A 288,358-nucleotide genomic window follows, 5' to 3' on the forward strand; every position below is an offset into this window, starting at 1 on the left:
AAATAATATTCATAAAGAGCCCCAAACAGAACCTCTTCTATGAAGGATGAGTAGGAAATTCATATCTGCTGTTGACATTTAAATTCTTAGTCATAAATTGTATTTTTTAATACATCATGCATTATCACAATGAATAAGCCATAAAATCAATTCCCCAAATTTTGAAGTGCAACTAGATAGACAAAGTTAGAAGTCAGTACTTTCAGGGCAGTTTCATTTCATTACTTTCAGGCAAAGTCAAGGGCATAGTTTTTTTTTTTTTAACCAAATGGAAGTAGTTTTGATTTTGTGTATTCAGGATCAAACCTGACATAGTGCTCCTTTGAATGTGACCACTATTCAAATCATAACTTTTGAGGCTTTTTGATATTGTGAAATAACAACTCAATGAAGGATCAAAGGATGAAAAATTCAAGGTTGATTCATGCATTTTAAATTAAAGATGTCTTATGGCATCAAATACAATGTGAATCAGCTAGTGCTAGAGAGAAGGTAACTCAAGAGAACACAGAGGGAATGTAATAATAATAATAATAATAATAACGATGATGATGGGAAGTAGATCAATAGAGTAGAGCAAGTGGATGGGAGGGAGGAGGGAAGGGAAAAGGAAGGTACAGGGGAAAGAGATTGACAAATCATCTTATGTGCATGTACAAATATGGCACAATGCATCCCACTTTTATATAATTATAATGCATCAATAAAAATTAGAAAAGAAATAAAAAGAAAGAAACTAAAATCAACAAATTAGTTTCTGTAATTTGGCTTCAGTTCTGGCAGAGAAATTTGCAATGATAAAAAGAAGGAATTGAAACACAGATGACTGGACCAATTCGCCCCCAAACAACCAAGTGACCTAGCACTGTCTCCAAACTTTCCAAAGAAACCTTTGAAAATCTCTCCACAGAAGCCTTTCTGAATTTAAAGACTTGAATAGGTCCCTTCACTTAGTGTTTTGATGGGGGATAAATGTCAGAGTTTATGAAGTAAAATAATTCAGTATCATATAATATGCTTGCACATATTGAATGTATGTTGTAGTTAACAATTTTTGGGTAATGATCCTTTTATAAAAGTGTTTGATATGGCATAGGTATCTAGTTTATTAGGAAGAACATTTAGAAATGGTTCTAAAGAAGTTAAGCACCAAACCCTGAGTCAGAAATGTGATTTTCTATTTTTTAATTTTTTGAAAATAAGACCCCATTTGCCTAATTTCTATTTACAGCTCTTTTCTTTAAATGCAATCTTCTAGATCTTGCTCTTTCTTGGTTTTCCTAGGCGCCACAGGTTAGAATGTCTCCCTCTTTCCTACTTCAGAGCCTTTTCTTCTCTTTGGGTATCCAGCTCTTCTGTGTTCTGGGTGAAAAGAGGGTTGAAGAAGTGGCAAAATGAAAATGCCATCTTTTGTGGTTAGCCAGTGTGATGAGCTTTCGGTCTCCTTGAAGTACTTTTGTGCAGCTTTCCTGAGAAGCATTTTCACGTCCCCACTGAACTGATAACGATGAAACTTCAATCCCTGTTGCCTTCAATCTTTTTCTTATTATGCCAGCTCAATGAATTTCTTCAACCCCAGTTCTGGCACCAGCTCTGGCCAAGGTGGAGCAAAAAAAGGAAACTTCTTTTGGTGTGGGCTGCAGTGAACTTTGCTTTTAATTCCTTGTTGATGTGCAATCTTAAGTCCTATTCAGAGAAAAATTATGTTCATGTTTGTGGAAAAAAGGAAGACACAGAAAAGTGACAGATGTAAGATGAGAGAAAAGGCAGCCTTTAATCATTTTGTTGTCAAAGCAGCTTTGGATCGCCCTTTAAAGAAAGCATTTTCTCAGCTGCTTCTAGCAAACCAGAGACTCATTCTCTTGCCCTTTGCAGATTCCTTACCCAGAGGGTTAAACTCTGCACTGAATGTAAAGCTTCCGAACTCTAGATCCTTGCTACAAAGCAATTCGGTTTGTATATTCGCATTTCAGAAGAACTGGATTCCTTTGTTCTAAGTGGATAAAGACTCTAATGACTCAGTTTATACAGGATCCTGATAGAAGGGAAGTAAACTTATGGCAAGACCCAGTGCCTGCAAAATTCATTTTCTTTTATGATTGGACCGATTATACTTCGAAGGGAGGCTAAGTGCTAAAGCATATACTGTTTACAAAGTAAAAGCCCTTTCTCCCTAATCCCTGTGTGACTGTAATTAAGCAGGAGAGTTAATTTTATGTAAATCATGCATTACTGTAATTGGGCGCAAGTGCACATTTCATGTACATCTTATTTAAAAGTGAAATATAATGTTATTATGTGGATGCTGGTGCAGCAAAGTCTCAGCCCTCTAGGGGGAAGTCAGCAACATCACTGACTGTTTACAAGGCTCACTCTGGTCTGCGAGCTTAATTACAAATCAGCCAGCCTGCTCTGCTGGCACTGTCCTGTGAAGAATGGAGCCATGTGCCTGCCTTCCCAAAGGCTGAGAGGTGTAACACTGGGGCTTCCCTTCCTGTTTCTTTCTCAACCTCCACTTATAGAGCAGTCATTTTTCTCTTTCTGCTCATCTTTTCAAACCTAAACAATACTTTCCAATGGTTTGCTCTGCTTGACAGTTCTGACCCATATATCCCCAGGCAGACTGCAAATGGATTTGTCTTCTGTAAGCAGGGACTAGTCTGCTTCCTTTTTTAGCTTGTCTTTTCTAATGCTACTCAGGACTGCTTTATGATCCCAGGATTTTGTTTTCCAAGTGCAGCCAGATCAGATACCATCCCAGCAGCCTGCATTTGTGATTGTCATAGCTCTTGCACAGCCCTGAGAGGGAGGGCTGGCCTCTGGGTGGAGGGCAAGGGCTGTTCCTTTCTTCTTTATCTGTAGAGCAGATCTAGTGCTTTGGGATAAGTCTGCCCTGCAGAATATAAAGAATCTAATCTACATATCTGGAGGTCAAGATTTGTGAGGAAGAAAATATGCACATGACAGAACTTTCATTTCAAACATATTCTCTGCCTCACCCAGAGGCCTGAAAAATCGTTTTTTGGAGTTGTGCCTTGGCCTCATTCTGCCCAGCTTGCCAAGTCAGCTCCTCTGCCTGCAAACCCTGAGTGCACAGCAGGTCAGCCTCCCTAGATTTCAGGGCAGGAGGCCTTCTGAGGCCTCTGCTCCCTGCTTTCTGGCTGCCATTTCACATTCTGAAATCTTGTTCCAATGTTTTAGATGCCTTTCTTCTAGAAAAATATTTGAATAAACTGACTCTCAAAATCTGCTTCCCATAATTGTCCTGCTCTGCTCCTTCCTATCCAATTGTTTGCTATCTCTCTCCTGCCCACCTTACTAGGGCTTTTGATTTCTCACTAGTTCTTTCTTGCTCCCTGTTTTCTCTTCCTGTCCTTCACGTTGCCATTTCCCACTCTGAGAGATTTTGCATGACATGTCATTGGTCTGGAGGTTATGGATGTGAACAGATGAAGTGACTTCGAGTGAAGAATTTTTTTCTCCCCACAAGTTAGTAAGGAGGTTATTGTGTTTCCTAATGGTTGGAGAGGTTTTCTCTTTATTTTTTTGTTTTTATTAAAATTCTCCTTAAAGTGACCCACAAAACATGTAGTTGAATAGACTTCACTGGACCAGTTCATCCAGTAAAATTCAATGCACTTTTCTAATAGCTAGCTTTAGCTCAGGTAATCAGTGGCAGCTATTTGTATACTCCCCTATTTAAGTAATAAAATATTTTCTGTTCTTTTTATTTAGTTATGTAACGTGTTTAAGTTTGGACATATATTCATTGAAATTGTATACACAAATACCATGATGTTTCTTTTGGCCTTGATATGTTTTTGATTTATCTATATTTTCTAATTTAACTTAGTCAAGGAAGAATCACTTATTAATATATTTGTTAGTAATTTGACATATGGTTGTGAAAAATTGGGACATTACTCTGTGCTTTGTTTTCATAAAAACCTGGAATACAAAAAGGCTCCTCTAGGTTCATGGAGGAGAATTAGGTTGGATTGTGGCAGAAAAGGACTGTAACCAAGGATGGATGTTTCATGGGGTGAAGAAAATACAGGTGGTTAGTACTTTAAGAATGGGAGGAATCCCAGCAAGAGGAGACATCTACGGACAAGAAGGACATGAAATATCTCAAAATGCTTCCCCAAGAGTGGGTTTGATTGTATAGGTCCTGAGAGTTGCTGCCTGGATGGCTGTCATTAGGCCTCCTGTGGAGGGATCTTAGGCCTCTGAAGTATCTTACAGACTGCAGTGTATGTGACAGTGGGATTGATCCCAAGGAACAGAGGCCAGACCTTGTTCCTGCCTCTCTCTCAATTTTCCCCATCATGCCTGATTTGGGACTGCTAATTAACTCTGACTTAGGTTCTTTTCCTATATGGAATTTGGCCTGGAAAAACAAAGGGAAACACTGTTTCCTTCAATTCTTATTTAGTTCAAAACAAATAGTGAAAAAGAATTAAATAGCTAAAAGAATACAAGAAAATCAAGTTCACTTATTCAGTATTGCAGCAGATAGACATCAACCAAGGACTCGTTCCCAGCATAGATAGGCCAGGAAGGGAGATTTCTGTCCATAGTGAGGTTGGAAGGAGGCCTGACATACCTCACTTACCTTTCTGAAGCTGATTTCAAAAGGATATGTTCATTTGCATAATTATGCATTGATTATTACTTTATATAATCCTTCAACCTTCCTCTACCTATCCTGTACATAAGCTTCCTCTGGATGCTTAGATTAAGTTATCAATTAATTCATTATTAATATCCAGATGGTTAATTATGTAGGTGAAGTATCTACTGTGATTGAGGAAGAGTACTTGGTGCAGGTGCTGTGTGACTTTGGCAAGAAGAGATCACATCTGAAGACAAATATTAGCAGAGTTGAATATGAGTTTGAGATAGTCTCTGTCGTATTTCAGCTGTCTGCACTGGCTTCTCAAGAATCCATTCAGGGAAAGAGATTGGTCTTGCAAAGTCCCTGCAATATTGACTCACTCATCCTGCATCTTGAAACACACTGGAGGATTAATATGCATTTTATCAGGAGAGACCTATTTTAAAATAATAAAAGAAAAGATCCTCTTTCTTGTTCAGATATAGTGCTAGTGGGAGCTTTTGGGAAAAAATAAAATAAAACCTAGATAAATTGGATTGTGTTTTTAACTCTATATTGCCATATTTTCTCAGAACCAAAACAAGCTTTCTTATCTTCAGGGACACAAGAGGTTCTCCTGGGAATCCACATGCTTGTTCAGTGCCATCTAACTTTGACCCTGTGATTCCCATAATGCATCACTTGGCTGAAGAAGCATGATTTCTTCTTCTTTATCTATTTACTTTTACAAAAAAAAAATTATCATATCCCTCGAAAAATAATTCCCATGCATTGAAAGTGAACTCTGTGTATGCCACTGTTTTGAGCCCAAACACTGATTGTCATGTTTATTTTTCATATTAGTCTTGTGGGACTGGGGAAGATCTTTCTCCATTGTACATATGAGGTGTAAAAAAATTAAGCAAACTGCCTAAGATTAAATAGCAAAGTGGAGCTTAGGGCCCACATCTGCCTTGTTTCAGAGACCAAGTTTTAAATATTATACCCCCATTGGAGACACCCAATCCCCATTAACAACAATGGCACTCTGAATCACCTCATTTAGTTCTTAATTCCTCAAGCAGAATGAAAAACTTTCCAGTGATGTTTGTTGCTTGATGAATCACTGCGTATTTTGATGAATCAGTGAGGTATTTTCGACCTCACTGCGAAATCACAATACCTAGAACTGTATCTGGCATGGTGTAGGCTTGCAATGAATGTTTGTTAAGTAAATGAAAAAAAAAAAAAGGCAAGTCATTAATTTTCTGAATTCTCATTGTTTCCTGGCTAAGGGCAAGGCAGGCTTGCATGGACAATTAAGGAAAAACTTGGAGAGTCCCATGTCAGAAATATGGGACTGTCAAGGGAATCACAGAGGGAACACGACACCGATAAGCGTTATGTGCTCTGGGTGTGTTGAAGGTGTGTTGAGAACATGGACAAGATCGTAGAACCAGACAGCCAAGTGTGTATGGAGAATGATGGAATGTCACACAGTGAAAAGGCAAAACTAACCAGCCTGGAGGGCCCCTTTCAGGGCTCCCAAGAATCTGAGCTGACCAGTATCATAGTCTTTGTTGCCTTCTTTATATTTTTAAATTTACCCCTGCTTCCCGCTTCAGATGGTGAGATCTTGGATGCAAGATACCAGATGATATGATAGTGAGTTCCTTTCGGGCTGAGACTCTGTCTTTTGTCATCTCATGGTCCAGCAGAGTGCTTGCAATTGGTGACCCACAGTAAATATACAGTAAATTCATAATGAATAAAGGAGTGAATGAATGAATGAATGAATAATGTGGCTTATTAGTTGAAAGTGTTTTGAATTTAGATTTAGGATAAGTAACAAAAACAATGTGGTCTTGGGCAGCAATGATAAAAGTGTAGTGCCTTTTTTTTTTCCTGAATAGATAGACTACTGAAATTAAAGAGATGAAGTGATCTTATGGATGAGGAAAATGAAGCCTGAGATGTGAAATGATTTGCTTGTGGATCCACAGCAAATTTGTGGTCAAAGTGACTTGAATTTAGAAACCATGGCTCTTAGTCAAAGGTTCTCTTCAGGTTCTACTATAAACTTTGCTGGTCAGACCACTTGACTTTATAGTAGTCAGTGAACTTTGAACTTGAAAGAAGTCAAGGTAAAGTCAAGGGAGAATGATGAAGGTGTGGGAATCACATCACATGAAGAGCAGATGAAGAAATTAAGATGTTTCACTTAGAGAAGAAAATACCTGAAAAGGACTATGGGTTGAGAGGGAAAACACTATCTCTTTCCTTATTTTAAATATATAAGTCATTATTCCTTTCTTCTAGGGAGGGAAAAATAGGAAAGACCACTGGGAGAGACCACAAAAAAAGTGAATTTCAACTCAAGGTAAGAAAGAATTGTTTGGAAAATTAGAATTGTCCAAGAATGAAATTTCAAATGGTGAGAAATATGCAAGTAGAAGCTGAATGATTATCTGTTAGTACTTCATGGTGGGTTCCTTTACATGAGAAAGAATGTTTCTTTTGTATCTCCCTAGGATCTTGTATTCAAGATACCTTGCACATGGTATATGCTCACTTAAGACTTTTTATGCAGCTTTTAAAGGGAATTCCATGAAGAGGGTTGGCATGGAGGTGGGCAGGAGTGTACTAAGGAGTTTTCTAACACTAGGCTTTATCATCTTTGATAAAAATTCACGTACAGTCAGGAGGCTGAGGCAGGAGGATCACAAGTTCATGGCCAGCCTCAGCAATCTAGCAAGACCCTGTCCCAAAATAGAAAGGGCTTTGGATGTAGCCCAGTGGTAAAGCACCCCTGGGTACAATCTCCAATGAGAGAAAAAAAATCATAGTAATGCATCAATATTTAACCAAGCAAGTCATTTTATAAACTTACAAGCAAAAGTCACTGCAATTGTTATTTCTCCTTACCTCTATATATCTCAGTTGTTACCAAATTTTTTTCCTCCTTTAGGAGGAGAAAGAGCTTGTTTGCCATAACTACTACCTTTTAAAGGATCTTAGGGTTAGTTCTATCTATGCACATGTCAATCAAATGAAACATCCATGCAGCAGTTTAAAAGGAATTGTCTTATCCAAGCATCATAGGACTGGCCTATATAAAAAATTTGAGTGATGTTTATGCCAATACAGTCACACCCTTCAAACTATGACTGACCTGGAAAACCAGATTTTTTAAAGTCTTAAATCCCATTTATATTGTCACCTTTATGTTTTAACAAATACCTTATACATTTATTTTTCACTGAATAATTTTGTATTCAGAATATATTGGTTTGTTATTTGTGTACTTTTTTTGGACATAGGAGCATCATTTCTTTTAGTAGACAGAGAGGTCACTTGAAGGATACAAAGAAAGCTTTATTTAAATTTACTGTATGAGCCATGGATAGCTATCTAGTGATAAATATAATAAGGCAACTATTTGATTAGTTATTTTAATCTTATTCCTTGAGAATATTCATAATTTATTTTTTCCCTAAAATGGCCATACTTATTCATATGCTTAAATCAAACAAAAAATCAACACCAGAATTTCACTAACATCCTTCGGATGCTATGGGATTAATTGTCTGTTTTCATGCAATTTTGTCATTGTCTTAATTCCATTCTAAATAATGGTGCCTCATTAGTCATAAAGCTATTTATGGGGTATTTGGTTGTAAGCCTAACTTCTTTTTAAAAATCTCATACTACAAATATAGTGAGGTGTTTCTGAGAAGTCACAATTTTGGCAATTTACCGAGTTATTAAATTTTCCCCCTCACTGTTAATTCCATTCACCTAAATGGAATAGACTTTTCCACTGTGGGTATACCTAATAATTAACTCACTCAGGACCCTTTGGATATACACACTTAACTGGGAGATTCTTAGCTGTTTCCCAAATAAAACCAATATCTTCTTTCCCTCTCCTTTATGAGTTATAAAATACTTTCCCTCCCCTTCTTCTTTGATTTAATTTATATGCCCTAGATTTTCTGCTCTGGGGATGAAAAGGGAAGACCAGGGAAGAATGTAGATGAAATAGAAATGATTCAAAGATCAGAAATATTTTATCCTCACTCGATATAAAGTAAATTATTTTTCTCTTTTCCAATAACCATCATTTCCCTTGATCTTGGAATCACTCAAAACTTAGCCACCGAGTCCTGTTTAAACTAATGTGCTGTCGCCAGATGTGGAAAGAGATAAAATACTGGTACCTGTACAGATTGTACTAGCTGGATTATATTCAGAGTTAGGAAATACCGCAGATTTAAGAATGCCAATTTTTTCTCATCACTGAGTATTTATTATATATAACAAATACATGGGAAAGAAAAAACTATATTGTGTGATATAAATAGTTTATTTACATTACAGAAAAAACATCAAGACAATGTATACTATTTCAAATATATCCATACATAATCAAATATAGCTGTAGTACATGTTTTCATTGGTGTAGATTACCACAAATGCAAGGCAACATGTGTAGATCTCTTGTCTTATCCTTTTGTCTATAATACTGTATTGTGAAGTCCAAGTTCTCGGTAGTCCAGCCACTGTGAAACATGCTCCCCTTAGATTAACCTCGTGGACGCTCTGGTTGTGTTGTCTGAACTGTAGTGCCCTGTGTTTTGCTTCTGTCTGTGAATTCTGTTGCTTCTGGGGCATTTCCTAGAAGGTTGGAAAGTTTACAGATCTTAGTCCAATGAGATTACCTAAAGTTTGGTCCTACAATTACAGAGTGAAGCTGTGGATTAAGCAAATTATTTAAATGTCTCTGATGAAAGAATTAAGTACTAGTAGAAGCTGGGATTATTTTAGAAATTTTATGTTTTGCTTCTCCTTGAGGTCGTCTTTAGGTGTCTGCTGAGAACGGAAGAACAGAACTGGAAGTTGAAGAGGAATACATTTACCTTGTCCTCAAATGCTTACTCATTAAAGCACAAGGAACAGACTCAGCACAATGCAATCAAGCAAATCGTGAGCTCATCGCATCTCGCTTTAAAGGTCTTCAACAATTTCATATTCTAAATGTCCTAAGGATGAATGTTATATTGACATTTCAATCCTACGAGTTAAAAATTCTATCACACCAGAGAATGAGCCAACTGTTAATACCTGATATATAAGGGGAAGGAATATTGTTTTGGTTTAGCCTAATAACCATTTTTTTTTTGTGCATGAATACTATCAGCTGGAGACATAAATGGATACCAATTATGTAGCTTCTATAAAAAGCTAATATTCAGTCAAATTATCTGAAAATCTCTGATCTAGTATTTTTTCTCTTGTAATAGAAGATTGTTTTGATCATGCAAATAGGAACAATATAAAATTCCCATAAAACCCCCATGATAACAAGCTATGGGGTCTCAGAGAATATATAAAAACACACACACATATATATGCAGACACTTACATAGTAGATACGTGGTGTGTGTGTGTGTGTGTGTGTGTGTGTGTGTAGATTGGGGGGGACACATACCCATCATAAATGAACATGGAGCAGGAAATTGCATTCCTAGCAAGTGGGAGCTAGAGATAAAAAGACTAAAAGTCTAACTTCTCAACAGGACAACTCTTTTCATTTTGGAACTTGTCTCTAGTGTCCATATTTGTTGTGACACACATTGTTTGGGAGGAGTGAAGGTATTTGACTGAAATAAAGATGCAGAGATAAGGAAAAAAGAAAGGTCATGGTAAAAAGATGGAGGGGGGAGGAGAGGTGAGAAAGAAAATTGCAAAGAATGAGTGGATATCTGGTTGGTGTGATTTTGTAAATGTTTTAGCACCTGAATATTTTGAAATAAGTTTGGACAAACAAGGGTTGCAGGATCACCAGGTTAGAGAGGTTTCAAATGGGAGGGGGAATGGTTTCTAAGCAGAATAAAAGAAATGGATCCACCCCAGGAACTGGTGTAGCTCACTGATGAGTGTGGCTCCTGGAGGCTTTGAAATGTTTGGTGGTCTGAGGACAGACTTATAAAGTACACTATGGTAATGTGAATCTAGTTCAAATGCTATTGTTCCTCCTAAAAAGTAAATGTAGATTTGTGTTTAGTTTTAACATGGAAAATGAAAAAGGCCATACGCTTGAAAACATGGTTTATTCTGATTTGGAGTTCAGAATCAGGCACGGGGCAGTATAAGCAGTGGTACAGGTCTGAGACCAGATAGCCAGACAACTCTTTTGTTCTTATCACTCAACTCTATGAACTTGACACTTTGCTAACTTCTCAGACCTCAGAATCTCTACCTAAAAAATGAGGATAATTGTTTATTCTTTGTAATGTTATTAAATGTGCACATGTGTACAGTCTATACACACACTCACACAACACACGTGCACATACACACAATTCTTGGTGAAGCAAGAACCCTGTGTATCCCTTTGTTTTTATTATTTATGGGATGAAACTGTAATTAATAGCAGAGTTGAAAACATCTGCTGAATCTAAAAAATATATGAAGTAGCAATCAAATTGTTATGATATCATATCCACTAAAGATGAATTTTGTTTTTCATGTGCTGATATTGCTTGGATATTAGAAAGCTCAAGACCCTTAGAGTAGTATGCAGTTTTCTGTGTTTCAGATTCTTGTCTATCTTTTCTTTTTAATACTCAGTATTTTTGGTTGCTTGAGTTATCTTTATGTTCTCCAGAATCTATTTTAATATAATCCATTGACTCACTTGCCATCTAAACAGGAGAGTGCAGTTAACAAACTCAGCTTGGCTTAGAGCAGCACAAAGCTGCAGTCGATGATCGTCCCTTAAGCCTCTAGGTCAGGTGAGGATTTATGAATCATATTTTGTTTTTTTCAAGAGCAAATGCCACACTTATCCTCAAAGAAGACAGTGAAATACAGAGAGTGAGATGTATTATGGCCTTTATTTCCTAAAGATATGATATTTTTTCATTTTCTTGTTCTTTGAAAATAATTTTTTGGGAAACATTCAGATTTACTGGAGAGCTGTACAAATGAGTGAAATGCCTCATGGATTTGGCAAAAACCTTAAAGAACTTCCTTGGAACTTTATAAAGGTGAGTGAAATCTGGTTAGAAAGAAGTATCTTCAATAACGTTTTTGGTTACACAGGACATGAATGATAGGCATTTGGTTTAGAATCTAACTCTTGGTTACCATGGGTCACACACTAATTAAATCAAGCAAGTCCCTGGCCTCACTCAGTTACTCCAAGCCCAATGACAGATATTACATACTTTGCTTTCCTGTTGAGACTGGATGGAACCTCCACTCTTTCTCGACCCTATTCCTTCAGAAATAATTACCTTTTGATTGGACAGGGTGTTTGATATAAAAGTTTGTTGTGATATTTGTTGCATTGTATTAAAGATTGCATGTATTAAAAGTCTTCATTTACTACAATATAATCTTTCTCATTACAATGATTTTTGAATTTGTGATTAAAAGCTATTTTGTCACCTTAAGATACAAAGTATTTGATGTTTATACCAAGTATGTTAAAATTGTTATATCTGAGACTTACATTTAGAAATATAAGTGCTATAAATGAGAGCTCCAATGTAACACCTTTATGGGCCTTGTAAAAAATATACCCTCATTTAATTTGGCATACTGATCTGGGTAGGTAAAGATACATTAGTCATTTACATGGGCTATTAGTTAAGAGAGAAAGATATATTTAAAGAAAGGTTAGCATTGTATGTTAGAAGGGATAAAAAAGACCTTTGCTTAGAAAATACATAATCTTCATCATAATGCAAAGATTAAAAAAATAGTTTGTACTAGTCCAACGTGAAAATCCATGTCTTTCTATTTGACTATTCAAAAAGTCTTATGATGAGGAATCAGGACTTATGGAGAATGGATAGCTATGGAGTTCATTAAGGGACCATATAACCAGACAGATCTGATTCGAAAGAGGAAGAACAATGCATCCCTTTATTTGAGTCACCAAGTAAAGTTACTGACCTTGTAATGCAGAGGACCACCACACAGATGACAGCTATCTGGATTGTTCCAATTACAGCTGCAATTAAGACGTATTGAAATCGTACAGGACCAGGAACAACATAGAGAACACTGTAGTCCTTTTTTTCACAGTGTTGTCCAGTATAACCAGCATCACACCTGGAAGAAATTACAGTATCCTGTTACCTGTAGCTTCTGGATTCATTTTTATAGTTGACTAATAGACATTGTTCTTCACCATGAAATTTTTTTGTTCTCAATTATTTTCTTTCAACTTATCTGTAATTTGGAAGATGTGCGGTCCCTTTCTATATTTAAAACTGAATTTAGAAGATAGTATTGCTAGACAAATTGTTTTTATGATAATACAGACAGAAGAGGATACCCATTCAGGGAGAATTGTTCTGTTTTTATTTATCAGGTGAGCTTTAAATTTTATTTAATTTGCTCTTTAATCAACCTAAGCCAATATGTATACTTGAGAGAAAGTTTTTTTTCTTATAACAGGGGTACACAAACAAACAAACAAACGAAGAAACCAAAACCAACCAAACAAAAACAACCAAAAACTCCCAAAGTAAAGCATTCTCTATTATCAGGAAATAATTTTTTGAAAAACCTTAAAACCAGAGGTATAGCAAGAGTTATTTCTTTAATTTGCTAACCATAAAATCATGTGCTGATGTTGATATTGAGGAGTTAGAATTTGTTAGAAAAATGTAATTATAGCTGGATGCAGTGTTGTGTGCCTATAGTCTCAGCTACTTGGGAGGCTGAGGCAGGAGGATCACTTGAGCCCACAAGTTCAAAAGCAACCTGGTTAACAGAGTGGGATCCCATCTCAAACTAAAAATGTAAATAAACAAATGAAAAGAAAAAAATAGAGATAAAAATGTAATTCTGATAGTGGCCTTATAGTTCTGCAAAACAAGCTCATGTATGATTCCTCTGGGAATGTATGTTGCCTCTCACTTACTCAACCACCAACCAGAAGCTCAGGTAGAGATTTGCATATTAAAGTTAGCATTTGACAATGAAATGAGGAAACATTTCAGAAAAAAAATACTAAAGGGGATTGACTTGTCACTGACTTTTTTTGGAACTATTTTAGTATCAGACCTTGAATTTCTCCTATCTACATCCTGGAGTCTTGCTTTGTGCATCAGGAAGGGCTTAACAATGGAGACTACAGAGGAGAGTGGGAGCAGCAGATAATCTCTCCACTATGTGCACTCTGCCTGGTGTCACTAGGAGGCAGGTGCTAATGCCTACAGTGTAGGAAAACCAGAAAGGAGGATAGTTCTGGGGTGGGGGGAAAGAGAAGAGAAGAGGAAGGGAGGGGAGGGAGAAGGGGAGGGGGCAGAAAGAGAGAGGGAGGGAAGAACCAGAAAGAATGTTTTTATGTATTTATGTATTAAAAATAACCATTTTGTCATATGTCACTTGTATATTGATTTCAATAAAATACATTTTCCCCCATTTTGGCTTGTCCAGCTCTGAAATAATTATACTATGTCCCAGATAAAATACTCAGCAGATATTTATAAAGCAAATTCAGACAAGCGATTTCTTGTTTTCTTCCATTTTATTGTGCTTCCCTTTATTGTGTTTATAGATACTGTGCTTTGCACAAATTGAAGGCTTGGGGCAACCCTTTGTGGAGCAAGTTTTCTTTGTGTCTCTACTATAGAGGTGTGGCTACTCATCTCACTCTGCAAAGCTGCGTGGATAGCAGATCCATAGAAAACAGTGATTGAGTGCCTGGCAACACCAAGAATGATATTTATTAGGAGGTGAAGGACTTTTGAAATGATCACCTTCCCAAAGTAGCATTTACTCGTTTGAAATATTTAATGAACAGCGTCAAGCACTGTTCTATGTTCAAGGAAAAGAGTGTACATAATAATGAATAGCCTGTATCTTTAAGTATATTGTAATGTGCAAAGTACAATTTTAAATTCCACTAGAAGAATGTATATTGCAATGTGTTACATGGTACTTAAGTGTGTAAGGCATACACATTTTATGGTTTCTGAGGGCACAGCTTCCCTCTACACACACACACACACACACACACACACATGCACCTGGACATACGTGTGTGTATGTATGTATAAGAAAGGCAGAGAGATGTTCTGATGCTGATCATTCATTCAAGCCGAATGCCACCAGGCCTCCACAAACATTTAAAACTTAGTTTTACCTATACATTTTAAAAGTCTAGGAGTGAAAACATTACCTGCAAGACGGCTCCTGCATGTTGATAGAATGCTCACACTTCCCATGCATACAGAAGCCATTGTAATGTTCTGGACAAGGTATGTGGTGTTCTCTGGCACTTTCTTCTAATTTGTTAGCATTCTCTGTGAATACAGATAAAAGCAAGCATCCCCTGTAAACACTTTCTTTGCCTAGTAAGATCAACCAGTACATTAAGAAGCAAAGCTACAGTAGGCAAAGCTATTTAAAAGGGCAAGAACTAAAAGGCCATGCTTCTGAAGAAAGAGGGAGAAAGAATTGAAAGACAGACGTCTTTACAATTGTGTTTAGAGATGAAACTGCAAAATTGCCCAGTGCTTTTCATGCTTTTATGCAATTTCCTACATCTTTAACAGCCAGTGATGTTTCTATGAGTTGTCAGACAGCTTTAATTTTCCTTGCTTAGACTGTACATTGATCATAAAATAATCCAAGAAGAAATATTCTATATTTTGAATTTCAAAGCCCAGCATAATGTTCCTAAGAGTAAATTGCTACAATACCTTGATACTTTCTCAGTGTGAGAGCTTAAAAGTTAAAATATGGCCATGTTGAATTGTTAAACAGACATTTTTCCAAATCAAATGCAAATTTCATCAAATGTATTCTTTGAAGCTTTTATAATCTACTGGGAACATGAATTTGACTAACATCTATAAATTTTTTATTGCTAAAATAAAATTATTGAAAGAGGAAATGTTATTTTAGCATCATTTATGAAGATTCAAACAGTACATACTTACTGTATGCTCTAAGTATATTTTAGTGTATACTATTTGACCAGTGTCAACAATGCTATGTGAAATTTAAACTTATAATAAAAGAAAACTTGTGTTCTTAAATAAACCATTTTCCTTCTTAATGTTTTGTTTATATGTGGTTTGATATTTAATTTTTAAATTTTTGTCTAAATATGCGCACTTCATACTTGTAATGGCATCACCAAGTAGTCCTCTGATCCTTTATTCTTTCATTTATAATAGAAAGTTCTATCTTTTAAATTTCTTCTATAATCTAAGTTCTGATATTCTTGAAATTTTCTGCCCAAACACATGAGAACTATGACTTTCCTGACCTCATTCTACAGATTTTCTTCAACCCAAAGAAAATTTTCAGTCTAGAGGAATTCTTCAACACCATAGTAACTGGTCAGCAGTAATAGAATATGGCAAGCTAATTATTATTTTTATGAAATGGATTATTTCCTATTATTTCCACATAGGGGTGTTTTTTTATTATACCGAATACTTAAATTTTCACAGGCAGTCATGGATGATGAACATATTCATCAGAATAAAAATATGCCTCTGGCATTAGTACATCAGACAAATATATTATTTATGTTTAGGTAAAGCTATAAAATATCTATACATATTAAGACTGGATGCCATCTGCAAATAATTCAAATTTGAAATAAATTGTTAAATATGTTTAATGCTTTCTTGTGTAGGGTTGTTTATGTGTACTGTCATGATAAGCAATATTTCAAGTTCCGTACCCATACTTATATGGAATTTACTATATGCATGGTAGAGAGCTTGTAGATAGCATTTCAGCCATTTGTTTTTAATCCATATTTCTTTACCTATGAGGTTAGCAATATTTTGTTTACATTATAATATTTCTACATTGGTAATTAGCATTAATTACTTTAAGTGAATGAACTGCTTTCATGGAGAAGTCTATAAATTTATAGAAAATTTGTTCTTGGTTTCTCCCCATTCTTTTAGCTTATTTTGGAATTTTGTGCATGGTGTTTTGGTAGCAAATCATACCTGTGGTAAGCAAACACAAGAACACTGCTGGATAAAATTTCCAACATAGGAACATCTGACAATAATGCAAGCAGGGCAACCATGGTATTAAATGCATCTTGCAATGACTTGTGGTCATTCATGAATCCATGGAGAAGACATGGACTCATTCTATGCCAGGCCAGGGGGCAAAAAGCTAGAGTAGTCTAACCATCCACCTGCTGTTGAAGAAAACTGTAGCAGTGGGGGTTGTTAATCCACTGCTGATGTAATGAGCCAGCACTGATTTTCACTCTTATTTCTGGATCTTCTTCCAATAACAAACTAGTCAACACTTCTAGTTAGGGTTCGTTAGTTACCCTTCAGTGCCTCTGCACACCTGCATGCAGGGGAATTTCCTCTGACTTCCCTGTATTTCAGTTATACATTGTCTTTCCAGTCATAGTATAGATTTTTTTCAAACACATCTTATTAGGGCTATTTTTCTTTCTGTCAGCTGCAAAAGAAGATCAAGATTTTTTTTTTTAACTCAAAATCCATTTTTTAGACTATTTTATTTTTAAGACAGTACCTCACCCCTTACTGACAGTTTGTTTCTGTATTTGAACCATGTCCACAATTATGAACTGAAATCTAAGGGTAAAACAGGAGCTTGTTTGAATGAGGTATTGCCTTCATGTGGTAAGAGCTGTATATATTTACAAAGTTTATTACCCAACCAGAAAGATCACATGGGAGGGGAATAGTTTCCATCATAAAATCTGCTAATTAGTTTACACCATTCCTTATGAGCTTGGAGTGCTCTGTTTTGCTGCTCATAGGATACTGTCAAATAAGAAAGTAGAGAGATTGAAAATAAATGAGTAGAAGAAATGATCCCTGGGCAAGAAAATGAGGAGTCATCAATATATGTCAACAAATTTATAGTCAATCCAACCAAGTAAACCAGTTGATTGAAAACCTGAATATATAATCATTTCTAGTAATGCAATAGACATACTTTAGAAATGAGATTTAAGTATATTAAGGAGAAGCACAGAAATCTAATATGCCCAACAAATACGGGTATGGACCATGGTTAGTATTTGCCATCCTGAAGTTTATGGATAAGCAGGTATTCAAGCACGAATAAAGCATTTACATATTTAAGATTATATAAAAAATGATACTTTGGAAGCCTGCATGTTTCCTACAGTGGCTGATGATTTAGACATCAATTTCTCTGTCCTCTATTTAAAGAGGTTTAATGTAAGGGTTGAGCTCTCTCTTCTAAGAGAGATAGTGATGATGTTAGGAACTCTTCATGTCTCTGTTTAGAATCCTCAACCAGTTTCCTGTTTAAATGTTTACAAGTGGTTTGTTCTGAAAGAGATCTTGACCCTTTTGTGAGGTAGTTTCTACTATGACTTGAGTTATTTGCAGCAGAGCTAATAGGGCTGTATGACCATTGCTAGTCAACTCCCGTCAAGTGCTGTTAAGTGGGCTGTTCTATAGCACAGCTACACATACTGTTTCTTCCTTGGTGCTTGCAGGGAAAGAGACAGGGAAATCCAAAGAGAGAGAGAGAGGGGGGCAAATGACAAAGCCTTACCTAAATGCAAGTCAGATATGCTAAGTGGGTACAAAAGGAGAAAAGACAGACTGCTTAGCACCTCAGACTTAAGTTAATATAGCTCCGAATGGGGTGGTGCATGTGTGCATGTGGGTTTACCATTACTCCTTTCTTTACCCCCAAAGCTGGAAATATGATATTTAATCCATCAACTCAACATATTACTGATAAAAGCAGAGACATGACTGTGTGAAATTTCCCCAAAATTTTATTTCTAAAGAAAAAATATTTCCTTTTGGGTAATGGTTAGAGCTTGGCCAAACAAGTTTTGAAAGTCAAGTTATGTCATCTATTCTAGTGCTCTCCAGGGATGTATATCCTGAAAAGCCATCATGAACCAGCAAACCTAGAGTTCCAGTTTCAAAGACAGATGAGCTGTGCATTTTATCACTGTCCTGTGCTAGTAAGTGTTTTTCTCAGTCAGCCCATTTCTCTTGTTTCGGTGCCCTACCCTCTAATCTTAGAATAATTTCACTTCTATGAAGCATACAACATGAATATCTTCTTCATTGGACAGTTCTGTGTTTGAGTTGATGGGTTCTGAGTTTCTGTGTATTTTCTTTGGGAGGGAACACAGGTGGTTTTCTTCATTCAGTCCTCTTAGTTCTGGTGTTCTGTAATCTCAAACTTATGAGAAGATCAAACTTCATAAAGGCCAGAAGACCAGCCCCTACTCACTGCATGTTATACAGGGGAGGCCTATTGTGGGCTGGACACATAATATTTTTCTGGTGACTCTCCCACAGTGCTTTCTTCAGGCTTTTCTTTTTAATGTACACAAATCCCCTAGGTTACTGATTCCCTAGGGATTGATTCTATGCAAGGATTTCAGATTAAGTTGGAAAGATCCTCAAAACGGAGGTAACATCAAGGATTCAGTGGCTATTTTAAGGAGTAGATTTCTACAGCACATTTTTAAGCAACTGGAGCTGTTTATTGGACAAATGCATTGTACAGTGAAGAAGTGTGTTTCTGCCAGCATTAAAAAAGACATTTTAGTACCATTTCTCAGAGATATTGTATGCTGTTACTATATAATAGGCATGAGTTTTTCCCCAGATTTCTAAATTCTTTGAACTCCAAAAGTAATATTTATTTTTGTTGGTAATATTTATTTATAATGCATTACTAATAGGTGTTTGCTAATATTTATTGTAAAAATATTTTTATATCCTAGGAGAAAGAAGTATAGAATGGGAATATTAGATATGTTAAATGAAATAAATAATTTTGCCTTAATTATGGGGACACTTTACTTTTTAAAAGGATGTAAAACATCCAAAATTTTGACTATGTCTATAATCCCAACATTATAATGTTAAGTGATCATAATATGTATTGTTTTCTTTTGATGAACAAAATGTTTGTGGATCTAAACTCACTCATTAACATCATCCTTATAATTACATCACATTTTATCTTGACAAACATATGTGTATGAATAGTACCGACTGATTTATTATCTTTTCAACTATCTTTTCCTGTAGATAAACAAAATGTACCATACTTTTCTAGGAAACCAAAACTTTCAATGTTGAATATTGATATAATACCATTTTTTCATATTTCATGACTGTATAGGGAAACTCCAGTACTGAACTATTGATATTCTTGCCTCTATTGTGGTCAGTTGGTTTACCTTTTTCCTACTTAACTGCCCTATCTCCTAAGCAATTCAAAAATAATTTTATCTGACCACCTAGGAAAAGGAAAATATCTAACTCCATTATATTTACATTCTGCCTGGGACAGAAATAAATTATGAATTTGAAGTAAAGTCATGCTTATCCCTCTCATTGATTAGAGTTGGTCTCTGAGAAGATATTCAATTCTTATGATTTCCTCTCCTTATCTTATCAGGTATAAACATACGAGGTGGCAGTAAAACCTCATATCTAGCTTGAATTGCAACGGAAGTTTTTTAAAGATCAGAAAACTGTTCCTATTGAATAGGTTATGAATGTAATGCAATCTGAGTTCTTGCAAACTAACGAATTCCATAATAACCTCACCTGCTGTCATAGTTTCTTCAAGGCATAGATGAGTAGATGAGAGGAGTTTCTCCTTTTTAAGCCTCTAGGACAGAGACTCAAATAGAATGTGAGCTAAAAGTGACAGCCTAGCACAGGGGACAGAGGCATTTAAGGACACAATCAACTCTCAAGTTTTGTGAGCAGCAGAGATCCAATCATAACATTCATAGTTATTTAATCTCTGTTAAAGATTTAGAAAAATAACTCTCCCAAACAGAGGCCAAGTCCTTCAAATGCTACAATTTCAACATTTCTTGTGCAAGTTGAATGTTACCCTTTTTTAGAAGAATAATTGAAACTACTTGGATCTGAAAATTTGTTAATCAGTGGTATGGGTTGGGAGCAGTATAGATGCAAATGCAGAAAAAAATTCTTCTTATTCCCAAATGATAAGGCACTAATATAAAATGTGGAAAGTGTTAATCCATATTGCCATTTGTAAACATTCTTACTGGATATAAAATTAAAATAAAATGAAACAAAACTAATTTTCATGTCATTACATCCTGAAGCAAGGCATTGATGATAGCATCAGGAATTTAAATTCAGGAATTGCCTGAATTTAAATTGTAAAAAGTACCAAAATCTGAAATATATGTAGGAATTTGGGGACATGGGTAATGGAAATGCCACAATGCCAGATGACTATCTGCATCATCATTTATTATTTCAGTTTTTACTGGTAATACATGTACATTGATAAACACTGAGAAATCTGTGAAATCTTGAGAGAGGAATTTGTGTGTCATATTTTAACCTACAACATCCAAGTATAATTATTATAATGCAAGGATTTGGCATAACAAGGCTTGAGCAGATTTAGTTAGAAATTCTGGACCTCCAAAAAAATTTTTAAAAATTATTATTTTTGCTTCTATTAAGAGTAAAGTACGATAACTCTTAGGCATTTGCTCTATTATTTTGATTCAGAAAACCTCTGCCTGCCTTCGGATGGCAGTCCTCTCCGAATGAAGAATATAGGCCACTGGGAGAAGCTGTGTTCTGCCTCCAATGGTCCTCTTCAAACTTCACCAGTCAAGAACCTATTAGCTCTCAGCAGTGGGTAACTCTTATGGGTTTAGAGGATTTAGCTTGAAGATCTTTTAAAAATACAATATTTTATGGAACTTTAGATGGTTTTGACAACATTTTGTAAATATCAGGCCTTGGGAAGAGGTAGGGATCTATGGTTCATTAGCCTCCTGAGAGTCCAGAGCTGGAGTTGCCTTAAGCTTATCAGGGGCAATTTGCTACAGCTTTCCCCACTGAGCTTTCGCTGCAGCATCTCTTCTTGCTTCCAAGCTGTTCTCAGAAGACAAAGCTTGCTATAAACCTTAGAGAAAGGAAACAATTATGGGGAGCCATGTTATTGCCAGAATATTTCCCTTCTTTTGTCTTGAACTAAGTCTACACATTTCTGGCCAAATTTATTTGCTTAGTGGCTAACCTGGGTGTCCTTTCTTATGAGTGTCTTTGTTTGTTGTTCTGAAAACAACACTAAGTGACAGCAAAAAAGAAGCAAGGCACTCAGGTTCCATCCATTTTAGCTGTCTGGACTGTGGGAGTCCAACTGTTTTCTTCTTAGGCTATGTATGCAGAAAAAAATGGGAAACTAATCAAGATAAGCCTTATCAGGTGACACATTTGTTTTTCCTCTGTGACCTGAAGTTATGAACCCTCACAGAGTGAAGAGAATTGAAACTGGAACATTTACTGGATCATAGTGAAAGCAAAAAATTTAATAACAGAAAGGATCACACACACACACACACACACACACACACACACCACACAATGGGTGTGGGGGAGAAAACTCAGTAATTTATTATATGAATACTTCTTGAGTCAATAATATGTGCCTATCCTGTGTTACATGCTTCATATACTATATCTTTTGTTTCACAATGATTTTTCCTGTTGTCTTCTAAACACAGCAAAGAAAACAGGTTAAGTCAAGATGATTTTATATATGTGTGTATATATATGTATATATTAGGTATAATATATGACAATTTATATTACATATAACATATAATATAATATAATATATAATTACTTCAGAATCCACAACAGGATTATCATTGTGTTAATACATAATAACATGATTAAAAAATATGTTCCTTGTAGTAGACCTCCTGAAGGTAGATTTGTAAAATTTCTATTTGGAATACTTTAAGAAACTAAAGCTCAAACAGCTTAAATTACTTGTCTTAGGAATTTACATAATTGATAAATAGAACTGAGGTGAAAATTGGGGCTCTTTCCAGTATAACAAGCAGAGCATGCATACAGTTAAGAACTTCCTAAAACGTAAGACAACATCTAGCCTCCATGTTTTAATTATTATTTTCCTTTTATGACTTTATCCCACCTAGATCCTATTGCTATTATAAAAATTGATTATTTTCTTCTTTCTTCCTTTGATCCCAGGAGAGGCATCTTGTCTAAGGCCAAGTCTTTGTGAATCCCTTCTATCAAGGCTAGGACTCTTTCCATCAATTTTCCTCTTTCTCTCATGTATCTTCAGTTCTCTCTCAATTATCCCCACTCTTGTCAGCATTTAACTATGTTAAAATGTCTTCCTTCTTAAAATTACAATTTCAAAACCTCTCTCAATCCACATCCCTTGGCAGACCTCTTGTCTCCTTTTCCCCTTTTATATCTAAGCTTCTTAAAATGTTGTCTCAGCTCCTTTTCTTCACTCTGGCACTATCTTACATTCATTCTTTTACCTGTGTCTCTCTGACACCCTTCAAAGAAACTGCTACGGTCAAGGTGAACAGAAGCATCTCTGTTGCTAAGCCCAGTAGTGTCTTCTCAGACTTCAACTGTCTCATTCCCTCAGTAATATTCAATATAGTTGACCACTTCCTCCTTTTAGAAACCCTCTCTTCTCTGGGTTTCCAGACAGCACCTACCTCTTTTTCAGTTTTGCTTGTTCCTTCATAGTCTGTTTTTGTGGGCTCCTGCTTTCCAACTGATTCCATAAATGTTGATTATTGCCTAAGATTCTTCTCTTTTTTACACTTTGAACTTTCTCCCTGAGAGACAGCTCATTCCCATCCAAGACTTCTGTCATCATTTAAATTTCTCTGACTTCAAAATATTATTAGTCAGCCCAGACAACCTTTCCATAAGTGATCACACCTTTGTAGAGTTTCATATATATTTACCAGGGCACTCACTGTGTCTCTCAGTGACCTTATACTCTTCAGGCTCTCCTCCCACTGTCTCCCCCAGCTCCTTTGCCCAGAATATTCTTCCATTCATTAACTCAAACCAGAAATTGGGGGTTTCACTTTCAATTTTAGCTGAGTAAATCACCAAGTCCTGTGATTTCTACTTCTTAAATATCTCCCCAATTTTCCTTCTCTACATTTCTACTCCTCTTCACTTAAATCCAATCATCACTACTCAGGTAATCAACAATCTTGCCTCCGATCTTACCAGCCTCCCCCCAAAACGATTCTCCACTCTACATCCTGAGTGATCTTCCTAGAAGAAAAATATGAATGCATCATTGGCTTTCTTCACCACCCTCCTACAAAGAAACAATTCTCAAATTATTCCTCATTATTCTTCAATGAATCAGATTTTAATGTTACTTAGAAGACCATTCAGAATCTCAGCTTCTCCTTCCTTTGTCATTGTCTCGAATCCTCCTACACTTATGATAGGAAACTTCTTTCTCCCTCTGGGACTTTACATATGCTGTGCAATTCTCGATACCCCCTACCTGCTACTCGATTGGTCCAAATCTTACTCATTCTTCTGGTCTCCTTATTGACATTTTTCCTTTAAGAAGCTTCTATGAAGTTCTCCCCTGCCTCTTCAGTCTGGGCTCACTGACCCTTCTACTTAAAGCTATTTCCTTCTACTAACACTTACACTAAATATCCATCATTGTTTACTTCTCTGTGTGACACAATAGTTCAGAAACTCCTTTGTAAAGGCAGGTAATGAACCTGAGTTTTTAAAAAATACTGTTGTAATCTGTACAGCATAACACAGAAAAAAAAAGATAAATATGTACTTTTTTAACTGAAGCACTGTTTCTTAGGTTTCTCCACTGACATGGTTTCCCAGAATAGAGAAGCTGCCAGAAAAATATCCAGGAATCATTATCAGCAGAAAAATTATCTTACCCTCATGTCATGGCAGCAGCATTTTATATGTGAGGGTAGCATGTCAGAAAATGACTAGAGGGACAGTGAGATCTATCTCATGAAAGAATGTCTGCTGGAGAGTTTGGCTTCAGACTCCACAGAAATGGATCCATAAAAAGGGGCTTGGTTTCTTCTTTCCACAGGCTCTGGTGGGGCTGATAGAGAAATGAGCATATTATTTAGATTTAAAAATATTCCCTCTTGTAAGCATGGGTGGGTGATTCTGAGATGAAAGACTTATAACCATTTATATTTAAAGATTGAGAGATATGGGAAGTTTGGTTCTGCTAGGTGGAAAAATTGACATCTACATGTATGCATGTTGTATTGTAAAACTCACACTGAAACTAGTATCACCAAATGTGAATTCATAGATTCTAATCTGGCCAGTTATACTGTATCTCTGGTATTATCCAGAAGTAAGAAATATGAAACCTTTTCAGAACAATGAACCAGGAAACTTCTATCTAAAAATGAAATAAAACAAACTAAAAAACAGGCAAATCAGGGCTGGGGATGTGGCTCAAGCGGTAGCATGCTCGCCTGGCATGCGTGCTGCCTGGGTTCAATCCTCAGCACCACATCCAAATAAAGATGTTGTGTCTGCCGAAAACTAAAAACAAAAACAAAAACAAAACAAACAAACAAACAAAAACCAGGCAAATTCAATTTAAAATAGAAACTAGAATTATAATTTATAAAAATTTTCATTTAGTTGTCTGCTTCTGAATCTAAACATGTATTCATCCTTTATACATAAGCATCAAAACTATGAGTGCAGATACACTTGATGATAATACAATGAATAAGGCTGGCAATCAGGTTGGTTTTATGTAAAAGCACTCTACAAGAACTGGAGAACTTTAATCATTTCTTAAACTAAGGCACTAAGGTATAGCTTCTTACTCTGTAATAGGCTTTCATGAGCAGAGTGTTAAAAGGACACTAGCAGTGGTGTATAAATCTGTATAGAAACTTTAAAAACTGAACTTCTGGAAAAAATAAAGGGAAATAAACAAAAAGCTTCATAAATTTAGTGGTGAAAGAACCTCTAGTAGCTAGAAATGTTTTGTATTATTTCAATGGAATATTTAAGTTTAATGTTGAACTCTTAATCAACTGCCTATTCTAGAAACTGTAGACAGCCACAGTTAGGATGCTATGCCATGGTAGACACCTGAGCAGCACCTTGTATTTGGATGTTACAGGATCATAGAAGACACTTGTTGCTATGACAGCCCTCACCAAAGTATATATATATGTGTGTGGTTTGTTTTGTATGTACACAATTCTACTATGATCTTATAGGAATAACAAAATTTATTGAGATAAAGCATAATGATCATTTCAGCTTATTAAAATTTCTCTTTTGAGGACAATGTTGCTTGTTCTAGTGCAGACTCACCTCCACTGACATGAAACAAACTTCCAAGCTTTGGTTCTGATCAACAGAATCAGAATCATCAGCTGAGGGTCCTGAAGCTGTCTTTTATAAAAAGCATGCTAGGTAATCCTGACACTCAGACAATGTGTATCACTAAAACTCCTGGCCTCACCTAGCCCTTTCTCTTCCTCTCATTGTCTTAATCATAGCATGTTAAGTTTTCCTGATTCTGGATCCCCCTTACTTCCCTTGGTGACTGTCCTGTGCATAGCACACCTTTTTGGTCCCAAGTCCATCTCTGCTCTTGAGCTCCTGTGCTCAGTAGAGATCTAAGTTGTGGTTTGAGTACACTGGCAATAGTTTGTCCTCTTTTGCTCTCCCCAATCATCCCACATCACAGCAGTCCTCAGGAGCCTTCAGCATGCCAACCTTTCATTAACTTTGGTAGTCAGTTTAAAGATTCCTTTTGGAATGTCTGTGCCTCTTTTGAGAACCCAACACTCAAAGAATAGGCTGTATGCCTTGCAGTCAACATCTGCTTCTAACTTTTGTCAAATCTCATATATGTTGAAGCCATCTTTTTCAAATCTCCAGGCATCTTTAATGACTCTGTTAGATAACTAACAGAATAACAGCAAGAATTCCCTGTGTGAAAGCAAATGAAGCATTCTCTTATATATAGGAATAAATACATGGCTGAGAAAAGGTGCAGATTACACCAACATAATTGCTTCCATTTCTGACTGGGAGTGAAGGCATATTGGCACACTGTTTATATTTATATAGGTTCAGCTAATTTGTGAAAAAGGTAAAAGTCCTAAGAGAATCAACAGGGGCTTCAAAGAATGCAAACAAAGGGAAATACATGGGAGCAAAATTGCCATTTGTGACCACGTGACACCCGGGAGAGATAATGTTACAAAAAATAGCAATTTTTTTTTTTTAAAGAGAGAGTGAGAGAGGAGAGAGAGAGATAGAGAGAGAGAATTTTTAATATTTATTTTTTAGTTCTCGGCGGACACAACATCTTTGTTGTTATGTGGTGCTGAGGATCGAACCCGGGCTGCACGCATGCCAGGCGAGCGCGCTACCGCTTGAGCCACATCCCAGCCCAAAATAGCAATTATTGACAGCAGAAGAACAGAGGCAGCAGGGGGTAGGGTGCATAGGAGATTCATTTGGGAGCCACAACTACCTTTCTGTAGTGGCTTTGAAAACCTTAATGGTTTTCCTCAAAGAGCCAGATGTACTTCAACGATGTAATGTGCCCACAAAGGCACAACCAATCCCCAGTTTAGGTGACAAGGTAAGGTGCAGTATGGTGGAGAACTCTACCCAATAAAATGTATATATTCTGCATGAAAGGGCTTGGTGAATATTTTCAAGCCACAATTGATACATACCTCTGCCTTTTTCAGTGAAATGCAAAAATACAAAGGCAAAAGTGTGTTGCTAATTGTAAATGACGAGAAGGGAATCTATAAATGAAGGAAAGACCAAGTGTGAGGCAATGCTGATGAATTTGCATATTTCTTCTCTACAATTTCATGGCCCAGAAAGGGAAAAATTTAGAGAATTTATGGTGTAGATTAGGAATGATTTACACATTTGGAGTTCTGCCATATGATGATGTCTGTTCAAATTAATGTGATCCTCACTGAAAGGGCTACAAAGTACACAATCTCTTCTAATAGTCAAGGATAAGGAAAATAATTTTAAAAATGCAGCTGATTATGTTCTGAATATTTCTGAAGGTGGGTTTGACATGCTAATGGAATTAACATTCTAGACACAATTGTTTTAAAAAAACAGTCATGGAATTAAGTCTAAGACAGAATTCTGAAGTTTTTGTAAATTAAATAATTTCTTTACACAGAATAGCCCTAGAACAGTTTAATGATAGTGAAAAGTTATTTAATGTTGATGGTATCTCTCAATTGTATCTTGGCACATGTCACTGAATCAAATATCTTTGTGTTGAAGCAGAATAAGACTGGTGAAGGTGGTATTACTCTCCAAAATAAAACTTTTAATGATGTGAAAGTCTATCATGGATTTCCACATAATTCTTCCATTTAACACAGAGACATAATAATATTAATGAAGAAGTCTTTTAATTCCCAGTATTACTTTTTTGTATGTCATTAAAATCTTCTATGGTAAAATAATAACTAAATATTTTATTAATTGTACTGGGTTGAATTGTGTCCCTTCAAATGTAGAAGGTCATGCGATGATGAAGGCAGAAATTAGAGCTCAGCTGCTACAAACCAAGGGACATAAGAGCCATTGGAACCCAGAGGAAGGCAAAGAACGATTCTCTCTTTGAGCCTTTGGAGGAAGTAAATCTCAGACTTTTAGCCTCTAGAACTGTGAGGTAATAAATTTTTGATAAGTCACCAGATAATCACACATTATTTCTAGTAATTTGTTATGGCAGCCCTACAAAACTAGTACACTTACCATTTTCCAACCAAAGTCTTAAGTTGATGAAGTGTACTTTATAATAGTCCATAGGGAATCAATGAAAGTGAGGTGATAGATTGGTGGAAGCTGGCATATGACCTGAAAAGTCTTCATTTATGTCTATTTTCCCAGCATAATTATTAATAGTGTCCTATTTTACTTTCAAAGAATTTCTAATTTGAATGGTAAACTATGATTACCTGGGTTTAAACTATGTTAAAGCACTCATGGTTCATTGCACTTACAATATAAAAATTATGTTTTAAAGGTACTGATATGTCAAACAATGCTAATAACTACAGTAAAGTTGGATTTCTGAGAGGAGGAGAAAATGCTTTGGAATGGGCTATGTTTTCTTTTGATTTATTAATTCACTCTATAAGAAAGGCAGTCATCTTACATTGTTCATTTTCCATAGAACAAATAATGCTCCATTCTACCTTTATTGGAAAGAAGAAAATGATCAAAAAAGCAAACTAACATCAATGATCTTTTTGACAAAATAATTCTAGGTCACATTTGTATTGTGATCTCCTATATTAACTGTCTTGCATTTTCAGAATGTCTGAAAAACTGATGTTCATATGAAATTCTAACTCACTAAGAAAAAAATGGGAAAATTTATTTGACAATTTTTGTTTAAGAAGCATGGAAATTTAGAGTACTCCTCTAAGAAAATTAGAAGATTAAAAGTAGTTATGTGCAAATCTTGTTTGTTTTTTCTTTAACTTTCTTAATTTCTAGTCAGTGATATCCTTGAGCACAGAAAACTATTTCTAGAAATAGTTAGGGATGTTGTGTGAGGCTAAACGGTTTCTTTCCTCTTGGACACAATTTACTGCTTGAAATTAGTTATTAACTAAATGGTACTTTGTGGCCTCATAGTGCTCATTTACCTTTTAACAGGTCTAACACACTCCTAGTATATAATTTATACTCTCCAAGTAGATGGTTAGCCACTCAAGAAATCAATAGGGGTTATAAAACATGTAAAAATTTGAATTTGGAGAAAGTCAAACACCTATTTTGCCCACAGAAGCAGAATAGCTCACATTTTCAATTGAGGCTTCCAGAGAATCATTTATCTTGAAATAGAAAAAGCACAAAATGAATACATCCAGAGATGGGAGTGGAGTGTGACATAGGTCCTTCAAGACTCTTCACATTTGCTTTGATTGATAGTGTGAATATCAATTCACAACTTTTGGCTTTTGCAATGTGACCATGTAGCCCTTTAGATCTTGGAAAGTTAAAAAAAAAACACGTTTCCTGTCATGAAGTTTCTAAATTGACTAGAGTTTCATTTGGTCTGCACCTAATTAATTCATTAATTAAATCACTCACTTAAAAAAATACTCATTTCCTCCCATAAATCAAATACTACAGGTACAGGGTATGAGCAGTGAGTTAGATAAAGCTTCTTTCTTGAAGGGCAGTGAGAGAGAGAGAGTGAGATAGGCTATACACAAAAATAAACAGAATCCTAATATCTAAATTAGAAATATAACATGGAAAAATAGGGTGTTCAGATATAGACTACTGGGCAGGATACCTAGTAGTAAGAGAGGAGGAGAGGTGTAGGGAGGAAGGAAGGATGAGCTGGTCAGGGGAAGAGCTTGTGGCTGAATGAACAGCACACAGAGGAAGACTCTACTCTGGGAAAGAATATTCTAGAAAATTGAGTTGTGGATACAGCATAGAAACCCAGGTAGAGTGGAGAGAGAGGAAGATGCAAGGGAAGATGCAAGGGTCTCCTTTCTGTGCAGAACCCTGAATGCCAGGCTAAGAAGTTTTGCTTTAATTTCAAGAGCAATGGAAAACCATTTGAATAGCTTTGAGCATATCTGACTGTTGTGGAAAACTGATGAAGGACAGGGTGCAGAGGAAGCAGGCAAAGCAAACAAGAGACCCGCATAATAGTGTAAGTGAATAAGTCTTGAATCTGAATAGTAGCAAAGGAGGGAGAAAAAAAATACTTCTTTTCCACATATATGCTAGAAGTGGATTGAGTATGTTCCATGTATTGCAAAATCGGAGGAACAACTCAAAGATAACCTGGTTGTGAACCTAAATCTCCAGGTAATACCATTGTGAACAATGGGGAATATGAGAAGAAATATATAAGGTCCAATATATAAACATGTCAAAAATTTCTTAGTATGATCTTTTTTATGGGGGGGATGTTGAAAATTCTGTTTATATTTGAGTATGTCTACAATAGAATTGATGTCAATTGGAAAAAAATTCATTGTTTAGTAATTTGGTAGAACAATTATTGGGTGATAAAATGTCCTCCAAATAATATTAAGAAAATTCATGATTATTAAGTGGAAACTTACAGCCATTTAATGTCCAAAGTAGGAGAAAGGACATTTATGATAGTCTACAAGGCACCTAGAGATGTAAATTTAAAGGCAAGATAAGAAATATCATGAAATGAAAGGAAATTTAGACTATGAAGAAACATCACTGAGGAATGCTTTTAAGCAAAGCATTTTCTCCTTTTTGAAAAACTTATCACAAGAAAATATGAGTTCTTTAAAGATAAAAAGTTAGCTGTATTGCTCTCTCCAATTTCCATTATATAACACAGGTCCTCTATTGGTCAAAAGATTATTAAATAATGTTATTATTTTTTGATTGCTTTATATTTTTCAAAGTGTTTTCAGTTCTCACTTTAAGACTGTAACACTTCTAGGAGGCTGTGTGTGTTTATGTGTGTGTGAATGCACACACACAAGCACATAAATACATACACAAATATATACAGTAAAACACATATGCTTATATTTATGTATATACACTATACCAACATTTTTTCTTTGATAAATTTGGAGGTTAAAGCCAGAAATATACAATCAGTCCCGACTATCACACAGAGAGTTAAAGGCAAATAATTGGCTCAGAAACCATTTCTGTTTCATTTTATAAAATCTATTTTAAAATAGATTTAGATTTATAGAAAAGTTACATATAGTACAGAAAATTCTCATATACCCACACCCATTTTTTTTTTTTGTGTTCTCATTTTTAATATGGTGTTTTCTTCAAAATGTTTCAATGGTAAGAAATTGCCTTAGAGTTGTACACGTAGAGTTAGGGGAAAAATGAAAGAGGCAGTCATCTGGATAATTTCAGGCCAGAAAACAATTTTGTTTGAAAGTATAGATAATTGAGACAGAAATGTTTTTTTTTTTTGCCTGGAGAGATCCTTGTGATTGCCTTCCTCCTCCACTCGAGTCTGCAGGTATAGTCATAAACATAGGTGTTTCACTTACTAATAGAAACGCTATCATTCAATGTGAAGAATGTGTTTTTTTTTTTTGAGAGGGCTAAATTGCTTAGTTCTCTATTTTTTTTTCTTGAAAATAAAGCACACTGGATATTTTTCATTATAAAAACAATTCACATTGAGTGGTAAATAGTAAACATACAAATAGTAAAAGGACAAGAGAAAAATATACAAACTTTACAACCTAAAGAAAACCGTTATTGACAACTTACTTATTTACATCTAGTATTTTATTATGTGTATTTTGGGGGAGCTCTGTGGACTTAGTTTGGACAATGCAGAGGCATTCTTTTTTATTTTTATTTTTCAGTTTCATCTCAGGCCACATCTATAAGAAGCTCTCACGTAGCAGTGACGTTTAGTTGCTCACTGTGGTTTATTCTAAGGAGGTCAGTTAGTCTATCTGGAGAGAAACTAATCAGTCTGAAGGCCACATCTTACGTTAGTTGGCTAGTGGTTGATGGTGCAGACACAAGAATTTAAGATGATATCACTAGGAGAAAAAAAAGTATGAACTTTCAAAAACTAATTCATATCAAGAACTTTAAAAGCAGATATATTGCAAAGATATTAATTATATCATTATCCCAAAAAGCAAAAAAAAAAAAAATTTGAAACTGCCTAGAGTTTTAGCAATCACATTGTAGTTAAATAAACTATAGTGTAACAAAATAGTCAGAAAAAAATTATGAAGAATTTTGGTGACAGAAAATGAATAGGATGCTGACATATACAATATGTGGGAAATGTAAAAAACTGGCAAGAAATTCTCCAAAATATAATAGTGATTACCTATAACAATATGTTTTTTTACAATAAAAATATTTACTGGTTGAAAAACAAAGATCACCAAGGAATTTTCATTTTTTTTTGTTTTTTGTTTGCATAACAAATAATGGTGAAGTCTTTAAGATTTTATTCTCACTTATCTATTTAGATTTAACATAGTCAGACTTTTCATTATTTATGAACAACCATTGTTACTAAGAATGTGAAGCTTTCTTCCCTTCCTTAACTTCTTAAACTCAGATATTCACCAGTTTTTTTTCATGTTCATACGGTTTTATAGAACAGTTTTTCTAGCTGCCAAAAAAGTCTGAGTGTATTTAAAAGGCTGCCAATCTTTTATGTCATAGTTGGGAGAACCTGAAATGGGCTAATTGCTTCTGAGAGTAAGAACTTCTTTCATATTTTTATTGGTCTTGGGTCACTGGAGGCAACCGTTACTGTGTCCTGTGTCCTGACCATGGCCAGGGGTGACCAGACTGCCCTTTCAGAGCACTGTCAGGTTTAGTAACATCCAGTGTAGGGATCTTTGTCTGAAGTTTGGAACAATGAATCTTCCACTCCCATTAAAGAAGATGAGTCTACTGTACACAAGATGAAGTATGCCTAGCAGAGGAGAAGCTCTGCAGAGCTGTCTTTTGGCTACACAAAGTTGGACCCATACAAGCCTTTTACTATCTTTTCACCTTCACAAGAATATTTTGAAGAAATCTGGAGCAAATTATGAACCTGAATAATTTTAGGCACAATTGTTTTTCTCTTATTCTCTGAATATTTGTTAGTATTTTCTAAGAGATACTGCACATAAGCATGTTTGCTGTTACTCTCACATTACATACTTGAAACAGTATCTCACACTACGTACTTGAAACAGTATGAGTCAAATGGTGTGGTAATGACAGTGCATTTTTACACCACTGGAAGTAATTTCATTTCTACTACAAATGAAAAGCTACTGTGTCAAACTGTCTGAGTTCAAAAGTAGTGTTCCTGCTTACTAATTGTGGGACCTAAAGCAAATCATATATCTCTCTGTAAATGTCTCCTCATCTCTAAAATGGGGATAGGAGGCCCATGTTGCATATAGGACTCATGCCCAGGTTCCAAAGTGAAGGTAGAAAGCACAGCCTCAATTTGAAATAAATGAAATAGCAGAACCTACTTGTATACATTTTTCAGGTAATAAATGTCAGGCTTAGCACTTTGAGTACAAATCCCTTTCTTCCTAGCTCTAACCACAGGCAAGTTATTAACTATTATGCATGTTTATAAAATTTATAACATTGACTGGCAATGTTGAGTATGGTAAGTGCTCATCTAATTATAACTATTTTAAACTAACATGTATAATGAATAAATGAGATGTGAAATGTAAAGTATTTGGCACAGTGCCTGGCATACAGTTAGTGTTCGATAAATAAAATGAATAAGAACATCTAAACTGACAAATGAAACAGAAACAAAACTTGATAAACAAAAAAAGTATTAGAGTACTTTGAATAATCTATATATGGAAAAAAAAATAAAAGATGGGAGATAAAGCATGGGCCAGAGGGGAATTGGTTGTATCTGGGACTACAAAGACAAAAGGGTAGAAGGCATGGATTAAGCAGGGCAGCACATGCCATGAAAGCCCACACTTCTGCTACAGAGTAGATCCCCGTGAACTAATGTATGTAGATCTTAGTTCTCCTGCTCATGGGCAGCCTGCCTCTCCAGCAGGACCAGCAGGACCAGCAGTTTAACTGCCAGAACTTTCTTAGCCACCCTTTGAATATGTGTCATTGCCAGCATTATATGGAAGGGAATCAGTTTTAGTCAATAATGGATTCTTGTAAAAAGCCCTTTGAAGGAACCTGCCACAGTGGCTAGGTCAGTAAAGATCTTGACAATCTACAAAGAGACAGTAGCCATGGTGGCTTTTATCTCTAATAAAACCATATCCTTCCCATAAAGTCTTATAAAAAAATGGAAATCTGTCAAAACAAGTATATATCAGGTTTAGGTTATTTCTCAAACTACAGGCAGTATTAAGAATATAATTTGAATCACTTGTTTGTAACAACAAATCATGACTTGAAATGTATTCTCTTTTTGACACAGTGTTGCTGACTCAATATGGTCTATTCTTATGGAAACAAGTTTGTTATAAGAGAATATCCAAATTTCTCTTTTTTAAAAATAACTTTTATGTTTTTATGTTTGATGGGATGATGAGATTCTGTAATGTGCTGGAAAAAAACCATGCATGATATTTATTCATTTGTAGCAGTATATCATAATTATCCAGCTTTCCTTTATCATTAATAATAGAAGATTGTGAATAAAAACATACTAATATCCACCAGATGTTCAGGAAAACATAAATATCCCCACATGTCAGCACATTTTAGCATAAAGTCAACAAAATTTTCTCTACTTCTTTTTTCCTTTTTTAGTTTTCTGAACATGTTCTTTGATACGATATTTTTAATCCTCATTAGGGATTTGCTTTGGTTCCTTTAATATCCGCCACAAGAGACTGTATATTTTCAGATGTACCCAATGTGTATCTTGCTACCTTTTTCTTACTGCTCTATATATCAAGAGGCAGGCTGGTGTAATGAAAAGAGATCAGTCAACTTTGTGGTTAAAGAGATCACATATACTATCAGCTTAAATAGCTGGATGATCTTGGACAAATTGCCTAAACTTTCTGAGCCTAAAATTTTTAATCTTTCCAATGGCAGTAATTTTTTTTTATTGAAAGTTCATTTCAAAGAGAAGCACTAATAAAGTGTCAAACATTCAGTTGTGTTCAATAAAATGTAGTAACTGTACTATTCATTTGAAGACCATTTTGATTTGTTGATTTCCTTTAAATATAGGTTTTACCATTCTCTTCTTTAATACCTTACATTAAAATTTCTCTTTTTTTCTAAAATTCAAGTATTTCCCTCTGGTTATCATTCTAGCTCAGCTCCAGTTCCCTTATAAATATGCTGGATGAGGGCCAGGGCTGAATTTGTTATGCTTTTTAGTACCTAAAATGAAATCGTGGTGCAGGTACTGATAGATTGCAATCTGCTCTTGCTGGTAGGGAAACACAACTCCCACATGGATTCTACCAAGTGGCCAGTAAAAATCGCATAAAATAATTTTTCAAAAAAATTTTTTTCCCTGTGTCTCCTCCAGGAACTGGGAGTACCATAACAATGTAGAGAACATATAATTTATAGGATGGTATCCTGGTGTCCCGGAAGGAAAATTCACTGAATACAGAGGAGTTATTTATTCCTACTTGGTAGTTTACATATCATGGTTTACTGGAGGACTTTTCCCAAAGTGACCATCTTGCCAAGACAATATCTTTATATCAAGAAACAAATGTCAAGTAGAAAGGAGGTAAAAATTAAAAGTCTTTTCTTTTTTGTCCCAATCCTTTGAATTTTACATTAAAAAAAAAAACAACCAAAAAACAAATAAACAAACAAAAACACTAAACCATCCTAGCACAGAGGTTGAATGTGGAGACTTCATGATACCTTTGATTTCTGTTCATTTTCTAGAAGGGAACAAATACTGGACAGGGAGTTGTCAATGTTTGATCTGCCCATCCCTTTTCTCCTAGTTGGTTCATTTCCATTACCATTCAAGCACTGTGGGACTTGATTTCATTTTGGTTTGGATTTTGGCCAGGTGGTCTTTGCCCTAGAGTGCTACAACTGTATTAAGAGGCAGTAAAGATGTGCTCTTCCATGTCTCACTGCTACTGTATTAGTTTACTTTACTTTGATATAGAAATTGGCTAATGCAATACAAAGTCTTCCTTCTCTGGAATTCAGAGAGCAGCTTATTTATATGTAGATGTAGCTATATGACATTTTCAAATGCCATACATTTGCATATGAAGGTCTCTTTCTTCCCCTTTCAGTAAACAGTCTCTGCTATTACTTCCAAAGCAATGTTTGGAATTTTATTTTCTGTACAAGTTCTTCCTTAAAATGTTTTTAAATGCCCTGCAGAAATAAAAAATTAAACCACATACTGGAATCCATCAGTTTATGTTAGGAATGAAAATTAATATAAAATTTATGATATATATCATAAATAAACCTGCCTTCTCATAAATGCCTTTTTAAATGATTATATAATAATCATAATAAATTATATTGTGGTATAATAATATCAATTAATAGAATTATATATGAGCTCCAGATTAGGACTTTCAACATATTTTAATGAACCTGTGTTGATTTTGTTGAAATAATCACAGAATTGAAAGCTTGGGACTTGATGGGTTAATTTGATATGGAATTTTCTTTAAAAATTCATACAGTTCAGTGTTTAGATAGATGACTGCCAGTCTTAATCATTTATTCAGCAAATAATTATTGAGTGTCTAGTATGTATCAGGCATTTTTCCAGGCCCTGCATTTAGATTGGGGAATGGGATGAATTCCCTTCCTTCATGGAGTTTATAAAGAAAACAAAATAAAAGGGGAAAAGTATAAATTCACAGATACAATTCTCTTTACATTAAAAAATGTAAAGAAAAGGATACCCAGTGGTGGCAGAGAGAAAGTCGGGTGTGCCTGTGGACAGCAAGGCATTGGGAGTCCAGTGGTGTGAAGGGTATAGCCAGGGGAAGATGAGAGGCAAGCACATCCTTATGAGGTAGTTAGCATCCAAGGCAAGATGTAATCTTCAGACACTATGGTCCAGACAAGTAAGCTTCAGACCAGGAAGACCATTTTTCCATAAAATTCTCAGAGTGCAATGACCATTTATTTGACATTAGAAAAGAGATACATGAAGCCAGGGGAAGGAAGAACATAAAAGAGAGAGAAGCTTCTGAGTGTTTTCACAATTTGCATTGCTTCCTGGGCCTGTTACCCATCCACTGTTTCTCAGGTATCTACTGTTAGCCATCTTTTATTTTTCTTCAATCTGAATTCCCCGGCACCTTTTAGGCTCAATCTCTACTTGAGGGTTAACATAGAATCATTTTCATTTCCACTTCTCTCCAGATCAGTAGTCCTGTAGGCTCATTTCTATATTGATGTCTTCAAATAAAATGCATCAAACCCTGGTTCATTATTTTGCCCAGATCTGCTCTTCCTCATGCTATTATCCTATTTCAGGGAACAGAAGTACCAACCATCCAGGCAACCAAACAAGGAAGCTCGATATTTGTCTGGACTCTCCACTTCTCTTGGCATTCTTATCTAGTTAGCAAATAAAGGAAACTTTTGTCTTCTAAATCCTCCTAAAATACGTTTCTTCTTCTTTTTCTCATCACCTTCACTTTTCATCTTTACCACCACCTTCTCCTCATTCGTCTTGTCTCCTGTCCCTTATTCTCCCCAGCCATTTCTTCACTTTGCTGCCAGGGTTTCCTTTCCCTCCTCCCCCTTCTTTATTTATATAAGACTTGACATTATGTAAAATACCTCCATGGTTCACCCACTGAACAGTGGACAGATTTCAACTTCCATTTCAAATGTGGAAGGAGCCTGGACTGAGTTTATAGACTACTCTTTCCACTTAGTTCCATGAATTCCCCTTCCTTATCCCATGCATCAGTCTCAAGAAACTGACCAGCCTTCTCATCAATGCCTCTTTGCCTTTCAAATGCTCTTCTCTATGTTGATAATGCTCTTTTCTTTTCTCTGCCAGGTAACCCAATGTAAAGGCCACCTACTTTGTAACACTGCTGGGTTCTCATGTTGCTGGTCATGGTCACGGTTGCCTCATTGCTTGAATCCCTGCTTTATTGCAGTGATGTCTCTGATCTCTACTTTCCTTATTTCTGAAAAGGTTCACGGGAGCTACTCTCCAAATAGACTTTGAAGAGATTTCGTATAATATAATACATAACTCAAAGTAAATACAAAACAGATATGATTTTTCTGTCATTCTATTTCTTTAATTCTTTTTTTTTCTATTTGGCATAAAATGTTAAGTGAATAATCATTATTTAGTATAGGAATGTTTATTTAGTGTAATCTGAGTTTCTGAACTTAAAGTTAGAGGGTTAAGTGTGGTTTGTCCCAAATTTCTTATTTCTGTAAAGACAAATATTACCAGCATGAGTGATAAACTGATCAATCATCAAGAAATTTACCAATAAGAATTCTGAACCTAAATGGCTAACTAAATCATAATTTCTCTGAGGCACTGTATCTTCCACATGTGCAAGATTTGGGAGTCTCAGGTTGTTTTTTTATGTCTGCCACCTTGAAGTCCTGGGTATCAGTAGCCTCAGAACCAGGTCTGTTCACAGTTTAAAACCCATGCCACTTGAAAAGTGCCTGAAAATAACTGATACTTTTCTATGCTGAGAACTTATCATTGTGGTGAGCACAGGCAAAAGCAATGTGGACCACAGAAAAAATAGTAGCTTTGCTAATCCTTCTCAGGATTCTAACACATTTATGATCATTCTGAAGAAAGTCATTGTTTAGCAAGGCCTGAGCACTTCTGCCTGTGGTTTCTTGTGCCACAGAAAAAGGAAGACTTTCATCTGAAACAGACTGGAGATCATCTATCTGAGATAATGACAGGTAAGGAAACAAAGGCTCATGGAGGTTGGGGGGAAAAGTTTTAGTGCCTAGGAAGGACTAGTGTACAACCACTACCAGAATTAAGGGTGTGTTCAGTCTCAGGCCTAAAATTTTTCCAGCCACATAGAAATGACCAATGATACCCATTTCATAGATGTTAATAGAAATAAGTAATAGAAAAAAAAAGCAAGAAGGATAGAATTATACTAGTTTTAAAACTGTAGTAGGTGTCAAATTAAAATGTTAAATTTATTTGATAACCTGACTGACCAGTTAATTTTAGCGATTATGATTTTCATACCAAAATGATAGATAAGACATACCACCATGAGTATCATATGCTGCGTCATATTTTTCTACCAAAATTTCTCTTTCATTTTCAGTTTTTTACTATTTCTAGGCATTTGAGTATTGACAGTTTCATCAGAACTACTTTTCTTTGATACTTTGATAAAAGTGATCTCTACACTTTTAAAGCTTTGTTTCATTTGTAAGATTTTTTTTTAACCTCTTGGAACCATTTCCAAAAGCATAAATAGTATGGATTTTACAATAAAAGTTATTAGAAACCAGAATTCATTTACCAGAAATTAGATTGAAGAGGAACCTGCAGTAGACATAGGAACCCCTAATGTCATATTTAATCTTAAGCAAAAGGGGACATTAAGCATAGTAACTTCCTGCTGGGAACTCTGGCCTACAATAGGATCCACTGTTCATATATTTGACAGTTTCAAAAACATCTTATACTCTAGTGCTTTAAAAACACAATGCAAAGGGCAGATGACCAGTAATAGACATCGGGAGATTAGGATAATATGACAAATTGGATGAACGAACAGGCAGGTGATGAATAATTTTAACATGACCCTAAAAATAGTGATGGGATGTTTGCACATTGACACTTGTCTAAAGGCAGATGGATATGCATGACCTGAGTTTTTAGACAGGTGTCAGGAATATTGATGGGTGGCACGAGGATGATCATTTTCTTGGCAGTGTTGCAGTAGACAGTTTGCATGATTAATGATGCATCTTAGTCTTTTTTCTTCACCCTTTCTCTCCTAGGGCAGAAAAGTATATGAACCTTTGTCACTCCAAGGAATGTTAAGAATCCTGCCTGAAGGGTAAGGCAGGAGAGCTATCCTCACCTTAGTGCTCCATTTTTGTTTTGGGGGTGAAGAAATAGTAGTAAAATATACAAGTGATCTTGACATATGAGATGACAGTGCCTGGTACATGATGATAACATGCTTCTTATTAAGAGGACTCTCTACCCCAAGGAATAGAAGCCTTGCACAGCTCTGAAGTAGAGAAAGCATAAGACTCAGCTCTAACTAAAGCAAGAGCAAACTCTGGCTTTGGGATGCATCCGAACACATACAAAGTTTGAATGAATATTAAGAACTACTCAAAAGAAACAGAACAAGACTAAGGCAGGAAATAAGAGGTGAGATCATCTGCCTAATGTTTATATTCATTTTGGGTTTTCAGAGACAATTTTCTGATTCAAATCAATTCAATATTGTTTCTAAATGCTGAATCTAGTGAGAAAGAGCTTTTCTTTTCCAAGAATAATACTGTTTGCCGAGGTTTTTAAAATGTCACATAGAGCATTGAATGAACTATGCTATTTCGAGGCTCAAAATTAAATCCAAAGTCTAATAATAGTTTGTAGATGTATTTTGCTAAACCCCAAATAGCCCATTTACTGAAAATATTATGACAAGTAAAAGTAATATAACCTATGGAGGTAAACTACCAAAGTTTGTCTTTTTCTTTTTAAAGGAATGAAGGGCACCCTTGGAAATCAAGTCCCAATAGAAGAATTTGTTAATTAAAAAAGCACATGGCCTTTTTAAAATAATCAAGGATTATCAACTGATGGATTAGGTGATAAAGACAACATAGAAAATCTATTTCTCCAAAGAAATTTAAAAACAGGATAAAGCCTCATTTAAATGGTGAGAGGGGGTTAGAATTTAATTTTCATGAATACCTGTGACTAGACTGGTTGTTTATTTTCTGTTTACCAAGGGAAAGGACAATAATTACAACTTAGAAATCCCTTCTTTGCAGTACTAGAAAGGTTTATGCTTGTATTGATTGTTGTAATCTCTCAATGAAATCCCAATTTTGAAATGTGGGAATGATGGGTGTATCTTATCTGGAATGTGCTCTTAACATTTTTAGTTCATGATTTTAATTGGCATACAATTTTGCTTAAATTTTGTAACTGTTTTCTTTCACAGGATAGATAATATTGCCTGAAATTAAAACAATTTTTGCTCAAAGTCTGAAATACTCTACATATGTTGGGTCCAATGATCTTTTCTATGTATTTGTCATAGAGACAGTTTAAAGGGGCTAGAAGGAAATAAAATTTATTGTTAGAATATAAATTGTGGCCCCAAATAGCCCTCCTGCTATTGGAAGCTTGAGTTTGAATGAGACTTAAGCCAATCAGCAGAGAATAGAACTACTTGGGGCATAAATCCAAAGCTTTATGTATAGTCAAGGGAATAAGAAACTCAGAGGTCCTTTCATTTAATTTTTTATATCCATTTTTATATACATTTAGGAGCTGATACACAAAAATAGGAATCTAGAATTTTAAAATTTTTCTGTTTGAATTTTGTTAAAGTTAAATAAAATTTTAATTTGCAAATGAAATCATTATTTCTATTTGTAAAATAATCAAAATTTTGATGATAATATGAAAAGTATCCTAAAATAAAAAGTAGCTATATGATAAATTTTTCCCAATAATAACTACTTAGAATATAGAGTGAATCACACCTCACAAGGGCTTTCTTGTTCAAAACATATGATAAAGACAGAAAAGATGTTACCATCATTTCTATGATTCTCATAAAGGTTAGGCAACTTCTGCAGGTTTTATAATATTTATAAATTGAGCAACTAGATTTAGAATTTAGGTCTTTTGATAACTTGTCTCACGTGTTTTCTACAATACCTCAGTATATGCTAACAAATCACATAATAACATTTAATAAATAGTTTAGAGATAATTGTGTATTAATTCACCTGTCTATACCAGAAAAACTTATTTCAATTTTCCTATTCATGACAACTTTTCATACAAAACTAGTATAGATGAAAAAATAAAGAAACCAAACCCCTAAACAAAAACAAACAAAAAAGTATTCTATCTTTCAGAGATGTTCTGTTTCCACAAAAGACATCAGACACTGTAAGTTTGTTTTTTAAACATTAACACAAATTTTTCAGACATTTTATTTACCAACTTCTCCTTCTCAGGTATTTTTCTCCAGTACAAAGGGCCATGGAGCACATATTGAATGAACAGGTAGTAGTATAATATAAGACAGCAAATAGCTTAGCTGTGAAAGTTATTCATTTGTTTCAATGCTAAAGTAATTACTGTAGCAAAGACTGGCTCATTTATCATTTCCTGTTGTCTTTGCTACTTTTTCAAGTTGTCTTTTTAAACAAATATCCTCATTGTCCTTGTTTCAAAACCAATAACTTTATTTCACTAGGCAAGGCAACATACCAATACAGCAAGCTTTATTCCCTGTTGGAAGGAGGATCTGTGCCTGGGACCCACCTAATTGTATTGCACATTTGTGTCCTTCCTGGAGAATTGGCAGAGGACAGCTGAGCACTAAGCTGCTATTTAAGAAGCATCTTTAGGTTCCCCTTCTGTTTTGGCTATGAAGGTTTTCATAAACACTTGAGTTCTAATGCTGCATCAAACATTTTGTTCCATGAACAACACAATAGAATTTCTGCTGAATGTTTTAATAGAATTTAGCCAGTTGGTTTTAAATGTATTTCTATGAGCCAAGGTTTACAAAAATTTATAATGAGGAGAAGTGCAGATAATACAAAGAAGCTTTCAAATGATTGCTATTGCCCAAGAACATCATTAAAAGAATTTCTTTTCTTTTTTTTTCCAAATGGGTAGTGTTTGGTTCAGCAATTTAGTCAATATTTGTAAGAAACAGCTAATATGAACAAGATAAGAACAGCTTTTAATGGAAGCAAAGCAGGGGCTCAGGTTACAAGAATACCAGTTAGCAATACTTCCTAAGATCTCATTAGGACTGTGAGGATTCTCAACATTTTACGGTCACTACAGGTAGAGATTCCTCTTTAACCTCATCGTTCTCATAATTCTTTGTAGAAACAGATATTCTCTTTTATTTGTGAAATGTTACATTTCTATTATGAGTCAACTTTTATTTAAGAAAAGTGAGCATGTATTTGAAGCAGCAAGATGAAAAGAAGCTTGGATTAAGCCAGTAGATCTTGATCTGAGACTGTATCTTTTTTTTTTTTTTTTTTTTTTTGCAATAAGAAAATGGAGATATCATTAGGGAGCCCAGCTTTGGACTCCCAGTGACCCCTGTCTCCTAGACCCTGCCTAATATGTACTTTCTTATCATTTCTAGTCTCATAAAGCAGAATTTCTAAACCTTGGCACTACTGGCATTTTGAAACTGAGACAAAAATTTCTGCATTCCTATTCCAGGCTCTTTCTCCTACAAAATGCCATTTGTAAGTCATTTGTTCTAAAATCCAAATGAAATTAGGAAATAAATATGATTATCCACATCATTGGAGAATAGCCTCTTAGAGAATCCAAAACAACAGATAACACATGTAATTTCTAGTTTGTTTTGGAATGAACTAAGTGAGCCAATTCCAGTGGTATTTTTTCCCCTGATGATTATGATGATGATGATAATCATGATTATAATGAAGATGATAATGATTTTCTTAGGATAACATTACAATTAGCTGTGTTTCCTGAGCACTTATCAATTCATGGCTAAGGTGAAGAGCTCAGAAGCATGCTAAGTTGCAGGAAGCAACCAGCTTCAATTCTAGAATATAGTACTAGATATCTGCTTAGATATGTGTTAATGACTGTGTATCATTGTGGAAAGGATGGTATGCTTACTATTGATTGTTCTAGGTGCAGAGCACAATGTGAACCATTTATGAAAACTACTTTATAGAGAATTTTCCTGTTGGTTCTTCTATATATAGTCTGCCCATTGATTCTTCCTCTTGCTTCTATAACTACTTGTCATTAACAATCAGAAACCAATGAAAACGACACATGTACCAATTGTGGGGAATGGGTAAATGGGTAAGGGTGAAGAGATAGGAATGGCATTTGCTTAGAGATTATTCTGAACAACTGAAAACCTTCAATTCCATAGGGCTCTTTAAATAACAGAAAAATAAACAGGAAAAAAAATCTAGCAGTGTAAGATTTGTAGAATAATTGCAACAGTACAAGGACAATCAATCTGCAGAAGTGAATTTGGACATGTACTCCCTGACAAAACACTAATTGCTTGTTGGTTTAACGTCTATAAACTAAATAACAAGATCACTCTGGAATACCTAATTTCTGAAGGAGAAATGGAGCTGGTTTTCAGTCTTCATTTTATGAATGATTTTAAAAACATTATGAAATTTTGTGTAAGTAAACATTTATTTTTATTATTAAATAGAAATTTTAAAATGTACTCTGGGGAGGGAGTTTTCTAATGTATGACACACAGCTTTGAACCTCAGAAAGTGTAAAAGAACTCTTAAAAGCAGAGGAATTTTTTATTGGTCCGGAATATATTTTACAGGAGCATTATGTAGTACTATAAAATATTGATAATGCATTAGCAGCCCTTGGCAAAACCCTCCATCTCATTATATGTGGGATAATTAATAGATTTCATTATGTTTATATTTTGGGAAGTTAAACATTAGCAGTTTCACCATAGAGGACATGGATCTGCATAAATGCCAAAAAATTACCTCAGAAAAAACAATTTCTAACTATTATTCCTTTTTTTCTTTGTTATTGGTTAATCCTCTTTGGATTACATGTTAAAAAGTGACTTTCAAAGTTAACTTTGTGTAAAAACTTTCATAGGATGCATCATCCAGTATGAATTGAATTATATACTCATACTGACATTTCTTGGGGGCTGTTGAGAAAGAGATCCCAAAGGAGATCAGAAGTGAGTAGGATTTCCCCACACTTGTTCAGAATAGGAGAAGAGGCCTCACTATATCCTGATTAAATTTACTATATGTAGAAAAGTAGGTAGACTGGTTGGGTGGATGCCCAGAAATGGTAACTCAGACTACAGAGAGCCACACAGGTCAATGGTATTAGTGCAAGTTCTGACCATAAAGATAAGGCCTTAGTCAAGGACACATGTTGTTTACACTGATTTGAGGCCCAGACTATCCTTACTGTGCAGACATTTACATCAGGCTTCTTAGCTTGATGCCTTAAGCATCTGAAGCATATGGACTCTATTTAGGCTTACTAAGTAACCTCATTTTCACTGGGCTTATCAGAGAATTTAATTCTAGAAGGAGAATACAGTAAGGTGGTCAGTGTACAGAAGTACTCTAGGCACTTTTTTCTCATTGCACATCAGTGCTCAGGCATTGAGTTTACTGAGTTTGGTTGATGTGAGTTCATCATGGAGGGAAGTTGACTCTTGGTGTCTCCAAAATTTAAATTTCTGATTCCATGAATTCTAGAACCCTACCAGCTTTGATCATGAATTCAGCCAATATTTCAAGTGTGATGCTCTTCCTACCCTGTGCCAATTATCCATCTTCCACTGAGTGATGATACACAAGACATTTGTCCTTGTTGGTCCTCTATCCTTGATTGCACTTTTCTTTCTGCTCCCAATATTCAAAAACTTTTTAAAACTCACCCAGAATTGTGTTCCACATATTTTGTGCCCCTCTCCTCTGCACTTCAGGACTCAGGTGGAGTGCTGTCCTCCTTGCTCATCACTGTGCATATTGCTAGACCAGCACTTTTCTCAGGCCTTATTACCAATTGCAACAGTACAAGGACAGTTGCTCTGCCTAGAGTATGGCCCATATGTTGAATATCTCTCAATCACACCAAAGAATAACTGTTTTCCAAATGAATAATGGGAGAAAACAACTGTTTGGAAATGCAGTCCTTCTGCAAGATTTTGTTTTGCAGGTATTTAAGAATATATTGATTATGTTGGTAGACAGTCTCAAATTGTCAAAATGTGAAAACTGAATTTCTAATGTACTTGATAATGTGGGTTCTATGTTTGGGGCATGTCAAATTCATTATCCAAAGCAGCAAATCCAAGTGCTCTGAACTTTTTTTTAAACTACTTTAATTCTATTTACTAGTTTTATGAAAAACATTTTGTCTTGAAATTATACAGAGCATTAGGAACACCTACTTTTTTTTAGTTTTATACATTCTATGAATACTTACACTGCTCTTCTTAGGAATGGAAATAACATGCTTGAGGTAAAAAAGATGAATTAAGGTGGAGAATTGGTGCATTTTAACTAGTCATATTTGGGTGATTGAGTTCGAAGAGCTTTTCCTTCTTTTTCTTTTATGCTAAGCAGAGCTTTCTTCTTTATGATCAGATTTTATTTTAAAAAAATTGTTCTCGTTTCTTAATATATTTGCATGTGTTAATCACCAACATATAAGCACTAATATTTCTGAGTGAAAAATAATGTTTTGTACAAACAGAAATAAACTCCTATATATTTTATTTCTGTTATTTTTTTTCCCTTGGTCACTTATTATATGTTTCTTTTAAATAACAAATGTGTAGGTCCTCAAACATATACCCTGAGGTATAAATAACTAATTTTTAAGGTCAAATTGAAAGGAAATATATCATCATCTTGCAGTTCTGTCATATTCTATGTCCTCCCAATAAATTTTTATTTAAATCTCATGTTGTATTGACTATAGGAAATTGAAATATTGGCTGCATGAAAATTTAGACATATCAATATGTTAAAAACATAAATAAATGCTCAAAAATATTACTTAAAAAGTGAATTAAAATGTCATCCAAAGTTCTTTGCCACAAGCTGTTTTATGGTTTGGGTAGGAAATAACCCTGCACACCTATTAATTGAGTTCATAAATGGTGATATGTGTGTGGAAACTCTGAGCACATATCACATGGCCAGACTATGGCCCATACAATGCATCATGTTTCCCATTAAAGTAAATTCTTTTTGATTTTTAGACTAAAATGGAAGTAATAATAACAGCTACCTCACTAGCTGCCTGCTAATGCTTTAAATGATATCTTTTAATTTGAAATTCAATCCTTTGAAACTAGGTTTATTATTTTTATTGAACAGATAAGGAAACTGAGGTCCAGAAATGTCAACTAATTGCCTGTAGGTTAGATAGGCAATATTAGCATGTCCAGGGTCTAAACTCAGTCCTGTCTGATTTTGTGGCTATCACATCTAAACCAGCTGCCACACATTTATGGAAGAGAAAGGAAGATAGATAAGTAACACCTCCAGGTGAACAATTTGTTTCAGAAAAGAGCATTTCAAATAGGAAAAAGTGCACATAAATGATGCAGGATGCATTTATGAACTGGGGCATAAACACAAAGTTTTCCAGAGTGTCTACCAGGGCCCAAGGCAACTCTTCAGCAGTGAAACTTCATCTGTATTGCAAATACCATTTCTGTGTTTATCTATAACTATGAACATAACATAATATTACAGATGACTGGTTACATGATTTTATGGGGAAAACAATGAAAGCACAGAAGTTCAAGAGAGCAGGAAAAATTGTGAGTTAGAGTTCATGGAAAGCTTTATGAATTTTGCAGCACTCTAATGTAAATCCCAGAGGGGAAAATACTTGAATTGAGACACTTTCCCCCAGAAATCTTAAGAAAATCTTGACATCTTAATTCATTTTTCTGGGCTTAAATATTCTAGGCTAGTCTAGTGGCATTGTAATAGCCTGGGCAAACATTTTTATTTATTTCACTGCTGATACCAATATTTGTGCTACAAGCTGCTGCCTGCATTTGCTATTTATTTATTTCCTACAGATCAAATTATTGGCCCAGACATAATGTGCTTTCCAGAGAAGTGCTCCTTGTGTTCATGAGCAAATGGAAAAGCTTCCATTTTAAATGTAGATTTTTGCCACATGACTGAATTAATTCATGTTATAAATATGATATGAAACCACTTGGTAGTCCTGCCTATATATGTTTACTGGAAGAGCAATTGAGGAAAATATTAGGCTAATCAAGCACCTATTTTCACAGGTGGATGGTCAATATATCAAAATACTGTGACTAGTTCCAGGTTAGCCAGTTAGTTTCTCTGAGCATCAATTTTATTTCCCCTAGTGTGTGTAACTCTGTTTGATTGGGTTGACATTAGAACAAATGAGATAATGTGAATGGACCTTTGTAAAACTGCAAAATATCACAAAGAGATTGGAGATTTTTTTAATTAATGCAGGATTTCTCAATAGCAAACACTATTCCATTTGCTTTATTTTGTCTATGTGGAGAAATATGAAACAGAACAGGAGAATTTTAAAACCGAACAAAATAGCCCTTAAAGGACGCTTAGAATATACAGACATATGTTAAAAGAAAAGAATCACTCTTTGGAGTATCTCACAACAACATAGACCTCTTGGTGAAATGTTTTTGAGTCTGGAACTCTCAAGGGGTTAACCTTTAGGGTGCAGAACCAGTAGCAAAATTCCCCAAAATATTAAGCAGTGACATTTCTTCCCTAGTACTTGACCATCTCTCTTGTTGGATTCCGAAATTAGCAATGAAGCAATGATGGCTTGAACCCTAGCTCTATCACATACTCTTTTTACTTAATCTTCTTGAACTTCCATTTCACACCTGTCAAATGCATATAATATCTCCCTCACATTTCTGTTGCAAGGAGTGAAGGAGACAATATATGTGAAAAGGTTTCGTAAATTGCAATGGCTTCTACGGAGAACAAGTTATTTTACCAATTCACTTAGACTATCTAGATACCCTTTCAAGATGTCAGTTTCTGCTTAAGGTGGAAAAATGGGTTGATGGAATATTAATAGGATGGGTAGAATTTGGTTTAGCTATATCTTTCTGTTTCTTTCTTCTATATTTCAGACCTGAGCTTAATAACTCCATTTACTTCTTAAAAATAAGAAATGGATTTCTAAAGAGAAAGTTCTATAAAGATTAATCCTTCATAAATATTTTAAGAAATTGCAAAATGGCATCATGAAATGCTTAACAAATAAAACACATGGACTCTATGCATATCTGTAGCCAGCTGGACTCAGGCAGGAAATCCCTGCTTCAATTTTGAAGGCACAAACTTGGGACTTAATATTCAAATTAACAGTAACTGAAATTTCTTTCCCCATGTACCTCTTATCATCTCATATATTCTTTACCCTTACTCAGGCTTTCTGATTCTTCTATTATCCTATTCCGTTTAACTTTTAGAAACCTTAGGAAAATAAGCTAGGTATGTTGTTTTTGTTTTCATAGACATTTTCCTTAGTGTTTTGCACTATTTATTTATTCTTTCTAATTTGGAAATATACATGAATGAAATTCATTACTTTAGTCTCCCACAGAAACACTATCATTGAATTATACATATTTTAATGTTATGCTCTAGAAATTTATCAAAAATGGATTTTTAAAAAATCTCCTAAAATAGATAGAAAAATTAGAAAGAGCCTCTTGACATGTTTCATAAAAATCAGTGTTGAAGACTTATCTATTCTATGTTTTCCAGTGATGCTTTGTAAAAAGATCTATGCTAAATAGTTCTAATATAATTTACCATAAAGAAACTTCATTTTTGGTCTCTGAATTTAGTTTTTTATATATATATCAGAAAATGAAAACCTAAGTTCCACTTAACAAAAGACCTAGGTTGATTTTGTTCACCTTTGTGAAGCCCAAGACAGTGTCTGCCTATGGAAGAAACTCTATAAATATTTGTGGAATAAATTGACTCAACCATAATTTCTCTTTTATCTCAGGGCTAAATGCAGTAGCTGCAATGGTTTATGTTGCTGATAAATTTATTTTTTCTTAACAGTTATGTTTTTATGTTTTCAATTTCTGCTTAAACAATCTCATTGAATATATTTTAATTATAAAACACTGAAAATCCTTTTTGGAACCTGGTGTAGAAAGTCATAAAACAAAATAGAGTTTACTTTCCAGATGATTAAGAAAACAAGAGTTGAACTCTATTTTTTTTAACATTTAACACCTTATAGAATTAAGTACATTATTACTAGAAAAAGATGTAGTCCCATATTCTGAAGCTCAACCAGGTTTTTCAACAAAAAAGCAGCACAACCAGAAAATACATATACCAGATGAAGAGAAAAAGAATGGTTAAGCTTCATTTTCTTTTCATTACAAGACATGCTAGGGATAAATATATATCAATACATATGTATACTGTATGCATTACATTTTCATTGAAGGAAATGTTGCAGATTCCAAGAGGCATAAAACATTTGTTATTTTAAATTTCTAGAAGAAAAAGTTAATATTAGCAGTTTAAAATAGTGGAAATATCTGAAGGCCCTGACTTTGTGGTTTTATAAAATTTGTGTTCTTTTGAAACTTTCTGCAGGAGAATGCACTGTCCTCATCTACGCCCACCTCCTAGAATGATGAAGGGAAAGCAACATTAAATTGTTTAGCTCATCTAGCAGAGAACTTGCCACTAGGCCTTGAAACAGGTACCCAAAGCCCTGGATTCAAGATTCAGCAGCAACTTGGGTCTCATTAAAGGAGAGAAGACAGAATAGAACCCAAGTCAGGGCAAAGAGAAAAAAAAATGCAGGCAGGTGGCAATGTGGCAAATTCTTTGGTTTTCTGTAGCTGTCTACATTTATGTGCCTGTGAAGATTATGGAATTCACATCTTCATGTAAGTCAGACACACTGTAGCCTATTGCACATGGTAATTTTATTTTAGGATTGCTTTCTTAGTTGGCATCTTTCTTTCGCTGCCTCACTTTATTCTTCCCTTTTTCTCTTTCTTTTCCCTCTTCCTCCTTCCTTCCCTCCCTCCATGATCCCCCTCCTTTCTCTTTCTTTCTTTTGTAAACTCTCCTAGATCTTGCTGAATTTTCTTTCTTTTAAAAAAAGAGGTATAATAATTTTGGTTTCTTTTTAACATTTGGGCTTTCTTTCAAGAAGATACCCATTTTTATATTGAGAAAGATGTGCTCTTGTATTACTAACTTTGTAGGCTTGGAAGAACAAAAGAAGGGAGTCGGTAAGGGTTTTAAATTTACAGTATCAATGACTTAATGGAGAAATGAGAGTGTGTTAAGATCATTACTTCCCTCTGTTGGGAGAGTCTGTGACTAAGGAGGAAAGTGTATGTGGTATTAAATTAGCTGTGAGAACATAGCAAACTTCAAGGAATGTGAATCATTCAGTTTATGCTTTCCCTTCTTAGGAAGATTCTAGCCTGTGACATATTTAGCACAATGACATATTGACTCTCCACTTTGTTCCTTTCACCCCCCCCCCAAAGTCTCTATGTCCCCAAACTCAGGAAGATGCACTGGAAGCTAAGAAATGAGGAGGAAATAAGTAATTTCTGAAGGGGTGTACACAATGTATTTCTTTTTTTTTTTTTTTTTAATATTTTTTTTTTTTTAGTTCTCTGCGGACACAACATCTTTGTTGGTATGTGGTGCTGAGGATCGAACCCGGGCCGCACGCATGCCAGGCGAGCGCGCTACCGCTTGAGCCACATCCCCAGCCCCTACACAATGTATTTCAATAAAAACCACTAATGAAAATAAAGCTATCTAAAGTAAATTCCAGGAGAATTTTAAGTATGCAATCAATGTTTAATTAGGAATTGTAAGCTTCAGTTGACATTAGTATTTCTGTTGTAAATTTGTATTGGAACAAGCATGCATTTTTAAACTTTTAAGTTTTCTTTGAGATTTAGTAGATAAATTTGGTGGTAAACTAGAAAATTCTGGACCACGCTGAGTGAGTAAATAGTTTTCACTTGCATGTACTGAAAAAAATTCTCTTTTATTTCTGTGTCCAATAGAGGATAAGGTAGGAAACCATGCCAATTAAAAACAGTGACACTGAACATCAGAGATAATCTGTTTGAAACCAACACAATGTATAAACTTTTTTGAAGTAAGAATTTCTTTTTGAACAAATGAACAAATGGATATATAAAATCTGAATAACACTGAGAGAATGGTTAACTCTATCATGGTATTTATTGGTACAATTCATAAATGTTCCTATATTTGCACATGATGCTAATCAACTTGAAGAGTTCTTTGTTTCAGGGAGAAAATTTTATGTTTTATTAGTCCAGTGATGGATGGTTTAATGCAGAAGGTTTTCATTGAATGTTATAGTTCCTAAAATTCTTTTCCAAGTGAATTGATTTGAATAACAGATATAAAATTATTTTCAGTGTAGTTATTGGTCACTGTCAAGATATAGTTATTATTATAAAAAAGTATAAAATTTATACTTGATTTATCCACAATTTTAAACATGTATTATTAGACTTCTTTTTTTTATTACTGTGTTTTATTATTTTTAATAATTATTTTCTGTGGAACAACATACCTCAGGTACATTTCTGAGAACTTGAGTACTGTATAATGTGACAAAAAATGTGTTATTTATCAGATAATTTAGATAAAAGGTCTGTATTATGAGATATTATTTTTAACTATTTTAGGCATAATTATGGTATTATAATTTTTAAAATAATGGTTGATCTTTCTGAGATGCATGTTTAACCATGAATGAAATCATACAATGTTTGGATTTAATTTCATATACTATGCAGGTGGAGAGAGAGAATAGGGTAGGCATGGGAATGGGTTAGTTATGAATTGATGTTACTAGGTTTGAATGATGAATACATGTGGGTTCCTCAAAGAAGACAGTCTATGTTTGAGTGTACTTCACATATATTAGAAATGATTGACAAAAAGCAGTAAAATAAAAAAAAATGGTCCTCTGTATTCATGGGTTCCACATTCTAGGACTCAACCAATCATTGATCAAAAATATTTGAAAAAAAAAACAACTGTGTTTTACTGAACATGTACAGGGTTATTTTCTTGTCATTATTTCCTACACAATATAGTACAGCTATTTACATAGCTTTTACATTGTATTGAGTAGTATAAATCATCAAGAAGCTGTGTTTAAGTTATTTGCAAATACTATCCCATATCATGTAAGGTACTTGAGTATCCTTGGATTTTGGAATCTGTGAAGTGATCTTGAAACCAATTGCTTATGGATATAAATAAAACATTCATATCTCTTAAAGATTTTATAATTAATGTAAGCTCTATGAGGAGTATTGGGTAGAAGATGCATTTGTTTATCTCAGCTCTCCCTAAACTTATTGACCATTAGACTATTCTTTCCAAGGAACATCTATTGACATATCTTTTGGATGCTTTGGGAAGGGGTATATAATGGCGAAACTGAAGTTTTTCCATGTATCATTGTTCATGATAACTCCAGGATTTTGGCATATGAGAAGTTTTATTCACATGTTAGAAAATATTAAGATAAAATGTGAAAAAGTTTTTAAAAAGAATCCTTTTGTTCTTTCCAAATTCTGAGATATTTGGGAGATCTACAAATAAAACATCTGATGAACTATTTTTCCAATTTCATAAGAATTATATATATATATATATATATATATATATATATATATATAGTGTCAGAAATATTAGAAATAAAATTTCAAATGGTAGTATATATTTGAAAGATAACAAGTGATGCCTTTTGATTAATTTTTAGCCATAATAATTACAATTGCTTCTTAATAGCTATATGGAAAATTCTATTTAAAAATATTTTACATGTCATTATCAACCTTGATACTTTCATTTTCATGTTTTTAAGCAAAATATTTATATAAAGTTTAAGAATCTGATAACATTCCAATTATATACCATACATTATTTCTAAATCTAAGAAAATTATACTAGGTAGAGCTATTCCTGAATATAAAATTCTATAGTTGCAAAAGATTTATATTTTTTGCATAGAATTTTTTATGATTTTGCATGTCTGAGTAGCTATAGTCTAGTTTCTAAATAAATTAAAGGATTTTATTTTTTAAAATAAATTATACATACTGTTTTAATTTAGCATCTAAAGAGACAGCCTACATTACTATTTGTAGTTATCCTTTTAGCTTTTCAGACTAGCAAACTTTTTCTTTGTTGACTTTTTGTAAAAATTGAAATAAGAACATTTGCATTTATTATAATATACTGCCAAAAATTGCATTAATTTCCATCGATGCCCATTAATTTGATAAATGTTTTGTCATTCGTACCATTTGCACTGTCAAAACAATTTAATTATATCTTACTGACATTTTTGACAATTGCTCTAACTCTGACAAAAAAAAACCATATGTGTTATTTGTTTCAAGAAAAATTTATTCTTGTGTATTGAAAGCTTGAATTAAACAAGAGAAGACCAACTCATATCATAAGTCTTGCAAGGTTCAATCTAGGATAAATAAGAAACAATGATTCCTTAGAATTCTTACAGAAGTGCTCATGTTTTGTAGTAAAAAATTTTATGTACCTGCATAATCTGTTCTTGCATAATGCCCATCTTCAGATTTAGTAGTTGTAGTTGTGTTATCTGTGTTAAAAAATTAATAATAAAGATTGATTAACTGTCTCCTAAATATTTAATATCAAACATACCCAGCAGTATCTTCATTGCAGTTAAAGTTTTTTTTTTTTTTTTTTTTTTTTTGTACTATAGTTCTAAGCAACCTGTGTACAAAGACAGATTTCCAATGCATATTTCTGCTTGGGAAAAATTAAGAAAATAATGCCAGTTTTCTAAACTTTGAGACAAGGAGATAATTCATAATTATAACTGAGGTGAGTTGAATAAAGGAATAACAAATCAACCACCCCTCAAATGTTTATATCTGAACAAAAAAATGAAATAGAACATTCCATATATCTGCTTTTTAAAATATACTTGAATATTTCTACTGAATCAACATAAAAATGGTGTGATTTGCTTTTAATCTCAAGATTCCTAATAAATTTATAGATTATTTGTTAAAAATCATTTTGACTTTCTTTTTACTCTTTGCAACAAGAATGCCTGCTATCTTCTGAACATTATCTTCTGTGTCCATGATACTGTGACAATACAGTCCCATTATATAGAAAAAGCTGCAGACTGTTGCTGATAGACCCCCAAACACCTATAATCAACACAAACACTGTAGTAGACTACACCATCCATTGTAAATCAGAACTGTCTTTTGGAAATGAAATAGCTGCCTAATAAGGAGTTATCTTCACTTTTCATTTCTGCACAAAGACTAAAAACATTCTTTGAAATGAATTTTGGTATGAACATTACCTTGACATCGACCCAAAGACATGACTTCAATTTTCTCCTGTTTCTGACATGATGCTTCTTTGATTTGACATGCATTATCATAAGATTTCCCATCAGAAGCACAGAGGGGATTGAAGTTGGTTTGAGAGCAGTCAATGTTGCACACACACCTAAAGGAAGAAGAGAGAAGTAAAAATATGTAACATCAATAGTATTGTTACCACACTATAAATAAAACACAAATGGAAGAATTGCTAGTTTGGCAGAATACAGGTTGGTAAAATTTAATTGTATTCTTCCAGGGAAGCTCCTTGCACTTTTCTATCTGAGATGAAAAGAAATAGAACTAACAGAAAATAATTCAAAAGATTGAAGAAAGGATAAAAAAGAATAGAGAAAACGTCAGAAAGTGATCATCAGTTAATCTCTGCCTCTGGAACTTTTAAATTGTGCACATAAACTTCCAAGCTGATGTGTGCAGAATTTGAATAGGCCAAGAAAATCATGAAACTTCTCTAGAGTCTCTAAACCGTAACTTTACTGTTCCTTCCTTTCTCAGGGTATCTCAATGTTCAAAGCTTGAGGAAATGACTCAGATGGCAGTTAAGAGAAAACAAGGAAATTATTTGGAATATAAGAACGAGTGAAATTTCTTCAAAAGAAGAATGTGCATAAATTGTGCTAAATGGGAATCTTCAGTGGTCCTTAACATTTTTGGGTGTCACAAAACCTTTTGGGAGTGAAATAAAATCTATAAATTGCTTCCTAGAAATTGGCAATACTCATATAAACAAGCATTTGTATAAAATTTCTGGGATCTCTTAGGTCCTTTGATCCATACCTATGGATTTTTTTTCCCAAGATATACATTGCCTTTTTTCTACCTCTCAACTTAAATAATGAAATAATGAATGAGTAGATAGCCATTCATAATGTTAACATTTTTTTCAGCATCTAAACAATATTTGGTGAACTAATAAGAATTAGGTCATCTAAACTATAAGAATCAAACATTTTGAAGTATACTTTATATGATTTTTCAATGTTCTTCTAGTTAATGTAGTAATTTATTTTGTTATTCAGAATATTGTGATTTGGGGTGTGTATGTGTGCAAATCAGTTACTGATTTAGAATATAAATTCATATTTAAAATTATTATTAATGTCTACATTATTTTCCTAAAGAGATTATATGCTATTTGAAGATGTGAATCACACAGTTTGCTCTGTACATCTTACTTGAGCTGGGAATATAATGATAATAGTAATAACCAGCTTTCGACATGTTGGCCTCTTAACGCACATTGTTTTATTTTATCCTCACAACATTCGCTTTATAGACCCAGATATTACAAAACATCAGAGCTAGTTGATTGTAGAACAAGGATCCATTTACAGATATGTTAAGCTAAAACCCAACCCTTTCCCCCTAATGCCACGTGTTGTAAATTTAGAATTTCCGGGCTCCAGTAAATCTGGGTAGAGTCTGGGATTTTGTATTTTTTAAGTACCTGACTCACTTTTGGGAAATCACTGCTTGATTGGTGTGTTTACTGAACCAGGGAGTATTTCATAGATCATGCATGTTAGAATTACCTAGACTGTTATTAATAGTGCTTGCAGGAAATGTGATCATGCAGTGACATAGTACTCTCTATTTTCTTTCTTCTTCTTCTTTTTTGCAAAAGAATTGCTGTAGGACCACTTGATTATTTTTATATTTACCTATTTAGCAACACATAGCTAGGCCAGATGGTAACAACTCTAAATGCTTAACTCGTTGAGGAGCAGTGTTCCTACCTCCGCTATCATGTCAAGGAATATTGCTACCTGAGTTTGAGACTTGGCATCTGAAAACTGGAGCTTGGGAGCTGCCTATGTATTTAAAGAGCTTTTGCTTCTCCCAGAGAGAATCCAGAGAAGAGACAGTATGTCAGAGTGTCTTCACCATATGTATTCAATAAAGAAGGAGTGGGGAGACTTGACTTTTTGCATTTTAAAAAAAAGGTGACTTGGGGCTGGGGCTGTAGCTCAGTGGTAGAGTCTTGCCTAGCATGTGTGAGGCCCTAAGTTCGATCCTCAGCACCACAGAAAGATAAATAAATAAAATAAAGGTATTGTGTCCATTTACAACTAAAAACAAAAAATGTGGTTCATTTTGCCTTTAAGCCAGTTTAGGTTTGATTATGTTTCTAATTTTCAAGAGTCTTTTTAAGGAGATAAATGTTTAGCAGAAAAGAAAAGTATGTTGTTTCATCTGTCTATCTAAATAGCAAAGTAAAATATCAAGGGCTTTATGAATATCTCTGAATTAAGCCCAAAGAAATGCTGGAATGCGTATCAAATATATCTGGACTCAAAATAACTAACAGTTCTGAAATATATTTGATACAACAAAATGATGAAATAAGAAGAGAAAGAGAAAGTGTGGTTGATTTGACCAGAATCGATCTTTCAGTGAGAAAAATTCACTTAATTAAGCCATAATCCTAAATTGAACAATTATTCAGTATATTTTAATAAATCCTCTTTCCAATTGGCTAACTCCTTTTATTTTCCCTTTATTTATTCTTCCTCTAGTTTGACTGATTTGGTGTTAGTGCCACAGAATTCCCACCACCCACACTGTCCTCCCTCTCCTTTCCCAGCATTGCTTGCTCAGGGCCTCCTTTCAAGATTTGTTTTCCCTTTGGAAATTTCTGGCTCTTGCTGCTTCAAATAAAGCCTTTCAGGAAATGGATAAGAAAAAGATAGAGATATCTGGGACTTTTAGTCTCATCTCAAATGGAGGACAGAGATTCCTTGAGGTGAAGTTAAGATGTAGTTTTTCTGGGATATAAGCTTCATGTACACGTGGGCCATTTTGGTCTTTTTCTATATTGCATACCTTCATTTTACCTCCCTCTTTCTTTCCTACTTGCTGGACTTCCAATATAATAAATAAATCAGTATAAAAGTAAACAATAACAACAAAAAAGCTTTCTCGAGAATGTCAGCAATCACCGGAAAAAGGAAGTCTATGAAGATTATTATTATTATTATTTTTAATATGTGGAAATAGCTTTAAGGATTTGCTAAAATAGCTAGAAAACTTCAGTTTGGGAAAGAAAAATGTTGTGACTGTATTACCAAGAACCCATCATTTGTTTCCATTATACCAATTAGCTCTGATTATATAATCACTTACTGTATTTTGTGCATCTAAGTCTGTTAGAAGCTTTATTAATTGGAAACACAGGCAGGGTTCCAAGATCATAGTCTAAAATTTTAAGTCCACCTTGACCTCTATTGACACAGACTAAATTATCTTTGCCTCTTCTTTCTAATACTTTGGACACACTAAACTTTCCCTGAGTACATGTTGTACAAATAACTAAATCAAATGAGTAACAATTTTGTGTTCTCAAAAAAGAGTAGCCACTATTACTGTCTCCATCTCATAGGATAAGAAAATTTATTCTTGAAGAAGTCACACAGGTTTGTAAGGGGAAGAGACTAGTTTCAAATATAGGCAGTTTGACAACAGAGCCAGCACTATTCTACATACTAAAAGTTGAAGAAAAAAATAGAACAGATATAGATTCCTATCATTAATAGATTAAAGGGATACTTTGTGGATAAACAAAATTTGAAACACACTATATTTATTTTTTGGAATATTTATTGTAATCTTATGAATTTACATTGACTCTTAGTCTCCATCATCCCAAACAAGTGATCCAACCTTTTTTATATCAACCTTTTTTATATCACTTTTTTATATTGGTGAATGTTAGTTTTAAAATTGTATAAATGAATAACTATTCTTAGCATGAATAACCAATCTCATTGGCATTAACCTCACTACTTAAAGCATCAGTTAATCAGAAATTGTATCCTTAAATAAAATGCTATATAATGTTGGCTCCATGTAAAAACAGACATTTAAGTACACATACAAAAAATACACCCCAATAGACTTTATCGAAATTACACAATTTGAGAGTTTTAGCAGTAAATCTTTTCCAAGTCTCAGCATTCTTTGAAGCAGAAACTTTCTGAAAGTTTATGTACAAAGAGAACAGAGGCTTTGCTTGTTTCTATTAGTGAATGGATTTGTTTATGTTGCGTGGGGTGGGCCCACACCTACCTCCATGGTGGCATTTACTATATTGTTAATGTGCCTATTTAACAATTTATATCTTTACTTTTCCATAACCTTTTCAAGGGAAAGGCATATTACTTATCTTTGAATTCCTGGTATCCAGCACTTTGAATTGTATGGTCTTTGAGAGTGCTTGTTGAATGAATTGTTGAGAGAATGGCCAGATGGAGTTGGAAGGAGTACAAGAAAACAGTCCCTGTGCTAGACATCAGCACTGCCGAGGAACATTTTGGGATATCCTAAATTAAATTTAAAGGGACTGGAAGGGGTAGGGTGGGGGAACTAGAGGATGGTAGTCAGTAAAGGAGTGTGGAAATATAAACTTGAAAGCTTGGTTCAGACCCCCGTTTACTGAATTTCAGGTGCCACTGCACCCCATTTTTGAACTTTCTCAACTATTAACCTTGACTAATCATAAATCACCAAGCACTTTTGATGAATGAATGGACTTTCCATCTATCCCAAGATTTTTCCTGCTTCAGGTTATCCTACCCCTTTCATCAATAATTCATGTAAATACTGTGCAAACAACTTAAACCTATTTCCTCAGATTTCATTTTAAAAACACTCTTCACTTTATAGTTAGAAGACAGCCCTAATTGCTCTCTAACCTTGTTGCTGTTACTAGCTAAGCTATCCTAGGACCTAGACCTTCCTTTTTTCTTTTTTTTCTCTCAAATGTACATAATTGCTCAATAATTCCTCTGATTTTAGAGAACTCTCTGTCTCACGAGTTTTGGTTTAACAACAACTAAGAGAGATAACTGGTGATATAGTCATGAAAATTCTCATCTATTTTTGTGCTACTTGGCACATGTGAGGCCTCCAAGGAGATTGCAGCTCCTAAACAACTAAGGCTCATATCTTCCTTTCTTTGTCATTCCACAGCAAGGCTACTGGTTCTTTAGGACCTCAAACACTTTGGTCTCTCATTGTGACAAGGAGATGCTTCCACTGGCCAGGCCACTACTTACATTTTGTGATCTTTCGATACAGATTTTGGCACCATTATAATTTAACTATGATAGCAACTTGTCAGTTTATTGATACTTTCATCCAATGAGAAATATAAGTCTTTGATAAAACGGTGACAGAATTATCATATAAGTGTAATAATGAAATTGCAAATCATTTTGCTTTAGCAGTTTATGTAAATTAATCCAGGGTTTTTCTTTATACAAAAATGAAAAGAACACATTTTTAAAAGCAGAAACTAACCCTTCTTCACTGCTTTTGGTGAATAATTGCATTATTATTCATTCTGAGAGGAGTAACTAGTTAATTACAGCATGTCACAAGTATTTTATGTGAGCCAAGAATTTGTAAAGCTGAGGACTGTATGGATGCCTTTAAGGTTTGTGTGTATGTGTGTGTGTGTGTGTTTTCTTTTCTTCTTTTTTCAACCTCTCTCAGTCTTTTGACATTTTGACACTGCGATTACATAGATCTCTTTTCTTTTCGTCTACAAAGAAAAAGAATCAGCTGTACTTGAAAATAATAATTTTGGGGGCCTCTATGTGGAAGTACTATCCTGTGAAAATCTTTTAGAGACAATTAATATTGACCAAAAACCTTAGTTCTCTGAATTATAAGAAAGAGAAATATGAAATGATTTGAAAAGATCGCTTGATGGAATAAAGAAACTAAATTATAGGAAGGCAAAGGCAGCCCCTAAAACAAGTCACACACATTTATAATTGTCTCATGAATATTTTGGGTGGTTTGACATTAATTTAGCTCCCTGTCTCACTTGAAATGACTCTTCCAAGGATGATCTACAAGGAGTTAAAGGAGTCTTGCCCATGTGTTCAGGAATGCCTTGTCATCCGCCAGAGTGTGAGGATGCAAACCCTGCCAGCTAGCAAATTACTTATTCATGTGTCTGGTTTGTGGCTGCCCTCTAATTTCACTAGATTTTTTTTTCATCTATTAAACATGGCTGTCACTTATTTCTCTCTCAAGGTCTTTGACTTGGTGTCCATGTCGTATTTTGACTAGATAACATTCCTGGCCAGTTTTAAAGCACCCAGTTACACTGCAGTGAGGTTGGATATCTGGGTTGTTTTTTGACTCTGAAGGTGGTTTATTTCCTTTGAGCTGTCTGTCTCTGGGGCAATTAAACAGACCCTCTCTGGCCTGGTCAGTAAATGAGGTCAGAGCCACTGTCTGTGCTCATCATCAGATCCGTAATGGATGAGCTGCATTATATTAATAACAGTAAAAAACAGCGTGTACCTTTCATTCAAGACCCTGTGATACTTTAAGCCCATTTACTCATTAACTTTCATGTCTCACTCCTTTTGATGGAACTTGATTATAAGTATTTTATCTGAGAAGAAACTACAGTGCAGGAATGATTCTGAGTTACGAGGGGGAAAAAAAAATACAGCAAGAAATGGGAAAATGCACTGGAAAATTAAACCCTCTATACAAAGGGTAGAAAAACACACTGAGTGCTAAGCTAGTAAGTCTCTCCTAATGTTACTCAAGTGACATTTAAAAAAAAAATTGTAGGGGGCAATCCTTTTAGTTTTGAAACCTAGCAGGAAAGGGACAATGCCTTTCTCTAGAAGCATTATCAGGGCTGCATTGAGTTTTTCCAAGGGTGGTCAGGCTTATCTCATACGCAGAGAAAGCTCAGCTGTCACTAATACTGATCTTTCATAAGGAGATATAGCATAAAAGTTGTCTTATTATTATTTTTTTTTTCAAAGTAACCAGCATGAGTTTATTAGAAGGGACGGGAAAAGAATAAAGGGGGACATCCTCAAGGGACAGAGTGCGTCCTCTCAGAGAGCAGAGGAACCAAAAATGTTGGCTTATTATAAGGAAGGTCTTGGTAACACTAAAGCTCATTGGCTGAAAAAAGCCTAGAACAATAAATAGCCAAAGGAAATCCGAGCAAAAGAAACGTTTCTATGAGTGGTGCCAGGACTTCCAAAAACAATCAAATGTTTAACAGAGAGTCATTGCTGAGAGAGCAACTGATGGCCACACATTTAAATAATGTCTAAGTCACTAAAAGGTAGATGGGGGATGTGACTAGAGCTTGGAATTTGGTATCAGATAGACCTGTGTTTAATCTAGGCTTGTTTATTTATTAGCTGGGTGGCTCCTGACTTGTTTCTGATCTTCCTCAAGCCTTAGAGTCTGCACCTATGAAAGTGCAGATAGTCCAGGATTGTAGGAACTAAATGGACCAATGCCCCCAAACTGCCTACCAAACCTTCTGAGAAGTTAATATTACACACACACAGAAATACTGGTCCTCATTACCTTTTGACTTTCTAATCTGAATTTCCAATCCTTTTATGAAATACTTCAAAAGCCCACCTACTTGGGCCCAATTTCAAAGGTCTTGTATGAGGTCCAAGGAACCAAAGTTGCTAAAATTGCTACAGGTGATTCTAATGAGTGCCATGGAGTGCTGAATGATATTAATTACCCCTTTCCACCTTCAAGGACAACCTAAATTTTTTTCCAAATTTAGCTTGTGTAAATAAGATTCACCATGAGAAATTCTGATGTTATAGGTCTGGAGTAAGACTCAGAAGTCAGCATTTGAAGCAAGATCTTAAGCCCTTTCTACCCCATATGGCTCTTGTCAGCTATAGAGAAATCTACTCTGGTTCTAGCCACTTCTCTTCTGTTCATTCCATTGGAAGGAATTCAATATTCTTTTGTAAGCCCATGGTTTAGTAATATTGGTTAGAAGGTTATTATTATATTTTTTTAATACAGCACATACTTCAGATAGTATGCATATGGTGTCAGGTGACACAGGCAGGTGACAAAATGCATTGATTAAAAAAAATATTGCCACCATACCTTTAATCCTAGTAGCTCAGGAGGCTGAGGCAGGAGGATCATGAGTTCAAAGCCAACCTCAGCAACTTAGTGAGGCCCAGTCTCTTGAAAAAAAAAAAAAAACATACTATGTATGTGTGTGTATGTGTGTGTGTGTGTGTGTGTGTATACACAAAACACACTCACACAGAAGGGCTGAGGATAAGGCTTAGTGGTTAAGCACCCCAGAGTTCAATCCCTGGTACAAAAAAAAAAAAAAAATCAGTGGTGGAGCATTCAGCAGATTCGGTTCACCAAATAAAACCAAAACCAATTGGTGAAAAAGGAGATGAAACTATGGAATGGAGCAAATTTCCCTGTGCCTGGCACCTTGCTCCTACATCCTCAGGACTCTCTGGTTTAATAGTCACAAGATAGGACAGAAGAGGTGGAAGGTGGAAAGTCTGGAAAAATGGGTAGAATTTAGATGAAAAGTGGTGGAGTGAAGGACACGGGGAAGTGTGTGCGGGCAGACAGTGCTGTGAGGACACGAAGGGACCCGTCTGATTGGAATGAATGCTTCCCATCAGAAGAGGCCACACCACACTCCAGACAGATTGCATAGGGCCTCGGTTCCAATCCTGGGAGGAGCCGTTATTGTCTAGGCAATGGGGAGTCCTGAAAGCTTTTTGCACACAGGGTGACCAGAAGGTCAACATGATAAAAGAGGTGCTTTAAAGCAGTGGAGAGTGGGTGGAGGACTTACCAGGCTACTGTTTGTACGGTAAGAGGGACATGTGCAGAAAGTCCAGGATAAGGGAAGAAAAGGAAGAATCAATCAATAGGGCTCAGCAGCTTGCTACTTAAGGCACAGCACAGTGAAATACTAAGGCAGAGATGTTAGCACAAGGCCCCTCCTGATCTTCCCTTTCCTGCTTTCTTTCCTGCCCTGCTGTTGTGTTCCAAATAGGAAACTTAGAGAAGCAGCAGCTGTGTGTGACCCGGGAAGGCTTCCTTTCCTTATGGGGAGAGTTTTCCGTCTTTGCTTTGGGTCAAGGTCAGACAGGGCTCTGTCATGACGTGTTGCCAGGCAAGCAACCCTTCACTACAGTTTAAGGAGATTATTCCTTGTGTTAATGTATGCCTGACTGATTCCAGGAGTGACTTAAAAAGACCCAAACAAAACCCTAGTGACAGTTTGATGAATTCCACAGTTTCAGTGAGCAAACGAGGCTCCTTCCAAAGCTCCAAGTGCTCAGATGCTCTTGTATATGACGGAATTAAAACAGGATTTCAATCTTGATTTGTTGTTGCGAACAGTTGCCTTGTTCTCAGGGTTATTATCTTTTTTTTTTTTCTTTTTGAAGCAACTACATTTACATTTTAAAATAATCAAAGTAAATGATTCCTTTTATTCATGAACATTTTTAAAAGTTTCTTGAAGCAAAATTCCTCATTAGCATCATGTATGCTCTTGTTCATTATAATGGAAAATACATTCAATAACCAAGGGTGACTCTATGATTACCAAGAAGTGTGGTTGGTCTGACTGGATGTGTCTTGATACATACCACAACCAGAATGCATGAAAACATCAGAATACAAAGTTGGAAGGAAAAATAGTGCATGCAATAAAATTACTGAAAGAAAAATCACATTTCAACAACAAGATGCACTACATTCCCCCTTGGTCCTTTCTGTCATGATTTTGTTGAATGTTTAGTACCTTTCTCCATGCAGAACTCTGGGATTCCTGCATCCACCATAGCTAGTGGGATGGTTTCAGATTTCTATTTATAAACTGACCCTCTGGCATGCTCTCATTTGACAAAAAGTCTCAGGAGTAAATGTGTATGAACATCATTACAGTCTAGATTTCCCACAAAACTGCAGTTTCACATTATGCCCTGGGATTTCATTCAGGAGAGATAAGAAACAATGGATAAATTGTAGCTCTGTATTTTGGTAAAATTTCTAGTTCATAAGTACTGTTCATTACATTGTTCAGTTGGTTTTCATTTGTTCAGTTAATGTTTATTTATTCATTCATAAAGAAGTCATGATAATTCTCTTCAGAAGAAAAAAGCTAGTCTTACCTGATGATATGGCATGTCTCTTTTTATTAGAAAATGTGAGCTACCAGGCCTATTTAATTTTTCTTTATTCCTTAACTCTCAGGAAGTTCAGAGATAAGCAGTGAATAAGTATGTGTGAGTGTACATATGTGCACATGTGTATATGGGTAGTTTATGGGAACAAAAAAATATCTGTCCAGAAAATTTAAATAGATCCTATTGTTCTTATAATATAAAGTTAGGAAAAATAAGGTTGCCTGTATACATTTAAAACAGATCCTCATGGAATTAATATTTGGTGTTTTTGTAACATGTTATTTCATAGCTTGTAGTTGCAAAAGTTTATGCTTTTTATAATTGAGCATGAAAAATTAAGCATTGATTACATTATGTTAGCACTAACTAACTCCATTCATAATTAGTACTTATATAAAATGATTTCCTTTTGTAATTATATCCTGCTTTACGTTTCCCTTACTGATTTTAGGGTCAATTTAATTTTTCCTTAAAATAATATTTGAAATATATAACAAGGGATCATAAATTTCATTACTTGAGAAACAAAAAAATATAATTATAATGTTTAGAGGGGTGCTGTCCCCTAAACCTGGAAAGACAATGTGGGAAGTATGATTAAAGCAGTGGGTTGCCTTAATTTTATTTGCAATGTTATATTTCATAAGAAAAGATCAAAAGCAAACATGCTAAATTTTTGCATTTGTTAAAATTAGGTGGTGGCTTGCACAAGTTAGATTTGAAATATTTCATAATTAAAAAGAAAAACATTACATTTAACACTTTTCCTGATAAAATAGTTAAATTACCAATCTTGGTAAATATTTGTTACATTGATTTTGAGCTTAATTACTTAAGATTTGAAAAAGAAATATGTACGTGGAGAATGCTGGAATTTCATTCCGGCCAAGTAAGATGATGTTTCTTTATAAATAACTAAGATTGAGTTTATGTCTACAAAAATGACATAAACTACAAGCAGTGTTTATTGTATGAAAGGAATCATCTCTCTCTGTTTCTTTCTCTTCATCTTATGTGTTCACCCTCTGAAATGTTATGCTCAAAAACACATGGTGGCATTTCAGTGTGCATGCTCCAACCGGCCGTTCATCATTGACTTCCTGCAGCATCCTCCATGAGTTTTGATTGCTCTCAACCAAGGATGCACGGCAATGCTGTCAGCCAGAAATAGTTGTGAGTTATTCCAAAATCCTTGGATTGAAGGACTTTAAGTAGAAATGTTGGAACATTTTGCCTTGAAATAAAAATCGTTCTGAGTTTCTAAAAAAAATGTTAAGCTTTAAAAGGTTAGAAGGGAGTGGATCTCTAAGTGCATCTCTCATGGAACCCCAGGTAAGTCTTCTCTCAGAAGGTTTGGAGAATGCAGCTCTTACTGATACCATTTATTTTCTTTTTCCTCCTTTTGGGCACAAGCATTTTCACTATCACAGATGTTATTTAATTCAGTTCTATCCCATAGATGTAGTGAGGCACCTGCTTTGTACCAAGCTCTGTACTGGGCTAAACATCAGAGACACAAAGCTGAGTCTTGTGATGTCAGCTGCAACAGAGATCACAATGAAATGAGAAAAACACATATCCACAAAGCAGCATCGTCAGGGATGAGTCTTGTTGGCATGAAAGATGTACCTTGAGGTCACTGAGGAGTAATAATTACTTATACCTAGAGTGGATATTATGGTTTCATAGAAGACATGATACTTGAGCTGGAATTTTAAGGAGGAATAAAATTTCAACAGGTGGTTTCCCTAATGACTTGTAACAAGGGATGTCTAAATCCTTTTCTCTATTGAAGATTTCCTCTAGCAATGTAATTTGTCATTCTCCTTCCTCTGTTGATCTTTCTCTTACATGTTCACCTGATGAATCAAAATGCTTTTCTCCTTCTCTAAAACTCCTACCATCTGTTTCCTGTGGGAGATGATACTGCATGTGTTCAGTTTGGAGCCCAGAGTCATCAGGGCAGGTCATTCAAGAATCCTGTGGCTTTGGGTTCTGAAATTCTAACTGTTGGATCTCTGGCCACATGATACTGAAGGTCAAGTAGGTGAAGACTAGGGTACTGGGTTCTAAAGTTCTACACTTAATTTCCTTATAATACTAGGTATTTGTGTTTATCTGGCCAACCCTCCCCTCCCCCACTCTTTTTAACCATCCTTATAATCTTTGCTGCTGCTTCTCTCTGAATCTTCCATCAAATGAGTTTAGCATTTTCCTCTGCCTTTCCCAGTCCCCAGCACAGGGCTCAATGCATAATACATCCTACAGTTGATGGAATCGATGGATATTCCTATCTGACTTTTCAACATTTCTTTAATGTCCACCCAATCAATGAATTACATGGGGTTCCTGTCTGGGGGTCTGGCCTACTTCTTTGTCATCTAGAAGTTTTCCTTCCTGGGCTGGTGCTCTCTGCTGGGCTGCTTGCTCTTTCAACACTTAAGAGTCTTTATCTATTAACCTGCAGTGTGTTCTGTTCACCTATCTCTAAAGTTCAGGGGGAAAAACATGGACCACTGACCTTGGAATTAGGGCCTCCACCCAATAACAGTGCCTAAAACATACTTGTTGAATGAGATAAAAATCCCAATTCTGAGTTACTGAACTCTTTTGGAATACATGGAAAACAACGTCTAGCTTATAACACTTCCCTCAAATGGGGAGAGAAAATTTAGACAATTTCATGTGCTGTTTGGTGTATAGTAGGTTGGGTTATTTTCCTTGCTCCTGAAGTGTTCCTTCTTCATCGTATATTAAATTGGTCTAGTTCATTCCAAGCTGGCCATCAAACTACATTACATTTCTACCTATTCCTAATTGATCAACTGCAAGTAATCTTTGACCCAATTTGAATGAGACAGCTATGTGCCATGCATATTTATCTAAAATCTATGAATAGAGTTTTTCCCCCTACCGTGTTTAGAAGTACAAGTAGAATAACTTCTCACTTATATATTTATTTATTTTTGGCTAAATAAAGAAGGAAACTGTTGATAGCATCTCCAATGTATCTATTTTTAAAGATGAGATATTTGGCATTGTCCTCTAGGTTTTAGTATTTTTATTCTATGTAACTTTTAAAATATAGAAATGATAGGATTATTTATCTTCTTGTATAGAAATATTTAAAAATTTTTATAAAAACCTTAGACTATCATTGTACTGAGTAACACTAAAAGTGAGTTTCATGCCTACAATTTTTCTAGCCATGGTTATCTTTGTCCCCTCCCCTCCCCTCCCCTTCCTTCCTTCCCCTCTCTCACTGCCTTTTGTCCCTCCAAATATTTAAATATTAAATATATATAGCCCATGTATTTAGAGAAAAAATTTTCCTGACATTCATAGAATTCTCAATTCAGCAAAGAAACTTACCGTTTAGAAAAAAAAAATCTTCAAAATTGCTGATTGTAATGTAGAAAACTGCATTTATATACTGTCCATAAAGACAATATAAATGTATTATAAGCATATATAGAGACAGAATAAATAAAATGAATGAGACAAATCTACTTGTATTTTCAAAATGTAGTAGAAACAAACTCAATTTATAGATTTTAGATAAATACGCACGGCAACATGCAGAAAGTAATTGTGAGTTCCTTTTCTCTCATTTATTTTTTCATGCTACAGTTATTTGCTAATGGTGCTATTCTTTTTATTCTAATTAAAATGTCTGCATTTCTATTCTCAAGCTTGGCTGTGCAAAAGGTTCCTGCACTGGCTTCATCTCAGAAGGCTTTTTAAGATGCATGACCAAATGTGAACTTCAGCTATAGTAAGTGACCAATATAGGAACACAATGTCTTTTTTTTTTTTTAGGGTGTTCTGAATTACTTCTAAGAGGAAATCTCATTTAAATAAAGCCAATAAGCTGCTGACTGCAATAAATGCATGTTAGCATCAGTTATCTAAAATTTGGCAATACTGTCACTATTTAACCTTCTTATGTGATTGTGTGTAATATACGTAGTGTAGATTTGACTCATATTTATGCTGGTCACTCATTTTATAAACTGTCCATCCTCTGTCTGAAGCAAACCCACTTATATGTCTTTTGATTTTAAAACAACATTTCTTATTTTTACATATCCTCTTTCAGCTTTCTATTTAAAGGTAGAGTTGATAGTTGCTTACAATTTAAAATCACTTGGTGATAATGTGTGTGTGTGTGTGTGTGTGTGTGTGTGTGTGTGTGGTGTGGTGCTGGGGATCGCACCCAGGGCCTGGCACATGCTAGGCAAATGTTGCATCACTGCTACCCCGAAAAGTTGAGAGCTTTCGTTGGTGTCTCTGAAAATGTGTATTCTATACCTTTCTCACTGACATGGGCTATTGAGATCTGACAGTTGTCAGGAAGGCAAACTTGGGGCTTGCTTAGATAATTCAGTTCCAAAACAGGCACAAATGGGATCTAGCCTAACAAAACAGCCGGAATCCTTTCTTTACTCATCCAAATGTTGTATTAGCTAAGATCCTGTCAACATGAGCTAGAGTTTAAGCTTATGTTTTCTTTTATAAAATGCTGGCCCTAAATAATTGAACTAGTCTGCTCTCTAATCTGGGATTTTTCTAATATAAAAAAGTACTTTTTTTTTTGTACTGGGGAAAAGATTCTTTTCAAATGTAAAGTTCTATCAAAAGTAGCAACACAAGCCAAAACATCTATCTGAAGAGAAATTTGATAGCTTTAGCTTTGTATGCCTACTCATATGTAAATCATAGTAGCTTAAACCATAAGAGACCAAAAATATTATATTAAGATTATTAAAGTGGAATACAAAGATATAGAAAAATTGGTAAACATAAACAAAAATTTCCCTGATTAATGAAAAAAATTAGATGCTATTTTCAAATTAGGATACTAGGATGCCCAGGTTCTAAAAATAGCTAAAAATGAGTCTATATCTAAAAATTACCAGGGAGATGGAAAAGTCTCAAATTCCTTTCCCTGCCTCTACTTTGCCCTCTGAAGGATGAGTAAACTATATCCAGAGTGATGCTTATAAATGGAAATAAGATCAAATCATTCTTTTGCTCAAAACCCAGAGAAAAATTTTCCATCTACCTACAGTTCTTGCCATGGTTTATGGGCCTCTTTGTGATCTGGCCATTGGCTACCTCCACAACTTCACTTCTTATCAATTTTAATATGCTCTTTCCATGCTCCAACCACACAAGACCTCTCTTCCACCTTTTATTAGTGCATTATAGTTGCACATAGTTGTTGTGTTCATTTTGACAAAATCATACAGGCATGGAATTTGATTTACTCCATTTCAGTACATGGTGCCCCTAATTTCCCTTTCCTCTTATCTTTCCCTGTTCTACTTCCTCTACTCTACTGGTCTTCCTTTCACTCATTTGTTTATTTATTTTTGATGGTTTTTATAGAGATACATCAAGGTGGGATTGACTTTTTATACCCCTCTGATATGCCATGTATGCTTTAGCCAGTAGGATTTTTCACTTGCTGCTTCCTCCACCTGGAATGTTCTTACCTCTGCTTCTTGTAAGGCTTAAATACAACCTTTTTAGACATCATCCTCTGAATATTCTATCTAATTCAGCAGCACTTTTGCCTCTGCATCCTGCTATTATATTATATATTTGATTTTTTTCTTTCTTTTTGGTGATACTGGTGATGACACCCGGGGTCTTGTCTATGCTAGGCAAGTGTTCTACCACTGAGCTAACCTGCAGCCTTTCATTTGATTTTGAGACAGGATCTTTTAAGTTGATAGGGCTGATCTTGACTTGTGATTCTCTTGACTCTGCCTTTTGAGTAGCTGGGATTACAGGAGTGCACTGCTGTGCCTGGCTGATTTGTAAAAACTGTCTGTTTTTTATACTAGAATGTATGCTACACATAGCAAGTGACTTTGTCTGCCTTATTTGTTGTTGTATTTTCATGCCTAAGTCAATGTCTGCCATACAATAGGAACTCAATAAATAGTTGTTGAATAAATGAGTAAAGAGATGAATACATTTCTGACTTTAAAATATGCTTACATTTTAGTGGTATAGACATAAAGTTTTTATGGTTAATTAGATCAATGCAGGCTGTTTTACCTCAATTGTCAAGAAAAGCGTTTCTTCATACATACTATAAATATTCATTAATTTTTGCTAAACTCTTAACTCATAGTGGATGTGAAATAATATTTGTTGAAAAATAGAGTGCCTACCATCTACCAGATACTATATATTTTGAAATTTACAAAAAAGATCTAACTTTCCCTATGATATGAAGTAGGCCATCTTGAACATGATGATGAATTTTATGTCCCAAAGATCAGTCTTCAATAATCAGTGTGAATGGTAAAGGTCCTTACTTTTTGACAGCCCTAGGCTACATGCAATGCATACAATGAGTCTTTTCATTATCTCTGCCTGGCATTACCGATCTGTGTTACATAATTTTAAGTTTTCATTGTGATGCTCAAAATAGTTTATACTCCCTGAGTCTCATTCTGAACAACAACAACAAAACAATCAGTCTTGTATGTTTGAATGATTATTTAATTTATACTAATATTTGTTATTAGTATTCTTGAGATCACATATCCTTCAAAGCATGAGTCAGTGTTTACTGCAGGGGTAATAACTATAGTTTCTAGAGACTACTATTCAGAGGGTATGTTCTGCAGCAAATGCAGTGAACAAGGCAAGCAAGTGCAAAGCAGACAATGCCTCTCTTTGCTTAGAAAGGCTTCTTAAGCAGCAATGTTCTTCTGCCTGCTTGATATATGTGTTGGACTTGGGCAGAAAGCATGCTGTTAAGGCTTTGGCTAGTTAATCTCAGGCATTGAACTATATGTAATCGTATAAAGTTCCATCCACAAAAATGATTTACAAAAATTGAATCTCAAAATGATAGCTGTGACTTGTCATTGGAATATTTCTGTTGACAGAGGAACACACAAACAGTTCAGTGGCATTCTAGAGGCTGTTACTGTAGCTTTTTCTGCCAGTCCTGTAAGTACAGAAATGCTTACAAGATTGAAATACTCACTCTGAGTGGGGTCCATTTGGCTATGCATTCCACATTATGTGTACCTCTTTAACAGAATGTGTGATTGAAATTTGAAACTGTGGCTAAATTGCACAAATTATAGTCTATCTTTTAGAGGCTGAAGAATGATCACATTTTTGATAGCGTTTTTAAATAGCTGAAAGCACAAGTTTATTAAATATGTTTTGAAGGAAAAATACTGAAATAATCCTTACTAAATAAAAGGCAATTACATTTTAAAAAATAATAGTGCATATTCAGGAAGCAACGGTGATCACTTAATAAGTAGCTCAAAACATTAGGACAGTCAGTGTGACCCGTAGAAGAAGGCTCTTTTCTATGAGACAGTACACACCATTTTACTTGGTATCATGTTTAGGAAAATGGAACCAGACCTGTCAGGTTGCTTGAGTGACTAGGGTCTGTCCTCTCTTCCTTGAAGTATAACTCCAGTGTCACAAAATGTTGGTGTTGTCTCATTATATTATAAGACAGGGTCATAGTTCAAACAGTCACTGCGATGGCCTAAGCTCACTGCAGGGCAGACTTGCAGTCATAGATAATGAAAGAAGTTCCACAGGACAAGGCATTTAACACAAATGTTGACCAAGCTTAAGGTCTGTGCAGAGATGAGCTGATACATGTACACCATGAGTCACAAAGGCCTGCACTCACTTTTTAACCTATAGCTTATGACTGCTTCAAATAAAGAATACTGGTATCAACTTTTGCAGTGATGGCCACACTATAAGAGAGAATTTGTAAATAAACTAAAGATGATAAATCCCATGAATTGAGGTCAAATTAGTTTAACTCTGATATACAAAGTGATCATTGAAAATAAAAGAGATATTAGGTTACAGGATACTGTATTGGATGATTCTTTCATTTTTATGTTACTTTCTGTTGCTTTGTAAATGTCCTCCCCATCTTTACTTAGTTTACTTAGTCTCTCTCTTTTTTTTTAATAGTAGGTAGAAATTCTTCAAATTCAATCCAAATCTCCCTTTTTGTGTCTCTTTGCAGTCTTTCCCTATGAAATCTCTTCTGTTCACAGAATGACAACTTTGAATCTATTTTTCCAGTCCAGAATCCACTAAAATCCAACCACTAGAATCCAAATGCCTATTTGATGTATCCACTTGGGTATCTTATAGGCACCGTAAACTAACATTAAAAATTAAATTTTTGTTCTTTTTTTTTTTCTGAAATCTGCTTCTACTTCATTTATTCCACCTCAGTAATTGGCATCTAAATCAACCAAGTAGACAAGCTGGGAGCCTAGGAGTCAGAGTTGATCCTCTCCTACAATTATCCACTGATTTACCCTTCCTTTCTTCCTGCTAAGAGGACAAGCTGTTGAAGATCAGCCTCTCGCTTGTTGTCTGAGAGCAAGGGAGAACTTGTACCATTTGATTCTGTGAGGATGAGAAGTTCTATCAGAGTCTATAAAAATGCAAGTCTTGTGAGAATCAATTTTAGTTTCTCTGAGACACAGATTTCTGGTCTCTTGTCACTAAACAAATATTCTTTCTAATTGGTGAAATCATTTGAGAAAGTTAGGAAAAAAATTTATATAACTGTGTCAAAATTTTTACTCAGCAAAAATTGAAAGAGGTTCAACATTTTCCCTTTGCTTTTAGCTTTTCCTCATTCTACAGCATTTCTTTTTACCCATAGGCATTAAGACATCCTGCATAACCACTTCCTCATCTTCCTTCCTCTTAATCTTGTCACCATTTTTCATTTGTTCACTGTCATCTGTAAGCCATTTAATCTAGTGTACTTGTCTTTCTCCCCCTCATTTTATTTTATGCAATTATTATTTAAACTAGGGCTTGATTGACTGTCCTATTGAATTGCCATCCTGTAGCTTGGCAATGCCAGATGAAGGTTGACTGGGAATGGTGCTAGACATAATCTTTGTTTTCCTTTCTTCCCCTCTAGCTCTTCCCCACCCAAATCCCCTGATGATATTCAGAGAAACTTGGATCCAAAATATTTTCTGGTAGCAAAAGTAGAGATAAATATTTAAACATTTCAAATCATGAATTCAAAAGACTTCATGCAATAATTAGAAAAATTAATTTTTCTATGAATTTAAATAAACTGTATTCATTTGTGTTATTTTTCTTAGGGTAACAAAATTACCTCTGCTATATTTATGAAGTAGCCAGAATATGCTAAGATCTTATTCTGTTTGCTGTACTTATGTGATTTAATCAATTTCTTATAACAGTATATCGATGTATTTTATACTATTACTATTCTCTGTTATATGAATGCATGACACTTACTGTAATGCTTAGTACTTAAAGCTAAAAAGTCTTGAAAATAATTCTATATTTCTTACATTTCTATTACAAAAATTAAATAAATCAAAGGTAAATAAATATCTAGTTGATACTTTACTACTTGTAATTAGACGATTGTTCATACTACCCCAAAGTATATGTTGAATGAATTCTTTTTATATTGATCATCATACAACTATTTTTTTTTGTTTCAGTAAAAGAGGAGAAATCAAAGAAGGTGATACTAGTATTTGAGCCCTCAAAAGATGTCAAAAAATTACTCAATACATCTTCATTAGAATCATTGTTCAGAAGTATTCAGAATTTGTCCTTTTAGCTCATACTGACCTTATATATGTTAATAAATGGACATTGTGATCTGACTCTGGCTAAACAATTTAATAAAACATAAAAATACACATCACATACCAGGAAATTAACTTTGACTTAATTCCAAGCTTAAGGAAGGAAAAGATAACTCTGCCATAATGGGTACACATTTAGAAAAAAATAATGTTAGTGTAAAAATAGCATTCAAAATTTGTCTTCAGAATTGCTTCCTTCCTTCAAAATGATGATTATAACATGCACAAGATATTACATTTTAAAATATCATTTATTTTTCTTGTCCTCTTCAGGGTCCTTATGTTTTGCATTGACTTTTCATAATGGTACATCTATATCAAAGTTTACACAGCTTTCTTTACTAAAAATATAAAGCAATAAAAAGTTGCTGAATGAAGATTTAATAGGACAGACAAGGTTAATTAAATAAAAGAATAATATGTAAACTATGCTCAAAATGATCTGAATACTACATGCAAAATTGGTTTTACATAATGCAAATTATTTTAAAGGCCTTCAGGTTTCACAACATGAAAAAATTTGGTGTAATTTTACTACTTTCCTTTGCTCATGTAGAGAAAGTGTTCTCTTTTGGAAATGTGTCTGAGCAGATACACACTAAAATAGTAGGTTTCATACTATGCTTCTAGGAAACTATTCTTTGGGGAGCTCAACCAAGATGTTCTGCCACTAAAATAAAATAATAACAGATTTTTTTTCTAATCTCTGAGAAAAACAAGTTAGAGAATAAGTTTTTCTGAATTTTAAGTTGCTCTTTCCTGCCTCTTTTTTTCCGCTAGAATGGTTGGTTCTTCAATTTGTCTACTGGCATGTGCTGCCTAAGATGACAAAATGAATGAACCAAGAGCACATAACTGAAGAAACATGTGTTACTTCTCAAACACATGCGGCGTATCATTACTTTTTATTGTGGAGGCTTGCAGACATATAAAAAGTCATATTTCTGTAGGCACATTTCTTCCTAATTCTTTTAATTTAATTAAAATATCATTCTTTCACAGAAACCCAATAAAAACGGCAATTTTTCAGGTGCTCAGGCACCTAAACACGACTGAAAACCACTAAATTAAAATGCAAATTGTACTTATTAGTTTAGATTTTTTTGAGTGCAAATCACAACCTAGATATTTTCAATTATATTTCAAAGTCAAGATTGAGAATGATGGCCAGACCTTATATTATTTGGGCTCATGGATTTCTCTGAACTAGCAAAGAAAGTACAAAATTGTGAGAAAATGCATTAGCCCATGTCTGTGCTGGGAAAGTTATTTTCAAAAGCATTATGGTAAGTGATACTATTAATGGCTGCATATCTAATTTAACTTGAGACCTTGAAGATGGCCTCTAGTTTGCATTCCATTAAAAGTTTTTAATAAGATTTCAACAAAAAATAATAATAAAAAGCATTCCATTTCACCTTTGCTTCTCCTTAACAATTCAAAGTATCAATTATAATATAACCTTCATTTGACTTGCAACCACTCCTGTGCTCTCAACGGCATATTAAATTGCATGTTAACACTTTAAGGGCAAAATAAATGTCTTGTTTTATCTTTTAACTTTTGTTCCATTTAAAGTGACCTCTCCAATGTGTATCACTCAACTATATTTAAATAGTTTTTCTTGAACATTAAATCATTTAGAATAGATGAAAAAGCATTTTTAAAAGTTTAGGAATATATAATATGTCCACACTTTATCTTAAAAAGGAACCGTATCTTTTCAAACATAGGTGTTGTCTGTCTTTTTAAATTATCATGCGAAAACTGCTCTGGGGCTGAGACTCTTGCTACTCTGCTTCCATTTATGTTACAAGCCACTGTCTTCTGAGAGCTGATCTCAAGGCTTTTAGAAGAAATAGACTGAAGAAAACAAGCAAAGGAAGAGGAGGAATCTTCATTATTGGAGATTCCAGAAATACTTGTCCCTCTAAAGGAGTGGAGAAACTCAGAAAGGAAACAATAAAAATTGAAAGGTAAAGAAAAATAAGAGCATAAGGAAAAACCAAAAACAGAGAATCTAGAGAACCACCATCTGTCAAAGCAGACTCACCAGTTCTTAGACTTCCGTCGCTACCCTTGATTCCTTAGGTGATCAGTCAAGCAAATAAAGCATAAATCCTCTTTTTTTCTAAGAGTGGGTCTAAAAGTCTGGTCCACATAGAGGATTAAATGAGAGTTCCTAGGAGTCTGCTCAAATGGTGCAGAGTTGTGGAGATATGAAACCCCTCTGGGGGCAGGTTAACTGCAGTGCAAGCAATGGTATGGTGGTATGGTGGTTTGCAGACTCCAGGCTGATTAGCTGGGGTGGTTTGTCTGCAGGACTATAAATACTTTAGTAATATTTTAGCTAATTTAATTTGTTATGTAGAAAATGAAACCAAATTTCTAGTTTTATTTATTACCAGTGAATAGTCTTAACTGCTTGGGTCTTGGTGAGAACTTCTACACAGATCCTGAGTGACACCCAAAGAAAGAGAGAAGCCCTAGTACTATGAAATAAAGACTTGTGTTATGAACAACAATCATAAAAATGATTTACACACTGTTTTCTTTTTTGTTTGTTTGTTTTTTTAGAAAAGGAAGAATTAATTATTTGTTGCTGTATCTTGTTTCCATGTATTTGGATTCATAAGGATTTAGATTGCCAGTTTGTCTTCCTAAAAGCAAGTATTAACTTGCACCTTTAGTTAAAAAGGTTAAGAAAAACATAAGCAATATAAAGCAAGCATAGATCCTCCAGATTATCTACACCTTGTAGAGTGAATATGTTGAACAATACTAAGAACGGAAGTTTAGAAGCCAGATGACAAAAAGCATAGCAAAAATCAAAATCAAAGAGGCAAGTTAGTACCTGGGGATAGCTCAGAGGTGGCAAAGGACTTGCCTAGTGTGTGTCAGACACTGGGTTCAATTCCCAGCACTGTGGGATAGAAAAGATGGATAATCAAGAGGGCCTGGAATCTTGTTAATGAACAAAGCTTGGATAACCTAAATACTGTCTTTTTTTGGTGCCAATTAGGTGGTATACCTGATGAAAAAACCATTGATACTGCTTCCTGCTTGCTTGCATATTGACCATAAAGGATGACTATGGCTAGACCTGAAATGGAGAGAAAAGACAGAAAAATAAAGTTTGCCAGTGTAAGATTTAGTACTCCATGTGCCGTATCTAAGAGTGACAAGATGCAAGCAAAACTGTGAATTTGGAGCACTGCCCCAGGAGCATGATAACACACAGTAACATTGAGCTACAGAGTAGGGTTTCAAACAGAGAAAGAGCAGTGGCAGATGGAGGAGTGCAGAATCTAAGGAATTTGAAACTCTGAGTGAGCTGAAGAGGACAGATGTCTTCCAACATGAAAAAATAGCTATCACAGGCACTAAGTCCTTAGCTGAAAGCTTAGTTCTTTCATAATTTAGTTGTTACGGTTCCATTGTCTTCTAAAATTAAGGCCTGCAGAAGAAAAACCTGAGGTCATTCTCATTTTTCTTTGTTTGCAGATACATAAGTTGGAATTACATTTCCCACAAACCTCTACCAACATGGCTCTGGACTAATGCTGCCCACCAGAGAATTGTGAATCAACAGCCATTCTGCCTGCAAGTCCATGGAGGGCATCTGGTGAAGGGCAAGTCACACGGATTGTTGCCAATGTGTTGCTCCTCCCTCTCTTGACCTGGGGTTGCAGTTTGACCTGCAGCATCTCAAGCACCCAGTGTATCTCCTCATCTGCTCCTTGGAGTTTGGAGCAGGTGGGTATACAGCTACATAGCATGGGTGTCACCTTCTTCTTCAGGTCACTCTAATCGTTGAAGTGGAAGGTATGGGAAATGTATGTTCTAATTGTGTTTTCTAGTTTGCCCTTAAAAGTTTCAGTTTGTCCTTGCTGTTTTCTTTGCCTCACTCACATGGAGCTTTTCTTCCTGATTAGTGACCCTGCTGGTCTATGGCAACTTCTGAACCACCACTAGATGTAGAGGCAACACCCTTACGTGTACTGCTTCATCAGATTCCACAAATGTGTAAAGTCTCATTCACAAGAAAAAAAAAATCCCATATTCTGTAACATTCTTAGTGGTTATTTCTTTGATGAAACCCTTTTGAGAAAGCAGGCAATGTGTTTCTATGTACCTGGATATTTGTCAATTATTTCCCCTCTATCTTTATGACTAAAAATATTTTCCAATCTACATTTTGGAGTGGGAATCTATTCATTAACTCACTGATTTTTCATGGATTTTTTTTTCCTTTTAATCAGTAATCACCTTTTGTTTTGGGGATTGTTTATTACCCTCAAGCAAGTAGTTTATAAACTACCTTTTCAGTATTGATTCATCATTGGTACTAATTCTTACTCTTTAATTGATGTTAACTTCTTGCTAGGCACTATGCTAAATGCTTGAAATAGATTATACTTTTTAATCTCTCTACAATAATACTATCAAGCATATATCTTCTGATGAGTCATAGTAAGTATTGTGTTGGATTTCCATATATTCCAAAGTTTGGAACATAGAAAAGATGTTGGATTTTTAAAAATTTTTTTTGGTTTGTTTGTTGATTTGCTTACTCATCTCTAAATAAGTCCTAGTTTACCTAAATATATCTTAGCTATGAAGACTTTCATTTATATTGCTTCCTGCTTACTTGCATATTGACCATATATATTCCTTTTTCAGGTCTACAGATGAGTGAGAGGTTGATGCACATTGCTCATAGTTCAATGTCTACTTCTTAAGCTTTTCTCTAAAATGGCTTCCCTTGCCATCTTCCATCTAAGGCACTTTGAATAGACTGACGACACAAAAAACTACTATCATGGACAATGCCCAGCACCGGTGATTCTCCCTATACTCCCTACCTTCTGCCCATAGTATTTTTTTTTCTTGCAAGAACTACATCAGCATCATGTACTTCCCACTTCCTGCCTAATTATATTCTAGGAACAGTAGTTTCTGTTAGCACTTGGAGAGAGAGAGAGGTGATAATGGGAAAGAGGAGGGAGACAAAAGTATTCTAGCTTTCTCCAAAAGCATCACTGATCTTACAGAAAAGGGCAACAGTTTTCTGACTGTTTTGTCCTCATGGGTTCTCAAAATAGGCAGGAGGTAGGGGTGGGTGTTCTTTGTTTCTGTGAAGAATTACAGGGTGTTGATTGTATTTTAAAATCCAGTTTTACGGACTTTATAGTCAGTAAGATGTCTTCAGATTTGGGTAGTTTATTCTTTTTTCTATCTATCTATCTATCTATCTATCATCTATCATCTATCTATCTATATCTATCTATCTATCTATCATCTATCTTTCTATCAACATTTCTACTTGTTTGGTTAGTTGGAAAATTCTATTAGATCTTCCAGCCAGACACCATAATTTTACTTGGAAATCGTTCCCTTCATTGCCTCTACATCCCCCTTTGAATGTTGTTTTTGTCATCCTCAGTTTATCGGAGTTTGGGACAGACTATATTTGGAGTCTGAGAGAGGAAGTTTTAAGCAACTTCCATTGATTAAACATAATCACAGGTTTCAAAGTGATTAAAAGACATGTTAAAAGAAAAGATTAACACTAAATAAAGTCTTTACTCTGAAATTCTGTGAAAGAACACTGCAGAGGGGAGGACTTTTGGGTGAAAGCATAATCAACTGACAGATATACTTTGTGACCATCACAAATCTCTTATCCATGTATTTATTTTTGCTAAACAACACTCCCACATTTCTTTATTCAGGGAATAATTTTAAATGTATTTCCCACACAAGAGGATTTTCCATAATTGATTTACCATAAATACTGAAATGGAATTATATTTTATGGATACTTCCTGCTCTTCATTTTACTACAAGCTGCATTAATTCAACAGAAGCTGTACTAAGCTAGCACATTATTTCAATTTAAATATAGCATGAGATTGCAGTCCGTAAAATATTCAGGAGCACCCTTCAGTACTTTTTTGTTGTTGTTTTTATGTTCTTTTAAAAAAGGTGGGTTCTTGTCCTTTCATGAGTGAAGTCAAAGAGATGCTGTGACATTTATCAAATTAAGTGAAACGCATTCTGCTGTTAGTGTCATATATCACAGAGCTGACAGACATGTGGAGAACAGGGAAAGTTCTTGAGTGAAATTTTAAAGCAGGTATTCTAGAATAAAATTTCAAAATTTGAGTTAAAATTCACCTATTTTAGATATGCATAGCCAGCACATTTTATATTAAAAACATGAATTTTAAAATTTACATTTTACTCTCAGAGTATTTGGTATTTCATGCCGGTTTTTACAAGTTACAGGATAAGGAAGATGGATGATGCTGGCATTTTACTTTTTTAAGCACTTAATTTGGAGTCTAGCTTTAGCTTTATTTATCAGTTGTCCAGTGGCTTCTGCAAAAACATTTTAAATTCAGAATCTCTTTCTCTGTCAGTGACCATTGAGAAGCTGTGCATGAAAGTAAACATAGACTGGACTCTGAGAAGAATAATGTTACCACCTCTTTATGCAGTAGAGTTTTCTAAATTAAGTTCATTGCATGGATAATTTCCTATAACCACAGGGGGCTGGAGCTGGCTGGTTGACTAGAAGAAAATTAATGAGAATCAGAGAGGCCTGAACAAAGAGGGAATGAATGGGTACACCAATGCCTAACGAAAAGGAAACAGACTAATGTCCAGATGAAAGGAGGTGATCAGGAGTTTACCCACTCAGGACTAAATAATTAATCTGGAGGTGATTCCTTGGCCATCCGTGAGAAATCCAGACTGCAAGCTGATGGGCCTTGTGCTGGTGACCATGAAGTGCCCGTGGTGGTTTTCTTGAACGATGTCCACCCTCCTAGGATTGTTAATGGTGTGTTCAGTTTCAATTTAAAACATTTCTGTTGGGCCTTTGAATTATTGATCAGGAGATGATGAGGAATGAGTCTACAACAATGTGTGAAGCTACTTGTTAAGTCAGAGCCTGGAAAGTCTTATTTGAGGCACCCCCACCCCTGCCCCTGCTGCCCCTTGCTTTATAATATACAATTTTTGTTGGGAGAAAAATATGCTCAATGGAAAGACTAAGAAAACAGCACAGTTTAAATCCAAGGAGTTAGTGAAACTCTTACTGGGCCATCAGCTATAAAAAGTAGAAATATTTCCCCATGTAGCAAAAAGCAAAACTTCTGCTTCAGCATATCATCATGAGGTATAAAATTCAGAACTTGTGTTTTCTATGAGAAGAGATCTGTAGATGTGCCACAGAAAATTCTGTCTAGAAGCAATACGCTGATTTTTGGCATACATCTTTTTAAATTGGAAGATTTAGAATTGCATAAACAGATTTTGAGTGCTTCCTTCCCTGTCTAGGTGTGGCACTGGTCTAAAATGAAGCAGGATGTGGGATGGGTGTGGCTAGAGGAGCAGTTATCTGCAGAAGGAAGGTGAAATGTCTGCATGTGGTGCACAGATACAGCACCAACAGCTTTTGCAGCTCCATGCAAAGAGAAAAATACACACCTGACTGTTTAACCAGCACGTTTATTTCTAAACTGTAGAGTTGAACTGTCATGACTATTCATACATTCATACATATAACATGATAAAAACATAATGCATGTATTGCTAAAAGTCTGGTACAAAATTGATACAGAAATAAATACACTTCATCACTTGTGAATTTCTGTCTCCCTGTCCCTCCAAGCTCCTGCCTGGCTCTCATGTTTGCTCAGTTCACAGAATCATATACCCCAAACAATAAACTTCATTCCTCTCTTGATCACACATTAGCGCAATAGGCATTTTAAAAATTGTCAATAAATAGGCCACCGTGAGGATGCTAGTCAATTTGCTGGTGGACTTATCGGGGACGGCTAGAGTAGAATACTTTGTTTTGTTTGGGCATGGCAGGAGGAGGAGTAGCAAAGTGTAAGGACAAAGGTGAAGGAAGTCATAACCCTACAGAGGTTCAGTGTGGGTACTTTCCTGCAGTAATAGAGGACTATGTGTCAATGCACATTAATATTTTATATGCCTCATCGTATTATCCTTTATGTGCACTTTCACAACATTGTGAAGCAGCAAGGTTGCTTTAGACAAGGATTTATATGACCAAGTGCAGCGGCTTTTACTTGGCAAAATTAGCACACATCCTGTCCTTACAACGTCAAAAGGGATGCTTCTGTTTATATTGAATAAACAGGCAGAGGATGGGCCCAGCCTTCTTTAAAAACACTATTATCTTGAGTGCATAAACAAGACTGACAAAATAGTTTTTCTTAAATGGCACACTGATGCGTTTTGTATTCTGCTCCTTGGAAACAAAGACTCAGTTTCTGTCATTATAAAAGACCCTTGAAACAGATCTGGAAGTGAAAGCTTATGCATTATGGGACAGACTGATGAAGAAAACTGAAGAAAATGCTTAGATCTACAAAGGCTTCTGGCTCATTTTTATTTTCTTTTTCTGAAAATTGAATACAAGCACTGGGAAGCGTTATTTGCTCACACAATGCCTGACCACATGTGCAGACCATTAAAAGGGCGTAGCTCCCCTGCCATTTTGATGCAGTCCAAAATAAAAATATAAATGCCAATGGAACAGTTTCTCCATATGCTCCAGCTGTCCCTTGAATCATTAATTTTCTTCTCAAGTACAATAATTCACCCATGACAATAATCTAAATACAATTTTTGTAGAGGCCAGAAAGAACCCATGCTTAGAGGGAGGGCAGTCCATGACAAGGTGGAAAATAGAGAAATTAGTGCATTTATCTTGTGGAAAGAAAAGGATTTGAAATGATACAGACATGCAATCTTAATTTTGCAAAATTTGAGGAAGATATCCAGGTCAATATCTCATTTTGATTATTTTTTTTCATAAAGACTGCTCATAAATCAAAGTTCTACTGCATTGCTCACTCACCCACTCACTCTAAAAGCATACATTCAGTGCTTACTACGTGTTGCAAATTATAAATGACAAAGGAGTGGTATATGTTTAGATAAAATATAGCAAGGAGGAGTGCTGTCCTTGAGGATATTATCACCTAATATGGTTGTAAAATAAGATGCACATATAGAATTATAGAGTACAAGGGAGAAAGGAATAAGTTAAAAGAGAAAAATGATGTTGAATGTGGCAGGGAGCATCTAAGAGAATCTGGATGACCCCCTGCTTCCTGGTGCTCATGCTCTTCTGTAATCCTCTCATCTAGAGAGTGAGCTGCATGTAGTCGCTGTCTTCTACTATAGCCAAAATGTTTCATGGTCATGTGATCTCTCCCATATCAGGCTCTGCTATAGGCCTGGGAATGAAAATCTTAATGATTTTATATTTACATTTTTGTAAGTGAAGCCAAACAGTGGATCATCAGTATGAACAGGGGATGTGCTCAGTGAATGCATCTGTCTCCTTTCTTTGCCACTATTGGCATGCAGTATTTTCAATGCCTCTCAGACACACAATTCCTGGGGTTCCCTCAATCATGGAAGTTCAGTGAGATTCAGAATAACTAAGTGGCTACTTCTATAGTTGATCAGGTAGGGCACTGACAGTTTCAAGGTGAACTTTCTGTTCTTATTTAGAATCCAGAAGCTAGCAATCTAAGAAATGCAAATGACCAAGGATATAATGTGTATTACTATTTCCCCAAATTGGCCAATGGCTTATGCTGAAAATTATGGTATAGGAGAAAAAGGAAAGATAAGGCAGACTCATCTGTTACTTACAAGTAAGCTTAATACTAAAGAGGATAAGTAGAATGTATGAGTATCATGAAGCGAAATAAAAACAGTTGAGTTAGTTTTGCATGGTAGTTTCTGCTCTTCTGGTAGGAATGAAATGTAATAAGCTAAAAATACAGGTTGTATAATTTTTGTGATTTTATTTGAAAATTAAATGCTCTTATATTTGCAATTAAACTTGGCATGAGACAATATAAGATGAAAGGTAAAATTCACTCTAATAATTTTAAATATTAATCTTTCTCTATTCTGAATAACACAGCAAATAAAAGTCATCATAGCAAGTCAAGAAAGGAAACCCAGTGGAAGAAAACAAAAAGACTTCAACAGCACTTCTTTTTTGCTTTTTAAACGAGGGACTTCATATATTCTTTTCCCAGTGGACACCACAAATAGCAGGCCATGATGGTATGCATCAATTTCAAGATTAGGTATAAATAGACTCTGCATTGCATTTCCTTTTCTTCCTTCCTCCCTCCCTTAATTCTCTCCCTCCCATCCTTTCTTCCTATATCTTTTTCTTTTTGTTTCTTCTCTTTCTCTTGCTCCCTCTTTCCTCATTTTATTTCCCTCTTTCTCTCCTTCCAGCCTCTCAGTTCTTTCTCAGGGGTTAGGGGAAAGGAGGAAAACAAACTACCATACTCACATTCTTCATCCACAGAAATTGTAAACATATTTATTGTTTTAAGCTGCTAAATTGTAGAATGATTTGTTATGCACCAGTAGAAAACTAATATATTGGTATTTGGTGCAATGAAAGCTTCCCTTCAAGGACTGAGGAATATTTACGTGACCTAAGTCTTTTAGGACAGGTCTTCAGTGCTAAAGGAAATGACATTACAGATGGAGGATACTGTGTAATCTGGACAAAGGCAACGTTTCTCAAGCTGTTTGTTCATAGAGCCCCTTTAAAAGCTTAAAAGTTATTAAGGGTGCCAAAGAGCTTTTATTTATATACATTGCATCTATCAACATTTTTCATATGAAAAACTGAAATGAAGGCATTTGAAAATCTGTATTTATTAATTCATTTAGAAACAGTATTACACCCACTACATGTTGACATAGATAATATACTTTGCAAAGTGAATATATTTTCTAAAAATAAATTTAACAAAAAGATTATCAGTGTGTACATTTTTGAAAATCTCTTTAAAGTTTGGTTTAATAGAAGAAAGCTGATTTCTAATACCACCTTCTGCACTGAATCTGTTGAATAATACATATCAAGTCGACTTTGGAAAACTCCACTGTGCATTTGTGTATGAATGAGAATGAAAAAAGCCCAATAATATCTTGTCCCTTGACTACACATTGAGATCAACTGTTTTAGGGCATGGAGATGAGAGAGTTCAGAGCACATATGAGCTAAAGCATGCTGTAGAAGGAAAAATAAGGTTTATCTCAAAGGCTGGTATATCAAAATCCATAGTGTATTCAGTAGAGGATTTGGCAGATATTATTTGTTGTCCATTCCAAATCCATGACCACTCCCCTTCTGCCTTTCCAAGAATCCTTGATTATGTTTAGCTATTGAAAGCTCATATGTTGAGGGGATGCATGCTGACTGGTCTTTCCCCCTCCTGTGGTTGTCATAAGCACAAATACAAAAAAAGGTCAGCTGTAGTAGGTGGTGACAGCAAAGTTTCCTTCCTGCCTTTGGATGTTGTACTGCTCCAGTTGCTGCCACTTTCCTGTTTCAATGATGAGAAGACCACAGAATCTGAGCTGAGCCAGAGACTGGATATTAATTATCCTCTTAATTAACATGCCCTGGAACTGCCCAGCCACTTCACTGTTTAAGTTATTTTGAGAACCGTTGAAGATATTGGGACTATGAACTGACAAGCCCAACAATGTCTATCATAGCTTGGCTTCAGGGCACTAGAAGAAGGATTATTAAAATAGTCTAGTTAGAAGTTCTTTGCGTCTCAACTACACTGGTGTTAATAGAAATGAAAAGAAGAGATGAGAAAGAATTGTGGGATCAAATGTATTGAGCCTGGCAGCTGAGTAGAGGGATGGGCTGTGGATGTGTGTAGACAGAAAATGGAAATCCAGCATCAGCCATACCATGGTTCATTGCCTGCGTGAGAGATTAAAAGAACAGCAGAAACACTGCAAATGTAATAGGTTGGGGGGATAATGGATTAAATTTGAATATAATGGAGGATATGCTTAATATATATGGCATATGGTTGTTACTCAATATATGTTTCTCATGATATAGGACAGAATTATGCTGACGTCAATAGGGGTTGGTTTCTGATATCCACTGCATTTTTATGAAAAATGTAGTCTTCTTAAGAAAGCCTTCCTTGGTGTTCCTTAAAATTGGAATATTCATGATCCACCTCTTTAACATTCTTATCTAATTCATCTAATAAATCTTCTGTCATTTCTATATATTCTTTATTTTTACCTGAATACTTATTTTTATTAAATATTTATCTGTTAAAACACTTATTTCAATTAAAATACATGTTTTTAATAGAAAGTAAGCTCGATAACAATGGGACTTCATCTCTCTTTTTGCTTACTTCTTCAACTACAGTGCCTGGGACAATGCCTGACACTTAGGAGACATTAAGTAAATATGTGTCCAGTGAATGGAAGGGTACTCAGCATGAGATGGGGTTGCAAAAATATTTGTTCATCATATGCCTATAGGTGAAATCTAAAGCTTCAGTTCTAGGTAAATGCACTGTAGTTAAATGCTGAATGTACAAAGAAAACATCTGGGAATTCATTGAGTACCAGGGATTGTCCTAAACATTTTAGACACATTCTAGCATTTGATCCTTAGAAAAGTCCTGTGGATATGTACTGTTTCCTCTCCCATTTTCCAGGTAGAAAAGCTTAGGTTCAGAGAATTTAGGTCACAAAGCTGGAGAGGGAGATGGGTCTTTACGTAAAACACTAGAATCAGCTCTATCTAGAATCACTGATGGAGATTTTATCTAATGGATGCAACTTTAAACTGGGTTCAGCTATGATACATATTTCCAGGAAAATGACTCAAAGTCTTTCTTGCTTTCTGGATTTGTAAGTGGTAAAAGACCTCTTAATCTTTTCAAGGAAAAAAAATCCTGGCCTTGAAATGAGAAGATTATTCGAATAATATACATACTTTAGACACTTTTAATGATTGACTAAGAAAGAAGTAAAAGGTAGATAGAGCAACAGAAACTTTAGTAGTTAAAAATATAATTGCTTGCTCTATTCACCCTACCTGGAACTACGGTGTGAAGGGACCTGGAGACCTTATAAGGCATTGGACACAAGCAGAGTAGGGGAAATTATACTACTCCTCTTGAAATCATATAGTGGCTGTACTTGAAGGATACATGACTTAGAAGGTGAGTCATAAAATCTTTCTTAATGCCTCAGAGGTGCTCTTCACAAAGAAATGACCACATTATTTGCTTTACTTAAAACAGATTTGAATTAAGGATGGTTTTCCTCCTTCTAGGAAAAAAGCAGGCTATTAGTACAGATAAGGATTCTTTTGGCTTTGCAACACAGTTTTACATTTCACTCATGGACATGAGATTGAAAAACAAGATGAAAATGATTCTTTTACTGGGCATTCAATTAAAAAATGTCATGACTTCACCATTAGTTTGTGTAAATCCTAGAAATGAGTTTCAGTGAAGTGTGTTATTATATTGAGAAAAAGACAGAAGTATGTAACCTTGGGCAGATCATTTAACTTCTCTCTGCTTTACATTTACAAGCAGTAATACAAAAAGACAGGATTAAATAATCTCCACGCCCTTCCAGCCAGACTTAACAGGTGGCCATCATTCGGGAGGCAATTCAGTGAGGGAGTGAGAACCTTGGACTCTGGCACCAGGCTCCTGCCTTCAGACCCTGGCCCCCTCCACTCATGAGCCAAATGACATGGCATGAGTCCCCTCAGGGCCCTTTCAGCCTTAGTTTTCTCATCACTAAAAGATAGTGATATTGTAGGGTCCTTTTGAGTAGTAAACAAAATCACCTTTCTCATGTGAAAAATTGCTATTTATAAGTTATTTTCTCAACCACCAACAAACTAACTTTCCTGAGAGTTGAGGATGGAATAATTTTCTTATTTTAAACACTATCTAACATCTATATTACTATTTGATGTACAAAAGAATAAGTGCAAGCATTAATTTTGTTTTTATAATCCCAGTTGGATTGTTTGTTTTCATGCCTCCTCACTCCCAGCCCCCATGAAATAAGTGGTAATATTCAAGAAAAATTAGTTTCTGTGATGAGCTAGGACACCATCATATAGCTCACCAATGGTGAGAAAAAAAATAACGATCCTTCAAATCATGGTCTGAACAATAAATGATTAAGATTGAGAAAAAGGGGCCAAAGAGGTAGCTCAGTGCAAGAGCACTGTTTGGATGCTTGTGAGGACCTGGGTTTAAACCCCAGTAGGCTGCCCTTCCAAAAACATATATAAGCAAAGAGAAACACATTTGAGATATAACTTCTTAAATAAATTTTTAAAAACTGAGATTAATAATAATACATTTTATGTGTCTTCCTAAAAAAGCCTCAAATAATAATTGTTTAAATGTTCCTAGAATGAAAACCTTGTGACTCAGGAAGATTGCAAAACTTACAGGTATATAAGAGTATGTTGCAACACTGATATTCAAGGCTTAAATGACAACTGCTTTTAACATAAGAGCCTTTGTTCAGGTTTTACAGTCTGTTTTCCCTCAAGACACCAAACCTGCCTTGTTAGGTAAATCTATCCACATATTCATCTAACCCTCTGTCATCCATCCATCCATCCATCCATCCATCTATCCATCTGTCCATCCACCCATCCATCCACCCATACAAGCTTCTCTTTTCCTATTAAATTTGGCCAGCAGGACTTGAGGTCTTGGTTCATGGCCAATGAATAAGGTGAGGCAGATTTATCAGATTTAGACTGACATAATGTGACCACCATACTCCTGGGATTTATATATACCTCAATCACAAACGGAGCATCTACCCTAGTAAGGTATTTTTGTTAGGCAGCAAGAATTCTCTCCTTATGAAAAAAAATTCCTAAGAGAATTAGTTTAACTAGTTTAGTTTATACATCTTCTTTTAACAAGGAAAAATAAAATGGGAACATGTATTTTTTGAGTTTTGAATATAAATAAAATTGATTAGCATGCTTTCTATTTAGAGTTCACAATAAACTTGAAATTACATTTAAAATATTAAAACAATTATCTTAAATAGGGATTTAAGTATAACTCCTCAAATTTAAAATGAGGTTTCTATTAGTAGTCAAAGATTGAGCTAAAAAAAGATCCTCATTTCCTTTCTCTTTGACCTTCCTCATCACCCCTCCATGGGGGAAAAGACCACTAATATGTTGCACATTGTGGGAAGAAAATGGATTTACCTCTTTTTGTTCTCCTCTTTTCAATAATCTCTCCATTGGTAGGCCCCATATGGAAAACCAATTTCTACTTTTTTCTCGTAAGCTTGGTTTTATCTTCCTAAATATATCCTTCTTGTCAGAACCCAATCAAGCATTTTGCTCTCTCCTGTTTATAAACTGTTGTCCTACTTTTTGGCTGTGATATTTCTGGCTCCTTGTTCTCTTTTATCATGGGCACTGTGGCACTGGAGATCTGGATGGAAGCACCACTAACTGTCCTCTCAAGTTTTTGTTCTTTAGGCAAGTCAACCTAGTTTGTGTTAGTTATAAGGAGGGGAGGTGGAGAGTGACATACCAGCCCATCTGAGGGGCTCATCAGCCTTCCTGGAGGAAATGGCCTGTCTACTTTTCCCTAGGTAGAGATGGATAGGTTAACACACATGCAGTGACACTTTTCAGGGCCACTCCTCTGCAATAAGTGTGTTGGAAGGTTGGTCAGTATCACTTCCCAACTTTATTTCTCTTCCTTCTTCAGAGAGCTCCAATTTCTCCCCTGCTTCCTGTCTCAGGAGTGAATCTTCCTACACATCTATCCTTCTTTACTAACCACTAATGCTAACTTCATCAGTCAAGGTGAGAGGTTAGTTGCAGTAACAAACATCCTCTAATCTCCGTGGCTTAACATAGGAGAGATCCATGTTTTTTTGTTGTTGTTGTTTTGTTTTTACTTCAAATGATTCATCTATATTTATTAATATTTCTTTTGATCATGCTATGTGTCACCTAGAGATTCAGGATAATGAAGCAGCCACCTGTTTGAACATGGATAGTTACTACATTGGAAAAAGAAAAGAACTCTGCCAAGTGTTGTATGGGAAATCAAACATTCAGACAAAGGTCCCTGTCTTGATCTAGGCAACTGAATATCCTCACCCTTGTGAAGACAGACAGTAGAATCCGATAACAGAGCCCTATTTCTCCTACTATACAAGTAGGGAATCAGAAGGCAGTATTATTTTTTGAAATAAACAAATGGAAGATACCACCTCCCTAGTTTTTTCCTTCTGTTTTATTTCTAATTTCTGGACAAAATTAATATATTCTGATATCTATTTCCCATTACTTACTTGTTATTTATTTACAATATTCCATTGTTTTCAGTAAATATTTTGTGTCATTTTACCCAGCAGTTTAGTTTTTTGCTACCTCAGTCTATTCTCATTCCTCAGTCCCAAATCCATTTTCTTTATGAGATTTCTCTGAACTCCTCAGTCCTTTCTGTCTGTATCACACAACGTAACCTTTAATTATTCGCCTACTGGGCACGTCATTTGGTTCTGCCTTTCATCAGTTGACTCAGAACATATTCTCTTACCAAATTCCTCTTCTACTCCAAATTGACTCTCCCTCCTGATCCTTTATTTCTAAATATATTCCATTATTCTTCTCAGTCCTCAGCCACAGTCTTCACTTCTCTTTGACTCACTCTCTAATCTCCCACTTGTCATAACTGTGCAGATACCAAAGTCTTCCCCATGAAACCAATGTGCTAGTGGGAATCAAATGACTCAGTGAAAGGGAAAGCATGTTGTAGATTCTAAATACAAGGGTCCACTGCCCTGCCTTCTCTGACCATTTCCAGTCTTTCTTTTATTTATTCATCATTCATTTATTCATGCACTTACTCAGGACCTAAGTGCTTTCTTGGAACTAGGCTTGTTACTGAGAAAGCCACAAATTAAATATACGTCTCTGCTCTTCAGGAGGTTACATGCCAGGGAAGGAGATCACATATCTACACTTCAAGGTAACTAAATATTGATACGGTCAAATCAAGGGAAAATGTTCTGGGGCATGAGAGAAGAGGGTGGTGGTATGTTTTGGAGCATTCTGGAAATGCATCAGCAGGAAGTGAGAGTGGGGACAAATCAAAAATGTCTGGAGGTCTTTCAGGATATTTAAAATTAAACTGACTCATTAAGCCCTGCTAGAACCTTCATGATCAGAACCCTTTTAAACTTCATCTTAAAGCCTCCAGTCTGATTTTCTAGGCTGCAGACACACTGAACTTCCATCAGCTCCTTCAACACACCATGCTCACACCCACACTTTTGCCTTTGGAACGTTCTACATAATACCGTTTCTACACATCTTTGCATGATTTGCATGATGACTTTCTATTCCTCAGAGAGACACTCCCTAAATGCCCAATCTTGCACAGCATTCTCCTTTCCCTGGACCCAGTTTTTCAGAACTCTGTTTTTCTTCATTTTAAAACACTCATTATCTGAAAACATCTTCTTTATTTCCTTATTGCCTATACCTTGTCTCTCCCTTTCTCAGGATGTAAACTCTTAAACCATGTATTTCACCCTGTATTTCTGGGGTTCAGACAGAACATAACCCACCATTTGTATAAATATATGTCTCCCAATACCATAGAACTTCACTAGTTCCAATGTCTTTCAAAGATGACTTACCAAAGCTCATTTCTGGGTTCTTTCTCTTTAATGACACTTTTTTTTTTTTTTTTTTTGGTATAGTGGTATAGTGAATGTAATGGCCAGTGGAATGTGGGTGGAATCACCAAATGTCACTGCTAAGACTAGCTGATAAAAACACCCACGTAGGAACTTTTTTTTCTCATTTGCTTTCTATGAAATTAATGAACAGAACCCTGACAATTAAGAAAAGACAAACTCATGATATGAAAAGTGCTTAGACTTCTGAAACTCCATGTATAAGGATGGCTGATAAGGTACATCTGCCCTGAATTGAAATAGAAGTAATAAATAGGTATATGAGTATGTGTGTGTGTGTGTGTGTGTGTGTGTGTGTATGTGTGTGTCATACTTCTGAGAATCTGTACTTATCTATTAAAGCATTTAGTTTTATTTATCCTAACTAATAAACTTGAAAACTCTCATTATGTAATTATGTGTATTTTTCTAACCTTTCAGGTCCTATACACATTCTCAGCCATAAACTTTCTCCTAAAAGAAAATTTCACTGTCTCTATTTCACCCTGACATCTACCTTCTAGAATTATGCAATGAACAGGATGATGATCCTGGAAATGGCAAAAGTTTAGGCAGAACTCAAGATCTATGCCAACCAAGCATTATATAATAGCATTTTATTTACCTTTCAATCTTGGTTTCAGGCTTTACACAAATGCAATAAAATAATACCTAAGTCACCATTCTTTTTCAAAAAAATTAAATAAGATGGTACACCTGACTTCTCATGGGATAATTAATATATTTCTTTGTTTCTCTCAATAAATGTTTGCTTTTTCTCTTTCCTATAAAACTCCAAGTACTTATCATAAAAAATTGACTAGATCAAAATTTTCTTGTTTTGTACAACTTACATAACAACCACATCTTTTATTATTAGTTAATAGTAAAATAAAATATTCAAAAAGAATATAATGTAAGGAAATGACACTTCATGGCACAAACCAAATCATCTAATTTCCAAGTCATTCATAAATAGTTTGGAATAAACCAGAAAATACTTAAGGAAACACTATCTTCCACAGTCTGCTACATAAACAAATTATTTATCCCCTAACAACTACTTAGTGTGTTCTCTCCACATGGGAAATATAGTTCTTTCTTTTTGACCTTTTTAAGAGTAACTTTTAATGTTATTTTTTATTAGTTCTTTTAAGTTATACATGACAGTAGAGTCCATTTTGATATAAATATACAAGCATGGAATATAGCTTATTTGAATTGGGAGTATATTTCTAAAGACTCATATTAGATAATCAGATGTTCTGCCTAATCTCTGGCTGAGATAACTGAAAATAAATAGGTGACCAAGGGATACCCTAGCCATTCATTACTCCTATTTTAATCCTGTATTAAGTCAGCTAAGCATAACAATGGTATCTCTGTATATCAGTACTCAGGTCTTAAAGAGTCACTTCTACAGAGTTAGGATTTACAACTTTAGAACTTCATCATTAATACATTATATTAAGTTCCAATATGAATAATTTTATAGTAATCAATAATGGTATCTTTCATTCCATTCAAAATTTTACTAAAAGCACAGAAATGTAGATTGTTGTGTAATTCAGAAGTGGTAAGAATATCTCTTGATAAATCATTTGTCTTCTTTTCTAATCACACTACAAGTTATTTTTTTCTTTTTTGCCTTAAATGCAGGACACTCAGAGATAAGTTTTTAATTAATCGTAACAGCTTCTCTTAGTCTTGATTTTTCTTTAAAAATATTTTTTCTCCTATCTTTCATCTTCTTCCTTCTAAACATTGTTTTATTATTTAACTCTTGAATTTTCTTTTTATTTAAAGAAGAAACTGTGGAAGCTACCTAGATGCTCTTCAATAGATGAATGGATAAGGAAACTGTGATATATATATATATATATATATATATATATATATATATATAATGGAATATTACTCAGCATTAAAAGAGAATAAAATTATGGCATTGGCAGGTAAACAGAAGGAGTTGGAGAATATCATGCTAAGTGAAGTAAGCCAATCTCAAAAAAACAAAGGCCGAATGTTCTCTCTGATAAGTGGATGCTGATCCATAATGGGGACAGAATGGAAAAAAGGAGGAACTTTGATGGGGCAAAATGAAAGCAAATGTGGGTAAAGGGGATGGGGGCAGGAAAGATGGTGGAATGAGATGGAAATCATCATCCTATGTACCTGTATGACTGTGCATATGTTGAGATGCTACATTGTGTAAAATCAGAGAAATTAAAATGTGCTGCAATTGTGTGCAATGAATTAAAATGCATTCTGCTGTCTTATATACCTAATTAAAATAAATTAATTAATTAAGAAAAAGAGTTTCATTCTATATTAACCTGTAGCCACACCTGCTTCAAATCATTTGAGGAGCTTTCTATTTTCTATGCTTTCTAAAGAGATGACTAGCTGATATAGTAAAAAATACAAAGAGGGAAGTGCTGTTTTTGGGACACAATAGATCATCTTTTCTAACTTTAAAGTAACTTGGTAAAAATTTCAGGTCAGCAAGGCAAGAGGAACAATGCTACTGGGACCTCTGGGGTCTGTGTAACAGTGCTTTCTAACTCACAGTAGTCTGCTCCTATTGTAGTGAGGTAAGAGTTCAAAGGAGTCCTGTATGAAAATACACAGCTCAACACTCTCACTTCCTTCATTTTACCTATGAGAAAATGGAGTTCAGTTCTGACATAAGGATGAACATATAGATCACTCAGATAGAATGAGAACAATTAACAAGCAAGGAAATACAGCCTTGCTAACAGGGTTCATTGAGTTCAACAAGGGGGGTGAAAAAATTCATTGAGGAAAGAATAACTGTATAGCTATATGTGAAAAATGAATTTGGAGTCCTTCATTACTCCAAAAACAAATATTAAGTTAAAATAGATCAAAGACCTCAATATAAAGCCAAAACCATAAGCCTCCCCCCTCAAAAAAAATGCAACAGTAAATAGCTTCTGGTTAATTAACACTTTCTTAGATATAACAACAAACACAAGTGACAAAAAGAAAACTTAGTTAAATTAGAACTCAACAAAACTAAATACTTCATTGTTCTAAAAGATGCTATCAAATGAATGAAAAGACAACTCCACCACATGGAGAAACTATTTGCAAGCCATCTATCTAATAAGGAACTTCTATCTAGAATATATTTATTATAAATCTATTCAACTTAACAAAGAGATAATTCAATGTAAGAATGCACAAGAGATCTGAGTTGATGTTCCCTCAAAAAGATATACATATGGCAAACATACATATAAAGAGACCAACTAGCATTAGCCACTTGCCAGTTGGGAAATATAATCAAAATCACAATCAGATACCACCTAATACCCAGTAGGATTGTAATAAGAATTTAATAAATAAAACAGGTAATAGCAAATATTGGCAGTGAAACAGAGAATCTGAATCTTTATATACTGCTGATGGAAATATAAGTGATGCAGTCTCTTTAGAAAACAAGTCTGATAGTTCCTTAAAAAATTTAAATACGGAGTATACCAGAAAATCTAGGTATATATCCAAGAAAACTAAAACCATATGTCTTCACAAAAATTTGTACACAAATATTCATAACAGCATTATTCATCATAACCAAAAATTGAAAACAAGCAAATGTTAATCAACTGATGAATGGATAACCCAAATATAGTGTATTCAAACATTAAAATATTTTATCAATAAAAAGAATAAAGTAAAGATACATGCTCCAGTATGGATGACATTATCCTAAGTGAAAGGAGTCAGTTACAAAGAACCACACAGTAAGTGATTCTTCTTATACAAAGCATCCAGAAAATACCATTAGATCAGTTGTTATATATAATGCTGAAGGAAGGAAATTGAGGAAAATGGGGAGGGCCTGTTAAAGGGCTCAGTTTTCTTCTTTTAGTGATAAAAACAGACTTAGTTGATGACTGCATATACTAAAATATGTTGAATTGTATACTTTGGGTAGATACTGAATTCATTTGCCATGTATCACCTATTTATCTACACTAACATATATATATATATATAGAAAATGGAGACCAAAAGAAATGATGTGACTTCACCCAAAGAAGGATGGCAGTTCTCTGAATTCCTGATCCAGTGGTCTTTCAAATGTGTCATATTAGCTTTTTTCTCTTCCTTTAAAATCTCTTTTTAGTAGTTTTAATGAGGCAATAACCTAAATCATGAAAGCCCTTTCTCTTTACTATACATTGATCGATTTTAACCATTCAGAGATTTCATGTATTCATCTGTCTAATGATAATTACCTGCTTTACCTACCTCATAGAGATATCAGAATTCACAGAAGAGGAGAAAGTAATTTGAAAAGTATAAGGTTTTTTAAAATACTTCAAAGTTTTCTTCTGGTAGCACCTTTAAGACATGAACACCTTAAAAGGGAAGTACTTTCTCCTACATAAGTATAAAAAGATATTTATTATAAGGACTTTGAACTCAGGTATAAAACAAAGAATTTTATGTACCCTAAATATGTAATATCTTTACATAAAAAATGTCATACTATTTATGATAGCTACTTTTATTTTATCATTCTGACAGGCCTATAAGTATCCAGACATTGATCACACGTGATTATGGGTGTGTCTGAAAGGATTTTCCTGAATGAGATTAGCACTTGATTTGGAAGACTGAACAAGTATAATGTTCTCCCTAATATGGGTGAGCCTCATCCAATCAGTGGAAGATCTAAATAGGACATAAAGGTTCAGTAAGACAGAACTCATCCTGTCTAATGGGCCTAATATTAGCTCTTTCCTACCTTCAGAGTTGGACTGAAAAAATATCTTTTTCTTAGACTAGAGCCTGCCAATATGCAACCTACAAGTACACCATCCACTTTCCTGGGTTGTCACCTTCCTGACTGCACACCATGGAACTTGTCAGTCTCTATAACCATGTGAGTTGATTCCTTATATTCTCCTATAATCTCTCCTTCTTTTCCCCCATCTATCTCTGTTTCTTAATCCCACTCCAAAACATTTCCTTCTTATATTGTTCCTCTGGAGAACCATAATACAGGTTTTGGTACCAAGAATGGTTCTAAGGAATGAATGTTAAGAGTGATTTTTCTCAATTGGGTTTGGTTTTCCTGGAATAGTTCCCTACAATCAGTAATAAAGAAAGCACTGTTCATCCATGGTGTAATCCAGCTATAGAGATGTGCAACATATCACCAATGGTTACTATTAATCAACCAACTATAAAAAGCAAGGATCTGAGTGACAATATGATGCTTTAAAACATTTTTGACAATTTAATGAATATAAGAAAATTATCAGGTTGCTACTAGTTTTGTTGGAAAAAAAGGGGAAAGAAAAACAGGAGTCCAGAATTCAAATTCATAGGCTTCATACAGGGCTTGAAAAATTTTGTGTGTTCTAACTCTAAGTGGAGACCCTTACCTCTTAAAGACACAGGACTGACTTTGTTGAACATCAAACCCAGATTTAATCCTATGACTAACTGAATTGCAATACAAGTTGAACTCTCAGCCTCACAAGATGTGTACCGTTAGCATATGGGCATTGCTGGGGAAGAAATGGCATCCTGGAAGTTTGAATGGGGATATGTGGGAAGAACCTGATGAAACTGAGCCAGTAAATTCTAATGAGTCATCTTCGTTATTGGGAGCAGACTCTCTACTTCCATCTGAAGAGATTAACCTTGCATTTCTTGAGGAAAATGTAATGGCCTCCTCTAAGGCAGTTGCTGTGTAAGGCAATACTGAGTCTCCTCAAGATCTACTTCCACGGTTTCTTTTTGCTTCTAGAACTATAAAAGAACTCAAGTCCCAGTAGCATGTAAAAGTAAAGTACAAAATGTGACCCAAAAGGAAGTGGGCTATAGTATCCAAAATATTTGAGTTTCTATCTTATATAGACTTAAATCCAAGGAATGTGAATGGAAATGGATAATAAATTGTGAGGCAACAGCAGAAATAGCATACAATTGGATCAAGCTAAAATTATTGATAGGGCTCACTACATAGAGATTCTACATTTAATCTGGGTTGGGGAGTTAGAAAGGGCTTTAACATTTTGGTTGGTTTAAACATGTGTCAATAGGTGACCCACAGTGACTGAATTAGAAAGGTCATATCTGCCTTGGTTCAATGTAGAGGAAGGGATTCAAATACTGAGGAATATGAGAATGTTAGAATTGACTTGTCATTTAAAACTTATTCCCCCACAGTGAGAATGTATAGAAGACATAATTTTCACCAATTCTGTGAGAAATACATTTGTGAGAAGAATTCCATCCTCCTCAAAGAGCTCTATTATTGCTCTTCTCTGTAGACCAGAATTTACAGTGTCAACGACAGTAACTGAACTGATAAACCTAAATGAAACATGAGTAATTGGATCCCATTATGGCAGAGGCCAAAAGGCAGAACTCAACCACCAAAAACAATGTGAGTATGGTGAACATAATGGACAGTAGAACCAAAGAAGCAATCAATCATCACCTAGTTGGGCTTATGATAATCAACTGTCATTCTCCAATAGGTCTACACGAGTGTAGACCTATTGTGTTGGCTAGTTGATCAATGTATTCCTAAGGTAAAATATGTATATTACCTACTAAATTCTCATTTGATCTATATAAGGAGTAAAGTTCTAGGTTAAGTAAATGAAATAACCTGAATCATAAAAGCAGAGAAGTATAGCCTCTTGATCAATTCTCAGACTTAAGATAGTTTACTGACCCAGAACTCCTTGAATGAAGGGGAGTTCAGTTCCCTTTGAAGAAGTACTCCCACACAATGCTAAAAATTTATACTCTTATTCTTTATCTTTGTCTCTTCCAAGGGGTCTGATAGCCGTTGTTTACCAGAATAAGTATGCATTGGGAATGAGGCATAGAAACCCCAATTCCTTCAGACTCAAAATAACACTGTGGCCTGCTAGACAGAACAGAAGCTCACAGAGATCAGGTGAGCAATAGATCTTTAATTCAGCCCATTTTTCAGTGGGCTTAGTGGGTCCATGAATCTATCCTGTAGTTATTTCCCCAGCTCTGGAATACATAATTGTAATAGACATACCCAGCTACTGACAGACTCCCATATTTATTCCTTGACCTTTGGAGTGAGGATTAATATGGTGGAAAAGGACAAGCATAAGCTGACAGAATTACCTCTATCTAGAAAAATATTAAACCAAAAATAATATTGCATTTCTGAAGGAGATGCAGAGATTAGAGCCACCATCAAGGACATGAAAGATTCAGAATTGGTGATTCCAATCACATCACCATTCAGCTTGTCTATTTTGCTTGTGCAGAAAACAAACAAATCTTGGAGAATGACAGTGGATTATCATAAGCCCAACCAGGTGATGACTCCAATTGTTGCTGCTGTACTAGTTGTGGCTTCATTACTTAAGAAAACTGACACATCCCTTATTACCTGGTAGGCAGCTATTAATCAAACAAATAACTTTTTCTCCTTACTGGTCAGTAAGGACTAGCAGAAACTGTTTGCTTTCAGCTAGCAAGGCTAGCAATATACTTTGACTGTCCTGTGCCAGGGATATACCAATTCTTTAGCTGACAGAATCTTTTTTTTGTTTTTTCTGGCAGTGGGGATACTGGGGATTGAACTCAGGGGCACTTGGCCACTGAGACACATCCCCGGCCTTATTTTGTATTTTATTTAGAGACAAGGTCTAACTGAGTTGCTTAGTACCTTGTTTTTTCTGGGGCTGGCTTTGAACTCATGATCCTCCTGCCTCAGCCTCTTGAGCCTCTGGGACCACAGGTGTGCACCACTGCACCCAGCTTGCATATCTCGAATACCTTTTCTTTCAAAAGATATCACACTGGTCCATTATGTTGATGGCATCATGCTGATACATTTTAGTGAGCAAGAAGTTGCAACTACTAAGTAAATCTGACAGAGTCAGTGAAATTTCTAGGGGTCTATTGTTGTGGGGGATATTGAGCTAACTCTTCTAAGTGGAAGTATAAGTTGTTGCATCCACCCCTCCTACAAGCAAAAAGGAGGCACAATGCCTAGTTGGCTTATTTAAAGGCAACATATTCCTCATTTGACCTTGTTACTCTGATCCATTTACCGAGTGACCTGAAAATCTGCTAGTTTTGAATAAGGCCCAGAATAAGAAGGGGATAACAGGTCCAGGCCACCACACAAGCTGTTCTGCTGTTTGAGCCATATGACCTAGCAGATCCAATGGTGTTTAAAGTGTTAGTGGCACATAAGGATACTGTTTAGAGCCTTTGGCAGGCCCCTGTAAATGATACATAGTACGTTCCCTGAGGATTTGGAGTAAAGCTTTGCACCCTCTGCAGATAACTATTCTTTCAAGAAATAGCTGTTGGCTTGCTTAGTACAGTCTGAATACTTAACCATGGGCCACTATGTTACTATAAAACCTGAGCTTCCCATCATGAATTGGGTATTATCTTTCCTACCAAATCATACATTTGGATGGGCACAATAGTACTCTATTATCAAATGGAAGTGCTTATGTGAAATTAGGCCTTGAAGGCACAATACACTTTACACAAAGAATAGGTACCTAAATGCCATGGTAACCACTCCTGTTTCACTACCTTCTCTAGCTTAGCCTTCACCTATGGCCTCATGGGGTGCTCCCTATCATAAACTGACAGAGAGTAAGAAGACAAGAACTCAGATGGAACATGGTTAGAAAATTGGTGACAAGAAAATTTGGGGTATGGATGAAATTCTTTCAATAGTCAAAAAGATGAAGTTATTTGTGTTCCATATGAATGCCCACAAAAGGGTGATTTTAATAATTGAATGGCTTGAATAATCTGTTATGTAGATATTAGTCAGCCTCTTTCTCCAGAGCTGTTATTGCCTGATGGGCTCATAAACAAAGTGACCATGAAGACAAGAAGGAATACTAGGCCTGACAAGAGCAGCATAAATTCTCACTCACCAAGATCAGTCTGGTTACATCCATTGCTGAGTTCCTAATCAATCAACACCAGAGACCAACACTGCATCCCCAGTATGGTATTATTCCCTGGGGTGATCAGCTAGCTACCTGGTGGCAGGTTGATTATATTGGACTGGTTCCTTCATGAAAGAAGCAACATTTGTTCTTATTAGAATAGAGATTCTGAATCTTGATTTGCTTTCTTGTATGTGATTTTGTCCTAATGCTAATTACTGTCCATGGACTCCTTTATCTACAGTCATGGTGTCCCACACAAGATTTCTTCTGACCATGAAATTCACTTTGCAACAGAAGTATGGCAACAGTACAATGTTCATGGGATTCATGGGATTCACTAGTCCTACCATGTTCCCTGCTACCCTAGAGCAGCTGTCATAAAAGAAGTGTGGAAGGGCCTTCTGAAGACTCAGTTACAGTGCCAGCTTGGTGAGAATAGTTTGCAGGGTTCGGTCAAGGTTCTCTAGAAGGATCTATGTGCTTTGATTCAGCATCTGGAGCTGACTGTCCCATAGCTAGGATTCAAGAGGTGAGAATGGAAGGGGCAAACCCACTCTTACCTCTAGTAACTCATTAAAAAACTTTACTTACTATATTTGTGATTTTATCTTCTGCTAGCCTAGAGGTCTTCTAAAATGAAGAATGATTACACTAAGACACATCAATGGCTCCATTTAATAGGAAGTTATGACTTTTGCTTGGCCTCTTTGGTCTCTTTATGACTCTGAATCAACAGATAAAGAAGGGAAATACTGTGCTGACTGGGGTTATTGATCCTGGCTATCAAGGGGAAATTGGACTTCTCCACAATGCAGAAATACAGCAGATACCCCAGGGAATCTCTGCGTGTTACCATGTTCTGAGTTTATAGTTGATGAAATACTACAACAACCAATCTCAACAGAAGGAGAGATGATAGAGATCCTTCAAGGATGAAGGGCTGCCTCCCCTCATCAGATAAGAAGCCATAACCAGTGAGGTGTATGCTGCAAGTAAAGGAATTATAATGGAATAAGGTAGCTGTAAATCCCAACCATGACCACATGATCACAGAAACAAAGACTATGATGATGATGAACATTCCCTCGTGTTCTTATTTAGACTAGAAGTACACCATCAGTTCTCCATGGTCTCCAGCTTGTCAACTGCAGATGGTAGGATTTTTCAGTGTTCCTAATTGCATGAGCAAACTTCATCATAATAAAGGTCTTTATCTATCTATTATGTTTATCTGAGGAAGCTTGACTAATATACTGATATATTGATCAAAGTAGGGCTTCTTTTTTTCTCTATTCCTTCCCACAAGTTTGAGCATCCAATATTGAGGTAATATAAATAGTTCTGTTGTATTTTTTCGCCCCTATCAACATGCTTTTGAAGGACAAACAATCATACTTGATTAAAATTCAACTACATACTGTTATCAAATATATTATTTTATTTTTTGTCATAAATAATAATTTTGCATTTATATTTGAAAGTCCAAAGTTCCAAATTTATGCAAATATCTCTTTATTACAGAAATACATCATAATTTGTGCTACCATGAAGCTGATATTAATTTCATTTTTATTTTTGCCTTTTTCCCAATTCTTGTGTACTTTTTCTAGATATACATCTCTTAATATCTGTTGATTATAAACCCTTATGGCTAGTTGGGACCCAATATTACTTTTATTGCCCCAGATAAAACAATTTTGATTCTTGAAAACTCATTTTAGGATGAGCTTAGAGAACAGAGAAAACGTGCTATGTCAAAGATTTTCAAAAGACTGCAATGAATTAAAAAAAAAAAGACTGTGATAAACAATCCTTAGAAGATCATCTGTCCGAAGTGCCGTGTCCTAATTTCTTATGTTTCATTCACAGTTTAGTGACAAAAGGATGAATGGGTCCACTCCTGGTTAATGTTATTTTGCAATAGGGGGCTCGGAAAATTGGATTTTTGTATTTATCATTTATTTTCTTTCTTTCTTTTTTAAAAATTATAATAAGCATTTAGACCTTCCTTAGCATTGATTTTTCAATTTGGCTTTGCATATAATTTTGCAATTTTGTTCAATCACTTATTAGATATTATATATCCTATTTGTAAGAGGAAATGTCAGGAATAGACTGATGTGGGCTGCAGAGGACAGTTCACTGATTTGTTGTTTAGATGAGCGAACACATACAATATATTACCATTTGGAAGTAAACCACTGAAGACCAGTGATAGTTTTTACCCAATTTAATACACCTTTGGGAGGACAGTTTCTCAGTAAACAAAGCTTATGTTTATTATGAACACTCTGGATTCAGACAATGGAAAATGTTTTCAGTACACATACTGTCTAGTCTCTTGGAGTTAACCAAGAAATCTGTCTAACTCAGACTTAAAATACAGGTCTCAGTAATTTTGTTTTTAGATTGCAAACATTAGGACAGCACCCTCAAGTCAATAACTGGATATGCAGTCATAATGCAGATATTTTATTGAAGAATAATCTAATACTTTTACAAAAACAAATTAAACTTAAATGATCTTGAACATTCTGCAAAGAAAATAAGAAGTGTATACCTAGTGGGAAAGAGCCTCAGGGGCATCATAAACAATGTGAGCCTGTTAGTGGTAAATTTTATAACACATTGGCACTTATAGTCTTTGTTTTATACTTTATATATATATATATATATATATATATATATATATATATATATATACTTCATATATATATATAACATATCTAATATATATGTTACATGTTTAGTTTAGAATTACATGTGTATATATATATGTATATATATATAACATATCTAATATATATGTTACATGTTTAGTGTAGAATTATATTTTACATTACATCTAGTATATTTGTTATATATACACACACACACATATGCAAGTCTGCGTATAAACATGACATACACCACACACACACACACACACACACACGCACACACACAATTTATTCAATTAAGTGTTTGAGAAGGCCTTGAGTAGTAGTTCAGTGTTCAGTAGTAGTTCAGTAGTTCAGCGGAGTCAGCCTGACTGGTTTAAATCATAGCTATTCCACCTACTTTTGGGTTTTGGGATGTTTGATTAACCTCTCGTGTAGTGCCTAAGTTTTCTTTGTAAAATGGGATTTTCCAGTATATGGAACTTCATGTTTGGTGTGATGATTGAATGACTTCATACATTTATACATTTGAGATCGTGTCTGACACACAAAAACATGTTTTTGAAAGTTCTGTCATATTTTGACAACAAGTACATTGAGATTCACATTTTTTATCTCTAACCTTACATTGGGACACTGGAACATAAAGCATATCATCCCTGTAGGAATAGGAGTTACTAACAGAATATATGAGAAATTGAGACCCCAAAACTTTAGAAAAAAAAATCAAGCATAAGTTTAGTGAGCACAAAATATTCCATTAGCAGGGAGTAGTCTATAAGATGATTTTTTTAAATACATAAAAAGAGAAACTATAATGAAAACAGTTAAATTAGTGGCAGAAGCACAATACACACTTAAGTGTCCATAGAATACGAAGTCCTTTGTTCTGCAGTCATGTAGTATTTCATTATTTTGATATAAAATGGAAATTGCATGATTGATACTGTATAGCCTAAATAAGTACTATAAAAATGTAAAAACTTATTAAAGTTCAAAAATCCTTTGTTCCTGGGATGGAGTTATAGCTCAGTGTTACCTTGCATGTGTGAGGCCCTGGGTTTGAACCTCAGCACCGCATAAATAAATAAATAAATAAATAAACAAACAATATTGTGTTCATCTACAACTAAAAGTATTTTTTAAAAATTTTTTTGTTTTTATAGTCCTTGACACTCTATATTAGATCTAGGTTTGTAGCTGTCATACCCTAATTAAGTTTCATTAATTGCTCTGTGATAGCTAGCCCAGTTGAGGCATGGAAGCAGAAAAGTTAAAAGATTCTCTAGAATTTATGTGAAAATCCAATTCCTTATTTTTTTAAGAGAGAGAGAGAATTTTAGTTTAGTTTTGTTTTTTAGTTTTCGGCAGACACAACATCTTTGTTTGTATGTGGTGCTGAGGATCGAACCCGGGCTGCACGCATGCCAGGCGAGCGTGCTACTGCTTAAGCCACATCCCCAGCCCAAAAAATCCAATTCCTTTTAAAGTAGGATAAAAGAGGACCCAAAGTTTTAAAGACTGTGGCTTATTTTCAAATTTCAATTTTAGGTTTTAAGTTACTTTTCATAAAGCACAATTCTCTTTTTCAGAGAGTGGGGTAGTTGTTGGTTATTGCTAATTGACTGTTGTATATCTGAAGTGTCATTTTTTATTAATTTATCTCTTAAGTACCGTCTGAAGCTTTCAGCTTCAGTTGGTAGATATGAGTACTGGCAGCGACTGCAGAGACACATGGGCCACAGATGTGCATTTGTTGACATAGGTGTTGTTTAATGCCTTGTATGAACCGCTGTGCAGACCATGCCAGAAATACTAGTCCCACATAGCTAGAATTGGACGTCTAAATTTTATCTCATTGCATGAAATTCAGGAAAACACAGGCTATTTTTGTGTTGATTAAGATAGGTGGAGGAGAGAGATATAAAAGAAATAAATAACAACAAAAAGAAACCCTGAAACTTTTAGATGTAGCTTTGTAAAAAAAATAGCAATTTTCTCTTCTCATTATGGGAGTGGAAAATGTAGAAATCAAATTCTCTCTCTGAATTTTTTTTTCTGGGAAAATGAAAGCATGGAAATGAGAGATGTATTTACTTTTTAGTCTCCACTCCTCTCCACAAGCAGCAAACATGATGGCAAGCTTCAGAGATGACAGAATTTTTTCTCATGGTGGGGTAAGAGGCAATTGGAGAGAAGGAGCATCCCAGCCATACTATCCTCGCCTAATTAGGAAACCACTGGAATTGAAACCAGCTTTTCAAAGGCTACATAAACATCCAGCATAAGCCTTGGATTTTCTAGATTGCACTTTTGCTATATTCTTTTTCATCATCTCCACTAGTAAATTCATATTAGAAGCAGTCCCAATTTTGGTTTACTGCATTTACAATTCTGAGGCCAAAAAGCAAAGAAAATTAATAAAAAGGAAACCTTGTTTTGCTTGCACTCCTGATTCACTAACATTTTGCGATTAATCAGCCTCCTCTTCTTTGACTACACCATGTATAACCCATCTGATCTTTTCATTAAGTAGAAAATAATCACAAACTTTTCACTTGCAACATGATCTTTCTGTTCAATTCTCAACCAGTAGTAGTTTAAAAAGAAACCATTTTCAACATTTTCTTCAGAGGTATCTTAATTTTCTCTATCAAACTCACAATCTAAATGCACTAAAGTCAGCAGGACCTAATGTCTAATTTACTTATATGTATGGTGAAATCTAGTGCCAAGGATCATCCACGGCCATTGCCCCGCTTCAAATATTCATGAGTCTCCACAGTCCAAATGCATTAAAGGTGGGAATGATGCCAACAGTGCACACTCTTCCTAGTGACAAGGAGCCTTCTCAGATCAAAGGAGCAAGATGTTAAAGACATCAAACTAAACTGTCTTTGTAAGAGACACTCACAAAAGAAATGCCAGATACTGCACTCTTTCCCTTAAGAAAAGTGAGAAAAAAAAATAGATGCTTACTGTCTTGTGAACTTCTTTTATTTCCTCCACCTTGCTTCTCTCCTTTCTTACCACTGCAGTTGATCACAAGAATTTTATACACTTGTGGAATAGAACTACCCTACTGGAAAACATTATTAATGCTTTCAGAGTGAAAATTAATGATTGCTGCAAAATTAATAGCATTTAAGCCAATACGATTTTGCTAATGGAATTTGAGTGGCATGTGAGAATATTACAAAAGCAAAGTTAAAACAAGGATAAAGAACTATAAAAGATGCATAGAAAGCAAATACACATACTCATTTAAGTTGTTCCTTTATATCATTTGTCATCCGGCTGCATCTGCTCTTACACCTGTGCCCCCTGCCTTGATCTCTTCTGATGCCCTGGAAATATTAGGCACACTGCCAATTTCAGACCCAGCCATTTCTATGATCAGACCCAGCTATCAGCTTGCTTTTAAAAATATATTAAATCAAGTATCAACCCCAGGGCTCTGAACTACTTCTGACTGACAGGACCAATAGAAAGTTCCAGACTAATTACTTCTAAGAAATAGTTTCCAGTACAAAGAGTTAACTACTGACCTACTTTAGACTTACAGAGATAATTTATCAGGTAAGATAATTAAAGGAATATAAAGCTGTTTCTAAAATGAACCTAGAATCTGGAATATTTGTTGAAATCATAACTTAGTATTCCCAGTGCTATCAGATAGGATTTTACTATTTTACAATGAACCAATGTTATTATGTTTGTCTTATTTATAAGACATTCTATTTCTTTATAAATTTAGTTGGAAGGATGTATTTGAGAATCTCTTTGATGTATAAATGCATTAGTGTCGACTCATTTCAGGCTAGATAGAAGGAGAAGTAATTTTTCAAGTCCTTCCTTTTTCCTTCCCTTAACCCCTTCCTCAAAAAACAGTCATGCACATCCTTTACACAGGTGTTTCAATTGCTTTTGAAGTCTGTCTTAAATAAAGGATGCTCTGGTATTTCATATGGTGGTATCTTGCTGAATTTTAACTCTCTTTTGGAAACTTGATTTTTTTCAACATTTAGGTAAATATCTGCGACTGAAGAGGTTTTTTTTTTTTTTTTTTTTTTTTCTTTTTTTTTTTTTTTTTGTAATAGTCTGTTGTCTTTCCTCTTAGGAAAACCTGAACATTTTCTGATTTGTATAAGCCTTGATCTTCCCATAGGAAGAAAAAGGCAAGAGAGAACCTTGCAATGAAATTGTCAGACAAAAAACTGGGTCTTAGATTAGATTATAAGCCATCTGTTTTCTCAAAATAAAAGCATTAAATGTTAGGTCACTAGTATCCTGGCTTATCAATGCCAACCCCTAATTATTATTTTTTTCTTCTTCTTCAACTTTCTTTCTCCCCTTTGTGATCATTTCGTTTCTTCTCCCTCTCCAGTGTGCCTTGCTCCTAAATTCAAAAACTCATCTAATGAGGAAGGCTGTTCAGATGACAGCAAACTGGCTTTTTAATTCTAACAAATATTTATCTTCACTCCAGAAGTACTTTGGTAATTCTGAGTAACCAGACTTAGCTCTTGTGGCAAAATGTAAAATATTAATTTCTTACCCCAGGGTTAAAGAAAGATCAAGAATTATTTTTTTCACCTTTGTATATGCATTGTAGACATGATAAAAGCATTTATTATTACTATTTCTTTATATTTCATTATTACTTCTTTATGTAGGATAGAAGAAATTTATTTGCATAAAATCATAGTTAAGTTGATGTCAAAGAGAAGATAAAACAAAATGCTGAGTTTCATTCTTTGTGGCCAGATGGCATATGCAGTATTTTATGTTTGCAAGAGAATCTGGCTGTGGTCTCATTCAAAATCAACAGTGTATTTGAGCCCAAGGAAGTTCTATTGATTAGTACTGTAAGTCAGATCACCCTCGTATCACTTCCTATCTTGCTTTATTGCCTCTTTCATTCCATGCTTATTTAATTTCATTTATTGTTTTATTCCTATGTCCTTCAGCTGTTTCTAATCTGCCCTTCATGGTCATAACTAAATATAATATGCTAACATACAAAGATATTTATGTAAATGAAAATCAATGCACTCATCACCTCAGCACTGTTCTTTATTGCTTACATTGGATATTTTAAATACATTTTATTTAAATGCTAACAACTTTTCATTCTTGCCTGGGAAGTACAATGACCTTGTTGGCTCCCTGCCTCTGCAGCCCTCCAATCTTCACAGCTATGGCCACTTAGCCCCCATCTGGAGGTTCAAATTTACTCCAATTTTTAGAACTAATCTTGTCCCTAGGCTGGGGACATGCAAGATATCCTAGCCAAAAGCTAACTGATTTAGCAACCAGTGAGCCTTGCTGTTGGTATCATTTTGACCTTGTAACTGACTTCCCAGATTTAGGCTATGCATCTCCCCACCTCTGGTAACCAAGACTTGGCTTTCTATACCATTTCCACTAAATGAATATCTACCTAGTCTTTCCAGTTTCAGTCTCTGATTTGCTTTCCTGTTGGGTACCTAATTCCTCCATGACTGGGATCTGTCTTGTTCTTCTCATTTACCATTGTTTATAACTAGGCTGCTTTTTCTGAACTCCAGTTGCCATAGTTGGGCCCTATAGTCAACTGCTGAACTTTTCTGATGCTACTAGCTTAGTCCATATGTCCATGAACTACCTTCATACCTTAGATCTGAACTTTTGCAAGATATCAGAAACGACACTCTGCTTGCTTGGATGGTTTCCCACTGCCTGCAGTAAGCATCTCCCTAGTCACTGGCTCTAATCTGCAGGTCCTGAGTGTTACTGTGAATACACTGCCTGCAATCTGGCCATGTCACTATTCCAGCCACCACAGGAAAGAAATACTCTTTTAATTGTATCTTTGGGTGAATTGTCAAGCTAACACCTTCTGGTTACTTTCAACTTATATTTCATCTTGGCCCCATCATTTAGACAACTCAAGACCTGTTCTATTCTTTGAACAGCAAAATAATAATAGAATATACTTACTACGATTATTTGAAGAAAGCCAAGAAAAAAAGTGTGTAAAAATAATGAAACACATGGTAAGTAATCAATAACTTTTAGCTGATATTGTAATCTCATATCTTAAATCTTTGTACTTAGAAAGTGGAAATGATCATTAAAATGATGAGAAAAGAGAAGAATGGAAGAAATTCTTTAGGCAATGACTAACTCATATTTGTGTTTTTAAAGCAAAATAATTTACAGCAAGAAAGTTAACAGCTTGAAATTTGACGTGGAACTCCTGATGCTGTCAGAGATTCTTTGAATCAGTCATTTATTTTAGAGCAGTGTTCTATAATCATTTGAGAAGTTTTAGAAAAATAACATTTTAAGTTGATATCTGAAATTCTGAGTCATTAAGTTTGAGGTAGCATTAAAGAATTGGTATGTTTAAAAAATTCCTAAAGGAATTTTTATGATCTGTTACATTTTGGAACCATGAACCCACCAACCACATGATGCTCAGGATATTCTGCAGTAAATGTATATCTGTCTATGGCAATATTGTCATGCAGTGAATGTAGACTCTGTTTCCACATCTACCTGCCCATTGTCGAGAAGTGTCAACAGAAAGGGAAATGTTACCATGATCTGCCTTCATCAATAGAAAGTTGTAACACCTGGCTATTTATTTCATGGCAGTGCTTACCTACAAGTATCCCAGTTTATTCAGATGGAATCTTCATATTACTTTGCATTAAAAATGTAACTGTTGATTGTTTCCCTCTTCTCCAAACTACCTTGCCTTCATTTCTGTTGTTGTTGTTGTTTTCATTTCCCTTAGATAAATTTCTCCTTCCACTCACAAAAGTTTGATTAAATGCCTGTTAACTGCTCTAGGAAAATACATATTGACAAAACAAGAGCAACCAACTGTTTTGTATGAACATTGTGAGATGTAAGTAAGAGAGTGTGTGGGAGCGGGTGGGGGGGGGAAGAGGAGAAGATGAAAGAGAGACTAACTCCCTCTTTTCACTATGAAGACACAAAAAACTCACTCCCATCTTTTGGTCGTTCTCTTTGCTATAAGATCAGGCCAGGGCCAATATACCTGGATGTAACAGAAAGCTAAAATTTTGATACCCACTCAAAATAATGAATATTATTGATTATATGTTCACCATATCATTATAAGGGCAGCTAAGTATTACTTGGAGGAAAAGAGAAGTTGATCCTACAGAGCAGGCCAGTGGTCATTTTTTATTAAGTGTCTTCCCAATTCAGTTATGAATGTGCACCTGCACATTCCCTAAATCAAATATCTGTGGTTATCAGACCTTATCATCTCAGAAATCATATTAGCACTGCTGGGGTCAGAGTGAGTGTTGTCAGGGAACATGCTGAATCCTCCTCCCTTGAAGGCCCGGGTGTCAGGAGGTAGAGTCTTTGGTGAGCCTTCATGTTAGTACCTTTATTGAAGGCCCAGAGTCATCTTGTGCTTCTTCTACCTTGGTAGGTACAGTGAGAAGAAGGCTGTCTATAAGAAAATGGGTCCTCAACGACTTTTGCTTGAAGCGTTAATTTTGGAATTATCAGTCTCTAGAATGGTGTGAAATTAGTTTCTGTTTCTCTGCTATCCAGTTTATAGTATTTTATTAGAGCAACTTGGTCAGAGTTAGACAGCAATCTGACATTGTTTCTCGATGGTGTTTCCTGAGAGATATTCCTGTAAATATGATTTTCCCTATTATATCTTAACATTGCCAAGCGTTAGAAGGGGGAATCAGTGATATTTTAGTGTGCCTTATCAGGTAATGCCCTGGATAGCTTCCCAGCTGGCCTACCTCTTAATTTAGTTCCAGAAATTCTTTGTGACTATTTTTACCCTCATTTTTACCCTCCTCAGGAACCCAAAAGAAAAGAAAATACCAACAATGTCTTTTGGGGAATAGTTTATGGAATAAAAAATATAATAATTGCTATCATTATTTTGTTTAAGACTGAAAACAGCATCTTACCAGACATCCTCAGCATCCTCATCACATTCTGCGCCAAACTGGCAAATATCACAGGTAGATGTCTCCTTCTGACTGGTTTCTCCAGAGCCCTCATGGACTGTAGGACAGAAAAAAGTAAACAAAGGAAATAATGCAGATAAGTGTGTGTACAATCAACAATGTTGACACAGTTCTCTGATAAAGCTGTTAATTTCCAATGGACCTGTCTGCTACCAGGGCTTTATAGGGACATCATTCTCAACCGTTTTCTTCCCCTTTAAGGGTAACTCTAGCAACACTATGCTACCGATTGGAATGTAGTCAACACTTCTTAAAAGCAAAATAAAGTAACTAAGAAGTATGTTTACTGGATTTATAAATATTGCTCAGCTATCAAATAGAATATATGAAAGAGCTATTTAATGAAAAAGGATTTAGACTGTTATCTCCGTAGAAGAAAAATCTAGTGTCTAGTTCATGAAAACTACTGAGTTATCTCTTATTGCTAAATTATACACATTTTTCATTCAAAGGTTTTCATGTATAATTTTAAAAATATTATATAGGTAGTCACATCTTATTAGATATGTCCACTTTCCCCTCCTCAAACTGCTAAGTACTTGTGGGGAAAATATGTTGATTATAAGTCTTTAGAAAACAGCTCTCGTTTTACTGTCATTTCTTGAATCTTACATAAAAATTGGACAGGGCAAATCATAGTGATTTACTCTTAGAGTTTTGGACATAAATTTTATTTAAAATATATATATTTAGTCACTGGTGATGATCATTTATACTGGCCCTTGCCATCCCCAGAATTACAGGTATAAAAATAGGCAAAATGTAACCTAATTACAAAATGCACCTTTCAAAAATCATGACACGATGATATCAACTGATAAAAAATTTCTAGTATTTTAAGTAGGGAGGAATAAGCCGGACTTTTGAGGTGATAGACTATTCTTTACCAATTAAAAGACATTTTATTAAAAGAAAAAGTAGTTTTACTTGAAAGTGAAAAATCGCAACTATCTAACTACTACAAAGATAATCAGATTTCATGGACAGATTGCATGCTTTAAAACATATGTTTAAAATCTAAGAGGGCTTTAAAAAGTGCACTTCTGCAAAGATCACATATCTTCAAGAAAAAAAAATATGAGAAATTCCTGTCTTTATGAACCCTAATAAAACATTTTTAACAAATAATTTAAAATATGCACCCTGAGCTTGTCAAATTCAATGTTATTTTAACACTTTATTTTTTCATTTCTTTTTTGTTTATTAACAGGATTTTTAATATTTATAAAAACAAAGAACTGCACTTCTTAATTTTAATTTATTACCATGCAGATGACTGATTTGTTATACTAAAATAAATAAAAATAAATAAATAAATAAATAAGACACAAATCTCAAGGAGAGATTTCTGTTTTGTAGCTCTTTCAGGAGGGGTGGGAAGAATTATCGTCTTCTGAAACAATATGTTTTTTGTGTGCCTGAGGATCTGAAGTTATATTGCTTTAGTTTCTCTGTGCTTGACAACCCCTTAATTTGTGTTAAAATTACAAATTTAATAGGTCAACTATAATTGCAAAAATATTGATGGCATAATTTTGAATTTGGGCGACTTTTAAAAAAAGTGTTTTTCCCCCAAAAGAAGAAAGGATTTTAGACTCTGATAGAACAGAGAACAATTGTCTTATTATCCACTCTATTACTCTAATACAGGGAAGACCATTAGAGTGGACCATTGGGATAAGAAGGAAGCTGAGGCCGTACCTCAGGGGAGCCTGAACAGCTGAGGCTGGATTCTTTATTACTTTCTTATTATTAATGCAACACAGAAGCTGCTAATGGGAGAGAGCTTTTTAGTGTTAGCAAGATTAGCAACTTCCAGGTTAAAGCTTCCCATCACTCAGGAAACACACTAACGCAACGGGATGGTCCTTAATGACCAGCGAGGGCTGCTTAGAGCAGTCCCATTTTCTTTAGCGCTGAGATCCTTGGATCTACTGGAAGTAATCCAGGGATGAATTTTGCTAACTCAGGGGGGCTAATAATAATATTTCTACCCAAAGTCACATTACATTTCTGTAAAAAGGCAGTTATTGGAAGAACAGGGATGTTTGGAAATTTTCTCGTAAGGAGAAGTAAATCCAGAGGAAGCTATAGCAATAGCCCCATTAATAAATATTTTGGGAATTAAATGTCTTTATATGAAGTCATCCTCAATGAAAACTATAGTAAAATCTTTTCATATTACCTGAAGCACAGATTTTCACATTTATAAAGCACAAGCAATTAAAAAAGTGCCCAGCTTTTATTTAATCTTGTGGACCAATGGTTAGAACTGGAGCTAAGAGTTCTGGCAGATTTATTTGTTTTTTTTTTTTTTTAACATAAATGTCTTGTAATATTCTTGTAAATACTGAATTAACTGAAATACTGAAGTTTGGGGCTTGGATATGCACATTCTACAAAGCGGACAATCCCTTAGTGATAATCTGTGTCTTAAGCAGTACCAACAAGACTCCATTTGTTCCAAGCACTCTCCCCATGTTGTCCAGCACAGGGTTTCTAACACTACAAAGGTCCCAGGAAGCATCTGAGGTTTTGTTAAAGGGAGATTCTGCCTCAGTAGGTAAGAGGAGCAGCTTGAGGTTCTCCATTTCTTACATGCCCCCAGATACTGCCGCTACTGTGGCTGGTCCACAGGTTACATTTTGAGTTGAAAAAATAGCATTGTGTTTTTCAAACCACAATTCACAATCTATTAGTGGGTAGTGAAACTTATGTATCACAATCCACATTTTTGTAGATACAAAACATACTAGACTAGAAAATATCAAAGTGCATCTCATTTAGCATGAATATGTCAGATTTTATAACAATGCTTTAGTTACATGAATGGACATTCATACAAGGCTGCAATATAAATTACAATTCTTACTAAAGGTCAGAGTCACGAAAGCTTTCTTGAAAACCACTGATTTAGCACATGTTACATGCTCAATAATGTGTGTTGAATTGGACTGTTTCTTGTCTTTCTACATTACCAGAAATGGGAAGGATCAGTACTTAATTATTTGCAGTTATATACTGATTATACAGGAATAAAATACCTTTATCCTAAAGTATTATCTTAACCACGAATTTGCATTTTAAGTCCTTTATTTTGTAGTAAAGTTTTAAACCCTTTATTTTGAAGTTGTGAAGCAAAAGAATTATTTCCTTTTATTTCATAGAAACTTAGGTTTTGGCAAGTGATTGAAAGAAATTTGAGGGGCAAGGGAGGTGGAGCTACTGAAAGAGCAGCATATTTAATATGTCATTCTACAGTTAAAACTGATTTATTCCTTTTAGGAAGATTTGGAATTGGAGGCTTATTAAAATGATAATGTTATGTTTTCCTCAAATCTCTCTGCCCTGATGTTTTTTCCTGAAGGTTCCTAAAGTTGTTTACTCACCACTCTGTTCTGTCCCAATACAGGTGGGCACACTGGTCTGACACATCAACAGGCCTACTGAGCCCAGTTTCTCTACTGAACTCACTATCATAAATAACTCAACCTCCTGTTTCTTTTGTAATATTCTTAACCTATTCTGAATTCATGGTGAAATATAATGTTCAAATACTTAGTCATTCAGTGTCACTTAATTTGTTAAGAACTGAGTTAAAACTGACATTCAGTGAAACAGATCATAAGGATTCTTTTCAATCAGTTTTGAAGAGTGCATATGAAGACACATATGAAATGATCATCTCAGAAAGGAAACTTTCTGCTCCTTCCCACTACAATTGCATTTCCCTACCACTATGCTGCTTACATAACAGCAGATCATTGATCAGCACAGATTAGTTTTAATGATTTTAGAAATCATCTCAATGTAATAATACAACAATGTAAATTATGTTGAGATTCTTTTGCTCAGAATAATTTGAGATTCAGATAGTTGCAGAGTTTAGTAGCTTGATAGCTGAATAGTAGAGCACGTACTTATCATTGCATGAGGCCCTGGGCTTAATCCCCAGTACCAAAAGTAGATGAACAGACAAATAAGTAAATAAATGGAAAGAAATTATAATTGTGTACTTATGAATAAAGCGGACATAAATATTCTTGGTAAAAGGTTTCTGGTGTACATATTATTATTTTGCAGTACCAGGGATTGAATGTAAAGGTGCTCTAACATTGAGGTACATCCTCAGTCCTTTTATTTCAATATAGTGTCTCCCTGAGTTGCTCAGGTTAGCCTTAAACATAAGATCCTTCTGCCCAAGGCTTCCAAGTAACTGGAATTACAAGCATGCACCAACACAGCCATGTACATATGTTTTTGTTTCTCTTGGACAACTACCTAGCAGTAGGATTATTGAGTTTTAAGGTAAAAGTTATTATTGCTGGTATTTTTACGTTTATTTTCCAGTGCAGAAAATTTTAAAAATATTTTGGACACATGTTTTTTGGTTTTGTTTTGTCAGATATACATCTTGTGATTTTTTTTTTTCTATTTTTGGATGATGTGCTTTTTTTTTCCCCCCCAACGAGAAACGTTTTTTGATGAAGTTAATTGTCTTTTGTGTGAGTCTTATTTTTGTGGCTCTTTTAGGAAGCTTTCTTCTCAAAGGTCAGGAAGATATTTATGTTTTCTTTAAGTCTCAAAATTTATAAATTTTTACACTCAGGTTTATGAGCATCTTAAATTGGATTTTATGTATGATATGAAGTTAAGATTGAGAATGGTTTCTCCAAATATTTTTACTTTTCTCTCTTGAATTTGTAATGTGGTAAAATGCCCTGCAGTAAGCCAACCTCGCATTTCTGGAAAACCCAAACCTATATATTGACATTTTTAATTTACTGCTGGATTTCATTTGCTAATATTTTGTAAAGAATTTTTGTATTCACTTTCATGAGATATTCTTGCTATAATACTCTTTTCTTATATTGTCCATGCCTGATTTTAGTGTTTGAGTTAAAATGGCTTCATGATATGAGTTGGGAAGCATTCTTATGTTTGGTTCTTTAAGAAAGAGGTTATGGCAGTATGTAAAAAAGTGGATGTGTAACCGATGTGATTCTGCAATATGTATACGGGGTAAAAATGGGAGTTCATAATCCGCTTGAATCAAATGTATGAAATATGATATGTCAAGAGCTTTGTAATGTTTTGAACAACTAATAATAATAAAAAAAGAAAGAGGTTGTGTATGATGAAGAGTTATTATTTTCCTGTGCATAAGATTGTTATAATTCATTAAGGAAATTACCTGGTACAAGAGTAATTTTTCAAAGTTACTCAATTACTAATTTAGTTTCTGTATATAAGACTATTTAATGTTCCCATCTTATTGTTTTCTGTTCTTTATTTTTATATATTTCCTTTATGTCACATGATTAGGGTTTAAATTATTATTTTTATAGTTTCTCAAAATAGAGGTACTTTATACTTTCTTATTTTCTAACACTGGTATTTAAACCTACAGATATTCTTGTAAAGACTGATTTAGCTGCATCTCACAAATATCGATGTGTTGTGTTTTCATGTATTTCTGTTCAGAGTACATACCATATTATCCTTTGAACTTTCTTCTCTGATCCATAAATTATTTAGTAGTGTGTTTTTAACTTTCAAATATTTAGGGATTTTTCAAAGGTTCATTATTTTTATTCATCTTTATTAAATGCAATAATTTAATTTGTCATGGCTAGAGAACACAATTTAAATTAAATCATCTGAAATATATTGAAACTTGTTTTGTGGTTTTATGATCCAGAATATGGTCTATATTGAACATCCTTAGAAACTACAACTTTATCTTGTGTGGAGAATTTTCCTATCAATGTTAATGGCTTAAGTCAATGGTTAGTGCAATTACATTATCCATAACTATACTAATGTTTTTGTTTAATTGTTTTATCTGTTACTGAGAAAATAGTTTAAAATCCTCATTGGTGACAGTAAATTTGCTGCTAGTTACCTTTTGTTTTGTTAATTTTTATCTTGCATTTGGCAATTCTGCTATTGGATGTTTAGTGGTCTTATGAACAGAGTCCCTGGTAATGCTATTCATCTTGAAGTCTACTTTATCCTGATATCCATACTTTATCACCAGCTTTCTTTAGCTTTTTCTTCACATTCTTTAACTTTCAGTCTGTTTCCTTATGGTTAAAATGTGTTTCTATACAATCCTAACATGTATACATTTAATCAGAATGCAGCTTTGGCTTTTGTCCAGTGTGAAAAAATGTCCATTTATTCTAATTTAATTACTGATATGTGTGGTTTTTAAGCCTACCAATTTGATGCTTGAACCATATTTTACTCCTCTTCTTGTGTTATTCTTTCCCCTTTTCTTCTTTCTTTTGGCGAGTCAACTATTGTGTGGCATTAATTTTATTTTATCTCTTCTAATGATATATGGAGGAGATGTTTCATTTTTGTGTTATTATTTTGATGGCTATTTTAAATTTTCTTTAAATTATCCTAACCTATTACTTCATTACAAACTTAATAACTTTATGAAAACATATTTCCAATGGCTTATCTTGCAATCTTTTCATTCTTACCATTATGTGTTTTATTTCTTCCCACATGGTAGAATTCATGTTTCTTTTAAAATTATCTGTACTTTAAATAGCCATCCTACTCTTGTATACTAATTTCCAAATCAAAAATCCTAATGAAGTCACCTGCCAATTCTTGCTAACAATGTGACTTTGACCTATATTTGGTTTAACTTTTCAAGACCTGGGTGTAGAATCATATTATCCATGGAAAAGACTATTGGCATATCACACTCAGAGTAGATTTATTGTCTTTCCCATTGTTTTCCTCTCTTTCTAATAGAAGGATCACGTTTCTTACTGTAGCTCTAGGACTTGGAGTGTCATGATACCACACTTGGCCTTGTGACACTAATTTGCCATGAAAATGTGAGTGGAGTTGAGAGAGCTCTGGATAGAAGCTATAAAAAGGCTATTGTGTAGATTTGTACTTTCTTGCTCTTTCCCTTTGTATAAAAAAAGACACATTCTAAAATATGGGTTGTTCTTTCAACCAGTTCCAGCATAAGAAGAAGATATATAGAGCAGAGCCACAGCTGACCGTAGCTAAAGGAGCAAGATATATGCCATTGGTGCTGCAAACCACAGAGATTTTGAGGTCATTTTTTACTGTAGTTTTACCTAGTGAAAACTGACTAATAAAATATGGATAAATGTTATTAATACACCCTAGGAAAATAAATATATTCATATCTCAGATTTTTCTTGCTATACTTAACTATACAACCTTAGCTCTGCTTTTAATTTTCTTCAAGTCTGCTTTGCATCTTTTTAAAATTTTCTTTCCATGGCAGCATACGTTCTACAATAGTTTAAGCATATTTCTTCTATTGCATATTTATTTTTTTCTCCAGTTAATAGTACCTTTCCAGTCTATGTATGACTTCCATTTTCTCTTGAATGTAGCTTTAGGACTTCTTTTTAACCAACCTAAAAAGTGTTTAATTTGTATTAAGTATAATATAAAGATGTATAAATAGAAATCTCCAATTGCATCAAGTCTGAAGTAAGTGGCTCAAGTAAGTGGTCTGAGAAACAGAGTGTATCAATAAATAGGATGAGCTTTCCAGATTTAAGTGGGGATTATTTATATAGTTATAGATATTAGGGATTACTTAAATAATTATAAATTTGAGAAAAAGAAACTTTTATATAAATATTATGCTGACCATAATCTTAATTTTTTAAAAATTTAGAACACATTTTTTTCTCCTTCTCTTTCAGTTAATATCAGTCTAGTGGTCAGTGTTTTTTCTTAAATTAGTAGAATGACAAAGCAATTTTTGGTAGAATTTTAATTTCTTTCTGCTTTTTTACATAAATAAAAAATTGGTTAATGATAGCATTAAATATACCTGTTGCAACTAAAATTACTTTATCAAATTGTGAATGACAATTGTTTCTTTGTTAACTAATTGAGTAAATTACAATAACTTTATTACCTGAAAGCTGAACTGTGAGTGTCCCTTCCGATGAAGGATACGGTCCACTTAAAGAATGGAAAGGATATTTCAATTCACACTTTCCATTCCTTCTTTAATTTGTGCAACTGCTTATCTTGCATCTGTATGACAATCTCTCTCATATACTTCTTCTGCAAGTAAGTTGGATTTAAATAAGAGGAGTTGTTGACAGTTCCTAGAAGCCCAGAAAGTTCTAGGCTGCTGTGTTTGAGCCATAACAATGCCATATTTTATGTTTTCTGACTTTTCCCTAGGAATCCCAGTATGACTTTAAAGAAAAATAGGAAAACACTCTCCTTTTTTTTCATTTAATGTGAGGATATTTGTCATATGAATAATAGCTACACTGTTATATACTATTGAAATGCTAAAATAAGAGAAGTGGCATTTTGGTTTACTATTTGCAAGACTAACATAGTTTAATACTATATATGTATCCATGTCACAATGCAGCAATATATATTCATATTTTAGGGAAGAAATCAATTATCTTTACTTTCTTTTATTTAAAAAAGTACTACCCTACTGATAATTTTAAATTTTTAATTGATTTAAATGCCAAAAACTGAAGAAAGACTGAAATTATACTTATACATAATGGCTTAAAATTCTAAAAACACTTGAAAAACCCAAGAACCAACTTTATAACTGAGCAAATGTAATTTCATATTAAAGACTTCAAAAGAAGAGATCATTATAGAAAATTTAGTTTTTCATAATTAAGCTAGTTTGCTAGAGCTTGACAAAGCTTCTTTAGAAATAACACATAATTTATCTTCTGCACAACAATGAAAAATAATTTAGGAGATTAATACAAAACTACCTTGTTGAGGCATAATTCTATTGTCATCATTTAAGCCTGACTGATTTCACTTAGTTTTGTCTGAGTCAGAACTGAAGATACTTAGTTTATTTAAAAGGAGGAGGAGAAAGGAAGTCATGGTGGAAAAAAAGAAGAAAAGGAAGAAGAAAAACAGCTTGATATCATGCATAGCATAATTCAGTTAGATCAAGTTGCTATGCTAGACTTCATGAAATGATATCATATCAATTAAAAGATAATTATAAGAAAAATAGTTCTATTGTTCCCTGCATAATGAATTCGAATCTTTTTATGCATATTCATATAAATGACTTTAATTTTTTTCCTTATTGAATGCCTAAAGATGGGAAATTTATTTTTCCTTGATATATTATGAACATTAGTTTAGGTTACGTAGAATATGGTGAGTACCAAGTCCCCGTGTGAGAGGAGATTAAGGAAAGGCTGGGGGAGTTACTAATAGGAAACAGTGATGTGAGCAACACTTTTGCACAGTTTTTCTGATGAAGCAAACAAAGAATGAGCATTGAACAAATAAGAATTTTGAGTCAAGGCAAATATTTTCATGGAAAAGTAATGTTAAGGTACCATTGTAGCTAAGAGGAATGATGGAGCAAGAAGGAACAAATTTAGGCAGTAGGGAAAGAAGACGTTTCAGAAGCAAGGGACTTGAGAAGGAATTGGGTGTAGACAATGGTGTAGTGGTTGGTCTCAGAAGAAGGAACACAGATAGTATAGGAAGAGGGATGGCTGAGTAAGTGGATACATATGTAAGGAACAAGTAGCACTGACAGGGCAAGAGGAAGTATATCTTTTCTGATTGTACTTGTTGTCTCTTTGTCTCTGCTCATACTTAGGGAAGCCATCCATTGGGAGAACAGAAAAGAGACAAGATGTGAAATGCTACATGAGAATGAATATATTAATTTGCACTTACTTATTCTACTAGTAAATCTCTGGTGAATAAAGATATATTTAATAATTCACACTCCTGTATGTCTTTAGTACATGGCATTTGGTGTCGGTAGCTTAAATGTATTTTGTGATATACAGTTTCATTTCAATAATCAAATAGAGACTATATTACCAAATGATTTAACTTTAATCTACACAAGGTTTATTTTGGTAAAGGGACTTCACAATTTGGTTAAAAACTTACAAGTCCTGTTTGTATCCTACATATTTTCCCATTCCATTGACACTATACTAGTTCAAATTTCATCATATCTTGCTTATATTGCTTTCAATCTTTTTATTAGTGCCTACTAATGATGCAGAATAATGGGCTTCATTATGGCATATTCATATATGCATATTTCATAGATGGATCATTTCTATCCCTGTTTTCTAATAGTCTCCTTTCTACTTTCGTGTCACTTTTTTAATCACTTTTTTTATAATTTTATGAGATAAAATACACAATACTTGTTCTTTGGTGTCTGGCTTATTTTGCTAAACAGGATCTCCAGTTCTATTCATTTTCCTACAAATGATGTGATTTCATTCTTCTTTATGGCTGAATAACACTCTGTTTGTATATATACCACATTTTCTTTATCCATTAATCGATTGAGAGAAACCTAGGCTGATTCCATAGCTTGGCTATTGTGAATTGTGCCTTGTAAACATGGGCATATAGGTAACTCTATAGAATGCTGACTTTAATTCCTTTGGGTATGTGCTGTGGAATGGTACATCTGGATAATATGGTTGACCTATTTTTGCTTTTTTTGAGGCAATTCAGTACTGATTTTGACAGCAAATGTACTAATTTATACTCCCACCAACAGTGTATGTGAGTTTGTTTTTCTTGCATTCTTGCCAGAATTTATTGTTTTGAAATCTTGATGACTGCTATTCTCACTGGAGTTAGATGGAATCTCAAAAGTAATTCTGATATCTCAAACATTTTTGCCATATAATTTTTGGTCACTTATTCTTCTGTTGAGATGTCTGTTCAGTTCACTTGCTCATTAATTAATTGGAGAGGGGTTGGTTTTAGGTTTTTTGAGTTCTTTACATATTTGGAGTATTAATCCTCTGTTAGGAGAATAGCTGGCCAGATTTTCCCACAATCTGTAGGTTGTGTCTTCTCTCTGTTGATGGTTTGCTGTGCAGAAGCATTTTAATTTGATGCCATCTCATTTGTTGACTCAATATGATTTCCTGAGCTCTTGGAGTCCTATCTAGGAAGTTATTGCCTGTGCTTACATATTGAAGTGTTTCCCTATTTTCTTTTAATTGTTTTAAAGTTTCAGGTCTTATTCAGATGTCTTTGTTCCTTGACTAAATTTTAAAGTAACTAGTAGATCTCTATACTTGCAAACTTGCTTCTTTTAGATATATCTCCTATGTCCCTAACTGAAATGAAAATATAATCACGTCACTGAACACTGAAAATGACATGAAGTAACCTAGAGGCAGCTTCACACTGGACAAATTCAGACCTGATGCTAGGTGAGCTACACATTGGGTTCTTCAGATTATTTCTCAAGCCCCAGATTTTTTACTTGTAAAGTGAGATGCTTGCCCTGCTTAGCACACAGGCTGGGGTGAAGATGAAACAAGCGGATATGTGAAAGTGCTTGCATCCACTAAATTGCTCTGTCACCCTAAGGTGTTATCATTAAGAAAGTGTTAAGTCATTCTCTTATTCCAAGTAAGAAGAATTTTGAAGGTAGTCCAAAAAGACTGAGCCTCCCAAATGTGAATTCTTGGCCCTGTGAATGACCTTATGATGATACTGGTCTGAAAAATCTTTGTGGGAGCAGGGAAATAAGAATCATAAAACAACATAACAAAAATAAAGAATTAAAGATATGATAGAACTTATAAAGAATGTCTTGCACCAAAACATCCAAATTTGACTTTTGTATATAAGAAGTAAAAAGATCAAGAGAGGACAGTTGAGGAGTGGTGAGATGTCTGATAGACGTCCTCAGAGATCGTCCACAGTGGCAGGCTCGTTGCTTTAGCACACTGGACCTTGCTAGGAATAATGCGCTAAGGTAGTATTCCCTCCTTTTTCTTATTGATGAAAACAAGAATGGAACTGAGAGCTTTACCCTTTTCCTTTTTTACTGGCCTGTTGTGAGTACTGGTTTGCACTGTAAGCCTAAAAATTATAATCCATCTAAGCATGACTTCAAGTTCAAGTAAAACTTGAAGAAAAAAAAATAAGATGACTTGTTTAAATATATAATTTACTTTAAAAGTAACAATAATAAGGCAATTTTAAGAGATCACCACATTTCATAAAATTGGTAAGAACAGCAACAATTTTTTAAAATTGTGTATGTTTTCCAGCAGAGTTTTGCTATTTTAAGGTTCACCCTTGGTTTTGGAATGACAATAAACAAACATAAGGAAGCTTATTAAGATTATAAATCAGTGTTTCTTATTAGTTTCAGTCTTCTGCTAGATCTAGCTGTACAACTTGACACCTTGCTTGTTCCATAATGAGACACCCAGGTTCATCTCCACAATTTCCCTTCTACTGACTCCAGTTGGTGGAATCTGGTGACTCTTCTCATTCTCTCTTCTAGTTTCCAAGTGCCCCTTAAGCTCTGGTTTCAAACCAGTAACTTGTGGTCCATTCTAGATCTCCCCAAGTTCCTTCTTTTTATGCTGTTTCTTGGAATCTACCTGCCCCCAGCAACTTCATTACTTAAATTTCATTGACTCCCAAAGTGCTTGCACATACATTGTTTCAAATCAACATACCAAAAAAAGCAAACAAGATGAAAAAAAATGTCTTCTTGAAAATGTCAGGAGAGAAAGGTTGTGTTTATTTGATTTGAGGTGTGAGAGAAGATATGACCATCTTCCACGAAACAATAAAAGAAGAAAATACTAAATAAAACAAATCCCACAAAATGGTCTAAGAAAGCTGAAGTGCTGGAAGAGGTAAGAAATTGACTTTGAGCCAATCAATATGTCTATTTACAGAACCATTAGCTCAGTCTAAAACTGTAAAGTGAAAAGAATGAAAAATTGTGGAAAAGACATATAGAGTAAAAAAAAAATACAGGTGCATTAGAGAAATTTTTGTTACCATTAGATTGCCCAGGCTATCCAGAGAAAAATGGAAAGTTTACAAAATTAACAATATCTGTTTACAATTTCATCATGAGACCAACTTTCTGAACCTTATTTTTTTAAAAAATTCAAACCAATGAAAGTCTATCATTTCCCCTAACTTTTTATAGGTTTGGAAAAATATCTTGAAAATTTAGGGAAAATTTCTAGTGCTCTAAACCATAAGATTTAGGATGAATAGGTACTGTAGTATATTTCTTCAGTTTAAGGGTCATTTAAAAATATATATATTAAAAACCATATAAGGTTTTCAGTCATAAAATATGGTTTACATTTGTGAATTAATAAAATACATTATGGTAAGAATAAACCTTAGAAGTGAACATTTTGAAAGGTCAAAACATTTATCTAATTATAACATTGTGGGTTATATTGATGGAATTAAAATTTAAAAAAACATACTTTTATAGAGCTTTACTGTTGTTCATATTGAAGACTGTGGCCTCTGTTTAGCTGTCACTGAAGAATTTCTAATGAATATGATATATTGGCTAAGAAATGATTGTGAATGACACTTCAAAAATACAAATTTGATTGAGATATAATCCTTTCTGTTCAAAGTTTTCCTATTACTTTAAGGATAAAAGTCCACAGTCATTATCATTGTATTTAATCTTTTACGATTGTCCCTAACTAATCTCTCCACCTTCATGTCTAGTCACATGTCATACTTGTTATGTGACAGCTACACTTATACCTTTCTCAGGAATTTACACATGTTGCTATCAATGTCTATCTGGGCATGTTTTCTCTGACCTCCAAGTCTGATTGAGACAGTACCATATGATCCAGTTGCAGAATCCTACCATTCCTGAATGATAGCCTCACCTTTCTCTCTTTTCCTCCATTGTTGTGCTTGGTTCTTAGTTTGTGGCCCAATATTCTTAGCACCTATGATATTCTAAAACTTGGATCATTTTTCTTATTCTCCCTCATTGTGCTGAGAATGAATCCTAGGGCCTGAAAGAAGTATGGGGGGCAAACATTGTACCACTAAGGTATATCCCTACCCCTCAACACTCATTTTCTTATTAAATTCCTCTTAGAACAGAGCTTAGAGTTGACAAGAAGTAGTAGTCAGAGTGGGCAAATTCAGAATTTGTGATCTTTGGGTCATGGTAGCTCTGGGTAACAAGGTGTGATCCCGTGTTCAGATGATTAAATTGAGGTAGGAGTTGGAAACTGTGGCACCAGTGTCAAACAGAAAGATCAGACAGATTCTGTGGTAATCACTAAATGTGTACATTAATTGTCCAGGAACAAGATAATATTGCTTTTTCTGCATGCTCTGATATTGAATGGAGGTGACACTGGTAGAACTTCAGGCTAGAGTAGTTAGTTGCAGGAAACTCTGAAAAGTACTTAAGAGTCAACTCTCCCCACCTAGCAGCACCTTGCCCAGCCAACTTTAGGAAGAAATTATTGAAAGAAGGCATGAGCATAGGTGTTCTTAAGCCACTAAGTTTGGGGGGTGTTTGCTACTTGGCATTCATTTGTGTAATCTAGCACAACCTAAATATATAAGGATGGTATTTAGAGGTATGGATGCAGTCTCTTTAGTGGACATACTCCACCAGCAACTCTCAAATGCCCCCAGATCCCAAAAGCTTATCCTAGATCAGAGTACACCAAAGTGATTCCAGTGCTAAGTCACTGATAAAAATGGTACTGAGGTGGAGCATCAGAAAAGGACAATCAGCAAACAACAAGAGGAAGTGTTCTATTGGATGATAATGCCAGATTCCATTAATGGTAGTTTGAAAATGACATATGAAATAAAAATTAGTCTTCTCCTAGCCCCACAAGAGGAAGAAGGATAGAAATAGGAAAGACTTGATGTGGTGCTATATTCTTGTGCAGGGTGGAAAAGACAGGAGGAAATTGTTGAGACACTTAGTACAATTTGACCTTATTCTTTCAATAGAACTAATACTGGTGATTATTAACAACAACAACAACAACAAATAGAGTCAAGCATATACTAATTTCTTCTATCATTAAATAAGCTTAAATTTATGTTCATAGAGCATATGGGAAATATTTCTTAACAATCACAGGCATGATTAAAATGTCTGTTCACATGCACACTTTTAATGCCCTATAACACAAAGATCAGACTATGGCTGACTCAGGGTATCCCCAAATGGAAAAATATTGTTTTTTCTCTCTCAAAAACACATTCTGCTTTCTTTCCAAATTCATACCCACATGACATTCCTACTGTTGCTTTCATTTTTCCTAATGCTGCTTTATCTCTTCATGCATATTTGTATTTTTAGATCAGATAAAATGAATAGGAAGTTCTTTCCCTGAAAAATATGTAGTGTGATTCAAAGAGAATGTTAATGAAATGAAATACTTAAAAGCTTTGTGAAATATTGATACATAGCAACTAGTTCTGTCTCTGTACTCAGTTGCTTTTTCTTTGTGTATCTGAAGGACCGTTCTTATGAAATTATGTGGATGTACAAGCACTTGTATTGACAACATTTTTAAATGGAAGGGAAGGGGGAGAAAAAGGAACTTAATATATGTAATAGTACATAGAGACTAATCATGCCTTCACTGCACCAAATCCATTTTTCAGGATATCTACCTCTGTACAGAAATACCTTTCACCAACCCAGTATAGGTACTCAAAATGAAGAGAACTATACTGGGTTGTTGAATTCTATTTCAGAGACAGGGACTGACTTTGCTCACAGCAGTTCCATTCCTCTGCTCTCACACTGTCGGACAGGCAGTTCAAAGACAGAGATCTTGAACTACATCCCCTTGCCTGAAAAGAGATTACAAATAAAACGTACCTCACTTTATTCTTAGGGCCTATGTGGCCAAGGTAGTGATTTGTTTGTGTACAGATGGGCCTAGTGCAAAGAAACAGAGAACATATTCAGATGAGGCATTGCTAAATGGGAAAGATATGTTTCAAGGACAGCTTCTATATTATATTAGCTACACCTGGCAGAGTCCCAGGGCAAGGTAAGTACACTCTAAACAATGAAGTCTCCTTAGTAAAAACTGCTGCATATTGAGCGAACTCTATGGGTGGGAAATAACAACCAAGAATGTCACTCTGAGGAGGAGTATATGTTTTAGAAGCAGATTTTACATCAACTTTAACACAGCTGGAAAGAGTTCAACTTTTTTTTTTTTAAGACAAATGACTTGAATTTTAAAACTTTAAAAATTTAAGACTATATATGATTAGTGTACTAATACTAGATTAGGAATAAAATTCAGTCTCAGAACTTCAGTAAAATTAAGAAGCCAGTTGCATTCTTGGCACATAGAAATGTACATTTAAAAAACCTACTTGTTTGCTTAGTGCATCTGCTAAATGATACAATATCCATATCTATGATTACTCCAGAGATCAAATTAAGAACATTGCTCATTTGTTGGTATGTCTCTAAGGAAAACACAGGAAAACAAATGCTAATCCAAAGTGTAATGGACTTTTCAATGTATAATACATTAACCATTCCTTCAACCTTTGGGAAACAAAATAAAAATTAAATAAAAATAAGACATTGTCCACAGGTTTTTTTTTTTGGTAAATATTGCATTGTTAATTTAAGGCACTCCTTAATATGAATTTGGTATCAGTTTATGAATCTTCTATAAATATCCCTAAATCTATCTAGATAGAAACATCAAACATGGATTTTTTTTTTATTTCAGGACAGATCAAAATCCCAGTGGTAAAAGAAGATTTAGGTATCTCTGAAGGTTTCTTATCACTCAGCAACATAACTCTGATGGTTCATACCTGAGAGGGTCGTCTGAGATCACTCATCAAATAAATCAAATAGTCTGCTCACTGAAAGAGTGGGTCGGTAATCCAAAGCCATTACTTTCAGACATCAAATCTTTCCTTTCATAAGCCAGAAGAGAAGTTAATATGTCATTCTGGGTAGTGTATGCAAACCTGAGGAAGAACTTGCTTTAAGCTGCTACTACAACTTAAAGGTTTGACTTAGCTTAGCAATGACTATATTTAGTTTTACTCTTTTAACCCCCAAATTCCACAACCTTGATATGCTGAGGAAAAGGTGGTAGTGAGAAGACTGAAAATGTACTGGTTTTATCTCTAAATTTTATTGTAGCATATTTATTAAATGATGATTAAGGTCTACTTGTTCTATATATATGGTTAATATTTGACTAAAAGCAGTATTTTAAATTACTACTATAAAAAACAGTTTTTGAAAAAGTAGAAATCAAATTCCTTATCTAGGTCTGCGTTGTCCAATATGGTAGTTAGTAGCCATCTGTGGCTGTTTAAATTTACATTAATTAAAATTAAATAAAATTTAAAATCTTGCATTAACTACATTTCAACTGGTCAACAGCAACACATGATTGGTGGGTATTGTACTGAACATGTGGATATTGGACACTTTCATCAATGTAGCAAATTCTGTTGGGTAGGACTGTTGTAGCAAGTTTATAAATCAAACACAGTATATAATAATATTCATAAATCAATCTTCCCAATTCAGTACTTTCATTTTAGAGTTTTTCAGCCTGTGTAAAATAAGAAATGGCATGATTTCCATTTTCATCTTCCTTTGAGGCAGAGAGTGTATCTTATACATATGTGTGATTTGATTATATATATCTGTTTTGTATGAATCATCTCTTGATTAATAAATAAACACAACAGAAATTATTAATTAATCAGAGCTTTCATTCTTACTTTATCTCAAGGGCTGTATAGCTATTGTCTAATTTATTCTCTAAACATCTTGATGATGAACATCCATATTACTGTGGCTTGAATCTCAACAGATTGGAAGAAAAGAACTAAGCACAGAAGAATGGATGTGACTACAATGAATATCTTTTATTCCTCTGTCCAAAGCTCTGGCTACTACACTTGCAATGACATTTACAGTTTGGATTAACATGCCTGTCTCATTCACTGAAGTTCATTACTGTGCCTATACTACAGCACTATTTCATACAAACCATGTACATTCTTGCAAAAAATGCTTCCTTTGCACAGGGGCCTAATTTTTCCATGTGTAAATTTAGCTGTTCGAGTTTAAATGAAGTCAACATGGGAGCCTTGAGCAGTATATTATTTGTAATAGGACAGATTTCATTTTGGGTACCTAAAAACTTCCTCCAGAAGAATTATCTTCTAAACTTACATCAACAGGCTTCTCATTACCAGCAGTTTGAGGAGGGAGATTAAAGCAAAATGAAGGCATATAGAGATTTAATTATGTGTTCACATCTAGAAGCAGCGATAAGCTGAGGATCTGCCATTACCTTGATATTTTGGAGATAAAATGGGTATCTGAATAAATAGAAGCCTTCAGCCTCTGCAGCTGTCACTAACATATTTCATCCTAATTGCAAAATATTTATTTTAAACACTAGAACACACTCTGAAGAAGCTAACCTCAGCTGGCAAAAAAAGATTTCAATTGCTAACTTTTCCAGATTAATTGAAATAGTGTGGAAGAGACTATGGATGCATTTTATTCTTGATATTTTTAACTTTGTATTCTGTATATGAGGAAAGAAGGAAAGAAGACAGGAAGAAAATAGAGAAGGAAAAAAGGAGAAAAAAGAAAGGAAAGATGAGATCTTTAAAAAAAAAAGCCCAAGGAACTACCCCCATTGTTTCTTGGTGGATAGGAACTATTTTACTGTTCTCTCTGCATTAATATCCACATTTTACTTAGCACACAATAGGTTCTTAGGAAACATTTGTTGGAAAAAAAGAATAAAATCACTAAATTTTGGCTGAGACTAGGAAAAGAGTCATTTCAAATTTAGTATTTATAGGCATATATTTATATACTTATAAACTTTCTTTACTCAAATATATATTGCTTTTTTATATTTAAGAAATAAATATGAATCACTGTCTCTATCTTCTATCTCCTCCCAATTCCTTCCTTTTCTGTTATCAACAGAGGTTTGCAATCAATCACATTTCTGATATTTGGGAGTTTTCACCACAAGGAAAAAAAAACTTCCCTAAATATGTATTAAAATATAATGCCATTAAGGAATCAAGAAAAAACTAGATATTGAGTTTTTAGTTCAATGATATGGACCAATCTCTCTACTGTATCCATTCATTCTATCAGCATTCACCTAACCACTAACAGATATTTATAGGGAGAAAGTAGTAAGTCCCTGTTATTATGGAAATTACTGTGAGAAAATAATGTAAGCGTATTCAAATACTTTTAGACTGTGCACTGCACGTACTCTTTTAAAATCTGCAAGTTCATATAGTCCAATGTTCCCCCACCTCCCACCACTACCAGTGCCATAACAGGAAGTGATGGGGAGAGTGAAATTGAAGGAAGCAATTTTGCATTGCTGGACACTGATGCTCTGGAGCTCAGGCTCTGAGGGGATCCCACCACAGATGGTGAAGTGGCATGTGGGCACTTATGGAGCTGTGAGTGAGCCAAAAAGTCTGCACAGGATGCACCTAGGTGTGTAATTAAAGTGAGAGTGAGGATCAAGCTCAAGGCTCAGTCTTCTAACCACATACTACCTCCTGCAATTCTCTAAATAGAGCAAGCTGAGCTTTGGTTTGACCCTTTTCCTAGTATTTGCATTTCCTTTTCTTTTTCAGAAAGTCCTGGCCTGAGAGGATGATATCTAAATGGTAATGTGTCATTGTGCTGATGAGTAGGGTTACAATGCTTGAGACAGATAGAAACGCGTGAGAAAGACAGCTAGATGGCAGATCAAAGGCATTTCCTGACCAGAAGGTAGAAAATAGCAGTTGAGAGTTTTAGCAAATGCACTTAAGAAACTAGAGGAGCTTCTCAGGCATTTATTACAAGCTAATTCAAACCCTTAGGGTTATTGAAGATTTTGTGAAAAGCACCTCTTAACTGACCAACTGTCAATTAGCAAAGGAGAAAATGCCTCAAGTACTCCATTATGATGATGATCAAATAAACGAGCTTTGATTACTATAATAATGGTAGTATAATGTATAAAAAAACCCTCTAGTTTTAGATATGAAAAGAATTTATAAATGGTGATCATCTGTAAAAATCTACTGTGGAAAAAATTGAGTGTAATTGCCAAATGATACCAATTTATTTTTTCTTCCTCCAACTTTTCAGGTGATCTATTATCATGAGAAACAATAATCATTAAGGTTTGATCATGCTAATCTAATTTTCTGGATGGCTTATTAACCTTCCAAGGATGTCTTTCTTCTAATTCTTGATCATCAGATTAGACGATAATTAAGCAAGGAATGAGAAACGTCAATTATGTAATACTGTTGGAGAGGATGAAGAAGTTGTAATGAATATTGAGCTTTGTTTTCAAGTTTCGCTACATTCATGTGGATATATGTATATATACACGCATTATGCACAAACAAGTATACACATACAGAATATATATGCATAATTATGTATACACACATATGCATGAATATGAGTGTGTATGTAGTTATGCATACATTTATACATGTTTGCATATAAAACACAACTTTCTGCTTTCTTATAGAAAAGAGATTTAACAAAGCACATATATAAAAACACTGTTTAAATATTTTTTCCAAACTAAATCTGACTCTCTAGCTCTAGAAAATAAACAGTAGCAAGACATAGAGAATCTGTCTTAAATAACTTCATTTGCACTAGACCTATGTCTTTTAAGAAAAGAGATCCAAAAGATTGTTCAGTTTTTACAGAGATAATGCATAATTGAAAACGCATGGATGCTGAGATTATAGGGACCTTAGTTTAATATCAGACTATATCTATATTAATCATATGCCTTTGAGTAGTCACTGAATCTCTCTTAGCCTTAATTTAATCATCTGAAAAACAGGGATAATGGTATCAACTGCAGGAATGTTCCAAGAATGGATGCAACATACATGAAGATTTTGACCTTCAATATTGTAGGACCTTCAGTAAGTAGTAGAAATTATTGTTCTTTACTTTTCTGTTTCTTTATTGAATTATTTTCCTCTTTTTATTATTCTTTTTTTAATGTTAGGGATTGAATCCAGGGTCTCATGAATGCTAAGCAAACCCTTGGCCACTGAGTTACACCTCCTTTCTTTGATTACTTGGGTCTGACAAAAAGCCTCAACCCGGTTTCTAATGTTCTTTTTCATTAGAATTAATGCTAGTTAATTGTTGGAATTTGAGAGCAGTAGACAATAAGAATTTTTGCCATAGGTATTAGAATTGTATTGCAGAGGTTCTTTTGATGTGAATCAAGAAAATTTACAAATTAATCCTGCTGATTCTCTATATTCCAGATTATTTGTGTAGATCTCAGGCAAAGGACCCTCATTTGATCTTTCTCAATGTTTCAGCTAAATCTCACATCATGCAAATGAAAAACTATTTTCTGCATAGCATCAGCTTATAAACAAAAATATTCAAATTCAACAACGTATTAGACCTATAGTCAAATATATCAAGTACTGAAATAACTTATGTATATGCAAACACATATATTACTAACTGCTGGTGTATATGTATGTGTGTGTTTGTGTGTGTTTGTGTGTGTGTGTGTGTGTGTGTGTGTGTACACAGCTAACTGCAGGTGTCCCCTATATACCCATCCTCTTTTATTTCATAATGTGGTAGCCATGGAGGAATCTAAACCAGATTTCAGTTTAAGGAAAGAACTTGCCATTTACTTGCAAGATGTGTACTTGGCTAAAAGCCTCTAGTTATTAGCAAATTCAGGATTAACCTTTGTTTTTAGGCCCAAGCCACATTTTTCTTGGGCAATGTCAGTCATAGATTGTGGTGGGAGCACTAAGGTTTGGTCATTTCTGCCCAACAAAAGATTTCTAATGGGCAATATTTGCTCCAGAAGTGTACTTTGCTTTAACCTAGTATTTGCTGTATTTTTATGTTTGACTCAGTTCCTCAGAGTCCAGCTTCCTTTCCTCTTTCTTTTCACTAGTATCATATCTGCATCATTTTGAAGACTTTCCTAGCTGAATTATTCCCTATTTTATCTTTCACTCACCAAATACACTCTGTATTGTACATTTGTCTTAATGTCGATTTCCCAGAAGACTCAACTGACACATCCAGTAACAGAAAAAACTGGATCTCTGAGTGGTCATGTGGGGCCAAGCTGTTTATTTGTCCTGCAGGCCTGGACTGTCATGTGTGAGAGATATAAACTTTACTTTTTGAGGCCTTGTATTATTGCATCCGGTTTCTGCAGCATTAGACTCTAATATATGCATGAATAAATACAAAATTAAAATGATTTTCTTTTACTGTCCACATTTTATATGCCTCAGTCATTTTTTTAATCTAAGTTTTAAACAGCATTCTAAAAATAAATGTTTATTAGCTTTTAAAAGATCTAAAGTATTTCTCACTTCTTTATTAGCTTCTTAAAAACCTAAAGCATTTGTTTTGGTTGGAACTTATGGATCATGTTGTACAAATACTAAGAGGGCCATAAAACATATGTGGACTTGAGTACCATGATAAGTCTAAAGACTATTAACTTCCTTTAATCTGAGTTTGACCCTATTTTCAGAACTATTACACGATAGTATGGTAATCGTGGTAATATAGAAACAAATAAAATTCTACAAATGGCTAAACAATAATTGCAGACTCTAGAGAGCAATTTACTACAAATGTAAATTAGGACATACTGACTCACATCAAATGGACCAAGTTATGACAAAATAATTTACCATCACATAGCTTTATTACTGTTAGTCATTCAGAAATTCATGCAACTCACATTTCTTGGACACTTTTGTGAGCCTTGTATTGTGGTAGTGAAATTAAGGCAATGTGGTATTTCCAGATACTGGAACAAACTTAGATCTATTAATTTAAAGGGCCAGCTTTGATATGCCATAGTTTTCTTGTTTGCCTAAAAAAAATGAACTTGAACTATATAAAGTAATCTGTTTGTCAAACTGAAAACTCACTAATTTGAGCTACTATTTTAGATATACAAAAGCTTACTTGATTTCCAAATTCTTATCTTCTGCTTGTCATTACATATAATATTTTGCAAAACATTTGATCAAATAAATGTGGTATTTAAAAGAAAATCTTAAAATGTAATGATATTTTCTGATTTTATTTTTTCTTGCTGAATAGAGTATTTTTTAAAATTAGCATTCATTGCAATGGTATTTAGGAAGATGATGTAAGAATATTTTAAGAAAATAATTTTTTGTTATTATAGAAATGTACGAAAGAAAAACATCTTGTGATTGGTATTTTCAGATGCAATAGTAGGGCCTATCCAAAACATATAAATAATGGAAAATGTAAAGTGATACTCTTTGTTTTTCTAGCAGAAGCTTGGTGCATAGCTTATTGGTTTACAATAAATCTGCAGAAAATGCTGTATGCTTTATAATTTACTCTTGAAGCTGTCTCTGAAAAATTTATTTTCAAAGAAGCTTGTCTACTTTAATATTAAGCCTGGAAATATAGGGAATGAAAATATGTTTCATTCTTAAGTAGTTTGAGGTTTTGTTTCATTAGTGAATTTCACTATAAAGAGGCACAAGATGGAAGTAATTTCTCTCTAGACATATTAATTCTAATTTGTGAAAGATAAAACAATCAGCCAAATGACGTGCCAATTTATTAAATTCATATACCTGAAATTTAATTTCTACTGAATTAACTGTGATAAAATACCAGGCTTTTCTTTCCAAAGAATGAAGGAATTATAATGGTTGAAAAAAAATGCCGATGGGCAGAGGGTGAGGCAAAACTGATCTCAAGTGGCAAAAACTCCAGTGTTTTTTAATCAGTTCTGTTATTCTCCAATTGCCTACTCTGAGCATATTTATATGGAAAATATAATGGAGGAAATATTGAATTTTTCTACATGAGCTTTAAGATTATACATTTTAGTGTATAAAAATCAATGATAGGGTATCATAACTATTAAAAATTTTATTTGTTTTTGAATTTGCCTCCTTTTTTGTCATTATAGTTAATTCTATAAGAAACACCTTTTAATTGTATTGTTTTTTCCCCTTACTGAAACATATGCTTAGGAATGGAGTTTTGTTTATCAAAGAACTTGAAATTTTTTATTCTGCTCCTTTATCCATGACTTCTATTTAAGTCTAGTGCTCTTTCCTGCTAAGATTAAGATTGCATGTGGCTTCAGAGTTCTTAGCAGGATATGTACGGCTCCAGTCATTCCAGGCAAAAAGAAAGTCAGAGCACACTAACTATAACCTATTTGTCCACTTTTACCTACAATATTCTCAAATAGTCAATTTTCAATGCCTCCAAAAACAGATTAATATATAATACATCATTACAACTTTGCTAACACTCTTACTCTTTTTTAAAATCATTTTCAACTTTTAATTACTTTTATCATAAGGCTATTACATTTGTATTCCTTACACAATGGGTGAAGGCAAACATTTCCTTTATGTACATCTTCTAATTATATTTACTCCAGAATAAACTTTTAGTAAAGCCACTTTGCTTAAATATAATTTCCTGGGATTCTATAGAGGAACAACATTCCTCAAGAGTTAGTTTTGGATGATCTCTCTCTCTCTTTGGTGTTTATTTTGGTGCATTTCCCCAGTGAGGCTTAAAAACAACTTTTTATCCCCCTGATTAATGGTTTATTTTTAGTCATAAAATATCTTTTCAATTAAAGAAAAATGGAAATGAATAAACAATGTCAAAATGATAAACTGAATATTTTATTTCATCAGTTGTTCCTTGTGTTTTGGAACATCTCTATACCAACAAAGTTTTTAGACAGGTGATTTTATTTTTCTGAAGAAGGTCTATAAACTAACTACCTTCTCTACATTCTTGTGCAGTGTTGGCAGTGTTGGTGACACTCTGGCCATCTAGAACAGTTTTTTTTTTCTTTCCATTTTAATTTTAAGATAGGGTCTCACGAGCTTGTTGAGATGAGTCTCAAACTTGTGATCCTCTTGCCTCAGCCTCCCAAGTCACTGGGAATACAGAGTTTATGTCACCACGCTGGTTTGGAACATTGTCTTTAGGGACACTCATTATTATGATTAGTTACATTATGTGCTTTATCCTCATATTTACTTACACAAACAATAAAACTAACATCTCCAGTCCCTAAAAGGGAAAGAAGGAAAAGTTTCAAAGGTCTGGGTGAAAGGTATGAAGCAAGGCAAAGCTGGAGGTGTTAGTGGGATAGAACCGTGAGGGGTGCATCTAATGTTAAAATCACTGTCCTTTTCCAAGTCTCTTTCCAGCTCTTTCCACTCGCTGGATAGACCAGGCCATCATCTAAATTCAGGGTATGAAAAGGCTATTCTCCTCATCATATGTGGTTTTAGGAAAAGATAGAGGCCAGACCTCCCAAATTTTCTATTTATGTAGAAAACAGAAATATGGACAGTAATGCTATTGGCACTTTCTTCTGGAGGAGGAATGCAGATGTTGATCGAGAAAGATGTTGTTTTCTGGCATTTGGCAATTATAAATGCTTGATGAAGTGAACTGAAATGAACTTCTCCCAATGCTATATTAATTTGGCTTGCGTATGGAGAAAAGTTATTGCAAAGTCAACTAGTAGAAAAATCCTTTGCATGGTGGTTACATATGTAGTACTGAGACAGCTCATCAGCTTTCAAAAAGCATCAAGTAGTACTAGGTCATCAGTTCCTACCAGCTTCTAGCATATTCCTTATTTCTTAAATGCTTAGATGGTATTTTGAAGTGCCAGACTTGGTTCACCTATTCATTTATGGAATGTGTGTCTCCATTTCTAAACTTCTAAGATCTATTGGACCTAAGGTTCGACTCAAGCAATTAAAGAGTTAAATGGTGTTGTTGGCAAAGGAGGGCTTAGGAAAGGGAATTAAACTTTATTCAGGGCCTTTTTCAGGCACTGGTCCCAGGAGTTTAAAAAGAAATGCTCTTATAAGTCATCACTGAATAGTACCTACCATGAGATAAACCCTGGAGGAGTTAGTTTTGTACATTACCTAATTTAATACTCAAAAATAACTGCATGGGGAAATATTATCATCCCCATTTGTACAAGCAGAATAAGTTCTGTTTAGAGTCACACTGCTAATAGCATTAGAGATGAGATTCACAAACAGGGTCACTGCAATCCTAAAGCCCCGCTCTTTTCTGTCCCTCACTGTCCATTTTTGCCTTTGCTCTGATCTGGAAGGTTTAATTTTTACTCTAATATGAATTTTTCATTTAAACACATGTGATATTTACTGTGTGTACCAGGCACTCAGCATTCCTTCCTTGTGCGATGTTTACTTGCTTGTATCATGTATCAGCATGCATATGCTCTATTTCACAAACAATAATTGATTGAGGAGAGGACATTAATTATCCAACTGTGTCAATCCCAATGCTCTGTACACAATAGGTGCTAAATAAGTGACTTTTCCTGAGGATAATTGTTAATCTAAGATCATGAGAGAGAAAGGTGAATGTTCTTTTTTAAAGAGGAAAGGAGCCAAGGCAGAACTGTTATTGAAAAAGAAGGAAAAGACAAAGTCTCATTTTACAATTTGTTCATTATGATTTTCGCCTTTTTACCTCTTGATCATAATTGTAAACATTCAAATTTATTGAATATTTATTTCTTTATTATTTTGTATTGAGAGCTATATAGAAGTGGTAGAAGTGGTTGTTCTATTGTGATTTTATTTAATTTTTTCAGAAAAGAAGATACCACCAAAAAAAAAAAAAAGGATTTGATACTTATGTATTTTACGATGACAGAAGGTATTTTAAAATGTGTGAGTGGGTGTCTAGCACAGGTTGATTTTTTTTTATTTAGTTTTACATTAGCTTTTTATCCAGAGGGGATTCACTAGGTTTCTGCCAATGAATTATAGGCACTTTTTAGCTTCCTTGCTTGGCCTACTGCTAAAAAATGCAATTCTAGTTATTCTTAACCTTAATACTGCTTGGGATTCCTTTAAATATTTTAAACTGGAAACTGAAATAAAAGCTCTCTTAGGTTGAACCATCCTCCAATACAAGTAAAGGTTTAACTTCTTTTCTTGTCTCCTTCTCAGAAATGAAATCTGTATTCAGGATGTAACGCTTCTTCTGAAGTGCTTGGAGAATCAGAGAAAATGGCCCATTTTCATTTTAATGAATCATGCTGGAGAATAAATTTACATGATGTTAATACTGAGACCTGGAAGATGGTATGGTATAATGCTCATAATAAAGGATTTAGGAACCATGACAGTTCTGGGTATGAATTCTGGTAAGCCACTCATGTGTGACTTTGGATAAGTTACTTCCGTTCATGGTTCCTCAGTAAATTGAGATGGAATGCTAAGGAGAGGCAACCCATCACTGAGACCAACTTGGCAGAGCCAAAAGAAGATAAACAGGCATCAGGACTTTACTCTTCTTATGCACCCTGGGATACTGCACATAGAACAGCACCACATAGTCAGGCATCATTCATTGTGGGTTTTTTAAAGGAATCTGACATCACTTGAAAGGCTTTGCTCCTAAATATGGTGAGGTGTAATCCTATTTTAGGCAGCCCCAGAAAGAGGAAAATTGGGACGATGAAAACCTCGAAACTGTGTGCTTGTCTTCATCTCTCTTTTTCTCTTTCAATTGTAGAATCTTCAACAGTTTATATCTAATAACCTTGTTAAAGAGGAATATGTAGTGGAAATTTTAAATCTACAGAGATTGAGGGAAGATGAGCTAATAGAAGCAGGAAGACAAACACCAATGAGGCAATTTCAGGATCCAGTAAACAAACTTGGGTCAGAGATGCCTAGCATACAAATGTACAAATTTGATCACAAAGCTCTTAGAGCAGACATTTACCATCATCTCACAGCATTTGCTCATCATGCAATTGGTGCTCCAGAGAGCTCTGCATTTCAAAGGATTTATTCACATGGACAGGATCCATTTCCCAAATGTGATGCAGAGACACTTTTCAATGGCTGCTGTGATCTTTAGTAAATGGTTTCATCTTTCTGTGTCAATTCCCTCATTAGGAAAATGGACCTCCATCTGATTCTACAGGCCACTACAAAGATCAAAGGAATTATATTAGAAAATGAAATTTATTATTTTGATTAAGTCTGTTTCTTTGACTAATTAAAATCATAAATGATATCAGGAAAAAAACGAACTATTTAGTAGTTGGCTATCGGATTCCTGAACATTTCCCCACAACTGTACACATTTAAACTTTTGGAACATTTTGTTGTTTGTTAGAAATTTTTTACCCTCATAATTCTTCTACAAAAATCAATGAGCTATAGGAAAGCTACATAGAATTATACTTAAAGTTTTTATTCCCTTCAAAATCACATATGAATAAAAGTAATTCCAGTTATCCTATATTTATCCTGTTTTCTCTGGAGAAAAATAGCCCTCTGCTAGGTTTTTGTCCTGAGTCATGGTTTCTGTAAGCTTATTTTAAATCACTCATTTTGAAAATTGTTTACAATCTGGATGTCCATGATATATTTCTATGGTAATTTTCATCTCTTTCATCATACATGCTTTGTAGTACGTATCACCTTCACAATGCTCCATAAAGGGAAAAGGCTTGTTAGCTGAGATAAGGTGGTTGTCATGAATTATAAGTCTGGGTATAAAAATGCTCAGACTATTGTCATGTATATATAAAAAGAACAACAACAAAAACAAAGCACTCATTATAATGATCAAACTTTGTGGTCCCTCTGCATTTTTGTAGGTGCCACAGAAATAGAGAATGAGACAACTGAGGTTCATGTGCCACTTTTTTCTTGTGGAATCAACCTCTTAACTGCTTTATGGCCTACATACAACCTCTAAAGGCACTTGCCTTGGAATATTTTAATTTTTTTAGCACATAGAGTTGCAAGTTCTACATGGTAGGAAAATATATTAAAAGTTAGTTTTCTCTTTTAATATGATATATGAGTAATAAAAATTAGACATCATTTGCTAGATTAGATTTGAGAAGAAAATAAAGGAAGTATATATCTTTTCTTAAAAAATATTTTTAGTTGTAGATAGACAAAATACCTTTATTTATTTTTATGTGGTGCTGAGGATGATACCCAGTGTTTCACACGTGCTAGGCAAGCACTCCACCACTGAGTTACAACTCCAGCCCAGTATATATCTTTTTGACATTAAAAAATTCCACACTAGACATAAAATTCTTAATTTAGGAACTCATAAATAGACATCTTAATCTAAGATATTTTATATTTATCTTAAATGTGAATTTATATAAATTATATATTTATTATAAATAAGTACATTTATTTGTGCCCTACTATGGGAACTCTAGGGAAAATAGATTATTAACCAATGAGGATGGTTTTGTTTGTTCATTGGGAAAAATATTTGGTAATTCATTCATTTATTTCCTAACTTTGAAAAATATTAAATCCTAAATTATGACTGTAAGAAAGAACAGGTAATACACAGAGAGAAAATAGCTTATAATTCTGTTCAAAAGTGTTAAGGTTGCAGAAGTTATAAGGTAGGCAGAAGACAATATCCAAGTTAAAAAAGAAGAGAAAATCTAAGGGATGAACACTGGTCCTAAAGTGTGTGGGTTCCATGTTTGCTTAGCATTCTGAGTCCAGACAGCAGCTGAGAGAAAAATCACCTTAGGAGCAGTATTTACAGCTGCAGGAGTTACCTAAGGGGCTAGAGTTTAGAGACAGCCCATCAAATTTTTGTTTGTTTAATAAACCTAAGGCATGGTGCCAAATTGGTTAAATGTACCATGTCTGAGTTTATTCAAGCATATTACCACAGTGAAATTAAAGAAGAAATGAAAAGGGAGCTGATCCATTATAACTAGATGCAATAAAGTGTACTGGATTACAGTAGAAACTTTTTCTGTATTTATGTACAATATGTGTGATACTGACAAATACTGTTTCTGAGGAAGTTGTTTCATCCTGAGTGAATCAGATACCTATTTTATGTCTGTTGACTTCCTCTCTTAATATCATTATTAATAAAACCATACTTTTATTCATTCATTATTTTCTACATTATATTTTTGTACACACACATAGCTATACATTGAATTCAAAAGAAGAAATAAATGTTTTTAGTTAAAACAAGAGTAGATTTATTTATAAAGAATATTACTACAATTAGTTCCTATTTCTCCCCTTGAGCCAAACACTGATTTAAAAAAGAACCTCTTTCTAGTGTGGTTCATATTCTCTAGCTGCCTGATCCAATAGGGAGCAACAGTACTTCAGAGTCCAGTTTTTCTGTCTATAGCTCAATGGTGAGAAAACTTTCCTTGCAAGGGCTCTGAAAGGTGATGTCGGTGTAGGGACATCAATTCCATCACTTTCAGAAATTAACCACCCACTCAATCAACTAAGAGGTTTTGTTTTAAACATATCCAAAGAGACTAAATCATGCCCACAGGTAAGAAAGGACTGAACCAAGAAGGGACAAGGAGGACGAATGGAGAAGTAGAAAAGGGAGTCTCACACCTTTGCTAATATTAACAATTTATAGGGACTGTATGTCCAAAAGTGTGGAAATAAGTGATCAGTAGATTTTTTTTTAGCTGATGGAGTCTGCGTTTTTCTAGATTATGATGGGCTGAATTAACAGACAGAGTTCTTACCTCACTTGATTGGCAGAAGCTGAGAGTGACAATTGGGTCAGGGTGGGTTGACCTCGATAGCATTAGTAGGCACTCCCACAACTGGTGCTACCAGTATCACTGCTTTAAATGAAACAGTAGATGGGCAGAAATGGTGCAAAATTGAAGGAATTACCTTACTATTTTCTCAAATAGTCATGTGCTCTTGGCTTTCTAGGCAAGCCCAAGTACTCAAATTCCTTCATTGTCCATATTTCATGTTTTCCCACCTTTTATCATGAATTCATGCTACTCCTTTTGTGTAAAGTAGTATCTTTTCCTCTGCTATCTCTGAATGTACAAAGCTTATCTTAAACATTTCAAGAACAAGCTCCCAAACATATTTTGTTCTTAGCTTTCTGTAACCCATGCTCCTTCTTCCAGAAATAAATCTTTCTCTTCTCAACTCTGGAATACTATCTGCCCCTAACTTGGGCTATCAATATCTTTGCCCTAGCCATAGAGTTAATTAATGGTATGTGATCTCATAATCCTCAATGAATTCATTACTGTTAAGATTTTTATCTATTTTATATTTGTATCCCTTAATCCACTTGCCATAGTAGGCACTCAATAGGTATTCGCTTAATAAATAAATTATTGAAAATTGAGATAAAAATGACACTTGGGGATTGAATCAGCCAAACTGCTCCAATTTTTCACTGAATGTAGGATATGTAGACAAAGCCCTTTTTCCCTGAACTCCGGCACAGTCTTTCCTAACCTCCTTTCCTTTTCTGTTTAAATCCCTCTAGACTCACATACAGCCTTTCTCCCTAACCCCACCCAAACACCGCCCTACTTGACCTAGTTACTGTGGTAGAAGAATTAGGTAAGAAGCCGAGGGACCAGCAATCTTGTCTTTTTTTCCTCCCAAAGGTGAGGAAGACTGACTATTGCTCTCTAGGTGGCAGAGAAATTTGCTCGTGAAATTCTTTGATAATCCTGGAGAGTATGCGTTCTAAGAGAAGAGATTTTCCACTCTTTCCGAGTGGGCCTTAAAGTCAGCAGCCACTCTTAGGATCTTCTTTGACAATTCCCTTGCCTTTCTCCATAACCTGATATTTATGACTGTTTTTCCTGAGAACAGCAATTTCAGTTCGGGTCTGCCTCTGGGTTTCACAGCCACTGCTTTAGACCGAGCCTGCTGGTGGCTTCCATTTGTGCAGTGGCTAGCATGCTGTTATGGTACTGAAGAGGCTGGGTGTGAGTCCAAGTTATTCTGCTTCAAGCTGTGTAAACTTATGGAAGCTCCCCTACATTTTTTTCCTCACCTGTAAAATGGGGATGGTAATGTTTACTTTACAGCATTGCTAAGAGGAATAGCAAAATGCTTAGAACACGGTAACCCTTAAGCTGAAGAAGTGGTCCCTCCTGTTCCCTGAATAACCACATTCCTTTCTTCCTCCATGACTCAGTCTCCCTAAGATGTCTTTCTATTTTCTCCTTCTTAAGAAACTTCTATCAATTCACGAGTTGACTATGAAATTGTCCTACTTCTTTAAGTATGGCAAATTAGGTTGTCAGATCTTTGAGGACAGAGTCATAGTTGATGGCCCCATGCTCTATCTGGGACCTAGCCTAGCATTAGCCATAAAAACTAAACAATAAGCATTTATTGGCTCAACAATTGAAGGAAATATAAAAGACAAAAATTGTATATTCATTAGTGGAGTGACTCTGAGCTTTCCCAGAATTGTTTACTATTGTTCTGGATTGCTAATTTTAAGCATGGCAAAAATGCACTAGTTCATTCATAAAGTTCATTGGCATCATGACATGTCTTTAATTTTCTGTAGTTAAATATCATCACAGCCAAATACAGTGATATAATAAAAAGCAATCTATTATCATAATAAGTTGCCAGGAGTGAAATCACTCACAATGGCAGTTTCTTGACATCTTGCCATGCCCAGACTCTCCCTCCACCATGTACGGCATAAGCTAATTTACATGTTTTCTGTATGAAGAGAAATCAAGGCAATTTGATTATGGATATAGCAATATCAAGAGTACCTCAAAAATGATATATCACATTTTGTCCACTGCAGTCAAGATGCAACTCAGACATGGACATTTGCATATTAATTTATTACAGTCTTAATCAATTCTGAAAATACTTATCTCCATAGTCTAAGTGCCACAGGTAGTTGAACAGGCAGACTAGTGTACGAAATTGAATAGAGCAGGTATGAAGGCCCAGGCGTCTCATTAGTTATACATGGATTTTTTTTTATAGGATAAGAAAGACTTCATTGCTCTGACAAGAAGTTATTCATCTACATTTAAAAACTGGCAAGACATTACCAATTTCATGGTTCTCTTCCTGTCACTCAGCATGCCATGACTCCAGTGCTTTGTTAATGTGTTGGAAACATTACATGTGGGAGATGGTGAAAGCAGCATCTGTCTCACACACTCAAGCTGTGTGCTCTTTCGCCTCCAGTCCTTTGGACATTGTTGTCAACTCTCTGCTCCCCAGACTCCTACTCTAAGTAGTATCACACCTGCTGCAAGGCTTAAGGATTCTCTGCAGTCAACTCCCAGTGGTACTTGTGGGAGGTTCCTGTGTGTCTGTAGCTGTTTAATGCTTTGATGGTTGTTTAATGGCTCCTCTCAAACACCTATTCCTAAATAAGTTGTTGCAAAACCCAGCCTAAGTAAAAGTCACATAGTAGCAGGAACATCAGGGAAAACATGGAGACTTGAGACAGCAGAGTGGTTACCTGAACAGTTAGGCTCCACTGATACTCTCCTCCCTGGCCCCAACACCCCCAGTTCAACACTGTCACATCAGCTACTAAACTTGTAATTGCATGAAGGAAAGAAAACGATAGAGCATTAGCACTCTAAAAAAGAGAGAGAGAAAATGTTTACTTCCTTTGCTTGTCTGCAATCAAGTAAGAAGCTTATTCATGCATTTTAAATTAAACCCTTATTTTAATAGCTAAACACAAAGAGCAAATACTCTGAAAGTGGACTGTCTCTGTAACATTTGCTGGGAGAGTTTTACATGTTAAGGTTGGCATTCTAGTTTTATTATGTCACTTTATGGGCAAGAAAATTAGATTTTTTTTCAAATGCAATTTATCTGAAGGAAAATATTAATTTGGAGGTTATTATCATAGTACTGAATTTCAATGTAATTCTACAACTTGTTAAAAACTGTGAACTGCTGTATGTATTTCATACCAAAGTATCCAAAACCTAGGGGGAAAATGGGAATAAAATTCCTGAGGTCCAGTGACTTCTCCATTCTGAAACCCTGTCTTCCTCCCAGTAGAGAGGTATTGTGGCCTCCATAGGATGATTTACTTTTAATGACAGCATAGTTATTTCCTCTTTAGTCTTAAGTACCTGTTGCTTGCTTTCTTGGTCATAAACTTAAACAAATGAAGTCCAGATACTGGCCCAAGATTGAACCCTCAAATTTCAGATCTTTTTCTCTTATAAAATCTTGTTGGAAAAACTAACTTTCTCTGAAGCCTGGCTGGGTATTTATTGCAAATGAAAATTCCTTATATTTCATGTGATTTTTCCCCCTGATTCTGATTAAGTGGGTATGAACAGAGTAGAAACAAATAAATCTTACTTTACTACTCAGAAATCCTCTTCAATATTCTCCACTTATTTACATATATACAGGGTTCTGTACATTTATTTTTGAATGTATAATTTACATTACAAGTGTATAGTAGTAAAAGAAAATTGATAAAATATTTGTAATTAAAAAAAGAAATATGGGGACTATATATATGATCAATAAAAGAATGTTTCATATTTTATAGAAGTTTGCAGTGTTCCCAATGATGAACATTTTTGTTTTCATTGACTGGGGACTAACAAGGGAAAAAGTCCCTATAGTTTTCTGCAGTAGACAGAATAATGGCTCCCCCAAAATGTCCACCTCCTGATTCCTAGAACCAATAAATATGTAATCTCTCCTAGCAAAAAGGTTTTTACCATTATGAATAAGGACCTTGAGATGGGAAGATTTTTGAATACCTGATTGTGTCCAGTATAATCAGAAGGGTCCCTAGAAGAGGGAGGAGGAACAGATCAAGTGAGTGGAAGATGATGTGACAATGGAGGCAGAGAAGGACAAGGCAGTGTGATGCAGAGCCATGAGTCGAAAAATGTGGGTAGCCTCCAGAAGTACAGAAGGCAAGGAAACAGATTCTACCTCAGAGTATCAAACAGGACCACAGCTCTTCCAATGTATGGAAAGTTTCCCTGAATGATTCATTTTGGACTTTTGATTTCCAGAGCTGTAAGATAATACACTTGTGTTTTGAAGCTCCTAGCTTTGTACAAATATGCTATATCAGCAATAGGAAACATACAAACCCTCAACTAAGGATTCACTTAGGAAAGCCTGCCTTGCTGTTTTCTCTAGTGGCCCCTTTTAAGGGACAGATGTATGTCTTTGCTGTCTTTCTCTACTCATTGGCCACATGTCTTTTTAAGAAGGATACCTTTTTCCCTGGTATGTCCCTACTCCCATGTAACTCACATCATGCTGGGAAGAAATAGATGCTACACAAACGGACTACTTTGGTAAAAGATAAAGACGTGGTAAATTAAAAAAAAAGAAAGAAATTAGAAGGAGATAAAGACTGATGTTTTTGTGTTATTTATCATTTTTTTTGGAGATAGTATTAGGTCTGGTTTAATAACTTCTTAAAAATAATATATGTCAAATTCTGTTATCAATATTGTTGATATGTATTGTGCCATTTTGTTATATAATTGTATAATATTCATTCTCCAGTCATAAAGACAGGTTCATATGGTCTCCTGTTTTTAAATAACATCCCATCTTCCATTGGATTTTAGAAGGCTAGATGTTCTTTATTTCCCCAAACTAGCCACAATTAGTAATGAAGAAAAGAACACAGAAATTATTTGGGTGCAAGTTTCAAGCAGCATAAAATATTTCCTCTTCTTTACCAGTTATTATGGTTTTTCTGTAGTTTCCCCCAAAAGCTCACATGTGAGACAATACAAGCTGGTTCAGAGGAAAAATCATTTAGGTTGTGAGAGTCTTAAATCAATCTGTGATCAATCCCCTGGTGCCGATTAGCTGGATGGTAACTGAAGTCCTAGGGTGTGGCTTTGGGGTATATATATTTGCATCTGACAAGTGGAGACTATCTGCTCTCTGATCATCATATGAGCTGCTTCCCTCTGCCACTTCTCTCACCATGAAGTTCAGGCTCACCTCTAGCCCCAAGGAATGGAGCCAGACTTCTGTGGACTAAGACCTCTGAAACCCTGAGCCCTCAAATAAACCTTCTCTCCTCTACAATTGTACTGGTTGGATCTTTAAGTCGGAGCAGTAAAAAAAAAAAAAAAAAAAGATGTCTAAAACACCAGTGGCTGGATGGGAACCAAACAAAAGAGTCCACCAGAAACCCTAGTGTATTGTATCATTTGATGATAAGACCCAGGCCCAGTCAGATCTTATTTGCCAATTTCACATCAACTGCAATTATACAATTGAACTTCATGGAGAAAGCCATAAAGATTCCATTTAAACCTCCAGAACTCTAAGGTTAGGAGAAAAAGATTAAAAAAAAATAACAAACAAACAAACAAAAAACAAGAAAAGAGAGCAAGAAGTGAAGCTAAGAAAAGGAAAGGGAAAGAGACTCCAGGGTTTTCATGAATTTGGGGGCCAGCCTTACACATACAGGTGGCCATGTTGCTATGTCCAGGACAGGTTTTTGGCTTGATTTTGTTTTCCTGGACTCTTTTACTATCACAGTAAATCACATTAATTCTCTACATTGCAACATTTAAATTTCTTGAACTTTTGTATTCCAAGCAGTTACTTTTGAATGTACTTATTAGTAATTTCATTTGAATGGAACTTATCAACTTATTTAAATAAATACTTAGAGGGAGAAATGTTAAGACTTCGCCTGGTCAAAATTTATGAGGTTGTCTGCTTAGAGTCAGAGGGTGAGGTAGAATTGCAGCCCCTGACACAGATGAAAGTTTACAGCATACAGTTTTCATCACATTCCTTTTCATGTTTGTTAGCTTTTGTTCTTATTTTAATATGTGATGTAGCCTTTCAACCTCTGTGTGTTCTATTTAATGTAAGATATAACTAAGTCCCAAAGAGACCAATCCAAACCCATTCCAGGTGGTCTTTGGAACCCATTTTAAATAAAATTCTACCACATAATTTAGGAGGTAAAATGTTCATAGTAAATATGTGTGTGTGTGTGTGTGTGTGTGTGTGTGCGTGTGTGTATGCCCAGCTCAGTTTTCACTTTGCTTTCAAGTTATCTGTGGATGAAGAAGATATGCTCTGATTTAAAAAAAAAAAAAAAGAAAGAAAGAAAGAAAGAAAGACTTTTTAAACTTGCCAAAAGAAATTTCTTGATAAACCAGTATATATTTGATTAGTAATAAGGTTTTAAAATTTAGCTAGATTTTATTTATATTCATTTGAAGCTCTTAAAGGCATCTTGTAGTTTTAATATACAATTAAGAAAATATTTGGAAACATTTGTTCTCCCCTCAACTAACTGTTCAATTCATTCTTAAGAATTATTATACTTTCTATTTCTGTCTTGATTTGCAAAGGGCATGATAATCAATAATAACTGTAAAATAATGTGGAACAATTAGTTTTTCTTGCATGCTCATAATTTGTGTTGACATCAGTTGGCATTAGGTAATGCATATATTGGAGTTGGGAAAATTAAACTGCCAATAATTAAGTTTCAGGCTCACTAGTATTATTAGCATGTTTTGACTTTAAAGAAATTTTTGAAACTTTGTATTTAGCATCCACTAGCAATAGAAATAGATATATTTTCTCTTAAAACTCAGTAAATTTCTGACCATCTTTGACTTCCTTAAAAATAAGATGAGTCAATGTATTTGAAGTTTACCTGAGTGCATGTGTCTATATCAAAACTGCCTCTATTGTATTCTTCCTACTTAGTCATAGGCTAAATTTAACAGTTACTAGAGGAAAGAAGGGATGTCTCCAGATATTTTTTAAATCAAATATTAAAATCACAAGATGCATTTAAAGAGCTTCTAATGGACATAAAATCTGACTAAATTTTCAAACATGACAGTTGAGTGGTAAATCCACTTGATTAAAACTGTATTTTCACATTTAGGCAAGTATAACAGTTGATGAGAAGAAGTTGCCTTCAGACATTAAGATTAACTTTCCTGAACTGGACATGGTTCTCAACAACTGTTCATGATCAGACATGTGAAATTCTTCCTCAACCATTCTTTTCTTACCTCTATTACATTGTTAATAGGTTTGCTATTGTTTTCTTACTTTTCCTTCCTCTAAAATGTTTTACCATGGGGTTCCTAGTCATGCTGCAGACAGGCGAGTACCAATATTCCAATTTCTTCTGATCCTACAAAGATGTGAACTTGGAAGGCAATTAAGGAGAGAAGAATAATTAAAGCCACAAAGAGGTCTATGTTTTTTTTTTTTTTTTTTAAAGAGAGAGTGAGAGAGGAGAGAGAGAGAGAGAGAGAGAGAGAGAGAGAGAGAGAGAGAGAGAGAAAATTTTTAATATTTATTTTTTAGTTCTCGGCGGACACAACATCTTTGTTGGTATGTGGTGCTGAGGATCGAACCCGGGCCGCATGCACGCTAGGGGAACGCGCTACCGCTTGAGCCACATCCCCAGCCCGAGGTCTATGTTTTAAAGCTTAGTTTTTGGTATGAAAATATTTTATGCCAAAATCCTATAGAGAACAAGCCCTGATTTTACACTCCTACTATTTAGGCTCAGCAATTGATGCTTACATTACCAGTGAACCTAAACTTTCAAAGATCAACTATAACTTTCAAATCATAGTTTAAGAAAGAATCAAATTTAAATTTTTCAGCACCACATTTACAGGAGATGAAGAATTTTGTGCATATAAATAGATGCAGGGGCTGGGGTTATGGCTCAGTGGTAGAGTGCTCTCCTTGCACATGCAAGGTCCTGGGTTCGATCCTCAGCACCACATAAAAATAAATTTTAAAAAAGTTATTGTGTACAACTACAAAAAATAAATGGTAAAAAATAGATGCAGTAAAAACTGATCCCTACTAATGACAAACATGGAAATATAACTTTCTAAGTAGATTTTTCCTGTGATGCTTGCCAATGTATTATGTCATGCATACAACACTGCAGTGAGTGCTTAAGGAGGTTTTGAACTAACAACATCATGGAATTCAGTAGAGGAAAAATATGGTTGTCTTGAAAATAAATTCAAAATATGTGCTTTTTAATGGCAAATGAAATTATATGTTATTCCAATTTTATTTTCATATTTGCTCAAATATTAGAATAAAAGTTATGGGGGAACCCAATAATCCCAATATTTTTTCTGTAGCAAAAAATACATAATATAAAGAATTTTGTCACTAATGACTTTCCAAAATGGTGCTGGGGATAAACAAATGGTAAACTTAGAAATTATCAGAGTTACTGAATGTGTGACTTGCAGTTCAAGACTAGTTTTTCTGTATTCTGAATATAAAGATCTTCAGTACTTTATGTTAGCATAAAATATGTGAGAAACAATTAAATGCCAAAATATTAAGAAACATGGTTACCAAATAAAATATATGTAAGAAAAATATCCTTCATAATTTTTGACATAATCCATAATTTGAGATGAAGATACATTCAGAAGTCTTGTGACTATAATGGTTACCAGGGATATTTATATGGCTTAGTCTGCTTTCACCCATACACTACAAAGAGGTTTGCATAATGAGAAAAAGGAATATTTATGGGAATTGGAGACCCCACTACACAGAATAGTTACTGGCAGAAAGATGGACTTTGGAGAGCGTTCGACTGCTTTGAAAGGAGTACTAGCTGACTTCACTTCCATCATCCATTAATGTTACAATGAAATTGATATACAATTAATTGAAACTAAGAACAGTTGGATATTTTTACATGAAGAGATTTTCAACTGAAGTTAAAATTTTTTTCTACATAAACGTAGATGAAGCATTAATATAAAACAACAGATATGTGAACATATTTATTAGACAGGTTAATTTTTAATGACTTAAGGAATGTTATCAAAATAGATTTTTTGGTATATCATTTAGAAACTTATACTCATTCTATCTATTAAAGAATATTCCTAATATTACTGATATCTTTCAAATTAATCCTATGAATCTACAAAATAAATCTCATTTTAAAAATGAACCCTATTTCCAAAACTACAGAAAGAAAAAGGTTTTAATTTGAGTTATTGTAAAAGTATTCTAATTCATTTATCCATTTTTAGTATTACTTCTTAGTATTTATACACACAAATAAAATATTTGATAAAGAACAAAATTAGTAGGTTTGGGTGTGCACTGTACTTTGCAAATAGAAAAGCAGCTTTGGACCACAGTTTTTTAAAACTTAAGGAAACACGTTGGCTTCACCTAAAGGTATTCATTGAGGTTATTTTTAAAAAGTTGTTCTGTATTTATCTGTGTGAGATTCTCCCTTATTTGTTTATTACAAGAATACTTAGCACACTGTGCACAGCGTGTTTTGCAAAGGATTTTGAAGGCGATCTTACAATAGAATTATGTGGATTTAGTTGTAATTCCAGCTTATTTGTTTCCTAATTCATGTATCATATCATCTTATCTATTCAGCCTCAATTTGTGAAAAGCATATATTCTTTAATATTGTCCTTTTCAGCTATGCTAACAAAAATATATTCTTAGCTTGAAAGCAACCACCTGTCAATTTAGACAATAATTCACCCAAACATTTCAAATAAATTTTAAGATATGAAAAATACCTTCCCTTTTCAATTGATGGTATTTTTGGTATCACACCTTACTGGCAATAAATCTATTCATTTGAAGTTGTTTTTTCTATCTTAAATGTATAATATTCTGTGCAAGCTATATAATAATACACATCATAATTTCATAATGGTTTAGGTTAGGAAATGCTCCAAAGATAGTAAACTCAAATTTGAATTAAAATGCTATCTTACATGTTCTTTAAAAAGAAAAGAGACTTTTTGTTTAGTGAGTATATTACAAAGTCCCATTCTAATGAGCAAAATAATCTCAATCCAAACCTTATTTGAATGGAATCCTGGTCTCCCTCTGTGAAAGGGGATTTTAAAAATTTTTATTTTTCCTAGTTTTGAAATTTTTGATCTATATACAAAAATTAATTTGTAATTTAGAATGAAAATATTTTCTTCCAAAAAATGTTCTTACATTACAAAGAATGCTACTAAAATGAGATACTGGTCTTATTGGGTTTCTCTGTAAATGTTTCCTGATTAGACAATACTTTTACAAACAAGGGAGAAATCAGGAAAACTGTGTATTCCATTCTAGTTTATAGAAGGGCAGCTAAGCTATAAGTAGAAGCTTTCTGCTGTTTTTCTCTCAATTAGATGATAAAAGTGAAGTTTGAAAATAAACAAAAATGTAGCTAAAATAGCAGTTCAATGAAGCTGCACTTCCCCCATATTTTCCTCCTGGGTAAATGGCTATTCTGTGAAAGGCAGAATAATCTTTAAAATCAGGTCTTCTTGCCAGGTAATCATAAATCATTGCATACATCTGAATGGACATCAATAAATTTGTTTAGAGGAATTGTTGAGTAAGTGTTCAGTTTAATTATTCAAAAAATGATGTATAATTTTCATACTATTTCAGTTATAGAAACCACGTATGAGATTGTGTTTAATGGGCTGATTTTTTTTCTAAACAAAGATATTATATTTTTGAAATTCCTAACAATGCCAGCTTTCAAAGAGTATTCTCCAAAAACCATGAGGTCCCAGTCACCAGGGCATGTACACTAAAAGCTGAGATGGAGGGTGGGGGCAAAATAGGTTCTTCCCTAGTTTTTCCTTCTTCCCTCTTTTTCAGTCGCTACTATTTCAATATTTATAGTGAACACAACATATTTTTTTTCTCACAGGAAATAAGAATAATATTTATATTTTATATGGGTAATATTTATAGTTAAATTGAATTGTTCAGTAGTCAACAAATACATTTTTATTTGTTTGTTTGTTTAGTACTTGAGCACTATCTATTTAGATTTCACATCTTAAAGGTAAGGAAGTTTACAAACTAACTCTTAGAGAAGCTTGGGGACTGAGGGTGCAGCTCAAAAACAAAAAACACAAACAAAATACTTTAGTATATTAGTAACTCTAGAAACTTCTACATTTACTTTGTTATTCAAGCCAGACACTTTTGGAAGTAGATTTCTTTCCTATTACTATTGTGTTTCAAAAGTTTTAGCATTGGCAATATTCTATTTTTTTTAAACCCTTGAACTTGGACCAAAATGAATTTCCTTATTCACAATCATGTAAGAATAACTTAAATTGTCTGGGTTATCTGGTAGTTCCAGATGGTCCATGTACAGAGCTCCACAACTTAGAGAGGTTGGCTTTAGTATTTTTAAAAACTATATCTACTGGCAGCCTCAGAGGTTATTTAAAGGAAAAAGATTCCCCTACCCAATTTTCTTACTTTGACATGTAGAATGGTATCATATTCCTCAGACAATGCCGTGCCATAACAGATTCAGGTACAAAAAGCACAGAGACATATATGTTAATTTTTAAGAATTTTTTAAGAAGAACTACTCCCATTGACTTATTTCACCCCAAGGAATCTGTGTTGCCTAAATGTTTAATGACTTTGCTAGGTTCCTATCATTGAGAACAAATCAAAGATTGATAATAAATGAAAGACCTCCATTCCTAAGCATCCCCACAGCACAGGGTAAGAATCAAACTGTTTTTTATCTTCCACAGTGGTATTTTGTTTCAGTAATGCTTCTGAATCATGCAGTTTGACAAATTGATTAGTGGAAAAAAAAATGTAGATGGCTTTTAATTTTTCAAAATGTTTTTTTGTATGTATTACTCAAATGTATTACAAACACATGCATCATTTTATATCATGTCCAGAAAACTTATTGAAAATGTTCACAGGAAGAAGAAATGGTAGCCTAATAATAAATTATGATCCTGTCCAAATTTATATTATCAAAGTTACTAATTGTCTTAAAGTAGCCAAAAAATAAGTTGGATATTCAATAAGTCACTTCGTATTTTACACTGAGGATCCAGCTTTAATTCAAATTTAATTCAATTTAATTCAAATTTAATTAAGTTCAACAAACATATTCAGTGTGTACAGGGACTGGTTTTACTTAAAATGTACACCTTGAACATTTCAAGGTAATTCTCTGATTAAATTTGGAGGCTTAAATATGGATCTTTTTACATAATGCTGTGTCAGAACTGGGGTCTGTGGAAAATGTCTCTCCAGAAAGACTTGCCCTGCCTCTGGGTTTCTAAGGGGGTTTGACTGCTACTTTGTAATAGCCCTCAGTTATGTCACTTGATTGTCGCCATCCTAACATGCACTCTATTCTCAGAGCCCTTCTCCACTTCCTCCCACTGGGTGCTGTACTTGATCTGGCTGGACATAGGCTGTTGAGGTAGAATGATTATCCCTATGACTACCATGGTGATGCTCTATAGGGACTGGTCCATTTAGATAAAACACTAACATTGTAACACTGTAAAAACACTAGTTGCTTACATGGAGAGATGGACACTAACCTGGAACTTTTAAAAACTCTTTGAAGTCCCTCCAAATCAAGGTCGTAACAAGATTCTACTTATACATGTAAAATAACCTGACTTTCTATCTTCACATTGATAGTCTTTCCTAAATTGAGTACTTCTGAAAAAGTGTACAGAAAAACATAGAGTGCAAGCTAACCATTACATTCAAGGTGATCAGAATACTAAATATTAAGGAATTTATACAGTCATGTGTCTTTATATGTATTGCTTTTGAATTTGTAGCATATAGGCACAAACTATTATTACTCCTTATGAACACAGAAAATATCTTAATTATCTGTGAACGGAACAAAATTTTACCAGCTCTATCTCTACCTTTTACCTATTACAGACTATTATTCAGAGTAATATTACTTTGTATTTATGAAGAACAGTGCTTTGCAAACTAGATTTCCACACCACATCAGAGTTCATGGGCTAATAAGTATACCATGGAAGAAAAGGCTGTGTGATAAATTCCTGGTACAAGATTTACTGTGTCTCAGCAGCTTAATTTATGTAAGTGGAGTTAAAGAGATTGAATTAGAAAGCCTTTTCAGAATTTGATAGGCAGCTATCAACTGTAAACTGTGAAGAGGCCAACACTGGGAATACTGACCAAATATATTTGCCATGCAACAAATTGTAAGATATGATATTGCCAAACTGAAGCCATGTGAAGAGATTAAAGAATATATAGCTAAAAAATGGATGAAAATAAATGAAAAAATAGATTGAGCTATTTTGGTCATAAAATGATAATACTGTTACTTTTTTTCTGGAGTGTATGATGTACTTGTCAGCTTTTTAACATTTATATTTTGTATATTTTATTTTCTTCATGTGCAAAAATATTCATTTTTATGCTTAGTTTGGTATGATTTCTCTTAACATGTGATCTCAAAATCTTATAGAGTTTGGGTACTCCCTGAGGTATTGCTGTTTTCAGAGAACCAAAATGAGACACTGGAAAGTACCAGGCAGCTGGTGAGTGGATGCTCTGGGATGGGGACCCTGGGTTCTGATTCAAATGCACATATGCGGACCCAGTAGGCTATACTGCCTCCCAAGCAGCACCAAGGCTGCAACAAAGCTCTGAAGATACACCCTGGATCCTCTCACTTAGAAACCTAGTAAAACCTGCAGAACATCCTCTCTTCTAACAACATTAGCCAAACTAAAGGAAATATATGAAGAGAGAACTCAAGTCCACAAAAACAGTATAATGTCAACTCCAGCTAAGGCACATGCTGCATGCTTTCTGTCTTACACTTTCCTTTCCAGTAATATGATAGTGATGATTCTCATGTAGTTTCAGAGGAGTAAATGCAGTTCTACATAAAAAGCAACAAATACAGCATCTATCACATATAGAAGCTCAAAAAATATGATTTAATTTAGTTTTAGGATAACTGAGTTACAATTTGGGGGGGGGGTACAGAGGATTAAACCTAGGGGCGCTTAACCACTGAGCAACATCCCCGGACCTTTTTTATATTTTATTTATAGACAGGGTCTTCCTGAGTTGCTAAGTGTCTTGCTAAGTTGCTGAGGCTGGCTTTGAACTCAAGATCCTTCTACCTCAGCCTCCCGAACCACTGCAATTACAGATGTGCACTACCACGCCCAGCCTGAGTCACAATTTTGAAGGAACTTGGAACAATATATAAAATACTGCATATAAAAATTATTGAAGTCCATGCAGCAAGTGACTGTTATCACATAGAATATAAAAAGAAACAAAATTAAGACCTTCATTTGTTTCTCTTGTAGTGAATCATTTTGCAATGGTTAGTCAAGTGGAGGTCATACTTATAAACAGCAGCAGTACACAGATACTGTATTCTTCTGTTCAAATCCATTGATTGTCATTCTCTTACTCAAAAAAAAAAGATAAAGTCCTTGTCATGGCGGTGCATAATGTCCCACAGAGTGTACCCCAAATGCACCCAGGCACAATGAGCCTGTTTTTCTTCCTCCTTACTCTGTTCTAGCTATGTTGGCCTCCTTTGTCTTTGTTTCCAATGTTTAGAATGATCTCCAGGATTCTATCCCTCAACTCAATTTAGTGTTGTCTTTCAATTAAAGGCTTTTTTATGACCATCCTACTGGAAATTGCAACCTCTAGTTTTATTCCTAAAATTAAGCTCATTTTCCACCCTGAGCATTCTGTGGTGGAATACTGAAGTTGAGTCTGTATCTACTTGAGTTTTCCCCTAAACCCTTGGGTCACTTCCTGAACCTTAGGGGAGAGTGACTTCTCACTAATTAAAACTTGGAGTTGGCTGGAAAGACACATAGCTGTTATCTTACTAATGATGTTCATTGTTCTGACTCATTTTTTTTTTTTTCCATTGGATGTGGTATTTCTTGATCTGCATACTTTTCCTAAAACTCTTTGTTCATGGATAGCTTTAGTCCTCAGGGATATCTTCTCTGTGAACAGCAGTATCCAAAAGTATATAGTTTTGGTTATATTTCTTTTCTTTGGGCTTCTTTCTATCACAGACTGACCACCAATAAGTACTTTTACCAATGACAAGATTATTAGATTTCCTCCCATATCCTGTCACACCTCGCCTGGATCTTTGCCCAGATATGGATTTTTTAATTTGGATTCACATTCAGACATCTGTCCTCATTTGTTTGTCCTTGGAATGACTGAACTTTGTCTTGCTTCCTTTTTAAAACTGCAACAATTTTCCAGTTCCATGAGGATTTGTAACTAACCTTCCCAACCAGTATGGCTTCTTCTGTAAAGTACAATATTGACAAAACCCTAATTCTGAATGGTAGGAAAGAGTATAGAGAGGGAGTCTTGTTTTCAACTCTACAGGTAAAACACCTAGTAGAGAGCTATATATAAATTATATATTATTATGCAAATTGAGTCAGGCAGTAAGAGTGTTAGCATGGGACCTTTTGGTGAGGATCAAAGTGATAGTGGATTCATTGGTAGAACACAAAGGAAGATGAGAAATCCTTTGCCTTCCTTTCATATGCAGAGTTGACTTGAAGTGAGAGCATGCTTGGTATGTTTGAAGACAGAGCAGAGGGAAACAGAAGAGGAGTGAATGGTAGGAGACAAAATCAGAGAAGCAGCAGGGATCTAGATCATTATACTTCTGTGAAGTTTATTATAAGACCTTAGGCTTTTACTCCTAGTGAGATGGAAAGACATTGGTACCTTTCACAGGACTAACACAGTCTAATTTTAATTCATAAAAGATCATTCTGTCTGCTAGATTTGGAGATGTAGGAAAGAAACCACCATCAATGCATTGAGAACTATTAAGAGATTAGTTCAGATGGGCACAGTGGTGGGCACACCTGTGATCCATCCCAGAGACTTAGAAAGCTGAGGCAGGAGAATCACAAGTTTGAGGCTAGCCTAAAAAAGTTAGTGAGACTCTGTCTCAAAGAAAAATGAAAAAGGCATAAGGATGTGGTTCAGTGGTAGAGCCCCTGGGTTCAATCCCCAGTACCAAAAAAAGAGAATGGGTAGGACATGTATTATGATGATGGCTTGGGCAAAACTGGGTAGCAGCAGGCATTTGCGAGGAGTATTTTATAGGTAGCTTTTGATGTAATTTGCTGATGGACATGAGAGAGGAGAAGTTGATTCTAAGGTTTTTCTTTCATGAACACCTGAAATATGCAGTTAGTCACAGAAATGGGGAGAACAGGGTGGGTCCAATTTATTGTGAATCTCAGAGTGGTTTTCAATTAGGTTAGTTTTCTTAGAGTGAACACATATCATTTTTATTAGAGATTTTTTTTCTTAGTATCTAAAGATATAGGTCAAATATTTATAGCCCTGCAAGCTCATCACATTGTATACTTTAGCATAATGTAATTCATTAAAATAGTAATAAAAACCAGAAAATATTTATTTGTAAACATTTTAAGGCAAAAACCTGACAATTTTAAACCTTTTCTCATTATATTGTATGAATTTTGGATAATTTAAATGGTTGAATTAAAGCTAACATAAATTATTCAACCATAAATGATTTGAAAGCAAGTAGCACATTCATTTCATCCCTTTTTTCCCCACAGAGTCTTTCATTAAAATTCAGTCATTCTGAAATTGTCACAATTTTCTGGCCAATACATTAATTCCCTATCATATTCAAAGAAAATTATTTGAATTAAAAAAATTTATGCTACATGTAGTATATTGAACATTTCAAGCCTTGACAGTTTAATTCTATATTTGTGCTATGAAAGGTAGTCCTTTTCTTTTTACCTGTCTTATTTCTTTAAGCTAGTTATAGGTGAAATTGTAACCCTGACTGTTATCTCATATTAACTCAACACAGGAAAATACATATGGATATCATGAAGCGATCTGACCTGGAAATTTTTCATTTATTGAAAAGGCTGCTTTTGGATTTTACCACACAAATTATTACCAAAATTCTTTAAATATTCATATAAAGACTAATTGATGCAGTAATGTCAAGCAACACATTCTTTTCATTTGACCTATTCCAAAATGACACAGTTTTTGTCCCAAGTTTTTTAACATTCATGAAACAGAGAGGTTGCTTATATATGTATTTCGTGTTACTGAAGTGCACATAAAAATTAATATGGTCTTTACATATCCCCCCTTGTGTAGTAGAACTCAACCTACAGTCAACAGAACCATTTACTGAATGTATCTACCACATAACAAAGCTGAATATACAATATTTTCTAAATAGTGTAGATAAAATTAATAAAGCTGCTATTTCATGGAGATCTAGTTGACAGACACTGGGAAACTTCATATACAGTATGGGGTGTGGCCTTCAACAATCACCCTTTAAACAAGGTATCATCATTATCATCATTATTTCTATTTGTGAATGAAAGAATGGTATGTTATTGTTATAGGTATGTTGCTCAATATTACAAAATCACAAGTAATGATAGTATTTAAACCTAGGCAGTAAAGCTCCACAAATAAAATGCTTCTTTAGTTGAACAGACATTTCTGGATTTGCGCTACTGAGTCCACATTATATACCACTAATGAATGTGTCATAATACAACTAATTCCAAAACATATATTTTCAGAATTGCAGAAAATCTAAAAGAGTGTCTAAGTTAAAACATACTTAATCCAATTGCTTGTTCTTTAGCAAGGACTTCATTTAATGTCTTCCTAATAAGAAAGAATTGTAACATTCCAATTTTGAGAGATACTTTGGAGAAAGTATCTTGCGTAAGAACCAGTGCTTATGGATATCACTACTGAACATTCTAATACACTACTGCTGCCAAAAGAAACGGACAAAAAACAAGTTGAAGGGCAAGCTATTAATGTAGATATTAACAATAGACACATGTTCTGGAAAGAACAATTTTAATACAGAAATTTATCCCAAGAAAATATTCTAAGATATACATACAGTTTAAATCACATGGATGAAACTAATGTGATACAGATATAGTGAAAAATTAGAATATTTGAAAGATCCAAGAATAGGGACTATACAGATAAGAATGCTAAGCATCATTAAAAAGATGTAAAAACAGCATATATCTTGGCATAACAAACTGTTATTAGGAAAACAGAAACTCTGAAAAATGATATCTTAATCTTTTGAGAGTTTAACATGGGTATTAATATATACTGATGTTATTTTTGGCAGTGGGAGTAAAAGAAATTTTATTTTTGTGAATTTTTTGTTTCTCATTATTTTATACAATAGACTTATGCCTTGATAACAAAACCAAAATTAGTTTCAAAAAGTCACCATTTTATGTCTCTTCTTGTGCTGAAACATGAACTTTGCTTAGCTTATATCATTTTCAAAAGTTGCCTATGATTCATGCATTTTTTAACACTTTCACCTAATGAAGATTAAATTTTACTCTTACTAAAATGATCTTTCTAAATCTATTTTTGGAAATGTGAATTCCATTCAATCTAATGGAATTACCTGTCTGTGTGATACTTTTTTGGTAGCTTGGTAAAATCTACAATGAAGAATATATGGCCCCTGACACAACAGAGCTCACACAGAGAAAAAATAAGGCACATAAAATCTAACTACAATTCCAGGCAAAATATAAGAAGTGTCTCAATGGTGGCAAAAAGTCTTATGGTAGCAGGGAGAGAGAAATTATTTCCCATTCTATGAAGTATAATGGAAATGATGGCATTGACATTGAAATTGAACTTGACGAATGAATAGAAATTTTATAAGTGTAGTCAATAACACAGGCATTTCCAGTGGGATAGATTACATAAGAAACATGTAGGGAGCAAAGCAGAGTGAATATTATTGTTTGTTTATTACACCAAGTATTTGATAACTCACAGTGAAAAAGGAGTTGAAAAAGTATGCCAACATTTTGGAGAAAAAGGCAAAGATGGTTAGATTTTATTTTGCGTTTATTGAAGAGCTCTAAAAGCTTTTCCAAAAGGGAATAACATTATGCTAAAATATAAATGTATTAATGAAAAACATATGTAGGATCAAAGGACTACTATTTCTAATATATATCAGCCAGATCTTTCGTTTTGAATGCTTCTATATAATAATCTTAATATTTTGATGGGTTATTACAAAAAAAATTTCAGAATGTTTTTCTTTCTTTTCTCTCCAAACCTGGGAAATTCTAAGTGTTAAACCAGACTTTCTTTTTTTCAAAACTCTCAGATTTACTTAAAAGAATATTCTACACATATTTCATTATTTGTGGGCAATTAAGAACTCTATTTAGGAACAATAGCTTTTCTAAAGCAGAACTACCAATTTGTACAATACTGCATGTTGAAAAAAATGCCTATAAAAAAAGACAAAGATTTTTGTGCATATGGAAACTGTGCATGCATTCACAAGTTATTAATCCCAGCCACATATAATGCTCACTGCATTATCATCAGCACCACAGTAACATATTCATGAGTATTGTATACCTCCAATCTTGCACCAAACATGGTTTAGTAATAAATAATTTTTATAATACTGGCACAATATTTTTTTAAAGCATAATTGTTGCACCCCTCTTTTTTGCAAAAACATTTGTCATAAAATCTGTGCCAATTTGGTGGCAAAATATGGTCAGTTATGAGGACATTGTTATTTTTCCAAATATAATAATTCACGTGTGTTCTCCACACATGTCAGTGTGAATGAGTAAGACTTAACATTTCTCTCCCCCAAAATTTTATTGACATTTCAGTAGTGTGGAATAATCAAGGAATCATGAGACAACAAGAGAAGTTAGTTTGTACTTTGTCTGCCTTGTAATTCTAATTCTCTATAGATAGAAAACATGCTTTCTTTTTCAGAAAGAAAATGATAAAAATAAAATAAATAATATGGTTATAATAATTATCATAAACTAAATTCATTTTTTTTTGTTCTGACACTAAGTATAAAGAGAGGTAACTGTGTAACCAGTCTCCATTACATGCAGTCAACTATGATACTAGTTCAAACAGGTTGATTTTTTTAAAAAAAACTACTTTTTTTTCTATCAGGAAATTAATTTTGCTCACTTCCACAGATGGATTACTAATCTAGACAGTAAGCCTAAAATGGACACTCTTAGTCATATGTGGCTTGGATAGAGCCAAACAAAACAGTGGTTATGTCAGAATAACTTGTTTTATTACTATAACCACAATTTCAATTACATGCTTTATTCATGTGAGTTGTCATTATAATCCAAATCCATGAAGAACAGGACTTTATTTAAATGTAAATGTTTTGTCATAAAACTGTTAGGTCATCCCATACTATTCTCTAGACTAAAAGATATTTCCAGGTCAAGATGCTCTGCCTTATAACTTTAATATTTAAATTCTTTAATGATCTTTGCTAACATTGCAACAAATTCTCTATAGTAATCTTAAATTGCCAAACAATAAATGAAAATGCCAATGAAAGTATCAACGAGAGGACACCTTGCATACTTTGGTTGGGAATGTAAAATGATACAGCTGGTATGGAAAACAGTTTGGTGGTTCCCCCCAAAATTAAACAGAATGATCATGATTCAGCAATTTAGCTCCTTGGCATACACTCAAAAGAACTGAAAGCAGATACTTAAACAGATGCTTGTATATCACTGTTTACTGCAACATTCCTCTAAAGAGCCAAAAGGTAGAAATAACTGAGGTGTCCATAAACTGATGACTGCATAAACAAAATATGATATACACATACAGATGGAATGTTAGGCATAAAAAGCAATGAACTTCTGATAATGCTACAATGCAGCGGAAACAATATGCCGGCAAAACAAACCAGATGCAAAATCACAAGTATCAAATGATTCCACTTACAGAAATATCTAGAGTAGGCAAAATTTGGAGAGACAAAGTAGATCAAAGATTACCTGTGGGGTTATTGCTTAATGGATAATATTTCTGTTTAGTGTAATGACAAAGCCTTAGAAATAGATTGTGGTGATGATTGCACAATTTTGTGGGTGGGATTTAATAGCACTGAGCTGATCATTAAAATGACAAATTTTGTTATATATACATATGTACCTCAATAAGAATGTGTAAATACCTATGCAAAATTATTATACTCTTACTTATGGAGCCTAGATTGTGATTTTAAACAATCAGTAGACTGTTGGTTCACATGCACACCAGTGTAGTCTAAGCTTCTGGAAATTGTTTTCTATTGTATTGATACATTGATGATTGCCTCCTATTATCAACTCTCATCCCCTCAAGTTACCTTTTTCTTTAGTACATTGATTCACATTGTCTTTATTTCTAACTATGTCTTCTTGACCATGAAATATTAAGTCCTTAACCACCAATAAGTGATTGATTATTGAAGATGCCTCTGGACTTAATGAGCATTTTTTTTCTTACAATATTATCTCTATTACAGATGATGAAGAGGGGAAGAAGTAGACAACTTTGAAAGAAACTTGGAATGCCAGGTCTGCCTACCTAATGACAGAGTGCATATGGTGGGGAGGCATGGAGGAGTGGTAAATATCACAGTGACTTTTCATTTTCTGGCTTACAGAATTGAATTAAAATAGGAAACTGAAAATTTGATTCTGATGGTTGCAAAATGTGCACATGCCTGTGTGTTGGGAGATAAATAATTTGATAAATCATTCTTTTTTTGAGATAGATAAAATTGCCATGTTGTGTAGGCAGTTACATTTCCAAGTCTGAACCTCAAAAAATTCTGGACTTGTGCCATGTATGATAAAACCATTAATATACAGATAATGAAGTCACAGATATAATTATATGACTAAGGAGAAATTTTGGATAAGAAAAAGGAGAGGAAAAGAAACAGGAAAAGAGAAAAATAGAAGAGGGAATCTGTAATTGTACACTGAGGATTTCTAATATTTAACCTTTAGATAATGAAGATGAGACAGTTAAAAAGACCAAAAAGTTGCTATCAGAACCATGAGAGAAAATTAGGCCAAGGAAATTAGCAAATCATGGAAGCAGAAGGAACAGAGAATTTTTAAGAACTAAGAGGTCAATGGAGTGAACTACTTATAAGAGGTTGAACTGAGGACTTGAGTACTTCCATCCAGATTCCACCACCCAGAGGTCACTTTTGGCTTCATGGATAACTCCTCCTATAGCAAGATGGAGAAGGAAACCAAATGGAAGGGGCTGAGGTGTGCGTAAGGAGTAAAGTAGAGGAGTTAATAGAGTAGACTGACATATAGAAAAGAGGAGGGTGCTGTCAGATGTGGAGAGAGATGTTTTAGTCTTTCATTTAGCTGATACTGTTCTTTACAACAAATATATAGCTATACGTCTAGTCTCCTTTATTTGCCTAAATAACTCTCTTCCTTTCTAAGATTAAATCCTTGCCTGCCTCTTTCTACTTCCTTCAGCATACACAGCAGTTAAGTACTTACTCTATGCTCCCTTGCTATAAGCACAGAATTTTCAGATTTGTTGTGAATATTGAACTTCCCATAGTATCAATAATTTCTTTTTAAAAGAGCTAAATCAGATCTTAAGATGCTTTGTCAGTTATTTTGTGTATGTAGATTTTTTGGACAATAATCTGAAAATATATTTTCAATATATTTGATGTGTTTTAATATGAAACTCTGTATAAAAGCACTTAAAATTTATATTGCCATTAATTAAAGGTATTCATTGATTCTAAAATGTTGGGCTTATGCACTGTTGAAAAAATACTGACATTATATCAAATGTCAGAAAAGATTATATTAGTTCTAATATTGTTTCTGCCTATGACTGCTAACAATTAGCATATTAATAATTGCATGTGTTGAGCATATAAGTGTGCATGTTGACATTTTTCAGATAAATTGTAATGTTGTATAGAAAAGAAGAATCTTTTTCATGTGTTCTTGAAAGTTATAGATATCACATACCATGCTATCATAAAACAAGGAAACTAATTTATATGAATACCAGATATGCAATTGTGAAAATAAATGGATGTGCAGACTAATAGAACGTATATTTGGGGGGTATTTATTCATGAAGAAAATTTTTTTCTCCTAATAGAAAAAACAGAATAAATATGGCATTTAATCACATTAAATCAATTCTAATAAGCTGCTTAGCTGTTTTGAATATCTATGATGGTAAATATAATTAGCATTCCTAAAAATAGTAAAAGAAAATGAAAGATATTTTTCAGAAGTAGGAGACTTATAAAATGAACATAAGTTCTCAGGTTGTAACTTCGCTAGGGAAGTTACTGAAAAGCAGGTAATATTAATAGTAGCAAACAGTTGCTCAGTGCTTTGTATTTGTCAGATGCTGCACCTTATTTGTATAGCTACAACATTTTACTGAGGTGAGTAGCATTCTTATCCTCATTAAACTCATGGTAACAGAAGCTCAGAAAAGGACACGTCACTGGATGGTGTATCGGAAAGTTGAACTGAAATCTCTTACTTTATCAGCATTTAGCTATTAGACTTCCATGTTTTATAATATTCATCACAAAAACTGACGAGGGTTTCTACTTAGGTTAACACTTTTCCCTGAGAATAATATTCAATCAAATCTGGAAACCACATTGTGAGTGGGGTGGGATGGTGGGATGTTGCCATCATTAACTAATACTAAGTTTAACACCACCCCCCCAAAGAAAATATAGTCTCTGAATTATGATGGCTAAACTTGAGGTTTTTTTTTTTTTTTTACTCTACTATGGTGCCAAAGTGGTATGCATTCAATAGAAACAGTACTTCAAATTCTGAATTTTGATCTTGACTTGAGCTAGCAATGCACGTTAGAATCCTCTTTTGTGACACTTAGGAAGACAGCCACAGCTCTCAGTCAGGTCTAAAATCATGAGAATAAATAACTGATACTTTACAGCATACTGTGTTACTAAGCTGTGAGGTTTGGGAGAAGAGGTGTCATTAAATGCATTTTCAACTTACAATATTTTCAATTTACAATGGGTTTATCAAGACATCACCCCATCAAAAGGTGAGGAGCATTCATATAAAACAACTCAGATTGTGGATTGCATACATCAAAATTCTCTTGACCCAAAAGAATTACATTAAGTTATGTGAAAATAAAATTCATATAACATTACTTACTGTGTATATGATAATTTTACTTTCTTTATTAGTATAACATTTAACCTTGAATTCTTAAAACATTGGGAATAAATAAAATGAAAATTAAAAATATAAGGATACTAAGATTATAAGAAACAAGAGAAGAATGCTTACTTTCTCCACTTTTATTTATACATTCCTGGAAGTCCTGGCCAGAGTAATTAGGAAAAAAAAAAGAAACAAGATCATCCAGGTCAGATAGGACATAGTAAATTGCTTCTGCTTGCAGATGGCATGATCTTATATATAGAAAACTATAACAACTGCACAAAATAACTGTTAAAACTAATAAATAAATTTAGCAAAGTTTCAAGATACCAAATCAATATATAAAAATCAGTTGAGTTTTTGTATTTTAATAATAAACTATCCCGCAAAAAAGAAATTAGGGGAACAATCCCATTTATAAGGGCAAAAGAAAAATACTCAGGAATAAGTTTATCAAGGAAGTGAATGCTCTTTACACTGAATATCATTTAAAAACTGATGAAATAGGTTGAAGAAAACAAAAATAAATGATATAATATCCCATGTACATGGTTTGAAATAATTAGTACTGTCAAGTGTCCATCCTACAAGATAAATAAGTTCCAGGATTTCATAATAGCATAGATGATTACAGATATGTTAGTATGAATGTGGTATTCATCATACTATGTGTACATGTATCAAATCACACTGTGCACCTTAAATACTTATAATTTTTATTTGTCAATTAAATATATTAAAATAAAAATGCCCACTTACCCAAAGTGATATACGGATCTAATGAGAACCCTATGGAAATTCTAATATGATCTTGTAGAGAAATAGAAAAAAAAATTCCTTCTTATGGTTTGGATCTGAAATACTCCCTGAAAAACTCGTGTTTTCAAAGCATAGTCCCCAGTGAAGCAATATTCAAAAACAATGTTCAGAACAGGGCTTTCAGTAAATGACTGCATAATGAGAGCTGTAACCTTATCAGTGGATTAATCTACTTGATGGATTATTAATTTGAATGGACTTCGGAGTGGTAACTCTAAGCAGGTTGCACATGGCTGGAAGAAGTAGGTCACTAAGAATATGTGTTTGAGAACTATGTTTTGTCCCTGGTTCCCTGCACTCTCTTTCTCTCTGCTTCCTAACTGCCATGAGCTGAGCAGCTTTCCTCTGCCATCTGCTTCTACCATGATGTTTTACCTCATCTCAGGCCCACAACAATGGAGTCAGACAACCATGGACTGAGGCTTCTGAAACCATGAGCAAAAGTAAACTTTTCCTTTTCTAAGTTGTTCTTGTCAGATATTTAGGACACAGTGATACAAAGCTAACGAATACAATCCTAAAATTCACATGGATCCACAAAAGTTCTTGGCTAGGTAAAGAATCTGCAGCCAAGAGAGCAAAACTATAGGCATTGCTGATTTCAAAGTTGTAGAATTAAAACAGGGTGACACTAGAATAAACCAGGCACATAGACCAAATGAACAGAATAGAAAGCCCAGAAACAAATCCTTGAATATAAGGTAAACTAATCTTGGATAAAAGTGCCAATAAAATCTTAAACCACATAAAAAAAATCAGCTCCAAATTAATTATTGACTTAGGTGTAAGACCTGAAATCATAGGACACTAAGAAAGAAACAGAAAAGTTCTGTGATACTGGCCTTTGAAATGCTTTTTTTTTGGATAGGACATCAAAAGCACACTCAACAGAAGCCAAAATAAATAAGGAGGGTTACATTAAACTTAGAAGTTCTTGCACAGCAAAAGAAATAACCAACAAAGCAAAAAAAATATATATATAGGAGAAACAATTGCAAAGTATATATTCAATAAAGACTTTATATTTAAAATGTATAAGAAACTCATAAAACTCAACAGCAAAAAACATGCTAAGTGAAGTAAGTTAATCCCCAAAAGACAAAGGCTGAATATTTTCTCTGATAAGTGAATGCTAATCCATAATAGGAGAGCGGGCATGGGATGAGTGGAGGAAATTTGAATGGGGTAAAGGTGGGGGGGGGTAGGGGCATAGGGGTAGAAAAGATGGTGGAATGAGATGGTCATCATTTCCCTAGGTACATGTATGATTGCATGAGTGGTGTGACCCTACTTTGGGTACAAGCAGAGAAGTGAAAAATTCTGCTCCATTTGTGTACAATGAATTGAAGAGCATTCTGCTGTCATGTATAACTTATTAGAACAAACAAATAAATAAATAATCAAATTTTTAAAAGAGTAATCCAATTTAAAAATGGGCTAAGAAGCTTATTTTTTTTCCCAAAGTAGGCACATAAATAGCCAAAAGGTATATGAAAATACTCTCAACATTACTAACCATCAGGGAAATGAAAACCAAAACTGCAACAAAGTATCACCTCACGCCAGATAGGATAGCTATTACTAAAAAGTCAAAAGATAATACATATTGGTGAAGGTATGAAGAAAAGGGAACATTTACACACGATAGGTGTGAATGGAAACTGAAAGAGCCATTATGGAAAACAGTACGAAGGTTTCTAAAGAAATTAAAAATTACAACTATCATATGATCCATTGGTTCCTATTCTGGGTATATTTCCAAAGGAAATGAAATCACCATTTTACAATATCTGCATTTCAATGTTCATTACAGCATTAATTCAAGATATAGAAAGAACTTAAGTGTCTTCCAACAGCTAAATGGATAAATAAATTGTGGTGTTTGTGTGTGTGTGTGTGTGTGTGTGTGTGTGTAATATAATCTTTTTCAGTCTTTAAAGAGAAGGAAATCTTGCCACTTGCAAAAACATGGAAGAACATTATGCTTGGTGAAATAAGCCAAATACAGAAATATAAATACTTCATGATCTCATTCATATAAGAAATCTAACAAAGGCAAGCTCATAGAACAGGAAAAAGGATGTTTACCATGGACTGGGAGTTTAGAGAAATGGAGAAAAGCTGGCCAAGGGGTACAAATTTTCAGTTATAAGATGAATGTTATGAAGCCTAGTGTACAATACGGTGACACAGTTTATGTATTGAGCACTTAAAATTTGCTGAAAGAAAGTCGATTTTAAACTTCTTAGCACACAAAAGAAATGCTAACCACGTAAGGTCATGAGTATATTAATTAGTTTGATTTGGGTAATCATTTTGTAATGTGTGTGTTTGTATGTATTTCAAAACATTGTATAACAAGTATATGCAGTTTTCACTTGTCAAGTATACTTCAATAAGGCTGGAAAAAAGTGAAAAGAAAGAGCAAATATTCCCCTTTTCGTCCTCAAGTGGATCATCCCCAAATACTAAAAATCATAATAATATATTTAATATAATTCAATACATTTGTTTAACAAGTAAAATTGAACTATAAAACTTGCCTTATAGAGCTATGAATGTTATTCAGTAAGCAACATGAAGATTAATGAATGAATTCATTCAATGAATATGGTTAGGTTTCTATTTGTTAGTAAAAGGACTTTACATGTTGATATTGGTTATTGGGCATAGCAATAAAGGAAATGATTTTGTGATTTTTGTTATAGATATTAACAATCTGAAACACTGACAACATGATTTTATTAAAAGTGTTACTATTTACATGTAAAAAAGTATTCCATGAGAGTAAATATGAAAATGTGTAAGATATATTTTAGAAATCTTCTGATATAAATGAAAAAATCAATTCTCATCTGAAGACCAGAATTCTTAAAGATGCTACATCTCAGTGCACCATGTTACTTATGATAGCTAATAAGAGTTTTTACACCTTTCAATCAAGAGATCAAGCATTTATGGCTCAACAGGCATGCAGAAGAATAACATCATATTTCTGTAGTTATTTTTATTGAAATAAATACTTTTCCTTCATCATTATCTAATAGCACTACTTGAGTAAATTCTCCTACATATATTCCCAATACATTTTTAATATTTATTATGTTTTAATGATTATTCAAAGTGAGATTCTAAAATGATTATCAACAATAGAGGGTATAAGAGAGAATGGCTGTAATCAGAGGTGGTAAAAAGATTATTTCAAAAATCTTACAAAAGTGGCTCTCTTGATGTGAAAAGCAGATATATTTAGGTATGATTTCTATAAACTACATGTGATACTATAATTTATCCCTGAGATGTATAATAAATTCAATTATAAGTAAAATTATTTAACATCAAACTGATAATATATTTTAATGCACGCCCATAAGTTTGGCATAAAATTAAAAGTCCTGGCAAAAGATTAGCTACTAACTAGAAGTAAAAGATTCTTCAAGGGTGGAAAATAGCAATTTGTTTAGGGAAAATCTAGGATTCAAATACAAAATTGTGAAAAAGAAAGGCAGAATAGGAGCTACTTGGTTTCCATTGATAAAATGTAGTTTTGGAAGAAAACTAATCTACTAATGTTTACTTCTTTAATGATTTTACTCCTTAAAGCTCATAAACTTCTTTCAGTTTCAGTTTTGTAAACTGCTCCATGGTATTCTATTCAAGATAGAAGGCTTTGCACCAAAAATTTTAGACTAGAGATCTTTTCATAAGAGATCAATATACCAACAGATGCGTTTGATCTTCTTCAATTGACAACCTCCAGCGACTGCCAGGTTTTCAGCGAGTTCTCTGAGGATTGTGTTCTAATAGGCTGCCACTTTGCCTTGCACATTCTGGGAATGACATCACGACTCCACCACGACAGCTTTAAGAGAATCAACGTTTTGACACAGAAAATTGCTCTGTCTTTAAGGGATGTATCTAAGTCTTAGAGAAACAAAACGCCTCTCCTTTTTCTTCAGTTCTCAATGGTCCTCAGTGTGAATTCAGAAATGCCTCTGTATGAGGAACACAGACAGTAAACAGTGAAGAGGGACTTGCTGAGTTTAATTATGTAAGTTCTTGCCGAAGCTGAGAGCTTATTCAGCACACCTAAACATAAAGGAAGACTTCAGCTTTTTAAAAAATTGTTAACAATTTACTACCTGAAAGAGAAATTTCCCTGGAGAATAAGTAGGTTTCTTTATACTGCAGATTTAAGTAAATCTAATCTAGATCTAAGTTGTCTAGATACAAAAATTCTTTAAGTTGATTTCTATTTTAGCTTCCTATAGTTTTCCATAACCCTTTATTTCAATGACTCATCTTAATTCAGATACATATTTTTAAAATGGGCCACTTTTATTGCCATATATTTCACAAAAATGATTTAGGAAATATGTAAATATACTAGGTTATATCATAATTTATAAATTGGTGAAAATGTCTTCACTTCATTCCCAGACTTAATAAATGTTACTCATTGGTGTGTGTGTGTGTTTGTGTGTTTGTGTGTGAATGTGTGTATGTACAGTGCTGGGGATTGAACTTAAGGCCTCACTCATGCTACGCAAGTGCTCTATCACCAAGCCACATCCCCAGTCCTGTAACCTATTTTTGAATGCTTGATCTCTATTTTTGCCGCTAGAGAAGAGGTCTGCAAACATTTCTGGAAGATGCAAATAGTAAACATTTTAGGGACCAAGAGGCAAAAATAGAGATATTATGTGGCTACTTATATGACAAGAGACAAAACAAATTTCCAAAAAGACTTATCAGTGAAATTCAAAATGTAACAATAAAAATGTAATACAGTTTTGTGCAATATAAATCTGCTAGTGAGAATGGAATTCTTCTTTAGAGGGATAGATAACATTTTGCTTAATTTAGATCCAAAGTTACATTTTCCTTATAATCAAAATTAATTGCAAATGTTCCTCTGTAATGATATTTTATATTACACCTTTAAATATATCTTTATATCCATAAGGTAGTGCCAGATATTGATATAAATGCATGAACATATGATTTTAATTGGGCATATTTGTCATTTGGAAGAAACTTATAGGATTCCATGAAATTAATTTCTTAATTTATGCCTTGTAACATGTCTTTAAATTTCACAACTAAAGGAAAGGTGGAAGCTCCTCAATTGTAGACTTAAATGCATTTTGAAATGCAAATATTTCCTTTGTACTTGCACTGTGGTCCAAAAAGTGCTTCTGAACTATTGTTTGGCTCAGAAAATAAATATCCTGCAAATTTGTGTGGGAATGTGGGGGGGAAATCTCTCTTCTTGCTTTGAGTTTTGACAGTATCTGGAGTATTGTCTGCAGTTTGACATCACTTCTCAATCAATGTCAGTTGTCCTTGAAATGACTTTAATAGTGTGATTTTTGCATACACGTGCTAATTTGTCTTGAGATTTTAGGTTGAATTTATAAGACATATTAGAGACATTACAAACTTTGCAGCAAAACTTAATTTCTATCACCAACCTGGGTTAATTCACAGTGGCAGAGAACTGTACTTCCTCCCAGGTAGTTTTGGGATCCTATAATAGATGATACTGAAGACAATTGTTCACATTGGCCTACAGAAAATATTTATTTTCTTTTAATCTGCCCTGAGCAAGATATAGAGAACTACTGAAGGTTTTAGTCTTTCATGAATTTATTGAACAAATGTTTGTCAAGGACCTACCATATTATATGAACTCTAGTAGATATCAAAGGAGGAAAAACAGCTTAGCGAGGGAGACATGATAGAAGTTAATTACAACATAATACAAAATTGCCCTTAAAACAAATAAGTAAAATATACTATAAAAGCCAAGAGGAGAAAAGCAACTAATTGTGCCTGAAAAAAAATTTCAGATGAGAAGATATTTGGTCTTGATCATAATGAATGTATGGGAGTTTCTTAGGGAAGTCAGAAAAGGAGATTACTATGTAATGAGAAGGTGAGAGGTAGAAGATCATTCAGAGTCAAGAAAAGTGAGAACCAGTGGGGGAACAGTGGAAGAAACGGAAAGAAGTTAGTGAAGGATGCACTTGGAGACATAAGATAGGGCTAGACTGGGGCAGCCTTAGGAACTAGGGGTTCACATGTTTTAATTGCAAACAAAGCACTCAGGTGGTCTTCTTCATTGGGGCTCATGTTTTATTAGCTTCATTTTTAACTGATAGGTAAAAACAAAATGGTACCTAGTAATGGGGTACTTTTGGTGTCTTGATGCATGTATATACATGTGTAATGTTTAAATAAGGTCAAACACATCTATCTGCTTAAACATTTATCATTTCTTTATTATGAAATTATTCAAAAGTTTTCCTTGTAGTTTTGTTGAAATACACAGTACATCATTGTTATTTAGTCATCCTACTGTGCAGTAGGATGACACACACATCCTTAGTTCTATGGAATGCAAATTAGTACTCATTGATCAGTCTTTCCTCATCAGCCCTCCCTCAACTTCCCCAGCCTCTGGGAATCACCATTCTACTCTCAAATTCTATATCAACTTTTTTGTGTTTCTCTGATGGTTAGTAATATCAAATATTCGTATATATCTGTTGCTCATGTGTAGGTCTTCTTTTGAGAAATGTCTATTTAGGTCTACCACCTAGATTTAAAATTATTCTGTGTGTGTGTGTGTGTGTGTGTATGCACTCGTGTGTGTGTGCATTTAAGTTTTGAAATTCCTTATATATTCTAGATATTAATCCTTTATTACATATATAGCTTCCAAATATTTGGGACCATCTTTTTAAAATGAAAATTCTACTTATGTGTGAGATCTCATGGTACTTGTTTTTTGGGGCCTGACTTCTTTTACTTACAATAACGATCTCCAGTTCCATCCATGTTGTCAGAAGTGTCAGTATTTCATTCCTTTTATGGCTGAATACATTCCATGATATGTATGTACCACATATGCTTTATCTGTTCATAAGCTGATGGTCACTTAGGCTGTTACAATTTTTTGGCTATTGTGAGTAATGCTGCAGTAAACATGAGAGTACAGATGTCTCCTGGACATACTGATCTCATTTTCTTCTTGTAGACTTGCTGGATCACATGGTATGTCTGTTTTTATTTTTCTTTTCTTTTCTTTTCTTTTTTTTTTTTTTTTTGAGGAGACTTCATACTGTTTTCTGTAATAGCTGCACTAATTTACATGTCTATCAACATGGTGCAAGGGTACCCTTTTCTTTACATCCTCAGTAGAACTTTAGTACTTTTGATAATAACTATTCTTACTTAGGTGAGTTTATATTTATTTCATTGTGGTTTTGAGTCACATATCCCTGATGGATTAATGATTTCAAGCCTTTTTAATATACCTATTGACAATAGTATGCATTCTTTTGAAAAATGTCTATTTAGATCTATTGTCTATTTTTTAACCAGGTTATTTGAGTTCAATTAATAGACTGGTGAATATTTGGAGCTCTTTGTGTATTCTGGATAGTAACCCTTTGTTCGATATACAGTTTGCAAACATTTTGGGTGATCAGCTCTAAATAGAAATTATATTCACTTGGTCTGGGATAGGACCTTATTCTGCATTTCCACAATCCATATGGTAGTTAGGTTACTGGTTTGTAGATGTTCCTGGAATAGCAAGATTTCATACAACACTAAGGGCTTTAGCTCTTATCTAATAGTGAATTAGATACAGTTGACATTTTTAACAGAGTTGTAACACAGTCAAATCTTGGAATTACAAAGATAAAGTTGTAGCTGTATGAAATATGGACTGCATATAGGAAACAACAAGGGTAGTAAAAAATGCTAAGAGAAACTTGCTCAGGAGACAAATGCTGAGAGCTTATTGTAAGCGATAGTGATGATAAAAAATTTAAAAACATTGTATAGGTAAATATTCAAATTGTGCAGATTGATGAGTTAGAGGAGTGGAGTAGCAATAGCTGTTTCCTGAAAAATGTTCAATAAGCAACCATAATAAAATACAGCCTTATTCCATACCAACCCCCTGCAAAAGCAAAGCAAAAACAGAATTTGATTTCCTTAGTGCTAAAAAAAAAATGTTCTTACTAACAGGACTTATTCCAGCAGGAAATATATACAAGAGAAATATTTTGGCGTATAATAGCTAACCTCCAGTCTGCTAAAACTGATGTCAGGGGGATTTGGATTCTGCCAATGTAGAAGCTTTATTTTAAAATTCCAAAAATATTCAGATGATAAGTTATGCAGAATTTCTTCTCTAAAGAATGGTATAAGCATTTCTCCTTCTGGAGTGACTTAGTTCTCCAAATAATTGCATGTTTTTTAAGTTCCTTTTAGCAATGCATGGTGGTATACACCTGTAATACCAGCTAATCAGGTGGTGGAGGCAGGAGGACAGCAAGTTTGAAGCCAGCCTGGGCAACTTAGGGAGATCATATCTTAAAACAATCAAACAAACAAAAATATGAGCTGGGGTTGTGGCTCAGCAGTAGAGTGCTCTCCTTGCACGTGTGAGACCCTGGGTTCAGTCCTCAGCTCCATATAAAAATAAATAAACAAAATATATGTGTTCATGTATAACTAAAAAATATTTTTAAAAAAAAAAGAGTTGGGGATGTTGCTCAGTGGTAGAGTATCACTAGGTTCAATCCCAGTATGGTAAAATGACAACAACAGATCCTTTTAAATACAATACATGGTGCTGCATTAGTCTGTGGAGATAAACAGGCAATTAAATAGTGTGGCATAAATTTTGTTATGAAATTACAAGTCAAAATTTCATGTAGAATAATGAGATCAAAAGGTAAACTTAACAATGTAAATATGCTTATAAGCCCTACATAGAAATAAATATTCTCTATTAAATGTTTTTGAAAATGCTCTTAGACTAATTTACAGCTGTAATTTTACATTGTGATTTAATCATTTGTAAATATAAAAAAATAAAATAATCATTTATAAATATAGAAAAGGGAAGATATAAGAATCAGTTTGTAACCAGAAATAAAATTAATAAGTATATACAATTTAAAGATGCATATGTTAAAAACAAGACATTCAGATGGATTCTGAACTTTATAGTGGACATACTCTATTTTCCATGTGAATATAAAAATATTTTCTCCTATATGCCCAAAGGAAGAAAAATGAATAAGCCACCACACCAACACACTTTAAAATCATATTAAGGGAGAAAATTACTTTGCAACCTTTGGCAAGTTACTTGTAGTTCATTCCTGATGTGTTAATGGCTTCTGTTTTGTAGTTTCTCTGAAGTAAAGACCTTCTTTTTAGTGTACTTACTGAGATAATATTTGTGATGTTTTGTCAGCGTCTGCATTTCACATTTAGTTATCCTGTGTTGAACTTCTGATGGGATGCGCTAATTTGATTTTCTCATATTTGTTTTGATAAATAAATTTGCTTTTTCCTAAAGCCAAAAATTGAGATAATTGCTCTAGATTATAAAAACACTTAAAATTGAGTGAATCATAGGAAGTAAACAACACTTACTAAATCTTTGAGGTTTAAAACATGATTTAGAATGTATGTGTATATTGAATTGGTTTTCATAGTGTCCTCCGTAGCGTTGGGCAAAGATTACACAGTAAATTCAGATGATAAGTATTTGAAAGATATTTAAGGGATGCATTATACCTGCGATTAGCAAAACGATAGTTTAAAAGTGACCTTGCTATCTTAGCACTGATTTTTACTACACTACAACAAGGCAATCTTTAATGTAAGGTTTCAATGTCTGTATCAATTGCTATTCTCAACAAAACTTATTATTTTAAAAATCAATATTCTTGTTTATAAACTAGTTCTCTGAGTTGTTACAAATCATGATGATGTTTTGAACAGCCTAATGGTCACAAGAATGTTAGTCGATTTTCCAACTTGGAAAAAAACTGTGCAGAGAGCTGCCTTTTATTCAATATAGAGATAGTTCATTTGTAGACTGATTTCATTTTGATTCAGCAGGATTATGAGAAATAAGAAAATGTTTGAATTTTCAACTCACTCCTTTCTGTTGTGACATTTTGTTCTTTCATTCCATCATCTCTATTAGTTTGCCAACTGGCACTGACAGGAGTGTAAAACTATTGCAAATTGTTACTTCAGCAGTACTCTGCCTGCCAAGAACTGATCAGCTGCTCCTCTGAATGCACCTTTCACTCTTTCCTAACTGAAGCAGTCTGAGCCTGCAGTGCTGTTGTGTTATAAATCTTTTCCAGCAGCATTTGAATTTAGTCACCTGAATTCCATCACTTTAAGATAAACAAGCATGAATGCGATCATTATGAAAACAAATGTGTAGTCTGCAAATTGGAGGAGGTGTGGGGTACAGCACCATAGGGGTGAGTGTTCATGCTCTTTTCTATTTACGGCTTCATTTGAACTGATTTATCCATTTTTTTTCATCTCTCCTGTCTCAGCAGTTATAAACTACATCACCTTTTCTTAACCTAAGAATGCAGTCAAGCTTCTCCCTATAGAGGACATTCTAAAGGGGCTCTGTGGTTCGCCTGACAAAGGGCTGACAGAAGTGATGGATGCTCCATTCTTTCGTCTGTGGATCTGGATGCTTCAGTACCTTCTGTGGGTCAAATTAAGACTCCTGAGGATAATATCTGGATTCCCTAAACAGTTCTGAAACTGCCAGGATCTTCTGGATGGATAAGATCAGCATGTATTTCAAATTTATGTGGTCCACCTCAGAGAAACAGACTGCACACATGCAAGAATTTTCAAATGACAGAAAACAGAAAAAAAAAGTAAGAAAAAGGGTTTCTGGCTGGCACCTGGCAAATGGAGCTTCAACATGTAAGGGCAGAGGAATAATTCATATTGATCATAAACTTGAGAAGAAACACAAATACAGTGTTTCAATATTTCAAAGTTTGTCGTAAGTCAATGGTGCATCATTCCCCATAATCTGTCCTCCTTGTTCCCCAAGCATTTCCCTTTTGAACATTGGATCTCTGTTGCTCTGTAGAACTGTTTGCTTCTTGCATGGTAGCACCCTTTAATTTCTTATCTATTGTACAGCCAGAAATAACACTTCACCATTAGCTGCTAGGGTTTTATATCCTCTGAAAAGTTGCCATGACCCAAGTTCTCATAAAAGAGGCATTAATTAATTGGGAATGCAATACTACAAAAGATCCATTGCCATTCTGTGTCCCAAACAAAATCACTTGTAGGAAATTATATAGTACAGAGTTATGTTTTAAAAGTTTTCCCATTTGGAAAGGGAGACATTTGGAAATCAGTGAGTCCCTAAGGTTTATGAAAAGCTTCTTATTTCAGTTCTAATTGGACATTACTTTAAACTAGGCATCAAATGTTAAAATACACATTGCAGAGAAAAGACAGGCAAGCAAGTAAAACAGTTATTCTCAAGCTATTATTTTAACTCTTAGTTAAAATGACATTCAGCTGAATTCTCATAAAAGTATACTATTGTAATTTTTTAAATATATATATATTATAGTAATATAAATGTCTATTGTAAACAATTATGCTTTGTTTTTAATTATAGATATCTTTAAATGGGATTAATTATTTATTCAATGATAAATGTGTTTAAATGATTACTTTTTAAAGTCACCAAGATATTCTTATATTTAAAGTCACACTATTAGGTCCATTTAATTTAAGGCAAAAAATAAAATATTTTAGAAAAACAGGTTTAATAAGAATTAATCAAGTAGATTTAATAGGGACTTATTTAAAAGGTAAACATAGATATGTCCAAATGGAAATTAAAGAACTAAGTTGATTATGTAGACATTTGAAAATGCTCTTCTTCCAAATGAATAAGCAAAAATGGTGAAACATTTAATACAATAGTTAAAGTAATAATACTATTTTAATTTTTAGAAAAAATCATTTTCACTTATGCAACACACAGTTGCATATTATGTTATACATAAAATATGCCATTAATATGCTTTGCTAGTTAATGAGGAGGTGAGAAAAGTACAATCTGCATTATTTACCATCTCTTTCCTATGGAAATGTTCTCAGTTGTGAATATCTTTGCCAAGTCTATATGATGACAAGCTGAATAACACAATATTTTATAAATTATTCAAACATCTCAAACACTAAAATATTTGTATAAAGATTTTGCATGATACATTTAAGAAGAAGAAAAAAAAACATAATCAGGATTTATGTGGGAGTAATAGAAGGTGGGAACTAAAACTGCCCCAAACTCAATTTCAAATTCAAGATGGCAACTGGAATTTTCAGGTTTCATGTCAAAGCCTGATTCACTCTAGATACTCTATGATAATGACATTTGGAATGAAGGAGGAAAGATACACTTGCAACCAGAGAGAAGGAGACTGGCTCATGATAATTCAATTATTTCTTGCTTTACACTCAGAAAAATCTTCTTGCCATCTCCTCAGAGTTAAGTTAGACAAATTGAGCTTTTGGGAGACCAGGTAACTCTCCCAAGTAGTAAAACATAGCACTCTAAAGCCTGTTCTCCTTCACTATGTGGAGTTTCATGTTAATAATAAAGAAACCCCTGGTCTGACTGCTTTAGAAAAAATATTTTCTCTTTCAATTTTAGGCAATTCATTTATTCATTCATTTGTTTATTTTTCATTCTATTTATTTATCTTTATAAATATTGGAGTAGCTTTTAGCTTTAAAATCTTGTTATTTTGCTAAGTAACTTGGAACTACTGTATTTAATTTTGTGTACATAAGAGAAGAGCAAAACACTCTCACTCTGACACCTGCAATGCTAAGTTCATGAGTGAGATCATTAGTGCCAAGCAGCCCTTCCATGCATGAGGTCTCCTGACATGAGTTTGCAGCTCCTCCCTCAGTCATGCACCCATGGCATCTGAATGGTCTCTGATCATTTGAAAATGATTCTCTATCAGCAAGAAGAAAGAAAAATTCACTTCTTCTTATTGTTCATCAAGGTATTATAATTGTTAAATGCTTAGAGGAGACCAGATATTGACTAACAATAGAGGAAATTACATAGGGTTCATTAAATATCACAGGGCACCTAATTTAGAGCCTTACCTGAGTGAATTCTTCAGATGCTAAGATATTTTTGCCTGTGTCTTGATGTGCTTCCCTTTTTCCTTCTCTCCTATATCTCCTCTAAATCCAACATGTAAATTGCTTTGGAAAAACATTCAAGAAGTCAACAATATAGGTATATTTTTATTCAAACCAGATTAGAAGCCCCTCTGTTTTGGAGAAATAAGAGACGTGCTGGCATGAAACAGCTATTTGGGGCAAATGTTGAAGCACTGTTTTAAAGTACAGCAAGAACCAGAATTGACTGTGTCTAAAGTCAAAAACTGGGCAATAGTGCAATTTTGTATTTTTAAGTTTGTCTCACATTAATTAAAAGGCTTTTCACTTGAGCCCTTTTAACTTGAGTCCTACATATGCTAGTTCAATAAATCTTGGGCATTTAAAGTAATGCTCGCTATTTTATGCCATCCTTTCTCTAGTCAGTGTTTCTGAGCATAATAGAACTCTTAAAATACTACAGGTTTTCTTAACACAATTTCCACTTTTATGGTCACTTAATCTGAATTTTAATAAGATACATATTATCTTTGAAAACACATTAATCAAAGTTTTGAGGTATGTAGTTCTGGGCTCTTTCATAGCATTTCTTAGCATGAAGTTTCACAGTTCTACCATGCAAAATAGTGATGATTAATATTTCCAATCCTGAATTGCCATTACAACCTTACGTTTCAGATCACTGCAATTTTCGGTCTTTTATATAAGTTCAGCCTTTCACTGATTAAACTTAAGTCCAAATAAATTGCATCTGTCACAAATGTTTCTTTTTAAATTTGCCATTGCAGATAAAACCTATTTTCAAAAAGCTAACAATGCTATTTTTGCTCAATCTCTCTACATACATTTATTTTCATATTTTTCCAAGTCTTCAATTTTAATAATATTTAAGAACTGCCAGGCGATGTAACAATGCAGCATTAGCATAACATAATGATATTCTTAATTTCTATTTAGATTGTGGACTCATGAAATATTCTAATAAATCACTAACATTCAAAGTTATTTTTCCTTCAAATTTACTTTTAATGTTACCTACTATAAACATACCTAAAATGATTTTCCTTTATAAATTCTTCAACAGAAAAATATTATTTTGACAAAAGATAAGAATACTTGCTTGAATTCAGATAGAGAGAAAACACCTGGGCAAATGAACTGTTGCCTTTTTATTTCAAGAAAAATATAGACAAATAGCACATATTTTTATTCTTGTGAGACTCACTTTTAATAGAAAGAAATTGCTGGAATAGTCAGTATTAGCAAAGCAGCAAGTTTTTGAATAGACCAGAAGCTTATCAGGTACAATATGTTAATTCCTTTCTAATAGTGTAATGAAGTCTGAAGCTTTCAGAGAGATGTGACTCTGATAATGGGCCTGTTTAAAACAACATTAAGAAAACCTTGATTATGGGTTGCTCAGCAGCTTCCAAATGCTAACAGAGAAAGCAATTTCTTCAGAGAAGGTTGCTGCTCACAGAAAATGCACTTTCATTCCAAGTGCTGCAGCAGCACATTTTGGTGTCCCTCAGGAGAGACTGGAACTCTCCCATGTGGCACGGGCACTGCATTCTGGGTGATTTGTGTATCTGATATATATTGCCATAGTATATCTTTCAATAGCCACATATTTCCTCTGAGACATTCCTGAGTGCCCTATATGTGAGTGTTGAACACAGAGTAATCTTAACCTGGTCTGGCCTGAGGCTCCTAAATTAGGTCTTGAAGCTCTGATGCCAGGTTATATTTCTGTGTACCTATATAGTCCAAGGTTGAAAAAACTACTAGGAATTCTGGAGTCTTTCTGAAGGCCTCAGGATTGGCTCCCTGCAAGTTCTCCTATCACATATTCTAAATTTTCATTGATTTATTTTTGAATGTCTACCAAATCTCTTATTTGGAAAGTTCTAGTTATCTTAAAAGTATATATTTCTAGCTAATTTATAAGACAGAAAAGAGAGAAACTTTCTGGCCATAATGTGTGCAGTTCTTGGGCCCGCTGAGGAAAATGGAGACTTTTAAAGGGAAGCATTATAACACTTTAGTTCATGCTACCCAGAAAAATTTACCAGACAGTGGAACAAGAGTTTGAGGACCTCACATATGTCCCTGCATTTCAATTTTAAGATGTAGCCTGATTTCAGAAATATTAAGCATGAAAATAATGTAGTGTAGAGTTAAGGAAATATAATATTTATGGTAAGGGATTTACCAATATTGCTCTAGAACTTTCTAGTTTGAGGACTTGACACCAATGTGTACATTATGGGAGTGTAATCCTTTGTGTATGTTTGTGAGAATAGCTGTAAAGACTGAGGGACACCATGCTTTATAATCCATAGCATGCATATCATAAAACAGTCCTTTACTTTTAGTTGTTGAATTATTTACAATGCCAAGTATTTATTTCTTTAAATCTCTTTTATTCTTGTTTTTTCTACCATAGTCTTTCTAAAAACAAATAAAACACTAACATTAAAATATTTCATGTGATGCTAACACTGATCACAGGTCTGATTTAACTGCAACTGCATTCTTTTCTCTAAATATGAAACTAACAGATACATAATAGCTTTAAGTGATTTAGATTGTAGTGAATTATGATTGATAATTTTAAAAAGTAATATTGTCATTTAATATTGCAATTATTATGATTATTGACATTGGAGTAGATGAGTTAACAATAATCTTAATTTTTCCAGAAAAAAGAGGAAATAAAAAATCACCACAATTTCCCCTTCAAGATTGAATTATAAAATCCTTTAAATTCAATAAAAACAAATTGACAATTAAGATTTTTTTCCAAATTTCTGGTGGCCACTTCTGCTACTGTCCCAACCCTTTATCCTCTTTTTCTTATAATTTCAACCTCAATTATGTTGAGTTTAGACTAAAATTTTAAAGTTTTTATATCGTCAGAAAAAGTATTTTCTCCTTTTTTTCAAAATAAATAGGAATCTACTAATTAAACTTAGTATTTCATGACCTATTAATTCAGCAGTTATTATAATCCATCTTTAATTGGATTAGCTATAATTACAATTAAATGGCTCTCTGAATCATAAAGGTTAAATACAAGTCATTTTCCATTTAAAGACTTAAATATGTGTTGATAATGGTAAGAAGGAAAGATACTTCATACTAAGGTTAATTGCTAAGCCTTTCCCCCTATTTTCAGAGTCAGCTTCCTTATCTCTTGCCTTTTTATGGTTTATAAAACCTCTCAAATCTCCAAATACATGGTACTTTTGAAATAATTCTTAAATTAAGCTAGCACGTGCCTCTCTGTAAGTGTGGAATAAAATAATTATTTTCCTACATTAATTAGGTGATGTTTTCACTTAAATAGAGTGTGTGTTAGGTAGTATTACTGACATAAGAAGAAAGAAAAATTGAAGACATTTATGGTCAAAGCATACAAAGATTCATCATTCTTGGTGAATTGTTTCTTTTTTCTTTTCTCTCTTTTTTCCCTCTCTCCATTTCTCTCTCTTCCTCTCTCTCTCACACACACAAACACACACATACTTAGGTCATATTTTTAAATACCAAGTTTTATGAATTGCTATTTTTGACTTGTTACCATGTGGAAAGGAGTTATTTAAAGGTTAACAATCAATGTTAGACTTGTCAAAATAGCATTACACTCAAAATCTTTCTATAATGCCAGGTGTGGTAGTGGCAAACACCTGTAATCCAAGCAGCTTGGGAGATTGAAGCAGGAGGATTGCAATTTTGAGGCCAGCTTCATGAACTTATCAAGGCTCTAAGCAACTTAGAGAGACCCTGTCTCAAAATTAAAAAAAAAAATAAAAAAGGTTGGAGATGTAGCTCAATGGTTAATTGCCCCTGGGTTCAACTCCCAGTACCAATCAACCAACCAACCAACCAACCAACCAACCAACCAAGCAAACCAAAAACCCTTTCATCAAAAAAGGAATTTATTATTATATTAAATCACTAAGTTTACATATTTTGAAGTAAAGTCCTTGGTGCTCTGTTAGGCACTGTGAAATAAACTATGTCATTTGACAAAAATTTAAGAGGGAGAAAAATAGTGGTTACAGCGTGATATATAGATTTGACACATTGTTAAGAATGAAGCATGAGCCAGAAGTCCTTTCTTCATGGAGGTTTAAATCCCTGTACCCTGTGCCAAGTAAGCACATAAAGTACAACATCTGTGTTCCCTGGGTACTCAACAAATAGGAAGAATAGAAGATGATACCTAAGCAAGTGACAGAGGAAAGAATTCATGAGGATGCCCTATCCCAGAAATGTGAAGTAAAGGGTTCTAACAAGGGAAGTGAAGGTAGATGTCATGCCAAAAGGAAGGAAGAGCATGAAGAGAGGCCTGGGTGAAAGACTGTCTAGGAAACACCATGTAGTCTCCTTCCATTGAATTCGAGTGTGTGCTACACCGCAGGGACCATTAGATGAAAGTCTGGAGGGGGTGGTTGAAGCAATGCTACAGAGGAGTGCAAACACCAGTGAAGATTTAAACATCACAGAATTTCCAACAAGGAAATTGGGGCTGCATTTTGACTCCATTTATAGAGGAATGGATCAGAATGATAGGAGTCTTGGATCAGAGAGAGCAAGTACAAGGAGGTTGTGATTGTGGGGTCAAGGCCACAAGAGAGAGGTTGCCTTGGAGTTCTCAAGAGGAGGTAAAACTGAATGAGTGACTACACCCAAGGCCTCAGATATCTGCATACTTATACACTGAACGTGACAGGTAACAATTTTTTTGAAATACTGGCAACTCAAACTTTAGAAGTTGGATTATCTTACAATAAACACAATACGTGTTGGGGGCAACAAAATGATGTAGAAGGCTCTTTGTTCAAAAGAAATAAGTCAATAGAAAAGGCAGGGACATTCAACTATTTTGTTAGATGTGCATCTGCTTGGAAAACTGTGCCATTCATAGGAAATATCTGAGCCAACATAACTTCTTAGGCAGAAGATAGGAATGATGGCTTACAACACTGGATCTCAAACTTTAGTGGGCAGAAGAATTACCTTGAGGACTTGTTAAAACAGATTGCTGGGAATTTTTGATCCTGTAGGTCTAGTTTGAAGTTCTGAGTTTGAGTTTCTGTTAAAAACACACAGGTTGCTGAGCTGAATTGCACAAATCATACAAAAAGAGAGCCTATTTAAGAAGAATTTCAACCACTTGGGCCTTTACTAGAAAGCGTATCTCCTATCAGAGAATGTCTGAGATTATGTATTATGCTGTCTTGATCAAATGGTGTTCCTCAGGATAAAGACAAAATAATGAAGGCCGTTTCCACTCCTGGTTTAATCTAGCAAAGAGAAGCTTATTCCTGAGTGAGGAATAATGAAAACTTTTAGAAAAGGACTCAGGCCATTTTAGTAGCCCTGAAAAGTCTACTAAAGTCTTCCCTAGATTTTAGGAATTGATACTGAAAAATCACTGAAGAAGAAACAGCTATTATAATCATTCTGGGCTTTCATGGCCAGAAAATCCAAAGCGGGTGGAGAATGAAAATTGAAAATCTGACAATATAATCACAAATTATACTGATGAGGAAAATAAAGAAACAGTATCCAAGGAAACCAGCATGGTTGCTTAGGGCCATCTTTTGGATGAGCTCTATTTTAAATGAAACCTATACAAAATCAGAAGGGAAGAACATAAAACCATGGATTAATACAGAAGAGAAGCAACAATCTTTCAGAATGGGACTCAGTCTGAAATTATCCAATACGTCTTACCTTTACTAAAGAAGGACACTAAGGTGTTTTATTTTAATTAATGAACATAAAATATATGTGTATGAGATAAACTACTATATTCAGGGTAAGAATATCTTTAACTGGTGGACATAATCTCTGCTTGAGCAAAACGATATATTGTTAAATGTGGCAAAATAGTGATTTGCTTCTGTTACTCTCCACTGGGAGAATTATCTTCACATTAGAAAGGATACCATCATCAAGAGGTAATTGAAACACAAAATAAAAGCAAAGATTATGAGAGCATTAGGCTCTTTAAATGAATGTACAAGTCCAGACACAGATGAATTACATTTAAAAGGTGAAACAAATCACTCTGGGTACTCACTGGGAAATGTTGATGAACAGAGGAAAGCCGTTAAGATTAGAGCCAAGCAAAATGACACAATTTCCCCAAAAGGATAAAAGTCAAAACATGGAATACAGTGCTGTGAGACAGTTATTAAATCCTGATAGTTTTTATAAGGTCTTTTCAAACAATTAGTTTGGAACCTCCAGTAAGTTTTGAATATATTAACAATTATTAACAAGAAACACTATAGGATTAAGGCATACACAGCCAGTTCCATATCTGAATAAGACTGTCAAAGAAATTTCATCATGTCCCTATAGCTACAACAGAGAATGTGGGATTAATGCTGTAACACTGAGGAGAATTTGTACCTATCAAAAACAAAACAAAACAAAACAAAAAACCCACCAAACCCTTCCTTAGGGGGTTCTAATTCTGAATCAGTAGGAAAGAGTCTAGAGAGGTAGCTTCCATCCCTGGCTCTACTCCTTTCACTTCAACATATTTTTAGCAACATCTTAGTTGGAAAATAAATGGCATCCTTATCAACTCTGTTGTCGTCTCAAAGTTGGAAAAACTGACTACTATCTTTGACACTAGAGGCAGGATTTAAAATGATCTTGACAGGCTAAAAAGTGGAGGCAAAGTCGGTATAATGAAATTTAACTAGGATAAGAGTGAGACAATGTCAACATAGTGAAATTTAACTGGGATAAATGAACAGTCCTAGATGAGTATCAGGATGATAATGACTCACACTGAAGCTAGAAGATCTTTTCTTGACAGCATTGCCTGTGAAAAGGACTTGGGAATTTTAATCAACCCACAAACTTTACTGAGATAACATATGTGAAAGTTCCTTAGGGTGCCTGGGAGATAGCAGGCACTCGATAAATAGTTAGGAGTTGAAGCTCATTAAAGGCCAACCACATGATTTGACTATTAATACTGTCTGCAGTATCCACATCAAAGGAAATTGGCTTTCCATTGCATTCTAGACTGGCCAGGCTATTTAGAGGACATTTTCCCCAGTTCTTGATTCTTTGTTGAAAGAAATAAACTGACAAAATAAGTAGCACTTAAAAGGATGACCCAAACAATGTCTTAATAGGGAGAGCAGAATGCTGGGGTTTGCCATAAGAAGCAAATGACTAAGGTTAAGAACTATATTAATGTTTAAGAAGTTGCCAAGTGGAAAAGAGGAGATTTTTAATATTTCAATTCCACAGGCAGAAGTGAGAACAAGATGAAGAGAATATTTTGGTTTGAAATAAGAAAGAACTTTCTAATAATTTCATTTCTCCAACAAAGTAAAACACTAAGCACTAAGTCATGAATTAATGAGATTCCATATGTTTGAGCCAGAAGCAAGGTGCTGGCGAAGACGTAGAAGCAGTTTTTGAACTGGATAGGAAGTTAGTCTTAACAACTTCTGCAACTTCTAATAACTCAGTCCAATAAATATTTATTGAACATTTACTATGTGGAAGACAACCTCTCATTTTTTTGCATATAATAAAAGTAAATGGGATAAACACTTTATCCTAAACATACTTGTGATCTTGCTATGGAGCTGAGCTGTGTACTCCATTAATGTGTATTCCACTGTCATATATAAATAAAAAGGAAAGAAAAAAAAGTCTGACAGGGAAGTGCTGTAAAGACCAGCCGGGGCTATAAGCAGAGCATGGAATGACTCAGAGATGTGAAAATATTCAACCATACTAGGCTCCAAGGATGTGTAAGGTTTTTATAAGATATAACTGGTAAGAAAAAGAGGGGGTAAAATAATTACAGGTATATAAAACATTGTAGCAAATATAGCAAGCTGAGAAAGAAACTCACAGGAAGTTGTTTAGTTTGGATAAAGCACAATCATAAAGGGAAAGCAATGAAAACAGGCTCATAGAGAGCTTTGAAAGCTTTGCCCTATGTTCTATCGGCAGATGGATTCCTGGGTTAGAGTGTGACTTTCCCATGATTCAAATGATGCTTTTAAAAATGGCATAAGTGGATAAATTGGATAAAACAGGTGATTTGAAAAGAAGGTTGCCTAGAGATAACTAAGGATATTTGCATTTCATCTATATTCCAGGGCTCTACGTAAGGTTCTTTATATATTATATTGCACTTAATCCTCCCAGGATTATATGTGAAAATATGATATATAATCAAGTATTTGTTATCATACTATGATAATATAAGCCATAAACATATCTGTAACTTTTGGTCAATGGGGTCTTTGCAGGGAGTATAAAAAATACATTTTCTAGGATATTTTTTAAAGACCTGCTTTGGGAAGTCAAAGGGGAAAGGGAAGAGAGTTGTGTGTGTTTTCACCATATCTATGATCAAAAATGAGATATTTAATGAAAATATATCTTGCAGCTTTTTAGCACTTTCAGTTTCATATGTTTGTAAAAGGTAGATTACAGTCTTGGACTCTCCTAGAAGGATAACTTGGATGAATGAATTAGTGCTCAGTGGGCCAAATGAAGTGCCTGCACATTCGAAGATAATCTATATTTGAAGAAAATTTATATGAAGATCATCTAAATTCATGAAAAAGTGTGTCTGCATTAACCAGTATTACAAAGAAAAATAAATTCTTTGCTGTTATCATGACTAAAATTCAGTCTGAAGATTGGGCAATGACAGAAGTAGCAATTAGTAAATTCTCTTATTGGGAGCTAAATAAACTTCTATTGTGAGCCATAAACAACTGTTAACTTAAAAAAAAATCCTTGGTCTTAATGCAAGAACTGATAGGAAAGATTTATGAAGTATGCTCCCGGGACCTGGTGGCCTTATAAAAAGCAGACTTATCCTTACAGACTGAAGGGGCCATCGTTTATATAATATAAAAACACACAGGCTGCTGATGCTGAATTGCACAAATCATACAACTAATTATGTATTATGTAGCTAATAAAGGATGCTAGCTATCACTGATACAACCTAGTAGATAGCTTTGTGTTCATGAACCTGTGACTGAAGAAATGTAATAAGATTACAAAAAGATTCCAACCAGCAAATTCCCAACTGATCCCTTTTCGGCCTACTTATTTATTAAAGACAACTCTACATGAAAACCTATAAGAAAAATAACCAACTTGTTAGTGACAATATTTCTTTTGTGGCCCACTGGATGATTTAAATATTTTATATCATTTGTCTATGTCTAAAAATTAGAAAGTTTTGCATAAAGATCTAGATGTCTTGCTTCTCAAGAAAAATATGTAGATCTAGCATATGTGGATACAAATTCATGCAGGACATCTATTAGAGAAACTAATTCTAATGGTTAATTGCTCATTTAGACAAAGCACAAGCTCTTTAGTATTCCATGGACATCCATTTCTCCTACTTTTTTAAACACCTGTATTATTTACTTATTTGTTTGATCTGGTTCCCTCATCTAATCCTGAGCTACTATTTCTCTCTTTTTTTTTAAGAGAGAGAGAGACAGAGAGAGAGAGAAAGATTTTTTTTAATATTTATATTTAGTTTTCAGCAGATACAACATCTTTATTTGTATGTGGTGCTGAGGATCGAACCCACGCCACGCATGAGAGGCGAGCGCAGTACTGCTTGAGCCACACCCCCAGCCCCCTACTATTTCTCTAATTTAGAATTAGCAGAGAAACTATGCATTTCAAAGCTGCTCATATCCACCCTGAAGGTGGGGCCTGCTGCTCAGCATTATAGCAATTTTTACACACTAGGTTTCTTCTGGTGTATGTGGGTTATTACTTCCTCTTTGATTTAATTTTTCCTATTAAATAGTGTAAAAAGTAACAAAAATAAGCTTGCTATTTTTATAAAAGCATTTATTTATTTATTTATGCAAAAACACATGAGAAAATTAAATTCATCAGTGAGTAACTACACTTTTATTGTATTTGTTGTGAACTTCAATGACAAAATTTGCCTAATTTACATATATTGCAAATTTGGTATTCATTTTTTTAATATCACGGATGGCTAGACATTCACATAATAAATACGCTTTTACCTTGCATCAGTTGAACTTCAAGAAAAATTAATTACATTCATCACTTCCTGATTTATTTCTTTCGGTAATTTAAGTATCCCCATGACAACGACATATTTTTGTTAATTTCTGAGTGGTAGAGACACCTTCCTGTATCATTCTCTGCATTTATCAAGTGGTTTTGTTGAAGAGATATAGGACTTGTAGTCTCTTCTTAGTGATATTCTTTAATAGTCATTTTTTAATTTAGAATGAAAAATCAAATGCACACAAAGCTATTTATTTTGCTTAACTTTTTAATTCATAATAACCTGATGCTAGTAATGGCAATATATATTCCACTTAGACATTTATTAGCTCTATGGAAGTAGTTACATTAAAAATATCAGTGCAAATAGTACTGGGTTATTTTTAAATCTCACTTGATATCCAAAACAAAATAATAAATCTAGTATTAACTGGTAAGAAAAACATGTAGTTCCTGGGTTTTAAACTTTATTTTACTCTCTTTATTTTTTGGAATTTCTATTGGAGCACACCATGGAGACCTCTCATTTATCAGGGTTTATAGTTTTCCAGAAATGGTCACCATCACCATTGCTCTCTCCATTTTTAAAATTTCCTTCACTAAATGTCACATGGAAAATTTTCCCCCTCTTTCTATATTTTCAAGGGTTAGTATAAAAAATAAATTTATCCTAAAGTTGTCAAAGGCATGATACCAGAGAACAGAGAAGAGAATTAATCTGATGCTTTAACAATTTTGATTCTATAGCTTTGTGTTCTCTTTCCCCATTCCATCGTCCGCTTGCTCTGGTTACCCCATTCTCTTTGCCTAATAATAATGGGGACAGTGGAAACAGAAGCCAGGTATAACACTTTAAGCCTGCCTACTCCCCTCCAACAATAATTTTAACTGAATTGTTTTCCACATTTCTTTTAACTTGATTCTGTGCTTTATTTTGTAGACAACCACAACATTGTCTAAACTAACGTGTGCTTTTCTGTGTGTCTGTTTCTTTCAAGGCTGACTTGATAGCACTTTGACTTGAAAGCAAAACAGAAAATGTAAAATAACTTATTCAAATGTATTAAGGACAAATGCAGGATTGTTTGCTTTGTTCCCTTTTTTTCTTTTAATATTGCCTTATTGAACAGAGAATAATGCTCCTGTTCATGCTGAGAATAAATAGTTTAATATGTATGGTTTTCTTATTAAAAGTTATAAACAACAACCAATTTAATGCAATATTTGGGAGTTTTTGAAATTTCCCCAAAATGTAAACTTGAAATATTTTCAACAAATTGAGTCAATAAAATATTTGAGTAACCATTATTTGTTGGATACTATTTTCTAAGATATATTTCCTTTTCTCTTTTTGGAGAAACTGAAAAAAAATATTTTAGAAGAACAAAATCCATTTTCTAATAATGTAAAATTTCAGATTACATAGTGCTAGTCATAGTACACAGAACACTAAATTATATATTTTATATTATTAATTATTCAATATTAACATTATTTAATACAAGCGATTTGATCTTGATTTTCCCCCAAATTAACTGATTTTGATCTAAATTTTTCACTAAAATATATACTTGTGTATATAATTCTTATTGTGCATGTTATAAGTTCTAAACCTTTAAATATGTACAAACTTCTTTTTATAGTCAAAAACTGTCTGAATAGAGGTAGCAATAGAAAAGAATATGGTAACACATATTGTCAGGGTTCTAAAGTTAAATTTTACTTCAAATAAGATATTCTTTTTTTTTTTTTTAGCTACACATGACATTACAATGATCTTGGCAAGATGTTCCTTTTAATATATACTTGGCTATAGCATTTTTAAAAGTCTGTATTATGGTAGGAATCATAGAGATTCCCACTAATAAAATATAGCATTTTAAAAGTATGTTCACGATGTGATAAAAATGAAGAAAAAAAAACATTCATCTCACATAACCTTTAAGGATATCTTTTTTATGTAACTGGGAAAATATAAGTAAATTTCTGTATGAGAACAGAGCTTAACTTCATGGATTCTGTATAGTATTGTCCAAATTCAACCTCTGACTTAACCACTTACCAAATGTGCAATCTTGGGAAGGTCCCTTAACTTCTCTGTGCCTCAGTTCTCACCTTCATCTTTTCGAATTATTATGATGATTAAATGTTTTATTTTACCTGTAGAACTTAAAATAGTGAGCAACATGTGGTAAGTACCATATAAATACGTTCTTATCATGTTCAACATGGCACATCTAAAGTCAGTGCCCCTTCGAAAAAAAGGAGAAAGAAATTAAAAAGCAATTTACTATTTGCTTAGGTGAACTGGTTGACTGGATGTATCCCACATCTACATGGTAATAGGTGAGTGAAATAAAACACTTTAACTTTTGTATTTACTATCATAAGACATGCAGGAGAATGAGCTCAGAAAAGCAGCATAAAAAATAAGACCATAAAAACCTTTACAAAAATTTAAATACCTCACAAGACAAAATAACATAAAGCTTGCCACATTTGAGGTGCCATCTCTATGACAACTATTATAAATTTGTAAATCTTTCTAGGTAGGAGAAAAAAGATTACTCTTGGAAGAACAGAGGCCACTGGCCAGTAAAAAATGTGGGGAAATAACCGACAAATTCTTGGTTTGTGTTTTAAGGAGATCCTCTGACATTTGATATATTTTTGATGTTGAGCTATATGACATGGGGTGAGATTTAAGGAGGAAGAGATCTGAGCCTAAGAAAATTAATGGCCTAAAATATTTTAATTAATTTTTCACATTGACTTTAAGTGATCATTATTTTAAAATTTTAGAGTCTAATGAAAGCATTTTCCCTAAAGCCTAATTTGCAAAGTCTTTTCTCAAGTGTCTGCTTAGTCATCAGATTAGTTATGTGGACCGCTACATTTCTGATTCATTGAGAGAATGTGAATACCCTATTTTCCGAATTTGTAAGCTTTATCAAAGATCATAGCAGTAGCTTGTAATTTGTGTGTTTGTGTGTGTGTGAACTATTTTCCATTTGCAGATTATGTAACAACTCTTTTAAATCTATAAAGATACTGAATATCTTTTAGCAAATCACACTGAAAATACTGACTAAAGAAATTCATCTCAGAACATCAAGCCTTCTTACTGGCTTGGTGATTACTCTTGAAATACTTTCCCAATGAATAGGCTTTTGAGAGCTAAGAAATACTGGTTCCTTATGAGCCTGCAGGGAAATTTTAATTTGGGAAATTCACACACACACACACTAAATTAAAAAAAAATAAGCATTTCAATCTTAATTTTTAAGACCTCATAAGTAATTTTTTATGTTTAACCAGAGTAACATATTAAGAGGCATCAAAATATTCTGGGTATAAAAAAAGATCATTATTAGACTCCACTTTAGGTTGCTACTTCTGAGGGCCATCATCTATTTTGAATTATGGATATCAGTAGTCACAGAAATAAGTAGGCACTCTTTTAGATATATTAGTAATATAGACTGGTACCTAATAGTTAAGGTATAGACTAAATCACAGTAAGCATGCATATATTCAGGAGGACACTGGACTAGAAGTAACATACAGAAGATTAACAGGCTTATAAAGACAAGGACTACACCATAGTTATCTTCCTTCATATTTTATTTTGTATTAACCTTTGAAGGGAATTTATAACACATTATGTTACATCTTGATCCAATCTCAACCAAGCCTTCCATCTTCTTATGGCTAACCCAACTGCTTGACTGGGGTTCAATGGAAACATCTCCTGGCTTCCAACACCACAGTCATTAGCTGTGGATGGCTATGACTTTTCAAGCAGTAAGCAGTTTTCCTTTTTTGCCTTATGTCCCTGAGGTACAAATAGATACAGTTTTGTATTAAGCCTGTTTTAAAAACTCTGTTTCAGTTGTGATATACATTTTTAATATAATAAACAGACTGCATTATGATGAAAAATTCTAGAATGAACAAACTCATAAAAATTCATTGGTAATGCCTATTACTCAATTAAAGCAAGTCTGTCTACAGAGGCTGGTAGAACTGCCCAGTTGTGGTTCCTACAATCACTGCAGCTAATGCTTATATTTAGGCTGCACAGAGTGTCAATTAGGGTTATTTCAAGGACAAGTTCCACTAACCTTTCTTCTCTTTTCATCAGCAGCCATACATTAGTTTACTAAAATAGAAAAAAAAATCCTGATTTTTTAACACCCTGTTACTACTCTATTTGGAGAAAAGCAATGCTGTTTGTCCAAGTATAATGTGCATTCTAAGGAGGAGGTACTGGATCTGAAGGGTTTTATAGTTTCCACTATAATATGAACATCACACGAGTGGAAGATGAGGTTATCAGAAATCATAATCATACACTGGATCCAAAGTCCATGAACAGACTTGAGATTATTGTTCTAGGTCTATATATCTTTGTTTTGTCCTATCTTCCTACACCAGATGTGTTCAAGAAGATTGACAAGTGAAGAACATCTCTGAAGTACTTGTTACTCTGCCTGTGATCTCTTGGCCTATGAGGAATTGTGTGCTCTGTCACTATCAGAGAGCCTTTAAAAAGACAGCTTCCTCTTTGTTAATATTGAAGAATGCTACCATGAGTCATCTGAGGAAATCCAAGTGGCCAAAGAACTCATTTTAAATTTGTTTTGTTCCAAGGCATTAACAGAGTAAAAGCATGGTGCAAAATTAATCTGGCCAGGGAGAGAGTGCAGGTTACACAAAGCATCTGCTGGTTGCCTCTGGAATAAAAACACTGCATTTGTCTAGACTTTATTTATGATCCATTTTTGGCATAACTAGCTGTTACTGCTGAAAGCCAAATTACAGCAGCCTCATGAAATAGATTACCTCAAAAGCAGACAAATTCTAGAGTGGATGGCTTTTTAAAAATTTTAAACAAATGCATTTTTAGACTATCTTCTATGTCCACAAGGTCCCTAAGTCCCGTGGCACTTCCAGCTTTTTCAGAATGACAAGAAAGCCACAAAGAGGGGAGAGAAAGAACAGGAGAATGGCTTATTTCCATCTGATTTCTGTTGATGGCAACTTACTAATCACATAGTGACTATGATTTTCAGGCCTTGATTTTGCTTTCAAATCCTGCTCCTTGTCTAGTACGTTCTGGTGGATTGCAAGGTCCAGGGGTTCATGCAGAGAGCCTTAAGGAGAAGGGAGCTGCTTCTCTGAGAACAACATTCAGTAAAAGTTTTCTTCAGAGGCATTTCTTAGTCCAATGAGTGTATTTCAATTTCACATCAACATTTTTTTTCCTTTGCAATTTAATTTTCACAAAAGCAAGTAGTGCTCTTCTGCCTCCAAAAATATGTATGAGTGGGTGTGTACACAAGAAGAAGAGAGTCGCACATGGGGAGGGGAGAGAGAGAACGAATTAAAGAAAAAACTCAACTTACGCTTAGTCTATCATTCAAACTTCATTTGTGACCTCTCTATGTGGGAGAATCATGCTTATTATACTCTTGGGGGTGGTTTAATATTTGAAGCAATGGCGTTTTTGAACCCCCCAAAACAGACAGGAAATATTGGATGTATGTTTAATTTAAAAACTGCCCTAAATTGAAGTTCAGAGTATAAGTTTAGTCTGTGAATTTCTTTCACACTGCACCAGAAAAATTTACTCTGAATTGGAACTTACAGTAATGATAGTAACGGATACACTATGATCCCCATAGCAACAGTATATATATATATATATATATATATATATATATATATATATATATATAAAAATTGTGGTGAAATATTTTGGAACCATAGGTTCCAAGGAGAGGAGAGTCATAAGAAGAGCTTCTTGTACTTATGATTGCATAATTTCATGTAGTTAGATTTATACCCTTATATTATTAAATGCATGACCTAAAGAAAGTAAAATAGTATGTAACTTCATGGTTATGTTCAACCTTCGTTCACTATAACTTCTACCTAGAGTGCATAAGTCCAGGAGGCCCACTGAAGAACAATTCTATATAAAGCTCGGAAATCAGTGTTTTGTTGCCATGCACTATTTATAAATGATATTAATAAATTTTATTTCTAAATTTTATATTGTTAATCCACATATGGTTGAAAAATATTTAAAAGTTAATGCATGGATTAAAAAATACACCATGTCTTTGCTTTTTTTTAACAGAATACGATGAGAAATCAATAAAAGATTAAAAACAGAAACCATTTTAGCAAATTAAGACTACACACTTTTGAATAAGGAATGGGTCAGAAAAAAAGTCAGGAGAGAAATCAAAGAATTTTTTTTTTTAAAAAGGAGAGAAACCAATGAGAGAAATATTACATATTAAAATCTCTAGAACATCATAAAGGGAATTCTAAGAGGAAAGTTTTCAGCATTGTTAACATAAGAAAAAAGAAAAAACAGAAAAATCTCAAATAAACAATCTAATATTACATCTCAAGGCCTTAGAAAAGTAAGAGCAAACTAATTCCTAAAGCATAACAAGACAGGTTATCATTAAGAATAGAGTTAAAATTAATGAAATTGATTATTAAAATAAAATATACAGCATCCATGCAACAAAGGATTAGTTCTTTAACAAGGTGGATACTTATTCAAACAAACAACAACAACAACAAATCAAAAAGCAAAACGAAACAAAAAAAAAAAAAGAGAGGGAAAGAAGACCTAAATCAACAGAATTAGAGATCTAAAAGGATATGTAATCACAGACATTGATGAAATCCAGATGATCATTAGAAATGATTTTGAAAACATACATTCTAGTAAATTGGAAATCTGGAAGATACTGATAGATTTCTTTTTTTTTTTAAAGAGAGAGAGAGATAGAGGAGAGAGAGAAAAATTTTAATATTTATTTTTTAGTTTTCAGCGGACACACATCTTTTGTTTTTGTATGTGGTGTTGAGGATCCAACCTGGGCCGCACGCAGCCAGGCGAGAGCGCTACCGCTTGGGCCACATCCCCAGCCCACTGATTTCTTAACATATATGACTTACCCCAATTGAACCAAGAGAATATAGAAAATCTCAACAGCCCAATATCTAGCAACAAGATTGAAGTAGTAATAAAAAAAATCCTCCCAACAAAGAAAAGTCTGAGACCAGAAGAATTCTCAGCTGAGGTCTACCAGACCTTTGAAGATGAACTAATGCCAATGCTTTTCAAATTATTCAATGAGAAAAAGGAGAGAATACTCCACAAATCATTCTATGAAGCCAGTATCACAATGATACCAAAATCAGATAAAAACATATCAAGGGACAAAAACTACAGACCAATATCTCTGATGTACATAGACAGAAAAATTCTGAATAAAATATTAGCAATTTGCATTCAAATACATATTAAGAAGATTGTACACCATGATCAAGTTGGTTTCATTCCAAGGGTGCAAGGTTGGTTCATCAAATTTATATAAATCAATAAATTTAATTTATCACATACATAGAATTAAGGACAAAAATCACATGATCATCTTTACAGACACAGAAAAAGCCTTCAACAAAGTCCAGTACCGATTCATGTTAAAAACACTGAAGAAACTGAAGATACAAGGAACTTACTTCAATATCATACAGACTATATATAAAAAACCCTAAACCAACATCGCAACATCACTTAACATGGAAAAAACTGAAAGCATTTCTTCTAAAATTGGGAATAAGAATGTCTACTCTGACCAATTCTATTCAACATAGTTCTCGAAACTCTAGCCAGAGCAATCAAGCAAGAGAAGAAAATATAAAAAATACAAATAGGAAAAAAAAAGTCAAATTACCTCTGTTTGCTGATGACATGATTCTATACTTAGAAAACCCAAAATACTCCACAAGAAGACTTATAGAGCTGATAAACAGATTCAGCAAAGTAGCTACAATGCCAGTGTACAAAAGTAAATAGGTTCCCTATACTTCAATAATGAATCTGCTAAGAAAGAAATCAGGGAAACAATTCCATTCACAATAGCCTCAAAAACAACAACAACAAAAAAATCTTGGGAATAAATCTAAGAAGGTGAAAGATCTCTACAGTGAACATTATAGAATACCAAAGAATGGAAATTGAAGATCATAAGGGCCAACGTGGAAAGTATTATAGTTCATTTGTCTTAAGCCTTTATCCAGCCTTTTGTAAACAAAAACAACAACAACAACAACAACAACAAACCATTCATCTTCTCATACTAACACCACCCAGTTGAAGGATCTTTACAATGGTTAAGAAATAAATCTAGGAGCAAAAAACCGAAGACATAACTTTCACAGTGTTTTTGAAGTGAAATTATTCCACAGCAACACACAGAGGAGGTGCACTTTGCCCTTGCATTGCAATCAGGTGCACCTTGTCCTGGCACTGCAATCTAAGTTATTTTCTTCATTCTCAGTTGTATTCTACTTTGGGTCACTTTCCCTAAATTGTATCATATTCAAGGCATTGAAAGTTCTCCCTGAGGAATACTCCAAGTTCTACATAGACCATATGTCACAGCTTCTTTTTAATTATTCCTAGGGAATAAGCAGAAAGTAGGAGCAAGAATCTCCCACCTAGCAGTTACCACCCCAACCGCCAGTTTCTCCTTTGTCTTCAGTTACAAGTCCTTTTCATTTTTCCACAGCCTTAGAGAAAAAGTTGAATTTAACTTGTGCAATTTACATTTTCATTCTCTTCAGAAAAATTAAGTATGAGATAGATCACAATATTACTTCCTTTGATTTTTTTTTCTCTTCTGCAGTGATGTATTATCTTAAAGAGTCTGGGCATCAATTATTTATGAAACTTTCCAATATTTCCAAAGTCTAGTCACATTTGGGAACCATTGATCCATTACATTTAAAATGATCATCATGGCTATTGTGTGAAGAATTGTTTAGAAATATTAGGAGTTCCATATTCACATGTGAACTTCTCAATATCTAAATCCAATTATTTGCTGATTAGAGACATCTTGGAGAAACTGGGGAACCTGTTTCTGGTGTTTTACTCTTTTTTTGTTTTGTTTTGTTATAAGTGATGAATATTAAGGAAGGGGTTATTGAAATTTGAATGAAAATTTCCAAGTTCAGTTCTCTAGACTAGAGGTATAAACAGAAACTGAAGGAAGAAGCAAATTGTTTTTACACAACATTTTCTCTGACAGTTGGAGGTGTTATCACTTTGGAATTGTCATGAGAGGATACAATATGGTGGAGAAGAAGATATGTTTCTCATTCTTACAGAGGGGTTTTAGGGAAGTGGTACTTACACAATCTGACTTTGAGAGAGTATTCACAGGTGGCAATGCCAATGGGTTGTAACTGCAAGATGAGTAGGTATGCACCTGCCTTCCAGAGCAATGAACAAAGGAAGTTGGGTCATAGAGGAGCAAAATGGTAGATGTTTCCCATTGAGTGAGGGTTGCTGTTTGGGGGCCTTGTGAGTCATGACATTAGGGACTTCTAGAGTGGTTGGGGAGGGTGTGTTCAGATATGAAGAGGGCCAGAGGTTCCAGAGGTCCTACAATAGAAATTATGGGGGTTGTAATGCAGCGATGCATGTGTTCCCCATGAAAGAATAATGCATTCACACGTAATCAGAAACTGAGTCCACTGAAATTGCTGCCAATTTGCATCTCATGTATAACTCTGTGATCCATGCTGCCTAACTCAGGACAGTACTACAGTGACTGTGAATAGCTGCCTTTTGTATTTGAAAAACTAAATGCAGGGCTTGCATCCAGATTGGACAATTAGCAGTAGGTTCTCTTCACTCCACTATCTATATAAGTTAAAAAAAAAAAAAACAACAACAAAAAACAAACCTCAAGTCAGCACTAAATCAGAGACTTCCTTTTAGGATTTTTTTCTAGGCACAAAGTTCTTCTGGTTTACTATTGTAGTCTAACTTTGTGAAAGGTAATTAAATAAGAGAGAAACCTAGACATCATACAATACAAGAGGGTCAGACAAAACAGATTTGATCATGCTATGATGGTAATGAGTCAAATTCATTGACTTCAAGGAGCAGTCAGATTTAACAGTTGTAAAAATTCTTATTCACTGTTGTAAAAACTATAAAACATATTATCTATGAAGTAACTAGTATGGTGTTGCACATGTAAAGAGCCACCAATTTTGTAATATATGTACCTATTTCATATAGGTGGTCATCTATCTTAATAAGGCCATTAAATTAGCATAGATTAAGAATTAGATAACTGGGGCTGGGATTGTGGCTCAGCAGTAGAGTGCTCGCCTAGCACTGCAGGACCTGGGTTCGATTCTCAGCATCACATAAAAATAAAGGCATTGTGTTGTGTCCATCTACAAAAAAGATTCTCTCTCTCTCTCTTTCTCTCTCTCTCTCTCTCTTTAAAAAAAAGAATTAGATAACTGTGAATTATTTAATTAACTGAATGTCACTTGATCCATTGGTGATAACTTTTATTTTAAATAAGAACTGTATTTGTCTAAACATACTAAAAACTTTGTTGAAATAACCACTAATTTTAAAAATTTGAGAATGCTGAAAACTTTTTCTGTTGTTACTATAAAATACAACTATACTCAGAATACAGTTAATCAAAACCCAAATTGGCACATAAGGTGGAATTCCAATCTCCTTTGGAACTCATAAGATTTAAGACCTTGTACATGAAAGTATTACTTAATTTGCTGTCTAATTGAATGTAACAGGAAATGTTAAATTTAAGAAAATTCTTCAATAGTCACTATGGATCTTACATTTAAGTATTTGAATGATCACTCTTGACAACCTTAATAAATCTTAGAATTAGTTCAATTCCTCAAGAGATATATTAACCTTTTATAAAAGAAATACATTTTAGATATGAGCAAAAGGTAGTTTAAACCAAATTACATGGTCAGTAGTTAATGCTAGACCTTATCAATAATTTGAATGCATTTTATAAAGTATGATATACCAGAATAATGACACTATTTTTAAGAAGTCACAGATTTAGAAACATTTGCACAGATAGTTTTGCATCTAGATTCTCACTGCATTTTTCTTGCTATCTATATCCATTTCACATTGGTCAATTTATTAATAAACAACCAATTCATCAATGTATATTTGCTTAGATATCACCACATCTGTGCATATTCACTTATATGGACCAATGATCAGGCAACAGGGTCAACTCAGGGTTATCTATGGCAGACCAATGATGGTTGAGCAGGCTATCATATATTTTTCCAACCAAGCGGCATTCGAGTAGGTCTGTTTATAATGAACACTCAAACATAACTCATGATACTTAGCACAAGTTGATCTAACATTTTTGTATTTCCTGGGGGAGAAATCAACACCTGTGATATGAAAAATACATAGTATAGGGTATTAACAGTGTTTATTTTGTATTTTGAAAGATGCTGATCTGCCACAGATGCCACATACATGCTAATACTTGAATATGTCTCTTCAAATAGGGGTGAAGTGCTGATGCTACTCAAATATGCACGAGGTGACTGATGTGTATTTCAGAATGCACTAGAACTGCTGGCACAAGTTCAATCTGTAACTGAACAAAAAATACTTTTTTTTCATTTGAAATACAATTTTATCAAAATAAGCTTATATTCTTACATGAAGTGGGGAGGGCGAATGAAAGACAGTAGCTGTATCTTAAATGTAAAGGCAGAAGAAATTAAGTGCAATGCTAATTTGATTAATTATTTTTGGTTAGAGACATGGTTGCTTTTGAAAATGGCACAGTGCTCACAGTGGTTCCTTTGAGTTCCTATGACTACAGAAGTTAAAGACTGTAAAGGGAAAGGCCCTAATTTGGTAGTGTTTCCCATTAGCACTTAGAACTAAGGCATGTAACTATCCTCATCAGAAATGATGTGTGGAGGTTGGGAGAGGAGGGGATGGGAGTGGATACCAAATAATACCTGTCTTTAATGGATAGTGTGGGATTGGTTATAGAGCTTTGTGTAAAAGAGCATTCTGATTGAGAGTATGGATTGAATGAGGACTTTGTGATGACATGAACACTTTCTACATTAGTGCAATAAGTGTGCGAATTTAAATTTCTAATTTCAGCATGACTGGTATTTAGCCCTCTAATTCAACAGATCAAGAATAATGGAGAGTTTCTATTTAGAAACTATTTCCATGCCTCTTAAGAGAACCACAGGCAGAACTTTGTGACAATTTTAATTAATTTGGTATTTATTTCATTTATTTGAGGTCAACAAATAAAGGAGCTTTTCTTTTCCAACAATCCACCTAAATTTTAAGAAACTTCCTATTGCTAATGGCAGTTATTTTCTGTTCTCCATTTTCTATTTTATTTGCAGACTCACTCTCGAAGGAGTCATTTCTGCTTAGATTCCAACCCCACTATAGCAGTAAAGCACAATACCCTCATGAGGCTGGGAATCCTGCAGCCACACCTTGTGCACAGCTGATTTCCAAACACCATCCTGCTTCTCATCCCTGGTATTTTGGTAGCATCTTTCTTTACTCCCACAGGTTTCTGTAGCATTGTACCTTGGTTAAAAAAGGTCTAGCTGGGTTGTTCTCTTTTCTTCTAGAAAGCCCATGAGATCTTCATGTAAAACTTTCAGACCCTTTTTGAGAACTTTAAATTGGATACCAATACTTTTTGTTGTAAAAAAAAAAAAAAGTGCCTTTTTTACTCATTGACTAATCCATTCCCAGGTTTCCAAGCTTCACTTCCAATAAAATCACTGAGACAACAATAAATATTTGAATTAGTATAAAACTAGAAGGTACCTCACATATCAGCATGTTATTGACTTACAGCCTATTGGGAGAAATAACTTAATTTCATTAAATAAAGTGGCTGTCCTTTTCACTCTGGCAACTTAATAGTGACTTGGGAGCAGTGTCTGTGTGGGAAAGAGCAGAGGAGAAAGCGTAGGCATTTCAGTAAAACAAGAACTGTGAAAACTCTTATCAACTTATATATCTCTAATTCTGAATGAATATTAATAAAACTATGAATGAATGTGAGATTTTATCAAATTAAGACTACTTGAGATATGCATTATTTTGTAGCCAGATGGGCAGGATTGCTGAATTTGGAATCTATGGTTCTAGGCATCGCTTCTAATTGAATGAGGGAGGAAGGAGGCTTTTAAGTATTTTTGAAATTCCTGAGTAGGTTTTTCTCTCTGAAATCAGTTTAAAACCATCTGAGGCAGTTGGCAATTCTGCCCAGCAGCTGCCCAAGTAGCAACTGCAACAGCTGGATCAATAGAGCTACTGCTGTAACAAAGAGAACTGCCAAAAGCCATGAAATGTCTAAATAAGTAGCGGTCTGATGTTTTTACTCTAAAAAACAGGGCCTGACATTTGTTTCCGCAGGAAATTATCTAAGATTTTGAGATATTTCTGCTTAACATACCACCGAGGAACTGGAACCAGAGTCTAGAGACCAGAACTATTATTTATTACTCATTTTAAATGATTTATAGCATTATGCAGTAATGCTCTTGAACGTAAGAAACATTAAAATACAGGGGGCCCTTTGGGAAAGGAAAAAGAGTTTTCAGCATCATTAACTCTTGACCTATTCCATTCAACAAGGTATCTATTGGATACCTAAGCTGAGCCAGGTACTCATATGGCACTAGAGATCCAGTGGTATTTTCAATCTTATTTCATTCATTAATTCTGAAGAATCTTTAATTCAAATAAAGGATCTTTTACCCAAAATGGTAATTGTAAATAACATTTCATGAGTGTTCATACATACCAGGCACTATTCTAGGTTACATATGTGCATTAACTCATTTAATCCTCAAGAGAGTTCTAAAAAGCAGAAGTGTTTCTACAGGTGAGATAATTAAGGCACAGAGAACAGAATTCACTTGCTGACAGTTCAAGTTAGAAAGAGAAAGCACCAGAATTTAAACCCCAGAGCCTAGATCCTCAACCCCTTACCCTATTGCCTACTCATGTCACAAACTGCTCTGCAAAATTCTTTGGTAGTCTTGATTATTTTATTTCTATTGATTAAAAAATTAAACACCTTGGCACTTTTTTTTAAGTAGCAGGTTTCTGTTTATAAACTGGATTTATCACACCAGTAACAAATCCTACATATTCCAGAAATATGCAGGCCATGAGAGCTCTTAAAAATAAACACGTACATCACAGTTCTCAAATCTGATTCTGAATTTGGCAGTTATAAAACAATCACACTTGAAGTGTTCTCTCACCTCTAAGCCAGCATATACCATATCTATAGAATTAAAAGCTCTTTATTCCAGAGTTTCAGAACCCTGAGACCATGCATGGGGACCCCTGGGAATATTAGTCCAAACTGTTCTTTTTGGAGATAAGGAATGAAGGGTGAATGAGGTTAACTTATTTTCCTAAGGTCACACTTCAGAGCCTTGTCTCATTTAGAGACTTTATAATATTCTCATTTGTTCTTTAACCTAATTTGAGGATCAATGGACCAAGATGCAGTTTATATAGGAGCTGTAGATAAGATAGTTATGAAATTCTTTCCCTGGCAACCTCCAGGATATTTAATATGAATATTATGGCATAGGGAGGTCACTGTCAAACTTCCCTTTCTGACACTTGGGATTATTTAATGATTGATTTAAAATTTCTTCAGAACAGAGTGTTCAAACCTAAAAATGGCTACAGAAGTCTGATAAGGGAAAACACCAGCTCAGTATAAGCCATTAACTTTGGTGTTAAACATGTCTATGTTTCAATCTTACTTTTTTTTTCCTGATAACATGGAAATTGGGGAAACTTTCTTTTTTCCTCTGAATCTCTTTACAAACTTTCCCTTTGTAAAGTTGGGAAAGTAAAGCCTACTATTTAAATTGCTGCATATTTTAAATAAGATAATACATTAAAAATTAATAAAAAGCATGCAAAGCGTGAGTTTCTGTGACTTCTGTGATTTTCCTAATTATTTTGACTGGAAAAGAGAAATAATTAACTCACTAGAAATAGAAACCACTCTGATACTTCATTTTGCACTTCTAAACTTATTTATAGCACTGGTTTCTCCTGTTTCTCTCCACTCAAATTTTAGTAAAAGTACACCTGAAGAGACAACTTGAATTTTATTTCTGATCATAGCAAACAAGAAAGATAAAATCTTTGATAACAGGAAGTCTTTTAAGTGTGAGAAAAATCCTTCATTGTCTGTCTAAAAATAACTTTTCTTTTTTAGCATCTTCTGTATTCTTCTTCTTGCATTTTACATTCCAGTCATGCCAAACCATCTGTTGTTCCCTGAAAATGCCATGCTGTTCCACACCGCCTTATCTTTTTATGTCACTTCCTCTGTCTCAAATGGCCTTTCCCTTCTTGTTCATTTGCCAAACTCTTCCTTGCTTCCCTGCACTAGTTGGTGAGTTCCTTAAAGGCAAGATCCGTGCTCCACTGATCTCTGACTCTTTGTCATTTACAGTGTGAGTACCAGGCAAGGATTCCTTACATGAAGGAAGGAAGCAGATGATCAGGCAGGGTAAAGCCATTATGGTCAGTTTCATAATAATACAAGAAAATTTATTTCTGCAGCTGTGCCCTGGTTCTTTAAGAAAGAAACACTGACTTAAGAAAATCTAGTGAATGATGACATAATTATTCAAGTGTGATTATAGTGTCATGAAGGATTAAATTAGAAGAGCAACCTGTTATGATTTGGATTTAGAATTGTCTCCAGAAAAGCTCACGTTTTGAAAGCATGATCCCCAGAGCAGGAAGGCTCAGAGGTGGGGCACTGAGGACATGATGAGAACTGTGGATTAATCTGTTCGATGGGCTCATAATCTGAATGAATAACTAGGTGTTAACTGTAGGCAGGTGAGATATGGTTGGAGGAAATAGGTCACTGGGGTGTGCCCTTAGGGATTCCATCTCATCCATGTCTCCTCATTCACTCTCTGCTTCCTAGCTGCCATGAGTTGAGCAGGTTTCTCTGCCATGCCCTTCCAGACTCACCTCAGTCCTAGAGCACTGGAGACAACTGCCCATAAACTGAAACCTCTGAAAGCATGAGTCAAAATTAACTTTTCCCCTTCTAAGTTACTCTTGTTGGAGATCTTGGTAACAGTAACATAAACATTAGCTGTCTAACATACAACACTTATTTGAATACATGCTTTTGAGATAGCATCTCCATTGTTTTGGGTGTCAAGAAGCCTGTAAATCCAGATTTATTACTTTTAATGTGAAAACTAAACATATCTGATACTTGCCAAATATTTTAGCCATCAATAACGTACATTTAACTAACACTTAGTTGGCAATTACTAATATATTTTTTAAATGAGACCCTATAATATTTATCAGAAGACAATACAGTCAAATACACTTTAAACATTTTACATCAGAATATCAGAACCCATATAATTGCCCCTATTCACCAACATCAATGAAAATAAGCTTTCACCTTATTTTCTTTCTCTTACAGTTGCCTCAGCTTAGGATTCCTTACTTCACATTTTAGTACCTCAAGAACCTGTGAGAGACTCAAAACTAAGCATTCAAGGTATGGATCCTCTCTTAGAGCTAATACAGCTATCAGATGCACTCATAGTATAATCGACTGAAATCAGAAATAAAAATAATTGCGGGTTGTCCTGTTGTTAAAAAGAAATGTTTACCTTGTGAACTTAAAGCATATTTGAAAAATCATAAAAATGTGAAATTATTCAAAACCTAAGCTGTGCTTTAAGGTTTACTTCATACCCATCTCCTTTCTAATGCTCCCCTTACTGACTACCCCGGGAGCAACACTTCCTTTCTGAATGCCTACACACCACATCTTCTGGTGTGATGATTCTGTGTGTACGTGTTTCCAAGATCCCCAAAGAGCATGAACTCCCTGTCAAGGACAACAGGTTATTTTATAAAGATTCTTTTCTAAACCCACCATGTTATAAATATAGTAGGTATACAGTAAATATTTGGTGACTCTTATTTGTTAACAAATGCCAAATAGGGAATTGCAACCACAACAATGGAGACTGTTAGAGGCAACTACTATTTTCAGTTAAGGGAAACCCAGAGGCCAGAGCATGTGTGAGAAGGAACAGAGCGGATAGTACCTCGAGGGGACTCAAAACAGAAGGATAGCATCAGGGACTAATTTTTCATTTGAAAAATAGATTGTCTCCTGTTCCCCAGGCAGTCTACTGCTGAGGGTAGATGAGCTACAGTAACCAGATTGGTTCATTAAAATATGGTCCCTTTAGTTCAACATGACTCATCTTTATGATGAAGCTGTGATTCTGGGAACTGCATGTGCTAGTTTTGCTATTCTCATGACACCTGAAAGAATAACATAAAACTTAATTTTTAATGAGTTCATATTCAGTTGACTGTCACTGTATAGCTCACCCCTGTATGGACCCAGCATCTAATAAAATTTGGTAATACAAACTACTATCACAGCATTCCCTTTGAGCAATAGCCTTCCCTAACTGCTTGGTACTGAAAGCTTGTAGATTTATTTTAAGGAAAAGTTCTAGGTAATTTAACAGTCCCTCCCTATCCTTCAATATCTCCTCCTCACTGCCCTGCTCCATGGGTCTTCACTGCCATGTTAACATAGTTAGGTTGCTTTGTTCATGTCTACATTCCCAGAACCTGAACAAGTACCTGATACACAAAATGTTGAATTAATGAATGAATGCAAGTCATTTGCCCAATCACGTTTTAGAAATCTGAAAGTCTGAACCAGGGACTTGTACTTCTGTTTGTCTGAGAACAGGGCTAATGAGAAGTCCTGAGAGCACTAAGAATTACTGGGTCAGTACTACCTTCAGCAAAGGCACAGACTTTATGGTTGCCAGAGGCTTAGTAGTCAGAGAGTTTCCATTGTTATCATACTGCCTGAAAAAAGAGAGAGTTCATTCAAACTGCTTTCTAAAATATTAAGAGCCTCGGGCCTCTGAGGTAGAGCAAGTGTGTGTGTGTGTGTTTCGGGAGCAGAGGTCGAGGGAGGTGGAACCGAGAGAGTTATTCGATAGATTTCACAAAAAGCTTGGTTTCAAAGTTACTGTTGAGCCTGAAATATGAGTTATTGGGTAAATCCTATTAATGGTGTGAATCACCATTTGGCTTTGCTCAAATGCTGCATACTTTGTTGAAAATATTCTTGCAGCATCTATATTGTAATATCTAGTCTAGCAATAGAGGCTTAAAATACCATATTTTATATGAATTGTTGAAACATCCATTAAGCTCTATTAGATAACTTGGCTTCTGGCACAAGAAGCTGCCTGGGAGACAAAAATATATTAAAATATTCATTAATAAAAGGACCAGCACAGCAACAATTTTCCTACAGAACCACAAAACAACAGTAACAACAAAGAAATTGGAAAGCAAGCCAAATATCTGAATAATAAAATTCATGGGAAGAGTCGGCCTAAATTTCTGTGGAGCTGGAGCATATACAATTTAGGAAACCTTCCCTATGGAAAAAAAAAGATAATATTATAAAAGTAAAATTATATATAGAGGCCTGGAAAAAGACTGGCCAAGGTGAGGGGTTCTGAAGTAGAAGCCACATGCTTTCCATGACATAATAGCCTCTGCGCATTGCCATGGTCAGTGTACTCATGAAGGGTGGCAAGGTCTACAGAATAGTCTTTTAGTTAAATCCAAGACAAGAAGAGAAATGTGCGAAGAAAGAGAAAGAGGCATATGTAGCAACAATAATGTCATAGCAATGAAACACTGGAGTGGGAGCAGTAGGAAGTTAAGAGTTAGAAAAGAAGGAAGTGTTTATTGAGGAAAGATAGGAGAAAAGAGATTTGCCCTATGGGAATCAAAGTGCTATTTAAATCTGAGAATCCAGTCGAGGGTCATTGCTCTGTCATGCTAAAGGCTTATCAACCATAAGACAGCTATTTTATTGCTAGGAAATTGCTAGACAATTGTGGAGCTCACCCTGAGGAAACAGAGTAAATGCTTGGGAACATGCTTCCATCTTTCAGTCTCTTCTCTCCACTTCACCTTACATTCTTCTCCCCTCTCTCCATCCCACTTCCACACCAGTGTTCCAAACAGATTTAACCTCTGAAGCAGCACATTGATTTGAATGAAAAATTCTATGACATAAGTGATTTCACAATTAATATCCATCCAAGCACAGGCACTTTCAAATTTAAAGACTTTCAAATTTGTTAGACATAATGTGAGCAATTAGTCAGCTGGCCTGAGTTAGGAATGATTGAAAGTCAAACATGTGGACCAGTTTGGCGAAAACTGTCCTTTTCTTCTGATGAAGAAAGCAGATTTTGGAGCTCTCCTTTCCCAATGTACTAAGCTGCTAGTTGCCTAGATCATGAGCTTCTTGCAGGCAGAGATGAGTCTTGCTCATCTTCTCTTTTAAAATCCCTGGTCTCTCACTCGGTGCTAGACATTAGATGGGTGCTCAACATAGTGCAAGAAATGAGCAAGGAGAGGATGTGTTATTCCTTTCTCATTTCCTGCAGATACATTAAATGCTAAGAGGCTAGAAAAGTATAATGCTGTATGATGAGATGCTTGATGTCCACTGTATTAGAGATCAAAAAATTACAGACAGTATTTTGAAATGTGTTGATTCATAGAAGAGTCATAATGCCCAGGAAGAAGAAAAAGGGTAGAAGAAGAATTCAGCTTCTGTTTCCTTACTGATTTTGGCAAAAGTTAGCTAATCATGATCCTGGTGCCTTTGTGGCTACACTTAATGCCAATTTAGTGAGAAAGATAAATGACTCAAAAGCATAATGACCTGGGACATTTATGAGAAAAATAAGTTAACCTTTATGTCCATTTCCATTCACATCAGCACCTGCCTTGTTTATATTGACATATAATCATAAAACAAATACAGAAAAGCCCTTCAAACCAGGTTCTGTATCTACTATTTATGGAGGAAAGTAATTTACCAATACATCTCAGCAAAGAAATCTTTTAATATGTTTTAAAGCCTCCGTATTTCAAGTATCTGAAAACTTCACCTGTGGTATGCAGATTCATTAATCAAAGCCACTTAAACACTTAATGTACTCAAGATTTACAACTTTAGAAAATCTGAACTTTTCAACCAGAGGAAATAACTTCTATTCCAACCTAAAATCTCTGTTGGCTTTAGAATTAAAATAGCTCCACCCTTAAGAACACAAACCCTCAAAATTCCTTTTCTCCAACCCATAAAATAGGCATGATATGAGCTCCCCCTACTGGTACAAGACTATTCCCACTGCAGGAATCCAGTAAAAAAATAGTTTCTATGAGTAGCAAATAGTATAAAAAGAAAAAAAAAATGCAATTTAAAAAGAGGAAAATATAAACAAATGTTTGAAAACTGAACAAATAGCCAAAATAAAACAGAAAATCAACTAGTTTCCCAATAAAGTAATCTCAGTGGGAAAAGAAAACAAAAAGAATGCAAAAGACATGTTTACAAATATCTGAGAGCACCTGTTTAAGCCCCACCCAAGATTAGACAGACAGAGTATACAAAACAGCTGTCACTCAAGAATGATCATAGGTCCTCCTTCACATTCAGACATAACAGCCAGCAGATCTTAATTGTAGTGATGCTTACATATTGATAATGGATTTCTCCCCTTAATAACACATGTGAAAAGCTGCAGGCTTTAGAAAAATAAAATAAATTGGAGCACCATGGAAACTGAATAAAGTTTGAAGGTCTTGGGGTTTTCGGCATTGGGAAGTGATTTCTATGTTGCTATATGAACTGAGAAACTGAAGGTAGAAGCCATAAGTTTTATATTTCAAGCCACTCAATTAGTTGTCTCCAGAGCAGAAAATCCAATGTGAGAGAATCAATGACGAATGTAGGTAAAGTGCTACTGTGGGGACATTCACACTGACAAAGCAGGGGGAAAGCTGCAAAGGTGTTGCTGGTGATAGGCTGTTATAGAAAAAAAAAATATAATGAAAGAAATAGAACTCCTACTCTTTGAGTCAGCAGAAGGGAGCTGTTTCATGATATTTGCTATATTTGTAAGGCTGCAATTTGATTATATCTGATTCTGTTATCACAATCTGTTACATATCCTACATAGAATATAAATACATAAAACCATTTAAAGGCCACTTTATAGAACATTCTATTTTTACGTTTTACCTTTTACTGCCACACCAGTGATGATGCTTAAATCATTTGAAATGGTAAATGAAAAACAAAGACATCAATGTATATATAGGCTTTATTGAAAAGCCACCAGCTGAAAATGCCAAAAGAACATCAGACTGTCTCCCTCTTGAAATTCCAAGAAAATCACCTTACATGAATAGAACAGGCTCAGTGCATGGGCTTTGATTTTATAAATAATGCTTTTTTGTGAAAAAGGTTTGCATTTTAAAAGTAAACTTATGCGTTCCATAATGTTGAATGGTACTGCAGAATTTGAGGCCTGCAAAAGGATTCTTATCTATTTTTTTTCCTTCTCTTTTCCATAAACTTCTTTATTTTCACATAGAACATTTTGTTGACACCAAAGTCAATATAGAAAGAAACAGAAAAGTATTTGAGCAGACTTGGGCCACAGCAGATGGGTCACCTTCCCACCACCTGCACTACGTCCACTCTAGTCAGGTCAGGATCATCTTCTCCTGTTTGACTATTATATTCATGGTTGCAACTGCAATCAATCCTCCACACCAATACCAGGGCAAACTTTAAAAACTATAAGCCAGCTAACGTTACTGCTCTTCAATTCTTCCTATGACACTGTGAACAAAATACACATTTATTGCTTCTCTGCTGTCATATACCATTTTCCCACTTAATCACTGTGATGTGTTGGTCTTCTCTCCGTTTCTAGATTTCACTGAGGTCTTGCCTAGGGCCTTGGCACTTGTTTCCCTCTTTGCTCCAAATGCCCTGCTTCTGTGTCTTAACTTCCTTACTTCTTCTTCTAATGAAGCCTTCAGTAAATGTCTCATTATGTTATGGCACCAGCTTTACTTTCTTAAAAGTAACCATTCTCTGAAATATTCTGGCTAATTTATTTTCATCTAAAACACGGTCAACACAAGTCTAATGATATTAGCCCATATCAATAAAGTCTAATATAGTAATAAGTAATATATTATTAATAAATAGTAGCAGAGTGAACACGCCAAATAAAAAATGTGTGTGTGTGCGCGCACGCGCATGCTTGTGCACACAGGCAACTTGTAAGCCAAAGTCACATCATGCAAAATGAAAAGCAAAAAAATTTCTATGATTAGTGTAAAATTTCCACTTAAAAATACTTTACTCTCAGTGAAGTTAATAAATGTTTAATACATTTTAATACAAAAGATTAAACTTTTCTATTTTAAATCATGGACTTTAAAATACATGCTAGATGACACATGAAACAGGAAAAAAAAAGGGAAATTTTGGAGTCTCAAGAGCATGGGTCTAAAACCTGGCTTTGTCACTAATACTACATGTCACTAATTCTTGTTATACAAGTGACAATTTTTGTTTCTCTTTTATTCATGGGAAAATGAACATGATACATTTTTTTCCTGAAGATTTATAGCTTATATTTAATACATGGCTATAAAAGACTTGATACATAGCAGATCCTCATTAATTTCTTAATAAAGACAATGAAAACTGTGTAGACTTCCTTCACACACACACACACACACACACACACACACACAGAGAGAGAGAGAGAGAGAGAGAGAGAGAGAGAGAGAGAGGGGGGAGAGAGGCAGTGATGAGTTTTTATAATTGTCCAATTTGAAAGCAACAGACCTAAAATTAACATACTATTTGAAGCACTTTTCCATCTACTCTCTTTCCTCCTGCAATAACCTCAGGGATTAGTAGGCAACTATTGTATTTTACTTTCTTGTAGTCTTGTCCCAGAGGTACAAAAATTAGAGATTTTATCCAAAGGAATGCTCTCTCAGCATTATTAGAAGGTTCTGTGTGCTAGAAATGTCAGAAATAGTGCTTTATAATTCTTAGCTATTTAGAGCTGAAAACTACTTAAGAAAAGTTAGAAAAATATCTTTAAGTTTAGAAAAATGTAAGTATTGGCTGAAACAAATGCATTTTTGGAAGACTATTCAGTACAAAAGAGTCCCTTTCATAAATCCATTAGGCCAATTGTTTGGTGTTCACTGAAATGGGTTTTGTCATTTGTGGTTGTTTTGCTGGTGATGGGAGACACCTGTCTCTTGTTTGTGATACACTGGGATGTGCAGATGGGTTCAACTGATGGAGATTTTAAATGGTGGTTAAAAAATAAAAATAAATAAATAAACCAATTTAAGTTTAAATGGAACTAAGTGGTTTCAAATCTGATTTTTCCCCTTCCCCAGACATTGAAATTGTTTTGTGTTCCACTCTGTGCATCTTATCTGTTTTACTCTCTTCCCTTTGGGTATTTTCCCTAAAGAGAGGGGCTGGAAGAGAATCGCTTCAATGCCTGTGTCTGTATGAGGACAAACTCAAAGCTCATGACCACTTTCTCCTTTGAAGCTTTCACACACTGTCCAACATGTACTCAAGACTCAATAGATGAATGGAAAAAGAAAATGTGGTATATATACTCAATGGAATATTACTCAGCTATAAAGAAGAGTGAACTTATGACATTTGCCAGTAAATAGCTGGAGTTGGAGAATATCATGCTAAGCAAAATTAGCCAGTTCCACAAAATAAAAGACCAAATGTTTTCTCTAATATAAGAATGCTAATTTACAATAAGGCAGGGGGGACTAGGGACAAATAGCATTACCTTAGATTAGGTAGAGGGAAGTGGTGGGAGGGGAGGTGATGTGGGGGTAGAAAAGATAGTAGCATGGAACAGTTATTACTACTGTATGTATATATGTGACTACATGACCAATATGATTCTGCAACATGTACACTCAGAAAAATGAAAAAATTATATCCTATCTATGTATAATATGTCAAAGTACATAAATGCATTCTACTGCCATGTATAACCAATTAAAACAAATTAAAAAATTAAAAACAGAAATACACAATAGCAAATGAAAAAAAAATGTGGTATATAGACCTTTCAAAAACTTTCCTCACAACAGATTACCTTTCTATAGAAATTCCCCAAAAGATTTGCATTAACACAGGTAACCATTTGTGAAAGAGATTGAGAAAGAAAAATTTCTTCAAAATCATGAAAATAATTTCCGTACAGAAATTATTTTAAGCTTTAGGCTTGAGGTTCTAATTACCTTCAATCTAAAATTTAAGTAACAAATCTACTCAGAGGAGACCACTCCCCAGTCTCCATGTGACCTACCTGCAATGCAGGGCAATAGAGAACACCAGGCTGTTCTCTCTTTTTTTCATCCAAAGTCTCCTTTTTATCCTTTTATCCTCTGACGATCCAGAGGCCAGGAGACAAACGCATGGAGTTCGGACAGAGTGTTCAAAGCCCACAGGATAGTTTGTTAATTTCTTTGATTTTAAATATCATCCTTCAAGAAAAGTGCTTCTTATTCAGGTGTCCTTTAAAAATGCTGGGTAAACAAAATTTAGTATGCTTTTACAGCAAGACTTTTCAGTCCTGCTTATGACTTAGGAGACCACTCATGCGTTTTCTAGGATTAAAGTTTCCTAAAAGTAGGACTTTCAGTGCTAAAACTGGAAAAATCTCAGGCATATTGCAACTAGTTGCTTGTATATAACTCTTCAAAAAAAAGTCAAAATATGCTACATTTCTCAACCTCATTTATCTGTGTACACCATGGCAGAACAGCATCTTGAGGCCTTCAAGTTCCACAGGGTACATTTTTAGGAGTGCTAGAGTACAGAAAGGTTGTCTAGATCTCTCCATCAGTAGAATAAACAGTGATTTCAACCTTCATCTTATCTGGCAGGAGAAATATTTTTGCAATCAAGCATCCACTAGCAGCATTAAATGCTATTTCCGATGGGTGAGAAAAATGTGTGTATGCTGGAGTTGGGAAAAAAAAACCTACATCTGGAACACATTTATTTTTTCCTTCTTAAAGCATATGTATGGCAGGTATAGAAATAATCAAGAGAGAAATACATTATATAAGTATGTACTATATGTGTTAATATGAAAAGAAATTTAGCTTAGAGTTGGAATGCATAAAATCAATATGGCATACACAAATCTGAAGCTACTTAAAATTCCACCTCTTTTGTTCCAACTTGAGCACTGAAATTCTTCTACATCATGTTGAACATCGGTGCTTTCCCCTCCTTCTGACATTTCACATTGGACAGTCTTTCTTTCTCTCACCAGGCTGTTCTCTCTTTTTTTCATCCAAAGTCTCCTTTTTATCCTCCACAACTGTCTTTTATATCTGAGTGCAGCATTGCAACACTGTTCCAGATACACTTGTGGGGGAAAATAGATGAGCTAGAAGAGCATGAGGAAGGGGCAAAGGGTCTGATTTGAGCTTGGCTGAAGAAATAGACTCACTTTGCAGATTTCTCAAGAGTTAATATCTATAATAATATTTTCTACTCCCATGCTAAGTTGAGGGTCCTATTACCAATTATGGGGAAGTAGAACAATGGTCTCTATTTTCATGTATGCATAAATTAATTTCATTCTTTGTAACTGACATCACTGCTCTTCCCAATTCCTTCATTCATCCCTTAATTTAATAATATTCATCAAGCTTCTACTCTACGGAAGGTCCACTTCTATGAAGCTCTGCTGGTTGAGTCTTTACTTGCAGTCTTCATTTTTAGTCTTCTGAGAGTGGTGTGACTTACTTTAAACTCACTTGCTCTAGAATCTCCAAGACATCATGGGAAGGTGCCCTTTTCCTCCTCCCTCTAGGTTTGCAATATTTCTTAAGTTAAAGCTGAAGCTCAGAGAGTTCTATTCTTTCATGTCACTAAATTGCGGTAAGAGTCTTTCTGGATGTGAGGAAGTAATATGAGTGTTTCACTTTTCAAGTTATATTATTTGGTGGATGAAGCAAATTGATGTGGCATAATCATTGTAATTCCCTAAAAACCCAGAAAAGATAGGGTCCCTCCACACACTCTGGTTCCATGTCAAATTAAATGAAGGCATCAAATGGATTTCCAAATGATTCTATTCTCTGGCCAAAGCCATTTGGTGTTTTAATAAGTAATTTGGATGTGAAATAAAGTATTCACATAGGGTAAAATTACCTCAATTACCTACAAACTAACTAGAATCCTAAAATAACTTCAATTTTTTTCTCTGCACACCACTTTTAGGATAATAGAGTAGATCACAAATGAACAAATTGATATATTGATATCAGATGCTATGTACTTCAAAAATAAAGTGAATGTAGAAAAAAAAAGTAGCTCTCAGGCAAAGCTTGCAATGGATTTTTTGCAAGGCTTCTCTTGGGTTTTCTTGACATCTTTTAGATCCTGAATATGAAAAATGGTGCTTATTTTTGAGGCTGGTTTAGGTTTGTGGGTATCATCTTGCCTTATTTTTAGTGGAATGGATCATATTCTTACATTTTTATTGTTGTTGCTTTTCAGTCCTCTTTCACTAAGTTAAAACACATTTATAGTTACTTTAGTATAGTAAAACCTCCACATATTCAATCTTATATTAGAATTTCAAATAATTGAAACTGCAACATGCAAACATGAATGGGAACATTTGGAAATTTAGGTACACTTTTTTTGTTGTTTTTAGTGTTAATGCATTGTTCAACTGAGCAAATATTTAATGAACTCCTACATACAGCAGATCTTGTATTGTGATATACAAGTAATAATACTAATTAGTCCCAGGCACATATGCACACAGATTATTTCCATGAATCAAACTAATAGTGTACAAGAAAAATTTATGAGAGATATTTAGCTCAATCAAGGGATTGAAAAAAAATCATCCTGAAGAATAAGATTACCAATTTAGTCTTGAAATATGAACAATTTTTAAACAAACACATGAGAAGAATTTCAGGAAGAGGGAAGAGCATTAACAAAGCATTGAGGTATGAAATCAACTGATGGTTTTTCTCAATAATCTACTCTCTATACAAGAGTGTACCTGAGTGTCAGGTCTGAGGTGTAGAAGATGCATGATGAGGATGGAGAGGCAGGAACTGAATCAATTCCAGAGATCATTGTATCTCCTAGGGAAAACCAACTTTTATCCTAAGGTTGATAGCCATTTGGGGGTTATAAGCCAAGGGGAGGCATGCTTAGATAAGTATTTAACATAAACATTTCTGGCTGTGCAAATACAAAAATTTTAGGATTACAAGATCAGAAGCAAGCAGACCTTTTACAAGGCTGTTTTTCCTAAAGCCATACACAAAAAATGTCAAGAGGCTGAAATAAGAGATTGTGGAGGTCTGAAGATAAAGATCTAAGAACCATTCACAATACAAAATCCACAAAGTGTGCTAATTTATAGGATTCAACTTGCTTTATAACTATGCCACATTCTGTTTCAAAGCAGATCTCAGCATAAGGGAGTTTTCTTCGTCAAAACCCATGGGAGTTTCCTGAATCAACGCCTGGATATGGTTGGACAGCCTGGACTTCAAAGGTAATGTGAGCATGAGTTTCCAGAATATAGCCATTTAATATCATCCCACTATTTAAGATGCAGTAAAATAACTCTACTACTAATTCTTTTCTTTAAACTGCCAGCTGTGTTTCTCTTTAATTATATTTAAAAATAACACCTACTTTCAAAGATAACCACATTCAAGCTGCTATTATGGTTGTCTTTTGAGTAACTGAACAAAATCCCTAGCATTGTAAAACTCTCCATTCCTTAAGGATTAGCTCTCAAACTACATTACGAGGCCTGAGAGGACCAGAAAAGAGGGCCCTATATAACTCTACATGTCTTTTCACCACGTTGCCGCCACTGCCACTTAGATCATTGCGTCAGAAATTCTATGTGCCAAAGGTCATGTTTTTCTGTTAGTGTCAAGGTCTCTGGAGAGGACAGTCAGCTCATCTGGAATAATTCCTGATCTATCTAAATGCTTACAAGAGCATGTAAAATCTCTTAGCACAGCCAGGACCAAATATATGCAGAATACACCAATTTGTGTAGATGAAATTATAGAGATGAGTTCCCTGACTCTATTACCATGATTTTTTTTTTTTTTGTCTGTGGACTTCACCAAGAGAAAATACTGAGAGAACAGTACCCTATTAGCCAAACCATAGGAAAAAGAATGAGACACACCTGGAAAATGAGAGAAAATGGGAGGAAGGAAAGATAATTTTATAAGAAATACTATTTAATTAGGAATGGATCTAGTTTAAGTGATCCATCTGCAGAACAGGTTGTTGAAAGTATCAGACCAACCTTATTTAAAATCCAGCAAATCCCCTTTTCATTCTTCTCAAAGAAGGATCTGCACCAAATACACAATTAAAAGATTTTTCAGAACCAGTTCACTAACTGACAGGCACTGGAAGAATTCTTTTGGTTTAACTCATTGAGCTAGGATGCTCACATTATTTAAACATATTGTTTTCTATTTATTCCTGGATTTTCTTAAAATCCCCAAGCTATAACAAGTGTGTAATTTACCAGAGAATATGAAATTGCTCTTTGTTAAGTACACATTGGAAATCATACACGACAATATGTATTGTACATTTAATTCAGTAAAAAAGCTATATTTTCAAATCCGAATTTGAAACCAATTCAATGCAATTTGGCATGCACTGCTGCATGCCTAGGCATTCTTATGCATTAAACAGTCTGAAAACAACAGAAATTTTCTGCTTGCTTGAAAGTATCCAATCCAGAGAAGTGTATTTTATAAAACCTCCAGTATAAAAATACCTTAAGAGATATAATTGTGGATTTAACTACTGCAACATCTAGGGTATTTATTCAATAAAGACTCACAGACAACATTGCTAATGTGAGTAGCTGACTAGTTGGTGTATCTAACACACATACAGGGAGTCTACTAGAGAATATGCCACAAACTCCCGAAACTCAATGACAACCTGAGAACAGAAACTTTATGTTTTTTTTGGGCTGGGGATGTGGCTCAAGCAGTAGTGCGCTTGCCTGGCATGCGTGCGGCCCCGGTTCGATTCTCAGCACCACATACAAACAAAGATGTTGTGTCTGCCGATAAATAATAAATATTAAAATTCTCTCTCTCTCTCCCTCTCTCACTCTCTCTTTAAAAAAAATTCTTTAAAAAAAAAAGAAACTTTATGTTTTTCTCTTAATTGTAGATGTCTCCTCACTTCCTCCCAGTTTCTGCATAGTGCACCATCAAAACAGCAGCCAAGGTGATCTTCAAGATCACTGGTCCCATCACAACATACCTCTGTGCTCCAGACTTTCATAAGGGTGCCAGGAGCCATCCATGACCCATGTGTAAACTGAGCGATGTTAAAGCCTTTAGGCACAGAAGCCCAGTTTTGGACACTCCCAGTCGGAAGTTTGAGAACGCCCTATTCACATGGCGCCCTCTTCTAGTGCATTGCTCAAGTTCAAGCATAACCTCCCAGAGATGGGTGGAGCTTGTCAAATGTCAATCAACCTTTTTACTGCAAGACCCCTGCCACACCAAGAAGCAAGCATGGAACCAAGACTCCACTAGCTGAAACCTTATCCCTGCCTTTGATGTACTCCTCGTTAAATAAAGAGTGAGGGCCTTTTTCAATGAGTCAGTTCCAGCTCCCATCAGGACTGGAAGACCCATCAGACTCTCCTCTTTTTATATCTAATTTTTGACTTTGTTTTTACTTCTTACTGATTATTTCAGATATTTTATTTTCCCAGGTAGCTCACACCTTCTGGGTAGGAACCTACCCTTTTGGGGTGCCCAGTTAGAAAGTCTCCCAGCTCACTCAAAGGAAGAGCCATTCCCTGTGGGAGAGTCTGACAGATCACTCTCCCCCTCTTTCCTCATCTTCAACCAAGCAACTTCTTACCCACTTTAGTCCAATTAACATCTTTGATCTTCTTGGAATATCTCAAACATGCACCCACTTCAGAGGTTCGGCATCTATAGATCTCTCTGCTAGAATGTCCCTCATTTATTTCAGGGTTTGTTCCCTCTTCCCCTTTTTATCTTTCTCCCAACTTTCCTGATCACTCCCCAAACACTGGCAACTCTCCCCTTATCCCACTATTTTCCTCCTTCATAACACTTGTTACCATCTGCAAGTCTATATTCTTTGTTTTTGAGTTTACTATTTGTATCCTTTCATAAGGAATAAGCTCAATAAAGGCAGGGATTTTCTTTTGTCTGTTTTGTATTTTATGGGTCTTACTGGAGGCCTTGATTTCATATCCACATTTCTCTCTTCATAGCTACTAGGAGTGTTGCACTCTGCTCACAGTTGAGTGCCTCTTCAGGTCAAGTCCGTAGCTGAAGAGAGCCATCTGGCCTGAGACACACTCCCTTTTGTGTGTTGCCCACAGGATTGGTGATAAATGGGGGATGTAAGGCCCAGCCCCATCATCTCAATTGAGCAGAACTCATAAGGACCATCCATCTTGAGAACTCCATATCGGTTGTGATCTGGCTTTTTAAAATCTGCACCAATAAAAATTTTCTCTTCCTAATCCACAAACATAATTCCTAAGAGCAACCATCAGTAAACTTCACATAACACAAATCTCAAAGTACTTCCTGGGAAATCCTGACAGAGTCACAAATGAAGAAAGTGAAATAACCTTTCTGGGGTCACTTGGCTAATTAAATGGTAATCCAGGACTGAAATCCATAGAATTGAGAGCTCCAGAGACTGTGCTTTGAACTACTGCCTCCTATAACTACTCATTTGTTACATGTCTACACAAACACACATGTGTGCATGTGTGTGAGTGTGTGACAGAGTCCTGCTGCTTTGCCCAGGGTGACATCGATTTTCTGGACTTAAGCAATTCTCCTGCCCAACTTACAGTTAGCTGAGGTTCAGGTGTGCAACATCATGCCTGGCTTATATTTTTTAAATCATAAATGTAAAATATATTAAACACCTTAGAGTAATACTTATAGCAGAAGAAGGGGATTAGGGATAGGGAGACAGAGGGGCATAACAGAAGACAGGAGATGGCAATCATTATATGCTATGAACTGAGAAGAATAATTAACTTAAATAACAGACAATAACACAGGCCCACAGGGTTTAATACTGCACTGAATAGAACAGATAATTTCAGAAGTAAAATTGAGAGTGGGAAAGGAGTAAGAAGAAGGCATTTAAATTGTTTTTTTCATAGGATTTTGGTAAAAAGTACAATTTATATAAACCACAGAATCTGAGGTCTGGTGTAGTCATTGTGAACAGCTACTACCAGAGGCAGGATAACTTTGAAGACAGTTTCCTTCCTTCCTGAAATTTCAGGGTCATGTTAGTTACCATATTCGCCATTGGGTCTGTAGTAAGATACTCATCCTTTCTGATCTTTATTCAAGGGCTACCGTTGTGATTAAATAAATTAGGTATTATCTATTAGTTATCCTTTCAACATTTAATAAATCATAGGGCATTTTAAACATGATTATACATGTTCACAGATTTACCCAATTCATATTCTAATATTGAACAGAACTGTAGTACAATCTTTCCTTCTATTTTAAAGGAATCTCTTTCTAAAAGTCTCAGGACCACCTAGAAATACTTTGCCATGCTTATAGCCCTGTGAAAAATTCTTCCTTATAATACACAGAATCAAACCCATACCACAAATCCCTCCCATGTCGTCTTCATTGGTTTCCTGTTGGGACAATATGCCTGCTGCTCTAGTTTTAAGAATTATTATTTATTGTTTTCAAATGTTTAACGTTATTCCTCCTTTCTTATCTATCTTCTGTAATTTAAGTTTCTTTGGATACATTTATGTTCCACAGTATATACAAAAAAGGTGATTTTACTTTCCTTCAAGGTTTCAAAGCTAGATGTCTCCTTTAAGTACTAAAAACTGTATTGAATTCATACAGCTATTATTATCCTAGCATCAATATTTTAAATAATGGGCTTAAAATTACTAATTAAATATTCAAGTCTAATTAAACTGTTCATAGAAATTATATTCTTAGAGTAAATGGGAATAAAATGCAAAAAAAATGAATTCTTATCATTTCATCTTTAATTTTTTGAAGTTCAAAGTTGCTTGCATTCATTTATTATGATCATCTTTCCTGTAAGTAAATACTATTCTGTTTAACTGATAAAATAAATGAATCACCCAAGGAATTGGAGACTAAAACTCTATTAGGTATCCTTAAAGTCAATTAAAAAATCTAGAATGTGAATCTCTGAATTCATCATCCAAAGCCATTTCTATCATACTACACATAATGACTAAATTTCTTCCTCTATATATAATTTTTAAAAACACATATGGACAACTCAGACAAAAACTTGTGGCATCCATTTCACTTTCCCAAACAACCTCTAGAAATTCAGAAAACTATTACTGCTCTATTGGAGGGAGAAAAAAATACTTATTTGTAAAATGGTATTCATGTGTGAAATACACTACCATACAGCCAAGCTAATAATAAAGTTCCCTTCTCTTCCCTTTTCACTTTCCATCATTCTCACTTTGTCTCCCTCCTTCTGTTTGCTTCTTATATTTTTCCAACATTAATATCCATTACATGTTCCTCATTCATTCTACTTCTATGTTATTACTCCATTTTGGTATTGTTTCTCTTTGAAGTAAAGAGAAAGCAAGATAGATTCCAACTCATGAAAAGCAGAAATAAGATTTCAGTTGAGGTTCAGATAGCCATAAGCTCATCTTTAGGCAAAAGAACAGCAGCTCTCAGGTTTAGCACAGCAAGAGGAGTTTCTACTTTCTGCCTCTTATGGATTGCCTTGGAAGACTCTCAGACCCTGCATGCTTGGTAGAATTTCTTTCTTGATCAGCATTACAGCTGAACTTTATACAACTGATTTCTGTCATGCTTTGGCTGTAAAGTGAGCCTAATGGGTGGTTGGGTGGGGGATACAGTGAGGCTTGTGATGTTTGCTAGTGTTGACTGTGACAAACTCCGGTCAGGACAAGGAATGAGTGCAGCAACAGGGAAGAAAAAAAAATTACTTATTACTTATTTTTATGTAAGGTTATTTTATGGGATGGATATTTAGTTCCTTGTTATTTACAGTGTATTTAACATTTTTTTCTGTAGGGGGTTATTTTCCTTCTCATAATTAGAATCATAATTTTCCCACTGTGTGCTGGGGAGAGAATTTATATGTAATCTCCCTGAGTGTAGAAAACTGTGATCATCTTTATCATTGCAGTTCCAGGAATCTTGCCACAGGACCCAGGTTATATTATACTTGTTCAAGTCAACTAAATTCCTGAATATTATCAAGCCCATATTAGAAGGAAAGATATTTTTTTAAAAAATGATTTCTAAATTCTCAAACTTCTTACAAATCTGTCAGTTTTTAGCAATCTACATTATCAGAAAGATTTATGATTTGTTGCAATGTCATCTTTTCTTGTTATATGTGTAGTGTTTATAAATGTTTTAATTATGTATATTTATGTAATATAAAGATTATTTGTAAATAATTTTTTCAATAATTAAAAATAATATGTCAACTGGTTTTCTAACAAAGGTTATCTATGATAAAAATTACATGGATACTCATATGAAAATGAGACTTTATTTTTAAATAGAATAATTTGACTTGTTACTTGTTGACATCAACCTATTAGACCTGTATAACCACATAAGTGGTTATATTCTTCCTACACACCCATACTCTCTTGTACCCCATGAAATAAAACTATATCCATTGGATCTATCCTGTGTCTTAAATACATTTTATTTTTATGATCATTATCATAACATCCCCTATGTTAGTAAAATTTAATTGGGGTCCTGTCTTATGTACAGCAAGATAGTATATTTATAATAACTTTAATAGTTAAAATATAGTTTTCATTTTACTGGACTTACTTTTAATTTTTATGTATCTAGCAAAAACCTAAACAATCCAGAATTGGATTTTAAAAAAGAGAAATAATGGAAAAACAGTCATAACCTTGCCTTTAAAATATGACTGAAAAACATGGGTTAAAAACAATCCTTAAACCACCCACATATCCTTGGATTTTGAGAGGAGGCATCTTTAATACTTTTTCTTTCTGCAGTATTTGTTGCTTAAGGAAGTCTGTGGGTAGATAAGAGATTATTATCCCTCCTACACACCCGATTTCTTATTTACAACATTAAATCTCCATATATACAAGCACTTGGAACACTAATCCTTTTTGTTCAATCACTTTCTAAAATTCTTTGGAATTTTGTTGAAATTTTAACTTCCAATAGAACATTTTACAATTAATTATAGTTTATCCTGATTTATCTTTTAAAGCATGAGCATATCCAAAAAAGATACCTGAAGTAGATGTTTTTTTGACCAATTATTTTTCTTTGAAAACAGAATTCCATAAACTGTAAGTCTTATGTTGAAAACTAATAATGCAAAGTTATTTCTTATAAGTTTTCTGAAACACCAGGAGAAGAGCATAGACTCTGAAATGAGAAAAGCTACCCTTAATATTTGTATGCAGTGTTTGCTTCTTATTACTCTGCAAATTGCCCTTATGAATGAATGCACATCTGTAGATCATGTCAGAGACACAGTAAACATGTTATACTAATAAAGTTAACCAGTTGAAAATTTCGTCTGAATGAACAGATCAATAGTTAAAGATTTTTAAACTCCTATAAAATGCATCCAAACAAGTTAACATAAATTTTATGAAACCTTTATATCCCTTTTATTTGCAATTAAAATGTTCTCTCAAATGCAATAAATGTCAGATATGCACTTGTGCAAAAAGGCTAGGCTTAAGTTATTTAAAAAATAATCAAGTGTAATTTTCATTACTACCACAATATTTACTCATTTAAAAATATAGTATAATCAAAAAAAGTAAAAATTGATGTATTTTAAAATAATTTCAGAATTTGGATGTTTAATAATATGATTTATGTTAGTCACACATTAAAAATGTTTTCCAAGTAAATTTGTTCACTTCACTATTTGGATCAATGCACTCTATCTCGGAATTATATTAACTTTTTGTTAAAATAAGAAATTGGAAAAATTACCACTAACCTTCCAAAATGCTTGTAAATATGACCTAATTATCAACTAAACATAGTACTGAGAATATATTCTGTAGGCACCAACCACTTAGAAAAAAATTCTAGCTATAATTGAGATTAGCCAAACAATCATAGGTTATTTAATCACTCCAGGGTAATTCAAAAGAAACTGATTCTGGACCCTCTGATGACTTGGTTGTAGGCACTATATTAAAATACAGAGCCAGTACAGTATCATCTGTACAGCAGAATATATGTATTTAATTCAGGGGCACTGAAATCAGAAGCACTCAACCACTGAGGCAAATCCCCAGCCCCCCTCTTTTTTTTTTTTTTTTTGGTATTTTATTTAGAGACAGGGGCTCACTGAATTGTTTAGTGCCTCAATATTGCTTGAAGCTAACTTTGAACTCATGATCCTCATGTGTCAGTCTTTGGAGCCAGTGGGATTACAGGCATGTGCCACCATGCCCAGCTCAAATATATTTTATGTACAACTCAAAAGTTATGTAAATTGTACTCTTGTATACCACTTTAATTGTAGCTATTAAGACTTTTGGCATCTTGTAATAAATATTTTAAATAAAATTAAAACCATTAGTATTCCAGAGCACAGTCACATGTAGATTGGGGGAAAAAAAAGCAAATTGGTCAAAAATTAAAACATTTACCTCTAATTTAAAAAAAGTTTATTCAGCTAAGAATAAATACACATTACTAAAATTTTCAGAATCCTGATTATTTAAAAGATTTAACTCAGAATGAAATAGGTTTTTTGCTCTAGTTTTTCTTAAACATCTTAAGAAATTGTCATGTTTCTTTTTTACTCTAAGTTACCACAAATAACCTATAATTGAAAGGAATAGAAAAAATAAAAAGGAAAAGAAAACAGAAAAAAGTGGTTTCCACATGATGTATCACCCATATATTATGAAGTAAGTTATAAATGTCATACTCAAGAGATTAAAATTATTTCCTGAAAAATTCAGCCTTACTCAGATCACAAGACAACATAATGAACCAAAAATTTCAATATAAAATGCAACAAGCAAAAGTAAATTCGACTTCACTTTCATTTGCATGTACTAACAACAGTGAATGAAAAACTAAAAACTAGTGTCTGAAACAGAAACTATATCCTATCATTTAAAAAGAAGAAGAAATGATGCATGGTGTGATAGGAGACTCAATTTAACAGGAAGGGAAAGAAGATATCCTGTGTTCTGTGGATTTTTTTTTTTTTTAAGACGCTAGAAAATGAACAAGGCTTGTTGGAGGAATAGTGGAAAAGTTCAATCTCAACACAATATCTGCCAAATTAGATAGTCTACACATAAAACTAAATGGCTTGAAGGTATACAGAATTCTGCATAGAAATTACTTCCTTACAAAAGCAACATTTTAAAAATTAAATGATTTCTTAATATTCCAGTGATGAAACATCAACTTGAGGAAAAGCTTTTTTTTTCCTTTTCTTTTTCTTTAATATTTAATTTGTTCTCTAAACTCATCTTTTCAAAGCCTCTAAGGAAGCTTCCTTGAGAATAGCATGTTAATCAACCACACTGGGGTTGGGGGTCAACTTAGTTTCTTGAAGTAGAGAAAGACGGTCCAAAACTCAAGTGACTGTCCAATATCATGTGATGTTGAAAACAGTCCATGCCATTGACTCCTGTTTAGTTTTAATCTTTATGGGGAAAAAATATGCTCCAATATGCAGCTCTAATTGTGTTCCCTAAGCGTAGTTTATTTGAATTAGTAAAGCCTTTTACTAATAAGTTACATGAGGCAACTTGAAAAATCTTCAGTTTCTCAAACTAAATAACTATGCACTAAAAATCTGCTTTTCCTAAATCCCCAGTCTTCTTCAAACTATGCATTTAAAACGTAACTCAAGATCATACATTTAATTATTTTACAAAACTTAAGAAGACCTTGAGATATTGATATTTTTATTAATGCTTTGTTATTAATCTTGAAATTATATATAGGTTTTTGTTTTGGTTTATGCACATAAAAGTAAAATTTCACCTGGCCTTCATTTGGAAAAGCACTTGAGACATTTAGAATGAGTTAGCATTGGAATTTTCATTTGGTTTTAAGTACATTAGATCCAAATTTTAAATTTTCTACCTTTCTCTTACATATTCCTATAAGCAAAATTAAATAAAAAAATGTATCATATTTTTATGGAAAAGAACTATATTTTCATGTAACCAATAAAGCAAAGATAATATCTTGGTTTCATTGATTTAAATTTGTTTGACATTTTTTTCTATTATGAATGAAAGTTCCTTTAATTTCAAACTACAAATTTGGTAATCAAGACATTGACTATATGAAAATTATATGCGTGTTACTATTAGTACGTTGGCATTGAAGGAAGTGTTATGTATTTTTTTTATTAAGTATTACGTACTTTAAAAGTGCAAATCTAAATGATTTCCTCATGATATCTTTCTGTCCTCACATACATGCATGGAAACTTCCTTTTTTTAGGAAGTTTTGACATTCTGAGTCTGTCTCAAGGACAGCTTACTCACACTCAAGTAAATGAACAAAAAAGATGAAATGGAGATAGTATATGATTGACAAATAGAGTAATTTGCATGGTAGATACATTTTCTTAGCAAGGAGAATGATTTTTGTTTTCTCTTTTCCTAAAACAAAAAATGTAAATTTATCTGAGACATTTGTAATAGAATATACATAAGAAAATTATCCATAATAATATCCACCTGAGTTTTTAAGTATAGAAAAATAGCAACCTCCTACCTCCATCTCCAGATCCTGATCCTGCATCTGGTAGGAGAAAAAAAAAATAAAACAGAATTTTTATTCACTGGAAAAAAATATTTTATAATTTGACATCTCAAAGTTCAAGTTTACTTTCTTAGTCTAAACCTGTAATATCATTGTGAAAATTACTGATAATTAATCTGATAATGTATAGTCACACCTATTTGTCAATTACTACTAACATAATTACATAAAATTAGTTTCCTATCACTTTTGTTCTTAAAGTTTATAAAAAAAAAATCCACCTTTAGGAAAATTTCTAAACTTAACTGTACAAAATTCCTCAGATTTTTACTTTAATCAGGCTAAATTTGAAAACTTTAGCAACATAAAAATTAAAAATGAATGGCTTTAACAATAAGTTTTCAAAATTAAACAGTCCAAAAAACTAAGTGTTTAAAAACTGAACAAATAGCAAATAAACTCATAGGCAAGGCTTATATTCTTGAAAATTTCACATGACCAAAGAGAAAACGTTTAAAGATAAAACTTTTTATACACTTGATAATGTTTAACAAATACCACAATTGTTGATACTTCTATCTATAAATAAATTGTACTTTGTTTTTGAAATAAAGAAAGGAATAAACTTAACTTGCATCTTTGGGTTTAAAATTGGGTATATATTAAGTGATGTTGGAAGAAAAAAATCACCCCCTTCTGAATTTCTCTTTCTCTACTTCTCTCCCACCTCTTCCACATGACTAAAATTGACCAAAGTTGTCCGAGAACTCAGAAATACCCAGTTTTCTAGTTTTAGTCAAGACCACTGAGTTTCCACTTGCTTTTACTTAGCACATGTAGACATCACCTTCCCTCTGCATCCTAACTTCTTCACATTCTAAATACATTGAATTTTGTATTTGTAAAGTTAGTAATAGGAGTATGATTAACATTGAAATCCTCTGTCTGATGTACCATCATCCCACATTGAAATCTCAAGTCTTATATCCAATGTTACTTCTATGAATTTTTACTTGATGTTTTAGTTATATTGAAATAAAACTTTACTTCTGTTGGTCTGCCTCCATGACATATTATTGAGAGACACTACAGAGAAAGTAGCATGGTGAATGAAAAATCCAAAGAAAGTTGACAAATGGAAGAACACATGCCTCCCTAATAGTCCTCCATGTTACAGCATTAAAACCGCCTGGAAGGAGCAGCAGTGAAATTGTTAGACTTAGTGGAGACTCACATTAAGTAAATTCACAGGTTCTGAGACTGTATGACATCAAAATGTTGATTCATTAGACATATGCTAATGTGATGGTATATATCTTTCTTTAAAGGCGAGCTAATTTGTGAAATCAATTTATAATAAAAATATTTCTTGTAAATATAGAACCATACAAATAGTTTAATCATGTTTACATGATATAATGATAACAGATCAATAAAAACTTGATCTGTTATTATCTCCATCATTGGAGAATATTCTTGCCAACTGGACTGATAATCATAAGTCTCAACATCATTTCTTTTGGACAAATAGTTGCACAAATAGTCCATATTTGCTAAATTTCCTTTTAGTATTCTTTCACAGATAAAATTTATTGACTTTATTTGAATTAATTTAGAAATTTATTTCCATATTATTTGTATTCATCAGGAACAAAATCACAAGTTATAGTATTATAGTGCTAATACATCTACTATATTTAAGTTGAATGTATACTTTGTCATTTTCTATTAAACTCATAAACTGTGTACATTCAGGCAATGTATGGGCCATTCTTCTATACTTACATGCACATAAGAGAAAATGCCCAAAAGCTTATGGGTTCCCAGCTCTAAACATCACTCAACGAATGACATAGGAATGTTATTTAAATTTCCTAAACTTTTCTTCTATTTAATGGGCATAATGATACCTATCTCATTGGACTATTTTGAGGCTAACGGTAAAATAGCTTATTTTAAATGTTTAAGCACAGTCTAGAACATTATAATATGTTGAATAAACATCTTGCACATTAACTGATAGGTTTTCTAATAAACGTGGCTGTGGGAAATCAGAAAAAAAGTGGCAGTAGTATTATGGCTTGTGTTTTCCATGTATGTTTCTAAATATTCAAGGGACATGGTCCTTAAGACAATTCATGTTTGATTTGACTCCAGATAAAGAGCTGGGGAAGAAAGCAGAAAAAGACTGGGACAATGAACCCATTCAGTCCATGGCATCATTAGAAAATAGGGAAAACTTTAATGTTTTTTCAATTATAAGATGAGTCATCTTGGCAAACCAGAGATCAGCAGCCTACTAAGGACTTATGAGGATGACAGAATACCTATGAAAAAATGTTATGTTACTGGATCTGAATCTGGGCTCCTAGTTAATGCATTTCCCACAAGGCAAAAAGTTAAAGTGACAGTGAGATCGTGAGGAGACTGTCCAGTAGAAAAAAAATATTTTGTGGACAAAAAACAAAATATATCTAAGTTCAATGAAATAAAATTAACATAAAATTATATATTCTGTGACCTTTTTATTCCTACAGATCACAATTTGCCACCTTCAGTCAGTGTCAAATAGTCATAAAAAATAAATGGAAAATCTATGAAGAAAAAAGCATGAAAAACTCTTTCAGATAAAAGAATTCCGATCTTCAATTTATTTACAGCTAAACGTGTTTAATTGAAATTATTTTTGTATTTGCCTCATCTCTCAAATCAAAAATATTTTTGATTTGCTAGTCAGAGGAAAATGCATTCAGCAGAACTAGCTTACTAATTGAATCCTGTGGAATCTAAGTGTGTGAATGAGCTCAGGACAGCTTACTCAATTGTGATTACATTTTCAACTTGGCTAAGTGTTTATTTCCATAGTATCATCCAGCACATCAGGGACTAGAAAGAAAAGACTTGAATGAATCAGGAGAATATGATTGTGTGCACTCCTAAGAGGCTGGCAAGTCAGAAAGACAGGTCTTAGCTAACAAATATAATTTGCCACAACCTTAATTTCTGGTCTATTGTTAGACTGTTGCCTCATTTGAGGATTGTCAGAGAATCACAGATATACGCCCTGCCATGAAGGAGCAAATCCTTTCCTCGATATTCTGGGACTTGCCTATACTTTTCCTGGTTTCTGGGAGACTAAGTTTCTTTTATTTTTTTTTAATTCCATTTGGCCTAAAGTGTTATTTTTCATTTTTTGTTCCTTTAGTATGGCTGACTGAATTTTCACACAATTAGTTTGCTTCTTGCCTTTCTTTCTGTTTTTCCCACCTCTATTATGAGAGCAACAGGGGTGTCTCCTTCTCTCCCCACTGTACTTGGGAAGCCCATGAGGCTCATGCATTGCTGTCACTTTTATTTGTTACTATTCACTCAAGACCAAGGGTGCACTAGTAATAAAAAGCAGCAAAGCACCTATCCACACTGCCTCGTGATGCTTATTCAGAAAGGGCATTTACATCTAGAGGCATAGGGCCTAGAATCATTAAGGAGAAAAGACTACTTAACCAAAACCAAATCCAAAAGCCTGCACATCAGTGTGAGAAATAGCACCAACTCTCTTCTGGTCAGTGTGAGAAACCTTGGTTGTCATGAGTACATCTCAGAATATTATTAACCATTAACAATCAATGGGCAGAAGACAATCTAAGGAATATGAGACTTTTCTCCTTGTTCCTTTTCCACTCTTTCCCAGACACCAAACACACATCCTTTAACTTAATGTGCTAAACAGAAATAACTTCTATCTAAGAGGAACTTTTCAATAAAATAGGTCTATCCCAAAACCATTTTCTATTTATACCATTGGAAAAAGTTCATTTTACATCATTATTATTATTCCTCAATAAATTTACATAAGTCAAATTCTCAGAAATTATGACTTTCCAGAAAGATCCCCATTTGCCATTAAGGATGACTCTTATGAGACACGGAAGTTTCTTTAATACAAGTACCAATGATAAAATCTAACCCAAAGACTCAGCTCGATTTTAAAGAATAGTTTTGTCAAGCTGGGCTTGCACCCCTCTATTTTTTTTCGGCTGTAATGCTGTTAAGCTTTAACAACCACTGCACAAAAGGAAAACATGGAAAGCTAATGAGCATGTGACATCACTCTCCCCCTTTATTTATATCATCCTTCGTATAACAGCTAAAAAGCTTTATAAAATCCCAAGTTAACTGTCAGAAAAGACAAATGTCATTATCAATTATATCTACCACCAATACATTCTTCAATATAATCTGCTAAATGGTAAGAAGAGCATTTTGTTGAGCTGCTAATGTTAGGTATTAACTTCAGAACTTAAACCTTCAAAGAAGATGCCCTCCAGGACATAGCTATATTTATCTAAACAAACAAGAAAACAAACAAAGTTTATGCTTGCATAGATAGATTTCTACGTATTTGGTACCTGAGCAGTCAATCAAGATTTCCACTTATACATATTAAACTATCTGTACCTTATTCAATAACATATTATTTAATTCTGCCAATGTCCTTATGACACAATTTCTTTTTTGTTCAGAGTGATTAAAATGTAAAGAGACAATAAGAATTAGTGCAATATTTTGTACCAAAGAATAAGTGGCTCGTCTAGTCAATATGGAGTCTGAATTATTTATTTGAAGACAATAGGAAACACAAGACATGATTTTTGGATTCAGAATCCATAAGAAGGTCTCAGGGAGGGTCACATACATACCTGTGGCACACGATCCTTCTGATACCACAAGTATCTCACTCTGCTGTTTGCACGCAGCCTGCCGCAGGTAACACTCGTTCTGGTAGCTCTCCCCATTGGAGCCACACACAGGCACATAGTCACTGTTGCACTGGAGAACACAGATGGAAGCTAATGTTTAGTACTGGAGTCAGCATCCCTCTGAAACCCTGAACAGAAATAACAACTTACAAAACAAACCATTGTCTTCAGTTTCAGTGATGCCATTTTATCCTATAAGTCTTTAATCTTGTGAGTGTATCTCTTAAAGTTAAACAAAGGCTGTGTCAAATCAGCCAAACAGTGATTTTATTTAGAGTGGAGTAACAAGATGTATCTAAATTGATCAGTTGATCAAAAACAAAGTGACTGAATCAGTTGCATGCAAAACATAAGACAACAAATGTACCCATGCTATTTAATATTGTTTTTCTGACTTTGAAGAAAAAAATCAAAACAATATAATATTCAAGATATTGAAAACAAGGTAATGCTTATCTGTGTGGGGAGCAGAAGGATGTAGCTAAGATACTAAAAATGTTCTTGTTTTTTTTCCTATTGAATTTTAATCATTGCAAATTTCTGAATACTCAGATGAGATACTGACTTATTAGTTCATTTTATGTAACTTTCCAGCATTGGATATTGATGTCGATATAGTCTAGCAACAGACTAAGGATTGCAGAGAAAAAAAATTAAAGAAATCTGAACTATATGTAAACTTTAGTGACAATTCCAAAACATGCCTATTAATATATATTTCAGAAAGAGAAAAGTTAATTTTTAAAAACAACCTCATTGCCAAAAAGTACACATTTTTACAAGGGAAATTAGGCAACCTACCGGGTATAGTCATCATAATATAATCACACTCCAAGGCATTAGAGATACTTGGCTGTGTCCTATACCTGCTAATTACACCAGGGATGTGATTATCTCATGATTACTACTACTGATACACTTCATTGTTTAATTATAACAAATGTAATGATCAAGATGATTATTTATAAATGCTTACCTATGCCAGAAACTAAGGAAGGAAAATCATTCATAGATTCATGCAAAAACACTTTTTTCTACTTTTATTTGTATTTGGACTGTTAATGTGCTGTAAATGTACAAAACATACAAAATAAATCAACGATTTAGTGAGGTCACTAAGAAGGTTTTCATATATATGTGATACTAAACCTAAAACTCTATAATAATTAAACATAGACTATAATAAGTAAACATAGGATTTATGTACACAAATGAACTCTTAATAAGGTGAGAATCCAATTGATAAAAACCTGAGATGCATTTATGCTCTAATTTCTCATCATGTCTATAGTTCTTATTCCCAATCAAGTCTTGCTCTTTGCCTTTATGTAAAATAGCTTAGTCATCCTGACAAATTTATAAATGGTATAAATCAATGTTCTCTGAAATGAATTATGAGTCTTCCTTTTTATCACTGAATAACTTAAATATTATATTTTGCTAACTATGATCTACTTTCCTCTATACAGTAAATCCAAATTGTGTGGCAATAACTGTTAACAGGAAGATTTTGTACATATTTTAGAAATCTTCTTCATCTTTCTATGATTTATAATTGTAGGCACTCTATGTAATAATTCCTTTCCACAGTTATACCTTTCATTTCCAGACACTGTTTATTTATGTCATTAGATTTTATAAACACTAATTTGATTAAAACTTTTGGCTGATCTTTCATTAATTTTTAGGGCAATGAGCAATTTACTTCTGATTGGATGATACCTGTGTAAGAGCTTTCACAGGATAGATGGATGGATGGGTAGACAGACAGACTGCCCTGTTTAAGAGATGTCTTCCACAGGTGCAAGATATGTATATATATCTTGCACCTGAATACTGACCTACCATAGGAGTGAGCATCTCCTCTGCTACTCAAGACAGAAGGCAAGAACAAAATGTGAGCAAAGAGCTGAATTTTCCAATGAGCAGTACTGAAGGGAAAACAAATAAAGGGGACCTGTGCTCATGCCAGAACCATGGCCAGGAAGGCAAGTGAATGGATAGGTGCTTGATACACATGCTATGTTTAGGACCTGGGATGAAAGAAGGTTAGAAGGATTTATGGGGCTTGCTAACACTGTGATGGACTCTGAGCACATGGAGGAGAGATGGGAAAGAAGGCAACAGCTGGTAATGTTATTGCCAACAGACTTGCTAACCCTTTCAGTAGACACATGAGAGTCAAAATTGCAATGGACAGCTAAACCCATGTGTGGGTCCTGAGATTCTTTGCCACTGACTATCTTTCAATCTCTATTTTACCCCCAATTAAAATACTTCAAGTGCAGATTATTTGGGTCCACATTTTCTTCTGTCCCATCCTTAAAAATTTCTCTATTTGGCCTTCTCATGTACTTCTGCAGAATACTCAAAAGAAGAGTCAGTGGACCTGGAGTGGGGAGTGGGAAGTATTTATTATCTCTGTCAAGTGCTATTACACAATGCTGATATGCATCTTAAAATATCGAATAAACTGATAAAGTGTTCATATGTCGTTTCTGAGAAATGTAGTAAGCCAAATGTGAACAGTTCTAAAACAAGAGCTGCCAAGTTCCATGCACAAGCCAAGGGGAGATTTGTACAGAGCTGAAAAGAGCTTAACTGTAGATTATCACCCCAATGCTTTGGGCCTTTAGTACCATGACTTGCACTCATAACAAGAATAACACAGAAGGGGGCATGTCTAGATCATTTGCATTCAAGAGTGGGGGTCAAGTGCTAGGTCTTCCTATTTCCCTGTCTTGATGTATACCTTATTTATATTACTCAAAAATTAAATATTTAACAAGATTATAGTTTAGTTTCTTCTTTTGAAATTGTTAACTGGGATAATTGAGGAAATAAAAAAGTTATGCTCTTAAAATAGGGAATACTTTGGAAATCTCATTATAATAAGAAATGTAAATTATTTGGCTTTTATGACATGTATTTTAGCTAGCAGTTACAATCTAACATTAACACCAAAACAGGGGATTTCTAGAGTTAGGGAAAAAAAAAAGCAAGATAACAGCATGAAAATATGCTAAACCCTATATTAAAATATACAAAATTATTGGAAATAGTTTTGATTATTAATGATGATATTGCTCAGTTTTAGGTGAAGGGACAAATTCAGATGGTTAGTGACTTGCTAAAGTCTACCTTGTTGGATGGTTAAAAAAAAAAAATACCAAGATTCAAACCCAGATGGTTAGGTCCATAGATGTATGTGTTGGGCAAACTTCCTCACAGAAAAAAAAGTGATTCTATTTTGCCTAAGATGTTTTTAAAATCTCAAGTTTATTTTCTAAATATGTGTTTTTCAATAGAATGATTTTGTTCCAAATTTCTTCATCATTTATGATATCAGCGATCTACCACACCAGCAGATTCAATAACTTGGTATAATGGAATATATGGAATTCATTTCTGCTACAAAGGAATAAAAATTATGTTAAAAGTATTTCATATGGTTTATTGCTTATTTGGTTAATAGGAGTTTTTAGTTGAAATTTCAGCATCTAGAAGCTATGTATGACTTATGTTTTATATATTGTCGGCACCTTCCACAGAGTCTGGCATGTAGAAGGTGCTCAACAGATGTTAAGTGAATTCTGTTATATTCCCAGTTGTCAAAGGCTTAGGAAGAATGGCTTGGAATATGGTATATTTCTCTTCCAAGAAAGAAATTGATAAAAAAACTTGCATATGTTGCAGTCCTTTGACCATTCTATAAGCAACTTTTACTTCCCTGTGGCTGAATTTCCTTGAATGTAAAAATTTTACTCTTCAAGAATGGGCAGACCTATGATTATGGTGACAGGGACTCTGTGTGGCTTCCTGAGTTAGGTCATTTAAAGAAATCCCTTCCCCCAGCATATTTTCCCTTGAGTATCAGCCTCTGTGTTATGAGAAAGGCTAAAGTAGCCCATATAGAGATCAACATGGAGCAAAACAAGGTCCCCTACTGGTACGCAGATATAATTAAAACCCTGAGATGCACAGAGCACCTCGCCTTTGAGTGAGCTCAGCTAATGGCAAAGAAAGCAGAGATGAAATGTTTCCATTGAGCCTTATCCAAAGTGAAGATTCATACACACAAAAAAAGTCCATTGTCTTTTGCTTCTAAGCTCTGCGCATTCTGTTATACAGTCCTAGTAATGAGACGTTTGTAGATCTAAAGCATGGTTTGTTGAATAAAAATATTTAATATTTGAATTAGATAAAATCTGAAAATAAGGCTTCATTATATTTTAAAATTATAAGGTGATTATTGATCATTGTATGATGAGCACTAGTAACTATATCCAATCTTCTCTTTCTTTCTCCCTCCCTTCCTTCCTTACTTCTTGCCTTCCTTTCTTCTCTTAATCTATTATTCACCTATCTACTGTATTTAATTTTTCACTGTCAAAATTGATTTACAAGATTGATCATCATATTATTTGGTATATAGACTGGAAAACTGGATGCAAGAGATTGCCATTTTTGTAATTTATATAATCACTTGAGAAATAGTTGTATAGATTGAGTATTTGTTATCCAAAATGCCTGGGACAAGAATTCTTTCATATTTTATAGGGTTTGGGGGATTTTGGAATACTGGCATAGACATTGCCCTGTAAACATCCCCAGACCAAAAGTCTGAAATCTAAAATACTCCAAAATCCAAAATTCTTTTAGTATCATATAGAACTTCAGAGCATTTTGAAGTTTGTATTATTGGATTAGGGACATTCAACCTTCATTGTTTTGTATATTAAGAATTGCCCACAAAAATCTGGCACTTTTGTCATTGATATTTTCATTTTCATGTCTAATATCTTGGGGGAAAACTGCATTTGTTGTCAGGATCTAGCTTCTTACTCAAGGATCACCACTTAATGGTGAGTTACTTACATTTATGAGCCTTGATTGATTCATATTTAAAAGGAGAAGAAAAAAATTTACCTAGTTATAAGAAATAAGTGAGATAATAGGTTTAAAGGGTAGAAATAAATTTATTTAAAATTATCTAAGTGGGATAAATGCTAATATAATCCCCCTTAGTCACTTTAGTGGGTCATTAATAATACAAATTGGAAGACATTATAGGTAACATGCATATATGGCCATTTCTCTTTAAAATTATCTCACAGCAAGAAATACTTTAGTTTGTATCTTATTTTGAAGGGAAGAATTCATGTTTCTATCTGAAAATGCAAAGGAACCAGACGTTTAGAATTGTAGGTAGAAAATTGTAGGCTTTTAGAACTTCTCACCTTTCTTCAAGTACTAGTGCAGAAAAACAAAACAAAAAAATTAAAATTCATGTGAAAGTACTGTGAGAAGACTGTATATATTCTATATTCCTGGTATATGCAAATTAATTCTTGCATATACTTTTCTATATTCCCAGTATATGCAAAATCTAAATTTTCTACTAGGAAGATATTTATTTCCTTCTGCCAGGTTGACAACTATGGCAAAACACACATTAATAGCAGTAGTGATTAAGTAGTAAATTTAAAAATTCACCTTTTAAAAATTTTACATTTTACAAATTCACATTTTTTGTTTTTATTTAAACTTGCATTCATTGACCTCTACAATCTATTCCACTCAAGATTTTTTTAAAATTAATGACAAATATATTAAAAACACAAATATCTTTCTTAATAAAAATTTTACCAGAATCTTTTGTGGCAGCTGAAAAATCAAACACAATTCCTTTAATAAGAAAAGTGGACTTTTCCATTTAGTAGCACTCATCCATTTAGAGTTCTATCTACTCTTCCCTCCCCTCAAGGTGAAATATTAGAACATGGCTTTCCATTTAAGGAATTTTCTTCTTAGTTTATTTTATACTGTTTATGAATCCATTTATTATATCTACCCTTGGTTACAAAAATAAGACAAATTTATGAGAATCACAAAGTTAAAGGGAAAATTTTCAGAAAATCCTGTGTGTGTGTGTTGGGGGGTATCTTTAATTAGTGATGTGTCTAACTTTTTTTTACTGTTAACATTTTGGGGAAGTATGAATTGGGGAGTTCTCATGTTCCATTTTCTCTTGTAGTTCATTGAAAGAACATAATTACATTGCTCAGCGTAGTGGAGTCTTTGGAAGTCTATGCATATTAAATGTGTTTTTAACACTACAGTATGGTCTTAATACTGGAGTATAGTCACAGCAGTAATCACCCATAGGAGGTAGTGCACTTTACAAATGGCACTTCTTTTACTGTGTTTCTGAGAATAAAGAAAATAAAGTCTATGAAGCTTTTAGTCTATGTAAAAGTCACTCAAACTATATTGAAATATGAATCCCCTTATATGTTTCAGTGAATGGTTAAATTCAGTCTAAGATATTTAAATTTCTTCAATTCTAAATATTACACATTAAGTCAAATGTTTAGACCAGAATTTGAGATTGACGTTTTTATTTGTTCTATAACTTCCTTTTACTTATATTCTTGGAAAGTATTCTTATCTCACCTATAGAGTTTTGTTTACATGCATATTTCCTTGTTGAATCTTATATTGATGTCACAGGATATTTTAAAAAGTAAATAATACTCAAAAGAGAATACAGAACACTCACACAACATCTATGTAATTGAAGGTATATATGATTATATGAATATTTTGAGAGGAAAAGGTTTATAATTCACACTATAGAAAGCATTTGTTAAATGATGATGATAATAACATTGAGAGTTTTATCTTCTAATAATCTAGTTTTAATGATACCTACTATACAACTTTTTCTGTATTTTAATATTTGAAAACTTTATAACACGAGACCAAGAGAATTTTCTCACATTCATGAAGTGACTTGCAATTCAATGCAATGTGCTTATTTTGATTCATGGGAGATTCAGTTCTAATTCAATGTGGTATCTACTGAAAAGTTAACACATTAATAAGGTCCATAATTTCCAAACTAGATCAGTAGTTTCAAAGTCACATTAATCAAAGATTATTTAAATATTTAATCATATTGAAAGGAGAATGAAACCCAAGACCATTAAAACAAAGAGCAATAAGTTCAAAATATGATATCCCTAGTCAAAAGGAACAAAAGTATACAGATCCACAATTTTTACTGGTCAACTATTTTGACTACTATCCCCAGTCTCTTGACTTTCAAAATGCACACTAGAAGGGACAGCATATATAAAAAGTACAACCTGAAGCTTTCTACCTCCAGTGGCATGATAAGTATGGTACACACAATTCTTCAAGAGGTGACATTTTCCTGACATCTGTTGGCTTTCTTGCCAATACTTTTGCTTGATGCCATCTTTCCTCTTAGCTCATATAGGTATAAATTGACAAGTGATGGTTGAAAAGGTTGCTTCATAGTCCCTTTAATGAATTTGAAGATGCAAAGACATCTTACCTTGAACTGACAGACGCAAGTCACAGTGTCTCCAATTCTTAAACATTCCCCATCGAATTTACAGGTGTTGGTGTCACAGAGGAAGAGATCATTTTCTCTGTCATCATAACCTCAAATTTAAAGAGAACACTCTAGTCATTAAAACGTATTAGATTCACCAAAGGACCACCTTGAATCTTTAAAAGAATTTCCCTAAACTTTAATTCCAACAACCAGGACACTCTCTACCAATAACCTCACAAGCTAGTTAAGTGATCAACAGTCATTTCCATCCTTCACAGATATTTTGTAGTCAATTTTCTTTCAATATCCTCTTTTAATAGTGCATTTCAGCTTGGGTGAATACTGACAACAGTGAATGAAAGTTTTACATTTGCTACCTAGCTTCTTTATTTTTTTTAACTTTTTTTTTGTTCATCAAATGGAAATATATATATATATATATATATATATATATATATATGAAAAAATATTTTGGAAAACTCAACATTTTGGGAAAGAGCTGGTGATGGTCTATGAGTGCTATTTTACCATTTCTCCATATTTAATTGTTCTTTTTAAGGTCTGAAACTACCCCTTATTTGGAATTTCTCCAGACAAAGAGGAAACAAAGCCCCAATAATAAAGATAAACAGGCACAGTGTATTCTGTGATGGTCTGTCTGGCTCAAATGAAGATTGATCACCTCTAAGTTAACAGGGTAGGAGGGGGATGCCAAGTTCTTGACAATCTGCCTGGAAAACCAGTTCATTCTTTTCAGTTTGTGCAGATCCCTTTAAGATAACAGGCCAATAATGAATTTCTCTATTGCCAATATTAATGTCACATTTCAGTTAGTTATTTCCCCAAATAATACCACAGTTATGGATGAAGCAAACCAGTCATGTTGGACTAAGAAGCCATCAACATTTGAAACAATTGATCTTGAAGATTATTTAATGTTCTTATAACAAAGCATCTAAAAAGTGACAAGGCACCTATGAAGTAGAGCTTATTCTTTCAAAAACAGCTTATGTGCATTCATAAACCAATAATAAATTTAAAAAACGTGAAATTTATAAAAATGTCAAATTTAGAAATCACCAAAAACATAACAAAGACCTATTGACCCAGTGTAATAGGGTTGCAATTCTCAACTTATTTTAAAAAGGATAAATTAAAAGGATGCATAATAATTTTCCTCTTGGAATTTAGATCAGTAATAACTAAGAGCTACATATTCTTTCACTTATAAGTTACAGTTAGTCATCTCCTCCTCTCAAAAGTTACATACACTTTGGCTCACATACATCCCTGAAAGTCACTTCATTCAGAGCCAGATTTAACTGTAGGAGAATTATATTTACAGAAGATGAAAAATTACATGCACACTTGCTAAAACTAGAACACACCAGACCTAGGGGACAATACCCAGGCATGTTAATGGAGTTTAAAACGCCAATGAAATCACACCACAATTCCACCTGGTATACTACAGGCTGTCATACTGAAATGCAAAGACTGCTAGGAGTGCAGCAACTTCCATCCTATGGCCCTATTTAATTAGCAGGCTTTAGCAGAGCAAAGGCTGCCAAAGCTCTTGCTTTCAGACTCTGAAGGGACCTGAACAAGTAAGAGGTGCAACAGCCCTACTCCAAACCCTGTCCGGAAATGGAGGAGTCAGAACCCACAGAGGTCAATTCACCTTCTGTCCCCCTGCATGTGAGCCTTCCCAGCCTTGGTCATACCTACTCTGACCTGGGAAATTTGTGAAGGGTTCCTTCTCAACTTCCCTCCATCACACAGGAGGTTAGGGAAGTAGAGGAGGGGTACCTTTGGACTGCAAAATCAAATACAATGTCTTTTGCAGCAAAGGAAAGAGGGAGAGAAGGGGGAGGAGAAGGAGGGAGGGAGGAAGAGAGAGAGAGAGAGAAAGAGAGAGAGAGATTGAGATTGATTGAGATTGATTCTCCTGAAACCTACTCCTTTAGAATCTAAGTGACCTGGTCTTGAATGCAAGACCATCATACTCTCTTGGCACTTTTGCCAGGAATCAGTGATTCTTCTGCAGTCACCATTTGATTTATTGCTTTCTCGCTTGTTCTTTCTCATAAAGTTATTTCTCGCTCATCCTAGTCAGACTTTTTCTCTAATGAAGGGAAATGTTCTGATTAGTGTTTCCCATAGGGTTGTTACTGTTTTCAGTGAACCCAGAAAACCATCCCGTTTAATATTTTTCAAAATCCTGGAGGCGTCAGTGTAAGTGCAAGCATTCAAAGGTTCCAGCACCTGCACTTTCTGCCCATCCCAGTAGCCCCCCCTTCACTCCCCGGAGGGGGGGCAGGAACAGCTCCCTGTTTTTTTTTCTGGATGGAGGTAGAGGGTTTCAGGTTTGGGGCGGTGGGAAACAAGAGGCTGCGTAGCGACTGGCCTATGCAGGATAGGAGAGTTCTTCTGAATGGTTTAGGGGGTCGGGTGGGGGGGCCGGGTTCTGGGCTTACCAGAGCAGTTCCAGCCGGTGGGTGTTTGGCAGTCACTTAAAGAGGTAGGGAAAGCAGCGAGCTTCACTGGGCGGGCTACAATGAGTAGCATCACCGGCAGCAGCAGCAGCCAGCAAAAGCCCTCGCAAAGTGTCCAGCTGCTGCACTGCCGCGGGGACTCCCACAGCACCATGACTAGTTCTCGCAACTCTGCAGCAGCAAACGGCTTCTGAAGAACACAGAATTTCGGGGACCAGGCAGCGGGCTACTGAGCATCCCGCGGACGGTGGCAGCAGAGACGGCGGCGGTGGCAGTGACACCCGGCGGGGAAGCAGCAGCCAAACCCGCGCATGATCTCGAGAGTTTCAGCAACATCCAGTGACCCGGCTCAGCCCGGGGAGTGAGAGGGTCCTCCGCTGAGAAGCAACTCCAGAGATGCGATAAGCTCTTGCCATAAGGAGGGGCCTCCAAGAAGCGCAGGAGACACAAGTCCAGGAGGCAAAGGAGAGGAGCCCAAGGAGGAAGGGTGGAGGGAGAGTCAAAGCGCCCCGCAGCCTAGCAGCCGCCTCTCGCGCTCTGCCGCCCGCATCCCTCTGGCGTTTGGGAAGCAGCAGGTCCTTAGCCCGCCCGGGATCACGTGGGAAGCGGCAGTCGGACGCTGATTGGTGGAGCGGGATGCAGGTCCCGAGAGGGAGGGGTCGGTGAGGAGGTGCAAGGAGGAGGCGGCCGCGGATGCCACAGATGGGCTAGCTTGCCAGGCTCTAGCCCGAATGGAGCTAGGCGCAGATAATTCATGTGAAGAAGCTCAGGCTTCAGGGTGGGCGACCCCCACACTCCTTTATACCTCTTGCTTCACTCTCCGCTCCAGGACGCCCCCTACCGAGCTCAGGGTCCAGAGTTGCGCCTCTCTTATATGCGTGACCCGGGGCTGTGAGCACCCGCCGCGGCTGGATGGCGTCTTCTTGGAGCAGGAGATGGTGGGGGTGGAGGCGGCCGAAGAGCCGCAGAAGCAGGGCAGAGAGGGGAAAGCGGGCAGGGAGAAGAGGGAGTCCTGTAGGCGCCCGGCGCTGAAGCGTGAGGGAGCGCGCCGCCTGAGCTATAAGAAAGCTGGGAATGTCGCGGCGGAGAGCCCAGGGACGTTTCTTTAGACAGTAGCTGAGAGAAGGAGAGGGTGAGAAGCGATGGTGTGAGTGTGAGAACAGCTCTGGCAGGCCTGGAAGCAGCATTTCCCACAGGAACCTGCAACCCCGAGGCTGCTCGCCACGCTGGCTCAACCAGCCTTGCAAGCTCTTTCCTCTTCCGAGTCTTTCTCTCCCTTCTTCCCTTCCTGGCCTCCCGCAGCTCCGACCCAAACCAAGGGGTGGAAGATTTGAATCCCTGTCTCCCATCACACGCTTTTCTCCAGCCCAGAGTCTGTATGTTGCTGCCACCTGGAAGGTGCTGCCAGATGTGTTTCGAAGGTCAGATTTGGTCGGGACAAGTGGTCTCAGAAGAAGGGAAGGGCTCCTCTGCATAAACCAAGGGTGGGTTCCCAGGAGCGTCCGCTGGGAAGCAGCGTCCGGGAACAGCCGGCTCACTTTAGCAGCACTGGCAGTAGCCCTGGGCGCTTTACGCAGGTCTCTCTACCTGATCACCAGTGTGACCTGGAGAGGCTAGAAGGTCTAAATTGGCAGGAGTCGCTGGCCCTGCGCGTTTCTTTATTTCGCTCCAGCGGGCACTGGGCAAAACGGCGTAGCGAGGAGACCCGCCTTCTGCCTGCTGCATTCTTCATGCAGTTAGACACACTGTTTAGCCTAATGGGTTTTTAGTCCTTAGGACCCATAGCTTTCTGGGACCGGATGGAGAGGAGCATCTTTCTCCTGCGACTTGGTCACTACTGCAGTCGCGGTGTTTTGGATGCCCTACAAGGAAGAGTTGCAAGGAAGAGTTTTCTTTTTCTTTCTTTTTTAAAATTATTTTTTCTCCTTCTCTCTCTCTCTCTCTCTCTCTCTCTCTCTCTCTCTCTCTCTCTCTGTATGTGTATGTGCGCGCGCGCGCGCGTTGAATGATTCAGGATTTTCTCCCCTTCTCTCTGCACCCTCCTTCCTCTGAATTCCACCCCCCCTCTTCTGTCTCTTTTTCTCTTTCAAAAACCTTCATAGCCTGTGTTTCTCTCTTTCTTCTTCTGTATCCCCTGAATTTAGCACTGCGTTGTTTGATAGCATCTAACAGGCAATTAGTGTCCATTCCTAATCACTTAAAAAAGACACCAAAATACTTTGAAAATGGGGAACATCTATCTTTTTCAGACACCACCAGAAAAACAAATTGTGCCCCAGCAATCTTTTTAAGTACTTTAACCTCCGACCTCCTCCCACTTCCTCGCTTTTTAACTTCTCCTTTGAGAGATGTGATCGTGCAGCACCTCTGTGCCTCAAAGAAATCCTTTTTCCCCCCTATGTGAAACCCATCCCTTTATCTTGCATCTCTGCCTCCATCCTAAGGCTACCTCCCCCTCCCCCGCCCACCTCCAAAGATTTCTGAATCTCAGTGTCTCTCACTCCAGCAATTAAGCAGCGGATCCCAGCATTCTAGTCAGTGGCATCTCGCTCCTCACCGACGAAGACTCCATTAAAACAGATCAATTTGACCAGACGTTAGAGGCATCAGAAAATCGGCTTCTAGACAGAGCAGCTAAATTCTTTAAGGAAACGGAATGCCCAGTAGATACAACTGCCAAGCGATATTGCAAAAGCAAGAAATCAGAGATGCCTTTCAATAGAGACAGCAGCATAAATATAAGCTTAATGTAAATCAAGCTACAACAACTCCACAGTACAGATTGAGAACATGTCATTATCCATAACAAGGCTGGTGTGGTAACTAATCAGGCTTATGAAAATAAGCCATGCTTGAAACTAAAGCAAAAGTCCTTAAAAGTGTTTATGCAGTAATTATGATAATGAAATGAGACCTGCAAAGATTTCAGGGCTTGGCTATTTAAGTAGAATTGTACAGAACCTCTTAGCAGAGGATAACTGTTATTGAATTCTTTGCTAAGTAAATTTTTGGCATGCTTTCTAGTAATATGTATTCTTCCTAAGATATTTTTCCCAAAGTAACTTAAAACTCCAAAGGAGTTAATTACTGGTTGTGACTGGTTAACAAATACAGTTGCTTCCACAGAGGTTCTTTAAATTATTAAACAGTTCGAAGCAAACCCTTTCCAATGGGAATGCTGTGATTTTGTTCTCCTTACTATGTACTTAGTGTTATAGTGCCACCAAGAAACAAATTTTAAAACTGGCAAGCACCACCAAGTGGCAGAAGAACATCATTCACTGAACAGAGCATTGTATTGTTGAATATGTAAATAAAATATGTATATTGTTTAGACTCATCATTAGGCACCAAGGAAGCAGACAGGAATACAATTTTATTGCAATGAAGATTGTATTAATGATTGGATTAGGGCATTGACTTTTCCCCAACAGGGTCAAATCAGTTTACTTATTTGAATTAAATTTAAAACCATGTCTATGAATTGTACCTTATGTTGTATATTATATAATTAGAGTATGATCCAATCATATCATGCATTTACAAAGTTCTCATTTTAAAATAGTATACAATATTAGTTTTCAATAATCCTGAGCTAGAGCACTTTATTTTGGCATACACACCCTAGAACTGGTGCAGAGGGATAGAGTCAAGTTGTCATATTTTAAAGTAGAAATAGCACAGATATATATATTTTTTAATTACAGAAAACTTTTCAAAAGTTTTTAGTGGGAAGGACTGCGATGTAGCTCAGGGACACAGTGCTTGTCCAGTCAGTACAAGACCCTGGATTTGTCCCTAGCACTCATTGAGAAATATGAGAATACTCAAATCTTAATGTGATTTGGGGAGAGGAAAAGAAATTATTCCGGAATAAAAATTGTTTAAGATAGATAAAAGAACCTGGGAAAATAAGACATAAGGGCAATTAGAACTATTTTTTTTCCTTCCTGACCTCTAATATTTTCTGGTAATTTTAATAACAATGGGAATGTGGAGTATGCTTCTTACTGTGTCATACATTGTCCTGTGAAAGAAAAAACGTTAATTGTATTTTTTCTCTACAAGGCCCCAAAGAGACAAATAATATCATTATTTGCATTTCACAGAAAAGAAATATAGCTTTCAAAGCATCAAGCAACTTGGGCCTCAGCAAAATTTAGACTGATTTCAAAACATAGGGAGCAAGTCAACATTTCCTGCTGTATCAATGCTTCTTTACCTTTGAGAAAGGAAAGTGTATCTGGTAATATATAAGCTCTTCTCCTAATTTTTTTTATTTGTTTTTTGTTTGGAGCATCACTAAGATCCAAACTCATCAAATCCCAAATAGGAGCAATAACATAGTGTTTTTTTTTTTTAAATCTGTTGATCATATGATTACTTGAAAAAAAATTTAATAGAAAACTTCCAGGTCCCACTAACAGGAATTCTGATTCAAAAAGTCTGGAATTGGACCCTGAATATTTTAATATTCATCCTTGAATGAGAACTAAGGTACTCCTATACCTAAATGACAAGTGAAAGGCTATCTGGACTTTTGCTCATTTTTCATAGGGCTTCGGATAGAGAGGTTTTTAAAGACAGAATAAAGACTAAAATTCAGTGTACAGATAAGCTGTGTCTGTCAGTCTATCATTGATATTTACCATATATATGGATCCTAATATGTATTACTTAGTAAGTTTGTAATTAGTTTTCTCATTTATACAATGTGAGTAAAAATAACACCTCCTAGGGTTGTTCTGAAGATGAAGAGATAAATAATGTATTATTTAATGGTAATGGTTTTTGGGGGAACACTTATATAAATGAATTAGTAAACAAATGAATGAATGATTACAGAAATGTATGTGTACTTACATGCATGATTGAAGGTAATTAAGAGGGTACAAATAAAATTATGTGCTTGTGATATTAAAGTATTTGATTAGTTGATTGTAGATAATTTGAAGTATGATATTGTTTCTCTTTCTATCCCCATACCTTAACATTTTATCCCATAATTTAAATAGGCAGGTAGATATATAGTATACCCCCAATAAATATTATTAGTTTTCATGTATAATATTAATATGTAAAGCGTATATTGCCAATATGTAATAAAGGGATCAGAATTTTGTTTATGATGACAGTGTTTCAGAAAAACCATCTTTATTTCTGATTGATATTTTTAACTCAGAGTGATTCAGAGTACTATTTTCTATCCTTTTTTTACAGTTAGTAATCTATAAATTATGAGCTGTGATTTAAAAAAATAATTTTATAAAGTTTCTTTGTTTTTTATTGATTCCTGTGCTCTTAATTATTTTTTATTGTTCATGTTTAAAAGATGTCAGTACTGGATAGTATATTTCATCTTAGGACAGTGGGCCTCAGTCATAACCTCACTGGAAATTAAAATAACACTAATGCAAAGTTCCCACCCAAGACCTGGAAACTCTCAGAATGACACAAAGACATTTTTTAACAGTTTTCTTGATGATTGTAACATATTTCCCTGACTGTTATCTTTCTGGGGACAGTGAACAGGTGGGTGGCTTGTTCCTCATTATATAGATATCCACATTTCAGGAGGTAAAAGAGTGCTTTCTTTTCACTTAAAGCTTAACAGTTAATATTTGCCATTAATTTGCAACTAGTTTAGAAAAAAAGAAAACAAAAAACCCTTAAAATTCAAAACATTCTATAATAAGCTCAATGCAATTTTATGTCCTTTTTATTTAAAAATTCAAATAGTTTCCCATGGCTATTATTTTGATCATAGCCTTATATAAGAGCTTAGTCTATTACTTTTCTTGAAATTTATTATGAAACTTATTTTTTTGAACCAGGAGCTAGAATCAGTGTAGGATGAAATGCTTTTCACATCTGTCTTTGGCTACTCATGGTTTCTATTGGCTTCTTTTACAAAGAATCACTAAGGTGGTTTACAAATTATTTCATTAGCACCATCCAGTCTATTATGTTCTGAGCATTTTATTCATTTATTTCTCGAAATACACCTCAGTCATTTCTCCCTCTATTATCTATGACAGTAGATCTCGTAAGCACTAATAATTCCTAACCACTTTGCATCTCCTGTCTCTGTGTTGGAAGGAAGGAGGAAAAAGAAGTGTGAAAGTAAAAAAAAAAAATGTGGAGAGGGAATTTTGTCATACCCTAAACTTGGTAAATGCCTCCTATAAACACTCCTTCACAGTGAGCATTTACATACTAAAGGCTCTGAGGAGCCCTGCAGTAAAATCAAACCAAAACACATCAAATAAAACTAAACACCTGTTTAATTTTATTGAACTCAGATTTTCCAATATTATTTGATCATGAATGCCTTTAACAAGAAAAACTACAATAAACCATGGCAATGGATTTCGGTACATTACTCTATTATGATAGTTTAAAGGAAGTAGGCTTTAAAAAATCTTATCCACATTATAGGGGACAGGGCTGGCCATTCCTCTGATGTGTATCTTTACAGCAGTAAAGCCAGCTCATAATCAGGTGTGAGTTGTCTAAATTAGCAGTGCAAATGTTCCTCATCTCTGTTTTCTCATGCAATGCTACCTGCCATTGTGAAAATTTTTGTTAAGATGATTAAAATATCAGCCTTTACTGTCCCCGCCTACCATACAACCTATAAATTGTCCTTGATTTCATCTTATATAAATTCTAAATTACTGTAATTTCCTTAGCAGTGATTGTAACATAGGGTCAGATACAGATTGCATCTGACAACATTACTTTTTGAAAAACCATATCTTATATTTTTGAACATGCTAAAAATGTTTAAACAGAAATGTTCACAAGATTTTAAGGAGAATTTAATTAGTATCTTTATACTACTATGTTTATCTCTTTATGGCATAGATCTGGACACACAGCAACTCATGGGCTAATTAGACCTCCCCATATAATGACAAGGCAAGACCACAGGATGGGTTCCAGGCACCTGTAAATATCTGAGTTGGAATTTTGTCCTATTACCTAGAAGGTGAGGTCCATGTTCATATTTAGTTTCTCTGACTTTCAGTTTCCTGTCTTGACTAGAGTTCTTTTTATTACTTTGGTATCAAAGAAACTTAATCTTTATATGAAGAGAGACATTATGACATGTAACTTGGAGTGGGAAAGGAACCAGGGATGATAGGAAAGACTGAAATCTATATATCATAGTCAACATAGGATGCTTGGCAAGGTGGCTGGACTGTGATTCTAGTCATTCAGGAAGCTGAGTCAGGAGGATCACAAGTTCAAGGACAGCCTCATCAACTAAAAAATAAAAATAAGCAAAATAAAAAGTGCTTGGGATATACTTCCATGGTAGATACTTGCTTGGAATGTGCAAGGCCATGAACTCAATCCCCTGATTGTAGAAGAGAGAGAGAGAGAGAGAGAGAGAGAGAGAGAGAGAGAGAGAGAGAGAGAGAAAGAGAGGGGGAGAGAGGAAGAAGAAGAAGGAGGAGGAGGAGGAAGAGGAGGAGGAGGAGGAGGAGGAGGAGAAAAGGAGAGGACAGGGAAGAAAGGAAAGAAGGAATAAAGAAACACTAAACAAAGTTATGTATTAACTATAAGAAGAACAGAATGAGCCGTCATGGTGGCACAAGCCTATAATTCCAGCAGAAGGCTGGGGCAGGAAAATATTGTGTTCAAAGCCAGCTTCATGAACTTAGCAAGATGCTAAGCAACTTAGAGAGACCCTGTCTTTAAATAAAATACAAAAAGGGGTTGGGGATGTGGCTCAGTGGTTAAGTGCGCCTGAGTTCAATCCCCAGAAACAACAACAACAAGAATGAGAATACATGTAATAAGAGAGTAGGCAAAAGTGGGTGTCAGGCTGGGCATAGTGGTACACATCTAAAATCCTAGCTACTTGTGAGGCCAAGGCAGGAAAACTCAAGTTCAAGGCAAGCCTGGGCAACTTTGCCAGATTCTGTCTCAAAATAAAAAACGAAAAGGGTTGAGGATGTAGCTCAGTGGAAGAGAAACCTTAATTTCAATCCCAACTACCCACTCCCTCCCCCCAAAAAAGTCAACAGAAGTTGAAACAGTCTCTTATTTCATCTTCCTTATACAGCATCATCTCTGTTTTGTACTATTAGTTATTTTCATTCTTTTTTCGTATAGGTCAATTTTCTCAGCTATTCTAAAATCCTCATCTTAGATATGTGTTTATAATTGCATTTAGCTATATTAAAAGCCTACTGTATATTATATATGCATTATAAAATTGTACATGTTTTGAATTTCAGTACATTTAATTATTGAGAGAAGATATTTCCACAATAAATTGTTTAAGAGACTATGGAGCTAGTTTATTATTTAATTTATGTAAATTCTCTGATTTACATTTTATAAATCCTGACTTTCATTTTAAAAATTTGATTTTTAGTACAATGACTAGTCAAATAATACTGGATTTCAAATATCTTTAATGTTTGTTCATGATGTCATTCTTTGTCTGAATATACAGTAAGGGTATAGAAAATGCTTTACATATAGTTGGCATTCAACAAATGGTGCTAAATTATATTACAAAGTTAAAACTAAATACATGAGTCACACCCCATAAAGAATGCACTTTCTTACACTGTCTTTAGGAATGGTAGTGAAAATCCTGTGGAGCAGTGTGAAACCCCTGTGTAGACATTCTTTAATTGGCAAGACTCACCCTGGAGTCAAAGGACAGTACCAAGTGGTGTTGGTGACAGTCCATCAGGGAGCACCTAAGCAAGGTTGGGGTAGGGGAGCGAATTATCCTCTTGCTTTGGCCTGTGTGTTTAGCTTAACAGCAGCTGCTACTCTCATCACCTTGGGTGTGGAATACTTTCATGCTCTTACATTGTTATCTCTTATTTATTTATTTATTTATTTATTTATTTGTTTCTTTGTTTTTGCTATCTTTGTATTTCCCATCACTTCCAGTCCGTATAGCAACTACCAAAATCATCATACCTTAGAGTAAATTAATAAAAATTGTCTTGATGCAAGTTTTTGTGGGGTGCTAGGGATTGAACCCAGGGTCTTGTGCATGCTGAGCATGATCTACAACCAGTGAGCTACACTCCAGCCCTCTGATGAAAAATTTGAGGTTTTCAAGTGTTATAAACAAAGAAAAGAACATAGAAAGCAGGTGATATTTGGAGGCCTGATATATATATCTTTGTGAGTATGTCTATATATAGACATACTCACAAAGACTCTATATTACATATGTGTGTGTGTGTGTGTGTGTTTACATAAATTTAGTGGGTGATTCTTTTTCTCGTTTTGTTTACTTAATAAACACATGAAGGTTTACTTCATTTGGCTAGATAGAATGCCATCCATGTAAGATGTTTCATAATTTATTCAGTACACTCTTTATGTGCATTTATTTTATTTTATTTGATAATTAAAATTGATGCAATAGTAATATATGATATATTAACTTTGCAACCAAGATATCTACTTTAACTCTCCAACAAAAAGACTAAAGCCTGAAATGAGAGTGTACCTATACTTTCGGGGAACATTACTGAGGTAGCTAGCAAAACAAAGCCTTATATTTTGGTTCTTAACTACTCTCAGTGGAGGATATGTTCAACTTGAGTACAATACTTGGAATATTTTAAATATCTTTCAAATTTAATTCAATATTACAGTTAGAACATAATTTCTTACAAGCTGCAGGCTGCCATAATATATAATGATACCCGAAAGTCTACTGTGAAATTAGTTGCCATATTATATATTTCAATGTAAGTGGATTGATCTTGAACTCTTTCCAAAGATGTTAATTATCATACCATGATAATTACAACTATTTGCATACAAAGAGTAGTGTTAATCTGATGCATCAATATAGACAAAGTGAATTAGCTCTTTCCTTTACAAAGCTTAATCATTCTTTTCAGAAGTTCTTTCTTTTATAAAAATTTAAAATATTTTGTTAAAAATGGTCATTTTCCCCCTATGTAAGCAATTGGCAGTAAATTAACAATCATACCTAAAGCAACTTTGGTATAATAATCAGGACACTGAACTTGCATTGGAAAATGTGGTTTCAAATTCTGCTCTAACCCCTGGATTGTGTGATCCTAGTTTCCCTGATCCTCATTTTCATTATGTACATAATTTGGTAGTCGTAATAGGAAGATTAAACAAGACTTGTAATCTACAAGTTCCTCTGAACAGGTGTTGTTTGCTATTTACTAAAGTGTACACAAAGCAAAGAAGTTTTATGTACTTTGGTCCTTTTTGTCAACATCAAAATCAGAAACCATGTTAAATGTTAGTGACAACTTTCTTCCAAACATTGTGGATTGAGAAGTTACTCCTAACTTCTCAGGGTAGATATTTTTTAAAATATGTAATTAGATGGGTTTGTGCTAATGTTAAGTGTATTATAAGTTTCTTTTATTTATTTTTTTTAATATATGGACTAATGAAATACAGAAAGTTGAGAAAAATAAGGTAGATCCCCTAGGAGTTTAAATGAAACTAAGTCACTTTCTTTGTAGAAGATTAGTGATTTTCTTCATAATCCATAATTATGTTTGAAATTTCAGTGATTTCCATTTCAGTAAATGAAGGTTAATGATTTAAAGGTTTTAAACATATTTCATAAGTTATGTAATTGACTTCTTTATTTTTAAGATATTTGTGATGTACAACTCATTGAACAGGTGAAGGTAGAAACATAATGCTTGGTTAATTTTGTAAACATTCTCTTCCAGTAGGTCAACCTTCATTAGTTTTAGCAATAATGTTAATAATATTTACCTAGCACTTTTTTTTTTTAAAAAAAACTAAGTATTTCTCTTAATCCTAACAAGACAAGTGTTTTTTTAATTTTGAGATCTGGAAAATAATACTAAAAAGATTTATTATCTAACATTTTCTGGATGAGCTTACCTTTTGAGTTGTCAAGATGATTACAAAGAACTGAAAGAGATCCTCAAGCTAGAGGATATGTAGATATGTATTGTAAATATCAGTTTCTTAAACTGTATTTATAAGGAAAGCAATTACTTCCTTGCTGCACCCATTCTCTCACGTGCAAAGTTGTACTGGAAATGGATGCTAATTTCTTTCATTTGGCTTTCCTTTAATGCATTAGAATAGCATATTTCTTAATTGCACATCATTTAGAGTGGTTGGCCATTTAGTCAGAAGAGCTCTGTTCACACACGCGACTGGGAGGATATTGTGGTGAAAAGATATCAACAATAGCTCCATTAATGTTTAACTTATACCTGTATCTAATGGGTGATAATGCATCTTACATGACATATGTGAAGATAAATTTACAGCATTAATAGGCTTATATTCCATAACAATAAGTCCATCTCTAGCAAGTACTACTTCTCTAATATGATATTATCTTTCCATTGTTATCCGATTGAAAGGTAAGTGTTAGACGATGGATGTTGCTTTTATTGACATAGCAACAAAATGCTCTCATGTTGCTGTGCTATCCAATGCCACTTTGCAGAAAGTTACATTTCATGAAAATGTACATTTAAGAAATATTATCTGTCCAAACACATAGGCCATTTCCATATGACAATGAAGATTGTGGTTCACTCTTTAAATGACATTTATTTTTACTCCACTTTATTTCAGAGAAGATTTGAGACCGATTTAAACCAGTTGGCTAGTCATTTTAATATATATGAAATTGTATGAGGTGGTGATTTGTCAGTACAGCCATGTTAAATCTAATTTCTATAGAAATTCCCAGTAAAAGTTATGTCAGTCATAGATTCCTAATTATCAAATCAGTTCCTATGGGTTTGGGGCAGATGAAACCCTAAATAGTGTCAGTTACAATAAATCTTGTAATTGTTTAACAATTTATTGTTTTCCCCAATTCAGAATTATGATAAAAGCCTTAGGTAAAATGGGGATTTTGGAGTCTCCTTAACTTCATTACATATTTCACTGTAGTGTTGTAAGTGTAAGTTCTTTCCTACATATTATTGGTACATATAGTTTTGAAGATTTATTGTTGAGAAGTAGATAAAATTAAGGTTCTTCTTCCCAGAAAAATGTTTATAAGCTCATTCTACAATATATTCACACACAGTTTCAGGAGGCTCAAGAACCTCTCCAAAACCCACTCATGAACATTCGGTTAAACATCATATTTTATGAGTCTTTTTTTTATCACTCAGGTAAATATCAATGCTACTACATTGTAAGCCATTTCCATAAAAAAAGAAGCAATTTTGAATGGAAGAATGATAATTTCCTTCCAAATGATCTGATTTATTTTATTTTATTTATAAAATTTTGCATTTCTATAAAATAGGTTGACTTTTTGATTAAAATAAGAACTTTATTATTAAATAGCATAGATTTCAAATTGGGGAATGTATGAAGAAATTTGAAACTGTTGAATGCATGTCTTATTACATAAAAACATATTTTACATTATGTCTATAATTATTTTAACATTTTTATACATAGATGTAAACATACATAAGAGGAAATATATTTTAAATATCTGTAGACACTTACAAAGCATGGATGTTGATGGCATGTTTGCCTTCTTTCATCAACCAATACTGACTTTAGATGTGAAATTTTGAACTAAAAAACAAAAACAAAAAACAGTGCTACCAAAAGACTTTTATGGACCATTTTTAAAATTACAATTACTTTAAAAGTATTTTCATTAATATCTTTGACTAAAATGTATCTAAAAAATCTAGCATTAAGTGATGACTACTAGTAACAATACGAGAAGTGTAAAAGACTGCTTAGTGATCTCTCTGCATGCTTTTTCTTGATTTGCATTACTTGTTACAAGAACATATAATGAGTTTATGTAAAATAAAATAATTGAAGAAGCTCTCTTATGACAAGGAGGTAAAAATATAATTTTTATCTTTATATCAAAGTCTTGTATTTAATTTTGTTGACTTTCAGTCTAATTTTCCTTTACATCCTCTTATACTGCAATTTTAAAATAACTATGAGTGTTTTTATTTTTAGGTCAACTTTGAAGTATAATTAAGAAGGATTGATTAGAATAAGAAGATAGAAAATAATTAACAATCAACTCAATGGTCTTTGGTATAAATAAGAAAGATTATATTGCAGTGGGATTAAATGTAATTCATTAATAGCTTTTAATTTCAATATATTGTTTTATTGCTATTAATTTAAGGTCATTAATGTACCTCTCTCCTTGTGTATGCATTATATACTCAATAACACAACTACTCAGTGAAAGGTTGTCGATAAGTATGCAAATGTGGTAGAATTGTACATTCATTTATTCGACAATATTGAATGACTCCTGAGTCAGACCTGAGCTACCTGGGGAAGAAGCTCATCCTTCTCTTCATTTGTTTTTTATAAATATTTCAATTTTTAGGGCTTTGTTTTATCCTCACCCTATTGTCATCTCCTGCTTAGGTAGAGAGTGAACCCTTTTAGAGATTAAAAAATATATTGATATTTAGGTTGGGAGAAATTAAGACTTGAGAGTGTTTATAGTGAGTAGGTAGCTTGTCATAGGCTTTGGAAATGTCAAGTAAAATGAGGGTGGAAAATGTGCCAGTTCAGTTTTCAAAGTGATATCCACTGGGGACTTATCAAGAGTATATTAATGGAATGGGATCCAGAGAAAAGATGGTAGTTGAGAGCTGGTGTGCAGAAACATGACTTAGCTTCATAGTACAAAGCAAGCTGTGAGAGAGCAGGACTTCAGCATCCCCAGACTAAGGGAACTTTTACCACACATTACACTAAAAATATTTGCTAAATGAAACTTGAATTATATGGAAAGTAAGCAGGGGTCAAATCTTATAGATCATGTAAATTCTCATAAATCATGCTAAACTTTTTGGCTTAATGCTCTATAACTACAAAGAGAAACATCTCAAGGGTTTATTCAGAGCTTAGCCAGATTTGATTATGTTGTAACATGATCACTGATGCCGAGTGTAAAATAGATTGTAAGGGAGCAGACAGGCAACTTATGCAGCTTCTGCAATTTTTCTGATAGGAAAAAATTGAGCAAGCAATCTAAATGATTAATGACCATAGAAGGAGTGGTCAGAAAATGGGATATTTGCATCTTTTTAGGTAATGAATAGATTAATTAAGTTATAATGCATACAATAAATGACAAAGTGACATTTTTGCTTTTTAGAGTATTGATATTGTAAGTGGCTTAATTAATGTTGATTTTGATCATTTGACAAACACCACCTTGTAATTGATGAATGAGGCTGCCATATTATTACTCAATCTGTAGGGAGCATTTCAAACCTTTTTCTAGACTCTGAAGTCATCCATTATTTCTATAAATCGGTTATTACATGCTAATTTATTTCACTTCTCTCACATTCCAGGCACTGTACTAAGTATTGGTGCTAGAATGTTAAACAAGATAGACATGGCCTCTGTCTTTCTGGCTTAGAAGGAAGAAAAGATGAAATTAAAATTAAGGAGTGTCATGAAATGATAAGAACCAGAGAATGCTTGGAAACAGCATAAATATTAGGAATTAAGCCTATTTCAGAAGGCTAGGAAGTCCAATTGGCAAAGAAAATTTAAGCTGAGATCTTGTTATCCAGGATCACATAGAAATGGGGAAAGGAAAATATTTATGGTTAATAATATAGTGAAATCAATATTGAAGCCAGGATTTATACAGATGCTGGTATGCTGAAAGGAACCCAATGGCTAGAAGAAGGATGGGAGATAATGCTGTTTGGTGAGTAGTAGCTAAGTTGAGCATATTCTTGTATTTCATGTTAATGATTTGGGATGTTATTCAGTTCAGTGGTGAAAGGAGACATGAAAGGGCTACAGCAGGGCAGTGATGCCACTCACTAAATAGAATCGCAAGAAAGATGGGTTTGTTGTTCTTGAAGATTTGGTTTGGCTTGGCTTGTGTGTCAATTCTTTCATCGTGATGTGATTTGTAACTTTCCACACAGTTTCTTTAAATTTCAGGAACTGACCGTCTTTTCCTTTTTAATTCTGTGCTCCAGGTTGCTGGGGATTACATCTGCTTTCCCTCATGACATCTAGACTTACAACTCAACTTCATATCACTTCATATGCAAACTCCACATTAAATATTTTGAAATTTTTGTGTATTTTATGGTGGCTTAAGGAGTTCATTATGAAGAGGCTCATTTCAGAGTAAATACCTTTTGGCCATTTCTCTTATTGCCATTTCTCTTTCTGATCTTTCTTTCATGGAGCCATAAATGCTGTTTTTCCATTCTAATTAGAATTATGTCACCCCATTGTATTTAGAATTATGCCACTCATACTTATAACTCTCAGTGTCTTATCTTTCATTATCAAAGGTTTATTAATATATGTCTTCAAAAATACTATTTCCTCAGATAAATTTTGGTGACAGCTATTTGCAAAGACTATATTTTTCATCTTGTAACTTCATTAACTTGCTGAATGCTGTGTTTGAAAATATAGTTTATTAGAGATAAGTGAAAAGGTTCACAAAAAAAACATAATCTAGTTCTTTTATGCAAAAGATAAAGATGTTTCCACTGAAAGACACTTATGTCCCAGTTCGATCTTGATATTGGCAGAACCTGGACAAAGATTTAGGCATTTTTCCTAGTTTAGTATTGTTTCTGTTGAGATTGTCACTCTTCTTAGTATACCCTCATCTCTCAGGAGTACACATAAACTCATACATCCTGTCCACGGACCTGTCTTTGTTCATAATTTCAGCTTGTCTACATAGAGCCTGTCCAAAAATTTACATATGTTAAATGGAATTGTCTAAGTCTATTCTGGCTTCCATAATAAAATGCCAATATTTTGGTACTGGATAGCTTAAAAACAACATAAATTTATTTCTCAAAGTGCTGGAGGTAGGAAATTCAAGATAAGGCACAGGCAGATTCAGTAATTTGTGAGGGCCATATTCCCGTTTCATAAGTGGTGTCTTCTAGCTGTGTTCTCAAGGTAGAAGGAACTTTCTGGTACCTCTTTCATAAGGACATTAATCCCATTAATGAGCTCAGCCCTCATGACCTAATAGCTTCCCAGAGGCACCATATTTTAAAACCATACCACTGGGAATTAGATTTGAACATATGCACTAGAAGAGGGATGAAAATGTTGAGAGCATAGCAAGATTGGAGAAGAGCTTTGGTTAAATAACTTTGTTGCAGAACCAAACTGTCTTAAACTGGGAGGCTTAAACAACAAACATTTATTTCTCACATTTCCCTTGGCTGCCAATCTGAGATCAAAGCATCAACAGAGTGTCTGATGAAAGTCTACTTCATGGTTCATTGACAGCAACTTTCTAACTGTGTCCTCACTCAGAAGAGGGAGCGGTATGTGTCTCCCAGGCTTATTTTTAATTTCATTAATTAAATGAGATTAAATATTTCATTCCTGAGGGCTCTGCACCCATATCATAATCATGCCCCAAAGGTCCCATCTCCTAATACCATCACCTTGAGGTTGAGGATTTCAACATAGAAACACTGGGGGGATATAAACATTCAGTGCAATAGCTATAGAATCAGAGGGAAGATAATAGCAATATGCTACTTTCATTATAAACAAAGAAAACATGGAAAAGATTGTTACTGAAGGGTAAATAAGCATATGTATAAAGTGATAATTATACATGCTATATATTTTTTAATTTGACTAATATTTAAGTCATGGTCTTTGCTCAGTCTTCATGAAAATAATGGTTCAAAGGTAAAGAGAAAAAGAAGAAAGAAAAAGAAAGGAATATATGTATATATATGTATATATGTATATACACATACACACATATATATCTTAATTTTCCTTCAATATGTATATATATATGTATATGTACTTATATATATTATGTTTCATAAATATAATTATTTTATCAACATAATTTACACATAAATATAATTATTATATATTTGAAATATATGTTTAGATTTCCTTACATATATATATATATATATATATATATATATATATATATCTTCATTTTTCTTATAGTCTCTAAAATATTTAACATGATTGATCAGCCTCCAAAATGTGCATATTTTCTGAAATCTGTAGCACATACTGTGTTTTTTTTTTTTTTCTTCTTCTGACTACTTCAAGGATTCCTTCTTGTCTTCTCTTGGCAACATTTTTCTACTGTCCTCTCACATGATTGTTTTCTAAGGTTTAGTCCATGACCCTCCCTCCTCTGACTTCCCTACTTTTCCTCCACTTTCAAGGTTAAATAACTCCCACTAAATGAATGATTCTTAAGTTTATATCTATGATTCATTCCTTTTTCAGGTAACTATTTGCATTTTTAACAACATTTTGGAAATTCTGATGTAAATGTTTAATTATTGATGTCGACATGTTTAAATCTCTCTCATTTCCTCTAATTTTCTCCTAAATGCTTTTCTAACTCTACTCAGTTCTTCATCCTGTGTGTTATCTTCCTATTAACCTTCCATGAAAATCAACATTCATCATAGGATTTCTCTAGCATTAGAAGGGTATTATGCCATTGATCCTATCTATTGTAGAACACCTTTCAATAAAATATTTCTCCAAAGTCTCAATAACAAAACTCCATATGATTCCTACTTATCTGATGATAAGAGAGTACAATCATTATTTCATATTATCAAATGAGATTATGGATGCAAAGTCCATCTCTAAATTGTAAAGAAAGACTCAAATGTGATGTACTTTGATCATCAAGTTTTTTGAAACCATATACAATACCACCAAAATAAAGCAACGATATTGCAAAGATTCCAAGTTCAAGTTCAGTAATTGCTTTTCTTAAATCATTGCAATAGATGATATCTATGGCAATAGGTAAATTTAGGTTTTCCCATTTGTTTTGTTTCTTGAATTATTTATTTTTGCTCTTTTACAAATAATCATATGTTCTATTTTAAGGGTTATAATGCATAACATAAACACATAACTTTTTTCCCTGCTTTCTTCTATTACATATTAAATTGCCTTAGAACAAAAAGTAAATATTTAATGAGTAGCAAATTTATTGAGTCCTCCACCAAACAGAAGATTCATATAGTAGCTCTCTTTAAATGCCAATTTTCAATTTCTCAATGATCTTTTATACTTGAGGAAATCTACCCAAACAAAAAACTAGAAGGGTACTTTTTTATTGAAGAATTATCAAGACCATTGACTTTCATTTCTATTTAATCTGAATACCTTATGAAAAGTAAATTTTTAAATAAATAACATACAGTGTACTTAAATGTTCTTGATTTTTTTCTCTGTTTTTATTAAAATAATTCTGGGAAAAAACTTCAGAATTCTATTATTATTGTATAATCAAACCCTATATAACTTTGGCTTGAATCTTATTTCCATAACTGAGTAGTTATGTGAATAACCTCTTGGTAGTTTTGATTTCTCACATGTATAAAGATGAGAATAATGACATTGTTAAGAAAGTTACACTGAGTAATACAAAATAGTACTAAAGAACTTCACTGAATGGGGCATATAGTAAGTGCTCACTAAATGTTAGTTGCTATTATTATTTACTAAGAAAATGCTGAAGGATAAGTACAAAGGACTTAGGAGCATCTTAAAAATACTAATCTATTACATATCTTATGAGAAACTGGAAGGAGCTTAATATCCCCAAATATAACGAAATGATAAAGTGATAGAAATTATAATCACCTTAATTTGATTAACACACACTGTATACATGTGTTAAAATATCATACTGTACCCCATAAATATATATAATTATTATGTTAATAAAAAATAAAAAATAAATTTTTCTTTTCACAAAAATCTTCAAATGTTATAATTTGCTCTGTTTACTATAATTGAGAATGGAAGATCAACATAATCAGCAGGTTTTTAAAAAGTGTCTGCATAAATTGATTTAATCCATTACAGATACTTTCTGATTCCTCCTTTACCAAATTCCTGATGTCCAGTATGGGACTTTTAGGAATTTAATCTCCTTTTTATATTTTCATCTGTGGAGAAAAATATATCTAAGTAATTATAATTGGAATATTAAGCCAACAAATTCCTATACTCAGATTAGTGACAAAAGTATGTATAAGGACATTATAGGTCATATGTTTTGAAGCCTTATTGGAACATGTAAAATTATCATTATCAGTAAAGATAACATAAATCTTAATTCTGAGGAAGCATAGAATCTAAAGATTATTCCTAAAAGTTAACAGTGTTTTCTTAGCTGAATTTTAAATTTTGAAGCACATTATTCACAGGCATCATAAATCCTAAAGAAATGCAATACTTATTGCACTCAGGAAGCCAATACAAACACGGACTGAAAAAGTTTAATCAAGCCTAAAATTAAACTATTTTAAGCCAATTAGTTATTCTCTAGTAAGCATTCCATTAGGCAATAGCATTTTTTGTTTACATCAAATTTCTTCCCTGCTAAGAAAACAAGGGAGAAGCAATAAAAGTTTTTGATGGACATTTATTTGCCCTTTTAAATGTCACTTAACAATGAAAAGGACAGACATGTCTCTAGGTTTTTACCTTAATGCAGATCACTTCTTTGCCTTTAGCAAAATCGAATAATATATTGGAATTCTTAATTATAACCCTTAAATTGTGTAGTTCACTGCTCAGATGATGGCAAGAGTAAGAAGTGTCTTGGTCATATCTAACTCCCACTCACTGCTTCATTCATAGACTTCCTTAGAAATGCAGGCTGCCCTAGACACTGCAAAATGATGGCAGTTTCATCATTTCAAGTTGCTCAAGTTGAATAAAATTCAGAGGATTTTATCTAGTTTTTTTTGATCGATCTCTCAATAATATTAGAATGAAAGAGATTTGTTTCTAACTTGAGTTTTTTTCTTCTTAGAGCATGAAATCTGAACAGATGGGATCTTAGATTCAGCTTAGTGAGAACTGGAGTTGTTTCATACTTTTTTTTTTTGTCTTTTGAAACAAAACCCATCAGCATTAATTTAGCCTGAATCCGTACAGTACCAGTATTGTCCATCATAGCTCAGCGATGGAGTGCTAACTGCAGCTGCAGACTCAGTCTCTAGGCCTTTGTTGCATTTCTTGTTAAGGAGGCTATTAATGGGATTCTTTTCCAGTTTAGGGCTACTTCTTTCTTTATATTTGCATATGCTTTCTCTCTCAAAAAAATACACAAACAAAAAAAGCCCACAAACTTAATTTGCTAAAATCAAGTATCAGTCATAAGAAGGATTCCTTAGTAACTATTTTGGAATAAGCTTGAATTAATTCTGTTATCACCCATTTCCCTAAGAAGGAGGAATACCTTTAAATTTATGATTATATTTATTGGCAGCTATTAATAAACTTGTGTCCTGCTATTGACTAGTGGATCGTAAAAGATTTCAGTTACTCCCCTACTTGAAGGGTAAATCATGATAATTAAGTATTAGAATGTCTCCTGTGTTAGGTGAGACATAACTTAGATTCTCCTGGGTCCTCATTTGCCAAAAACCATTTTATATCCTTACACTATGAGAATGTTTCTCCATATATTTTAAGATATTTAGGGCATTAATTAGAGGTAAAAAAATGCTCAGTGTTATCAGGCACAGTAGTTTTATGAGCAAAGATCATATATTTACCCATCAGGCAATAAAAATTATTGCATCATAGAATTTTAGAACTCAAAGGGAACACAGAGCTCATAGAACTCTTTCCCTTGGTTTTCAGATGGAGCAGTGCATTTCTAGGTAGATTAGGTGACAGACTGAAGGTCAAATACCTGGCCAGTGACAATGACAGGATAAGGCCTCAGAATGGTGATACAGTCTGCTTTCTTTACATCTCCTAACATCTAGGTGGACATTCTCCCTTTGTTGCTGCTTTATTCCCAATACACAGTTACACTCATTGAGCTTGACAATCTAGTTATGTTAATTATATAAACTACAATTCATCCATTGCATGAAACTAGAATAAAGCTATTCATACGTGCCAAAGTTTCAGCACATTTTGGACAATGAATTTTATTGTGTTTTGTGAATAGAGACATTAAAACTTTTATATCCTGTGAGCTCATGTGTAACTCTCAATACCAGAAAGAAACCTTCTCAAAAATATGAAATTTAGTTCTTCGAAAATGCCACGTCTATTGCTTTATTATTCATTTTACTTTTTGCTACTTTGATATTTTCAGTTCTTTGTTGTTTGTAATCACTTATCCAAACTTTTTGATGCAATTCTACATTACCTGTATATGTCCTTTCTTGACTAAGACAAACTTAAATTTCCATTTTATGAGTTTCATTTTTTTCTAGAAGCTGTTTTAAATGTTGTCTTTGTCTTCAAAGAAAAAGTTATTTATAGTAATCATTTCTATAAAAGTAACAGTATATTGTGACTATGAAAATATTGCAAAAGTCAGAACCACCATACTAGTATTGAATGGATTGTAGATTGTGTAATATTTAATGTGAAGCACTGAATTCTTAATTATTCTTACGTATTTGTATTACTTCTTTACCAAGATGTGTGCAGCAAGCATTACACACACACACACACACACACACACACACACACAGATATTCTATTTGTGTTTTGAAGTCACACTTAAATGATCTAAAAGATCATGTAGTCTCTTCTTTAAAGCCAACTTAGTTGCTCTGTTGACAGCAAGACACTCAACTATAATTCCTATTTACTTTTCTGTATTTTAATTTGAACTATTAGCTTTTCAGTGGTGGGCCTCCATTATATTCCTGTTATACCCTTCTTGGAATACAGTTTAAGAAATAATATTTTTTTTTGCTTAATAAAAAAGCATGTCTTAATAAAATAAATAAATTCAAAATCAATATTTTAGTACTTATAGAATTAAATAGAAACTTCAGGAAACTCATAAAAGAGAAAAATGTCTCTAGATGGTAAGTAGTGACATAGAGCCTAAATTTAGTAATATAAAGGCTATCATGCCAATGAAATCTTTAATAGTACATTTAAATTTTAAAGTAATTTTGTATTCTCATATAGAAAAGACTTGTGTGACTTGTTAATTTTGAAATAATAACTTATTATTAGTTCATGATTACATTTATCTTCATTTAGTTTTAAAGCCACACCCTTATGTTAAAAAATACTATTTCTTAAATGTCACTAGGTGCACAGTTTTCTTGAAAAAAACCTCCTACTCTGTTCTGTTCTTGGGGCTACTCTGTTCTGTTCTTGGGGCAACTTAAGATTGCCAGTTCCTTTTGAACTATTTATTTCCAATATTTCAGAAATCTTCTATGTAACTATTATTTTAAAATTAATGGACTAAATAATATTTTTAAAATAGTGAAGTTAAAATAAGTAGAGTTTATAATTATTATTTGTCTGGTATTTTAGTGTCTCATTAATCAATGGAAATAAAATTCCAAGTTTGAATCTGTCAGTAATTAAACTGTGTCAGGAGACAGATTAGAGTTTGTGGAAGTCAAAGCAGCTCCAATTGAGTAGAATACCTAAGAGGAAGGAAATGTATAGAGAAAGAGAGAGAGAGAGAGAGAGAGAGAGAGAGAGAGAGAGAGAGAGAGAGAGAGCTACAAACATTTGCAAAACAGTTTCCCTGAATCTGGCTGAACAGCAGCTTGTGCATGCATAGGATGAAACTCCATAAGGCTAGACAAGCACATCTTGTAAAGAAAGAAAAATTACTTTGGGGTTGTAAGATAGAAAATTTTTAGAGCTCACATTGGCCTGGGAATTTTTTACTTCCCACCTTGATAAATACATGAGCATTCAGTAGGTATCCTGGGTTAACCACACTTAAGGTGAGGGGATTAATCAACATTAGAAAAAAGTCTACTCTACACCTGCCCTAAAAGAAGTATGAGGGTCGAGAGAGGGAAAGAAAATCACTTACAAGATGGACTTGGAAGATGAAAATAATCTGATAATATGCAAGTGACAACTAGCTTCCAGGAAAAATTAAACTCTTAAAAGAATACAAAAATATTCAAGAACACATTTTATTATGTCTGTCATTGAATGATAAATTACTAGATAAAAAAGAATCAGACAAAATCAACTCCAAGTATAAGCTTTTAGGTTTCCTAGATTTCAATTAGTCAAACATAAAAATTCAATTTCTAAATGAATACCTATAGTTCTTCTGTCACTAGAATATTTACAAATATCACTTTCTGTGGATACTTTCATATAAAGGCAAGTAAGGTATCACCATTTTTTTAAATAGATGAACACAATGCCTTTATTTTATTTATTTTTTTATGGGGTCCTGAGGATGGATCCCGGTGCCTGATATGTGTGAGGCAAGCACCCTATCACTGAGCCACAACCCCAGCCCAGGGGTCACTATTTATTAAGTACTTTTCAGATATTATCTCAAAAAATTTCCCCAAATACTGTCTAGTCAATAATATTACCTGCTAAAATCTACACTGTAAGTGAAGTTCATAAAATTCACAATGCTTAAGAATACAGGGATGGTATTTAAAATATATGACTTCAATGCCAGGCATGTGGGCACATGCCTGTAATCCCAGTGATTCAGAAGGATGAGGGAGGAGGATTGCAAGTTCAAGGCCAGCCTCAGCAACATACGGAGAGCCCTAGCAACTTAGGGAGGTCCTGTCTCAAAATAAAAAAAATATAAAAAGAAGGACTGGGGATGTTGCTCAGTGGTAGCACACCTTTGGGTTCAATCTCTGGTACAAAAAATAAAATAAATAAAAATAAAATTCAATGTACTGACCTCAAATTACTTTATGTTTAATATCCTTTCATTTTACTCCACGATATGGATTTCCATGCAATTGTAAAACAATACTATATTTAATGATATTGTGTGCCTATTTTCAAGACACACTGGTGATGAACATAAAAATAACATGGTTCACATCTTTAGGCGAGTCAACACAGTGCTTTAATGGTTTCAACTTCAATTTTACACGAACGAGTCAGAAATCATTAAGTATCCACAAATCTTAAGTACATTAGAATGGGTACCAGCAAGAAAAAGTGAAATTCAGATATGGAAGAGTTTCTGAAAAAAAAATCTAAAAATCACCTGTGAAGAAGCACAGCCAAGGGCAATCGACCTCCCAATGGTGAAATACACTATAGAACAGACAATTATCCACTTAGTGGTTTGAGTGTTTTGTTGACTTTCTCATTTTTAACTTGACAACAAAAGTTTTTAATCTTTACCGCTTTCCTCTTCCTTATGATCTTTGTAAAGAAAAAAGTTCAAATTATGAAAACTACTCCCGTATCCTACCATTTTATTCCTGATCTCAGAAAAAACACTTTTTATCAAAGCAAAGGAAAAATCCTCTTTTCATATGCAAATCAGGGTATCAAGCAGCCAATTTTGTGTATACTTCATATATTCTACAATGTCATAACAAGGAGAATTTGAACTCTTAAAGGCCAGGTGTGCAATTAGAGACAGGATTTCTACCCCAGTAGGAGTAATCAATATGACTTAGTACTGTGACATGATCAAATGAAATTGCTATATGATTTCATTCCAAAGATATCACAATAGGAAAAAGCTAAGAGAATAGATCAGGATCTTCTACCATTTCATTTTTTTACAGGCCTTAGTGCCCCTTTATCCGTGTTTGGTACCCCATCCATTCTATGACTGGAAAGGTAAGTTGTCGTTTCTCTTTTTCTGTTTCCTTATTAATCATCATCTAATTTAAAAGTAAGATTTAGCCAGAAATAAGAACAACTTTGATACATACAGATCAAATATATTTTTATAGGAAATTTAGTAATTTATATAAATCCTCTAGTTTACATATGTTGATAAGTAACAATTTATTTGATTCACATAAATAAATATATGGCATGAATGAAGACACCTGAAAAATAATAAAACTCAGGAAATTTATATTAATAGTTCATATGACTATTCAGAGAGGTTCCAAGATGTGATCAGAGAAAATCAAGTTTGCATGAACTGGATTTTTAGATCCTTATTTTGACTATATCTGCATATATATTAGCAAGTTGTCTAATTTTCTTATAACTCAGTTTCCTTAGTGAAAAACACAGAGAATTGGTTCCAATAATGCTTCTATATAAACTCTTTGTTTTATCCAGATACCAAATATATAGCTTTTATTGGAGACAATGTAAACTGTAATATATCAACCTATTTTAGTCAGCTTTTTCACTGCTATCACTGAAAATCCTGACCAGAACAACTACGGAGGAGTGAAAGTGTATTTAGTTTAGAGGTCTCAATCCATAGACAACTCCATACCTCAGGGCTCAAGGTGAGGCTGAACATCATGGTAGAAGAGCTCACATGATGATTAGGAAGCAGAGAAAGAGACTCCACTTGCTAGATACAAATATATACCCCAAAGCCACACCCTCAATGCCCCACCTCCTTTATCCACACCCTACCTGCCTTCAATTACTGCTCAATCTGGTGATTAATTCACTGATTGGATTAATTCTATCACAACCCAATAATTTTACCTCTGAACCCTTCCACATTGTCTCACACATAAGCTTTTGGGGGATGACTCCTATCCAAACCATCACACTACCCTTTGCTGCTTATTACTATCATTGCTGGAATTTGATTAGAGTTGCAAGATACAACTTCAAAAAGTTAGAAGCAACTGTACTATTCTGTCTTCTCAGGTTCACCACAAGAGTTTATTGAATTCCCTTTTGTGTAATGTTTCCAGAAGGGATGCAAAGAAACAAAATTATTGTCAATGCTCCAAGGAATTTGAAATTCTGCTCTAGTAATGACTATTCAAAGTATGGTGTATCTTTAACAAGTAATAGTGACCCATTAATTTTCTTTAGTTTAACTTCTAACTCAGAAATCTGTTTTGAGCCTATTTAGAGAAAATAGAACATTATTCGTTAATATAATGAGTTGAAAAGTTTTAATTAGGTCTCATAGATGACTGAAACCAGCATTATAAACATCCTACTACAATCTCTCAATCTCTCTCAATTTCTCCCTATCCCCTCATTTCTATTCTTTCTGTATGACATTTGTGTTCTCTAACATTGATCACTTCAATATAGCTACTTGGGAATACAAGTTCCCGAGTTCACATTTCTTAGATTTTAAAATGAGATAGGGACTAAGAATTATCTTTGTTTTTCTTGTCCCAAGTTAAGAACAAAGCAAAACAAACAAACAAAACATCAAGAAGAATGCATTTGGTCAAGCAAGGGAGTGCAATACTATGACCTGCTTGTTGCTGGTCAGGTGCTTACCTGCTCACTTAATGTTGGCCAAGTGACAATTTGATCAGAAGAGGCCAGTTGCAATTGAGCCATGAGGTTGAGTAAGAGGCAAGGAAGAAGCTTGTATCAGAAGAAAAGTCCTACCCTGAGAACATAGCTATAAACAAGAACAAGTTTTATTTTTTTCAGAGAAAACAAAATATTAGCCCCAGCTCCTAAATAGGTAAGCTATTACTAAATAACTGCAGATTGGTTGGAATCCAGCTGGATCACAGCACAAACTCGGAATACAACAGAAGCACAGGGATGGGGGAGTACATGTGTGAAATGTGTTGAAGGCAGGAAGTAGGTGACTGTGGAGGGAACACTGATACAAATCCAATCAAGCAAGGTCACTTCCTCTGGAGATGCTATTATTTTTATTCCCTCTTCACTTTTCCGCTTCAGAGCACATTTCCAATCTATAGAGGTTTCTATATGGTTATACTTTTCCTTTGTCATAAATGATATGACTCCTGCAAATACATAAATAAATAAATAAATAAATAAATAAATAAATCAATCAATCACTATACTTGTTTTCTGAAGAAACCAGAATTTGTATGACCTAGGAAGATACCATTGACCTAAAATAAAAGAGTAGTGCAGAGGTATGGCCTAATGGAAGAATACCCAACCTAAGACAACTGTGCCAAAGTAGAAGGTGGCTTAAAGTCATTGCTGGCATCAGGTAGAGAGCAGTGTTCAGCTGGTAATTCTAGTGCAAGGAGAGAATGCAGACCTGATACACACTGCCTCTCCATCGGGGAATGTAACTTCCCCAGAAATAATCATTTTTCTCTCCCTAGTTACCAAGGGAACTTCAATATCAGGTAAAAATTTGCACATTTTGATTAGTTTAAAATATACACTTAAAAACAAGTCATTAGTATTGCTTTTATTTTTTACTGAATTTGATATTTTCCAAGAAAGCTGACTTCTGTCTTATATAAAATATATTAACATAAATTTTTACTTATGTTTTATATAAAATAAAAATATGTAAAACCATAAGTACATATTCCAATGAGATAAGTGTAGAACCATCAAAGGAAAATGCTTCAAACTGATTATTATTATAATTATTTTGAATCTATTTTTAGTTGTAGATGGATACCATGCCCCTATTTATCCATTTCCATATGGTGCTGAGGATCAGACCCAATGCCTCACATGTGCTGGGCAAGCACTTCACCACTGAGCCACAATTTCAGCCTCCAAACTGATTATTTTTTATATACACTGGGAGGGAGGGAAAGGAAGGTAGCATAGGTTTAGAAGGATGATGGAATGTGATGGATATCATTATCCAAAGTACATGTATGAAGACATGAATTGGTGTCAACATACTTTGTATATAACAAGAGATATAAAAAATTGTTCTTTATATGTGTAATATATGATAATGCATTCTGCTGTCATTTATGTTTTAAAAAATCAATAAAAAATGAAATTATTTTCTCAATTCAAATAAATGGGTGTTTCTACTCTTTGATTTTATGGCAATTCCTTCCACTTCCTCAGAAGCACTCATACATTCTGTTTTGTTTTCTTCCTTGACTATTTTTGTTTCAACTAAAGCCCCAATGAAGCCACTATTAAAACCAGAAATTAGTTTTGGTAAGCACAAAATGTGGTTTCTTTGGTGTCTCAGAGAACAAGTGGGAACCCTCAACTGAGGAGTGATGTGAAATCAATGCAACCTTATAGACCTTATAATTAGCACTTAGGCAAACTTTGGCTTTGGTCCTGTCCTGTAATAAATTTGGGTTTCACTAACATTCATGCACTTGGGGGATAGTGGATCTTGAAATGTGAAAATATCCAACAAGGCTTTACATTGAAATAGTTTCCACTAAAATGCCTTCATGTCCTCATACTGTTCTCTCTTTGAGGTGTGAAATTTATTCCTATTGCTCTCTATTTGATAAATTGAGACTTTTTATTACAACATTAAAGAAGAGTAAACAAAAAATTATTTCCAAAGAAATCACTTTAGTGCATAATTATTACTAAGAGGGTCATTATAAAGATCCAGTTTGTGGGCTGATATTTGGGGATATCACTGAGTAAGACTCTGGAAATCCAACCATTTCAATCTGTATGTGGAATGATTAATGACTTGTTATTTTCTGAATTATATGGAAACAAGTAAAGCTATGAAAATAGCACCAAATCTATTTCAAAATATTCAAATTAAGCCTTATTATTAATGTTTGTGCATTTTGTCATAATAAAACTGTTTATACAAATATATCAAATATGCCTTTCCCCATAAGTAGCATATATATATACCAGTTATTTTATTAAATCTTTATAGTAATTCTATGAAGTAGTGTTAGCCGTTTCTAGAAATAACAAAATTGAGATATTCTTAAACTTTCTAAACTTCAAGCTCATATACATAAATAAATGTTGAACCCAAGATTTTTAACCTGAGTGCTTAACCAAACAGCCACATTTTCATCCAATCTGTTATGTAGCTTCTCAGCACTGATATTTTAGCTTCAAATTAGAATAGGAATTTTAATTTTGTAAACAAACTTGCAGCTTTTGAATGAAGCCAAATATATTTTACATTAAATTCAGAAAAGGACAGAACTTACATATTTCTTGAGAACCCTAAGAGAAAAAGTATCAGAATATTGGAAGAGAATATTGGACCACCAGTGATGGAAATTTAACAAAATAGTCCTCAACAAGCCAAGTTTTGCTTTATTCACTAAACCCCAAAACAAGATAGTTAAAATTTTATTAAAAATATGGATCAGGAATCAACACTCAGCTACATTGTTAAGAAAAGAGGTTCTTGTTCCTTCTGGTTTTCCTAGAGAATATGTTTCTCTAGTATTAATGCATTTAGGTCAATTAAAAATTCTTATACTGGTCCAACAATAATTGTTGTTTGCACACACAGAAATTAGAAACTATTAGTATAATAAGGTTTGTATGAAATAACAGTGCAAAAATTTCCACTATAATATAAACAGGGGAGATGTAATTTTAGTTGTCAAGATAAAAGGAAGCCTGCATACAGAAGGTAAATTTGAAGGATGGAAGGATTACAGAAGGCAAGAAGAGAGGTAAAAATTACATTAAAAAGTTTTCAGCATGTATTAATCCATTTATTAAAAAGAATGGGACACACAGAAGAAAGAGATTCTCCAAGTTCTACCACATCCAAAAGCAAAGAGCTCCAAAAAAATCCAGCAATCTTTAGAGTTTCATTCTTACTTCCTGATCATTTAAAATACGGCAAGGATCAATAGTGTTTAATATATGTTTTCTAATTAAATTATTGCAATGACCTTCTAAGTTAAACATAAACCAATCATCCTCAATCTCTCTCTCTCTCTCTCTCTCTCTCTCTCTCTCTCTCTCTCTCTCTCTCTCTCTCTCTCTCAGCAAAAGCCCACAAATCTGCAGATTAACTGGTCTAGGGTTGAGTCATTGATGAGTATTGTATCTAATATTTGACTGACAGAACATCAGATTCCAAATCCCATGCTCTTCTGCCATCTCAATTTTCCAAAGCCTATTTCTTCAGAACACTATTCTCAATAGATACTACATGAAAAACAAGACATTTCATGAAAAAAAATCACTTGGGAAATGTTTCACTCCACATCCACACCCTGGCTATTTTTAATTCACCTTGGAATCCTAAAAATTCTGAGAATTATAGAAAAGGAATGTGATTAAATTTGCTTATCAGATCATTTCCCAAAGGCATTTGACCTTAGAGACTTTTTTGTGGTGGTGGTTGTTGTTAAAATATAACACCTATTAGTATCCTGAAATTAGAGTTCTTGGGGACATCCTGTGGGAAACATTGCCTTATTGGAAACAAGCATGAGAGTGCATGTGTGTTGCTATTATATATGTGGAGATAAAATCAAAGAGTAAATCAGTCCCACATCACAGAATGCTTAAACCAAAAAGCTGAGGAGAATGAACTTAATTCTGCAGGCAAGTTGGAAAGAATCCTAGAAGGATTTTGGACAAGAAAGTGATGTGGTAATATAGTGTTCAGAATACCTCCATGTTTCTTGAAAATTTAATAATAATCATAGATACTTCAGTAATGATTTTTCAGACATAACCTCTGCTAATATTTAGTTCTTCCATCTTCACAAAACAAAATTTACACCTCTTGAGTAGAGTGAATGCCAAATTTTACTAGAATAATGGTTTTACTGCTTTTGGTCTACCATAATCCATCTTACAAAATCTTTACTTTAGTAGATTTATTATTTACCATGATAAAAAATTATTGAATAATAACATCCCAGATAACTTTAGTAGAAATAGCGCTATGAAATTAATAGTTAAAATATTTTCACACTTCACATGGCATTTGAAGTTTTTTTTTCCCTGTGAATTGTTTTTATCAATAAATAATGTTTTAAATGGAAAATTAATAGCTATTTGTATTATACCTGCCTGTAAACCCATAATGAAAAGAGATTGCTTGCAGCCCACTTTTCTAAAGGACTAGATTGTTAAAATTTCATATGAGCTCATTAGCATTTGTTGTTGATATGGGACAATGTAATATTTCTCAAAAGTGTGGTTATTGGAGGAATTTCTCATAATTGCTTGGGGTACTGGTTACACATACAGATTAAGGTGTTTCATTACAGGTTGACTGAAATGATTTCTGGGGGTGGAAGGCATGAAATTTAGCAAGGTTATAGGAGATACAGCTGCTCACAGTTTCAGAGGTTCAGTTCATGGTTGGGTGACTCCATTGCTCTGGTCCTGAGAGGAGAGACAACTTCATGGCAGAGGGGCATGCTGGAGGAAAGTTGCTTGGCTCATGACAATGGGGAAAGTGGAGAGAGAGAGAGTGGAAGGAGTCAGGGACTAGATAATCCCATCCAGTGCACATCTTAGTGACCTACTTCCTTCAACTAAGTCCTACCTCCAAGTAGAGTATACTCTTATGCCTAATCAACTGAGTCTCAGTTAATCACAGGAGCTGAGCTTCAACCAATAACTGGCTGCCTATTGGCTATGTCCATGAGCAACATGCTTACTGCAGCAAATCTGGTCGTTTCTGTGTCACTTCCTTTTCTCTAGCTGTAAGTATAACCTATATACATGGTGGAGTATAATATTCTTACCCACTTTTGTCCTGGGGGATAGTGGATCTGGCTCTAGAAACTTTTTCTTGCTCAAGTAAACTTTGTTCAACTTAAGTGGTCTTGGTCTTGGATTTTTTTTTTTTTAAATAACATATGAATAGTTTTTCTATTTTCTCCTTGAATTGTGAGACTGGGTTTAGCAGCAACATAACTACAATAAAGTTCCTGAAAATACAGCTTAATTAAGAAATAAAAAATTCATTTGTTTTTTTTTTTAGCCCTCAGAAAAATATTATTTAAGTTGGAAGGTTTCTGATTCATCTCTGCCCACACATCTGGGTGATCCCACTTGTTAGACCAGTATCCTCAGATATACCCATCTTGGGGAAGGGCAAAGTGCAGTGAGTCCTCCCCAAAACTTGTTTCCATTGCCCTAGTGGGGAGTGGAATGATGTTTTTAAACTTTATATAAAATTGGATTAATGAGAACTTGGAATATTATTTCATTTTCTCCCAGGTTTTAGTCTTCCTAGGAACAAACTGTCCTAACGTTTTCAAAAAGTGAAAAATCAATGTGGAAATAAGTATCTTCCCTAAAATATCTCTACAAGAAAGAACAAAGAAAAAGACATAAGCCATTTTTATTTTATTCATTGAATGTTTTACACATATTAAAAGAAGTGAAAGGCATTCCAAAGAAATCTATCCCATCATAATAAAAATGTAATTTGTTATAATGCCAAATAACAGAAGCAGTAATATGATAGTACTGAAAGAAACGTGATAGAAAATTAGAGGCATTAGGCTTAACCCAATTAAGATGGCATCCATTTAATGACCTCCGGAGAAAGTTAATTTTTGTTTTAAATACCTCTCTCTCTCTCTCTCTCTCTCTCTCTCTACCTGGAAATATATTTTTATGTCTACCTTAAATATAGTGTGATTTAAATTCATTTCCTTTTTGTGATGCCCAATGGACTAAAACGTATGGACTTCTTTCCTTAGAGAGGGATAAGTCATAATTTGTTTAAAGATCGATAAATATGCAGCATCTCAGATTTCTCCAGGCTAATGACTGTATTTAATGTTTCCTTAGAGGTCTCCATTATTGTTGTCATTCTACCCTGAACTCTGTCTAAATTCTCTGCCTTCCTTTTAAGTTGATGAGCCTCACAGTCATTTTCATAGACTGTGCCTCTATATGCCAAGTGCATGGCACACGGCACTCAGCAAGCAGGCTCGGCTGCCATGTGTGCCCGGCCATTATGCATAATCTGCCCTGTGCCTGTTGTTCTGCATTCTCTCAAAGCACTACACTGGAGTGGAGTCAAGTATGAACAGAAATGCCAAGCATCTGACTCCACTTCAGCGATATTTGTAGATCTGTAGGTAAAAGCAGTCTTTTGAGTATTTACCTTTCACACTTGATTTTTTTTTCCTCTTTATTTTCTGCCCTCTTTAAAGGTAAATTGCTGAGATCTGGCTGTATATGACTTGGTTGCTGTATTATAAAGTTTCCCCCTGTGTTGTTCCTTTGAAAGCCTTAGCAAATAGATTAGAATACCAGATTTGCTGCATTTTCCTTGCTTATTGCTGTTTTTGTTGCCAAGCTTTGAGAAAACGATGCAACATTTTGTAAGAATGTGTGCATTTCACTCTTATGTACTACCTCTGACTTTTATGACTCTATTTATTTTTTTTCAAATTATTATTTCATAGTTATCCTACTGCTTCCCTACAGTTTCAAGAGCAAATATCTCCTTTACTTTCTTATAGTTGTACAAAAAAAATTTGAAGGCATGACTAGCTTGGAGCTTTTCAATGTAGAGTGAACATTAACTGGACTCTATTTTAACTAGACTGGGAAAGACTTGACTTTAGAGAATTAGGTACACACACAGTACAGAAGATTTGTAAATGGGCACAAGAAAGATATTTCTAAAATATTTCCTTGTATTTTTGTTTCTTTCTTCCCTCCATTTCACTCTGGAATAAAAGAGATTTATCTCTTTGAAAAATCTGACAGCCCTCCCCAGATGCTGGCCCCTCTGCCAGGCAGGACCTTGACCCTAAAGATCCATTCCTCCCCACCTTTCAGGTCTTGGATCTGGTGGTCTCTTATCTTGCCTTCAGGCCTACATCTTAAGCCATGCCAGGGCATCTTGCTTAAGAAAATAAGAAAAAAAGTATCTACAGAATATCTGAGGTTATTTCTGATGTTTTTCATATTTGCAAATGAAACACTTAATTGTGATGTGTTGAAAACCTTATGCTTGATGATCATTGGCTCACACTAAAAAATACTGCTCTAAAAATTAATCTGTGAAACATGTATTCTCAAGGCATATATTTGATAATAAGAGTTTGACATATTTTAATTTCATAATTTCTCAAGTAATTTTCACTTTGAGCTCTGGAATGCTGATAATTTGCACCTATTTTAGTGCCATTGTTATAATTCATTGTTCTTGTTAATCTATTATATTCTTAATTAAGTTTAGGCTTACTAGTTTTCTCAGCATCAATACAATGTATATGTTTACACTTTTACATTTTTGAGAATTTCATCATTTTCCCCCAAATAAATATTGAATTATAATCAAAACACTAAATCCCCAATTTTTTCTAAAACAAATAAACATTTTACCATAAAATTTTAGTTGGATAATCATTCCTTTTCATCTAATGTCCTTATTAATCACTTTTCTATAATAACAATCATTAAAGGTGAATATTAGACTGCTATGAATAACAATATGTACTGTTGTGATTAGAATTAAGTTACTTAATAAATAATATTTACATGGAGTTCATGCTGATAAAACTTCCACTGCATGTTTTTCTATTGGACTAATTGAATTATTTAACAGCCACAAGAATTGATTCTTAGAAAAGAGACTTTATTGTATTTCTAAAAGTAGAAAAGGTCTACGTTTAGTAAAAATGCATTATCCATAAAGAAAATATGAGATGATTTTTCAATATGCTGGAGAAAATATTGGGAAATGTTTAGTTTATGAAGGTATTTATTTTATAACTTATTATCAAGCTAATAGTACCTTTAGCCAACATGTATAGAAAAAATGAGAAAAGTTTGGAATTAAATCACAATCGATGCTTGTTAATAACCATGTGACCATGAACAGACACTCTGCAGAATTGCTTCTTATATAAATGGTAACAAAACTCACACATACTAGTTAATTAAATGTGAAATTATAATGGATATTCACTCTATATAGTATTTTTTTAAAGAATCAATCATGTATGGAGAAACAACACTTTATAAAACAGCACTTACAAGACAGTTTTTGGTTCTTAACCTAAACCAAGACTACTACTATTACTACTATTGTCTACTTGGCAAAAGATGTTAGCAGATAACTACACTGTATTGCAATTGTGATGGGTACTGTAAAGGAAAGACCAATAGAATCCAAAGAGAAATTCCTTCCAGGGTCTGACTTATCTCAGGGATAAATAAAGCCATAATCAATGGAATTGAACTTAAATTGGGGCTAAAAGAAGAAATGGAGAAACTTCAGATAAGTCTTTATCAGAAGAAAGAACTAAAGATGCTGGAATCCAAAGCAGCTTAATGATTTAAAAATGATGAAATTTGGTGAAGTCATGAGAAGCTCTTAAATTCAACTTTTCAGTATATCACCTCTTTGTGAACCTACTAAGACAAAACAAGATCATCTTTTTCTTGCTCTTCTTTTTTTTTCTTTAATGCTTAATAGTTGACTGTTTTGAATGACATAGAAGAATAATTGCTGAACTGAAGGGTGGAGATTTTAGGTAAGTAAGGCTAACCTAACTAAGCATAAAACTTAAACATTGCTATATTCTAATTCAACAAAAAGTTATTGCACACTGTTGTGTTAATAAGGTTACTGACTGCCAGCCTAGAGCCATCAGGAATTACAGAAATATTGGTTTGTGGTCCTATGACATATTTTTAAATTTGCTACTGTTTGTAGTTAGTAGTCAGAGTACATTGGTCCTTTGTGCTCCATTTCTTGGCAAATCAATTGAGATATTTCCAGTTGGAAGTAAAAAACAATTCTTATTAAACCTACATATTTGTTTCCTCTTTTTCAATCCTCTAAAGAATTTTAATTTAAATATGTCAAATTCCTTATACAGAAGACTATTTAATTTACTGTTTTGTTCCAGGAAAATAAATCAACTCACTCCAGAGGCCCTACAACTGAACAATATACTTGATATTTTTGGTTAAGCATGAACAGATATGGAATTTTACTTATTAATTTGAACCAAGAGCTTTAGGAAAAGGGACTTAAAAATGTCTATTGCAATTATTATATATTAAATTTGTAAGTTAAACTGCCATTTCTAGCTTAACTTTTTCTATGCTAATGATCTATAGCATGGTTTCTAAAATATTGAATTATTAGAAAAAGTAGCAGGTGTAATACAGCCATCCAAACCAAGTTGTTTTAGTTTGTATAAATCTTTTTTTTTTTTTTGTACTGGGAAATGAACCCAACGGTGCTTAACCACTGAGCCACGTTTCTAGCCCTTTTCAATTTTTTTATTTTATTTTGAGAAAGGGTCTCACTAGTTTTTTACAGCTTCACTAATTTGTTGAGGCTGTTTTCAAACTTTCAGTCCTCCTGCCTCAACCTCCCAAGCCGCTAGAATTACAGGTGTCGCATCGCCAACGCTCCTGGAAAGTTTGTATAATTTTAATACAATTGTAAATCCTGATTACATACTCCATATGTTTTGTGAAGGCACATAGTATTAAAAGAACTTTTATATAGTTGAGTTTAAGATTTAAACATCCAATATATACAGATGAAAAGTCTACAAAGTCAAACATCATTTTAATGAACTGGCAACAGTGTAACAAATAGATGTACTAACATTTCTTCTTTTAAATCAGTAATGCCAGTACAAATAGAAGTAGACTCTAATTGAAATACATTTTCATGTATTCAATTTGTTCTAAGCACAGGCTCTTTGAAATTGCCTTCTTAGCCAAGAATAGGCAAACATGATAATGAAATACTTCCATTGACATTTGAAAATTTGGTATTATTGACCTACACTGATTGTTTGATTGCCTAAGCTATGCAGATATTCAGAATTTGGGGGGAGCAAAACTGTAAATCTGTATGAGTTTTTGTTCTATCATGACTCTTTTTGGTAGAATGTCATGCATTCGTTTTCTTATAACACTTTCTTATCTCATTGTATCCTGTTATTTCATTTCCTTGGCTCTCTTTTCACCAATCTGGCTCTCAGTTTCTTTAGTAATTTAAAATCTTCCCCAACTGAACAAAGAACTTTCCTCATTCTCTGCCTTTCCATTGTTCACACTGAACACTGTAAGTAGTTTATTTGTATTATCTGAAGAGTTTAGTCTAATAACTGAAAGATAAAAATGCTGAATGTAACACAGCACAAACTTCTTCAATTATAACCACCAACATAAATAATGTTTTCATACCTTTGTTGTACCTCAACCTTAAACTTATTAATGGATATTTTTATTCTGATCAGACTCCTTAAATATTTAAGCATTATATAATCATATTTTCCAGTTGTTTCTATTGACAATTCCTTAATAATTTAAATTTTTCTTATGCTTCCAAAGTGAATAAAATGTATTTGATATTTTCAAGAATTACAGAGAATTATAAGAATTACATATGTCAAACTACATGTCTTGGTTTGCTTAAAATTTAATAAGTATTCATGCCACAAGTATTACTCGAGAAAAATCATAAATCATTTTTTTTTGTTTTTTTTTGAGTGTCTGAAACTTTTATTATTAATGATTCCCAAACTATATTCATGATTGTCAACTTATTTATTCACCTTTTCAACAATATTTTCATATTAGAGTCCTAAATGGACTAGAAGATAAATCAGTTATATTTCTTTGGTACACATACTCTCAAATCAGATGTTCTAAAAGAGAGTAATTATGGTCTCTGGAGTAGAGAAGGATTGAGAGGAAGAGTGAGAGACCACCCGGGGAAAGACTGTCTCTCTCTGGGCCTTAGATCAGCATTGAAAAGAGATAGCTTGTGCTCCAGTTTTGCTTGAGAATGACAATGAAAAAAGGCACTTTATTGTACTCTTATGGACTTGCTCTGTGTACCTCCCACTCTTCCCCTTTGAGAGCACCTCACATGTTCAACCCTGAACATTCTTCAGTCTCCCATGTTTCTTTATTTTTCTCCTTTTCCCATAAGTGTTGATTTGGAATTTTCTTTCCAATAAGTGATACGAATGTGTGGGAAAAATCTTGGCACAGATGATAGAAACTTACTTCATATTAAACAGAGAAAATACTTTTATATATAACCAGATTTAAATCAATAGTTCTCTGTTTGGAATAACCACTAACTTTCTGACATAGTATTAGTACTATGCACTTGTTTTTTTCTTGAAAACTAACTACATGGAGATTTATTTTTCCCTAACTTTTGTCATCTTTTTAATTTATAGATCAACATACTCTTAAGATGGGGTATTCGCCTTGATTTTTAGCTTCTTCATATCAAGTTTCCTAAAGTCAGACTTGACTTTTTCATATTGATGCATCAAAAGCATATCTGTCAAAATTAATTAATAAAAGATTATTATTCTTTTATTCTATTCCTGAAATCCCAATTCTCACTTTATATCTTGGAATTAAATCCAATAATCTTTTGTGAAAATAAAACTCAAAGTAGTTACTTCTACTCACGTTGCATTGAAATAATCTTGTTTTTTATTTTTTTGGCATAGTAACAATAAAAATAAAATAATTCTTAATTATTAAATGTACTATTAATAATTAAAATTTAAAAACATTAAAAATATCATACCACAACTAATTATAACTGCATACAGAATTTTTGAAAAAATATACAAGAAGCTAGTGAGAGTGTTACTCTCTAGAGAAGGGGACTTGGAACCTCAGTCAGTAGGAAATTTATAATTGTGTACTTTCATTTAAATGGTTTGCTATTATAATAAAACAAGTAACTGTTTTCATTTTTATATATTGAAAATGGATGTACTCATCAAATGCTGAAAAGCATAGTTAAAATATTTATTAAAGAATTGTCATTTGTAAAGTAATATGATTTTATATATATCACATTTAGTTAAAAGTCTAAATCATTGCATATTATCTTAGAAAATATGCTAATTTCATTGATTGCATAGATGTGTTTCTAATATTGATTATGCTTTTCACTATTACTCTTGCTCATGAGAGTCTGGCCTCATTACCAGCTGCCTCATTCCCTGCAGAGATAGTACATGCTAGAAATATTGTAAGACACCACAAAGACTAATGGAGGCTAAAAGCCTCACTTCTGTTTGAAAGGATAACCTTGTCCCTATCTTTTAGAAAATGGATAGACTCATCCCTCTGAAACAAAGAGCCTGAGACTACACTGTATAAGCCTCACTAGGACACCTTCTCTCTACTTTGCTTGACCAAACCTACCCAGATTTGCTAGGACAGAGTGTCATTTTTCCAAGCCAGTGTGACTCTAATGTCCTTTGGAGATGAAATTCCTGGCTGAGAATCTAAATAAAATGATCATATGTCAAACTACAAAGATTTCAAAAATAGCTTATGTTGGGAAGAAAATGGGAATAGCCAGTGGTATTCTCATAATGTTAATTTGATTGCATGTTGGCCTGCTTACAGCCAGATGTCCTCCTTTGCTATTGAGCACATTGAGAAATTAAGATGCCATGCATTTCGCTAATTGCTCCCCTGAAATGAAAACTTCTGTGCCTTTCTCACAGCCATAATCAAAGACAAATACTACATATCTATGATGGTTCCATCATCTTTAATAGCAAATATCAAGAGATATCAGTATTAATAGTTCAATGATGGGTATTTTTGTCTGGAAAGTGTCAGCTGTCCATAGAAAATATAATTATGAAACCAGTAGCTACAGTTTCTCAGTAGTAATACCTATTAAAAATAACTTTTTTTAAAGTCAGAAGGAGATGTAATAGATGGGAAAAGAAATGTATGCCAAGCTGAATAGTTTTGACAGAAGAAGAAAAGTGTTAAAATGTAGAGAGTTCAGTGTATATCCAGCAGAAATTTTACTTCAATTAATTTCAAAATACTTAGTCAGTGGCCTACAAACAAAGCTAGCTGTCTTAAATGTGGTATTTTACCTTGGTCATTTTAGGTTGAAATAAAACATTTAATATTTTAGCTTTATTTTTTACTTTTAGAAGTTTTAACTGGAAACATTATACATTTTGGTTACAAACTAATTCCTGCCATGTATAATTAAAAACATTAAAGTGTTTAATAATAAAAATCTAAGATTATTTGGAATTACAGAAATACTGAGTATGCTCATTATATTTATCATTGTCAAAAATAGCTAATTTATAGTTTTTAAATTATATTTTATTAATATGATGATGTATGGTGATGTAGATGAACTATTCCACTTTCTGTAACTATTCACTTTATAATTTGCTTTGTTCTACTGCCTGTTTTATGCTAGACAATTTGAGGAAGACCAGGAGAAAAAGTAAGCATTGTGAGTAAATTCAAAACAGAAAAGGAAGTATTATTTTCTCACTGTAGGAAATCGAAATATCCAACATAAAATATATTTAGAAATAGAAAGTATGAATCAATAAAATCATAAAATTTTGAGTATCTGGTTTTAAGAACTTTGAGAAAGTAGAACATATCTGGAGCAGAGCCATCAAGATGATAAGGTGAAAATCATGTTACATGATAAATAATTGAACAAAATGAACACATGTGGTCTGGAAAATGATTAGACAGAGAATTCTATTATTTTAAAAATGAATAAATGTAAATATATAACAAATTACATATAAACAAAAATACATATGTACATGTAGACCTCTATATAAGTATTTCAAAACAATATTTTTATTTTTAATTGATAGATAATTGTCTATATTTATGGAGAACAAGTATGATATATTAGTAGACTTACATAATGTGTAGTAATCAGATCAGAGTAATTGGTGCTTCACCTTGAGTAGTTATCATTTCTCTGTCTTGGGAACATTCAGAATCCTCTCTAGTAGCTGTTTTGCAATATACAATTAAATATTGTCAACCACCATTGCTGTGATAAGGAACATTAGCTGTTATTCCTCCTCCTACATCCCTGGGCCCATTAGTCATGCCCCCTCCATCACCTCTATCCTCCCAGCCCCAGTGTCTTTCCCACCCTTTATTAACATGATCCCTCTCTACTTCTGAGATTGACTGTTTTAGCTTCCACCTATGTATGCGAAAAGGAAGTATCTGGATGATATGCATGGTTCAAGTTCTCAAATTTAATGCTCATCTTTTTTTTTTTTTGCTGTCAAAAAACAAAAACAAATAAACAAACAAAAGTCTTTCTAAAATGCAAAATGAGATGTCTTCTCTCTGTAGAAAACTTTAGTGATCCCTATCATCTGGTAGATAATGTCCAAACTCTGAACCACATTTCAGCCCTTCACAATCCTATAAGTAATGTATTTCAGATGCCATCTTTCGTCCTTCCAATCACTTCATTTATCTTGCATGCAAGTTCTGAAAACTGTACTATTTAGATTATCACACACACTCGCACTTCTCATCATTTGCTCTTTCTTATACTTACTTGGTCTACACTGTCTCCTGTACTGTTTGATGATGTGGCAAAAATTATTTGGGATCTAGCTCATATATTGTTTTCTTTTTCATGAAATATTTTTTGACTTTTCAAAGAAGAGGTAATCTTTTGCTGCTTTCTATGATCTGATACCATTGCAACACATAGCACACCATTATATAGTTATTTGCTTATTGGATCATTTCTACAAGGAGAAAGAGACTTCTCTGAGAACTGACACACACAGTTCATTTTGATAACTGCAGTGATAATGCAGTGTCTGGAAAATAGTTGATGCTAAATCAATATCTTTTTTAAGTGTAAAACATGAAAATGTTTGTGCAAGAAGTAGATTTTGGTTTGTCAGAGATACTAAGAGAGATTGGCTCTATAGCCATGAAACTGAACTTGGAATATTCCAGGAATGCCAAAGATGCTAAGGACTAAGATTTTATTATTGTACAAATTTCTCTCTCTCTCTCTCTCTCTCTCTCGCTCTCTCTCTCCCTCTCTCTCTCTCTCTCACACACACACACACACACAAATGCCCAACCATATCAATAATGGCAGTCTCTTTAGAGAAAATCATTATAATCAACAATTTTCCTGAAGTAAACTATTTTGAAGACAGCACACATTGGGAATTTTCATATATTACTGCTTTCTGTAATCTGAAGTGAAAATCATTGAGTAAGAATATAAATATGTTGTGTGAAATGTAGATTTTTCACTGGACAGTCATGCCTACCTGGTGTGGTAAAACTGAAAGTTTCAAGAATTACAACAATTTCCTTACCAGTGAATGGTATTCAATTTTTACTTTATAAATATACATTATTAAATATGAAAAACCATAGAGTATTGTTCAGAAAGATAGGACTTGTATTGGAATCTTATAAAAAGCAAAATGTGTTCATCATTCCTACTGAAAGATAACTAACTAGAAACAAAAAAAGACTCAGATATGTACACCATCACTTTGAAACATAAGGGAGAACATACTACATTCTTTTTTTATTTCAATTCTGATCAGATGAAAGCAACTTATATGAAGATAAAGACAAAGATATAAAAATAACAAAGAGATCTGCATAAAAGTGGAAGGTTAGGTATTTAAGATTCAGATAAAATTCAAAATTTGATTTCATTATAGAAATCTTAATGTTAATATGGCCAAATGTGAAATATACTGTGATTTTGTCATTCTCTAGTTTAAAAGAAAGATATAAATTACCAGAATTTAAAATAACAACATTATCCACAACAATGAATCAGTGCATTTTAGCTTTGCTTGGGATAGGAAAATATATAACCTTCTGTGAGGTTGAGAATGCTGCCCTAGCAACCTAAGGGTGTTATTCCTATTATGCATAATAAATTTTTCTTTATCTAAAGAACAAATAAACATCAGAGGAAGAGATGTACAGCTGGAGGTGGACAGTGGCAGGCTAACTCATCAATTAGTTCTTTTCAACTTATTTCCCAGATGTTTGTTTGTCCTGCTCCCTGCTATCTTGGGGAGAGTTTGCCATTGTCTGTCAATGAGTCATATACTGTCCTCTCAAATTTGGAGAAAACACAAGGCTATGGTTGGGTATAATGTGAGTCACTGAGTCACATTGGAAAGCTCAAAGATGATGCATCCAGAGCTACTTTGCATTTTAAAGAAAATTGATTGCTTCTTTTTTTTTGTTTGTTTGTTTCCTGACAACATCTTCCAAATATCCAGGGTTTTACTTAGTCATCTAAGAGCTCAGCCATCAAAAAGAGGTATCCTATTCAAAATGATAAATATATTTTAAATACAAGTATCTTTTTTCTTCCTGGCATCTTATTCACCTCTCACTGCTAACCTTCATTTTTTACTGTGAATGCTGAATATCTTTTCCTATCCTCAAGGTACAATATATTACATCTGACAAGACCTACGATGGACAGCTTTTACTGGTTCTATATATCTGTGGCAGATGGAATCAGTCCCTCTCACTCCATTGGGTCATCTGTGCTAGAATTCCTAACAGCCCTCATCACACTATGGCATCATGAGAACTGCACTTTAACCTTATGTCCACCAAAGCAAAGCCAAGACAGATCATCTTTGGAGGTATGGGCTACATTAAAACACAGACCGTTTAAACATTCCATTTCAAAATTGGAATGTTTAGAAGCAGACTATATATGAATAGCTCATGCCACATTAATGTGCATGAGGGGAACAACTAAATATTGTAAATATTATGATACATTAGAGTTTATGACAGAGAAATCCATTTCGTTTAAAGTAACTTTTTTTTTTTAAAGAGAAGATATTTGGATGTTCAAAAATGCATACAAACTTACTGAAGTTTTAAGTTAGTTAAAAAACTATTAATAGAGTGGAATAGACGGGTCATGTGGTGGTTCCATTTTTAATCTTTTGAGGAATCTCCATGCTGATTTCCATAGCGATAGTATTTTGGAAACAGCCTGCATATACTTCAACAGATGACTGGATGAATAAAATATGGTATATATGCACAATGGAGTTCTACTCAGCCATTAGATGAATGAAATTATGGCATGTGCTGGTAAATGGATGGGCCTTGAGAACATCATAATAAGTGAAATAAGTCAAATGCAGAAAGTCAAAGGTAAAATGTTTTTTCTCATCTGTGGGAGACAGTCATAAGAAATAAAAAGGGGGAACATATGAATACAGAAGGAGAACAGTAGAGGAAGGGGTCCAAAGGGACAGAGGAGGAGAGGGAAAGGGGAAGAACTGTCACCTGAAATTGACCATGTATCAATATATCACAATGGATTCCACTTTCATATATATCTATATTCAACAATTAAAAAACAATAAATAGAAGGAAGACCAGTATATTAGAAGAAGGGGATGGGGGAAGGAAGGGAAAGAAGAAGTACTGGGGATTGAAATGGAGCAAATCTTGTTTTAGACATTCATGAATATGTCACAATGAACCCCACTATTAGGTATAACTACAGAGAGAGAGAGAGAGAGCACCTAGTGTGGCTGCAGACTTATAACCTACTTCCAGAAGTAGAATACCATTCCTTAAATGTTATTGGTCGCAAAAGGCTGCCCTAGTGTAGAGTGGGAGTGGACCTACAATGAGTTTGTGAATACCAAGGGACAGAGGTCTCTAGGGACCCTCTGGAGGGCTGCTTATTCCAGAAATCATGGAACTATAATTGATTTTTACTTCTATTTTTGATCACACACATGAAATAAAGATTTATAGACCATGCTGGGGGAGGAGGAGGCCAAAATGAGTTTTTGAAATTAATGTCTAAATTGATCAAGTCCTAGAACTCATATTTGTTAATATTTATTTTTTAGTTGTAGTTGGACACAATAACTTTATTTTATTTTTTATTTATTTTTATGTGGTTCTGATGATCAAACCCAGGGCCTCGCATGTTTACGTGAGCATGCTACCACTGAGCTACAATGCCAGCCCATAGAACTCATATTTATGTGATTTTTTTCTATGTTGTCTTAGCTCAAAATTGTCCATATTTTTAGAAATGGAGGCATAAAAAATGGTTATTTTCATTTTATGTCATGCTATTCCATTCTTCAAAAGAAATAAACACTGAAATAATCACTATAAACAGTCAAAAATGTCAAAACAATACCTTTCAAAAGAATACTAAAAATCGACATGCCTTGGACTTTCATTTAAAGATCTGAGTAGTTGAAAAAAATGGAGAACAGATTTTAGAGCTCTTTTCCTATAATGAATGCATGTAGTATTAAAATACAACCCTCATGATTATTAATATCATCAAGTCCGTAAAATATTTTTGTTTTAGTTATGGGTCAGAATAAAAGCTTGCTTCACTTTCTATTCAATGTAACAATTCATTGGCCATTTTTCTAGAAGTACATATTCTCAAGTGTAATATCCTTGGAATAATAGCCACAGAACAAAATGCTAGGTTTGTAAAACATTTTGAGCTCTGTGTGAAATGAAAGTTCCAAGGAAAGTACAAAGTATTATTAGCCTCATATTCACAATTCATCCTAATTTTCTTCTAGACCCCTTTCCCCTGCTCTAAGGAAAGAAAGTAGAAATAAAGACGAGACAGGGGCTCTGGCTCTAAAGTCTAGACTGTGTTCCTGAGACAAAGCCTTCTCTGGGCTCCAAGGAACAAGAGGATCCTTTATCTGTTGGGCTTCTTATCTTTCAACAACAAAACTTGTCTCTGAGAACTTTAAGTAGAAAATGACATTTGCTAAAAGAAACTGGGCAACTCAAAGGGCTGGCTTGGAAGATAGGCAGACAACAATTCCTGACATGATAAAGAAAAGGAGAATAAGAAAACATTTTCTTCAGTTAACAATAATATTCTTTGCAATCTT

At 34.3% G+C, this 288,358-nt stretch overlaps 1 protein-coding gene across 1 annotated transcript; it reads right to left on the bottom strand.

The window, feature by feature from the left end:
- Window positions 1–9,042: 9,042 nt before the first annotated feature.
- Window positions 9,043–243,518, bottom strand: Tmeff2 (transmembrane protein with EGF like and two follistatin like domains 2). Its single transcript, XM_026389055.2, has 10 exons — window positions 243,051–243,518; window positions 240,571–240,680; window positions 233,148–233,277; window positions 228,460–228,486; window positions 112,036–112,132; window positions 55,136–55,284; window positions 54,332–54,391; window positions 14,802–14,925; window positions 12,563–12,721; window positions 9,043–9,274 (listed from the first exon to the last, which is right to left on the bottom strand). The coding sequence occupies exons 1-10, from the start codon at window positions 243,220–243,222 to the stop codon at window positions 9,178–9,180; spliced, it is 1,125 nt and encodes a 374-aa protein (XP_026244840.1). The 5' UTR covers window positions 243,223–243,518; the 3' UTR covers window positions 9,043–9,177.
- Between the last annotated feature and the right edge of the window lie 44,840 nt (window positions 243,519–288,358).

This window comes from Urocitellus parryii, chromosome 1, assembly GCF_045843805.1.
Source record: "Urocitellus parryii isolate mUroPar1 chromosome 1, mUroPar1.hap1, whole genome shotgun sequence".
Classification (NCBI taxonomy): Eukaryota; Metazoa; Chordata; class Mammalia; order Rodentia; family Sciuridae; genus Urocitellus; species Urocitellus parryii.

What these genes read in the sequence shown, in the direction of transcription:
- Tmeff2 (XM_026389055.2), bottom strand. Translation starts at nt 243,222, where the DNA reads ATGGTGCTGTGGGAGTCCCCGCGGCAGTGCAGCAGCTGGACACTTTGC. An exon ending in GAGGATGCTGAGGATGTCTG is followed by an intron (nt 55,285 to 112,035) that starts GTAAGATGCTGT and finishes TTCTTCCTTTAG; the next exon opens with GTGTGTGTGCAACATTGACT. An exon ending in GTCTTTGGGTCGATGTCAAG is followed by an intron (nt 54,392 to 55,135) that starts GTAATGTTCATA and finishes TTTTTAACACAG; the next exon opens with ATAACACAACTACAACTACT.